The 288,358-nt window shown below is 45.6% G+C and overlaps 1 protein-coding gene across 3 annotated transcripts; it reads left to right on the forward strand.

Moving 5' to 3' along the window:
- Positions 1–57,090: 57,090 nt before the first annotated feature.
- FAM78A (family with sequence similarity 78 member A) lies at positions 57,091–194,153 on the forward strand. 3 transcript variants are annotated; one of them, XR_013272387.1, is made up of 4 exons: positions 57,599–57,745; positions 85,791–86,281; positions 117,684–121,075; positions 194,099–194,153. XR_013272387.1 is itself a non-coding variant. In XM_077477993.1 (3 exons), the coding sequence occupies exons 2-3, from the start codon at positions 85,860–85,862 to the stop codon at positions 118,210–118,212; spliced, it is 951 nt and encodes a 316-aa protein (XP_077334119.1). In that variant the 5' UTR covers positions 57,599–57,745; positions 85,791–85,859; the 3' UTR covers positions 118,213–123,400. The 3 variants fall into 3 exon arrangements, 2 of the variants coding, with proteins under 2 accessions (XP_077334128.1, XP_077334119.1); XM_077477993.1 differs by lacking the exon at positions 194,099–194,153 and having other exon boundaries at positions 117,684–123,400; XM_077478002.1 differs by lacking the exons at positions 85,791–86,281; positions 194,099–194,153 and having other exon boundaries at positions 57,091–57,745; positions 117,684–123,400.
- The last annotated feature ends 94,205 nt before the right edge of the window (positions 194,154–288,358 follow it).

The raw sequence follows: 288,358 nt of genomic DNA on the forward strand, positions 1-288,358 counted from the left end.
GTGGTGCCAGCATCATATGCTGTGGGGATGTTTTCCAGCAGTCGGGACTGAGAAACTGGTAAGAGTTGAGGGACACTTGGATGGTGCTAAATACAGGGATATTCTTGAGCAAAACCTGTACCACTCAGAGTGTGATTTGAGGCTAGGACGGAAGTTCACCTTCCAGCAGGACAATGACCCCAAACAAACCACTCAAGTGTTGCTTTAGCAGTGTAAGGGGAAACATGTAACTGTATGGCAATTGCATAGTCAAAGGCCAGACCTCAATCCAATAGAAAATGTGTGGTCAGACTTAAATATTGCTGTTCACAAGCACAAATCATCCAACTTGAAGGAGCAGTTTTGCAAGGAGGAATGGGCAAAAATCCCAGTGGTAAGATGAGGCAAGCTCATAAAGACTTATCCAAAATGACTTGGAGCTGTGATAGCCACAAAAGGTGGCTCTAAAAAGTATTGACTTTAGGGGGATGAATAGTTATGCACATTGACTTTTTCTGTTATTTTGTCCAATTTGTTGTTTGCTTCACAATAATAAAAAAAAACAACATCTTCAACGTTGTGGGCATGTTCTGTAAATTAAATGATGCAAATCACTAGCAAGTCTGCAGCAGTCTGTTCTTGCTAGCAGTGTGAACAATGGGCAGTGTCCTCTCACCAGTCTCTGTGGTGCAGAATGCCTGTGGAGATCCAGCAGTGTGAAGTAGAGGGCAAGAGCATGCTTTGGTCTCCCAATGGTGCAGATGTGATCCCTGTGGTCTGTGCTGCACTGCCTCGGGTGTCTCCACTGGTCTGGGAAACCTAGTGCATTACCAAAGATAATTTAATACCGTAATATAAATGTTTTATATAAAAGTGGGTACTCACAAAATGCAACTGACAAAGGGCCATAAAAACAATGCATAGATATGCACAGAACATGGGGTACATTGACACGTTTCGGGGGGCGCACGCACTTCCTCATAGCTAGGCACCTATAAAGAGTGCCTGATTATAAAGAGGCTAGAAAGAGCTGTTGTGGCTAGAAAGAAATTTGCCTGTGAGTTTACATGTACTAATTAGACCTGCTCCTACTTGATATATTCATAGAGTAACCACTTCCTGCCCGGCCTATAGCAAAAATGATGGCTGAGCAGTGGTTCAGTTATCCTGTGTCAGAGTCTAGGATGAGGCCGAAATGCTGAGAGGGCTCCCCTTGCGGCCGAGCGCAGCACAACCCTGAAGTTGGCACAGGGATGTAGTGCCCACAGTGGCACGGGTTGCCGGGTAGCAATAGTGGAGACCAGGTAGCAGATGGACAAGCCTGGATGGGCAACCGTGCTTAGGAGATCCGAGAATAGGCAGCGGAAGTCCAGAGAGTGGTCAAGACAGGCCGAGGTCGGGTTCAGGAAGCAGATCTGGAACGTCAGGTACAAGCCAAGAGTCGGAGCCAGGAAGACAACAGGAACGGGTCAGACAAGCCGGGTCGGTGCACAGAAGATCAGGTAACAGGAAGCACAGGTACAGGTTCTCAGGAGAGCTGACGATAATCCAGCAATGCAGGAGTGTCAGGCGAACGTTTAAATAGGTGAACTGGCCGGGTCACGCCGCGGGCGCGTCGGAGCGATCGTACGCCTACGTCTAGTACGTTGCGTATTCGTGGCATCACCGCGTAAGCCCGCCCGGTTAGACGTCGCGTCGGTCGTACGTCTAAAAACTACTTTGCGCTTGTGTAGGCGCCGACGCGCGTTAACACGAACGTGTCTCATAAAACTGCGGCTATTTCCCTGACAGTGCCCCCCCCCAAGGGGCAGCCTCCGGATGCCCAACCGAGCCCACTTTTCAGGATGTCGGGTGCGGAACCTTCGTAAAAGTTCAGGAGCATGTACGTGATCGGCAGGTTCCCACGAGTTCTCTTCAGCAGGATACCCTTTCCATTTAATTAAAAACTGAATGGTCCTACCTCTTCGACGACAGTCGAGGATGGACTCAACTTCGTATTCGGTTTCTTCACCAACCTGAACCGGAGGCGGAGGCATTTCTTCTCTTCCTGAAAATGGACTAAAGGTAACAGGTTTAAGGAGGGAGACATGAAATATAGGATGGATCTTAAACGAGTCAGGTAAAACAAGTTCAAAGGCTACGGGATTAATCTCTCGTTTGATTTCAAAAGGACCCAGAAATTTAGGTCCCAGTTTCCGGGAAGGACAAGGCAGTCTGAGATTAGCCGCTGAAAGCCACACCTTATCCCCTGTCTTAAAGATGGGGTTGGCTCGCTTCCTTCTGTCATACTGCTTCTTATATTCCTCCTGGGCCCTTCTCATGGTGTTTTGGAGTATTAGATAGTTCGAGTGAATAAATTTTACTCGGTCCTGAACTGCCGGGACGGATGACTCAGGGATGGTGTTAGGCAGGAATGAAGGGTGGAATCCGTAGTTTGCCCAGAAGGGTGACTGGTTGGTGGAGGCGTGCACGGAGTTATTATAGGCGAATTCCGCACAAGGTAGCAAGGAGGCCCAATCGTCCTGGGAGAAGGAGCAGAAGCATCGCAGGTACTGCTCTAGTGTTTGATTAGTTCTTTCGGTTTGTCCGTTACTCTGTGGGTGGTAGGCAGATGATAGACAAATCTTAATTGAAAGCAATTTGCACAGTTCCTTCCAAAATTTAGAGGTGAACTGAACCCCTCTGTCAGATACTATACTATCAGGTACCCCGTGTAACCGGACAACCTCTTTAATAAAAGTTTTTGCTGTATCCAGGGCAGAGGGAGTCCCTTTAAGCGGCAAGAAATGTGCCATCTTGGACAGGCGATCTACGACCACCAAGATGGCCGTAAATCCTTCAGAGGGCGGTAGTTCCACAATAAAATCCATGGAAATTTCTTTCCATGGTTTCTCCGGGACTGGCAGCGGTCTTAATAGACCCCAGGATCTGGTGTTAGGTCCTTTGTTGCGCTGGCAGATGGTGCAGGAATCTACGTAAGCCTTACAGTCCGCCTTTAAGGTAGGCCACCATAGGGACCGCCGTACAAGGTCTGTCGTCTTCCGCACTCCAAAATGGCCTGCAAGTGGGTGATCGTGGAGGGTCTTCAGTACTAGTAGCCTGACCTGCTGGGGAACAAAAACCTTGTCCTGGTGCCATAGAAGCCCTCCTTGACTCCTCAGGGTGGAAGCTTCGGTCTCCGTGCACTGTCTAGTAGCCAGTTCAATAGAAGATTTCAGGTCTGGTTGTATTAACAGGAAATTCTGGGAGGATAAGATTGTACTAGGTGGGGCCCCCTCAGGAGTGTCGGGGAACATTCTAGATAAGGCATCCGCTTTGCTGTTTTTAGATCCTGGGCGGTAGGTAATATGGAAATGAAATCTTGAAAAGAACAAGGCCCACCGGGCCTGTCGGGGTCTTAGGCGTCTGGCCGTACGGAGATACTCCAGGTTCTTATGATCTGTGAAAATTAAAATGGGGTGAGCGGCGCCCTCTAGGAGGTACCTCCATTCCTCAAGGGCGGTCTTGATCGCTAGAAGTTCCCGGTCCCCTACGTCATAGTTCTTCTCTGGGGGACTCATCTTCCGAGAGAAGAAGGCTACAGGGTGCAGTAAGGCTTTGGGACCTTGGCGTTGGGATAAGATCGCCCCGGTGGCCACCTCCGAGGCATCAACTTCTAGTACGAAGGGTAAGGCGGGATCTGGGTGTCGCAGGATGGGCGCGGAGGTAAATAGGGTCTTGAGCTGATCGAAAGCGGACTGAGCTTCTGGGGACCAGTGAAACTTGGTGTGCTGGCGAGTAGTCACAGTGATGGGAGCTACGATGGTGGAGAAGCCCCGTATGAACCTTCGATAAAAGTTTGCGAAGCCAATAAACCTCTGTACACCCTTCTTGTCAGCAGGAGCGGGCCAGTCCAGAATGGATTTCACCTTCTGCGGGTCCATGGCGATTCCCCCTGTGGAAATAATAAGTCCCAAGAAATGGATAGATTCCTTTTCAAAGTCACACTTTTCGGCTTTGGCATATAACCCATGAGTTCTAAGAATACGTAGTACTTTCTTGACATGTACTCTATGAAGCTCTAGTGAGGGTGAGAAAATCAGGATGTCGTCAAGGTAGGCGACAACAAAGTGGTCAAGGTACTCCCGAAAAATATCATTGATAAAATGTTGAAAGGTTGCCGGGGCGTTACATAACCCAAAGGGCATGACCAGATATTCGAAGTGACCGAATCTTGTTCTGAACGCAGTCTTCCATTCGTCCCCTTCCCGGATACGGACAAGATTATAAGCCCCACGTAGGTCAAGTTTTGTAAAGACACGAGAGGTACGGAATCTTTGAAGGAGTTCAGGGATAAGCGGAAGAGGATACCGGTTTTTGAGGGTAATATTATTTAAGTCCCGATAGTCCACACATGGTCTTAGGGTCTTATCCTTCTTCTCCACAAAGAAGATACCTGCTCCGGCAGGGGATGAAGAGGGACGAATGAATCCCTTGGCCAGGTTTTCGTCAATGTACAGTCGTAGAGCCTCCAGTTCCGTCTCCGAAAGGGGGAATATCCGACCAAAAGGAATGGGGGCCCCAGGTAGTAATTCAATGGGGCAGTCATAGGGGCGGTGCGGAGGTAGTGTATCGGCTCTCCTTTTATCAAAAACGTCTCTGAATTCCTGGTAGACTGTTGGTATGCGAGAAGCCGGACCAGGAGCGGGTTGCACGGTCAAACAGCCGGGCAATTCGTGAGGGGTGGAGTCCAGACAGTGCTGCTGGCAATAGGCCGATGTGAAGGAAACCGCCCTTGTGAGCCAATTGATCTGGGGGTTGTGAGCTTGTAGCCAGGGGATCCCTAGGATAACAGGGAACATCGGGGAGCTCAGAATGTCGAATTTAAGGAATTCTTGGTGACCCGAACCGGTGATTGTCAGGATGGGACTAGTTTCCTGGGTGACAAGACCTGAACTAGGTAAAGAGCCATCGGCCAAACGGACGGTCAGTCTCTGTTCCTTGCGATTCAGTGGGAGAGCCAGACTCCTGGCCAAGGTTAGGTCCAGGAAGCAACTACAGGCTCCGGAGTCAATGATTGCTTGTAGGGGGATCCTGCTGCCCGCCACCATCAACGTAACTGGAAGGGCGATGTGGGCAGAAACTGTCATTGCTACCTGAAGATGGGAAGGAGTGTTTGGAGCTGGCTTACTCGGCCTTGTAGGGCAGTTGCTAATGAAATGTCCTGATCCCCCACAGTAAAAACAGAGGTGTGCCTGACGACGGAGGAGTCTCTTTTCAAAGGTTAAAGCGGGACGAGGAATGCCCCTCAGAACGGGGAATACTGCTGGGCAGGCTGGAGGTGGGGCCTGGATGGAGCACGCAGTCTGAGAGCGTTCTAGCTGACGTTCCCGTAAACGCCTGTCAAGCTGGATGGCGAGTTGGATGAGTTCTTCGAGCGTAGTGGGGATCTTTAGTCTGGCCAACTCATCCTTAAGAGCTTCGGACAACCCCATACGATATTGAAATTTGAGGGCCGCCTCATTCCAGCCAGAGTCAGAGCTCCAGGTACGGAACTCCACTGAATAGTCCTCTGCAGGTCGCCCATCCTGGCGAAGAGTATGCAAGGCTGCCTCGGCTGTGGCTGTCCGGAAAGGGTCATCGTACAAGCGGGCCATGGCTTCAAAGAACAGGTCCAGGGTATTTACACAAGGGCTGCAGTGTTCCAGCAGGCCATGGGCCCACATCTGGGGATCGTCCCTCAGTAATGAGATGGTGAATCCCACCTTGGTTGTCTCTGAAGCAAAGGTCTGAGGTTGCAGGGAAAAGTAGAGGAGACATGAGTTTCTGAAAGATCTGAATTTTCTCCGGTCCCCGAAGAAGTGTTCTGGAACTGGGACTCGTGGTTCTAGGACCGCTGAAATTGTAGACACCGGAACTTGACCAGAGCAGGTGGGTGGTTCAGGCGGATGTTGCAGGCGCTCCTCCAGCCGGTGATGTTTCTCTCGGAGCTCCTGAATAGCTGGAGCAAGGGCCGTGAGTTCCCGTAGGACGGCCTCCAATGGGGAGTCACCTCTGTCGACCTCTGTCATGGCTGGATTATACTGTCAGAGTCTAGGATGAGGCCGAAATGCTGAGAGGGCTCCCCTTGCGGCCGAGCGCAGCACAACCCTGAAGTTGGCACAGGGATGTAGTGCCCACAGTGGCACGGGTTGCCGGGTAGCAATAGTGGAGACCAGGTAGCAGATGGACAAGCCTGGATGGGCAACCGTGCTTAGGAGATCCGAGAATAGGCAGCGGAAGTCCAGAGAGTGGTCAAGACAGGCCGAGGTCGGGTTCAGGAAGCAGATCTGGAACGTCAGGTACAAGCCAAGAGTCGGAGCCAGGAAGACAACAGGAACGGGTCAGACAAGCCGGGTCGGTGCACAGAAGATCAGGTAACAGGAAGCACAGGTACAGGTTCTCAGGAGAGCTGACGATAATCCAGCAATGCAGGAGTGTCAGGCGAACGTTTAAATAGGTGAACTGGCCGGGTCACGCCGCGGGCGCGTCGGAGCGATCGTACGCCTACGTCTAGTACGTTGCGTATTCGTGGCATCACCGCGTAAGCCCGCCCGGTTAGACGTCGCGTCGGTCGTACGTCTAAAAACTACTTTGCGCTTGTGTAGGCGCCGACGCGCGTTAACACGAACGTGTCTCATAAAACTGCGGCTATTTCCCTGACATCCTGACTGGGCATCATATGATGTCCTCCAGGACAAAAGCCGCCGCTCGCCTGTGGGGGCGCTCATCCCAGGGATTGGTGGTGCGGTGTGTCAGTCTGACGGAGGCTCTTTACCACGTGATCAGCCGTGTCCAATCACGGCTGATCACGATGTAAACAGCAAAAGCCAATGATCGGCTTTTCCTCACTCACGTCTGATAGACGTGAGTAGAGGAGAGCCGATCGGCGGCTCTCCTGACAGGAGGGGTCTGCGCTGATTGTTTATCAACGCAGCCCCCCCTTGGGTGCCCACACTGGACCACCAGGGGAGCTGCCAGGACCACCAGGGAAGGGGGCAACATGTGGATGGACAGGTATGTACCCCATGGCCATCCACATGTGCAAATTAATGCCCAATCTGTGCCAATCAGTGCCCACAAATGGGCACTGACTGGCACCATTATGTAACAAATTACATCAGTGATGCCCAGCAATGCCACCAATCAGTGTCATTAGTGCCATCCATCAGTGTCCATGAGAGCCACCTATCAGTGCCCATCCATGCCCATCAGTGCCACCCATAAGTACCCATCAGTGCCCCCTACGAGAGCACATCTGTGCTGCCTATGAGTGCCCATCAGTGCCGATTATGAGTGCCCATCAGTGCCGCATACCAGTGCCACATATCAATGCCCATCAGTGTCACCTATCAGTGCCCATCAGTGCCCCTCATCAGTGCCAACTAATTGGTGCCCATCAGTGCCACCTTATCAGTGCCCGTCAGTGCAGTCATATCAGTGCTAATCATTAAAGAAGAAAACTTACTTATTTACAAAAAAGTTTAACAGAAACAAAGAAAAAACTTTTTTTTTCAAGTTTTTAAAAAAAATGTATTTGTTGCTCAAAAAATTAAAATTGCAGAGGTGATCAAATACCACCAAAAGAAAGCTCTATTTGTGGGACCAAAATGATAAAAAAATGTGTTTGGATACAGTGTTGTATGACCGTGCAATTGTCATTCAAATTGCTACAGCTCTGAAAGCTGAAAATTGGCTTGGGCAGGAAGGTGTATAAGTGCCCAGTATTGAAGTGGTTAAGATTCAGGAACAACTGACAATTTATGAGCTTTTATAAATTTGGAAGATCACCAACTGTAAGTAACCGTGGTGACATGCTGCTGGAGAGAGACATGCTCCTGCAAGTCGTGAAAGATCTGTGAGGCCGCGTACACACGCGGGGACTGTTCGCCCAACTTTGTCCGTCAAACAGTTTCGGCAAACAGTCCGCTCAAAATTAGCATGGACGGACATGGCCACACACGACGAACGAACAGTTTGCTGAAACCGTGCGCGATGACGTGAACGGCACGTACGACGGGACGAAAAATACGACGTCCTATACACTGCATTATAACTTTCGGCGTGTAAATCCTTTCTGAGCATGCGCGGAACTTAGTTTGACGAACAAGCCTACACACGAGGGGACTGTTCGCTGAAACAAAGTTTCAGCGGACAGTTTTTCGGAATTTCCGAAAAACCTTGTTCAGCGGACTGTTCGCTGAAACTGTCCGCTGAAAGCCCACACACGAGCGGACTGTTTGCCGAAACACTGTTCAGCGGAGAAAGTTGGGCGAACAGTCCCCGCGTGTGTACGCGGCCTGAGGAGCACACTGCACGCCAAGTGAGGTATGCTGCTGCAAGACGCAGGAGAACAGGGAGCAGGGCCGGACTTTCAATGGGCTTGACGGGGCTCAAGCCCATTGGCCCCGTCCAATAGGGGGCCCCGCGAGCCCTGCGAGCCCATACTTTGCACTAGGCGGCAGTTGCTGGGAGGGCGTCCCTGGACGTCCTCCTCTTGTTTACTTCCCCTGATGCGTGCCGCGGGCGCGCATCGGGGAAGTTCTGTGTCGGCAGTGTCCCTTGGACACAGCCAATCACAGATCATGCTAAATGGCCAATCACAGCGGCCATTTAGCACTGTCCAATGAGAGATGATATCATGAGATCATCTCTCATCGCCGGCTCTCCCCCTCACAGAGACAGCCTGTGAGGAGGGAGAGCGACGTGCAGCCTGTCACTGTGAGTAAAAAAAAAAAAAAAAACAATGTAAAGTGCTGTCCCCAGTGCCATCTGTCCCCAGTGCCATCTGTCCCCAGTGCCACCTGTCCCCAGTGCCATCTGTCCCCAGTGCCACCTGTCCCTAGTGCCACCTGTCCCCAGTGCCATCTGTCCCCAGTGCCACGTATAAGTGCCATCTGTACTCAGTGCCATCTGTCATCAGTGCCACCTGTCCCCAGTACCACGTATAAGTGCCATCTGTCATCAGTGCCACCTGTCCCCAGTGCCACGTATAAGTGCCATCTGTCATCAGTGCCACCTGTCCCCAGTGCCACGTATAAGTGCCATCTGTACTCAGTGCCATCTGTCATCAGTGCCACGTATAAGTGCCATCTGTCATCAGTGCCATCTGTCATCAGTGCCACGTATAAGTGCCATCTGTCATCAGTACCACCTGTCCCCAGTGCCACCTGTCCCCAGTGCCACTGCCATGTATAAGTGCCACCTGTCCCCAGTGCCATCTGTCCCCAGTGCCACGTATAAGTGCCATCTGTCCCCAGTGCCACCTGTCCCCAGAGCCACTGCCATGTATAAGTGCCACCTGTCCCCAGTGCCATCTGTCCCCAGTGCCACGTATAAGTGCCATCTGTCATCAGTGCCACCTGTCCCTAGTGCCACGTATAAGTGCCATCTGTCCCCAGTGCCACCTGTCCCCAGTGCCACTGCCATGTATAAGTGCCACCTATTCCCAGTGCCATCTGTCCCCAGTGCCACGTATAAGTGCCATCTTTCATCAGTGCCACCTGTCCACAGTGCCACGTATAAGTGCCATCTGTCATTGGTGCCATCTGTCCCCAGTGCCACATATAAGTGCCATCTGTCATCAGTGCCATCTGTCCCCAGTGCCACCTGTCCCCAGTGCCACGTATAAGTGCCATCTGTCATCAGTGCCACCTGTCCCCAGTGCCATCTGTCCTCAGTGCCACCTGTCCCTAGTGCCATGTGCCATCTGTCATCAGTGTCACGTATTAGTGCCATCTGTCATCAGTGCCACGTATTAGTGCCATCTGTCAGCAGTGCCACATATTAGTGTCATCTGTCATCAGTGTCACATGTCATCAGTGCCACATTTTAGTGCCATCTGTTATCAGTGTCATGTGTCTTCAGTGCCATGTATTAGTGTCATCTGTCATCAGTGTCACGTGTCATCAGTGCCACGTATTAGTGCCATCTGTCAGCAGTGCCACATATTAGTGCCATCTGTCATCAGTGCCACATCAGTGCCACATGTCATCAGTGCCACATCAGTGTCTCGTGTCATGGTCCTGGTGCTCCTGGGCCTTCAAAAGTGTAATAGGTAGTCAAGAAGTTAAATGTGTAATTCATGCTCCTAGAACACGTGATGGTGCTCCCTGCATGTTGGGCCTCTCTATGTGGCCAGGCTGTGGAAAAGTCCCACACATGTGGTATCGTAATACTCAGGAGGAGTAGAATGTACAATTTATCTTGCACTACTTTGTTCAATGAGTTATTTTGTTATATTCTTGCAATTGATTTGTTATGATTGCAACCTTACAAGGTAGTTGATTGTTTTTCAATATGTTTTCCAGGTAAATAAGTGTTTTATATGTTCTCATTCTGACCAAGACATTTGTGCATTGCAATAAACACTTGATCACTTTGAACTTTTTTAATCATTATTTATTTATTGGAAAAAAACTTTTCAAGCTTCAATCAGTAATAGATTATTACTTTGTTTAGCATTTAACACTGTCTACGGTACCAGTCACCTTTTAAAAGTAGCTTGGCACTTCAAATAACGATTGGATCGATTATATTGTTACGGCACCAGATGGCAACAAATTAATATAGAAGGTAGGGCCCGAAAGTGACTCAAGCCCAGGGGCCCCCAGCATCCTAAGTCCTGCCCTGACAGGGAGGCATAGGCAGCTTGCAAGCAGGGGGTGAGAGTAGAGGACTTAGGCACAGACACTAAAAAGTAGAAAAGCAGAGAGCGGGCACTAGAGCCGGGACACACTGACAGGTGAGCACAGGGATAGGGTAGGGACAGAGAAGCAGTTGGCACCTGAAGGGGAGGGAGGAGTGGGAGCCCAGGATGAGATTGTCTCTCTCATACCACCATAGGACTCCGTGCATGTGTGGCACCAGGTATCCTTCCTCTCTTCCTCATCTAACAGAAAAATAAGGAAAACACTGACAGTAGGGTGACCACATTTCCAGTCTACCCATCAGGGACCCCCCCCCTTTCCTATTTTTGATACCCTGTTTTGCCAGTTTTTGGAAAAACAAAAGCAAACAGTGGTCACCAGTATAGACTGGTGGTATACAATGTGCACCTGCTTTAACTAAGTATTTCAGCGACAGCGGCGTACTATGAACATAACCCATCTCCAACATTGTGAGAATTTGGAGCCGAATAATGAACCCCATTAAAGTCTACAGGAGCCGGACCAGTAATATCAAAAGTGCCCATTTTGAAGGCTAATACGCAAGTAATTGGCCATAAAAGGGGTATGGGGGTCCAGGTACTGGCCCAGGTACACATGGGAACCATACCAGGCCACATGCCCCAGAGCACACACCCCCCCATGTTAAAGGCATGTGGCCTGGTATGGTTCAGGAGGGGGGCGCTTGCTCATCCCGCCCGCTTTCCTGACGTGCAAGGCTGCATGCTCAGATAAGGCTCCTGTATGGATTTAGGGGGGGGGGGGGGGGGCGCCATGCATTTTTTTTTTACTTCTTTACTTTTTTTTTTACCAGAAATTTGTAGCTGTCAGCAGGGAAGCCCATTGACAGCTGATGACACATTAGTTGTTAACCACTTCAATACAGGGCATTTATACACCCTTCCTTCCCAGACCAATTTTTAGCTTTCAGCGCTCTCACACTTTGAATGCCAATTACTCAGTCATCCAACACTGTACTGTACACTGAAAATTGTTATCATTTTTTTTCATCCAAATAGAGCTTTCTTTTGGTGTTATTTTTTATCACCAATGGGTTTTTTATTTTTTGCGACATAAGTGAAAAAAGAGCAAAAATTTAGAAAAAAAAAAACAAATTATTTTTGTTTCTATGATAAAATTTAGCAAATAAGTAATTTTTGTTCATAAATTTGGGCCACAATTTATACTGCTACATCTCTTTGGTAAAAATAATAATTATTTAGTCTCTTTGAAAGTTATAGAGTCTACAAGCTATGGTGCAAATCATTGGAAATTGATCACATCTGATCACACCTGATGCACTGACGGCCTATCTCATTTCTTGAGGCTCTGAAATGTCAAGAAAGTACAAATAACCCCCAAATTACCCCTTTTTGAAAAGTAGACAGTCCAAGGTAATTAGTAAGAGGCATGGTGAGTTTTTTGAAGTTGTAATTTTTTCCCACAATTCTTGTTATTTCTCACACACAGCATATGCATACTTCCAATTACACCCCAAAACACATTCTGCAACTCCTCCCTAGTATGGCGATACTACATGTGTATACTTACACAGCCTGGCCACACAGAGAGGTCCAACATGCAGGGAGCACCGTCAGGGGTTCTAGGAGCATAAATGACACCTCTAATTTCCCAATGACATATTAAATTTGTGAAGGCCCTGAAGCACCAGGACAATCGAATTACCCAAAAAATGACCCCATTTTGCAAAGTAAACACCCCAACGTCTAGTCTGTGGCATGAGTCTTTTGAACAGTTAATTTTTTTCCACAAGTCTTCGGAAAACATGGAAAGAAAATGAAAACATATTTTTTTTACACAAAGTGGTCAGTTTATAAAATATTTCTAACTCAAAGCATGTACATAGCAAAAATGACACCCCAAAACACATTCTGTGTGTAACTGTTACACAGCCTGGCCACATACAAAGGCCCAACATGTAGGGAGCACCGTCAGGCACTCTAGGAGCATAAATGACACCTCTAATTTCCTAACGACCTATTACATTTGTGAAGGCCCTGGAACACCAGAACAATGGAATTACCCACAAAATGACCCCATTTTGGAAAACAAACACCCCAAAGTATATTCTATGAAGCATTATGAGTCTTTTGAACGGTTAATTTTTGAACAGTCTTCCGAAAAAACGTGGAAAGAAAATGAAAATTATTTTTTACACAAAGTTGTCCACTTATTGGCCCAACATTGAAGTAGTCTCTTCAGGTGTTCTAGGAGCATAAATTACACATCTCATTTCATTCCTACCTATCACACTTTTAAAGGTCCTGGAGCACTGCGATCGGGGTTGGGCTGTGTCAGGGTGACAAGCCTCGTCCCCGAGCGGCGCTCTGCAAACGCCCTAGGGGCGTGCACAAGCGCGGTTCATGTAGCCAGTACATATGGCCGGCTGTGATTGGACAAGGCCGGTCACGTGTATCGGGGGTGGATTGGGGATGCCAATCACGCGAATCAAGGATGGGCTGTGTCTGAGGGACACAGCTCATCCACGATCGCTGAGCTGCAGGCTCCCGGGGGCCCGCAGGAGTGGTGAAATACCGAGGACGTCATATGACGCCCCCCTCAGGATGGGAGATACCATCTGTGGGCGTCATTTGACTACGGCCCGGTATTGAAGTGGTTAAGGATGCCCATCCCCGCTCCTTAATAAGCTTTTATTGTTCCCCAATTGGGTAAAGCTCTGCCCAATCAGGGCGCAGAATGTACTGTGCCGAATACCTGCTCAGAAAGGAGTGACAGATTCCATCGTCAGCTCATCATTAGGGTGGCTGTGTCAGTCTCATTCCAGGACACTGTATTGTCCCGAAATGAAGAAGCTGGGGAACCTGGAGAGACCTGCAAAATGCGGGACTGTCCCAAACAATCCAGGACATGTGTTCACCCTAGCTGTGAGTGAGGCTGTGGGACACAATTAATGACTGACCGCTGAGGAGCATATCTTTAGTAACTTGGAGTACTGGGAGTATTTTTGTAGTAACTTGGAGTACTGGGAGTAACATTTGTAATAACTTGGAGCACTGGGAGTAATATTTGTAGTAACTCGGAGTACTGGGAGTAACTTTGGAGTAACCTTGTAGTAACTGGAGTACTGGGAGTAACTTGGAGTACTGAGGGTGACTTGGAATACTAGGAGTGATTTGGGGTACTGGGAGTAACTTAAAGTAAATTTGTTTTGGGAGTAACTGAGTAATTTGGAATAACTTGGAGTACTGAGTATTAAAGCGGGATTCCACCCTAAAGTGGAACCTCCGCTGATCGGATCCCTCCCCCCCTCCGGTGTCACAATTGACACCTTTCAGGGGGGAGGGGGGTGGAGATACCTGTCAAAGACAGGTATTTTCACCCACTTCCGGGCATAGACTCCCGTGGGAGTCTACGCCATTTCCTGCCCTGCTGCTTTCCTGTCTGCTGGAACACACACGGGTCCCAGTGACATCGCGGAGATTTCCTATTGCGCGGCGCGGCTCGCGCATGCGCAGTAGGGAACCGGGAAGTGAAGCCGATTCGCTTCACTTCCTGATTCCCTCACCTAGAATGGTGACTACAGCAGCCGAGAGCCGAGCGATCGATCGGCCTCGGCTGCCGGCATCGCTGGAACCCGGGACAGGTGAGTGTCCATTTATTAAAAGTCAGCAGCTGTAGTATTTATAGCTGCTGGCTTTTAATATTTTTTTTTTGGTGGAATCCCTCTTTAAATTGGAGTATTGGGTAGCGACTTGGTCTCAACCATAATTAAGTTAGAATAACATTGGATTACTGGGAGTAATATTGACAGAGTGCTATGACTGACTTGGAGTAACTTATAGTATTCGGAGTACCGTATATACTCGAGTATAGGCCGACCCGAATATAAGCCGAGGCCCCCAATTTACCCCCAAAAAAACTGGCAAACTTATTGACTCGTGTATAAGCCGAGGGTGAGACATGCCTGTCCATCCCTGTGTGTGTGTCCGTCCATCCCTGTGTGTCCGTCCATCCCTGTGTGTCCGTCCATCCCTGTGTGTCCGTCCATCCATCCCTGTGTGTGTGTGTGTCCATCCATCCATCCATCCCTGTGTGTGTGTGTCTCCATCCATCCATCCATCCATCCCTGTGTGTGTGTGTCTCCATCCATCCATCCATCCATCCCTGTGTGTGTGTGTCTCCATCCATCCATCCCTGTGTGTGTCTCCATCCATGTGTGTGTGTGTGTGTGTGTGTGTGTGTGTGTGTGTGTGTGTGTGTGTGTGTGTCCAGCCTACCTTTGTCCCGAGCCTCCGTCCCGTGCCTTGCCTCCTTGCCTCCGTCCCGTGCCGTGCCTTGCCTCCTTGCATCCGTCCCGTGTCGTGCCTTGCCTTGCCCCCGTCCCGTCCCGTCCCGTGCCGTGCCGTGCCTTGCCTTGCCTCCGTCCCGTGCCCTCTTCGTCGGCGGCCATTGTAAAATTCAAAAGCTGCGCCGCCGCCTTCGCCTGTGATAGGCGGAACACTGAATTTCCCAGCAGCCTGTGTTCCGCCTATCACAGACGTCGTATCATCCTCGTCCGTAGTACGAGGATGATACGATGTCCGTGATAGGCGGAACACAGGCTGCTGGGAAATTCAGTGTTCCGCCTATCACAGGCGAAGGCGGAGCCGGAGGCGCGGCTTTTGAATAGAATGGCCGCTGTCTGTCTGCTCGACACGCTGATCGAGCGGGCAGACAGCGATGACTCGAGTATAAGCCGAGGGGGGCACTTTCAGCCTCAAAAAAGAGGCTGAAAATCTCGGCTTATACTCGAGTATATACGGTATCTTGGTGTACTGAGTAGTAACTTGGAGTGCTGAATAGTAACTTGGAGTACTGACTGATAACTTGGGTACTAATTAGTAACTTGGGTACTGGGTAGCGACTTGAAGTACCAGGAGTATCCTTAAAGGAGAAGAACAGCCAAAGCTTGTTTGGCTGTACGTCTTCTGTGGATCACAGGAGTGCAGATTGTTCTGCACTCCTGTGACCCATTTTCGGCATAGAGCAGGTTGAAGTCCGCTCTTTGCTGATGTCACAGAGTCAGTCCAAGCTCGGGTGTCATGACCATGATATCAGGATCTGCCCACATGCCTGGACTGGCACCCAGCTCGGCCTCTCAGCAAGCCACTGAGAGCCTGAGCTGGCCACTCCCGCCCCCTCCACAGCCCAGCACTCTAGTGAGCGAGGAAGGGGCAGAGCAGAGAGCAGCTGACTGACAGTCAGCAGCTCTCTGCTCATGGAGCTGTAAGAACTGAGCAATCAGTGGTGTTTGATTTTCAGTGTTAGAGATGCCAGGGGATAGACACAGCATCGGACCAATGTTGCATCCACCTAGGTAGGTATAAATCTAAAAAGAATAAAAAAAAAATAGGAGTTTTACTACAGCTTACCTATAAAATGCTTTTCTTGGAGTACATCATGGGGCACAGGGCCTTAAGTAATTACTTAATGGGTTATAGGCCACCTTCAGGTGTTGACACTGGTTATACCCAATCAAGGAAGTTCACTCCCTATATAACCCCTCCTCCTTCCAGGAGCACATCAGTTTTTGTAGCAAAGCAATATACTCAATCCCAAAAGAGGGGCGGGACCTCTGTGTCCCATGATGTACTCCAAGAAAAGGATTTTACAGGAAGATGTAATAAAAATCCTATTTCTTTTTCGTACATCATGGGACACAGGGCCACAGTATTTACTGATGGGTTATATAGGCACCACTAGGTGATGGACACTGGCACACCCTAGACAGGAAGCTTAGCCCCCTATATAACCCCTCCCCTTACTGGGGGTACCTCCGTTTTTTTGCCAGTGTCTTAGGTATTGGCCATGAGTAAAGACGTGCTGTGCTGAGCTCCGCTCCACTGGAATATTCCTTACTAGGGCAAGCCATGCAACAGGATCCATTCAAAGTGTCTTTTCCAGACTGAATTGAATGGTACCTGGGCCTCCTGAGGTTTTTCCTGTAACACTTCTCTTTTTAGAGAACTGGACCCCGAGATCCAGTATTTGTTTTTTTCAGCCATATTCCTGGTGGGGTGTTTTACAGGCCCAGAGCTGCGGATCCCCGCATAAAGAGGGGGCCCCAGTCCCTGAAGGTTTTTCTAAATGGAGCCCACCATGAGAGGTGAAGATTGGGTCTGTTACCACAGAACCCTGCAGCTGAATAAGGTAAGGGAGATTCCTAATTTTTCTAGGGCTATTACTGATTAAAATTTTCGTGTTCGATTAATCGATTTTTTAAATCGATTTATCGACTAATTTCGATTAATTATAACGCACATACAGATCCAACTACTTTTAGCTGATCTCTTTGCGTTGCAACTCTGCATTAGTCAGTGGTAAATATATACTATATACAATCACCCGACACTAGTTAGTTTCCACAATCCATGAGTTAACTTCACAGTTCACACAAATACGTTTTAAATTCAAACTGTAGCACTGACGTAAGTAATTTATTTTATTTTTTTACACAGTAGAGTGACAATCTCTCCACCTCCGGTCTAAGTAATCACTCTCACCTTATGGCATGGACCCCTGTGCAAACAGGTGGTCATGCAAGCGGGTAAGGATGAGCCGAACACCCCCCTGTTCGGTTCGCACCTGCGAACAGACCTAAACTTCGTGTGAACTTTAGAACCCTATTAAAAAAACGGCAGTTTTTTCAGGAGCAGTGATTTTAATAATGATTAAAGCGAAACAATAAAAGTGTAATATTCCTTTAAATGTCGTACCTGGGGGGTGTCTATAGTATGCCTGTGAAGGGGCGCATGTTTCCCGTGCTTAGAACTGTCCCTGCACAAAGTGTCATTTGTGCAGGAAAAAAAGTATTTTAAAATCACTTGCGGCTGTATTGTCGGCTCCCGTAATACAGAAAACACTCAATGAGTGTTCTCTGTATTAGCCGACAATTCATTCATTCGTTGATTTTAAAAACAAAAATCGTGGGGGTTCCCCTAAATTCAATTACCAGGCCCTTCAGGTCTGGTATGGATATTAAAGAGGAAGTAAACCCTGATGAGTTTACTTCCTCTTTCATTCCCTGCAAAGGCAAAGCATAATGGACTACTATGCATCGCATAGTAGCCCATTATGTGTCACTTACCTGACACAGGAGCCAGCGAAGTCGCCGTTGTCCCCTGTAGTCCGCTGCATCCATCTTGTTGGTAGGGTCTCGCAGCTCCGCCGCTGTCATTCGGCGAAGCCGCAATGACGTCACTCCCGCGCATGCGCACGGGAGCCAACACGCGCGGCAGCTCCGTCGCTGAGAATGCCGCGCTCAGTGCGCCTGCGAGCCGCTGTCTACGGCGCATGCGCCGTAGACAGCGGTGCCCGTTTTCAGGCAAATATCTCCTAAACCATATAGGTTTAGGAGATATTGCTTGGACCTACAGGTAAGCCTTAATCTAGGCTTACCTGTAGGTCAAAGTGGTTTGTAAGGGTTTACAACCACTTTAAGGGGAACCCCGTGTCAAATTAAAAAATTTTTTTGACGTAGGGGTCCCCCTAAATATCCATGCCAGATATTAAGGGGGAACCCCGCGTCAAATTTTAAAAAAACATTGACGCGGGGGTCCCCCTAAAAATCCATACCAGACCCTTTTCCTGAGCATGCAACCTGGCAGGCCGCAGGAAAAGAGGGGGGGACGAGAGAGCGCCCCCCCCTCCTGAACCATACCAGGCCACATGCCCTCAACCTTGGGAGGATGCTTTGGGGGTCTGTGACCCCTCAAATCACCTTGTCCCCATGTTGATGTGGAGAAGGGCCTCAACCCCACAACCCTGAGCGGTGGTTGTGGGGAACTTATCAGAATCTGGAAGCCCCCTTTAACAAGGGGACCCCCAGATCCCGCCCCCCCTGTTTGAAATGGTAAGGGGGTACAAAAGTACCTCTACCATTTCACAAAGAAAGTGTAAAAATGGTTAAATAAGACAAACACACTTTTGAAAAATTCCTTTATTAAAAATAAAAAAAAGATTCCATCGGTGCTAATCCACTCTTGCTATCCAGCGACGCATCTCCGGGGTCCAGCAATGGATGATCATATCCAGCGACAGGGATCTCTCAGTCCAGAGGGACCCCCACGTCAATTTTTTTTTTAATTTGATGCGGTGTTCCCCTTAATATCCATACCAGACCTGAAGGGTCTGGTATGGATATTTAGGGGGACCCCCACGTCAATTTTTTTTTTAAATTTGACACGGGGTTCCCCTTAATATCCATACCAGACCTGAAGGGCCTGGTAATTGAATTTAGGGGAACCCCCACGATTTTTGTTTTTAAATCAATGAATGAATGAATTGTCTGCTAATACAGAGAACACTCATTGAGTGTTCTCTGTATTACGGGAGCCGACAATATAGCCGCAAGTGATTTTAAAAGACTTTTTTTCCTGCACAAATGACACTTTGTGCAGGGACAGTTCTAAGCAGTTCTAAGCACGGGAAACATGCGCCCCTTCACAGGCATACTATAGACACCCCCCAGGTATGACGTTTAAAGGAATATTACACTTTTATTGTTTCACTTTAATCATTATTAAAATCACTGCTCCTGAAAAAAAACTTTTTTTTTGCATTGATCCATGTCCCCTGGGGCAGGACCCAGGTCCCCAAACACTTTTTAGGACAGTAACTTGCATATTAGCCTTTAAAATTAGCACTTTAGATTTCTCCCATAGACTTGTACAGGGTGTTCCGGCTTTTCAAATTTGCCGCGAACAGCCCAAATTGTTCACTGTTCGTTGAACAGGCGAACAGGCAATGTTCGAGTCGAACAGGAGTTCGACTCGAACTCGAAGCTCATCCCTACAAGCGGGTATCAAAAGGGTTAACACGGACCATAATCTTCTCTCACGTCTCCTTAGACTTTAGCAAGGACGCCAGGTCATGGGCAGAAAGAAAAGATCTAAGTGCTCACCACTTAAGTATAAGATTACATTTTTGTGTTCAAACACAAACTACTCACATAGAGATGATAAAAACACAGCATGTAAAGCCGACAATCGTGTTAGTTCCGTAGGGCAGCAGCGGCTGACGTCATGCATAGCTCCTCCCCCATACACGTTACGTTCAATCAGAACTTCGACGTCACTGGTCTCCTCCCCCTTCCTTTCGTTAGCAGACGGAAGGGGGGGGGAGTCCAGTGACGTTGATGGAACTCCCTGATGACCCGGAAGCCAGCAGAGAGGTGATCGATCAAAAAAATGAATCGATTAATCAAGGAATTAATCTTTAATTTCCACAGCCCTAAATTTTTCTAATTCTTGTGGCTTTTCTCCTTTAAGTAAATGTATGCCATGCCTAAAGTCGGCACCGGGGGCTGTCAGGAGCACGTACCTTCCATGCTCCGCGTTGTACGTCACCGCGTTCTAAACGATCAGAATTTGGTGTGACCGTGTGTATGCAAGACAGCTTGAGCGGAATTCCGTCGGAAAAACCATCAGAGCTTTTTCCGACAAGAATTCCGATCGTGTGTACGTGGCATAAGGGGTAGATCTGAAATGAATGGAAGCTCTGCTGATTTTATCATCCAATCATGTCCAATTAATTGTTAAAAAAACGCGATCTCGATTCACCCCCCCTTACAATCTCTTCTGCTGAGAGTAGGCAAATCTTTCATATAAGCAAGTGGAGAGATTATCTGCTCACTCAGCTGTCAAAAGAAAGCATCCCTGGCAATCAGCCAAGTGTAGAACTTGAAACATTGTAACTAAGCTTACTTCTTAGATCAAAGGAAAAGAACTTCTTGTGTAAACAAATAATCTGGGCAGTCTGCCAAGCTTTTAACCACATGTAAATGTAGGAAGTTTAACCACTTAAAGGCTAAATCTTTTTCTGGCACTTCTTTCTTAAAGAGGGATTTCACTGTGAAAAAAAATATTAAAAGCCAGCAGCTACAAATACTGCAGCTTCTGACTTTTAATAAATGGACACTCACCTGTCCCAGGATCCAGCGATGTCGGCAGCCGAGGCCGATCGTTTGTTCGGCTCACGGCTGCTGCCGCCACCATTCTAGTTGAGGGAATCAGGAAGTGAAGCATTGCGGCTTCACTTCCCTACTGCGCATGCGCGAGTCATGCAGCGCAATAGGAATAGTCCGCGCTGTCTCTGGGACCAGTGTGTGTCCCAGCAGACAGTGCACAGGGACAGGAAGAGGCATAGACTCCCTTGGGAGTCTATGGCCGCGTACACACGAGCAGACTGTATGGCCTACTTAGTCCGTCATACAATCCGACGGACAGTCTGACATACTTTCCACTTAAAGGACTTGACCACACACGGATAGCCAAACAGTCCGACGAAAGCTTGCGCGATGACGTACAGCACGTACGACGGGACTAGAAATAGGAAGTCCAAGACACAGCAAAGCACCCTTTGGGCTCCTTCTGCTGACTTTGCGTTAGTAGAAGTTTGGTTAGAGACGATTCGCTCTTTTCAGACTTCAGCTTAATTTGTCAGTTTTCTGCGGCGCAGTCTGCCTGTGAGGTCTGTATCTGTCTTTCGGTACGCGTGGATCAGTTGGTACCTGTTGTTAGGCGCTTCTGGTCCGCTCGTTTCTGGGTTTCAGGTCGTTCTTCATAGGTCTGGCTGTTCTTCAGTGCGTTCAGTTAAGCTTGTTTGTCCAGCCGACCGTTTCAAAGCCATGGAGAGTGGACGTACTCGGGAACGAGTTCGTGCTATATTGGGGCTTGGTGTTGGGGTTAATACTTTGATCCGAGCCCAGTCTGTGAACAGGGTGAGGAGGAGTTCATGGACAAAGAATTGGTTGCGCCAGCGTGACCAATTCTCTCATATGTCTTTACTCCGTGAGATCCGTGAGAATAATCCTGATGATTTCAGGAATTATCTCAGGATGACGGACCCCGTTTTTCACCGTCTGCTGGCTTTGCTGACCCCTTATATCAGCAGGCAGGATACCTGCATGCGGCAAGCCATCACTCCGGAGCAGAGGCTCATCGCCACGTTGCGCTACTTGGCGACAGGGAGAAGCCTTCAGGACCTCAAGTTCTCTACAGGCATCTCCCCCCAGGCTCTGGGGATCATTATTCCAGAGACCTGTTCTGCCATTATTCGGATCCTGCAGAAGGAATATATGAAGGTAAGTTTGTCCTTTTAATATTGCATTATATGCATTGTATGTTTGTATTAATTTCATCATGACTTTTAACCACTACAGATCCGCGCTATTGCCAAATGACGGCATTAGCGCGGACCTACATTTCCAGGACTACGTCTATTGACGTCGTCCCGGATACGAGCGGCCTGCGCGCCCCCTGAGGGGCGCGCGCGGCGCGCTCTGTGATCGGCGAGTCCGTGAGACTCGCCTGATCACCGATCCGTGCAAGGGGTCGATCCCGACCCCTTATCACGTGATCAGCTGTCAGCCAATGACAGCTGATCATGTGATAGAACGGAGCCGGTAATCGGCTATTATTCCTCCTCGCGCTGACAGCGCGAGGAGAGAAAAAAAAAGCCGATCACCGGCGGCCGTGATCGGGACATCAGTCCCGATCACGGCCAGCAATACAGCTGACCACCTGCCCCCTGCCAGTGCCCACCTGCCCACCGCCGTGCCATCCTGAATAAAAGTAAGTGCCCCCCATCAGTGCCCCCCATCAGTGCCCATAGTGCCCACAGTGCCACCTACAGTGCCACCCACAATGCCACCCACAGTGCCATCAAGCAGTGCCACCAACAGTGCCACCCACAGTGCCCACAATCTGCCTCAAAGGTGCTGCGACCCAGTGCCGCCCATCAGTGCCCAGCAGTGCCGCCCATCAGTGCCCAGCAGTGCCGCCCATCAGTGCCCAGCAGTGCCACCTATCAGAGCCACCTATCAGTGCCACCTATCAGTGCCCATCAGTCCCATCTATCAGTGGTACCTATCAGTGCCCATCCGTGCCACCCATCCGTGCCACTTATCCGTGCCACCCATCCATGCCATCTTATCTGTGCCTATCTTTGCCCATCAGTGCCGCCTTATCTGTGCCCATTGGTGCTGCCTTATCTGTGCCTATTAGTGCCGCCTTAACTATGCCTATCAGTGCCCACCAGTGCAGCCTATCAGTGCCCACCAATGCAGCCCATCAGTGCCCACCAATGCAGCCCATCAGTGCCCACCAATGCAGCCATCAGTGCCGCCTAATCAGCGCACTTCAATGAAGGAGAAAAATGACCCGTTTGCAAAATTTTATAACAAACTATTAAAACATGATTTTTTTTTTTTTTTTTTTGCATCTTTTTTTGTTTGTTTAGCAAAAAATAAAACTCCGAGCTGTAACTAAATACCACCAAAAGAAAGCTCTATTTGTGGGAAAAAAATGATAAAAATTTCATTTGGGTACAGTGTTGTATGCCCGCGCAATTGTCATTCAAAGTGCATCAGCGCTGAAAGCTGAAAATTGGTCTGGGACTGAGGGGGGTTTAAGTGCCCAGTAAGCAAGTGGTAATATCCATGACAGGAATATGCTGTGAATGTCCCATTTATATGAATGCATGCAATTTTTTTTTTTGATGTATTTTTTTTTTTTTGTGTAATTTTTTTTATAGCTTTTACCTTTTTGTGTCCCACGTGCATATTTGCTTTCACTAACGTCCCCAGCATGCAATCCTGGGCCCCTATACACCCACAGCCGAGTTTTTCTCTAATTCATATTGTCAGCTCCATTGTACTGTTTTACTGCCCCCCACCCTTTGTATACTCTTTGTATACACCCTTTGTGTATATATATATATATATATATATATATATATGGGATTGTATACTCATTAATTAGGCCCCCACCCCACTCAAATTGGTTGCAGGGATTGTATACTCATTAATTAGGCCCCCACCCCACTCAAATTGGTTGCAGGGATTGGGCCCCCACCCCAGGCCCCCACCCCACTCACCCACCTAACTTATGTCCCCTGGTCCATCAGAGGGCTGAGTAATTTGTGAATTGGGCCGTCTATTTTTTTTTTTTGCAGAAAAACATTTTCAATATTTCTGTTTAACTGTTGTTCCAAAATGTTTTTGAGTTTTATTTGTTATGAATTGTTTTGATTTAATGACAAATTTTTTTTTTCCTGTGTTTGACTCCCCAGTTTCCTTCCACGCCACAGGAATGGCAGACTGTGGCTTCCCAATTCGCTGCCCGTTGGGACTTTCCCAACTGTGGAGGGGCGATCGACGGGAAACATGTGAGGATTGTGCCCCCACCCCATTCGGGGTCCTACTATTGGAATTATAAGGGGTTCCATAGTGTGGTGTTAATGGCGGTGGTGTCAGCACAATGTGACTTTCTGTATGTGGATGTGGGGAAGAATGGCCGGATGTCTGATGGGAGGAGTGTTTAGGCAGACCGAGTTCTGCCACCGTCTCATCACTGGTGGCCTGGACTTGCCACCAGATGCTGATAATGTGGAGGGTCTACCTTTTGTTTTTCTTGCTGATGAAGCGTTCGGTCTGAGTGACCATTTGATGAAGCCCTTCCCCCAAAGGACCCTCACCCCGGAGAGGAGTGTTTTTAATTACCAGCTGGCCAGAGCAAGAAGGGTTGTGGAGAATGCCTTTGGTATTATGGCCAGCCGGTTCCGTCTGTTTTTGACAGCAATAAACTTGGCAGAGTACAAACTGAACTATGTCATTCTTTGCTGCTGCATTTTGCACAACTTTTTAAGAAAACTTTCTGGAAACCAGTACCAATTGGGCCTAAGGCCGGACTAATATTACCTGAACTCACAGGGCTGGATCATGCCCATCCTGGCTTAGCCCCCCAAACAGCACGTGAGGTGCGTGACCGGTATGTCACCTATTTTAATGGTAGGGGGGCTATTCCAATGCCAGCTGACCAATAAACATTTCTTTTTGTTTAAATATGTATTGTCTGATCAAATTTTTAAGTTTGGTTCTTGTTTGCTTTTCAAGGTGCTTGTCTCCTACATTCTCCTAATTCAGGGATATGCAATTGGCCGACCTCCAGCTGGTGCAAAACTACAAGTCAATCATGCCTCTGGGTCTCATGTTTGTGGCTGTCAGTCTTGCTATGCTTCATGGGACTTGTAGTTCTGCAACAGCTGGATTTCCACTAATTGCATATTCCTGTCCTAGTGCATTTGTATTGCAAAGTGGTTTTTGCCAATAGTAAATAAGGCCCTTTGTGACAGAAAACACAAAATGACTTCCCAAACTGGTATTGAGTATTGAAAGAAGTAGACACACACACACACACATCTTTTTTTTTAATTTTTAATAGTGCACATTCCAACCAGTGCCTCTTTTTTAGATATTTTTCTTTTTGTTTTGTTTTGTTTTTGTAAAAATTTTTTTTGTAAACATATAAATATATATATATATCTATATATATATAATAAAATAAAAAAAAATACATAAAATCGAATTTTTAACTATTTACAGAAAACAAGGGGTAAAGCCAAATTTTGAAGATGCACACCAAAAATTGGTAATGTCAACATGTGCTATCTACCATCATGAGTGATCAATGGACGTGTTTGGTGGGTGCAATCCCTTCCTCTCACATACTAGAATGAGGAAGGGTTTGCAAACACAAAATGCGTACATTGCGATCCTCTGATGGCACATAGCACATGTTGACACACCGTGTGCATCTTCAAAATTTGGCCTCTAAAAACAATGTTATAAAAACATTAAAAACTTTTTTACAAGGAAATGAAGAACATGATCTTTCGTTTTAGGGAAAAGGGGCTTAGATTCTCCCTAAAACATCGATCATGTTCTTCATTTCCTGCCTCATAGTGTCCAGTTCTCGTTGCATGTTTTGCATCTTGTTCTGCATTTGATCAATCTTGCCATTCCAGGCCATGATCTGCCCAATCAGCCTCTGGGCACTGTCTGTGGAAAATGGCTCCGCGGCTTGTCCTTCCACAACCAGATCATCACCTAAAAACATGTGTAGATAAAAAAATTTGTTCAAATATACAGCCATTAATTGTTTACCTTAAGCTGGGTTGTCAGACACTCACTTTGTGGGGTGCGTATCTCCACCACCTCTTCCTCCTCCACATCTAGCCCTGGGCTGGGCTGCTCCAGCTCTGACACTGGGCTGGGCTGCTCCAGCTCGGACACTGGGCTGGGCTGCTCCAGCTCGGACACTGGGCTGGGCTGCTCCAGCTCGGACACTGGGCTTGGGCTAACTGCCCAATCAGGCTGGTGAGGTCGGGGGGTCCTGGGCTGCTCCGCCTCTTGTCTGAGTCTTTGTTCCCCTATGAGAATGAAAAAACAAAAAAAAAGGTATACTTTTAAGCATAGTGATATTTGAGTTCAGAAATTGGAATATGAAACATTGGTTTGAAGTGGTGTACAATTATTAGCTGGTTATTACAAGATCCTAGTTTAATACATCATTAAAATGACATTTTTTTAGTTAGGCTGTGTTCAGACTGCTGCGATGTGCGAACGCTGCAAATCTACTGTGGTTTCACGCATCGCATGCCTCCCGGAGGCAGTTCACACTGCCCTATGTGACCTGCTGGGAGTGTCAGTGTAAAGTTTTATTGACACCTCCAAATTATTTCTCATATCACAGTGCAATCTTTAAACTCGGACAGGAATCGGACCACATGGTGTGAACACCCATGTGATCCGATTCTGCTGTGGACTAAAAAAAGGGCCATGTACAAGTTTGGGCCGGATGCGATGCAAATTCAGCCATACTATATGTATGGCTGAAATCGCATCACACAGAGATCACATGTGATTTGCACTGCAGTGCGGTGCAAATCACATTCGATCTCGTACATTGCAGCAATGTGAACCTAGCCTTTAACCAAACTGCGATACTTTATATCTTTTGTCCAAGTTTCACAGACGGACACACTCGAATCATCCCCTGGAGTACCTGTGTGTGATTATGTCAAAAAATGTTCTATGATGTCCCAAACTACACTAAATGATTCCCAGTCCAGATGTTGAACCAGCATTTTATCTACCTATCTATCTATCTATCTATCTATCTATCTATCTATCTATCTATCTATCTATCTATCTATCTATCTATCTCTTTTTTTTATTTAGACTACATTACACTGAATAAATTTATGAAACAGCTGCAGCTATAAAGACATGTACACAAAGATATCCTAAACTGAGTGTGACAATTCAGTTTATCATGAACAATACAAAAAAAATTATTAACTAATTAAAATCTAATCCAACACCAGATAAATTTACACCATATACAAATTCATGCTATTTACGTCCACATATACGAACGAGCATATTCGCTCATTACATGAACTATTAACCACACGAACGATCAAATTCGCCAGATTTACAAATATATCGTATACACCTATACGAACGATTATGTCCGACCGTCACGATAAGTGCAGAGTACTCACTTTTTTTCAGGGCCTTTTTGATTCTCCTGTATTGGTCCGGCTCCCTGGATTTGATGTCGGACCATAGTTTCCGGAGCTGATCTTTGGCTCTTCGGACCCCAAATTGCTCACAACTATCGTCATGATGCCATTTTTTCTGATATTGGGTTTGGGATACGGGCCATTTTCCCCATCGTAATCCTCCCTTCTCAGTATATCCACCATCTCCACCATCTCTTCAAAGGCCATGTTTGTGGCCTTATACCTCTTCCTTGCTCCGGAAGCATGGGGTTCAGGGCTTTCCTCCGCGCTGCTCACTGAAAATCCGTCCGCCATTTTCATCTATTCAATCTCCCACAGCGGAACGAGGGTAAAAGGGGCGGGGAAATACGGTCACACGGAACGTCAGGGGCGGGCAACGCGGGCGGAGCTTGAACGCATGCGCTGTATATAAAGCGTTACCGCGAGGCCGTACGTTTGTCCGAACGGAAGCAGCGAGTGATACACGTGACGGTAAGATGGTTATCTTTTTATTTCTAGGGTTTTAGGCCTGCGTTAGGAATGTATATAGTGGGATTTCACCTTGTGGATGGTTAGTTGATTTTAATGTGGGTTGGTGGTTGAGTGGGGTTGGTGTTTTGTGTGGTAGTGTGTGGGTGGGGGGGTAGTGTGTGTGTGGGGGGGTAGTGTGTGTGGTAGTGTGTGTGTGGGGGTAGTGTGGGTGTAGTGTGTGTCTCACCTACATTGTCACAATATAAATAGTGTGCATTTGGTCTGACATTAGTATTTATGTTTTTTTTTGTTTTTTTTGTTTTTTCAGAAATCAAAATGCAAAAGTACACTCCGGACCCCTTTAAGGAGGAGGCATTCCTCTCAACATTTATAGATATGTTTGAGATGCACAGGAGCCTGTGGGATTCCAAGCACCCACTATATTCAAGCCGTCCTGGCCGGAGGAAGACACTGGGGACAATTTTGACGTTTGTGAAAACCCGACTCCCCCAGGCAGACCTTAACTTTGTGAGCTCCAAAATTCAGAGCCTGCGTAACATGTATAGGCGGGAGCGCAACAAGATCCTAGAGTCCCAAACATCAGGAGCAGCAGCAGATCAGATATATGTACCTAAGCTGTGGTATTACGACAGGCTGCATTTTCTGGATGACACGTCAGAAGCCAGGCAGTCACTTTCCACTCTTCCGTCTACCCTTCCCTCCACCCTTCCCTCCACCTCAGGTGAGCCACCCCAGGAAGATCCAGACCCTTCCTTGCTGGACGAAGTTGATGCGCCCAGCTGGAGCCAGGTATATTTTAGTTTCTAAAGTTAGGATTGCTCAAATATTAATGATGTAAAGTTCAATGTTTGAATTGCTTCCAAATCTACGATTTCATCACAAATTAAATTAGAAATAAGGATACAGTAGTTTCCACAAATGTGGCTCAAATCTTGGTGAACTGATGGAAAAATGATGGTGTCAAAATGATAGCCTTTTGTATTTCAAGACAAATGTATTTGCAAGTGAGAACTGTAAAATTGTCAGTGATTGATGATTTCAAAATATAGACATATTTTATTTATTTATTTCTTTATTTTTTACACAGGATGAGCTCACCCAGGAGGAGGCCGGGACCAGCCACACGCAGGAGCTAGCTGGGCCCAGCAGGAGTCGGACCGAAAGTCAGGTCCCTCCCCTCCGCCTAGCCAGCAAAAGGCCCAGGAGGATGACGCAGACAGAGGAGGAGTCATTGGCGCTTATACGCCAAGCCAGCCAAGTGCTGAGTAAACCCCCCAATCCTGAGGAGGCCTACGCTACATATTTGGCAAGCAAGTTGCTTGAAATGGAGAAGGGACAGCGCAACTGGCGCGAAGCGATTTTTTTTTACACTATTCAGCGGGGTCTGAAGGGTGAGCTAACACCAACCACCAGACTGTACAACACAGACCCTACTGCTCCTCCTCCTCCTCCTCCTCCTCCTCCTACCACAAGTCCACCACCAGAGGCACAGCCTCCAGCGAAGCGTGGAGGGAAGACTAGACGGAAGAGTCGGAAGTGACTGCCTGGCTTCAGTCTGCTCTGACAGAAGACGCAGCCTGTTGTAGTACCACAGTCTGGGGACATAGATGTCATCTGCTGCTGTTCCTGGTCTGTGGGATTCTAGGACCATGTTGTGCTCCCTATTTTCATGTTACACAGGTTCTGAATTTTGGTGGCCACTGACTTGATGTGTGCCTGGGGGACAAAAGGTTTCACAAACTTCAAAATTGTCTCCAGTGTTGCCTCTCTCTTGATTTTGTTTTGTACAGACTAAAAATAAATATTTATTATTTCCCAAAATATTGTAATGTTTTTTTTTTTTTTTTGGCTTAAAAAAACAGAGTTTATTTGTGAGTAGGCAGGTACATGTCAAAAGACTATGGGGGTTATTTACAAAACGCACGTTCATGTTAATATAAATATGCTAACTTCAAGTGCAATTTTTAAAGCACTGCAAGTGCACTTGGAAGTGCAGTCGCTGTAAATTTGAGGCTAACATTTGAAATGAGGGGAAGCTCTGCTGATTTTGAACATTCAATCATGTGTAAGCTAAAATGCTGGTTTGGGTATCTATCTATCTATCTATCTATCTATCTATCTATCTATCTATCTATCTATCTATCTATCTATCTCTACTTACATAGTCTGCTTGGCCAAAAAAAACGCAAGTCCATCTTGTTTAACCCCCCCCCCCCCACGAAAAAAAAAAAGCAAAATAAATAAATAATTTTAAACTAACAATAGTAGTTCCAAAAATATATAGTAATAGATAAATTATAAAATTATATATATATATATATATATATATATATATATATATATATATATTCTCAAATTGGAATATTAATCATAGGATGAGAATGAATAAAAACATTTGTGATAACTCTGTGTGAATATAAGCAGCAAAGCTACTTCACTTTTCTTGCATTATGAAGAAGAAAAGAATGGGCTATATTAAAAAAACACAAAATTAGCAGCATGACGAATATGCTAGCTTCAATACGAACACTAGTTTTACAAGACCGAGCGCTTCCACCCTGTAAATCCTTTCTGGGCATGCGTCATTCTTAGTCCGTCCGACTAGCATACTGACGAGCGGATTGTCCGCTGAAACCAAAGTATGACGGACAGAATTTCGAAAAATCCGAAATACTTAGTACGCCAGACTGCACGCTGAAAAAGTCCGCTGAAGCCCACACACGAGCGGACTGTCCGCTGAAATGTGTTTCGACGGACTAAGTAGGCCATACAGTCCGCCCGTGTGTACGCGGCCTATGCCCGGAAGTGGGTGTAAGACCCTAGGGAATAAAATGGCAATTGCTGCAATATTTTATGTCACACTGTATTTGCCCAGCAGTCTTTCAAACGCAATTCTTTGGGAAAAAATACACTTCAATAAATAAAAAAAACCCGAAACAGTAAAGTTAGCACAATTTTTTTTGTTTTAATGTGAAAGATGATACGCCGCGAGAATCTTGTGAGAATCATGAATTCTCATTTTAGCCAGAATCGCGCAGCTCTAGTGCAAGCTAAAAATGCTGTTTTTTATTTTCCTTGCATGTCCCCCTCAGGTCTACAGCGACTTTACTTCCAAGTGCACGTGCTGTGCAAATTTGATTTTTGTTTAGTAAATAGCCCCCAATGTCCCCTAAGAACCCTGACATGCTGTATAATGGACAGGAGCACTAACCATCTTAGCACAGTACTGTACCTGAAGCAAATAAAAACCCAATGAAGACATTTCACAGGTCAGAGTGTGATAAGTTGAAGGCTGGCCGCAGGCCAGCCTGTATTTGTAGGAGGAGCCTGAGAGGGCTATTTAAGCCTCCTCCTCTGTCAGGGCCAGTGTCGTTAGGGTTTCTGAGTGGAGGCAGCTGGCGCTCAGAGGGGGAGGCTGATCAATCTATCCTCCACTTTTCTCCTCGTCCACGCCGGCTTCCAGGGTGGGGGTGGTCCCACTTGGCATTTCTTCCGGTTGGGGAGGAGGGGAGGGTGTGTTCGGCTACCCCCAGCTCCTCTCTCTCTCCATGTGTATCGCTCCGTGGGTGGTATTTTTGCTCCTTTCTCTCCCTGCCCGCCCTCTCCCCATGTACATGGTCTCCTGGTGAGGGGAGGTGGTGATAGTCGGCCGCCGCTGGCGGCTCCCCTTCTCTCCTCGCAGGTACTGAGCGCCTGCTGTTTCTCCTCGTTGGGGGGGGGGGTGTTCGGCCGCGCCGGCTCCCCCTCCCCCTTCACGTTGCAGGGCGGCCGCCGATTCTCCTGGTGAGGGAGGGTGGAGGTAGTTGGCTGCCGCTGGCTCCCCTTTTCCCCTCGGGGGTGCGGCGCACCCGCTGTTTCTGCTCGTAGGGGGGATGGGGAGGTGACCGGCCGCGCCGGCTCCCCCTCCCCCGCTCACATATGCAGGGTGCCCGTCGGTTCTCCTGGCGGGGGGAGGGGGAGGTATTTGGCTGCGCCGGCTCCCCCTCCCCCTCACGTGTGCAGGGTACCCGCCCATTAGCTGATGTAAGCTATAGGAAGTGCCTGGTCAGTTTATGACCTTCTTCCATACAACCCTGTCTGATCCACACCCCCAGGGTCTGGATTCTTTTGAATGATGACTTGCCCTGTGTCGTAAGTATATATTGGTAATGGATAAGTGGATTTAACGTCCAGTGTGCACATTACTAGTAGGCAGTCAAACAAGATACCTCTTTCTGGGTTCTTTTGGACATGTTCAACTGTGATCTGATTTTGGTCAAAGAGCAAGTCGATCGCTGCAGCCAATTTAGATGTTTTCTTTCCTTGAGTTATATTTTTTATATATCGCAAATTTTAATATTAAGCATGTCAAGAATTTCTCAGTGCGGGTCTGATTGTCCAGAAGTATATTACAATGAAGTTTTCTATCCTTCCAGTAATTTTCTGACATTCCATTTCCATCTTGTTTCAGTTTTCTACTTAGTAAAGTGTTTTGAGGATTGAGGACAGAAAATGGAATGAAAACGAAATGATAGTACAGCAGGGAAGTAACTGCAGAGGAATGACTCGTGACTTCCTTAGGGCTTTATTCTGCTTTCTTATAATGGAAAATAAATGTTGAGCTCCTGGGCATTCCTTGTACCTGCTAGTTTAGGCTCAATTCACACAATGCAGGTGCAAGTGAGCATGCACGTGTGCTGTGCTGCCCATTCACTTTAATGGGCTTCCCTACACATGAGAAATGCTCAAAGTCTTTGACCATGCGGTACCATGCGCTTCGGCTTTGCCATGCTATGCTCTGCCAGTTGCTGCATTCACCCCTTTTTTGTTACTTTTTGATGCACTAGGACCATTGAAATGAACAGACACTACATCAGTGGGTGGAGGGGTGTAGTAGAAACACATCTCAACCAAGTTTTACTGCCTTCCAAATGTAAAACGAGCCCTTACTGTCCCCCCCCTCTGAGCTCCTCATGGTGGGCCTCCTGAGCTCCACGTGCTGGGTCTCCCCCCCCCCCCCCCCGAGCTCCACGTTGTGGGCCTCCTGAGCGCCACGTGGTGGGTCCCCCCCCCCCCCGCCTGTGCTCTACGTGGTGGGTTTCCTCCTCCCCACCCGCCTGAGCTCCACATGGTGGGACCCCCCTCCTGAGCTCCACATGGTGGGCCTCCTGAGCTCCACGTGGTGGGCCTCCTGAGCTCCACATGGTGGGTCGTCCTCCCCCTCCTGAGCTCCACGTGGTGGGCATCCCGAGCTCCACGTGATTGGTCCCCCCCCCTGAGCTCCACCTGGTGGGCCTCCTGAGCTCCACGTGGTGGGCACCCCCCCCCTATGCTCCATGTGGTGGGTTTCCTCCCCCCCCACCCGCCTGAGCTCCACGTGGCGGGTCTCCCCACCCGCCTGAGCTCCACATGGCGGGTTTCCCCACCCGCCTGAGCTCCACGTGGCGGGTCTCCCCACCCGCCTGAGCTCCACGTGGCGGGCCCCCCCCCCCCCACCTGAGCTCCACGTGACATTTCTGTCACAGCGCTCAGTCTAGCATTTCTGTCTCGGCGTTTCTGGGCAGCGTTGCTGTCTCAAGTGTTCTGTCCTGCATTTCCGTCACAGCGTTTCTGTGCGGCTTTTCCGTCACAGCATTCTGTGCGGCTTTTCCGTCACAGCGTTCTGTGCGGCTTTTCCGTCACAGCGTTCTGTGCGGCTTTTCCGTCACAGCGTTCTGTGCGGCATTTCCGGCACTACGTTTGGTGCTGCATTTCCATCACGGCGTGCGGTGCAGCATTATTGTCACGGCGTGCTGTGCAGCATTACTGTCATAGCGGTCTGTCCAGTTTTTCAGTCATAGCGTTTATGTCCAGCATGTCTGGCATAGCGTTTCTGCCCCTGGATGCCGGTCATAGCGTTTCTGCCCCTGGATGCCGGTCATAGCGTTCTGCCCCTGGATGCCGGTCATAGCGTTCTGCCCCTGGATGCCGGTCATAGCGTTCTGCCCCGGCATGTCTGTTGTAGCGTTCTGCCCCTGGACTGCTGTTATAGTATTCTGACCCTGGACTGCTGTCATAGCGTGCTGCCCCTGGACTGCGGTGGCTTCTGGACCAAGATTTCTTTCATGGCGTTCTAAACCAGGATTTCCGTCATGGCGTTCTGAACCAGGATTTCTGTCTTGCATTCAGTCTCAGCGTGTTTTCGGGCCTTGCATTGCTGGCCAGGATTCTGCTGTTGTGTCACTGTCGCAGTTTCTCTGTTATAGCATTTCTGGCCTGGGATTTCTGGCATTTAATTTATGCCTCAGCGTTTCAGTTGTTGCTGTCATTGCGTTTTGCCTCTTTCCATCACCACGTTTCTGCTTCAGCGGTTAGTTTCAGCGTTTTTCTGTCATGGTGTTTTTCATCATGGCATGTTGTGTTTTTGTCTCAGCGTTTTCTGTCTCAGCGTTTTCTGTCTCAGCGTTTTCTGTCTCAGCATTTTCTGTCTCAGCATTTTCTGTCTTTGTGTTGCTGCCAGCATGCCTGTCATGGTATTTCAGACTTGGTATTCAGTCTCAGAGTTTCTCAGAGGGGCATTGTTCACTCATGGCATACTCTGGTAGTCGTTCGTCCTTGTTGATTGTCATGTCCCATCGTGTCTGTGTCATGTTGGTACCTGGGTCAGGTAGCTAGGGCTCACATGTCAGGATCTGTCACGTCTATGGATCCATACGGGCTGAGGTTTTCGTTTATTAATTGATTGTTGTCCTCAATCTTCTCGCCCGTATACCATACGTCATACGTTGCATGTTCATTTACCACATCAATACGACTACCCACCACAGTCCGTGGGTACACTAGCCTTGAGTTTTCAGGTAATTGCCTGTCTCTGCACTGCAGGTCACTCGAGCTCACTTACCACTTACATGTTGGGTGGGGGGGGGGGTCCGTCCGTCAGTCAGGTTCTTTTAAGTGCAGTGGTCTTGACTTTTCTGCTCATGTTTCATTCTTAGTTAGGCAGGGGGGTATTGTTGTTCTCATGTCTGGTTGTCTGTCATTTCTCTAGTTTGTGTTTCAGGTTGGGCCGTCTTGGCATCCATACCGATATCATCCATGCTTGCTATCACTTCCTTCAGCCTGGCCGTTGTTAGGGGCTAGTGGATTGGTGCTGATGTCTTTTCACCACTGGGCTCACCCTTGGGTCAGAAGCAGTCAATAATTTTTTCCTTCAGTTGATGTCCTGTTGTGTTGAGGCCCCGGTTACTGCCCAGGGATGTATAGTCTCTCTCAGGGCGTTTGTTAAGCCACGTCGCCGTGACGGTCCTTGGGGGTGTAGGTTGGGCAGATGTCACAATGGTTTGGATGCCACTCTTGGCTCTGATCTTGTTTGAACTTATTGCCTGGAGTTCCACTTAGGGACATCAGTCCAGTCATCTTTTCCGATCCCCAGCTTGTTCCAAGTAGGGGGGGGCTTGGGTATGTCTATTATGCCATGGGGACCATTTCCCCAGGAGGGAGTTTGGCCCTCCTTGGTTCAGGTTTCTGTCCCAGCTGTTGGGTTCAGGCTGTAGCATGACCTGATCGTATCCGTTGGGACCTGGGTCCTGCGTACGGTTTGATTTCTCCAGGTTGACAGTATTATTGCGTGGTGCAGGGGCCTTATCCGCTTACTCCGTCACATCCATCAGGTTTCCAGCTTTTCGCACTCCTGCTAGTGGTCTTTTTGCCACTCACCCTCTTGGGGGGGTATGTCTTTGGGCTATTTCATTGGGGTAGTTCATCATCTTTTGCAGGGGTTTCCTTGGGCCAGGCCTTGTTCCTTTCCCCTCGCGTATCCTCTCATTTCACAAGCAGTTCATTCTTGGGTCTGGGTGTCACGGGAATCCGGCTCAATTCAATCTTTCAGGGGATGTTCAGGGGAGTGTCACAGGTTTGTTAGGGGGTTCCTTCTCATCGCCAAGGCAGGAGTTGGTGTGTTCTTTTGCCGTTGCGAACACTTTCCGGGTACTTGCGGGATACGTACTGCTGCCGTCCGGGAGCACCTTTTATCCGTGATTGTTCATTACCTTCCCTTCTTCACCTAAATTTTGTGTCTTTTTGCCCTCTTTTCAGGCATACTGACCAGCTAGGCCAAGGCACACCTCAGGCCTTGGTTCTTAGGAGTATCGCATTTCCTGCTTGAAGACTCTGACTACAAGTTGAAGGCTGGCCGCAGGCCAGCCTGTATTTGTAGGAGGAGCCTGAGAGGGCTATTTAAGCCTCCTCCTCTGTCAGGGCCAGTGTCGTTAGGGTTTCTGAGTTCCCACCCACCCGTTCCCCAGTTTCATACATTCTCATAGTATTTTGTTCTTATTCTTACATTCAGGGTATGCCCTCTTCTCAGGCATACTGACCAGCTAGGCCAAGGCACACCTCAGGCCTTGGTTCTTAGGAGTATCGCATTTCCTGCTTGAAGACTCTGACTACAAGTGAACTATACAGGAAAGCACTAGAGAGCTGAGAGTGAACAGGAAGGGATGACTAAAGGCTGACAGACAACACACTGAGCAGGGAAGACAATGATGACGCTGTCGGCCCATGGCAGCAGCTTCAGACCCGCTGCCTACCTGGCTCACGCTGGCAAGAACAGTGGCACTGTGGGTGTCTGAGTAGGGCCTCCTTATCCTGCATATTCATAGTAGCTCCTGTCCTGTCGGCCTGTGTGCTCACACTTCCAGTCAGCGGTCCTCCTCTTCTGGTCCCTGTAAAGTCCCTGATGATCCTATGGTCTTGCCTCAGGTCCAGGTCTGCCTACAGGTGGATGAAAAGTTCCATGGCTGGCCTCAGGTAACCTATTACCATCAGTATACGGGGCAGACATGGCACTTCAGGAATGAGAGACATAATACCGGCATAGGGCCCACAGGTGTAAGTGAAGATAATGCTGTCACCAGTGAAAATAAATAATAATAATTAAATGACTGAGGCAAGCCTTTCTCCAGGGGAAGTTCATGAAGTCGAATATCCATTCTGGGCTAAGAGCAGGTCAAAAGATCCAGAAGGAAGGCTGAGGAGAATCCAGAGGTGAGTCCAGCTGACAGACCTGAGGTAAACTCCACCCAGTGACAGGAGAGGATATAAGTAAAAGGTTACACTCATTGGCTAGATGTTTCCCACCAAAGGATTTGTCACCAACGCAGTGCTCAGCAGTTGAGGTAAATCTTCCTAGCAACAGCAGGACACTTGAAAACACAAAACAGAGAGAACCAGCAAAGCAGCCGTTCCCAGCACTCTGCTTAAAGTGCGTCCTTGAATGGATTACTACATTGTCATCGGCCCGTAACTCTAGGTCCAAAAAGACCAGGGACTTCTCATCAACCAGGTGTGTACACGAGATTCCAAAGGGGTTCCTTACACAGTGTGCCAAAAATCCTTCCAGTTTGTCATCGGTACCATTCCATACAGTGGCGTCGTAAGGGGGTGGCTTTTGGGGCTATAGCCCAGAGTCTCTGCAGGGTTCCCCAAGGGGAGGGGAGGCTCTCTCGGGACCATGATGCTAAGGGGGAGGCTCTCTGGGGACCCTGATTTTAAGGGGGAGGCTCTCTGGGGACCCTGATTTTAAGGGGGAGGCTCTCTGAGGACCCTGGTGCAAGGGGGAGGCTCTCTGGGGACCCTGGTGCATGGGGGAGGCTCTCTGGGGACCCTGATGCAAGGGGGAGGTTCTCTGGGGACCCTGATGCAAGGGGGAGGTTCTCTGGGGACCCTGATGCAAGGGGGAGGTTCTCTGGGGACCCTGATGCAAGGGAAGGCTCTCTGGAGACCCTGATGCAAGGGGGAGGCTCTCTGGGGACCCTGATGCAAGGGGGAGGCTCTCTGGGGACCCTGATGCAAGGGGAGGCTCTCTGGGGACCCTGATGCAAGGGGGGGCTCTCTGGGGACCCTGATGCAAGGGGAGGCTCTCTGGGGACCCTGATGCAAGGGGGAGGCTCTCTGGGGACCCTGATGCAAGGGGGAGGCTCTCTGGGGACCCTGATGCAAGGGGGAGGCTCTCTGGGGACCCTAATGCAAGGGGGAGGCTCTCTGGGGACCCTGATGCAAGGGGGAGGCTCTCTAGGGACCCTGATGCAAGGGGGGGGGCTCTCTGGGGACCCTGATGCAAGGGGCATGTTCTCTGGGGACCCAGATGCAAGGGGAATGTTCTCTGGGGACCCTGATGCAAGGGGGAGGCTCTCTGGGGATATACACACACACACACACACGTATATATCACTGTATATACATGTGTATGCCCACCCAAGCGCATGACTTTCTTTACTACCCTGTTATGGGCTCTAGCCCCAGATCTTTTGTAGACCTAGCAATGCCCCTGGTTCCATATGAAAAATGTGGCCATTTGGTGACATAAAAGATGGAGCGATAGTCTTGAGGAATCGCAATTTGACTGTCCCCAGCCATAGGGTGAAGTGTAAAAAAGACAGGAAGGGTTTTTTTTGGAGGCGCCAAGTCCAGTAGTTCTATCACATAAATATATATTGGTTTTTTAACTTACTGGTTTGCAGGTTCATAAAGTGATGATTAGTGATGGCCGAACGGTTCGCCCGGCGGTCGTTTCGCGGCGAATTTCGGTCGTTCGCGGTCCGCTCGTTTCGCGGACTACTGGCGTCGTTCGCCCCGGCGGACTTACGTGTTTAATGTGTAAAAGAACTTTGACCTATGATGACACATCCATCATGGGTTACAGGACAGCCAATTGAGACATGACAGCACATGGACACTTGGACATTCCCCCTAACTTATAAATACACCCGATCCGGCAGCCATTTTACATTCTTTCTTCTGTCACTGTAGGGAAAGGTTGCTGTTTGGAGCAGGGACAGATAAACCACTAGCTATTTGGTACACAAAAGTTCTTTTCAGGACTGGTATAGGTGATAGGTGTATATAGGTTTGCTGTGCTACTGATTGTTGTAGCAGCCTGAGTGTCTTTTGTCAGTTTAGAGAAAGGGACAGAGCGCTGTGTGCTGCTATTTTAGGGACAGCCAGATTAGTCATCATCATCATCATCATCATCATCATTAGCTGTTACTATCAGGTCCACAAAAGAGCTATTCGAGTAACCAGTAATTGTTCCAGTCTCCTCTGTTTTGCCAGTTTGTATAGGGAAAGGAAGGAAGCAGTGTGTTAGGCAGTGAGGGTCAGTTTAAAGAGTTGCTGTTACTATTAGTTCCACAAAGGTTCTTTTCAGGACTGGTATCAGTGGTACGGTAATAGGCTTGTACACGTATAATATTCTTTCTTCCAAATATAGAAAGAATATTATACTTGACTGCTGCCCATCTGCTGCAGTCTTTATCAGGACTGGTAACTTGGTCTGTGTAGGGTGCTACAGTACATAGGGTTGAGTGAGGTACAGTCTGCTGTTCTGTAAGGACCGCTATCGGTCCACAATAGATAGGGTTGAGGTGCACCACTGCTGACCGCTGACCTATACTGCAGCAGTCCTTCAGCAGTATAGGGACTGACGTACAGTCTGCTAATCAGTCACACACAATCCAACTTGGTCCACAAAGGTCCTTATAAGGACTGGTAACTTGGTGAAGGGTGCTACAGTACATAGGGTTGAGTGCGGTACAGTCTGCTGTTCTGTAAGGACCGCTATCGGTCCACAATAGATAGGGTTGAGGTGCACCACTGCTGACCGCTGCCCTATACTGCAGCAGTCCTTCAGCAGTATAGGGACTGACGTACAGTCTGCTAATCACTCACACACAATCCAACTTGGTCCACAAAGGTCCTTATAAGGACTGGTAACTTGGTGAAGGGTGCTACAGTACATAGGGTTGAGTGAGGTACAGTCTGCTGTTCTGTAAGGACCGTTATCGGTCCACAATAGATAGGGTTGAGGTGCACCACTGCTGACCGCTGACCTATACTGCAGCAGTCCTTCAGCAGTATAGGGACTGACGTACAGTCTGCTAATCACTCACACACAATCCAACTTGGTCCACAAAGGTCCTTATAAGGACTGGTAACTTGGTGAAGGGTGCTACAGTACATAGGGTTGAGTGCGGTACAGTCTGCTGTTCTGTAAGGACCGCTATCGGTCCACAATAGATAGGGTTGAGGTGCACCACTGCTGACCGCTGCCCTATACTGCAGCAGTCCTTCAGCAGTATAGGGACTGACGTACAGTCTGCTAATCACTCACACACAATCCAACTTGGTCCACAAAGGTCCTTATAAGGACTGGTAACTTGGTGAAGGGTGCTACAGTACATAGGGTTGAGTGAGGTACAGTCTGCTGTTCTGTAAGGACCGCTATCGGTCCACAATAGATAGGGTTGAGGTGCACCACTGCTGACCGCTGCCCTATACTGCAGCAGTCCTTCAGCAGTATAGGGACTGACGTACAGTCTGCTAATCACTCACACACAATCCAACTTGGTCCACAAAGGTCCTTATAAGGACTGGTAACTTGGTGAAGGGTGCTACAGTACATAGGGTTGAGTGAGGTACAGTCTGCTGTTCTGTAAGGACCGCTATCGGTCCACAATAGATAGGGTTGAGTTGCACCACTGCTGACCGCTGCCCTATACTGCAGCAGTCCTTCAGCAGTATAGGGACTGACGTACAGTCTGCTAATCAGTTACACACAATCCAACTTGGTCCACAAAGGTCCTTATAAGAACTGGTAACTTGGTGAAGGGTGCTACAGTACATAGGGTTGAGTGAGGTACAGTCTGCTGTTCTGTAAGGACCGCTATCGGTCCACAATAGATAGGGTTGAGGTGCACCACTGCTGACCGCTGCCCTATACTGCAGCAGTCCTTCAGCAGTATAGGGACTGACGTACAGTCTGCTAATCACTCACACACAACCTACTTGGTCCACACAAGTCCTTATAAGGACTGGTAACTTGGTCTGTCTAGGGTGCTACAGTACATAGGGTTGAGTGAGGTACAGTCTGCTATTCTATAAGGACTGGTATCGGTCCACAATGCATAGGGTTGAGGTGCACTACTGCTGACCGCTGCCCTATACTGCAGCAGTCCTTCATTGGTATAGCGACTGATGTACAGTCTGCTAATCACTCACACACAACCTACTTGGTCCACAAAAGTCCTTATAAGGACTGGTAACTTGGTCTAGGGTGCTACAGTACATAGGGTTGAGTGAGGTACAGTCTGCTATTCTATAAGGACTGGTATCGGTCCACAATACATAGGGTTGAGGTGCACTACTGCTGACCGCTGCCCTATACTGCAGCAGTCCTTCATTGGTATAGCGACTGACGTACAGTCTGCTAATCACTCACAAACAACCTACTTGGTCCACAAAAGTCCTTATAAGGACTGGTAACTTGGTCTAGGGTGCTACAGTACATAGGGTTGAGTGAGGTACAGTCTGCTATTCTATAAGGACTGGTATCGGTCCACAATACATAGGGTTGAGGTGCACTACTGCTGACCGCTGCCCTATACTGCAGCAGTCCTTCATTGGTATAGGGACTGAGAGCTTTGTCACAGGGTCATTTAAAAAATGACAGGCAGAGGAAGAGGCAGGCCCTTCCGCAGGGGTGGTAGGGGTAGGGCAGGAGCAACAGGCTTGAGCCAAAGTGGGAAGTTGCAGAAGGTGCGTTCAATTACTTTAAAGGACGCACCAGACTTGGTTGAATGGCTCGCTCAGCCTTACTCTTCTGCACCCTCCTCATCCTCTCGATCTGCACCCTCTTCTTCACTCTCTGCTATGTGCACCCCCAAAGACACTACCACCAACAACACCACCACAACCACCACCACCACCACATACCTTCCGCTTGAGTCACAGGAATTATTTTCCGATCCATATCAAGAGGACATTTCTGATGCGCAGCCACTCTTGGTATTGGATCAGGAAGAGGAGGTAGCAACAACCGCTGCTCAGCAGTCTGACGACAGTACCCAGATCAGCCCAAGGAGGAGGTTGGTCCCCGGTGTTGCTGCCTACTCCGAGATCTCTACTTATAGCGGTGGGGAAGGTGACGTTGATGATGACGTGTCTAGTGATGTCACGTGGGTGCCCACAAGAGAGGAAGAGGAGGGGAGTTCAGAGGGAGATATGGACCAGCAGATAGGGAGGAGAAGCAGGAATAACTTACATTGCACAGGAGGGACAAAGCAGACTGCAAATGTATCAGGAGCGAGTCATCGACCATGTACCGTCACATCTGGCGCTCCCAGGACACCGGCACATGGCTCCGCAGTGTGGGCTTTTTTTAACGTGTCCGCTGCTGACAATAGCGTTGCCATCTGCAATCTTTGCAGTCAACGCATTAGTCGCGGTAAGCCCAACACTCACCTAGGGATGACCGCCTTAAGAAGGCACATGAGCAGCCATCACCGAGCCCAGTGGGAGCAACGGAACACACAAAGCCACACTGCAGGCTCTCACCGTCCAGCCTCGTCTTCTACTTCTCCTTCTCCTCTCTCCTCACAATTGTCCTCCACTCCACCTTCCATCACGCCAAGCTCACGTTTTTCTGCAAAAAGGCAGGCTTCCGTGGGCCTAATGTTCGAGCGTAAAAAAATGATGACGCCGGATAACCCTCTTGCCCAACGATTGACGGCTGGCTTGTCAGAACTCATAGCCCGCCAACTACTGCTATATAAACTGGTGGACTCGGAGGCCTTTCGCAAATTTGTGGCCATTGGAACACCACAATGGAAGGTCCCAGGAAGAAAGTATTTCTCAGAGAAGGGCATCCCAGAGCTATATGGCCATGTTCAGCGGCAAGTGAATGTATCTCTGGCACACAGTGTCGGTGCCAAGATACATCTGACCACAGACACGTGGTCTAGCAAACACGGGCAGGGAAGGTATATCACTTTTACTGCCCACTGGGTGAACCTTCTGACGGCCGTCAAGCATGTAACCCGTGGCACCCGTGTAGATTTGGTTTTACCGCCATGGATTGCATGCAGGCCTGACTCTTCTTCTCCTCCTCCTCCTACTCCATCCTCCTCCCTCTCCTCCTCAGCTGCCTCCTCCTTTTCTGCTGCTAGCGTCTCTTCCGCTGCACTGCCCAAGCTCCCCAGAACCTATTCCACATGCCAGGTGAGACGTTGCCATGCCGTGCTGCGTCTGTTGTGCCTGGAAGCCAAGAGCCACACTGGCCCGGCACTCCTTTCAGCTTTGCGTTCACAGGCAGATCAGTGGCTAACACCGCTCAATTTGACAGTTGGTAAAGTGGTGTGTGACAATGGTGCCAATCTGCTTAGCGCATTGAAACAGGGCAAAATCACGCACGTGCCATGCATGGCACACGTCTTAAACTTGGTCGTGCAGCGATTCCTTGTCAAATACCCTGGGGTCCAGGACATCTTGCGGCAGGCAAGGAAAATCTCGGCCCATTTCAGAAGATCTTACACGGCCATGGCTCGCCTTGCTGACATTCAGCGGCGACACAATCTGCCGGTCAGACGTCTTATTTGCGATTGCCCGACACGATGGAACTCAACCTTCTATATGCTTGATAGGCTGCTCCAGCAGAAACGTGCAGTTAACATCTACCTGTATGAACTCTGCGAAAGAAACGGTTCTGGGGAGCTGGGTTTTTTTTCACCGTGCCAGTGGCTGCTCATGCGCGACACATGCAGACTTCTGCGGCCATTTGAGGAGATCACCAAACTGGTCAGTCGCAGCCATGGCGCCATCAGTGACATGGTACCTTATGCCTTCTTTATGGAGCGTGCATTGCGTCGTGTCATTGATCAGGCTGTGGAGGAGCAGGAGCGGGAAGATGAGGAAGTCGCAATGCTGGATGAATTCCCAGGGGGGGCTACTCTATCTGAGACAAGTCAACAACAGGAGTCTGAAGAGGAGTCAGAGGAGGATGGTGCCGGGGCGGATGAGGAGGAGCAAGAAGAGCATGCTTTAAACCTTTCTGGGATCCCTGTTGTTGTGCGTGGATGGGGAGAGGAGAATGAAGAGGACGACATTATCCTGGATGATGAGCAGGAGCCAGGCCACCACACCGCTTCCACTTTAGTGCAAATGGGGGCCTTCATGCTCCAGTGTTTTAATAGGGACCCCCGTATAAAAAGCATAAGGGTCAAGGACCAGTACTGGGTGGCAACGTACTTAGACCCCCGGTACAAACACAAAATGGCGGAAATGTTACCGCCGTCGCAGAGGGCTGTCAGAATGCAGCACTTCCAGGCCTTGCTTCGAGAAATGCTGCATTCTGCTTTTGCGTGCGCTGGCAGAGGAGCAATTCCCACTCCCAGAGAAGGATTTGCGGGTACCAATCCAACAGCGCCTGCAAGAAGAGGCGGGTTTGAAGATGTGTTGGTGACTTCGGATATGAGGTCATTCTTTCAGCTGACCCATCGACAGGTGTCATCCGGATCCAGCATCAGGGAACGCCTAGACCATCAGGTGTCCGACTACATCGGGTTAACGGCCGATGTGGACGCTCTGAGGAGTGATGAACCCCTGGACTACTGGGTGGGCAGGCTTGACCTCTGGCCAGAGCTTGCCCAATTTGCAATCGAACTGTTGGCTTGCCCCTCATCCAGTGTCCTGTCCGAAAGGACGTTCAGCGCAGCAGGGGGGATCGTGACCGATAAGCGTACTAGCTCACGACAGTGTTAACTATCTCACATTTATAAAAATGAATGAGGCATGGATCTCGGAGGAATTCAACACATGTGACCAGTAGACCATGTATATGTCTATAAACAATTTTTTTAACCACTTCCCGACCAGCGCACGACGATGTACGTCGACAGCATGGCACGGGCAGGCATATTGGCGTACATGTACGTGCTATAAAACTATCCCTATTTTGTAAACGCTATAACTTTTGCGCAAACCAATCAATAATCGCTTATTGCGATTTTTTTTACCAAAAATATGTAGAAGAATACGTATCGGCCTAAATTGAGGGAAAAAAATGTTTTTTTATATATTTTTGGGGGATATTTATTATAACAAAAAGTAAAAAATAATGCGTTTTTTTCAAAATTGTCGCTCTATTTTTGTTTATAGCGCAAAAAATAAAAACCGCAGGGGTGATCAAATACCACCAAAAGAAAGCTCTATTTGTGGGAAAAAAAGGACGTAAATTTTTTTGGGAGCCACGTCGCACGACCGCGCAATTGTCAGTTAAAGCGACGCAGTGCCGAATCGCAAAAAGTGGTCTGGTCTTTGACCAGCAAATTGGTCCGGTCTGAAAGTGGTTAATCAAGCACACAGACCTTCTTTCTTCATTTGGCTCTCTTCCTTGTCCCAAAAAAGCACACCGTACTATATGCCCCTACCCTCCTCTTTGAAGAGGTTGAGCGGTGTCATATTTCTACTGGGGCTGCTTATGAGGGGATCACACCATCCCTGTGCTGTGCTGACTTCCTCCTGGGGGTTCTTATTATGAGGGGATCACACCATCCCTGTGCTGTGCTGACTTCCTCCTGGGGCTGCTTACGGTGCTGCTGTCAGTGCTGTATATCACGGTGCTGGTGTGAGTGCTTAATGTCACGCTTCTGATGTCAGTGCTCTCTGTCACGGTGCTGCTGTCAGTGCTGTATATCACGGTGCTGATGTCAGTGCTGTATGTCATGCTTCTGATGTCAGTGCTCTCTGTCACGGTGCTGCTGTCAGTGCTGTATATCACGGTGCTGATGTCAGTGCTGTATGTCACGCTTCTGATGTCAGTGCTCTCTGTCACGGTGCTGCTGTCAGTGCTGTATATCACGGTGCTGATGTCAGTGCTGTATGTCACGCTTCTGATGTCAGTGCTCTCTGTCACGGTGCTGCTGTCAGTGCTGTATATCACGGTGCTGTTGTCAGTGCTGTATGTCACGCTTCTGATGTCAGTGCTCTCTATCACGGTGTTGCTGTCAATGCTGTATGCACGGTGCTGGTGTTAATGCTTTATGTCACGCTGCTGATGTCAGTGCCCTCTATCACGGTGCTGTTGTCAGATGCCTCTATCACGGTGCATGTGTCATTTCTGTATGTCACGCTGCTGGTGATCATCTCCTGCACCCTCTTCTTTGCCTACCCTGGTCCCTGACCTTCCCTCTCCTCCATTGCCTTCATGCGCTCCACAGTCCTGAATTGTCAGAACAATTTCCCATATAAAAAAAGAATGCTTGTAGTTATCGATCCCAAATTCACCTCATACATGTGTTATGTCATTGGCCATGTGGTGGGACTATGTTTGCCCAGCTAATAATTATCCTGTGGCTGCAAATTCGACCTAAAGGTTTGAAACGTTCGCCTCCCATTGAAGTCAATGGGGCCCGCCGCGAACGTTCGGTTTCGCGAACGGTCGGCCTCGTTCGCGGTCCGCGTTAGCGAAACGTCCCGTCGGAAGTTCGTCCATCACTAGTGATGATGTCCATCAAAGGTTAAAAAGAAGGATCTGTGAGCCCCGAGCGCATAGCCTGTACGTTCTATACTCTGTGTCTGGATGCTTGCTGAGCACTGCTGACATCACTTCCTCCCCCGCGTTCCAGGGTGGTTAGCGTGGAGCTTCCCACACCATGTACAACATGGACTAGCTGCTAAAACAACCAGGACTAACATCCTTACAGCAAAGGGACTGCCAGCAGAGCCTGCACCTTATCACCAACACACTCCAGAATTTTTTAACCTTTGATGGACATCACCACTTTATGAACCTGCAAACCAGTAAGTTAAAAAAAAACAATATATATTTATGTGATAGAATTACTGGAGTTGGCGCCTCCAAAAAAACCCCTTCCTGTCTTTTTTGCTTGTATACTGAGGTTATGGACACCTCTGAGGATGGCTACCTTCTCACCTGCAAAAAAATTGTGACTGATTTTAATGAACCATTTAAGCTTGTATTGCACCATTCTAATAGGACATTACAAAAACTGGAGCAGCCGGAATGCCTTCCTTTCTTTAATAGGGTGAAGTGTGGAGGGTGACGGCGAGTGATCGGAATTGCTTTGCTGCAATTCTTTACTGGGCCGCTGGAGGGAGAACTATGAAAATAGGCCAGTGAGGGTGTGTGCATACACACAATTGCACTCAAGATCTAGACAATGCTAGCTTAGGTGCCAACTGAGACTCTTTATTGTAAATTCACAAAGAATATATAGCACACAAGATTGTATACGATGCAAACTATAAAACAGGAATATAATTAGCATAGCTAAGGAATAGACATGTGCAATTAATTTAGTTCCAAATTCATTTTTTAACAAATTTAGACAAATTTGTTAACTCCAAAATATCCACATTTCTGAATTTTCTAAATTTTCAGAATATTCGGAAATTCGAAAATTTGGTAATCCAAACATAAGAATGAAAATCCAAAAATTCACAAGAACGAAAATCTGAATACAAGAATGAAAGTCTGAAAATTCAAAAACCCAAAAATTTTAAAATCTGAAATAACTAATAACAAGAAAAGCTACAATTTCTGGGAAATTGTGTGAAGTGTTCTTGCCTCCACTTACAGTAGTCTACAGCTGGAGTGGGCGGAGTAACTAGGTAGAATGGCTTGAGTAATTGTTGTGTGGTTGGAGTGGCTGGAGTAACTATGAAAAGTGTTAAAAAGCTTAATATTTTAATTTTACTTTAACCACTTCAGCCCCGGACCATTTTGCTGGTCAAAGACCAGACCACTTTTTGCGATTCGGCACTGCGTCGCTTTAACTGACAATTGCGCGGTCATGCGACGTGGCTCCCAAACAAAATTGATGTCCTTTTTTTCCCACAAATAGAGCTTTTTTTTGGTGGTATTTTTTGCGCTATAAACAAAAATAGACAATTTTGAAAAAAACACATTATTTTTTACTTTTTGTTATAATAAATATCCCCCAAAAATATATATAAAAAAAAAATTTCCCTCAGTTTAGACCGATACGTATTCTTCTACATATTTTTGGTAAAAAAATCGCAATAAGCGATTGATTGGTTTGCGCAAAAGTTATAGCGTTTACAAAATAGGGGATAGTTTTATGGCATTTTTATTAATAATTTTTTTTTTTTACTAGAAATGGAGGCGATCAGAGATTTTTATTGTGACTGCAACATTATGGCGGACACATCGGACATTTTTGACACATTTTTGGGACCATTGTCATTTATACAGCAATCACTGCTATATAAATGCAGTGATTCCTGTGTAAATGACATTGGCAGTGAAGGGGTTAACCAGGGGGTGGCAGTCTAGGGGTTAAGTGTTCCTAGGGGTGTGTTACTAACTGTTGGGGGCTGGGCTTTAATTTAGTAAACACTGATCTCTGCTCCAATCACATGGAGCAGAGATCAGCGTCACTAGTTGCTAGGCAGAATGGGGAAATGCTGTTTACAACGGCATTTCCTCGTTCAGCCGCCCCGTGAGACGATCACGGGTATGCCCGCAGCAATCAAGTCCGTGGAACCCACAACCGGACCCACGAGGGTCCCGATGGCAGAGCGGCAAATTTAAAGGGACGTACAGGTACGCCCATTTGCCTGCCCGTGCCATTTTGCCGACGGCGGGCGTGTGCGCTGGTCGGGAACTGGTTAAGTATAAATAGTAGTAAACAAGTTGAAGAAGTCCCATCATTAGCTGAAAGAGCTGAACATTTTTTTCAAAAATGATTTTTTTTTTAAATGATTTTTGTTTTGGCTGATAATGGGGTGGTCATAATGTTTTGGCTGATCATGGGGTGGTCATAATGTTTTGGTTGATCATGGGGGGGGTGGTCATAATGTTTTGGCTGATCATGGGGTGGTCATAATGTTTTGGCTGATCATGGGGGGGGGGGTCATAATGTTTTGGCTGATCATGGGGGGGTGGTCATGTTTTGGCTGATCATGGGGTTGTCAGCTTTTGTCACCTCCCACTCTAGTTTTGAACATTTCTGCATTCATTCCTAGAGAAATAATTCTAGCCCTAGGCCTCCTCTGCAGCTCTAACCTGGTAACCGTAAAAAATGTTTTAAAGCGTCGCCTATGGAGATTTTTAAGTACCAAAGTTTATCGCCATTCCACAAGTGCGTGCAATTATAAAGCATGACATGTATCTATTTACTCGGCATAACATCTCATTCTTTCACATTATACAAAAAAACTGGGATAACTATACTGTTTTTTTTTTTTTTCAATTCATGAAAATGTCCCTTTTCCCAAAAAATTGTGCTATTGCGTTTAAAACACTGCTGCACAAATACCGTGACATAAAATATTGCAACAATCGCCATTTTATTTTCTAGATTCTCTGCTAAAAATTTATATATATATATATATATATATATATATATATATATATATATATATATATATATATATATATATATATAATGTTTGGGGGTTTTAAGTAATTTTCTAGCAAAAAATAGGGATTTTAACTTGTAAACACCAAATGTCAGAAATAGGCTTAGTCATGAAAGGGTTAAATTATAGATGCGCATAGTGAGCGTAACGAATACAAATTTATCCAAAGTTACGAATTATCCATAATAGCGAATTCCGTATCTAAACGAAAGAATCCTTTTGTACCACCACCCCCTTCCTTTAGAATGTAAGCTCTACGAGCAGGGCCCTCCTGTACCTTTTGTAATGTACTGTAATTGTGTTGTCCCCCCTATACATTGTAAAGCGCTGCGTAAACTGTTGGCGCTATATAAATTGTGAATAATGAATAATTAAAAAGGAACGTAACAAATGAATAATAATAAATAACAATAATACAAATGTATTATTATTATTATTTAGTTCTGTTCCATTTGTTTAGATGTTGAATTCTTTATTTCAGATAATTCGTAACTTCAGATAAATTCATATTCGTTACGTTCACTAACAGCCAAATTTGAAGGGAAATTCCAATACCTATAATATAATAGTTAGTTATTATTAGTTACTGGTAGTCATTATTTAAAATTTGGGGATTTTTGTTCTAATTTTTATTTTTTATTTTCGAATTCCTGAATTTTTGAATTTCCAAATTCCCGAATTTTCTAATTCCGAATTTTCGATTTTTCCAAATTTTTGAATTTCAAATTTTCGATTTTCCAAATTCCGAATTTTTATATTTAGGAATTCTCACATTTACGAATTTATGAATTCCGTATTTAAGAATTTCCGAAAAAATAAATGAAACCAAAACAAATTAATATTTTGGCAGTGCACAAGTCTACCTCCCACGCGATGGCATGGCGGCAAATTTAAAGGGAAGTACCTGTATGCCCATTTGTCTGTCCGTGATATTCTGCTGACGTACATCGGCGTGCGCCAGTCAGGAAGTGGTTAATTAACTGTTCTATATTACTTTATCTTATAAGTATGAAAGTTGTAACTATAAATATCAGAAGATATCGTTATAAAAAACTTACATATACATATACTTATTATATATAATAATATCTATATATTATATATATATCGGTCTAGTATGTATAAATCTAGAGCAGATATGGATGAACACATATTGAACCATAACATAAAATGAGATAAAAAAGAAAGGTAAGAGAAAAGGAAGGAGAAGAAAGAATAGATAAAGAGTAAGTTCACAAGGTCGGTCCAGGTACCAGAGCATGGTTCTGCATATTTATTCCATGTATGTATAAAAATGTGGTTACACGGTTTTGTTAAGTAATCAGGTAATTAGTTAAATAATCAGTTACCAAGGCTGAAGGACAGAATCATTGAAATTTGGGGGTAAATGAGTCTTTATCCATGGATTCCATATGTTCTTGAATTGGAAATTGGTTGCCTTCAATAGCAAACATTTTAGTGTGAGACATTGCAGAATTCATTCTGTTTTTGGTTTCAGCCAATGACAGTTTTGGTGATTTTCAATGCTTTTGCAACTGTGTGTTGAACGTTGAACAAAAAGCTTGAATTGGGAGAATGTTAGATGGTCTGGTTTTAGATTAAGTAATGCAATGAAAGGGTCTGTTGTTAGTGGCATTTGGAACATTTTTGAATATGGAAGTTTTTTTTTTTTCAAATATAAATTTTATTATTATTCTCCCAAACCTGGGGTGGGAAACCCGCGATACAGACAGTGGAACAGTCATCAACAAAAAGCAAGACAGGACAAATGCAGATCAAATCAAATATGCGAGGTAACTACATTGCAGAATACAGCATAACTGTCAGTAACAATCTCCTATGTCACATGGACCCACAAGCAGGGCGGTTGTACCGCATAAAGGAGAGAAAACTCTCCGCTTGGAGAATGAGATTCCGGGGCCCACCCCCCCCCCATCTCCACCCCCCCCCAAAGGTGGGTGGGCATGAGTCCACAAGGAGGACATATTGGGAAGTACCAAGAGGGGGAGAAAGACAAGAGGGGGGGAGAAGGAGGGTTGGGAGGGGGAAAACAAAGAAGGAAAAGGATGGCAAAGTCCAGACGAGAGAAGAGAAAGGAACATACAGGGGGGGATGGGGCTGAGACATGGCGGTGGTAATCAATCATAAAAAAAAATAGACAGAAGGCGCATGGGCAAAGAAAGATCCTAACAGGGGAAGGTCTCGCTATCGCCCCAGCAGTCGCTGACCCTCTGCTGAGTAGATGAAGGCATTCCAGATGTCCCAAGTCTGTTTGTGGGCTTCCTGCTTATGCTGTGAGGTGAGGACCAAGTCCTCCATTTTCTTTACCTCCTCCACCTTCCGCAGCCAATGTACCACTGTTGGGGGAGCCCGTTGCTTCCATCGCAAGGGGACGCAGGCTTTAGCTGCGTTGAGCAAATGTCGCAATAACGACTTTTTGTAGATGTTAGCAGAGATTGTGGAATGGTGCAGGAGGAAGAAAGCCGCGTCATCAGGTATAATGTATTCCGTGAATTGCTGGGAGATGCGACGGACCTCCCCCCAAAACTCCTTTATCCTAGGGCAGGACCAGAAAACATGGAGCAGCGTTCCCTCCTCCTCGTCACAGCGCCAGCACCGATTCGAGGCCGAGGGAAAGCACCGCTGCAGCCTGACCGGTGTTAAATACCAGCGTGTAAGCAGCTTGAAGTTAGTTTCCTGTGTCTTCGAAGACTTTAGGGCAAATGAGATAATACGCTGCGTCTGCGTTGGTGTGAATTTACATGATAAGTCCTTCTCCCAGTTGGCGAGGCACGGCAAGTGTGGCTGTTCTTTCGGTGTATTAAGCAAAGAATAGGTGTGTGACAGAACGTGGGTCAGAGGGCCTTCGTCCGCGCACAGGACCTCGAACGTCGTTGGTTGTCGGGCAAAGTCCTGGGGTGCGGGAAGTGAATGCAGGAAATGGTGCAGTTGCAGCGCCCTCCAGAAAGGAAGACAGAAGGGCCCCGCGGGGTCGGTCAGTCTCGATAGGGGTGGCCACCGCCCGTCCTCCACAAACCCGCTCGCACAGTCAAGTCCACCCTCCCCGAGGGTAGGGTAAGCCGTGGGCTGTAGGCCTGTTAGAAATTTTGGATTGCCTAAGATGGGAAACAGTGGGGAGCGCCTCGATGTTAGGGATGTCTGAATAGCAACCTGGTGGCTGTGTCTCAAAGTAACCCCCAGTAACGGGTGCAGTTTCAGGTCATGTGGGAGGTCGTCATAACACCACAGCGCTCCTTTCAACGGTATTTGGGATTGGGCTTGTTCAACCTTTGTCCACAGTTTGGTAGACTCATTCCGTCTCCAGTCCAGAATGCGCCCCAAATGTGAGGCTAGGTAGTATCGGCGGATGTCGGGCAGTGCCAGACCCCCGCAATGTTTGGGGAACGTCAGTTGCGATCGTCGTAATCTGGGTTTTTTGTGGGCCCACACAAACCTGGTAAAAAGGGCTTGGATTTGCTTAAAGAAGGAGGGCGGAATCTGAATGGGTAATGTTTGAAAAAGGTAGATGAACTTGGGAAGTATGCTCATTTTGATAAGGTTGCATCTACCAAACCAGGAGTGAAATCCCGAATGCCATTTCTCTAACAGGTCTTGGGTCTTTGTCAAAAGAGGTGGGAAATTGAGGTCAAAAGTACGGTTCAGATCAGGAGGTAGTCGTGTGCCCAGATACGGTAGAGCCGTGTCAGTCCATTGAAAACCAAAGTTGTCCCGTAAATCACGTTGCGTTTGGGGAGAGGTTGCTACACACATAGCCGCTGACTTCGAGAAGTTTATTTTAAGATGGGACAATGCGCCGTATATCTTAAATTCTCGGAGCAGGTTCGGTAGAGAGATTCTGGGGTTAGTCAAGGAGAAGAGAAGGTCGTCAGCGTACGCCGAGATCTTGTAGCCAACATCACCGACCACAAGGCCCGAGACGTCCGGGTTCAACCGGATAGTGTTTAGAAATGGCTCTAGTGAAATGGCAAAAAGAAGGGGGGACAGCGGGCATCCCTGCCTTGTTCCGTTCCCGATAGAAAATGCACCCGAGAGGACCCCGTTAGCTTTTACTTGAGCTGAGGGGTTAGAGTACAAGCTGCCTATCCAACGTAGCATCCTGGCCCCCAGGCCCAAATGACGGAGGACAGAGAACATATACTCCCAGCTTACTCTATCAAATGCCTTCTCGGCATCGGTACTCACAAAGACACATGATGTCTTAGTAGTGTGCGCCACCCGAAGTAGATTGAGCACCTTGATGGTATTGTCTCTGGCCTCCCTATAAGGCATGAACCCCACCTGGTCCAGGTGTATCAAGTCCTGCATGTGTTGTGTCAGTCTCCTGGCTAAGATCTTCGAGAAGATCTTCAAAGCCATGTTCAGTAGGGAGATGGGCCTATAACTGCCACATTGGTTCGGGTCCTTCCCCTCCTTCTGGATTACCGCAATATGGGCCCTAAGAGTGTCCCTTTGGAAAACAGTCCCCGAACCCAAAGCATTAAAGAGCGTCACCATACGTGGGCCCAAAATAGGGAATAGGGACTTGTAGTACTGAGCGGTGAAGCCGTCCGGTCCCGGGGCTTTGCCAATCTTTAAGGAGTCAACCGCCTCCTGGATTTCAGCCAAAGTTATGAGTTCCTCCAGGGAGGCGCTCGTCTCCGATGAGAGTGTCGGCATTTGCGAGTCAACAACGTATTTAGTTATAGCTAGCTGGGTGGGGGTGGGGCTCGGCAGGTTGTACAAGCCAGAATAGAATTCGGCGAATACGTCCGAGATTTGTGTCGGAGCAGTGGCCACCGAACCGTCCGGTCGTGTTATCTGTGGTATGTAGGACGCCGCCTTAACCTCTCTAACCGACTGGGCCGAATATGGAAGTTTTTTTATTTGTGTGTGTGTGTGTTTTTTTTTCTATGTTGGTTGTACTGGATACTGGAACTGTGTAGTTTTTCAACCAGATTAACTAAGTAGCCATGTGATGTCATCCTGCACCAGCCACTGAAGATGGGCGGAAATCAGCACACAGAAGATGCCGGTGAAAGGTAAGTTTAAGCCCTTTAGATCTGTTTCAAGTATTCTAAATAAAATAATAAAGGATCCAACATATCTAAAGGATAAGTTCACCTTTGGAACATGTTGCATGTTCCACCCATTTTTATAGGGGAACATGTAACACTTTCCAGCATCTGCCTCCTCTCCCCCCAATCCCCCCTCCCTGTGACAGTGGGCTGGGGATGTTCTCCCCACACCTGCTGTCACAATATGAAAACAATGTGTGTAAGCAGGTGCTTGTGGGGTGTTATTGAATGTATTTCTGCTTTTGTATTCATTGCATTGTGCAGTTATGCTGATAGTTCAGGCTGCTCAGGATGGGAAGGGGTTAACTGTGTCTAGACTCTTTTCTTAGGCTTTCTGAGCTATGCCCCCTGCTGTAAACCACATAAATAAAGGGGAGGGTTCAGAGCTCTATCTCTCTCTTCCACATGGGATTTCAGAGGAAGAACTGCTAGACTATGTAGTACTACTGAAGTACCTGGTCCCCTCCTGGGTGACCCTGCTGGGATCCTCCCTGGAGTAGGAGCCTACCATTACTGGACTTTTGCGGATTGGACTTTGCTTCTCTGGAAGGTGTGAAACTGGGCAGGCTGCTTTAGTCAATTGGGATGATGGTACTGTTATATGTATTAAGTATATTTTGTATTTGAGGCTATACTCAGTCTATGGTTAGTTAGTTAGGGCTGAACTGTGTTGCTGAATCTTCAGTAAAGCTGTTAACCGTTTCAAGCCTGGTCTGAAGTTATGCAGTGGTGCATGGTGGTACATGATGTATCAGAAGAACAGGTCCTGTAAAGCACACACAGACTATAAAAGCATGGCCACTGCAAAAGGGTAACTCAGCAGGAGAATCAGAGTGGAGAGCATGAACTAGTGGCAAATGTATAACAGACGGCCATAAAACGTGGTACCTGGCAAAGGTGATAGATCCTCCAGTAGCAAGGGGGTCAGTGATCTGGCTCCCTCCCTAGCGGTCAGTTCCCTCAGAGTAACTGGGACCAAACCCGTGGTACAGAGCCCAGTGGTGGCTGGTGCTCAAAATTTTTGGGGGGCCGCAAACAAAAATAAAACCCCATTAATTGCAGCTTCACTTTGCCCATCAAACACAGCCACTTTGCCCATCAAACACAGCCACTTTGCCCATCAAACGCTGCCACTGTGCCCATGTGCTGCCACTGTGCCCCAAATGTTGCCACTGTGCCCCTTGTGTGCTGTCACTGTGCCAGCACTTACCTTGTCTCTACTGTGCAGCAGGTGACGGCAGCAGGTGGAGAGCGGTGTCCGCTGTCCTCTAAATCCAACCCCGATGTCTTCTACCGCGCTCCTCCTCTCGTCTTCTGCAATGATTGGATGCCTGATAGGCGTCCAATCACAGCGCCTGTGATTTCAGTCAATTAGGTGACAGGTAATACAGACCTGGCAACCTGATTGGCTGAGAGGTGGGTCAGTGTTAGGGAAGCGATGTATTCGCTTCTCTAACACAACACTGTGTAAACAGCGAACCCACAGCAGTGCGCACGCTGTTTACCCTTTTGGAAGCCTATTAGAGCCCACGGCTCTAATCAGGACGCCTATCAGAGCCAACTGCTCTAATCAGGCATTTCCAAAGAAACCCCGCCGCTATAATTCAGATGCCTGGAGCCCGTCAAGGGGCCAGACACCTAAATAGGGGGCGGCAGCGGCGACAATAGATTTATGCAATGCATGAATCTATCTATTGGTGATAGAGCGGTGCAGGAGAGGGGGGGGGCGGCGCTCCTGCGCCCTCTATGTACGCACCGCCACTGACAGACTCCTTTTACCTAGCTGCATAGTACGGGAGAGTGGAGGCGTCAAGTAAGAGCACGCATAAAGCGCACGCAATCTGCTCGGCCGGACCCCATTCTGTCATTGGGAGTGAGGCGGCAGAGTTACGCTGAACTGGTGGAGAAGGCATAAGCTCAGCAGTGCCCCTCCTAGATGCAGGGGACTAGGCCAACCCACAACTTGGCGTAGTGGGCAGGATATGCCCACATGGCCGGGTCATTCATTCACAATTTCCTGTGAATAAATAGACTACAAGTACCATCATTCATTGCAGTTGAGGGCTTGTAATTCTCAATGAACTACAAGGGTGCTGTTGAGCATCCTCATAGTTCATTGACCTTCCTGCTCTCAAGTGACTGCAGGGCTACTGATAAAGCAGTACAGCCATCCCTCCTGTACTGGGACTGGGCCCTATCAGTTCAAAAGGGGGGCCTGGGCACCTCTTGAGCAGGAGGGCTGGCTGTACTGTCTTATTGCATACACCGATGATCCTCTTCTTTTTTTCCCCCTGCAATACTGCCAGCTTTTCCTCCTCTTTCTCCCTTTAGCTGCTGGGGGATTGGCTCCAGCATATGCGCGCCTTCCATCTGCTGTCTGGGCACCCCCATGTGCCCCTTTCCCCCCACAGTGTTTCCAGCTTCCCTCCTCCCCTCTCCTGCTGGCAGCTTCTGTGGGCACAAAGGGGAATGTTTCAGGATAGAGAGCGGGGAAGGGGGCTGGTAACTATGTTGTTTACTGGCCCATTCCTTTCCTGAATGAACATAGTGAGTGATCGGTACCAATCAGTTCTGTGTCCATTCACCACCAATACCTAGTAAATTGTGTTTACTATGCTTCAGTTTGTGAAAGAGCAGGTCGCTTCAGAGTGCTTCTTATTCATTCATCTGTGCAACCGAGGCTACAGAGAAAGGGATTAATAATTCTACAGTATGTCCTAAGTCACTTTCCGCCAGGGAGCCCTGTCAGGTAGGCTGTATGGGGGCCCATGATTTGTAACAGCAGCTCTGAGTAACTGCCTGCCCGTATTGGAGGTACGAGCAGTCTGCGGGAGTTGAGCATTGCACCCACGGTCTGCTGATCATGGGTAGAATGCTCTGCAGGCTACTTAGAAAAAAATAATAAATGCACATTTTTTTACTTTCATAAAAATTTGCATTTATAATTTTTTTTTTCAAAAGATGAACTCATCCTTTTAAAACTTTGTACAGTTCACTGATCATGCCAATGTACCGTGAGCTGTAGGTGTAATTATTTTTAGCAAGAGTTTCCCTGAGACCTTAAAACTCGTTGAAGGGTATCTTGGGTGTAAAATTCGATCTGCAGGCGTACGAGGATTAATGCAGTAAAAATCCTTTGCAATTCTTTAGTGCAGAACTGCCGTCAGCCATGTAAAACTACACTACCCAGGACGCCCTCAGCACAGCGGCGGAAATGTTGTGTGTAAGATATGATATGCAGGCAGGACCTGCAGCTGTACAGAGAATGAGTAGGGGGGAGAGGGGGGGTCGGCAGCACATGGGATGCAGCTGCAGCAAGGAGAGGAGACAGAGCAGGCAAGCAGCAGCCTGGGACTTCCTTGAAGGCAAGGACAAGTGTCACCCTCAGGCTGTCACAAAACTTGATCTTGCACTGCCTCCTTTATCACTGTACGTGACAATACCGGCTCCTATCACAGCACCCTTGGTTGGCTGATGGGGTGATTAATCCATCCTGCAAAGGGTCCCTCCCTAGGGGGAGTGGAGAGGTCTGTCAGCAAAAGATAGGTCTCTGATCAGTCGCTTGCTCTTGCAAAGTTTCCTGTGCTGGCAGCAGCACGGGGTGGAGTGTCTCAGTTACAAAAGTGACAGCGACATTATAAGATGCATTGACCAGGACAATCCAGGGGACACCCGATACAACACTGAGGGGAGGGGTGAAGAGACCCTCTAATGGGATCCCCTGCGTACCCCACAGTACGCTTCTCGGTGTCATAGATGCTGCAAGTGACAGATGATTGCAACAGGACTTGTGAGCGAAAGAAAAAAAAAAGAAAAAAGGTGCAGGCTAATCCCCCCTTCAATTATTCTGCTCTCAACAGGAATCCAGGCGAGGACAGACAGATCGTGTGGCGGGCAACGATCTGCGAGCACCGAAGGAGACTGTGCATCTGCATGCCAGCAAACAAACAGGTACTTAATATTCCATATTTTATTTATGGCTGTTGGATCACTAGTAACGCTCCCTCCTTAGTTTCCGCTTGCCCTCTAGATGCCTTTCATTGCATCCGAATTAACTGCAAATTGGGTTAAAATCTACAGCCCTTGAAATACAGGAGCTTTACGTTGGCTTGCCTGCGATATGACCAGCTGTATGGTGTTTTTATTTTTTTATTTTAACCCCCAGTCCCCTCTGCTGCCTCTCTATGCTTTGCACAGCATTGCAGATGCATTTTAATTATTGTGGGAGACACATAACAGTATGGTGTTTTCCCTGGCTCTGCAAGTAGAGCTGCTGCATTATGCTACAGCGGTTCTGCCACTGTGAAATGCTGATTCTGAATGTACTCAGTATTGTCACATCAGCTGAATGGGCTCAATAGCTTTAGCTCAGTCGGTTGCACCAATTGCATTGACACCTAGAAAGGAATAACATGTAGATGCAGATTAATTCTCTTCTGAGTGCAAAAAAGATTGAAAAGGAAACTCTGGTGCTGCTCAGTGCAAGTGCATGTTCTGAGTTATAATGCTAAAACAGATCAGAAGTTATTGGTGATGTTACATTTGCATTTTTATTTGCTTTCTGTTCCATATTTTGAATATTATATTTCATATATATGTTTGTAAATGCTCCCTCTTGTGGTCATCTGTAGGTAGTGCACTTAAAGGTCAACTACACTTTTAGTAAAGTTTCGGGATACTCCCTCCTAACAAATAGTCTTAATAACCTGTGTAAGAAAGATACATATATTTACTTATTTGCATGCTGCTCCAGTTGGGTCATGTGATCGGCTCCCCTGTTCTCAGCCAGAGGTGGCTTCAGGGGAGAGGAGGGAGTGCCGACAACAATTTTGTAGACTAAAACGACTAAAACATTTTAGTTGACTAAATGAATACTATGTTCGTCTACTAAAATATGACTAAAACTAAAACAATTAAGGTGACTAAACTACGACTAAGACTAAAATGGGACTATAACTAAAATGCCATTTTAGTCAAAAGACTAAAACTAAATTGAAATTTGACCATTTAACACTGGTCTGTAGTGCATGGTCATACCTCAATACCATGAGAAATATCATTATATTTTTCACTCCAGCAGTATATAATGAGTTTTGGAAATTGTAGAGAAAGGTTAACTAATGAATTACAATTTAATTACACCTATTAGATTTTAGACGACTAAAATTAGTGTTAAGCCCCATCAGATTATCTGCTGAGTTTTTCCTTCAGATTTACCAAAACCATGTAGTGTAGAAGGGCCTGCCTGATTGTATACACATTGAAACTCCTAAGGTTTGTCCTCATATTATATGGTTTTGGTAAATCTGAAGGAAAAACTCAGCAGAAAATCTGATAGTGTGCATGGAGCTTAAGTCAACTAAAATGTACTGGAGATTTTAGTCGACTAAAACGTAGGACATTTTGGTAGACAAAAATGTACTGGAGATTTAGCTGACTAAATACCACTAAAACTAAAACAATTGCAGAAGACTAAAATGGGACTTAAACTAAAATGCCATTTTAGTCCTAAGACTAAGACTAAAGCTAAATCAAAATTTTCTGCCAAAATTAACACTGTCCGACAATAGATGGGCCATTGAAACCTATGGGTGACTTTGCCACTCCAGGCTTTAACGGCCATTTTTAAGCATTCCCTCCTCTCCCCTGCAGCTGCCTGTGGCTGGCACAGGGGAGATCCTGTGACTGGACCGTAATCGGCTAAAAATAAGTACAGTATATACATCTTTCTTACACAAGCAAAGATGTTAGGAGGGAGAATTTTTGAAGATTCGTTTTCCACAATTCTATTTTAAATCTCTCCCCCACTTTAGTGAAAGTCACCTACCTAAACAGTTACCTTCCCGAGATCTTTACTGTGTAGCATTACTTGGACCACATGGCTTTTGCACAGAGTCCAGCCGGTCCATATGCCTACTGCACTTGCACCTTGATTATTCATATTCCTCTAAATCGCTGGGGATGCTTTGCACAGAGCCAATTAACCTGGGCGAATTGTATGCATGTGCAGTAGTACCTAGACATGGCCTTGACTTTTTATATGAAGGCTGTGCTATGCTGGACAGGGTCACAATATGGAGATCTTTGGAGGAAGCCTACATCAAAGTATATCAATATGGGACTTGTTCTGGGGGCTTGAGTACTTTCAGACAGAGAGGTCAGCAATGGCAGCATACATGTTGCATCATTACTAGTATCCAGCAAATCATGTAGCTGTACTAAAATTAGAAAGTTCTTCCAGTTTATGGTAACGTGTACAGTATGTAAACCCTAACAATGAAGCTCTTGTATTTGCAATATTTTGCTCCGTTAAACATACCATTGAAAATATGTTGCTACATCTATCCAATAAGTGCAAAAGCCAATTGATCCTGCTAGAAATCCAGTACTTTCCAGTGCACTCTGTACTGTTATCACAAGCCCTTGTCTTAGCCCTGACCAGTTCACCTCTGTTAATTGCAGAACAATTCCCCCCTATATTATGGAGAAGAGGAAAGACTCTCTCTGCTTCCTGTCCTAGAGTGACAACACTGCTCCACCATAGGTGAGTGTTGTCACCATAGGACAGAAAGTGTGTTACTGGCAGGATGACCAAGTGAAAATAAAGGAACGAAAGCCTGAAAAATGCAGCCACCACATCTAAAAACTGTCAGTTTCCAATATATTGAATTTCTATTCCTGGCGTTTAGATACACTTGAATCCTCTTCCTCTGTTATCCACTACAGGCAGACTCCAGAGAGTATCCCAATGGGTCACTGGCAATGTACTTCCTGAGTCCTGCATTGTGTCCTCCCAATCTGCCTGATCATTCACATTCACTTTAACACATGATTCAGCTATGGCGGTGAAATAGATTTTGTTAGTAGTATTTGTTTTTACATCAAGCTTTCTGTATGTGAATGAATGTCCTCTGTAAGCTCCCGAGCCTCTCCTTTAGGCTGGGTTCACACTATTGCCAATTGGATGTGGGTTTCGCCACATCCAATTCGCATGTGAGGAGATTGTGACTGTCTCTCTATGGAGCCAGTTCACACAATCTCCAGAGCGGCTCCAGTGCAAGTTGCACAAGAGTCCTGTGCGTCTTCTGGTCCTTTTTCAGGTCCAAATTCAGCCCAAAATTCTGACTGAAATCTGACCTGAAACGATGAACAGGGATGCATCGGACACCTGCTGTGAGCCGATCTGTATTGCAGTGTGAACCCAGCCCTACCCCATCACTTCTGTTTTTTTGGAAGAAACGGTGAACATTAGTTATGCACTGCTCTATGAACACTACACATCCCATAGTCCATCGTCCATCTAAGGAATGAGCAAGAGTGGGTGGCTACGTTCCTACAGTGGGACCATGGAGAATGAACGTAGTCACCCTCTAAGAGGAAACCACATCACAGCAGAAAAAAAAAAGAAATTTGGAGCTTTGGAGGAGGCTGAGAGCAATAAAAGGCACTTTCTGAGTTATTATTATTATAATACAGGATTTATATAGCACCAACAGTTTGCGCAGCACTTTACAATGTAGAGGGGGACAGTACAATTTTAATACAGTTCAATACAGAAGGGGCAGGAGGGCCATGCTCATGGAGCTTACAATCTAAAGTTAACAGGCAGGTAATTGGTTGCTAGGGCTGCAACCAATCACCAATCAGGGAAGGAAACCCAGGCGTGGTGGTGGTGGAGCTGCGTACCGGACAAGATTGCCTTGCGATCTGTTTTTGGATCGTGGTCCGCCATTTAGTGGTGCCTGCTATAGTGCATGGAGCCTACCAAGCCCCTCCCACAGCTCTGCACAGGCTATGTACAGCACGGTGATGATGTCACTGTTGTTTTTGCAGGGTAATAACGAGGTTTCCAAAGGCATTTGGTGCCCAGATGCTAGATGTATTTCCTTTGTGGCTGTTGGGAAATATGGTTGAATGGTTTTTGTGGCCAGAGTTTAGCTTTAATAGTCTTAACAGATCTCGTAGACATAAAATATATATTTTTTCTATAAACCCATTGGGGTTGTTTTCCTAAAGGCAAATGACTGTTCACTTTGCAAGGGAATTTTCCCCAGATTTTAGTGAATGCTGTGAAGCTGCACTGGCATTCATCATTGAATCGTGTACAAGCAAAACATGTATTTTTATTTATTACAAGCAAAAAAAATGTATGTTTGTTTAATTTCAATGCACGTGATTGGGTATCCTTTGAAATTTCACCACATTCACTAAGCCCTGCAAATGATTCCCTTGCACAGAACAGTCTATTTGCCTTTACTAAATGAGCATCCTAGGTACTAATGGCAAAAAGATGACTTACCTGAACAGAACCTGACATTTCCCCAAATATCTGTCTCTAACATATGCTTTAGACCAGGAGTCTCCAAACTATGGCCCTCCAATTGTTCAGGAACTACAGTTCCCATCATGGCTAGTCATATCTGTGAATGTCAGTTTTACATTGCCTCATGGGACGTGCAGTTCTGCAACAGCTGGAGGGCCATAGTTAGGAGATCCCTGCTTTAGACAAACCTCTCTCAACCTTTTATATTTATTTTCAGGTCTCAATGAACCCCTGATAAAACCAATTTACTGGGGGTCAGTGGGAAAATGCCCCTTACATTGGTTGTTAGTGGGAAGAATTTCCCTTTACAGTGGTTGTCAGAATTCTACTTCTACAGCCAGCTAAAAAGATCAGTGGTGTTATGCCATTGGCTCTGCCAAATGTTGTTGACTCAGACCATCAGAAGGGAGCTCAATCAGCCACAGCTCAAGGAACCCCTAGCAAACTCCAGTCTAGAGGAAGCTTAGGGTAAAAAAAATGGCTGCCTTAGGCAATAACCTCTGAGTCAGGCATCTTCTAGAGAGGACATGGGCAGGAAGACATTGTTGGACCATTGGATCACACATGCATATCTGGCCTTTCTCTTATTTCTACAGCCAGGTTTAGATTTTTAGGACAGGAAAATGATCAACATTATGAAAAGAGTATGTATACCCTCCAAAAGCTGAAAGAGAACCCCCATCATTGAACTGCACAAATAGCAAAGATGTCAAAATGATGGTTCTAGTACAAAATGTAGTGACTTTATTAACAAATGAAGTAGAACCCTTAACAAAATGTTTATTTTTATTGCATCACTACAAACCCCCAAAAAAAGGCCAAAAGCGGAAAAAAGAAAACAAAACAAAAAAACAAAAAAGCTAAGGGAAAAACATGAGGAACTGAGAACTAAAAAGTATACCTTAACCCGGGATTTAAAATGTAATACATAGTAGCTTACCAGTCCTTAGATGCAGAGGCTGCATTCACTTTCTTTTCTCTAGCCAAGTACATTTTCTGCAAGTACAGAAAATACAAGGTGATCCTGACAGAAATTCAGTGTTCTTTTAACTTCCTGTACATTGAACTTAAATCTCAAACAATCAGTCTTCCCAGCTATCATAGTTACATGGTTAATTCGGTTGAACGTCACACGTCCATCCAGTTAAACCAACAGAGAAAAAAAACCCACACAAATAGAACACCTTCATATACAGTGCATGCGGAAAGTATTCACCGCGCTTCAATTTTTCCACATTTTGTTATGTTACAGCCTTATTCCAAAATGGATAAAATTCATTATTTTCTTCAAAATTCTACAAACAATACCCCATAATGACAACATGAAAGAAATTCGAAATCTTTGCAAATTTATAAAATAAATAAATAAAATGAAAAAAACAGCAACAAAAACATGTAGATAAGTATTTACATCCTTTGTTCAATACTTGAACCTTTGGCACCAATTACAGCCTCAAGTCTTTTTGAGTATGGCACACCAGTTTCTCCCATTCTTCTTTGCAGGACCTCTCAAGCTCCATCAGGTTGGATGGGGAGCGTTGGTGAACAGCCATTTTCAGATCACTCCAGGGATGTTCAATCAGGTTCAAGTTTAGGCTCTGGCTGGGCCACTCAAGGACATTCGCAAAGTTGTCCCGTAGGTAGCCACTCCTTTGTTATCTTGGCTGTGTGCTTAGGGTCATTGTCCTGTTGGAAGATGAACCTTTGCCCCAGTCTGAGGTCCAGAGCGCTCTGGAGCAGGATTTCATCAAGCATGTCTCTGTACATTGCTGAATTAATGTTTCCCTCGATCCTGACTAGCCTCACAGCATAATGCTGCCACCACCATGCTTCACTGTAGGGATGGTATTGGCCAGATGAGGAGCAGTGCCTGGTTTCCCCCAGACATAACGCTTGCCATTCAGTCCAAAGAGTTCAATCTTTGATTCATCAGACCAGAGAATTTTGTTTCTTATGGTCTGAGAGTCCTTCGGGTGCCTTTTGGCAAACTCCAGTGGGGCTGTCATGTGCCTTTTACTGAGGAGTGGCTTCTGTCTGGCTACTCTACCATACAGGTCTGATTGGTGGAGTGCTGCAGAGATGGTTTTTCTTCTGAAAGGTTCTCCTCTCTCCACAGAGAAACACTGGAGCTCTGTCAGAGTGACCATTGGGTTCTTCTCCAGTTGCTCAGTTTGGCTGGGCGGCCTGCTCTACGAAGAGTCCTGGTCTTTCCAAATGTCTTCCATTTACAGATGATGGAGGCCACTATGCTCATTCGGAACTTCAATGCTGCAGACATTTTTCTTTACCCTTGCCCACAATCCTGTCTCAGAGGTCTACAGACAATTCCTTGGACTTCAAAGCTTAGTTTGCACTTTGACATGCACACACACATGGTGGACTCCAATCTAGTTGTAGAAACATCTCAAGTATGATCAGTGAAACAGGATGCACCTGAGCTCAATTTTGAGTGCCATGACAAAGGCTCTAAATAATTATGTACATGTGTTTTTTTTAATTCATTTTTATAAATTTGCAAAGATTTCAAACTTCTTTCACATTGTCATTATGGTGTATTGTTTGTAGAATTTTGAAGAAAATAAAAATCCATTTTGGAATAAGATGGTAACATAACAAAATGTTTAAAAAGTGAAGCAAAAAGTGTACATGATCCCATACCTACAGTTGCTCCAGATGAAGGCACATTGTCTAACACTTCCTTTCCCTCAATGATATGAAGAGAGAGGAAGGCGTTTATAGCTCAAATCAGTAGAGCAGTTTATGGTGACAACGCTGCACCTTCAAAGATACACAAGTGTTGTCATGCTAGGACAGGAAGCGTGTTAACGGCTCAATAACCAGATGAAATTAAAGAAATAAAATACATGAAAAAAATACAGCCACTTCATGTTAGGGCTGGTAGGCTGTAATATATAGTATTTTTGTCTTTGCGTTTAAAAGGTTCACCTTTTCACAAAAAAAATTAAAAGGTGAACTACAGATATCCTGGCTGTCCCTCCTGACCCCGCTGCACATAACAGTCATGATGCCCCATGCTGTCAGTGTAGGAGTCCACACACTGCACACCACAATACACAGCCCTGGATAGAGTACCTATCATAATGCTTGCAATAACAAGCACTTATTGGTTGAGCAGCTATGTGAACATGCTAACCCATGAGAATCACATCTGAGGCTTTTTCTTCCAGTAAGGCCTCTCAGAAGAAAAAAGATCTTCTCATTGGTCAGAGCGGTCATGTTATCCAATGAGCTAACCAAAGAGTTCTTGCCATTGCGAGCATTAGGATGGATACTCACTAAAGGACTGTGTAGTGCGGTATACAGACTGCTACATTTCCAACATGGGGCATCATGGCCACTATCTGCAGAGGGAGGAGTGCCAGGATATTTGGAGTTAGTTTATCTTTTAATTTTCTGTGAAAAGGGGATGTTACGCTTTAACATTTTTGCTTCCAACAAAGAGACAAACAGGAAGGATTCTTATCAGATATAAGTAGCCTTATTTGTAGTTTCACAATACAGTAAGCTGCCAGATCAAGACCAGGGAAGTAAGAAAATGTTCTATGTAAAAGAGATGATCCAAGCAGAGGGCATCTATGGCCATCAACGGCTGTATGCCTATAGGCTCCAGAAATGGAAATCTGGACCCGATCCCACCAATCCCCAAAATATATGTAGCACTTACGACTGAAGGAGCGGCTGATTTGCTGGGCTTACCGTTACTTTCTTAACCTTGTGCAAGTCTAGGAGTTTTAGGAATTGTAGAAACTGACACTGGATCCGCTTTGGAATTTTTATTTGCAAAAAAGAGTAGACAAAACACAGTCTCTCAATGAGGGTAGAGGGTTTAGGTAGAAAGTTCAGGTACTCTTGGAGCTACTCAAAATAGGAAGTCTCTCACTATAGAAATCCAAAGAATAGCCACTCACAACTGGATTCTCACAGCTACTGGATAGACCTCCTCTCACTAGGCCTAGCAGCCAATAGAGTGTTTAGATAAAGCGAAGCCTCTGCCACAGACTTCCATATAGAACGTTTCAATAAAGTCTCTGCCACAGACTTGTTGTAGAACACTTGTAGTAAAATCTCTGCCACAGACTTGTTGTAGAACACTTGTAGTAAACTGAAGGATGTAGACAATTTTAGAGAGCCCTCATATGGTACCAGTATCTTGCAGCCCGTCAGACGATACCGTAAGAGTGTAGATTCACTCGGGGCCCTCAACTAAGCCTCCAGGCTCTTTCTGAGAAGCCAGCCTTCAGCATGGCCTTCTCCCGAAGAGTTCTCCCCTGGTTGCTTCCTCAGTTGCTGGGCCTCTCCACAGATGAGACGGCACCGGACCACCTCCGAATCCTCCCTCCAGTTACTTTGCCTCAGGCTAGCCAGCCCCGAGACTCAGAATTGGATGGATCTGCATCCCAGGCCATGAGGGCCATTGGGGCTGGTCAGGAGGACCAGGACCAAACGGACAGAAAGATCTTCTGGACCGGAACCCAGAGGCACGTGATGCCTGTACCTTAAGTACCCTCTCCCAGAATGCACAGCAGGATGACACTCCCACTGGGCTGGCTCCGAGAAAGAATGGCACTCAATGCGTCCAGCTGAACCGGGTTCTCACACTTGCCAGTGAAGCGCCACCCGTGGCCAAGCAGAACAAAGTGCAATCCAGTTAGACTGGTACTGAAACCATAATTTGGTATAATTAAACCCAAAACCAAACTGCGGTTCTAGGTACTTTAAATACATGGTATACATATATAAGAAGCTGTCTGCTAAACTATACTAAGGAAACTATGTAGACTGCCTTTGCTGAAAATACTAATTCCCTGGCTGTCTCTTGCCTCAAACTTTCTTAGTCACTAAGCTAAGAGTTTTAACTCTCTGGCATCTACCTAACACTGAAATATCCATTTTGAAATCCATTTAAATGACCGTGTGTTAAAGCTGGAGCTGGGCACTGGCAGTATCATCCAAATTTTTGTATAATCTAAGAGACAAACTTGTGAAGGTCAGTAAATAAAATAATCAGATTTAGTATGATTCATACAAGTTAATCACAGAGGTCATATTTTTAATTACCACATTGCACCACTATCTAATTGATGGATGACCTTGGCCCAGCTGAAAACTTAAGCGATTTTTCTTAATCACTTTATCTCTTTTATTATTACCGGTAATTCACATTAATATAATTTTAATATATAAAATTAGACTTTATCTCTAATCAAGTGGTCTGTTCTAATTGGAAAACAGGATATTGGTTTACACTAAGGAGTTGTTGAAATCATTACATGATTTCATGAATCATTCACAATCAATTAACATGCTGACCTGCTTTGCATGCAGCTGAAAGTCTTGCCTGAAAAAATACACTGGCTGCCATTGCTGTGCTTTGCTTTTGAAAAGACTAATTGCCTGGCTGTTATGTTACTCTAAAGCCCTTGATATTTTCTGAGTCATTGTCCTGTAAAAACAGGAAAGTACAAGTTCTGATCTTCTCTGATTCACTAGCTGCTTGCTTGTTCTGGATTAGTGACTGAGAAAGTATCGTGGGCCGGAAGCAGCCAGGGAACTAGTATTTTCAGCAATGACAGTCAACATAGTTTCCATAGTATAGGTTTAACTGAGATCTTCAAGGAAGAAAATAAGGGAAGAAGCTGAGATCTTCATGGAATAATAAGATGAGCTTGGGTTTGGCTGCAAGGTGCTACCTAATCTCAGTATTTCCCTGGCATAATTTAAAAGAAATCTTCACACGCAATGAATTGGTTGAAGTAGAACCAATTTGGCAGTCATATTAGGTCAATGATGTCACGAAAAATCCCCACCCCCTCCTTCCCTGAACGTGAAGCTGCAGGGTGGGAATCCCCCACCCAAATCTTATTAGCCCAGCATTGACAGCTGCCTTTCAAGTTTGGCTTAGTGACTGAGAAAGTTTGAGGCAAGAGACAGCCAGGGAATTAGTATTTTCAGCAGTCTACGTAGTTTCCTTAGTATGGTTTAGCAGAGATCTTTATAGTATAAAATAAGGGATAAGGCTGAGATCTTCATGGAATAAAATAAGGGATGAGCTTGGGTTTGGCTGCAAGGTGCTACCAAATCTCAGTATTGCCCTGTATTACTCGACGGAGTTCTTAACCAATTCTGAACTTTGGGTGTACTACATACACCCTCAAAAACTTGATCTAAACTCTTAATGTGTGTTTGGTACAGCTTGCTTCTCCTTTCCTGGCTGCATTTATCAGATGTCATTTTGACAGCCAGGAATTGTGCAGTAGCACAAGGGCAGCTTTTGTCTTTCATATGTAAACTGCAACATGCAGAACAGTGTCTGTGTTGTCAAGAAGAGTTATAATGTAGGTATATTATAAATTATTATTCTGGCCAATTGAATTAATTAAGCCCAAGTGCTTGACATGCCTAAACGTGACTTAAGTTTACAACCATCAAGCATTTTTTCTGGCAAAACCCTGCGGCCAGGAGAAACATCCAGTGTGCATGAAGCCTAAATGTTTGCACACAAGGACCATACAACTTTCACCAAGGATTCATACATTTTCTAAATTCTAATAACTCCCCAAAAACAAAATCCTCAACACTTGTCCTTGTGTTAAAATAAAAAATAAAATAAAAAGCATATTTATTAGACCATGGAGTACAGCAATGTTTTTCTTAAAGCAAAAGCTCTCCCTTCATCCCTCTTTTCAGAGCTGCCATATTTAAGATCTGGACCATGCGCAGACACACCGCAAGCTTGAGTTTTCAGGCAGAGACCCCATAGTGCGTGTGCACGTGTGAAAACTCAAAAACAGCTCCTGGAATGGCCATGGCACATATCCCAGGAGGCGCTTTATAAAATGTTGCAAATGCGCAACCCACAGAGAAATGCGCCTGATCTTAATTAAAGATGTGTCCTACATCATTTTAACCTAGGTTGCTAAGGCTCGGTTCACACAGGGGCGACTTGTCCAGGCGACTTCGCCGCCTGACAAATCGAGCTCCATTCTGTACTATGGAACCGTTCTAATAGGAGCGACTCAAGTCGCTCCGACTTAGAAAAAAGGTTCCTGTACTACTTTGGGGCGACTTGCATTGACTTCTATACAGAAGTTGTTTTGCAAGTCGCCGCTGATCGTATGCAGGTCGCGGCGCTGCAAGTCGTGCCGCCCCTGTGTGAACCGAGCCTTAGGCAGTAAAAAAAGTTTTTACTTAAATTCTTTTTTTTTTTTTTTTTGTGCTAATGTGCAAGAGGAAGTAGCAAAGAGGAGGTAGGAAAGAGGACCATAAAAAACTGAGTAAAGTTCCACTTTAACTTGATTTTTATCACAACTTTCACTTCTGTCTTGTCTTAGACATTGGGACAAGATTGTTGTTAAAGTCTTTTTGCTTTCTTGATTGGAGTTATGCCCCGTACACACGATCCCAAAATCGTACGGAAAATACCGCTTTCGAAGCGATCGTGCGATAATCGGATCGTTAGTACAGAGATTTCGAGAGCCTATTAGGACAGTTCATCCGATATTATTCTATCGGACATGCACGGAAATTTTTTTTGGACGATGCCAGATCGTACGATTTTCATTTAATCAGTACAGCTATCGTTCGAAAATGCAATACAAATGCATTACAACACATGACATCACTTCCGAATTTTTTTTCTGTCGTGCGGGAATTTTCGTGACTTTAGTAAACTCATCAGATTCGATCTGAGATTAGCATGCAATAAAAAACGGATGATCATTCGTCCGATAATCTCATCGTGTGTATGGGGCATTACTCTTGAACTATTTCTCTAGCATGTAGTAAACTGAAATAATGTATTTATTGTGAAAAATCCAACTTTTTTTTTTTTTCTGCATTTAGAATTCTGTGTGATTCTCTACAGCGTACGAGAAATGTCACACATTGATGTTTCTGCTTTTATCTTTCATGTTAACACCTGTCACCACAACTTCTTATTTCTTCATTCTGTGTTATCTGAAAAGTGCCCTATATATCTCGCCAGCTATCAGATCCTGAAAGGCTTTTAACTATTTTTAACTCTCCCTCTTCTGTTACTGGAAACCTCTCAGCAATGCCAGTGGCACCCTATGCAAATAGGAACGTGGACGCCGGTTCAGGAGACAGCTCTGCTGTTAGTAGGCCTTTTTTCTCAGCAAACAGGTGCAGGAACTCCCCCTCCCCCCTTCTGAGTCCCCGCTTGTCTCTGCCCCCTACCTACCTCTGAGCACCATCCCTTGGTTCCACCCCCTACCCACCTCCCAGTACTGCCCTTTATAGAGAATACAGAATGAAATATAATTTTGTGCTACTAAGTCAATTGTATGGAATGTATTAATGACAACAAGAAAGATGAACAGTAAAACAGTGAGCAACAATAGTCCCCCATCCCAGCAACAACAGACATCTGCAGTAAAAATAGACCCCCCTTCTACAACAAGAGATCTTCCACACAACAATAGACCCCCCAAGTAACAATGGACCCCTCCGGAATAAAATTACTTGCCAGCAACAATAGACTCCTAGATGCAACAACTGATCTCCCCGCATCAATAGATTCTCCAGCAGCCAGCAACGATGGACCCCTCCCAGCAACAATTGACCCCCCCACCAGCAACAATAGACCACCACACAAAAATAGATCCCCACCAGCATTATTAGACCCTCCAGCATACCCCAAGGACTCTTTGCCATTACATAAATTAGTGCTGGAGGTTCCGGAACTGTGTTTCTCTGCGTTCCCGCTGCAAAAAAAAAAGCCCTGGCCGTTAGTAAAGGAAAGCAAACAGTTTGAAATAGCACCATAGAATCGGGGCCTTTGTGCATTCCTAGAAAAGAGTGGTTTCAAAAGCAGGCAAATCTTCATGTTGCAAATATACTGATTCTCTTAAGCATATACAAAGGATTTCTAGAAACCAAAAGGCCAAACGTATGTGGACATACCTCCAAATAAAGAAGTTCAGGTATTTCCAGAGAAGAATCTTGTGCTACAGAATACAATGAAGGCCCCTTGATCCCATAGGGTAAGGGAGCCTTGACTTCAGGATGCATGGCCTAGCGACAGGGGTGTAATCAAGAGCTATGAATCCAATAAATTCATACGATTGGCTAGTTGGGCATAAGGGGCTTGGCCTGAACTCTATAAACTTTCCTCTCTGAGGTAAAAATCTTCACGCACCATTGGAAGAGCAGAAAGAAAGAAGAATTGCCAGCCTGCCCCAACTTTTCTTTGGTTTCTGGTCGGTTGACACAGCTTCCCTGGCAGTTTTTACCTTGCCATCGATAAATGTTTAATTTATTGGTCTATGCCCTTCAGTGGAAGTTTCACCAGTCTAATGTTTGTCTGGAACTTCTGGCAGAGACAGGCCTTTTAGACTAGGTCCAGTTAAGGCCTCAAGAGATGCCCACAGTACAACTTTAACTGGCACGAGTTTAATGTTTATGTTGGAAAATTGCTTATGTGGAAAATTTTAATAAAGTTGTGGTTTTGCACTTTCCAACGTAACCTGTCTGAGCATCATTTATTGGGCGAGGTTACTGGTAGATATGGTTATTTATGGCTTTAAGCCTACAGTATCCTCCTCAACAGTCAAGACATGGGCTTTCATTGGCAACAGTTTGTGAAAGGCCCGTTATTATTATTGCAGTAAAGCCATCTTCATTAAGACATGGTTTGGTGTGGATGGAATTTAACTGGTTCCCGACTGGCTTACGCAGATATACTGGGGCAGAATGGCTCTCCTGGGTGAAACCCTGTATGGGTATGTCCTTCCCTGTTTTGGCCACCAGAGGATACGCGTGCTCCGTGGCATGGCGGTGGCCCCAATGTGCGTGGCTGGTGGTCGCAATTGCCGCTGGCCATGCGAGATTGCATGAACGAGTGCCAGCACAGGGATTTGTGTGTGTAAACACACAAATCCCTGTACTGTCAGAGGAGAGTAGACATGCCTTTTGTTCCTAGTAAATAGGAACAGCCATGTCTCCTCTCTTACTCAGTCCTATCCCCATATGGTTAGAACACACTGAGGGAACACACATTTAACCCCTTGATCGCCACCCCTAGTGTTAACCCCTTCCCTGCCAGTGACAAAAATGTGTCAAAAGTGTCCGATCTGTCCATCGCAATGTCGCAATACTGCTAAAAATCGCAGATCACCATTACTAGTAAGAAAATATATAAAAATGCCATAAATCTTTCCCATAGTTTGTAGACGCTATAATGTTTGCACAAACCAATCAATTTACACTTATTGCAATTTTTTTTTACCAAAAATATGTAAAAGAATACATAGTGGCCTAAACTGATAAAGACATTTTTATTTTTATTTTTTAAATTTGGGGGATATTTATTATAGCAAAAAGTAAAAAATATTGTTTTTTTTCAAAATTGTCTTTTTTGTTTAGAGCGCAAAAAATAAAAACCGTAGAGGTGATCAAATATCACTAAAAGAAAGCTCTATTTGTGGGAAAAAGGACTCAAATTTAGTTTGGGCACAGCATTGCATGACCGCACAATTGTCAGTTAAAACAACGCAGTGCCAAATTGTAAAAAGTGTTCTGGTCAGGAAGGAGGTAAAATCTCTCAGGACTGAAGTGGTTAAAGAGTAGTTCCACCCCCCACCAAAAAAATAAAAGTCAACAGCTATAAAAATAAAATGTAGCTGTTGACTTTCAATATTAGGACACTTACCTGTCCAGGGAGCCCATGACGTCGGCATACCAGCTAATTTTTCCCACTGGCTCTTGGATGCTGTCATCGCCATTCATAGTAAGGGGACTCCGCAGTGAAGCCTTTCTGTACTGCACATGTGCGAAGCGAACTGTGCTTTTTAACTGGCCCAGTGGTGGAGGAAAGAGGAGGGGGCAGAGGTACCCGCTCCCCTCTCCCCCGAAAGTTGCCAAATGTGGCACCAGAGGGGGGGAAGGAGGCAGATGAGCGGAGCTTCCACTGTTTGGTGGAACTCCGCTTTAAGTGATCTGCACAGAGCCCTGACCTTAAGGCCTCATACAAACAGGCCCAATGTCGGCACGAGCCATTATTGTAGAAATTGTCTGACTTTCAACCCATGTGTACAGCTGCTGTCTGAAAGAATTTGATCTCAAGTACAGCTTCTGTCAAACAAGCATGCTTGAAAATCAGCAGCCGATCAGCATCCAATCAGTGCTCGCAGCCACTGATCGGTGTGTTCTGGCAGAGAGGCTTTCATGAATTTCTGGAAATTACAGCAAAGTGTTAACAGTGGACAGTACAATCTGGAGCCATTTTGTTTGTTTTTGCAGAAAAGAGAAGGCAGGAGCAGGGGAGTGCCTTGCCATCCTAGGCTATGGGGCTTTTTGTATCCATTGTTGAACACAGTGTAGGGAGACACAACTCTAGTCCCTACATGCAAGGGTGACTCTATAGGACACTTTAAGAGAAAAGAGCCACCCTGAAACAGGAAACCTGGGGCATCAGTCATGGCACCAGCTTAAGCTGGAACAAAGACAAGGATTAAAAGATAAAGAAGCTGCATACTCAGTAAGGACACATGCACATGTGCAGCTATTAGCATTCAAGTACTATCAGTGATGGATAGCTTTTCAAAGGGTGTTTGGCAGGTGGTGGGGAGGCAATACGTCACCTCCTCGTGGCCTGTTTTAACTCTGAAAATGGTGACCAACAACAGCACAACTGTGTGCATTGCACGCGGTTACAGGATTGCTACATTGTGGGCCCATTTGACATGCTGATCCACCTTCTTTTACCCTCTCCCCTCACTCAACGAACACGCCTAAACATGTCTAGAATTAATGCGCACGTATGCATGTTCCAACAATTTTCCTACCCATATGCTCCTTTTCTAAACTTGCTGGTGATGTTTTTTTTCAGCCAGTAAGTGTATACATGGACACATAGGGATAACAGGTGCATTTACAGAACGAAAAAAATAAATGCCAAATGCGTTTTTTTTCTGCTCGCCATGTATGATGCTCAAGAATACAGTACAGAAGAGAACAGAAAGCTAACAAGATTTCTGGCAGGAACAACTGGAATTTTATGCATTATAAATATAATGAAACGCTTTAAATGGTAGATTTAACCTCCCTGGCATATGATTATTTCAGATTTTAGGTGTTGAAAGTGGTACAATTATTTTTCATGGAAATGTAATATAATAGAATATATAAATAATATAAAACTGCATGCAGGGCACTGGGCAGACCACTAGGGACAAAGGGGATGTGAAATAATTACATACAGAAATGTAATCTATTAGATAACATTATACTGTATGTAATGTGTGCGCTTTACTTTTTGAATTTGGCGCCGTTCTCCGTCCCCGTGCGTCGCAACACTCGCAGGGAACGGAGCTCGGCTCCATGATAGATTGAGCGGAGGACGAGCCGCTTGCACAGCGGGGGGACATCGCTGGGTCCAGGGGATAAGTTAAGTAAACTCATCCTGGATCCAGCGATGCTATCCCGAGTCTGGCACGGGGTTACTGCTAATGGTACTGAATTTTCACCCCGAGCCAGACAACATATTCCTACCAGCCCTCGAATTCCAGTGCTGTCTTCATTGCAGCCAATTCTTCTCAGGCTTTCAGATCATCTGCACTGCCATCTTGGCTTTAGGAGCTAGCTGTCACTTCCTGATAACTTACAGCCGGCCCCCTACTGCTTATGCAGTAAACACAAAACTGCTGTGAGCCTGGTACTGTTGCCTCCTGGGATGTCTGATGTTATTCCAGTAGGATGCGATGGCAGGCATTATCCTCGCTTAGGTGAGGAATGAGGAAGTGAGAGCAGGTATTATCAAAAGTGTAGCACCCCTCTGACACCGCAAAGGCAGGAGAGCACCTACATAGGTCAGGGGCAGGCTAGAATTAAACCCCAGGGCTCAGTGGCTAAAATGGGGGGACTGAGAAAGGATATTGAGCACCAGTTACTTTTGTCTTTTTAAAGTTTTATTGCAGTCAAGGAGGTGAGGATTAGGGGACCCAGATACCATTGCAGATCACTTACCAACACTCCAGATCCAGATCAATGTTCAGCTTCACAGTGTCAGAATCTTTATGCCCAACCAGCAGCGCTGTAAGCATGTTCCCTAATTTCAGCGAGTCCTCCAAGTGAGTCACCAGGCCCTTCTGAGAGACAGGTCTTCTTCCTGATTCTCTCCAGCATGGGCCCTTCCATACGCTTCAACATTGGCACAGCTTCCTCCAGATCAGGCAGGACAGCTTCAGGGCCACTTCAGCACATATTAGGTCCCAAAACAGGCTATTGAAACTAACAGCATACGATAGCACTATCCTAGACCACAGCCCAGGGGAAGAGATCGAGCACGCCAGAAGCCTGTCCAAAGTATTTATAACCTCTTCCAGCCTGCACCAGTGGCATACACCTCCTACTGGATTGGCTGAAGAAAATATAAATATTCATAACTTAGTTTTGTTTGTGAAATCTCATACTATGACCAGTGATACCAGTGACATCTACTGGTGACAGTGAAAAATCACAAGCCAACTTAAAATATAACTACAGGAAAAACATTTTTTTTGGATAGAGCAAGGGAGGGTTATAACCCGTGAAATTTTTTTTTTTTCGCCATCTGTGTCCCATTGCAGATATTTACCTTCACTTCCTGTTCCATATCCAAACAGGAAGAGGAAATCTCTGCAAATTAAGGGGATTTCTTTGGGAACCCTATCTCACCAGAACTAGTGTCCCCATTTGAGGATTTCCATTCTATTACTTTTCTGATGACGACCCAGAATTTGGGGTTTTCTTTTACTTTCACTTTCAATGGTAAACAGAACAAATAAAAGAGGGTGAATCTCCTTAACAGGAGCACAGACCGCAATAAAACTTGGTGTTCTAATCCCTCCACACTAGATCCAAAACGGACAAAAAAAAAAAAGTTTTCCCTTTAGTTATACTTTAAGCTTAGGGGAAGACCAGGTGAAAGACTATACAGACTGAGCCCAGCCAAAAACTAAACTGACATACAGTAAAAGCCCCTATTTAATAAAAAGGGGCTACAAAAAATACTCACCCTGTTTCCAGCAAGAACTCATCTATGTGGTCTTTTATTAAATTCTCCAGTATCTTCCTTATAACTAACTTCAGAAGTTAAACTAACAGGTCTATAGTTACTTGGTAAAGACTTTGATACCTTTTTAAATATAACGAATTGAACAAGATGCCCCAGACCGCAAGTCTAAAAAAGCCTACCAAAACCCCATCCTAATAAGCAAGACAATTTGAAAAGACATATACTCCTCTGGGGAGAGGACTTTAACATGGGCAGGTGGTCATAAAGGTATACAAAATTATATCAAAATTACAAGGCATAGTTTAATAATAATAAAAATAATTTTTAAATTTATTTTTAAATATAGGCAACACATTAGCCATACCTCAATCCAGTGGTACTATTCCAGACATTAAGGACTCCCTAAAAATTAGAAACAATGGCTTTGAAATGACAGATCTCAATTCTTATAGAATCTGTGGGTGGATGCCATCAGGTCCTGGTGCTTTATCCTTCTTTATTCTGTCAAAATATTTCTGGACCATATCACTTTTGAGCCATTGTGGATCATCTGGGGCAATACTATAACCATTATGGACATGGGCTCCCCCATGCTCCTTTGTATACATAAAGCTAAGGAAAGTATTTCAGAAACGTGCCTTCTCTTTGTCCCCAGTCAACCACTCCAGATTATTTTGTAAAGGACCTACATGCTCAGATCTGACCTTTTTATTACGAATATATTTGAAGACTTTTTTGGGGTCTGTCCTGCTATCTTTTGCAATCTGTCATTTATTTAGAATTGATGTGTCCTTGATTTCCTTTTACATGATTTATTATATTCTTTTTAACATATAAAGGGGTTGTTAAGGCTGTGCACACAAGCACTGCCAGCCCCACTGCTAGTATAAACTGTAGTATATCCTGCATGGCATTTTGTAAAATTCTTCTTCTAAATACCTTCTTCATTCTTCCCGATCAGCGGTCACATGACTGCCCATTGGTCTCTCCCTCCGCTGTATGTACTAGGGAGGGAGGGGCCAAGCTCTCCCTCTGATGTCCGCTGGGTGGTCACATGACCTCCGTCCCTAGTGTATACATTGGAGTAAGAGAGCGACGGGCAGTCACGTGAACACGGATCGGGGAGAATGAATAAGGTATTAGAAAAATAATTTTACAAAAAGGCATACAGTATATACTGCAGGTTATACTAGCAGTGGGGCTGGCAGTGCTTGTGTGCAGTAATGTGTGCACTGCTCAGAATGGTACTACAAAGGGAGGGGAATGGTGGATCACACACAGACTAGCTGACAGGCAAGGAGGGGAGGGGGGAGGAGGACACAGGAGATAGAGGAGAGCAGAGAGCAGGGCTGTGGACGACTGAGGCACACAAACTGACTACGGTCTCAGGGCTTAGCAGCCATGATTAACCGTGGTCAGTTTACAGGGGGGACTGCAGGAACTGGCAGGATCAACAGGTATTTCAGGTGATACAGAGAGCCAAATTACAAAGCACAAGCACTGTGTTGTATAACATGCTTTAAAGGAGCAGAATAAATTTTTATTAAATTTAGGTTAACAAACGCTTTAAATGATGATAGTGTTCATTTTTATATTTTTTAAAAGCTCTTTTCTTATTATTTTTATAGATTTTTTTAAAGAAGCCCTGTAAGACAAAGGCATAATGAGCTAGTATGCATCGCATACTAGCTCAGTATGGTAAATACTTCCCTTAGAACGAAGCCCTGCAGCGGGGGCGCCCGCACACCGCTGAGACGGCTGACATCTTCCCCGGTATTACCTTCCAAGTTCGTGGGCTCCGACGTTGTGAGTGGGCAAAACCGCAATGACGTTACTCCTGTGCCTGCGCGGTGGCCGCCGTTCATGACAAGGGGCTCTGAAGAAACAGCACGGACGGCCATGCCTTCAGAGCGCATGCACCGATGACATCATAGGCAGCGTATATAGTAAATACCTCCTAAACTGTGCGAGTTTACGAGATATTTTCATGACTTATAGGTAAGCCTTATTATAGGCTTACCTGTAGGTTAAAAAAGAAGATTTTACTTCCTTTTTAACTTTGGCTGTGAGCCATATAGGTTTTAATTTTAGTCTTAAACTAATTGCCCATGGGAATATAATTTGCAGTGAGTTTGCATACAGTCTTTTTGAAGAATTCCCATTTCTGTTCTGTGTCCATTGATGCCAATATCCACTCCCAGTTTAGGTCTTGAAGAGCATCCCTCATCCTTGGAAAATGTTCTCTCTTAGCCCTTGTACACACGGTCGGATATTCCGATGGAAAATGTCAGATCGGACCATTTTGTCGGATAATCCGACAGTGTGTGGGCTCCATCGGACTGTTTCCATCGGAATATCCGACGGACCAAGTTTTAGAGCTGGGCTATAAAACTTTCCGACAACATGATCCGATTGGAATTCTCTACAAACGATCAGACAAATTCCGATCGGACAAGGTGCCACGCATGCTCAGATCAAATTCCTAGACCAAAGCTATTGGCTACTAGCCTGAAGGTAGTCCCGTCGTAACTGAATTACGTCATGACGTTATGAACGATCGGATTTTCTGGCAACTGTGTACGACCGTGTGTATGCAACACCAGGTTCGGACAAAATCCGTCTGAAAAAATCAGACGGATTTTGTTGTCGGAATGTCCGATCGTGTGTACAAGAGCTAAAAGTTAAGTGTTTTTATATTTCCTGTATGTCTTTTTTGCTTACAGCTAACATTAAATGAAATCATGTTATGGTAACTGCTACCCAGATGTTCTTTTCTATGAATATTGGTAATAAGCTCTGCATTGTCGGGGCCTCAATAAACTGCACCATAAAATTGTCTTGTAATAGGTCTATAAAACTTTTTGCTCTTTAACAGCTCAAGCAGTGCCATTACTCCAGTCAATTTCCGAGTAGTTAAATTCCCACAATATTATCACTGTCCCAGCCCTTCCTATCTGTGCAAGGAGCTCATTAACACGGAGAGGTCTATAACAAACTCCAATGACAACCTTTGTAGTATGCACACCCATGTACAGTTCCACCCATAATGCTTCGGACTCATCACACTCTCCATCAACTAGGTCCTCTTTCACACTTGTCACATAGACAGACACCACCACCCCTCTCTTTTATCCTGCATTTCTGAAAGAGAGCGTAACCAGGATTATTACTAGCCCAGTCATGTTAAATCATATTTTTCTCATGCACCATTGCTTCCAACTCACCTATTTTGCTTGGCAGACTTTTGGCATTGGTGAACAAACACTTTAATTCAATGTCACATTTTGCACACTTATTTTGCATATTTTATTTTATTTTAGTACAAGTAGTACCATTTCCAATGGGTGTTTGTAACATGGTAACCTTCATATTACCTGTCATAGCCCCCCATATTTCCCCATTCCACCCACCAATTGTGGCTGACCCCTCTCTGGCCTGTCTGCTCCATTATAATCTCATTCACCCTCCCCCTCAATCCTAGTTTAAATACTCCTCCAGCCTTCCCATAAACCTCTCCCCCAGCACAGCAGACCCCCTTCCATTTAGGTGCAAACCATCTTTAGCATATAGGTTGCACCCCAATGAAAAGTCAGCTCAGTGCTCTAAAAACCCAAATTGCTCCTTCTTACACCAGGTCTTTAGCCATGCATTCAGTTCTCTAATCTCCCCCTGTGTTTCCTGTGTTGTGTATGGCACAGGCAATATTTCAGAGTATATCACCTTGGAGGTCCTTCCCTTCAACTTGCAGCCTAGATCATTAAATTGGTTCTTAAAGTGCAGGGCCACCCTGAAAAAAAAAAATACATTAAAAATTAGAAAAAAATCTTAAAAAAAAAAATGAAAATTATTATTTTTTCCTTACCAGAAATGCCTGTTGCTAGGCACATCATCCTAATCTGCCTCTTCCTCCTCCGCGGAGATCTTCTTTCTTCTCTCCTCCGTGCGGCGTCTTCTGGGTAATGGGTCGCTCTGTTTTCTGGGAACTGTGTGTCCCAGAACACAGCACGTCCCATTCACAAAAGCGCTGCGCGACTCGCGCATGCGCAGTAGGAAACGGGCAGTGAAGCCGCAAGGCGTCCACTGCCTGTTTCCCTTAGAAAGAATGGCGGCGCCGGGACCCAAGAGCCGAGGGACGGGTCGGCCTCGGGCGGCCGACATCGCGGGCGCCCTGGACAGGTAAGTTGGCTTATTAAGTCAGCAGCTGCAGTGTTTGCAGCTGCTGACTTTTAATTTTTTTTTTTAACCGGCCCTCCTCTTTAACTTTCCATATATTCCATCATTGGTTCCAATGTGGACCAAGACAGCTGGGTCATGCTCAGCTCCTCCCAGTAATTTATTAACCCGGTCCCCTACATGCCGAACCCTAGCACCAGGGAGACAGCAAACCATTTGGTTGAGGCAATCCGGGTGACAAATTATTCTCAAACTATTCTCTTATATCAGCCCTTCTGATCATAGAATCCTATAATCACCAACTGTCTAGGCCTACCTGCACTACCCTTACCAGCCCTACTAGATGGGCTTATCTCCCGTCTGTTAGGAGTAGCAGTGACTTCCAGGTCTGCTACCTCTGAGCTTGCCACCCCCACATCTTCACCCAACTTGGCGAATCTGTTAGGGTGCTCAACAAACATATCATACTTACCTCCACTGTGCAGTTCATTTTGCACAGTGTGGCCCCGACCATCGTCTTCTGGGGTCGTTTCTCACATTGGTAAACCTCCTAGGAGAAGCGTTCTCCCTGGGGTTTACCTTGCGGGCGAGCTCCCGAGTCCAGCATTTGCATTCATAGACACAGAATCCCGACTCGGCCCTGCCCCCACGCCCATGTCATTGGATTTGATTGACAGCAGTGGGAGCCAATGGCTGCGCTGCTATCAATCTATCCAATCCGAGCCAGGAACCCCCGGGTATAGAGGGTGAGTGCATCTCCGCCGAGGGAACGAACGGGCTTGAGTAAAACGGGGGGAGGGGGGATGGAGGACTGGTCTGTGTCAGAAGTTTTTTCACTTTAATGCATAGGATGCATTAAGGTGAAAAAATACGAGGGTTTACAACCCCTTTAACTCACCACTTAGTCAAAGTTCCACTTGGTCAGAGTTCTAGCAAGCAAAAAGTGCAAGCTCAAGAATGAGCAAATTCAGAAATGAGGTCAACAGTAAGTTATATAGGACCTGACACATTCTAGAGCTTGACCAATTAACCACTCCCCTTAATAAGTAGTCAAAGAAGGAAAGAAAAAAAAGGTCCATGTAAAAAGTGACAATAAAACGAAAAAACTAAAAATGCAAAAACACAGCAAACACCAGCAGTCAAAAGCAAAACTTTTTTTTCACTCTCGACTCAAATTTCCCACTCTTCAGCTTCCAACCAGCAAAATCTGCTCTATAGTAATACATGATACCCACATGAAATTCTAGAAAGTTAATATTACTGACAAAATCTAATTTTCCACAGTACAATGCACCAAAAAGATTATGAGTGAATAATATATGACTTCAAGAAATGTATTCAGCAAGGTCACTTAGCTGTGTTTATCAAGAGTCTCCAGTTTACCCCTGGGTGTAATTGACTGCAGTTGAAAGTCATGATGGTATTTTGTTCTCTCCTGTGGATACCAATTTTGAGACATGGGTAACATGTTTTTCCATTATGTCCCCAATGGCTGGCAAGTGAATCTCCCAGTGGCTGGCATGCCATCTACTCCCTGGCAGAATAAGGTGGAGGGGTTATATTATATAGTAGGGGTTGCAGGATTTTACTGGAGTGGAAGGAGAGATGCACAACAAGGGTAATGGAGGGGAAGGAAAAGTGTAGGAAACCTGTTTTTTTTTTCTGCCCACTATGTCCTCAACCTTAACTCCCATCAAGGAAACGTTATCATAAATCCCTTCTCAAACATCCCCTTAATGCTGCATGGGCCAGCATCCCACCTATTTGGAAAAAACAGTCTGCACCAACGGTGGCTTAATTGTTCGCGAGAGTGAAGGACATTGAGCAACTGGAAGATCTGACCTCCCTCTTAGATGAGATAAGTCAGAGGAACATAAGTCCAGATGGTTCTACTGGGATCTTTCGCTTCTCTGACGAGTTCCACCAATACACGCTAGGATCCACCGTCTAAGATCCCCACCGCCTGTTCAGTGCTATTGATCATGGCTCCCTGGGGGTGACCCCCACCCCTGGTTTGCTCCCTTTTTTTTTCTCCCACTCTCTCTCTCCCTCTCTCCTCTTTTTTTATCTTTTTCTCTCGTTTCCATCACTCCTTTTCAATTAAAAAACAAAAAGTGATGGGCACAGAAGTTGATATTTACCCTGTATTAGACTTCAACTAGTGGAGTGGGCCAGACTCCGTGGCTCCCTTCACTCACGTGCATTTATTTTGTATAGTTGGTGTGCTTGATGCCCTCATCACAATCTATATGCAATGCGAAGTTGTCTTATTGTTTGTATCTGTGTCACATCTTTAACCGCTTGCCGACCTCCTCACGACGATATACGTCGGCAGAAGGTCTTGTACAGGCAGAATCATGTACCTGTACGTTGCCCTTTAAGAGGCGGCCAGCGGGTGCGTGTGGCAAGCACCGTGAGTGCTTGCCACTGTAAGGGATACCCACGATTGCCTCACAGGGAGGAAGAACGGGGAGATGCTAATGTAAACAAGCATCTCCCATTCTGCCTAATGACAGTGTCACTGATCTCTGTTCCCTGTGATTGGAGCAGAGATCAGTGACGTGTCACACACAACCACGCCCCAGGACACACTTAACCCCTACATTGCCAGCTAGTGGTTAACCCCTTCACTGCCAGTGTCATTTACACAGGACTCAGTGCATTTGTATAGCACTGATTGCTGTATAAATGACAATGGTCCCAAAAATGTGTCAAAAATGTCCGATGTGTCCGCCATAATGTCGCAGTCACGATAAAAATCGCTGATCGCTGCCATTTAAAAAAAAAAATTATTAAAAAAAAATGCCATAAAACTATCCCCTATTTTTAAACGCTATAACTTTTGCGCAAACCAATCAATAATCGCTTATTGCAATTTTTTTACCAAAAATATGTAGAATACGTATCAGCCTAAACTGAGGAAAAAATTTTTTTTTAGATATTTTTGGGGGATATTTATTAGAGCAAAATGTAAAAAATAATGCGTTTTTTTTTTCAAAATGTTGCTCTTTTTTTGTTTATAGCGCAAAAAATAAAAACCGCAGGGGTGATCAAATACCACCAAAAAAAAGCTCTATGTGTGTGAAAAAAAGGACGTCAATTTTCTTTGGGAGCCATGTCACATGACTGCACAATTGTCAGTTAAATCGACGTAGTGCCGAAAAAAAGGTGCTCTGGTCAGGAAGGGGGTAAATTCTATCGGGGCTGAAGTGGTTAAATAAAGAATTTAAAAATAAAAAAAGTCAGCAGCTACAAAAAGTGAAGCTGCTGACTTTTAATAAACACACACACACACACTCACTTGTCTCACGGTCCAGCGATGCGGCCGCCCGAAGCCTTGCTCCTCTCCCTCTCCTCTCTGGCTTTGCAAGTGTGGGCACCCAGCTGTGACAGCTTGAGGCTTCACAGCCGTGTTCACACTGCACATGTGCGTCCTGAATGGCTGAGCAACCTTCTGGGACCTGTGACATGTCCCACAAGATTTTAGGGTGGAAGTCGGAGAGGAGGAGTTGCCTAGGTGGCGTGAGAACGGAAATGGGAGTGGAGTACCTGTCAAAACTAGGTACCCACTCCCCCTACCCCCCCCCCAACAAAAAAATGACATACCAAATGTGACATGTCAGGGGGTGAGAAGTCCTTAAAGTGGAAGTTGCACTTTTGGGTGGAACTCCTCTTTAACAATATACAGCACAGATGAAAGCACAGAAAGCTAACAAGATTTCTGGCAGGATCAACTGCATTTTCATGCATTTCCCCAACAAATATAATGAAACTCTTAATGGTGGTGTAGCACTAACCCTCGAAGGAGCTGCTGGTTTTATTGGGCTTACCTTTACCTCCTTGTTTGCTTCTCCGTCTAGGGATTCCCGTGGTAGATGGATCAAAGAATGTGGAAACTGACACTGATTCTTCTTTTGGGTTATTTATTTGTAAAAAAAACAGAGTCTTTCAAATAGAGGGCAGAGGGTTAGGAGTAAGTTCAGGTATTTTAGACTGCAAAAATTAAAGGAAGTCCTTATAGTAAATCCAGAGAATATAGACCGTTTCACAGCTGGATTTTGCAACCCCCGGATAGACCTCCTCCCACTAGGCCTAGCAGCCGGTAGGGTGCTTGACAAAGTCTCTGCCACAGACTTGCATGAATTTAAAGAGCTAACATATGGTACCAGGTTCTCTCAGCCGATCCAGCGATACCGTATGAGTGTAGATCCAGGTTATGTCCTTCAACTAAGCCTCCAGGCTCCTTCAGAGAAGCCAGCCTTGCGCACAGCCTTCTTCTGAAGAGTCCTCCCCTGGAATTTTTTCAGTTGTTGGGCCTCTCCCTTCAGATGAGATGGCACCAGACCACCCTTGGATCAGTAGGCCTCAAAATCCACTTGGGCCTGTCCCTGCAGTTGCGTTGCCTCGGGCCAGCCAGCCCCGAGACTCGGAATGCATGGTTCCGCACCCCAGGCCAGGAGGGCCATGGGGCTGGGTCAGGAGGACCACCAGAACCAAACAGACAGAAAATCAAAGATTGATACTGTAGGAGGATAGAGGAGAAGAACAAGGTGGGGGCCACTATGGAGAAGAAGAGTAAATATACCGGGGAACACTCAAGGGGGAACAGAGCTTAACTACAAGTGGATGTGGAAGAGGCAAAGAGATACAATGCAGGGGAGGAGAGGCCCAATACAGGTGCAATACAGGGTGGATACCAGAGAGGAAGGAGAGTCACAGCGCAGGGAGGATGCTGTATGGGGGGAGCAGAGCAGTGGTATATGGGGGTTCTGGATGGGGAAGTGGATGAAAGTGAGGGGTTGCTAGAGAAGGAAAGGCACTACACTGGAGATACTGGATGAGGAGGTAGCATAGTACGTGGGGGGGGGGGGGGGGGCAGGCACTGGTATGGGACACGAGGTCCAATTAAGGTGAAAAGCTGTCTTTATAGAGAGGAGTACAGAAAGATACCAATGGGTCACACATGACTGATAAATGAATATAGTGCAGGGGGTAGATTTCATGCTAACAGCCCAGCCCTGAAGCTTACACTGTGAGAGTGTAATCAGCAGAGCTCTGTCATCTTTGACAGCTGGTGTGCTGGGCTATGTGGAGAAGTGTTAGTGTCCCTGATACAGAGCTGGGCTGCCTGTCACAGTGACAGTGGATCCCAATGATTACACTGGAAGAGCCACTTCAGTGTAATCAGCAGGGCTGCGCTATCAGCATGACATCTTAGTCCTGCGCACTGCAGGAGATGGTTGGGGCAACACATAGGTAGACACTCCCATCCCATCTGTGCACTCCTCACCCTGCACCTGAGGAGGGAACCTCTCCTGATTCTACTTCTATGCTCCGCCCAGAGTAAAAAATGGATGCTGATTGGATGCTAGTGGTATCACAATAAACCGCTTAACGACAGGTAAATGACAGGTAATGACAACTGCTATTCTTCACGGCTAAACTAAAAATATTGCTTATTCCAGGTACCCAGCGGGGCAATCCTGGAACCGGCACATAGCTGGCATCTCTGAGATGCTCCTCATTCCATCTCTATGGATATAGCAAAGGAAATCTACCACGTCAGCTACAGCCGTCGGGACGAGGTCTCATCCAGTTGTGACTTGGATGGAAAGAAGAACATCTTGGTCTCCATGAGTCGTCTCCCTCAAGACTGCCTAAGCCTTCTAGAGATTGCCCTGGTGATAAATACCATGGGGTGCATCCACAGTCTAAGCTGCAAGCCCAAGGTCTTCCGAGAGTCCATTTCTGTCCTAGACATCAAAGCCACCATTGATTCCACGCCCACCAGGATTGACGAGTCATCTAGTGTCGTGCTGAGATACAGGACGCCCCACTTTCGAGCCACCGCTGAAGTATTAGTGCCTCCAATTACCGGGAAGGAGACCTGGAGGGTGGGATGGATTCAGGCCTGCAACCATATGGAGTTCTACAACTACTATGGAGACTTGGGCATGTAAGTGTAAACCAAAGCAGATTTGGGGGCAAATAACACGTAAACCCAAATTGTATTTTTATCCTTGCTTCACTACTTAATGCGTTTACCACTGACTGGAAAAACATTTACATTTTGGCTATGCTATGTAAAGCATTTTTTCTGGTCAGCGACACAGCTAGTAGTAAAGTAAAGGTTCAGGATGATGGCCCTGAAAAATGCAAGTTCAAAAAAATCTGTATCAGCTTTCATATTCCTATCCTACCAAATTCATTTTAAATCCATATATGTATTGCATATAGTATAACAGCCTAAGCTGTCCTTTTATCACATACAAAAAACACTAAGCAACTCATTTGAATGCAACCAACATTCAATCCTTTTTTGTACACATCTGAGAGACCCCCCAGGAAGCTCTCACTGTACTAGGCCAATCATAAGTATCTAAGGCATTCCTTACCCCGTAGATGCATGCATGCATGCCCAATGTATATGTGTGGCTGAGGCATGGGGAATGCTCTGGCCACAGATAACTGGTCCAGTATGGTGACAGCTTCATGGCAGGTTCAGACTAGGACCTGAACATTCCTGAGCTCATCACTATTTGTAACCCTGCTGCTTAAAATAAACTTTTTAAAGCAGTATGTATCCTGCCACTGCTGACATCCTGAAAAATTCTAGTTGCGTGGCTGCTTTGCTGATCCTGGAGTTATTTCTTCTTTAGCTCCCAATCAGTATCAGCCCTGCCCTTAAAGCGGAGTGCCAGTCATAACATTTTATTTACATTTTTAAGCTGCAATAAATATAAATAAGAACCTTTGGAAAGTCTGTTGCTAAGGGGTCCCTCGTAATCTGCCTCTTCCTCTCCAAGGCGCCTGACGTCATTTCCCTTAGCGCCCATGCTTGCTAGTGAGCCTGGGAGAGGTCTGTCATCATTTCCCAGGAGTCACTGGGCAGCGCCGAGGGCTTTGTTGCCATCACAACAGGGACGGGCACTTCCGAAGCCGCCGCCCGTTGTGATGGCTATGTCAGAAGTGTACAGCATTGCATACGGTGCATGCGCGAGAACGGGCGGTGCATGTTGGTCAGTCAGTGCTTGTGGGCTTCACATGCCCAGGAGCACTATGGAAACTCTACTAAATTGGCAATTGAGATCTGATTCAGCACAGAAATGTGAATGCTCTAAATAAGCCTTATTAACAAACAATATGGATCCTAAAAAAAAAAAAAAAAAAAAATTTAACAGTGGGAACTCTGCTTTAAAGTCGAACTTTCACACTGGTTCACTTCTAAACTGCCAGTAAAACGCCTATGCGCTTTTGCAACATTTGCAGTGCAGTTTTTACAGGACACTCAGAAACTGCACCAAAAATGCTTAGTTTTTTTTATGCTGTTTCCATTCATTTCAATGGGGAGGAGCGTTTTTAGGGCAGTTTTTTTTAATACCCCCAACATGCTCCAAAAATGTTGCAAGCAGGAATGGAATGGAATGCAATGGAGGAGCTGCAATGGAAGTGCACAGCCCCAGAATTTTTCTTGAGGTTTTCAGGCAGTTTAACGCAAAATCGCTTGAAAAACTTCTCAGTGTGAAAGCAGCCTAAAGGTAAAGCTTTTTTTTTTTTTTTTTCATTTTGGATAGAGTAAGAGAGGTTTATAAAATCAGGTTTTTGCCATCTGTATCCAATTAGGGAGGTTTCCTTCACTTCCTGACACAAAGCCAAAACAGGAAATGAGAAGAAATCCCTCCAAAGTAATGAAAAGGGGGCACAGTAAGCAATAAAAACCTGCCAGGTGTAATAATACCACTCCACTTTATCCAAAACTTAAAATAAAATGCCTTTAGTTTTACTTTGGGCTGGGCTCACATATATGCGGTGTAGGTTTCAGTGCGGTTTCCATTCAGCGGTTCAGGTTTGATTCTGCTGGTTTTTTCAAAACAAAAATGTTGTACTTACCTGCTTTGAGCAGTGGATTTGCACAGAGAGCAGTCTGAATCCTCCTCTTCTCGGGTCCCTCTTTGCTGCTCCTAGCCCCTCCCTCCTGTTGAGTGGCCCCACAGCAAGCAGCTTGCTATGGAGGCACACGAGTCACAGTTCCCTGTGTCCATTCAGACGCGGAGCTGACGTTCATCCGCGCCCCCTCTTTCTCTTGATTGGCTGACTGACTCTGTTTGACAGCCTTGGGAGACAATAGCGCCACTGCTGTGTCTCAGAAAATCAGGAGGAGAGTCCTGGACGGCGGAGGGACTCGTGGACATCGCTGGACAGAGAGGGGGCTCAGGTGAGTATTAGGGGGTACTGGGGGGGCTGCTGCACACAGAAGGCTTTTTATCTTAATCCATAAAATGCATTAAGAGAAAAAAGCCTTTACAACTCCTTTATATCACACCTGAATCAGACTGAAAAAACGCACAGGACCCTTTTTTAATTTTCACTGCAACCGGCCTGCATAAATGTGAACCAGCTCCATTGAAAGCCGGTCTGGTTCACGTTATGCAAATCGGATGTGGTTCAAAATGCATCCGATTCGCATATATGTGAACCAAGCCTTAAAGTTTGACTCTGATTGGTGGCTACATGGTTCTTAGTAGGACATTCTTAATACTTAAACAAGCATGAAGCCAGTGAACATAGTTGCTATGACCAAGTCCTGTTGTCTGCAGCTCAAATACAAGTCAGCAATAGCAACTTTATTTATTACAGGTACTTATATAGCACCATCAATTTATGCAGCGCTTTACATATTTATTGTACGTTTACATCAAACTCTGCTCTCAAGGAGCTTACAATCCAAGGTCCTGAGCTCACATGCATACATACACATATTAGGGCCAATTTAGACAGGAGCCAATTAACCTACCAGCATGTCTTTGGAGTGTGGGAGGAAACCGGAGTACTCAGAGGAAATCCACGTAGGCACATGGAGAACATGCAAACTCCAAGCAGGTAGTAGTGTGGTTGGGATTCAAATTGGCAACCCTAGTGCTGCTAGGCAGAAGGGCTAACCACTTAGCCACTGTGCTGCCCATTTATCTTCCTATCCTGGTAAGTTCGCTGAGTGGGCACACTGGACCCAGCTTCACTGTCACACTAAGACCTGTCTGAGATAGCAGACTCCAGAAATTATGTAGCAGGTTTGCCTCCTCCTGAGTCACATTGATGTCTAAAGGAAGATATCATTTTCATGGCTGTAGATGTTCCAGCAATGAAACCCAATAAAATTATTATAAACAATCCATTTCTGAAATGGAGCTTGAAACAAGCGGGATATGAATAAGCAGTGGAATTAAATCCTCAAGGCTCTTGTCATGCCAGTGATTGCAGCCTCAGGGATTGTGTTTTCATTATCTTTTTCATCGACTTTTACTGCGCGTTCTGGGAATTAGATTTATTTTTTTCTGACCTTACACATTCTAAAATGCTCGGCTTCGACCTTCGAGTGGTCAGGTTTAGCAAAGACGCCTTCATTTCCCCTTGTTAGAAGAAATTAAAGTAAACGCTGTAAATCATAACTGAATTAAAGGGTCAGTCCAACTAAATACACTTCAGGAGGAAAAGCGTATAAAACAAAGCTATGTCTGCTAATGAAAACTACGTATGCAACATCTTAAAGAATACCAGCCATGAATGGGCTCATGCAATAATTGGGGCATTGACAGCAAAACTGCAGTGTCTTGGCATTATGAGACTCATCTCAGAGTCAGTTGAAAAAAAAAAAAAAAAAAAAAACTTTCATTCCAAAATCTAATGTTAAATGCACACTTTTTTCTTTACCACTTGACCTCCGGAAGATTTAACACCCCCCCACCCTATAACCAGGCCATATTTTGCAATATGGTACTGCATTACTTTAACTAAAATTTGTATCCAAATAAAATGTATATCCTTTTTTTTCCCAGCAATAGTTTTCTTTTGGTAGTATTTGAACACCTCTGCATTTTTTATTGTTTGTGCTATTAAAAAAAAAAAACAATGACAATTTTGAAAAAAAAAAAAAAAACAATAATTTTTACGTTCTGGTATATATTATATAAAAAAAAATAAAAAATCGAATTTCTTTATAAATTTAAGCCAATATGTATTCTGCTACTGTACATATTATGGTAAAAAAAATCCCAATAAGTGTATATTGATTGGTTTGCACGAAAGTTATAGTGCAGGGGTCTTCAAACTATGGGCCTCCAGCTGTTCAGGAACTACAATTCCCATCATGCCTAGTCATGTCTGTGAATGTCAGAGTTTTACAATGCCTCATTGGACGTGTAGCAACAGCTGGAGGGCCATAGTTTGAGGATACCTGTTATAGCGTCTACAAACTATGTGATATTTTTTTTTTTTTTTTTTTACTAGTAATGGCATGATAGCGGACTGCAATATTGCGGCAGACATTCGAACAATAACTGATACCTTTGACGCTTTTTGGGGACCAGTGACACTAATACAGTGATCAGTGCTAAAAAATGCACTGCTGCTGTACTAATGACACTGGCAAGGAAGGGGTTAACGCCAGGGGCAATCAAAGTGACTGATTGAAGAAATGTCATCAGCACACCAAGGTTTCCTCAAAAGGGTCTAAAGCTTTATTCCATGGTCACATGATAAATATACAGCAACGTTTCGGTTCTGAGCCATGCAGGGCCCCTTCATCAGGCAAGTGACATACTGTACTAATGACACTGGCTAGGAAGGGGTTAACATCAGGGACGATCAAAGGATTAACTGTGTGCCTGCCCATTGTTTATATGTACTGTGGGAGGTGCTTTTACTAGGGGAAGACATGTAGCCTAGTCCCTACTTTGCAGAGATGGCGAACTTTGGCACCCCAGATGTTTCTGGACTACATTCCCCGTGATGCTCAACTGCACTGCAGAGTGCATTAGCATCATGGGAAATGTAGTTTCAAAACACCTGGGGTGCCAAGGTTAGCCATCACTGACCTATGCCTTTCCTCCTGTTAGGCAGGCCATCATTTTTCCTTTCTGCTAGATGATCAGCGGATGCAGGCGGACATCAAGTCTGCGGTGCCCTCCGCTAGGCTCCTGCTGTGTGTGACAGCATGAGCACCCCCTACCCAGAGGAGCCAGATCAAGTACATATACATGGTCCGGTGCAGAGGTGCCGCCCTGTTTCAGTAAAACTGCTAGAGGGCAGACCTTAAGTGGTTAAATATGAGGGGCATTCAAGTCAAACCGGGACTTTTAATTTTGCAGGTATAAAAGGGATGGTAGCATGGCAGACACGCGGTAGTAAGTGGCAAGTGTGTCCTATTACTGATATGCACACACCCATGTCACAGGCTAGTCCAATCAAGTTAATCAAGATGGCAGACAACAGTGTTAGTGCCTGCATGGTATAGGGTGTGGTGATGAAGTTTCTTGTGAACGAAGGCATAAAACACGCAGATATCTACAGAAGACTTCAAGCACAGTATGGTGATCAGGCGCAATAAGAAATTTAAATGGTGTAAACGTTTCAAAGATGGTCATACAGCCGACAGTGAGGATCCTGTCCGTGGTGGAGCCCAGCCCACAGCAGTCATTCCTGTGAACATTCAGCATGCGGAACGCCTAACCCTGGGCAATCAACGCATAATGTGGTGAAATTTAGATGAGATGAATCTTTCTGTGGGAACAGTGAACACAATCATTTACGAACATTTGCATTTTCAAAGTTAGCGCATGCTGGGTACCAAGACAGCTTTTCACTTAATGTCATGTTCTGAGTGATGTACTTATTCGTCTGCGTAAAAAAACGGCCTGATTTGATCACTAAGTGTGTTCTGTTTCTCCAGGACAATGCTCAAGCTCATACTGTTCACCGCACTAGGTGCACATCACAGCGACTCGGCTGGGAGGTATTGTCACATCCCCCTCATAGGCCGGACCTCCCTCTGAGTGATTTCTACCTGTTTGGACCCCCAAAAGAGTTCCTCAGAGGTCAGCATTTCAGCACAGATGACAAAGTGAAACAGGCTGTCCTAGGATGGTTCAAGCGTACTGACAAATCTTTCTATGCTGAAGTTTTCCAGGCATTAAATGCTGGACTATGTGTATGTAGCACCCTCTAGCTAGTGTGCTAGGTGTAAATAGGTTTTTTTAGTGTAGGCAAATTGGTTTAGCTGAGTGCCAGGCCTGGGTTAAATCTGGGTCAGAGTTGAGTGATTCAGGGAGGCTGGATGACTCAGCAAGCAGCATCTCTTGTTCCTCCCCGTTTTCTGGAACCGAGAAGCTTCCAGATGTAGTGGGAGGGTGCTAGGAGGAGCTTCTTGGCATATTTATGAGGGCCCCAGCCATTCCCCAGCAAATGGGCTGGTAGGGGGCAGGTCATCTCTTAAATAGAAGTGCTGAGGAGGCTTTCGGAGGCCCTCATAGGGCATCCCCATTCTTTTTTGCTACACAACAAGGGGCCTGTGTCAGATTACCCATCAGTATGCCAGTGCAGTATTGCAAGCGAGTGCTGGAGGAAACAGAGGCGTGCATATAGACTATATAAGAAAAGTTGTCCCTGGAATTGTTCTGAAGTCAAATTCATATCCCTTAATAAAACAAAAAAAAAAAGTACTGGACTCTTCTCTGTGGAATATACTTGCGGCTCCATTGGGGGTGCGCTACATGTATAAATGTAGCAGGTGAGTATGTTGAAAAATAAATGCAGTTTCCACTCCTTGAAATTAGTTCTTTTAATATATAAATTCAAAAGTCCCGGTTTGACTTGATGACACTTTTACCTTTTGAATTACATTTGTCATCAAATGAACTGTTGAAAATGTTTGTACAAAAATATGTAGGAACAATGGTTTGAAAATCTACTAGCTGGTTTGGAAAACCACATGAGTCTGAGGCAGGACGTATGTGCCTTGATGTCTTTCCCCTGCTATCCCCAAGCTCACCCTAGGGATGGCGTGTAGCACTGAACTGCAGGGTCCACTTTAAAGTCAGTCACTCAGCTTTACACTGTTGCAGACACTTCTTTCCTGACCTTCAATCTGAACTTTCAGAGGAAGAGCCATTAGAACAATAGGGAAGTCCCTGTGCGGGATACCTAGTGGAACATTCCAGCAGTGATATCCTTCTCCGGATGTCACATAGCACATTCCCCTCCATTGTGTTGCAGTCATTAATTTTAGGACTGACGGACAATGCGAAGAACTGTTTGCATTGTCTGTATTTAGTTTAACGTTCACGCTGATGGCCCTGAGTCACGTTCTGTGGTGGACGTCTGGCAATGTCTGAGTTTTGTCTGTGTCAGGGGTTATCTGGTGAAGGGACTCTAAGAAACTTGTGATGGAAATATCGGTTTTGGCTCCTGATGCTGTGCTACTAATAGAATGGGTCAGGAAGCTCTGTCACTCCCAGGCAACTTAGCCATGTAGAAGATTTTTTTCTTTTTCCGGTCTTACAATCTTCTAAAACTGGCCATACAATAGTAGAAACTAATTTTAAAAGTACTGTAACCACTTCAACCTGAGGATCAAAAACACCTACATACCTGGGAAGTCTGTAGGGTTCAATATTGAGTTGGCCCAAGGTAAATAAAGACAAATTCTTATGCTCTTCATGCGACATGTTTCGCCAATCAGCTTCAGCTGGAGCTGCAAACCATTATATGTATTGTCACAACATCGATATTCAAGAGATTGATTAAACAGCTTTGCAAAGAGTCACTAAAGTTCATTTATAGAAGAAGCCAGCCCCATCAGTACTCGTTGGTCATAGGGGGAGTAAATGGAAACCAGGAAGATCCCTCCATAAACTTAAATTGATCCAAAGTGAACTAATATTCAATAGATTGGTGGAAACGTCATGGGGGAGAGGTAATAATCTTTAGGGTAACTTGGAAATTTCACAAGGTTTGGGGCCCATTTACCAGGCAATCAAGGCAACTCCAAGACGGGGCTATAATGGTCCCCTATCATGGATAGAACCTTGATAGGGATCCCCTACCCCCCTGCAGATGCCATACAATAGTAGAAGTTTGTTAAAAATGTTTCATTTTAGGAACATTCGCTCCATTTTCTAATTAGTGGGGTCAATTAAATATTAATTTTCAACCACAGTTTTTCCTAACAGTGATTGTGGATTTCCTTTGGAAATAAAATAAATAATAAAAAAAATCCCCAGGCTATTAAATAGCACAGAAGACACAATATAATATCACACCATGGAGAAATAAATAGATCTGCTGCTACCTATGCGTGCAATCACTATACACATAAAAAACAGATAAAAGTGAAGAGCTCCACACTACAAACCTAACAATAAATGCGAGGCATCAGAAAAAAAATATATACGATAATACAAATAAAAATAAGTCCTAAATGCCACATACATGAAATATAAAGTGACTAAGTAAAAGTCCCATACGCAGTCCAATTTAAATCTTTGAACTTTCTTGATCTGGCAAATAGCCCCTGAACTTTGCCAATTCTTCAGTGTTTACAAACAAGTGCAAAACAGCCTGGCCAAAAATGACTACACACGGGAAGTATAAAGTGACGAAATAAAAAAGTTCTATACCTAGTCACTTCATACATCACATGTGTGCTTACTTTTGTATACACAGAAGGATTTTTTAGGTATGAAGCGTGGATGGAGTGTTACACTTTTTATCTTCAGGAAAGTCCATTCATTTCAAAATCTAAGGTTAAAAGCTATGTTCACCTTTTTTGGAAAAAATAAAAATAAATGCAGAAATTTTTGCATGAAGCAAAATGTGCATTTATTATTTCTTTCACAGGAGACATGCAGTGCACTGCACCCACGATCACTGGATTGGGGGTGCAGTGTCAGTCAGGCTCCTGCACACACTGCCTGCAGCTCTGTTGCCCCTACGTCTGTATGGGCTTTTTGGTACAGAGCTGCAGGCAGTGTGAATGGAGTACGAGCATGCCGATGAGCACACCTGCAGTCCATTGAGTTCTCATTGACAGATTCCTGGAAAGGAATGACACGGCTGTGTGGGCAAAGCCATTTTTAGGATGTGGCAGTGGGAAAATCCCCCACCCGTTATCCCAGGGAGGGGGGTAATCAGCAAGTCTGGGGTATGTTACACCCTAAATATAGCTGTAATATGCTCCAAAAGGTGAGCTTATCCTTTAAATGCAAATACAGTTTTGAAGTACTTGCAAATTATATTCATCAAGTCATCAAATGTACTGAGAATTTTCATACAAATTTTTGGACATTTGTTTGAAAATCTACTAGTGTATAGCCAGCTGAATTAGCTTTGTGCGGTTCATTCAGATTTACAGAAATAGGTTACCTGTGCTTAAATCTCAATAGCTTTTACATGTTAATCATCCATCAAGTGCCAAAGGGTTGTGACCACATTAAAACTAGAAATTCTAGCTGAAGCCTCTGCACATTTTCTAGCAAACTTTGCAATAAAAAAAATAAAATGGGATTTTTAGTTCACACATATTGCAATACATTAGGACATAAAATAGTGTAGCGCTTCTATTTAAGTGAATGTGGTAAACACACAAAGAAAATCAGAGTGCAATCACGGAAAAACAGATAAATTAGTGGTCACATAGGAAAAGTCCATAATCACATGGAAAAAGTCCAATTACAATCACAAATAGATAAAATCCTCCGTGATGTGATTGGTGCACAAAATAAGGTGGTAAAACTTCTTCAAAAGGGATAGGGGTTTTACTAGTCAGGTGCAACCCGGTATGTCAGCTTGTCTGCAGATATCAATGAAATAGGTGAAATACTCTTACCGAATATGATGGACTCACACGGTCTTGCGACGGTTGAGTCAGAAATACTTGGGGTCCTAACCTAGGACCAGTAGGTAGGTTGGTGAGGGTCCGTCCAGATGGTAAAGAGACTCCACACGACTGTAGACCGTAAGGTGTATCTCACAGGGGGATCTCCGGAGTGGTTCTTTGTCCAGTTCAGACGTGACTCAATTGGCAATTGCAACCCCAAACAGGGGGTGGGGGATTTTATAAAATTTAAACCAAAAAAGAAAAAAGAAAGCTCCACATGGTGCGGGTCAGAAAATCTTAACCAACAGGTTTATTTAAAAGTCAAATAATTGAATAAAAATTATGACTTAGGCCGCGTACACACGCGGGGACTGTTCGCCCAACTTTGTCCGTCAAACAGTTTCGGCAAACAGTCCGCTCAAACTTAGCATGGACGGACATGGCCACACACGACGGACGAACAGTTTGCTGAAACCGTGCGCGATGACGTGAACGGCACGTACGACGGGACGAAAAATACGACGTCCTATACACTGCATTATAGCTTTCGGCGTGAAAATCCTTTCTGAGCATGCGCGCAACTTTGTTTGACGAACAAGCCTACACACGAGCGGACTGTTCGCTGAAACAAGGTTTCAGCGGACAGTTTTTCGGAAATTCCGAAAAACCTTGTCCGTCAAACTGTCCGCTGAAACTGTCCGCTGAAAGCCCACACACGAGCGGACTGTCCGCCCAAACACTGTTCAGCGGACAAAGTTGGGCGAACAGTCCGCCCGTGTGTACGCGGCCTGAGTGATCACAAATGAACAAAAATAAAAGCTGACATACCGGGTTGCACCTGACTAGTAAAACCCCTATCCCTTTTGAAGAAGTTTTACCACCTTATTTTGTGCACCAGTCACATCACAGAGGATTTTATCTATTTGTGATTGTAATTGGACTTTTTCCATGTGATTATGGACTTTTCCTATGTGACCACTAATTTATCTGTTTTTCCGTGATTGCACTCTGATTTTCTTTGTGTGTTTACCACATTCACTTAAATAGAAGCGCTACACTATTTTCTGTCCTAAATTGTTGAACTTTGTTTGTTTTAAGTGTTGGCAGCTGTTTTTTGTTGGTTAGTTATAGCGCAGTGTTTTCCCCCTTTTTATATTGCAATACATGTTTAAGCTTGCCAACTGTGTCAAAGTAATCCCTCTATGGTAGGGTTGCCACCTGTCCGGGATTTGCCTGGTCAGTTTGGGTTTTGAATATTAACACAGAAATTTGGCTCGGAACAGGGCCTGATAGGAGGGTGAGGGGGCACTGTGCACGCCACATTACTATTCTCTTTGGAGCGCCCAAAGGTGTCGCAGGTCTGTTACAATGCTATAGTGTATGCTAAAAAAAATGTTTTGCTGTGCACCACTAAAAGGTTTGACCTGAAGAAAAAGTGGCAACCCTACTCTATGGCCAGTCCATACTCTGCTCTGCAAAATGAAAATGCTACAGTGAACACAACGCCAACTTGGGGCAGATAAACACAGATTGGGAGGGAGCCACCAGGTTCATGTCTGGCCACTGACCTGCAATGCAACAGAAGATATGCCTGTGCTCAGATCCCAATAGCTTATACATGTATATCATCCATTAGGTGCTTAACCACTTTACTACTGGACACTTGCCTACTGGGATATGTCAAATCGCTTGCCAAATCAATGGCTACTGCCGGCGGATGTCAGCGGACACCCGCCGCAATCCAATCCGATAATGTCCAGACAGATTTTTTCCATCCATCTGGTGGATTGGATCAGATGGGATTGGATGAAAACAGTCAGGTGGTCCGTTTTCATCGGATCTCCCCATAGAGAGAGAGCTCTGACAGGCCCATCCCTGCATAGTAAGTGGAGACGGATCTGTCATCCACCTGCTCAGCGGATCGATCCCCTGCTGAGCAAGCGGGCAAGCCCAAGTGAACGGACCCTAACAAGCCAGGCGAGTACAAATACCCTCGCAAATGACCCCTTTTTGGAAAGTAGACTTTCCAAGGTATTTAGTAGGAGGCATGGTGAGTTTTTTGAAGTTGTAATTTTTTCCCACAATTAAGATTTTTTTCCCCCACAAAATTGTCAAATTAACAGGTTATTTCTCTCACACGGCATATGCATACTTGCAACTACACCCCAAAACACATTCTGCTACTCCTCCTGAGCATGGCAATGCCACATGTGTGAGACTTACACAGCCTGGCCACATACAGAGGCCCAATATGCAAGGAGCACCATGAGGTCTTCTAGGGACATAAATTACACATCTAATTTCTTGACTACCTATTACACTTCTGAAGGCCGTGGAGCACCAGGACAATAAAACCCCCAACAAAATGATCCCATTTTGGAAAGCATACACCCCAACGTGTCAGGCATGGACACCAGCAACGGAACTTCAGGCAGGGACACCGGCACCGCAACTTCAGGCAGGGACACCGGCACCACAACTTCAGGCAGGGACACCAGCACTGGAACTTCAGGCAGGGACACCGACACCGGAACTTCAGGCTGGAAAGTAGGCAGAGATTCAAGGGTAGCAGGAAGGATCCTAATAGTACCCACTTGAAGAACCTTTGGCCGAGATGGGCGAGTTGGGCATAGAGAGATAAAGTGCCCTCTTTCTTCACAGTAGAAACAAAGACCATAGTCTCTCCTCCACTCTCTTTCACCTTTATATAGCTTGGACCAAATAGCCCCGATCTCCATGGGTTCCACATCTTCCAGGGTAGGTGTGTGTGTATCCTCAGGAGCATCTTGGCTTTGTCGGGTTAGAGCTTCATAGCTTGGCACATACTGGGATGGCTTGGAGTAGTAACTGTACAGGGTATTCCTATCCCTGGAAACCCATAGGCCCACGTGAATAGAGAGCAGACTTGGGAACCCTGGTTTTCTTAGAAACAGGAATATGAGAGTCCAGAGCAAACATGAATGCTTCCCAGCTGTCCAAGACTGAACTCTTTTCCCGGAAAAGCTGATGAGCCCATGTTTTGATTTGCCCAGTGAGCAGATTGATGGAAGCGCAAATCTTTATATAGTCGGTAGCATAGGTCCTAGGCTTAAAGGCAAACAACAGCTCGCAATCCATTTTAAAGTACAAGAAAGATGCACGGATACTGTCAAACCTCTCTGGCATCACCATAAATAGCTCAGGGCATGCTGGTTCTGGGGCTAGGCATACTGTGCCTTTAAATAACTGAGCTTCTTGCAGCAACTCTGAAATGGTCTGGCCCAGGCTGGAGACTTGTGGAGCAAGGGAGGTGAGCATCTTGTACATCTCTGCAGACTCCATGTTAGTTCATTGTGTAACAGCTTACCTAGGTTGGAGTCCATGGTGTAGAGATGTATGCTCACCTTTGAAAATACACACAGCCCATGGTAATAAGATACCTGGGCTGTGAATCTGTGCATGGCGGGCTTGAAAGAAATTTTCCAAAGGATGGTCGAGGTAAAGCCGTAGTCAGGGATTCCAGAAGTCAGAATAAACGATAAGCAGAGCCAAGGTCAGAAGCCGGAGTCAGTCTTGGAATGCTGTAACTGAAACACGGGAATACTGGAACACAGGAACATTTGGCAAAAAAATAAACAATGAACTGACAAAGCCCTCAGAGTGAGGCAGTGTTTTATACCCAGGTGATTGGATCAACTGCCTCAGCTGAACCAGGAGTGGCAGGTACAATCAGAGTATTGCCCTCAGTACTTCATATTAGTGTTAAAATGTACTTCATGTTAGGGGGACCCAAACAGAGATAAATGGGTACCCCTCCCTACACATGTGGTATTAGGAAACGATGTAGAGGTTAATTCATAGAATATGACAGAAGGGAAATATGGGTGGTCACAGCCCAAAAGCAACTCCCTCCTTGACACAGCTATTGGAGAAGGGGTTCTGTATAAGCCAGTGGCAGGACTTCCCTATGTGCAGGAGGAGAAGCTACTGACCATAGGCAACACCTAGCCCACCACAACTTATAAAACCAGGAGAGGGGTTGCTGTTTGAAGGAGGAAAGCCAACTTACATTAATGGCCAATGGCCACTATACATGTCGAGTGGTCTGTAAGGCTGAGTCCTGTTCTTTGTATACTAAACTCATTAGGCCATGTCCTAGCTGGATGAGTTGGAAATTCAGCCTTGATAGACTGGTAAAACCACACCCTACATTGACCAGTACCACTACACACTATATACATAGATGTTAACCAGGGCGATCTTTAATATTGATTGGACCCTGGGCAAAAAAATTCTTGGGGCCCCCCTCCATGCAATTTCACTCTCCACCTGCTCTGAGACATACAATAAATAGCAGCTAGACTTAAAATCAGTTTACTGTATCAGACCAGGCAACAATTGTGATTGGTTGCCAGCGGTTACAGAATATCATTACTGCTTACTGACTGGTTGCTAGAGGTTATAGCACACATTACGGCTCACTGATTAGTTGCTAGAGGTTACAGCAAATTATTTCTGCTTGTTAATTGGTTGCTAGAGATTACTGTACAGCAATACTGTTCACTGGTTGGTTGCTAGCACAGCACATTGTCTCCTCACTGCAGAGGGGCAAGATATTTATAAGAATGCGTCCTCTGATGACGGCTGTAAGGGGAAAAGGGGGGGTACACTTCCCACTGTTAATGGAATTTTCCTAATGACCCCCAATGGACTATTCTTAGCAGGAGTTGCCTGAGGTCTGAAAATTATTTCAAGAGTTCCTCTGTAAAGAGGTTGAGAAATGAGCTAAAAGTGTCTACTGTGTCAATGTACTGTATATGTAGCCAATAAAGTTTAATGAGAAGAGTACACCAAGTTGTCGGTGTTTCTTCACATATGGTGACCCATCGCATTTGGCTACCCGCTGGACTGCGAATGCGCAATGCCGCCTTTTGCGTTCCACCCCTGAGTCCAGGTTCAAGCCCCACCATCCAAGTGGACATAGAGATTGAATATATTTATGGCGAGCAAAGCGAGGCTGTGCCCGAAGCGTGGCGAGCGAAGCGAGCCCGCAAGGGGCCCTGTGTTGGAACGCATATGGCAAAATGTGATGGGTAGCCGAATGTGATGTAACACCAGCATTTTTGCCATGGATTGCCAGTATTGGGGACAGAACATACCAGCCTGAGTACCAGTCTTCAGGATTGAATCATGAATTTAGCAGTAAAGCTGAGGTATGATCTGTGCTTCTATTCAAAAAGGTTGAGAAAGGCTGACCTAGATGGTAACACTTCACACTATATACAGTACATAGAGAGTAACACTACACACTATGTAGATAGGCAGTAAGTAGGGTTGCCACCTGTCCGGGATTCACCCGGACAGTACGGATTTTGAAACATTTGTCCGGGTTTCTGCCCGCCTATGACCCGGGCACATTATTCAGACCCGCTGGTGGCTCCCTGTGCAGCGTGCCTTGTCTACACAGTGACAGGCGGCCTGCTATTTAACTTCCCCGGTAAATCATAGAAACGGAATGCCTGCTGCAGCTTGTGCGGGTGATCTTCGTTCCCGCACGCCGCCAATGAGGTCCATTGCCTCCACATTTCATGACAGGGCAGAGCCGACATGTCTCCCTGCTGTCCCCAGCTCCACGGACTAGTGCAGAAAGAGTGCTGTGGAGAGAACTGAACCCGCCCCTCCTCCTCCTGCTGTGTTGTTTTCCTGTGTACACAGAGGAGGAGGGGGGAGAAGGCTCACCATGCTGCCGACAACGCTGCTGGACTGAGTTCATCTATCAACTAATCCACACAGTGAGTCTTCCAAAGGTGGGGGGCATGAACAAGAGGGTGAGGGGGGAACTAGCCTGCAGTTCACTTTGTGTGATTGGGGGGGGGGGGATATCTTCTAGGGGGCACTTAAGTAACTGTGCTACAAGGGGGCTTGGATATGAAATCCACCCACCCTTAGCACATATCCCCCTCCCAATATTAAAGAGATGATGTCTGCCACAGAGGGGGCGACCCTTGGCACCCCACAAGAGATGTGGAAAATTGCTCCAGGTGCCCATACTAGTCCCCCCCCCCCCTCCAGGCAAGTTAGTGGAGCAAAGTGTGGGTTCCAGCACCAGGGCAGGTTCACACTTTTAAACACAGGAACGCGATGTGCGATTCACGTGATACCCGGGTGCAATTTCAGCCCAATTATATATGCAGTCTCTGACTCTCCTGTAGTATGTAGGGATGAGCTCAGGTGTGTTTGCATGGAACATGTGCATAGCCCGCCAGGAAGTCGGTGCAGCACTGCGCTAATCACAGACAGTGAGACATTGTCCCGAAGTGCGGCTGCAGAGATCAGGCAATGTCTCACTGCCTGTGATTAGCGCAGTGCTGCACCGACTTCCTGGCGGGCTCTGCACATGTTTCATGCAAACACGCCTGAGCTCATCCCTAGTATTATGTCTGCAGTCTCTGACCATCTCCTGTACCATGTCTGCACACTCTCTAACCATCTCCTATATCATGTATGCAGTTTCTTAACATCTACTGTACTATATCTGCAGTTTCTTACCATCTCCTGTACCATGTGCTCAGACACTCTGACCATCTCCTGTATTATGTATGCAGTCTCTGACCATCTCCTATACTATGTCTGCAGTCTCTGACCATTCCCTATATTATGTCTGCAGTCTCTGATCATCTCCTGTATCGTGTCTGCAGTCTCTGACCATCTCCTGTACCTTGTCCGCACACTCTCTGACCATCTACTGTATCATGTATGCAGTTTCTGAACATCTACTGTACTATATCTGCAGTCTCTGACCATCCCCTGTACCATGTGCTCAGACACTCTGACCATCTCCTGTATTATGTATGCAGTCTCTGACCATCTCCTGTACTATGTCTGCAGTCTCTGACCATCTCCTGTATCATGTCTGCCGTCTCTGACCATTCCCTGTACTATGCCTGCAGTCTCTGATCATTTCCTGTATCATGTATGCAGTCTCTGACCATCTCCTGTATCATGTATGCAGTCTCTGACCATCTCCTGTACTATGTCTGCAGTCTCTGACCATTCCCTGTACTATGTCTGCAGTCTCTGACCATCTACTGTACCACGTCTGCACACTCTCTGACCATCTACTGTATCATGTATGCAGTTCCTTAACATCTACTGTACTATATCTGCAGTCTCTGACCATCTCCTGCACCATGTGCTGAGACACTCTGACCATCTCCTGTATTATGTCTGCAGTCTCTGACCATCTCCTATACTATGTCTGCAGCCTCTGACCATCTCCTATACTATGTCTGCAGTCTCTGACCATCTCCTATACTATGTCTGCAGTCTCTGACCATCTCCTATACTATGTCTGCAGTCTCTGACCATCTCCTATACTATGTCTGCAGTCTCTGACCATCTCCTGTACTATGCCCGCCAGGAAGTCGGTGCAGCACTGCGCTAATCACAGACAGTGAGACATTGTCCCGAAGTGCGGCTGCAGAGATCAGGCAATGTCTCACTGCCTGTGATTAGCGCAGTGCTGCACCGACTTCCTGGCGGGCTCTGCACATGTTCCATGCAAACACGCCTGAGCTCATCCCTAGTATTATGTCTGCAGTCTCTGACCATCTCCTGTACCATGTCTGCACACTCTCTAACCATCTCCTATATCATGTATGCAGTTTCTTAACATCTACTGTACTATATCTGCAGTTTCTTACCATCTCCTGTACCATGTGCTCAGACACTCTGACCATCTCCTGTATTATGTATGCAGTCTCTGACCATCTCCTATACTATGTCTGCAGTCTCTGACCATTCCCTATACTATGTCTGCAGTCTCTGATCATCTCCTGTATCGTGTCTGCAGTCTCTGACCATCTCCTGTACCTTGTCCGCACACTCTCTGACCATCTACTGTATCATGTATGCAGTTTCTTAACATCTACTGTACTATATCTGCAGTCTCTGACCATCCCCTGTACCATGTGCTCAGACACTCTGACCATCTCCTGTATTATGTATGCAGTCTCTGACCATCTCCTGTACTATGTCTGCAGTCTCTGACCATCTCCTGTATCATGTCTGCAGTCTCTGACCATTCCCTGTACTATGTCTGCAGTCTCTGATCATTTCCTGTATCATGTATGCAGTCTCTGACCATCTCCTGTATCATGTATGCAGTCTCTGACCATCTCCTGTACTATGTCTGCAGTCTCTGACCATTCCCTGTACTATGTCTGCAGTCTCTGACCATCTACTGTACCACGTCTGCACACTCTCTGACCATCTACTGTATCATGTATGCAGTTCCTTAACATCTACTGTACTATATCTGCAGTCTCTGACCATCTCCTGTACCATGTGCTGAGACACTCTGACCATCTCCTGTATTATGTATGCAGTCTCTGACCATCTCCTATACTATGTCTGCAGTCTCTGACCATCTCCTATACTATGTCTTCAGTCTCTGACCATCTCCTGTACTATGTCTGCAGTCTCTGACCATCTCCTGTACTATGTCTGCAGTCTCTGACCATCTCCTGTACTATGTCTGCAGTATCTGACCATCTCCTATACTATGTCTGCAGTCTCTGACCATCTCCTATACTATGTCTGCAGTCTCTGACCATCTCCTGTACTATGTCTGCAGTCTCTGACCATCTCCTGTACTATGTCTGCAGTCTCTGACCATCTCCTGTACTATGTCTGCAGTCTCTGACCATCTCCTGTACTATGTCTGCAGTCTCTGACCATCTCCTGTACTATGTCTGCAGTCTCTGACCATCTCCTTTACAAATGTCTGCAGTCTCTGACCATCTCCTGTATAATGTCTGCAGTCTCTGACCATCTCCTGTATAATGTCTGCAGTCTCTGACCATCTCCTGTATAATGTCTGCAGTCTCTGACCATCTCCTGTATCATGTCTGCAGTCTCTGACCATTCCCTGTACTATGTCTGCAGTCTCTGATCATTTCCTGTATCATGTATGCAGTCTCTGACCATCTCCTGTATCATGTATGCAGTCTCTGACCATCTCCTGTACTATGTCTGCAGTCTCTGACCATTCCCTGTACTATGTCTGCAGTCTCTGACCATCTACTGTACCACGTCTGCACACTCTCTGACCATCTACTGTATCATGTATGCAGTTCCTTAACATCTACTGTACTATATCTGCAGTCTCTGACCATCTCCTGTACCATGTGCTGGGACACTCTGACCATCTCCTGTATTATGTATGCAGTCTCTGACCATCTCCTATACTATGTCAGCAGTCTCTGACCATCTCCTATACTATGTCTTCAGTCTCTGACCATCTCCTGTACTATGTCTGCAGTCTCTGACCATCTCCTGTACTATGTCTGCAGTCTCTGACCATCTCCTGTACTATGTCTGCAGTCTCTTGACCATCTCCTATACTATGTCTGCAGTCTCTGACCATCTCCTATACTATGTCTGCAGTCTCTGACCATCTCCTGTACAATGTCTGCAGTCTCTGACCATCTCCTGTACTATGTCTGCAGTCTCTGACCATCTCCTGTACTATGTCTGCAGTCTCTGACCATCTCCTGTACTATGTCTGCAGTCTCTGACCATCTCCTGTACTATGTCTGCAGTCTCTGACCATCGCCTGTACAAATGTCTGCAGTCTCTGACCATCTCCTGTACAAATGTCTGCAGTCTCTGACCATCTCCTGTATAATGTCTGCAGTCTCTGACCATCTCCTGTATAATGTCTGCAGTCTCTGACCATCTCCTGTATAATGTCTGCAGTCTCTGACCATCTCCTGTACTATGTCTGCAGTCTCTGATCTTCTCCTGTACTATGTCTGCAGTCTCTGACCATCTTTTGTACCATGTCCGCACACTCTCTGACCATCTACTGTATCATGTATGTAGTTTCTTAACATCTACTGTACTATATCTGCAGTCTCTGACCATCCCCTGTACCATGTGCTCAGACACTCTGACCATCTCCTGTATTATGTATGCAGTCTCTGACCATCTCCTGTATCATGTCTGCAGTCTCTGACCATCTCCTGTATTATGTATGCAGTCTCTGACCATCTCCTACACTATATCTGTAGTCTCTGACCATCTCCTGTATCATGTCTGCAGTCTTTGACCATTTTTTGTATCATGTCTGCAGTCTCTGACCATCTCCTGTACTATGTCTGCAGTCTGATAATTTCCTGTATCATGTATGCAGTCTCTGGCCATCTCCTGTATCATGTTTGCAGTCTCTGACCATCTCCTGTACTATGTCTGCAGTCTCTGACCATTCCCTGTACTATGTCTGCAGTCTCTGACCATGTCCTGTACCAGGTCCGCACACTCTCTGACCATCTACTGCATCATGTATGCAGTTTCTTAACATCTACTGTACTATATCTGCAGTCTCTGACCATTCCCTGTACCATGTGCTCAGACACTCTGACCATCTCCTGTATTATGTATGCAGTCTCTGACCATCTCCTATACTATGTCTGCAGTCTCTGACCATCTCCTGTACCATGTATGCAGTCTCTGACCATCTTTTGTACCATGTCCGCATACTCTCCATCTCTTGTATGATGTATGCAGTTTCTTACCATCTCCTGTAGCATGTTTGCAGTCTCTGACAATCTCTTGTATTATGTCTGTAGCCTCTGATCATCTCTTGTATTATGGCAGCACAGTCTCCTAGTCTAATATAGGATGAAACGAGAGCCACCAAGCTGGAGCTCAGAGAGGACCATCTGACTGAGCCCTGCATGGTGGACCTGAGTGGTGGTCAGTGACAGCATAGCAAGGCCTGTCTGAGGGGGATCACTGATGTAGGGGCAGTGAATATAGTAAGGTAAAGGGGCACTGATATAGAGGTTACCCCTTATATCAGTAGCCCCCCCCCCCAACCTTACCTTATTGCATTCACTCTGCAGAAGGTGTTCTATGGTGACCAGAGTCACTCCCCCCCCCATACAATACGCATATATACTTAGGCTCATGTATCATGCACCGCCAATGCCTTACAGGAAAATTACACTGGGAGGCTCCCCACCAAACATTACACACTACATATACACTATATTGTACATTACACACACCTGCACTATTTGCAATTGGCTACACCCACAATTCAACGCTGCGCTTGCTGCATTACTACTTCCCTAGGGCACACAGAGGTGTCCCAGGTATTTTACAATCTCATAGTCTATGCTACACAAAAAATGCTAAGCCCCGCTGAAGTGTTCGGGTTTGGCTTGAAGAAAAGGTGGCAACCCTAGCAGTAAGGCTTCATGCACACTGGGGCTTTTCTCCTGGCAAGAGCAGCAAAAGCAGCTTCAAAAATGTGCCTAAGCCGCTTGGCTGTTTATTTATTTTGTTGGCCAGAATATTAATGTAGTATGTCCATTAAAATTAAAAAAACGCTCAAGCACTAAACACACCTAGGGCTTAGGCGTGTCTACACGAGTTTAGGTGTGTCAGGCGATTTTTATGCTCAAAAGCTCCTCTCCTGAATGCGACCTTGGTGGGGGATGTTTTCTGCCCCTTTCTCTAAACTCCTGTAAACCCCTATAGTGTGCATGGACACATAAGCTAAGAAGAAGCAGCGTTGGAGGCAGAGAAAAAAAAAAAACTCAAACGCCTGTAACAGGCACGCTTTTGAGCTGAAGTGTGCACGAGACCTAATATTGTACACTATGTACATAGGCCAGTAACATTGCACTGTATGCACAGTACATACATGGTAACACTGAATACTATATACAGTACATGGACCAGTATACACTGGGGGAGACTTACTAAAGCTGGTGCACATAGAATCTGGTACAGCTGTGCATAGTAACCAGTCAGCTTCCAGGTTTTAGCCCTCGTTCACACTGAAGGCAGGTTTGAAATTGTGCGAGTTTATCTGAACTCGCACAATTTCAAACCCCCATTTCAGTGCGAGTTTGGGGGCGGTTTAAAAGACATCTTTGCAGGTTCATGCACAGATGTCTATTGAAATTGCCTCCAAAGTCACCAAAGGTAGTGCAGGAACTACTTTTGGAAATCAGTGCGGCGCTGCAAAGTTGGCGTCACACCGATTGGAACAGTGCCGTTGCCAGCAATAGACTGATTTGGCATGTGATTTGACATGTCAAATCCCGCCGATGTGAACAGGGGCTTATTGTCAAAGCTTAATTGAACAAGCTGGGGTTAGGAGCTGACTGGTTACTATGCACCGCTGTACCAGATTCTGTGTGCGATAGTTTTAGTAAATCTCCCCCACTGTGTACATAAAACAGTAACATTGCACACTATATAAATACACCAGTAACACTGCATACTGTATAGACCAATGACACTGCATACTATGTATTGAAGTGCTTACCCCTGAAGGAGCCACTGACGTTTTGGGTCCCTTGATTCTAGATGCCAATGACCTTCCTGTCAATTCCACACCAAAGCATGAGAATTAATTTGGGAAAATATTTCCCATAAAATACAAAAACACCAACCACACAAAACAGTAACATTTAATAAATAAATTGTCACAATACCCTAAATAACTAAAATATATGAATGTCTCTGCTCCTGAACCCTAAAACAAGGGAGGTCCTAACTAGGAGGTAGCACTGGGAACTGAAGTTCCATCAGTCTCTCCAAACCCCTCCCACTGGCTAGTGTTATGGTTGTTGGGGTCCAAAGTTCCAGCAATGGAGCACTCAGATTTGTGTGGATGCCACAATACCAAGCATTAGTACCAAGCACCCAAACTGTCCCTGACACTGTCCCTTTATAACCGCCTCCTGCCCATAGGATGTCATATGACATCCTGGACGTTCAGTGGTTCAGTGGTTATACTGGGATGATGCAGGCATTATCATGGTATCAAAATATTTATCCGGTGATTCCCTGCGAAGTAGAAGTAATTTAAGTGGCAACAGAGCCACACGATCACTTCTACAGGCAGCGTAAAGGGGTCACACCCTACCAGCGCTGCTTTTCCCAGGCGCTCCTATGCAATTGGGGAGCCCATTACCACTGGCACCCAGTAGAAGGAACAGAGAGAGAGGAACTGATGTTGTTCCTCCCTCTCTGTGATGTCAGAAACCAGAAGTGATGAAATCCTCATCACTTCCAGTTTCTGAGATAACAAAGAGGGAGGAACAATATCAGTCTTCAGTTTACTGGCCGTTACCAGCTTTTACAAGCGTCTAATCAAAGCTATCTCAGTTTTATCATGATTTAAACGCCAGGGGAGAGATCTGGGTTCTAATAAAACCCAGATCTCTCCTTCAAAAGGGACCTGTCAAGGACCACGCTATCACAAGGGATGTTGTTAATCCCTTGTGATAGCAATAAAGTTGATGAAAAAAAGATACAGTTTAATAAAAAGTTTTAAAAAATACACAATATCTAGACTGGGTTTCATGAAGCATATACATAAGATACATTCATTATGTAATGTTAATACAGTGGTGTTCAGCATTGCTGGGTGCCATAAATCATATACTTGAGCCCTTAGCCCTTGTACACACGGTTGGACATTCCGACAACAAAATCTGTCGGATTTTTTCAGACGGATTTTGTCCGAAACTGATGTTGCATACACACGGTCGGACAAAGTTGTCAGAAAATCCGATCGTTCAGAACGTGATGACGTTCGTTCGTTACGACGGGACTATGTTGTGGCTAGTAGCCAATAGCTTTGGTCTTGTAATTTGATCTGAGCATGTGTGGCACTTTGTCCGATCGAAATTCTCTACAAACGATCGGACAAAGTGTTGTCGGAAAATTTTATATCCAGCTCTCAAACTTTGTTGGTCGGACATTCCGACGGAAAAAGTCCTATGTAGCCCACACACGGTCGGATTATCCGACAACACGGTCCAATCGGACATTTTCCGTCGGAATATCCGACTGTGCATACAGGGGCTTAGATTCCTTCCTCAGGTGATATATACTTCTGAAAATGTTTCTGAAACTCACATATTAATACCTACAGATACAAAGACAAGCCTAAAATTACAGAGGCACATACTGTATGTGTGTCTTTGCTTTATGTAGCTTTTAGGTCTCATTCAGATGTACGTACCAATCTGTAAACCCATGAATCAGAACGCAATCTGTCTACGTTCTGATCCATTCTGCACAGGCAAGGAACAGGAGTGCACACATACTATCGCTGTAAAGAAAAGCGGGCAAAAATTATCCCTCATGTCGCATTTGTCAGGCGTTTTTCAGGCGGTAAGCGCAAATCATTCACCTGAGTAAAACCGTACTGCAACTTCAATTTGTGGTTGAGGTGCAGTGATGCAGGTTTTTTTGGGGTTAAAACAGGAGGTGGCATAACACCTCCCTGCCTGTCAAACACACAGCAAGCGTGCAGGACTTGTTTACCCTTGGTTTAAAATGTGGCATTGGAAATGCTTTTTAAAGCGCTCTGAATGCCAATCAAAGCTCCTGTCACTAAATAAAATGGTTATCTTACAGTTTGTGTTTGCTTCAAAAGTTATACCCCATGTCACTTTCCTGGTGCTTCAGACCGTCTCCATAGTAGTCTATGACAGCGTTCGCTAACAACACCTGCAGCTTTCGAGAGGCTTTTATTTAGCTTTAGCTTCGCTTTGTTTCGGAGGTATTGCAGGTATGAGATATCCCAGAATGCAAACCAACAAGCGAACCAGAAAGATGCCATCAGCAGTCACTGTGTATATATTCTGAGAGTGTCTGTTGCATCTGGTGTGCAGAGAGGAGCAGCAAGAAGGTGAGCCAGGTCTGGACCGGAGCGGAGCAAGTAGAAGACAGTGTGCAACATGGGAACGCTATAGCGGAAGGTGAGCAGGAACCGGAGAGAGAGGACTGAGCGACAGAGGATCAGCAAAGCTTGGGGACCAAAGCAGGAGAAACTATGTGGTGTGCAGCATTAGAGCAATATAGCACAAGGTGAGCGGGAACCAGAAAGAGAGGAGGATCAGCAAACCAGAGGATCAGCAGAGCTTGGGGTTACTACTGAGTGGGAGATCAGCAAAGCTGGGGGCTACTACTGAGTGGGGCATCAGCAGAGCTGGGAGTACTAGCAGGGGATCTGCTGAAAAAGGGTACAAAAAAGTTGGGTATTGTCAGAAACCATGAATCAGACTAAGACAAAAGTACAGTTAAATCACACTTGTTTAATAATAATAAAAAAAGTAAACAGAGTAAACATAGTCAAAACATAGCCAGAGTTCAGGAACTAGAACAAATAGTCAGACAAGCCAAAATGCCAGAGAGCCAGATATGAGCGTAGTAGAACAGCAAGCAGGATCTGGAGCCAAAAGGAATGTCAACCAAGCAAGTCTTTTTCAGGAACACAGGAGAGTGTCTCTAGATATGTGACCAAGGCGAAGGCAGAGATTATGAGGACTGGATGGCTTAAGTAGGCTGGACTGATGAGCAGGATATCATCAACAGGTGAGTCACTGTGGAGAGATGGGAGCTGGCAATTAGCCAACAGCTGAGCAGCCAGCTTTGAGAAGGAAGGGTTAAGCCCAGCCCTAACAGGAATCTGCTGAACAAGGGTACCGATGAGCTGGGGATCTGTTAAACAGGAGTACTAATGAGCTGGGGATCTGCTGAGTGAGGGTACTACTAAGCTGGTGTTCTACTGGGCTCCTTTAAAACAAACAGAAAATCAACACACATAAGGCTTTTTCCAAGCTTCATTAAAGCTTCAAAAAAGCATAATCGAAGCATCACTGAAGCATCAAAAACACATAAAAAAAGCATGTTGAAGTGGTAGGCACTTTAACATAGCTCCCAACTGTCCCTCTCATTTTGCAGATTTTCACTACAGTCCATTTACCATGGTTTCCTATGGAACACGCTCTGTAGTGCAAATTTGCAAAATGCAAAAAGCACTAAAAATGCCTAGGTGTGAATCCAGCCTTAAGGGGGCATGTACTATGCCTACATGCTTTTGCTAGTAGGTGTCCCTCATTCCCATCTCAAAAAGTTGGGAGGTATGCTTTAATGTGACTTGAAGTCGAAGCAAGTGTATATGAGCCCTAAAGCTTCCTATTTTTCTGACTTAAAGCGGATCTTCATTGCATCTGAGCACCACGAACCAAATACACAATTGAATTAATTTTTAATATTCAAAGCAAACTCCCCCTATCTCCATGCTTTATTTTGTTGAGAAATCACTTTGAAAAACACTCCCCTAATATTTCTGCCCCTGGCCATCTTGAGTAAGGGCAAATGATTCATGTAGCTTTACTTCCTGAAATCTATCTGCCCTTAGCTCAGGCACACATACAGCAAAGTGTGCTTAGCTGAGAAAAAGTTCATTGAGAGAGAAAAGTTCCACTTTAACTGCTTGCTGACCAGCCGCCGTCATTATACTGTGGCAGGTTGGCATGGCTGCACAAATCGTCATAGGTGTATGTCGGCCGACTCAGGAGCTCTAGGGGGGCGCTCAGTGTGACGCTAGAGGTGAAGCTCTTAGCCACGATGTCCGCCGGTGACCCGCGATCACTCCTCAGAGAGCCAGAACAGGGATCTGTCAATATAAACAGACAGATCCCCATTCTGACAGAGGAGTAGAGAGAGATCTGCTGTTCCTAGTGATCAGGAACAGCGATCTCTCTACTCCTCCAGTCACTACACTCCCCCCACAGTTAGAAACACGTCCCTAGGGAACACATAACTCCTTGATCGCCCATTAGTGTTAACCCCTTTCCTGCCAGTGACATTTATACAGTAATCAGTGGCTATTTTTAGCTCTGATCACTGTATAAATGTCAATGGTCCCAAAAAAGTGTTAAAAGTGTCCGATCTGTCCGCTGCAATGTTGCAGTCCCGTGAAAAATCGCTGATCACCGTCATTACTGATGCAAAAAAATAAAATAATAATAATAATAAAAATGCAATAAATCTATTCCCTATTTTGTAGACGCTATAACTTTTGCACAAACGAATCAATAAACGCTTATTGCGATTTTTTTTACCAAAAATATGTAGAAGAAAACATATTGGCCTAAACTGATGAAGAAATTGTTTTTTTTTGGGGGGGGGGGGGGGATATTTATTATATATCAAAGAGTAAAAAATATTGTTTTTTTTTTTTTTTTCAAAATTGTCGCTGTTTTTTTGTTTATAGTGCAAAAAAATAAAAACCGCAGAGGTGATCAAATACCACCAAAAGAAAGTTCTATTTGTGGCGAAAAAAGGATGTCAATTGTCAGTTAAAGCGATGTAGTTCCGTATCGCAAAAAATGGGCTAATCATTGAGGGGGCAAATCCTTCCGGTCCTTAAGTGGTTAAGTGAGAAGCACAGGAAGAGAACAACAAAGAGCATCCTTCTGTCTTATCTGCTGCAAGATGGCATAATAAATGCTTTGGTTTACTCTTCTCATTCAGCATTATATTGATAATCCCCGCTCCCGCTGTAGTTACATTTGTAGATGATGCACTCCCCAATCAAGGCTCCTATTATACTTGTCCTCAATTCTCTCCCTCAACAGGAAGTGCTGCTCATATCCGGAAGCCTCTTGTACATTGCAGGACACAGGAAGACCGGTTAGAATGGGGGGGGGGGGGATAAAAAAAAAAAGTGAATCTGTAAAATCTCATCCACTATGAAGAATCTGTCTTTGACTGGACAGGATGTCTTTATCATTGTGACACACATCCTTGTAAAGCTTTTATATTTAGAAAGGAAAGGAAATCATGACAGCTGAAGCATGAATGTACAAACTACCTATGGAGGTGAAGGGGGTAAAAATAGGTGGCTGAATCATGGTGTTATCACGGCCGCCCACCTGAATTCTGACATTACAGCTTTTTAAACTGGGGCTGCAAAGTTTGCAAGGCAGCACCTTTTGCAAAACTTGCCTATTGAGATCAATGAGGGCACACCACAACTGCCATCCAAACGTTTGGTTTGCAGTTGTGACATGGTCCTGCAATGTAAAAGTAAAAAAACAAAACAAAAAAAAAACATTGGGAGACTGTAGTAGCGCCCCCTGGATGACTGTCAGATAATGCCCTCTGAAAAGTGATGCCTAACACGAGCAACATGTATTGTCTGCTAACCTCCTAGAAAGACTGGCATCTTAGGACTCGTTTGGATTGCTTTTTAGAGAGCATTTGACAGGCAATAAGGTATTATATTGCTTCATTACTGTCTGATTTAACCCTGTAAATGCCACACAACTACATGCTTTGCAGGGAGGTTGCAGAATGGCCCCACAGAATTGCACCGGTCGCAGTCAGCAACATGCTTTTTAATTTTTGTTGTGGCATGTATACAGCTCAACCGCCTGGTTTTACCGCACCCTGACCACTTATGTTCACAAGCACTCAAAGAAATTGATTGATCAGAGAACAATACAAACTAGACATTTCAGCTCTCAGAAATCATAGGGAAGCTTGCCATTACGATACAAATACCCTGTTTCCCCTAAAATAAGACCTAGCGTGATTGTTGGTGATGGCTGCAATATAGGCCCTACCCCCCAAATAAGCCCTAGTTAAAGTCCTTGTAGGTCTTATTTTCAGGGTAAGGCTTATTTTCGGGGAAACAGGGTAGGGCTTATTTGGGGGGTAGGGCTTATATTGCAGCCAACACTGACAATCACGGTAGGTCTTATTTTAGGGGAAACAGGGTATTAAGGCCACTGTGCAACTCGGGCTGGATGGTTAAAGTGGTGTGGCCCTTCTCAGATCGGAGTATACAGTACTGCACAAATAACAAAAAACAGAAAGGGTGCAAATGCCTAGTGCATTATCTCCAGCACTTTATTAAGGGCACTTTCACACTGGAGCGGGTCGGCATTGGCGGTAAAGTGCCACTAACGGCCAAAAAAGCATTAAAAGCACGGCTGCATAGGTGCTTTGCTGGCGCTGCCTATTGATTTCAATGGGCAGGGGCGCTGTAGGAGCGGTGTATACACTGTTCCTAAAGCTCCTCAAATATGCTGCTTGCAGGACTTTTTTTAGCGTCCTGCCAGCGCACCGCTCCAGTGTGAAAGCTGGTTCCTCCCCTGCTTCCCTATTAGCAGGTGGAGGGAACCAATGAAACTTAAGTAGTACTGCAGGAAAGCATTGTGTGACATATAGTCCAAATACAAAGGGCCCCATTACAGTCCATAGGGGGCAAACTACACACCCCAGGATGCACACAAACCAGAGAATTAAAGGGCCCCAAGAGGTTACCTGGGAGCAGGGCAGAGACCTTGAGGCAAGGCAGAAGACCAGACCCAGGGGTGAAGCGCTGCCCCCACCCCCTTGGCGTGCCGTTCTTCCCACAGATCCACGGGCGATCAGGAACATCCTGCCTGAGAGTGGGATCCCAGGTGCATTCTCCAGGCGCACCTGTACAGACGGCATGAAGTGTCCCGATTGTGAGGTAGCCAGTCAGGCTACCTGAAGAGCCTGCCTGTTCTAGGACACTTCGTTCGGGCCTTAGCCACAGGATTGGTGAGCGGGCACTTGCTCATTTTACAAAGGATACAGAGTCACTGCATGCAGACAACGTTACCTATTTTGCTAAAACCTGTAGTCACAGTGTCCGTCCTACTACCCGGATGCTGCCAGCATACTGCATTTTCACTCTACCAAACAGGATATCTAAGTGCACCAACTAAAGTGGCTAGCAGAAGATTTGAGGCCTTCTTCCAAGGGACTGAAGTTACTGGTGCCATACGGGTACAAACAAATACCCAGGGTTCGGTATATGTAGTGTATGAGCGGGGTAATCTGAACTTGGACTTGGACGTTGCGTTATTGAACGCTGCATTAGGTACAGTGGTTATGGTTTTCTGGGCCTATGGGGACAGAAGGGAGAGGTCTGCCATAAAAAAGGGTCATTCCTCTGCTCTCCTTCTGCCTGGACTCATACAGCCCAATTCAAATAGAGTGGTGGTCAGTCTGTTACAATGTCTGCTATATTGTAATCTATCAATTGTTAGAGTGTTTGTCTCTGCTCTGGGTTATTTTAATTGGAGTCCCCTGAAAGCAACCAGATAGTACCATAGAGTTCTAATGCTCTTGATTCTCAGTCATTATTATACAGTTGGCCTATTTGAGATATATTTGCCTACTGTTCAGCTATATTGCTTGTTTGTTTCTATTTCTAAGAAATTGCACAGTAAAGACTATTTCTGTGTTTTACTACAACGTGTGTCTTTTATTGGTGGTGTTTGCACGAATATCATTGCCAGGTGTGCCAGAGGAGTGGAGACTGTTCTTGGGGTTGAGAGGCAGAGTACAGAACCAAATATACTCAAGTGGCTCCTCGGGGGGTAGCGCTACACGTTAATACCTCTTGACTTTGACAGCAATCTTGTGAGCTGCTAAATTCCTATGCTCTCTGCCTGTGCACAAGGAGAGGTTGTGGAGATGGGGGGGGGGAGGATTTAAGGTGATGTCTGGGTTCTTTGTAATCTACCAAAATTAAGTAGGTAGGGCCTACATGCTTTGGAATTCAGAGCCGCGTTGTCATGTCAAAGAGGAAGGTAGGAACACACCATATTTATGGTACATCAGTAGTTTTTTTTCTGTACTTGAAGTGTATTAAAATAGTAAGTCATGAGGAAGTGTGCATGTATTTCACAAATGTACAAAACTTTAAAATGTTTGTATTTTTATCTTTTGCCTTGACATACAATTTAAAGTAGTATTTTCAGTTTACTTTGACTACAGTATACTACAGCACACACAGCGGATGCATCGGTTAGTAATGTAGTTTGTTTGGTCCAGCCTAGACCAAACAAACTATTTTCTTTACTAATTGATGCGGCCGCTGTGTGTGCTGTAGCATTAGCTACATACAGTATGAGGTGCTGTGTTCCACAGTAGTAGAAGCAACATCCTATCTGCTGTTGAAACTTAATTGAGTTGGCCTGAATGCTTCTCCACCATTCAAGAGGAAGTAAACCCTGATGGGAGCCGCCACTCGCGGCATATCGCTGTTAACCGCGGCGCGCTCAGTGCACCTGCGCGCCGCTGTCTACGGCGAATGCGCCTTAGACAGCGGTGGCGGTCTTTCGGCAAATATCTCCTAAACCGTGTAGGTTTAGGAGATATTTCTTGGACCTACAGGTAAGCCTTAATCTAGGCTTACCTGTAGGTCAAAGTTGGTTGTAAGGGTTTACAACCACTTTCAGCAGAAGCCTTGTATTTTTATCAATGAATGCAAGGCTCCCTCTGATTATCCAAGGTGAAAATCATAATGTAATGTATCCGCCTCACCTTGGCCAATGAGAAAGGCTTGTATTCATTAATAAAAATACAAAGTTTCTCCTGAATGACAGATAAGCAATTGGGCTGACTCAATTTAATTGCAGCAACAGATGGGAAAGTGCACCATACTGCTGCCAGAACACAACGTAGCTCACTACACTTTTGCAGCATGAACAATAGATTGTTTGGGCCACCTTGGCCAAATTTAAAGTCAAAGTAAACCTGGAATTCCATGTTAAACCTCTGGTAATTTTTTTTATTACTGACTGTGCCCCTGTTGGGTTCCTCAAACTGCGACTTGAAGGTAGGCTAGATTCCCCCTGGGGTCACACATACACTATTATAAACTCTTCTGAGGTTCTAACCTTTCCTCACCCTATGAAAAACAAAATGTAAGATGTTTTGGTTTGCATTTCACTCTTTTAGATAGTCTTGAGTGAGTCAGTTAACTAGACAATTGTGATCTAAAGCTTGCATGTTTCCGGAACCTCTCCTTTTTTTGAAAAACAGGTATTAAAGCCTTTCACTAACGATGTTCTCTTGTTCTCAGGTCCAGCTGGGAACTGCCAGATCTGGAAAATGGTAAAATCCCAGCAATTAGTGACTCAGATGGAGTCAACTACCCTTGGTATGGCAACACTACTGAGACCTGCACTGTTACTGGCCCCACCAAAAAGGACACCAAGTTTACCGTCAGTATGAATGATAATTTCTACCCAAGCGTGACGTGGGCAGTGCCTGTTAGCGATTCCAACGTGCCTATGTTGACGGGCATCCGGAGAGACCAAAATTTTACTACTTGGTTGGTGGCCATCAACATGGCCAGTGGTGAACTTGTTATCCTACATACCATCAAGTGGAGGATGAAACTGGAGATTGATGTCAAACCCACCTTACCACTGGGACAGCGCGCCAAACTGCAGGAACCCTGTGGCCAGGAGCAACCACAAGTGCTCAACAAAAATGAACCCATCCCTCCTAGCGCTCTTGTGAAACCGAATGCCAATGACGCACAGGTCCTTATGTGGAGGCCAAAAAACAAACCGGCAGTAGTTGTGATACCCCCAAAACGTCGGTGAATCTGAGAAAATAAATAAAAGCTGCTAATAAACATGTAATAATACCAAAAAGAGGAAAGGTCAAATAACTATTTTTGCTGTATTGAATCCTTAGGTATCACTGTGTTATTTTTTATGCAAGAACACTGTTACATGGCTGAATTACAAGGAGGTATATCAGGAATGCACAACTTATGCAGATACCTTCTCAGACTTTCAACCAGCTTTCACTGACCTTCATTTAAACACACTGTTACATCTGTACCGGATCCATTTCATTTCAGGTTGGATTTATGATCCAAAATGTTACACATCTGCTCTGGGCTTGAGCCTTCTAAGTTCTTCTTGAGATTATTTTTTCATTAGGGTGTTATTTATGAAGAATCAATACCTCCAACAAACTTCCTTATTATGGTTTAAAAGTTGCCAAAATGTCTCCATTACCCCATTGTCCCTAAAAGGCACTTTTTTTGTGTGCTGCCTTTGTTGAAGGATTACAGACTCGTTTTGGAGACTGAAAAGCTGACAGAATATACTATATTTTTTGTGACTCTGCAAAATCGCACTGGCTTATTGTGTGCAGTTGGGCTCTTTTATGAAAAACAAAGGAACATATACGTTGCCTATAGGATCCACTCCTGCACTATCAAAACAGAACCTGATTGGTTGCTATGAGCAAAGCCTCCACTGGTTTGCTCCTTTTTAAATAGAAGAGTCCTAGATAGTAAAAAGACAAACTCAGGGGTAGAATAGCTAGTAGCCTAGCTACTGAAGGGATATACCTGCATTGCTGGCCAGTGCTATTGTATCCCTCTATCAGTACAGCTTCTTTTCATAAAAAGAAGAGCTATGGTACATATTGTAAGTCTTCTTTTAACAAAAAGTGATTTGTTATTAGAAAAGAGCTTCAAGAGTTTCATATGGATAGGTCTGTTCACAATTGATAAAGTAACTTTGTACGGATACCATAAAAGATCAATCATCTTCTGGCTACTTATAATATTCAGGCACACTGGTGGAAAGAAACTTCTTAGGACATTGTGGTTCCATTCTACTTCAAGGACTTGCATAGGGCATCAAATCAGCCATGTGGTATTGCAGCTTAGGCTGGAGTCACCATATGGAGAATCCGGCAGGTGGTACAAATTAGGTCACCACGGGTAAGAAGGAGGAAGCAAGCAGGAAATAAAGAGACACTTCCTTTGCCAGGATTTTGAAATTATATAAGTAGCCAGCAGATGATCTACAACAACTCATAAGTGTGTTATCAGCATAGAATGCTTAGCAAGACGATGAACCAGCTGGTGTTTTCTCAAAGCTGGGTTATCCGTTTTGAACAGACTTCCCATTTAAAGTGGTTGTAAACCCTTACATATACCCATGACTGGCCTCAGGTGATAGAAACAAATCATTTTACATAAATTGTACCTATGTATCTACAGTCTTCTCTTCTCTACACCTGTTCAAAGTGCTGAATGTATAATGCTTTTCTGGGAGTTCACAAAAAAGGGAACGGAGAGCAGAAGTTACACTCTGCAGAGCTCAATGAATATAGCTCCTCTGAGAGATGATGGCGGACAGCCTTCTTCACACAGCTCACAGGAACAGAGCTGATGCTGTCAATCTGCTGAAGGTCCCTCCTCTGTCACCATTTTTCTCTTGTTGTCAGGAAAACTTGTCAAAAGTGATTTATGCTGATAGCAGAGGAACGAAGAAGCAGACAGAAATGACACTTAGTGTTCTTAATTGTACACATTATAGAGGGATATGCTTTGTTTATATTTCATGTCTGAGGTTTACAACCACTTTGAGCTTTTAAATGCAAATTAAAGGTTACTCACCTAATGTCGTTTACACAAATGGTCTAAGGAACTGCACACCAGCACATTTTAGGTAATCTTTAAAAGGTGTTTTCTGAGATGGACAAAAATGCCACACTCCCTCTCCTTACATATATTACAGAGTGATTAGAAACCAAGAATTCAGATTTTGCCTTCATGGTAAATGAAACTTGATATTTTGCCATGTCATGGGGATGTGATGACCCTCCCCACCACTTACTTTTTATCCCAAAGGCTGATCTAAGTTCACTTTGCAAACATAACAAGAAGCAGGATAAGGGGTTCTGTTTCTCAAAGTAATAAAAGAGGGTAGTAGTAGTAGTAGTGGGGTAGTACAGCAAGTTCTTAAACTGTGATAAGTGAAGCCTGTTATGCTGTAGAAAATAGAAGTTCTCCTTGGTTATCTCCATGTTGACTGTTTTTGAAGCTGAATTCCAGGTAGATAGTAAAAAACACCAACTGAGAAAGTTATACCATTGTATTTTAAATGCTGCAATAGACAGGTGCAATTTGTTTACTTCCGAATTCGTCTTTTAACAGATTTTGACAAATTAGTTCATTCGTAAATATCCAAATGAACGAAAACCTATTTAACACATTTTTCTGCTTGTGCTGTGGCCCCCTGTAACACCTGTAATACCTGGCTAATCCTGCCTGGCTATATCCCCTCCCCTCTGCAAACAGACCATGACAATCATGGCTGCTGAGACCCTGACATTGATGGTGTGTGCCTCCATCATCCGCAGCCTGTTCTCTTCTGTGTCTGTCTCTCCTCTGCCTTCCTTCTCCCCCCTCTCCCCCGCCGCTCCTGCTGCTCTCATTATTCATTGAAAAAACTAAAACTCTTATGGGCGCTCTAATATATCAGCAAATGTCCCTATGCCTGTGTTAGGTAAAAAATATACTTATCTGTATCTATAAGCCCACGTACACACGGTCGGAGATTTTGCCAACCAAATCCGTCGGATTTAGTCGACAGATTGTGTCCGAAACTGTTGCATACACACAGTCGGGCCAAGTTGGCGAAAAATCCGATCTTTTACGTGATGACGTAATTTCGTTACGATGGGACTACATTCAGGCTAGTAGCCAATAGCTTTGATGTAGGAATTTGATCTGAGCATGCGTGGCACTTGGTCCGATGAAAATGCTCTACACATGATCGGATTAGGTCCGTCTGGCCCAGATGGTCGGGAAATATTTCCAACATGTTGGAAAATTGGGTCGGACAGAGATTCGGACGGAATCAGTCCGATGTATACCACACACAGTCGGATTATCTGACGACACGGTCCGATAAGACTCATTCCGACAGATTCTCCGACCGTGTATACAAGGGCTTACAGCGTGGCTCCCTGTCGCTCAGCTGACTCGGCTTTCATGCTCTCCTCCCCGGCTGACGTCAGCATGAGCGCTCCGCCCACTGGAGCTGTAAGTCGGAAAGAGAAGAAACCCAAAGAGGCAGCTGAGCGCTGGGAGCTGTGCTGTTATACATACAGATAAACATATTTTTTTACCTAATACAGGGACATTTACTGGTATATCACAGTGTAGATGGGATGTTTTCATATAAGTGGGTTAACAACCACTTTAAAGCGGAGTTCCACACAAAAATTTATCTTCCGCTTTTCGTAATCCCCCCCCCCCCCTCCCTTCGGTGTCACATTTGGCACCTTTCAGGGGGAGGGGGAGCAGATACCTGTCTAATACAGGTATTTTGCTCCCACTTCTGTGCATAGATACTTGCGACACCTGCGGGTATCTACGCCACCCCCTCCCCCACTGTCTTCTGGGAGACACACGGGTCCCAGGAGACAGTAGGGACCAGTGGAAACAAGCAGCGTGAGTCTCGCATGCACAGTAGGGAACCAGTAAGTGAAGCTGCAAGGCTTCACTTCCTGATTTCCTTACCAAAGATGGTGGCGGCGGCACTCGAGAGACGAGGGACAGATCGATTTCGGGTGCCAACATCGCGTGCGCCCTGGACAGGTAAGTGACCATATTTTAAAAGTCAGCAGCTGCAGTATTTGTAGCTGCTGACTTTTAAAACAAACAAACAAAAAAACTCCACTTTAACTATTAATAACTATTATAGGTATTGGAATTTAATTTCAAATTTGGCTGTAAGCGAATGTAACGAATATGAATTTATCCAAAGTTACGAAATATCCGGAATAACGTATGCCGTTTCTAAACGAATGGAACATAACAAATTAATAATAATAAATAACAAAAACTTTTTATTATTATTATTTATTATTAATTAGTTCTGTTGCATTTGTTTAGATGCACCATTCGTTATTTTGGATAATTCGTATTTGTTCCGTTCACCAACAGCCAAGTTTAAAAGGAAATTTCAATACCTATAATTTAATAGTTAGCTATTTATTAGTTAGTTATCATTTAGAATTTTCGGATTTTCCTTCCTGTTTTCAGATTTAAAAAATTTTCGATTTTCAAACTTACGAATTTACAAATTTATGAATTGCGATCATAACGAATGACCCAAAAAACGAAAGAAAAAAAACAAATGAAACAAAAACGAACACATTTTTTAGCAGTGCACATGTCTCTGCAGCAAGTATAAATATCTGACTTGCTTTCAGCCTGCTGTAATCTCCTGTACAGCCGCATTCAGACTGGGAGAGGTGACGGCGGCGGCACTCTGAGCCAATCAGGTGTCCTGCATTTACATCTGCTGTCAAGGAAAGATAACCTCCTCAGTCTGTTGTTAAGCCTTAACTGCCCAATCACAGATAGGGAAGCTAGCTGTATTGCTTAGCTACAGCCAAGGACAGTCCATTTATCTGGCTGGCTGTGTTGGGTGTTAGAGCTGTGTAAATCCCAGGTGTGGATGGACAGATAAAACAAATCTTTTGCAGGGTAAGACATTTCCCATGTATGCATTTTAACTTTGTATTTAGGTGTTTGCCTGGAGTTCAGCTTTAAAATGTTTCACTTGCTGGGGAGAAGTTTTTAGGTAGAGAAGTATGAAATAAGCTGCTTGTTCACAAATATTTGTTATAATCACATGCACTCTTTATGCTGTAAATAGTCAGTAAGTACATACAAGATTGGCTAAGCAAATGTAATCACCCAGAAGCCTTTTCATCCTCTCAATTCACGTAGCTGGTGTGACAGTACCCTTGAAGCTGCAGGTTTGATCTTCTTTAAAAGCTGCATTATGCAATGCTTGTGAAACTGAACTGAACCTTCCGTATTACTGTACTTGCGAAACTGCACAAATGGTAAATTCACAGAAATGATGAACTTTCTAAATAAACAAAGGAAAAAAGTACAGTTCTTTGCTAAAAATTGAACCAGAAAGTGCTGTGATGTGCTAAATTAAAGGGAAATTAGTCTCCTAAGTGATTATGTATAGTTATTATTGTACAGTTCTGCTGACAGTCATTTTTGGGAAGACTTTCATATCTTTAGGGTCTTCTTGTTCCATATTTTGTTCATTATATTTCATAGATTTGTAAATGCTCCCTCTAGTGGTCATCAGTATATCAAAGAATTTGATTAAGGCTCCATGCACACTGAAGCTCATAAAACGGCCGTTTTTGGGAGGTTTTTTTTTTAACAGCCCATAAACTCCCCTCTATTTTATCCTATCTGTCCACGCACACATGGAAGTTTTTGGATGTTTATCAGCAATGGAGCTCATGGGCTGTTTTCTGAATGCCATAAAATCTTGTTCAGGAGTCGTTTTTCTGACCACAAAAAACACCAAACGCTCATAAACGCTGGTGAACGTCAATAAACGCTCAAAAACATGGCTCACCGGTGGTTTTTAAAGTTTTTGATCCATTAAAATAAAAAAAAGCCAATAAACTCTAATAAACGCTATTGCAAAAATGTTGAAAGACTCACTGCAAAGCTACTGCCATTTTTATAACATTGTTTTAACATCCAGTGTGCATGGAGCCTAAAGCTCATTTCACACTGGTGCACTTTTGCCGCACATTTCCAGGGCGACAAGAGAGGCACAGTGGTGTAGCCGTTAGCACTTCTAGCAGTAAAAAGGGCCACTGGTTCTTATCCAACCATGACTCTACCTGCCTGGAGTTTGCATGTTCTCCCTGTGCCTGCGTGGGTTTCCTCCGGGTACTCCTGTTTCCTCCCACACTCCAAAGACATGCTGGTAGGTTAATTGGCTTCTGTCCAAAATTGGCCCTAGTATATGAATGGGGACCTTGGATTGTGGGCTCCTTGAGGGTAAGGACCGATGTGAGTGTGCAATGTACAGGGATAGGGACAATTGTAGACACTCACTGAGGTTGAACTGGATTGGACTGGTGTCTTTATTCAACCCTACTTACTATGTAACTATGTGACAAAAGGGCATGAATACTCTTCCCCGATAAATCAAATCCTATGTAATAGTTTACCCTGCAGGTGTGCTGCTCTAAAAAGTCTTGTAATGCTGCATCTTTGGTGCCTTTTTTCAAAAGGGCACCAAAAAGGCACCTTCTATTGTAAGTCAATGGAAACGCATCAAAAGTACTTCAGTGTGAAAGGGCCCTTAAAGCATTTGTTACCCCAACATTTCATATTCCTGATATGTGCCTGCTGTACCATGTATTTGTATGAGAAAATATCCTGTTCTCTTTGTATTGCTTCTTTTATGTGAAATAACTGCCACATTCCTGCTAGTTCCCTTGCTATCCTATTAAAACTGACCACACTGAGCAGGGGAGCTCAGCATGGTCAGTCCTCTAGCTGTGCTGGAAACACAGCCAATGATCAGACTTGTCCTGACACACCCCGCCTACACAACCTTTCACTGGAAAGCTTAGTGTGCTGCTGCTTCTTCCCCAAGCTCTTATGAAGCTGAGAACATAGGGAATGTGATTTGTGTTTTAAACATAATGGTCTGTGATCGTTTACAATCACATTAAGCCTAACTCCAGTTTTTAGAAAAATTAGGAAAAATTCAGCTGACCAAGATGTTTAAAAATAAAAAAACAGCTTTGGCTGCAATACTCACCTCTCTTGTGCTCACCACTGCTGACTGTTGCTCTTCCTTGGTTTCAATGACCCCCCTCAACCCACTTTCTGTGAGCCCTGGCCATCATGGGCATGTCCCCCGAAGAGCCACATAAGGCCAACCAGGGCTCACAGTACTGCTGGACATGTGTGCACCAACCTGCCCAGGAGTAAGGACCACCAACAAAGAAAAGGTAGGCCCTATAATGTCAACAGACCGGTCTGAAGAATTCAGGAAAAAAGTATAAATGTTTGATGTTTACCAAATGTGGAGTTGAACTTTTTTGAGATAAATTTGGTTAGCCTTATACTGTAGAAAGTCTGTTATTTTCAAGTAGGTCTGAGGTGAACCACAACCTGCACTGAGCGGTCTTAGCAGTGAATGTGCAGCATCTGGTAAAGGAAACCTGGGAGGACAGAAGTTTCAAGCCATCAGTTTTAAAGGTACAACCTCCAAGACTGTCATCCTGAGCTTAGTATTACTACCTAATGAGTCACTGGCCTGGAACAAGCATGCAGCTAGTGAAGTCTAAACGCATACCTTTGACCTTGTTCAAGTCAACAGCATCAGATCAGACAACTTTATTCTCATAGGCTCCTTTTTAGCAGAGCTTACATAAAAAAAAAAAGAACTGCCTCCATGTTCATATATATGTACAAGCTGTGCACCCAAACATGTTTTTATAAAGCATTAGTACATATTGATATGATTAGTTACATACCGATTACGTAAAATGAAACCTATACAGGGCAAAGCATCAGAATTACTTTAATCTTCCCTTTCTCTCTGCCACCAGAAGCAAGGGAAGTTGCCATGTTTAACCACTTCAATACTTGCCACTTTCACCCCCTTCCTACGGGCCATATTTCAAGTTTTAAGCGCTGTCACATTTTGAATGACAATTGTGTGGTCATGCGACACTATGCTCAAACAACATTTTTATAATTTTGTTTCTCACAAATAGAGCTTTCTTTTGGTGGTATTTGATCACTGATAGGTGGCACTGATGGGGACTCATAGGCAGCACTGGTGGGCACTTATAGGCAGCACTGATAGGCACTCATAGGCAGCACTGGTGGGGCACTAATAGGCGGTGCTGATGAGCAGCACTGATGGGCACTGATAGACAGCACTGATTAAGAGGCACTGACAGGCAATCACTGATGAGCACAGATTGGCATTTCTAATGGGCACTGAATGGCATCCCTAGTGGGCAACCTCAATGGGTCTGCACTGATTTTCAATGCAATGTCAGGAGGGCAGCCGATCGGCTCTCCTCTACTTGTGCCTTGTCAGCGCGAGTAGGAGAAAAAGCCGATAAACGGCACTTCCTGTTTACCATGTGATCAGCTGTGATTGGACACAGCTGATCACATGGTAAAGAGCCTATGTCATAGGCTCTTTACAGCAGTGGTAATCAACCCTGACCTTAACAGGCCAGGTTTGCAACTAACAGAAATACATCACAGGTGGTATCATTTACTGCTCAGTGATTGCAGTATTCTGGTCTGCATCTCCCCAAGGCAATACATAAAACCCGGCCTGTTAGTGGGCCCTGAGGACAGGGTTCGGGGATGCGGTGTGTCACACTGACACACCACACCACCAATAGCTGCGCTGCATGCCCCCACGGGTGCATGCTGGCGGCTTATCCTGCTGGAAGTCATATGACGCCATCATTCTGCTATATGGTGAGCTGGAAGTGGTTAAAGGCTAACTTCACCTTTTGAAAAATAAATAAATAAAGGCACATATTTTAGCATAAAAAATGTGCATTTAATATTTTTTCCCTCAGCAGCCTGCAAAGCGTTGCAGCTGTGATCAGTAAATCAGGAGAGCAATGTTGGGCTCCTGCAGCTTTTAGCCCTATACCTCTGATACGGGCTGACTGTTTACAAGCTGCAGAGCTTATGAATGAACTACAAGAGTGCTCATCACCTGGTTCGGTTCGCGCCACAGCTCTCGAACATCGCAAAAGTTCGAACCCGAACCCTATTAAAGTCTATGGGACCGAACTTGAAAATCAAAAGTGCACATTTTGAAGGCTTATAGGTATGTTATTGGCCATTGTCATGGGAACCCTACTTCTCCTGATTGCCCTACTGTTCCCCAGCACCAGCCCTACAAGTGTTTGTGCCAGGTGTCACTGTGACGGGAGTCACTTTGGGTGTGGTTGTATTCCATTGTTCTGCTGTGTCTGTCGGCCTTTGGAAAAAAGTATACTATGGGATGTATGTCTAGGTGGGGGCGGGGGGGGATTTCCTCCAGCAGCCCCTCCCTGCTGGTAAGATTTTTACTGAGGAGAAGTGTGAATACAGCTGACCTGTGTGTCTATTGTTATTGGAAAGTTCCCCCCGCCCTGAATCCAAGGGAAGGGGGGAGTGTCCCTGAGTTGTATATCTGCTGTTACATGTGTTTGGATAAAGAGTCTGATGTTATTCACCCTACACTCAGGTACGGCTAGTAACTAGGTGGGCTTAAGCGTCTTGGATTTTGTGGTACCGGAGCATTTACGGTGGACATAGGCCTGTTGAGGATGGAGGTCTGTTACTACTGGTTGGTAGCAGTGGGATGAGACAACCCCTGTGTCTCTGCCTACAGTACGGGAGACCCAAAAAATTTCCAGAAAGGACTTTAAGCCCTACCAAGACAATAGGGGGGATGTGGATGGGTTCTTTCAGGACTTTGAACATCAATGTCAACTGGCCAACTAGACCTGCTATGTAGTAGGACTGTGTCAGGGCTGGCTTAGCCCTTCCTTCTCTGGGCTGGCCGCTCAGCTGTCGGCTAATTGCCAGCTTTCTTCTCTCTCCACAGTTACCAGCTGTTCCTGATCATGCTCGTCTGACCTGCCTACTTAAAGCCTTCCAGCTCACTTCACCTCTGCCTTCGCCTTGGTCACATCACTAGAAACCATCTCATGCAGTTTGTTTAAAGACTGGCTTGCTGACATCCCTTCTGGCTCCTCATCCTGCTTGCTGTTGCTCTACGTGGATCCCTGACTTTTGGCCTGGCTGACTACCCGATCTGGTTACTGGACTCTGGCTATGCTTGACTAAGCTTTTTCTATTTACTTTTTTATTTTTATTAATAAACAAGTGTGATTAATTGTATTTCTGTCTCAGTCTGATTCATGGTTTCTGACAGACACTGCTGGAAGGGGTGGGGGGGGGGGGGGGGACTCTGAGGCTTATCGGATGATGGTGTCAGGGCTGTGCTCAGCCCTTCCTTCTCTAAGCTGGCCGCTCAGCTGTCAGCTAATTGCCAGCTCCTATCTCTCCACAGTTACTCAGCTGTTGATAATATCCTGCTTGTCATTCCTGCTTACTTAAGCCGTCCAGTCCAGAGGAACATTGCCTTCACCTTGGTCAACATCACAGAAACCATCTCCTGTGAATTTTCAAGGTTCAAAACTTGCTTTGCTGACATCCATTCTGGCTCCAGATTCTGCTTGCTGTTCCTCTACATTGATCCCTGACTTCTGGCTTGGCTGACTAGCAATTACAGTTTACTGAACTTTAGCTATGTTTTGACTACGTTTGTTCTTTTTACTTTTATTATTAAACAAGTGTGATTTAACTGTACTTCTGTCTTGGTCTGATTTCATGGTTCCTGACAGTAGGCGAAGGCCATGAATTCAGAAGATGCAGTCAATCCACTTGTTGGTAATATTTTTTCCAGATTGGATGAACTGGATCACCGCATGGATCAGTTTGCCATGGCATTATAAATGCTCCTGAGTCGCACGGCTTACCTGGAATCTCCCGCTGTGGCCACCCCGGTATAACCTATGTTGCCGGCTGACCCTGCTGCTGCTCCAGTCTCTGTGCAGGCACCCACCTCGAGTATTACCTCTATAAGGTATGTCTGGTTCCGCTTGGCTTCCCCATTGATTTGGGAGTGATCCAGTCCAATGCAGAGGGTTTCTCAAGATGTACTTTGAGATATACTTTGAGATGCTTCCCCAGGCGTTTCCAACAGACAGAAGCAAAGTAGGTTTTGTGATATCTTTGCTTTCTGAGAGAGCCTTGGCCTAGGCAAACCCTCTATGGGAGATGCAAAAACCTGTTGTCTTTAGTTACCCTGAGTTTGTGGTTTCCTTTAAAAGGGTATTTGACGTTCCCGCATGCTACGCTTCTGCTGCCAAGTGCCTCATGTCCATCAAACAGAGTACAAGAACTGTTGCCGATTATGCCAATGAATTCCATACTCTGGCAGCAAAGGGTGCGTGGAACAAGGAGTCCCTTGTTGCTGCTTTTTCTCATGGTCTCTCAGATACCATCAAGGATGAGATAGCAGCCCGAGATATACCTACTGAGCTGGAGAATTTGATCACGTTTGCAATCCTCATTGACTCCAGACTCAGAGAAAGGCTCTCTTTTAAGGAGCGCTTGCAGAAGCCTCCTGTATGTTTGTCTTTGCATTCCCACCCGTGCCTCCCTCACCTCCCATGCCTCCTGGTACCGAGTTGGTCAGTGAAGGTGAACCCTTGCACTTGAGTTTCATGCGTCTCTCTGCGGATGAGAGAGCCTTTAGGAGGAGGGAGAAATTGTGCCTTTATTGTGGCCAGGCGGGTCACTTTTTTAAGTCTTGTCCTACCGGTCCAGGGAATGCCCGAACCTTGAGGTCCTGTCACGGACATACCTTAGGTGGTGTAGTTTCATCCCCAGTTATCCAGAAGGATAAGCCCCTGTTTTCAGTCACCCTTTCTTGGGCTGAGTCGTCTATCGAGATACAGGCTCTAATCAACTCTGGGGCTGCAGGCCTGTTCATGGATGCTGTCTTTGTATCGAAGCACTCGATTCCACTGCAGATGCGTGACACTCCACTTGCCATTGAGGCTCTTGACGGGAGACCTCTACAGTCTGCCCATGTGATTCATGAGATGGTTGCGTTGTCCATGGCCGTAGGGGCTCTTCACCATGAGATAATCCAATTCCAAGTTATTCACTCACCTAAGTGTCCGCTGGTTATCGGTTATCCTTGGTTACAGAGGCACAAGCCCTCTTTTGATTGGCTCTGTACTGAGGTTCTCTCCTGGTCACCACAATGCAGTGAGACATGCTTCCAGAAGGTAGCCAGGGTCCTGTGCACCTCTCCACTCTCCTCCCTGCCAGAGGAGTACCGCAATTTTAGCGATGTCTTTGACAAAGGTCAAGCCGGGTAGGTTTCTTCCACACCAGCCATATGATTGCGCAATTGACCTTCAACCTGGTCCCATACCACCTCATGGCCGGGTTTACCCTTTGCAGGTCTTGGAGGATAAGGCCATGGAGGAGTATGTTGCACTTTCTCAAGGTTTCATCTGCAAATCCTTGTCTCCTGCCGGTGCTGGTTTCTTCTTTGTGAAGAAGAGTGGTGAACTGAGACATTGTATTGATTATAGGGGTTTCAATCATTTCACGATTAAGAATGCCTATCTGTTTCCGTTGGTTACAGAATTATTTGACCTCCTCAAGGAAGTAACGGTTTTAACAAAGCTTGATTTGAGAGGGGCATACAATCTCATGAAGATTAAGGAGGGCAGGACTGGACTGGGACAGAAATTTAGTCCTGGACTTCATCCAGACCGGCCCACTTATATTTTGAGTGTCCCATCACCAGCCCCCTTACATCAGAGTGTCCCATCACCAGCTCCCTTACATCAGAGTGTCCCATCACCAGCCCCCTTACATCAGAGTGTCCCATCACCAGCCCCCTTACATCAGAGTGGCCCATCAGCAGCCCCCTTACATCAGAGTGGCCCACTGAGTCATCGGCCCACCGGGAAACTCCCGGTAGACCCTATGGCCATTACATGCCTGAAGGAGGGCGACGAGTGGAAAACTGCGTTTAATACCAGAATAGGCCATTATGAGTACCTCGTAATGCCTTTTGGCCTGTGTAATGCCCAGCAGTTTACCAGGAATTTATTAATGATGTCCTCTGAGATTTGTTGCAGTTATGTGTGTGTCATGACCGTCCTGGCGATCCGATCGCACATGGGAGGTCTGCTCGCAGGGGCCCGTTGCTGAGAGCCTGTCGTTACCCTTTGGCGCGTGTTAACGCGGACGCACGCGGGTGCACGTTGGTACGATCGGGCGCACGCGGGTGCGCGATGTTGCGAACGAGTGCACGCGGGTGCGCGGGGTCACGAACGGACGCACGGCTACTCGCGGGGCACGCGGACTCGTCGTGCGACCGCTTTGGCGCCCTAAAGGCTACTTAAGGACTCTGCCTCCGCTTCCCTCTTGCTGTCCAGTCTACAGCGTGTCCGGAGATTCTGTTACTTGCTATCTGTTGCCTTGATTCCTGTTACCCGGCCTGTTCCTGACTACGTTCGTTTGCTGCCTGCCACCGACTCCTTGCCTGTCTGACTACGTCTCTGCCTCTTCCCTTGTACCGTTGTTGTCCGCCTGTTACCGACCCGGCCTGTACCCGACTCTGCTGTTCCTCCTGCTGATCCGATCGGTTATCCAAATACCTGCTGTCACCTGCTGACGACCTTCTGCTGTTCCAGCGTTGACCGCCTGAGCCTGCTGTCACCTGCTGGCGACCTCCTGCTATTCCAGTCCATCTGCCTGTGCCTGCTGCCACCCGCCGACTGTCACCAGCCGTTCTTATCTACTGCCTGTGTTACTGCTGACATCCGGATCTGCCTTACACCTGCCAGGCACTTGTGCCCTCTGAACTTTTGAATCCCTGTTACCACCCTCAGGGGTTCTCGAGCCAGGGGCTACGAGAGGCCGCTCCCTGCATTCTGGGCTCGCCTACCAGGTACGTGACAGTGTGGTTTATCCCCATGATATCCTCATATTTTCCAAGTCCCTGGAGACTCACCACACAGATGTCTGTCGTGTGCTTCAGAAACAAAGAGAGAACAATCTCTACTGTAAACTGGAGAAGTGAGAGTTCCATCATGAACAGGTTAAATTCCTGGATTATATAATTTCCACTGCTGTTTTTTCGATGGACCCGTGGGTTTATGTCCTCTGCAGCGCTTCCTGGGATTTGCCAACTATTATCAGAAGTTTATTTGTAACTTCTCATATGACCAGAAAGGACGGTAACCCACAGAGTTGTTCTCCGGAGTCCATTAAGGCTTTTAAGAGTCTCAAGGCTGCCTTTGTTTCTGCTCCTGTGTTGGTACATCCTGATCCTACGTTACCTTTTATCCTTGAGGTTGATGCTTCTGAGACTGGTGTTGGCACCCTTTTGTCTCAATGTCCTACCTCTGAGAGCGCTATGCATCCTTGCGGCTACTTTTCAAAGAAATTGTCACCTGCGGAGTGCAATTACAAGATTGGTGACAGAGAGTTGTTGGTGATCATTTTAGCCCTGAAAGAATGGAGACATCTCCTCGAAGGTATCACTGTGCCAGTTCTCATTCTTACTAACCATAAGAATCTCACATTCTTGCCTTGTCCTCCCTCTCAATACTAGATCCAAGATATCGCTCCCAATGTGTCACACATAGGAATGGGTCGACAAGGATGATCTACCATTAAGAGAGGCATAAAGCAACGAGATAAGGCCAGGAGACCCCCAGGGAATGTAGACAGGTATGCTAAAAAGAGGTCTTCTGAAAGGGATAGGTACTAGTGATGGACGAACTTCCGACGGGACGTTTCGCGAACGCGAAACGCGAACGGACACAAACGTTCGCGAAAACGACCGTTCGCCGCGGGCTCCATTGACTTCAATGGGAGGCGAATTTCGCAAACCTTTAGGTCGAATTTGCGGCCACGGGGTAATTATTAGGGGGTAGCACGTAGTCCCACCACCTGGACAATAGCATAATACATGTATGAGGTGAATTTGGGATCGATAACTACAAGCATTTTTTTTTTATTTGGGAAATTGTTCTGACAATTCAGGACTATGGAGCTAATGAAGGCAATGGAGGAGAGGGAAGGTCAGGGACCAGGGTAGGCAAACAAGAGGGTGCAGGAGATACAGAGCACTGACAGCAGCACCGTAATACAGAGCACTGACATCAGCACCGTGACATACAGCGCTGACAGCAGCTCCGTGACATACAGCGCTGACAGCAGCTCCGTGACATACAGCGCTGACAGCAGCTCCGTGACATACAGCGCTGACAGCAGCTCCGTGACATACAGCGCTGACAGCAGCTCCGTGACATACAGCGCTGACAGCAGCACCGTGACATACAGCGCTGACAGCAGCTCCGTGACATACAGCGCTGACAGCAGCTCCGTGACATACAGCGCTGACAGCAGCTCCGTGACATACAGCACTGACAGCAGCTCCGTGACATACAGCGCTGACAGCAGCTCCGTGACATACAGCGCTGACAGCAGCACCGTGACATACAGCGCTGACAGCAGCTCCGTGACATACAGCGCTGACAGCAGCTCCGTGACATACAGCGCTGACAGCAGCTCCGTGACATACAGCGCTGACAGCAGCTCCGTGACATACAGCGCTGACAGCAGCTCCGTGACATACAGCGCTGACAGCAGCTCCGTGACATACAGCGCTGACAGCAGCTCCGTGACATACAGCGCTGACAGCAGCTCCGTGACATACAGCGCTGACAGCAGCTCCGTGACATACAGCGCTGACAGCAGCTCCGTGACATACAGCGCTGACAGCAGCACCGTAAGCAGCCCCAGGAGGAAGTCAGCACAGCACAGGGATGGTGTGATCCCCTCATAATAAGAACCCCCAGGAGGAAGTCAGCACAGCACAGGGATGGTGGGAGCCCCTCATAATAAGAACACCCAGGAGGAAGTCAGCACAGCACAGGGATGGTGGGAACCCCTCATAATAAGCAGCCCCAGTAGAAATATGACACCGCTCAACCTCTTCAAAGAGGAGGGTAGGGGCATATAGTACGGTGTGCTTTTTTGGGTCAGGGAAGTGAGCCAAATGAATTAAGAAGGTCTGTGTGCTTGATTCCAAAAATTGTTTATAGACATATACATGGTCTACTGATCACATGTGTTGAATTCCTCCGAGATCCATGCCTCATTCATTTTTAGAAATGTGAGGTAGTTAACACTGTGGTGAGCTAGGCGAGTACGCTTATCGGTCACAATCCCCCCTGCTGCGCTGAACGTCCTTTCGGACAGGACACTGGATGAGGGGCAAGCCAACAGTTCGATTGCAAATTGGGCAAGCTCTGGCCAGAGGTCAAGCCTGCCCACCCAGTAGTCTAGGGGTTCATCACTCCTCAGAGCGTCCACATCGGCCGTTAACCCAATGTAGTCGGACACCTGACGGTCTAGGCGTTCCCTGATGCTGGATCCGGATGACACCTGTCGATGGGTCGGCTGAAAGAATGACCTCATATCCGAAGTCACCAACACATCTTCAAACCGGCCTCTTCTTGCAGGCGCTGTTGGATTGGTACCCGCAAATCCTTCTCTGGGAGTGGGAATTGCTCCTCTGCCAGCGCACGCAAAAGCAGAATGCAGCATTTCTCGAAGCAAGGCCTGGAAGTGCTGCATTCTGACAGCCCTCTGCGACGGCGGTAACATTTCCGCCATTTTGTGTTTGTACCGGGGGTCTAAGTACGTTGCCACCCAGTACTGGTCCTTGACCCTCATGCTTTTTATACGGGGGTCCCTATTAAAACACTGGAGCATGAAGGCCCCCATTTGCACTAAAGTGGAAGCGGTGTGGTGGCCTGGCTCCTGCTCATCATCCAGGATAATGTCGTCCTCTTCATTCTCCTCTCCCCATCCTCGCACAACAGGGATCCCAGAAAGGTTTAAAGCATGCTCTTCTTGCTCCTGCTCATCCGCCCCGGCACCATCCTCCTCTGACTCCTCATCAGACTCCTGTTGTTGACTTGTCTCAGATAGAGTAGCCCCCCCTGGGAATTCATCCAGCATTGCGACTTCCTCATCTTCCCGCTCCTGCTCCTCCACAGCCTGATCAATGACACGACGCAATGCACGCTCCAGAAAGAAGGCATAAGGTACCATGTCACTGATGGCGCCATGGCTGCGACTGACCAGTTTGGTGATCTCCTCAAATGGCCGCAGAAGTCTGCATGTGTCGCGCATGAGCAGCCACTGGCGCGGTGAAAAAAAACCCAGCTCCCCAGAACCGTTTCTTTCGCAGAGTTCATACAGGTAGACGTTAACTGCACGTTTCTGCTGGAGCAGCCTATCAAGCATATAGAAGGTTGAGTTCCATCGCGTCGGGCAATCGCAAATAAGACGTCTGACCGGCAGATGGTGTCGCCGCTGAATGTCAGCAAGGCGAGCCATGGCCGTGTAAGATCTTCTGAAATGGGCCGAGATTTTCCTTGCCTGCCGCAAGATGTCCTGGACCCCAGGGTATTTGACAAGGAATCGCTGCACGACCAAGTTTAAGACGTGTGCCATGCACGGCACGTGCGTGATTTTGCCCTGTTTCAATGCGCTAAGCAGATTGGCACCGTTGTCACACACCACTTTACCAACTGTCAAATTGAGCGGTGTTAGCCACTCATCTGCCTGTGAACGCAAAGCTGAAAGGAGTGCCGGGCCAGTGTGGCTCTTTGCTTCCAGGCACAACAGACGCAGCACGGCATGGCAACGTCTCACCTGGCATGTGGAATAGGTTCTGGGGAGCTTGGGCGGTGCAGTGGAAGAGACGCTAGCAGCGGAAAAGGAGGAGGCAGCTGAGGAGGAGAGGGAGGAGGATGGAGTAGGAGGAGGAGAAGAAGAGTCAGGCCTGCATGCAATCCGTGGCGGTAAAACCAAATCTACACGGGTGCCACGGGTTACATGCTTGACGGCCGTCAGAAGGTTCACCCAGTGGGCAGTAAAACTGATATACCTTCCCTGCCCGTGTTTGCTAGACCACGTGTCTGTGGTCAGATGTATCTTGGCACCGACACTGTGTGCCAGAGATACATTCACTTGCCGCTGAACATGGCCATATAGCTCTGGGATGCCCTTCTCTGAGAAATACTTCCTTCCTGGGACCTTCCATTGTGGTGTTCCAATGGCCACAAATTTGCGAAAGGCCTCCGAGTCCACCAGTTTATATGGCAGTAGTTGGCGGGCTATGAGTTCTGACAAGCCAGCCGCCAACCGTTGGGCAAGAGGGTTATCCGGCGTCATCATTTTTTTACGCTCAAACATTAGGCCCACGGAAGCCTGCCTTTTTGCAGAAAAATGTGAGCTTGGCGTGATGGAAGGTGGAGTGGAGGACAATTGTGAGGAGAGAGGAGAAGGAGAAGTAGAAGACGAGGCTGGACGGTGAGAGCCTGCAGTGTGGCTTTGTGTGTTCCGTTGCTCCCACTGGGCTCGGTGATGGCTGCTCATGTGCCTTCTTAAGGCGGTCGTCCCTAGGTGAGTATTGGGCTTACCGCGACTAACGCGTTGACTGCAAAGATTGCAGATGGCAACGCTATTGTCAGCAGCGGACACGTTAAAAAAAGCCCACACTGCGGAGCCATGTGCCGGTGTCCTGGGAGCGCCAGATGTGACCGTACATGGTCGATGACTCGCTCCTGATACATTTGCAGTCTGCTTTGTCCCTGCTGTGCAATGTAAGTCATTGCTGCTTCTCCTCCCTATCTGCTGGTCCATATCTCCCTCTGAACTCCCCTCCTCTTCCTCTCTTGTGGGCACCCACGTGACATCACTAGACACGTCATCATCAACGTCACCTTCCCCACCGCTATAAGTAGAGTAGGCAGCAACACCGGGGACCAACCTCCTCCTTGGGCTGATCTGGGTACTGGCGTCAGACTGCTGAGTAGCGCTTGTTGCTACCTCCTCTTCCTGATCCAATACCAAGAGTGGCTGCGCATCAGAAATGTCCTCTTGATATGGATCGGAAAATAATTCCAGTGACTCAAGCGGAAGGTATGTGGTGGTGGTGGTGGTGGTCGTGTTGTTGGTGGTAGTGTCTTTGGGGGTGCACATAGCAGAGAGTGAAGAAGAGGGTGCAGATCGAGAGGATGAGGAGGGTGCAGAAGAGTAAGGCTGAGCGAGCCACTCAACCAAGTCTGGTGCATCCTTTAAAGTAATTGAACGCACCTTCTGCAACTTCCCACTTTGGCTCAAGCCTGTTGCTCCTGCCCTACCCCTACCACCCCTGCGGAAGGGCCTGCCTCTTCCTCTGCATGTCATTTTTTAAATGACCCTGTGACAAAACTCTTAGTCCCTATACCGCTGAAGGACTGCTGCAGTATAGGTGAGCGGTCAGCAGTGGTGCACGTCAACCCTATCTATTGTGGACCTATAGCGGTCCTTACAGAACAGCAGACTGTACCGCACTCAAGCCTATGTACCGTAGCACCCTATACCAAGTTACCAGTCCTTATAAGAACTTTTGTGGACCAAGCAGGTTGTGTATTAGTGTTTAGCAGACTGTACGTCAGTCCCTATACCGCTGAAGGACTGCTGCAGTATAGGGCAGCGGTCAGCAGTGGTGCACGTCAACCCTATCTATTGTGGACCGATAGCGGTCCTTACAGAACAGCAGACTGTACCGCACTCAAGCCTATGTACCGTAGCACCCTATACCAAGTTACCAGTCCTTATAAGAACTTTTGTGGACCAAGCAGGTTGTGTATTAGTGTTTAGCAGACTGTACGTCAGTCCCTATACCGCTGAAGGACTGCTGCAGTATAGGGCAGCGGTCAGCAGTGGTGCACGTCAACCCTATCTATTGTGGACCGATAGCGGTCCTTACAGAACAGCAGACTGTACCGCACTCAAGCCTATGTACCGTAGCACCCTATACCAAGTTACCAGTCCTTATAAGAACTTTTGTGGAACAAGCAGGTTGTGTGTTAGTGATTAGCAGACTGTACGTCAGTCCCTATACCGCTGAAGGACTGCTGCAGTATAGGTGAGCGGTCAGCAGTGGTGCACGTCAACCCTATCTATTGTGGACCGATAGCGGTCCTTACAGAACAGCAGACTGTACCGCACTCAAGCCTATGTACCGTAGCACCCTATACCAAGTTACCAGTCCTTATAAGAACTTTTGTGGAACAAGCAGGTTGTGTGTTAGTGATTAGCAGACTGTACGTCAGTCCCTATACCGCTGAAGGACTGCTGCAGTATAGGGCAGCGGTCAGCAGTGGTGCACGTCAACCCTATCTATTGTGGACCGATAGCGGTCCTTACAGAACAGCAGACTGTACCGCACTCAAGCCTATGTACCGTAGCACCCTATACCAAGTTACCAGTCCTTATAAGAACTTTTGTGGAACAAGCAGGTTGTGTGTTAGTGATTAGCAGACTGTACGTCAGTCCCTATACCGCTGAAGGACTGCTGCAGTATAGGTGAGCGGTCAGCAGTGGTGCACGTCAACCCTATCTATTGTGGACCGATAGCGGTCCTTACAGAACAGCAGACTGTACCGCACTCAAGCCTATGTACCGTAGCACCCTATACCAAGTTACCAGTCCTTATAAGAACTTTTGTGGACCAAGCAGGTTGTGTATTAGTGTTTAGCAGACTGTACGTCAGTCCCTATACCGCTGAAGGACTGCTGCAGTATAGGGCAGCGGTCAGCAGTGGTGCACGTCAACCCTATCTATTGTGGACCGATAGCGGTCCTTACAGAACAGCAGACTGTACCGCACTCAAGCCTATGTACCGTAGCACCCTATACCAAGTTACCAGTCCTTATAAGAACTTTTGTGGACCAAGCAGGTTGTGTATTAGTGTTTAGCAGACTGTACGTCAGTCCCTATACCGCTGAAGGACTGCTGCAGTATAGGGCAGCGGTCAGCAGTGGTGCACGTCAACCCTATCTATTGTGGACCGATAGCGGTCCTTACAGAACAGCAGACTGTACCGCACTCAAGCCTATGTACCGTAGCACCCTATACCAAGTTACCAGTCCTTATAAGAACTTTTGTGGACCAAGCAGGTTGTGTATTAGTGTTTAGCAGACTGTACGTCAGTCCCTATACCGCTGAAGGACTGCTGCAGTATAGGGCAGCGGTCAGCAGTGGTGCACGTCAACCCTATCTATTGTGGACCGATAGCGGTCCTTACAGAACAGCAGACTGTACCGCACTCAAGCCTATGTACCGTAGCACCCTATACCAAGTTACCAGTCCTTATAAGAACTTTTGTGGAACAAGCAGGTTGTGTGTTAGTGATTAGCAGACTGTACGTCAGTCCCTATACCGCTGAAGGACTGCTGCAGTATAGGTGAGCGGTCAGCAGTGGTGCACGTCAACCCTATCTATTGTGGACCGATAGCGGTCCTTACAGAACAGCAGACTGTACCGCACTCAAGCCTATGTACCGTAGCACCCTATACCAAGTTACCAGTCCTTATAAGAACTTTTGTGGACCAAGCAGGTTGTGTATTAGTGTTTAGCAGACTGTACGTCAGTCCCTATACCGCTGAAGGACTGCTGCAGTATAGGGCAGCGGTCAGCAGTGGTGCACGTCAACCCTATCTATTGTGGACCGATAGCGGTCCTTACAGAACAGCAGACTGTACCGCACTCAAGCCTATGTACCGTAGCACCCTATACCAAGTTACCAGTCCTTATAAGAACTTTTGTGGACCAAGCAGGTTGTGTGTTAGTGTTTAGCAGACTGTACGTCAGTCCCTATACCGCTGAAGGACTGCTGCAGTATAGGGCAGCGGTCAGCAGTGGTGCACGTCAACCCTATCTATTGTGGACCGATAGCGGTCCTTACAGAACAGCAGACTGTACCGCACTCAAGCCTATGTACCGTAGCACCCTATACCAAGTTACCAGTCCTTATAAGAACTTTTGTGGAACAAGCAGGTTGTGTGTTAGTGATTAGCAGACTGTACGTCAGTCCCTATACCGCTGAAGGACTGCTGCAGTATAGGTGAGCGGTCAGCAGTGGTGCACGTCAACCCTATCTATTGTGGACCGATAGCGGTCCTTACAGAACAGCAGACTGTACCGCACTCAAGCCTATGTACCGTAGCACCCTATACCAAGTTACCAGTCCTTATAAGAACTTTTGTGGACCAAGCAGGTTGTGTATTAGTGTTTAGCAGACTGTACGTCAGTCCCTATACCGCTGAAGGACTGCTGCAGTATAGGGCAGCGGTCAGCAGTGGTGCACGTCAACCCTATCTATTGTGGACCGATAGCGGTCCTTACAGAACAGCAGACTGTACCGCACTCAAGCCTATGTACCGTAGCACCCTATACCAAGTTACCAGTCCTTATAAGAACTTTTGTGGACCAAGCAGGTTGTGTATTAGTGTTTAGCAGACTGTACGTCAGTCCCTATACCGCTGAAGGACTGCTGCAGTATAGGGCAGCGGTCAGCAGTGGTGCACGTCAACCCTATCTATTGTGGACCGATAGCGGTCCTTACAGAACAGCAGACTGTACCGCACTCAAGCCTATGTACCGTAGCACCCTATACCAAGTTACCAGTCCTTATAAGAACTTTTGTGGAACAAGCAGGTTGTGTGTTAGTGATTAGCAGACTGTACGTCAGTCCCTATACCGCTGAAGGACTGCTGCAGTATAGGGCAGCGGTCAGCAGTGGTGCACGTCAACCCTATCTATTGTGGACCGATAGCGGTCCTTACAGAACAGCAGACTGTACCGCACTCAAGCCTATGTACCGTAGCACCCTATACCAAGTTACCAGTCCTTATAAGAACTTTTGTGGAACAAGTGAGTTGTGAATGTTTAGCAGACTGCAGCAGAAGGGCAGCAGTCAAGTATAATATCCTTTCTATATTTGGAAGAAAGAATATTATACATGTACAAGCCTATTACTGTACCACTGATACCAGTCCTGAAAAGAACCTTTGTGGAACTAATAATAACAGCAAGTCTTTAAAATTACCCTCACTGCCTGACAACACTGCTTCCTTCCTGTCCCTATACAAATTGGCAAAAAAAGAGAACGATTAGTGGTTACTGGAACAGCTCTTTTGTGGACCTTGATAGTAACAGCTAATGATGATGATGATGATGATGATGATGAAAGACTAATCTGGCTGTCCCTGTAGCATACACCGTCCTTTCCCTTTCTCTAAACTAACAAAAGACACTCAGGCTGCTGCAAGAATCAGCAGCACAGCAAACCTATCAACACCTAACACCTATACCAGTCCTGAAAAGAACTTTTGTGTACCAAATAGCTAGTGGTTTATCTCTCCCTACTCCACACAGGAACCTGTCCCTATCTTAACAGAAGAAAGAATGTAAAATGGCCACCGGATCGGGTGTATTTATAGGTTAGGGGGAATGTACAAGTGTCCATGTGCTGTCATGTCTCAATTGGCTGTCCTGTATCACATGATAAACGTGTCACCAAAGGTTAAAGTTCTTGTATACATTAAACACGTAAGTCCGCCGCGGCGAACGACGGAAAAAGGCGTTCGAACGTGCGGACCGCGAATGTCGGAAATTCGCCGCGAAACGACCGCCGGGCGAACCGTTCGGCCATCACTAATAGGTACAAGTACAGTGAAGAGACGAGATCCAATGCTGCAATTGCAGATATTGGAAGTGGTCCTGCAGAGGGATCTCATGCGTCTCCCAGAGGGCCTCCCACGATGGGATCAAGTGCATGGTTAAAAAATGATGCACTCCTGTAAAGCCATGAGAGGTCCACCATGAGAAGGAATTCAGTTGTTCTAACCATGGCAGAAAAGGAGGATTATTAATGGGGATGAGGTTTTGAACCACCACGGTTACTGCTGTATAATTTATTATAATTCTGTGTTCTCTTGAATAACTGGCTACTCAACTCTGGCTGCATCAGTTCCTGTATTCCCAGCCAAATGGGTAATCACAGAATGGCAATCTTAGTGAAAAGCAGTCAGGCCTTTACTGATAAATAGGACTCCTGCACTATGCATGTTACTGATCCCCCAGCCCCTGAACTATCTATACATTACCTATCCTGTACCCCGGGCCCCTGAACTCGGTACATAGTCCTGACCCCTGCACTCTGTATGTAGGCTTAATTTTAAAGCACCTCCAATTGTTAGTGACAGGTTTTCACACCCAACATTTGTGTGGTGCTATTTGCTATGACCACTACTCTGTCCTCACCCTCCAAAATGATGGTTTTCATATGATCCCAGGTATGCCAACAAGGGAACTGCAGAATGCGTAAGAGGGGGGAACATTGTACCAAGAGAAAAGCCTTAAATTAGATTACAGTTTTTTTTTTTTTGGGGGGGGGGGGGGGGTTCATTATTTCAACAACATACCTCCTATATGATTATATGTGCAGTGAACCTATTTTCTGCATGTTTTTTTTTTATCTGTAAAGGTCTTTCTTTTATAGACATCCAAGCCCTGAGACTGCTGCCTGTTGCCTTCCCTTATTTCAGACCCTTCTGCTATCTGTAAAACAAATGCCAAAGACAAGTCAGACCTAACAGCTTGGCCTTCTGGCTTGTCGGAGTCAAGCTGGCTGGAATAGCCCCATGTGAATCTCTAGTTACTAAACCACAACTAAATTAGAAAGCCTATTTATAAAGGAGCGTGCTGCCTGACAACTGCAGTGTTACATTAGAAAACATATTCTATAGATCAGATAAACTATGTTATAAATCTATGTAGCACTGACAATTTGATCTGCAATACCAAGAGGAAGACTAATCGGTCCCCAAAAGACCATTTGGGTAACCTGTGAGGGGAAACACTGAGAGAGAACATACAAACATAATGCAGATTATGTCCATGGTATATAGAAGGCCTTGCTGCCTTCTAACCATGGACAGAGTCCTCTTCAACTTCTTCCAGCTTTCCTGGCAGTTCTCCATGATGCAGAGATCGGCGGTGACATAAGCATTGCTACCATTGAACAGTGGAAACAGGGCACCATGGTGACGCCTCATCGAATGATGCTAGGCATCATTCAACTCAGAAGACTGAGGTCATCTTGTGTTGGAGAAGAGGTACTGCAGGAGATAACACTTAAGGTAAGTGTTGCAGCAAGGCTTGGTTCACATACTATATATCCAAACTGGATGCGTTTTGAACTGCATCCGGTTCGAATGACATGTGCATTAAACCGGCTTTCTGTGGAGCTGGTTCATATATATATGCGGTGCAGCAGCAATGCAAATTCACTGTGAGGTCGCCCATCTATGCATGCTGGGTCGGCGATGTCACAAGGGGGTGGTGCCACCAGCTGACATTGCGGGTTAAATTTTGGGGGGACCCTACACCATTTTTTTTTACATTTTGACATTAAGGTTCCCAATTGGGGATTGGAGGGGAACCCCATGCAATTTTTTTCACAATTTGTTATGCCAGCAATGTTTTTGTCACATTCAGCTGTCAGCGGGGAACCCCTAATAACTGCTGATGAGTCATCCGTTCTGAAGGGCACGGCGATCAGCTTCCCGAGCCCGCTGCTTAACAACCACCTAGTGTTAAAGACGTTGGTGGCCGTCAGCTCCAAAACCATGTGCTCCTTACCATGTGATCAGCTGTCAGCCAATGACAGCTAATCATGTGGTGTAAACAGAAGATCGGTAATTAGCTTTTTTTTCTGCACGCTCTAAAATCACGAGCAGAAAATAAAGCTGATCACCGGCTTCTGTCAAAGGAACATCGGTCTCGAACAGTGAGAGCCACTGTCACCTAATTTGTACCCACCAGTGCCACCAATCCGTGCCCACCAGTGCCTCCTACCAGTGCCCACCAGTGGCGATCAGTGCCACCAAACAGTGCCCATCAGTGCTTCATCATAAATGCCACCTATCAGTGCTGCCTATCAGTGTCAGCTACCAGTGCCCACCAGTGCCACCCATCAGTGCCACCTATCAGTACCCACCTCATCAGTGCCTACCAGTGTCACCTATCGGTATCCATCAGTGCCACCTTATCAGTGCCCATCAGTGCAGCCTCACCAGCACATATCAATGAAGGAGAAAAATTACCTGTTTGCAAAATTATAGAACAAACTATAAAACTTTTTTTTTTTTTTTAATGTTCGGTCTTTTTTAGTTTTTTTTTAGCAAAAAAAAAAACCCAGCAGTGATTAAATACCACCAAAAGAAAGCTCTATCTGTGGTAAACATGATAACATTTTCATTTGGGTAGAGTGTTGCATGAGTGCAAATGTCATTCAAAGAGTGACAGAAATGAAAGCCGAAAATTGGCCTGGGTAGGAAGGGGGTTTAAGTGCCCAGTAAGCAAATGGTTAAGCTCACTGCTCATTTATAACAATATATAACTACATAGAATAAGAATTTACCTGATTGGGTAGAAATTCATTGGATAGTTTAGACTATCCTTACTATTATTATTATTATTATTATACAGGATTTATATAGCGCCAACAGTTTACTCAACGCTTTACAACATTAACTAGACCTCACATTTGTTTCTTTCAGCTATGGCATGCTTAAATCTAAGCCCTGAGCTTGTGACAATACAATATAATGCTAGACTCCCTCTGCACATTATCATACACTCTGTTCACTACTGTAGTACTCCTTGTTGGGTGCAATGTCCACTTTGAATAGATTTCCTTTTTCTCAGCAAAATCAGGGGTTTGCTTTTAGGGCCTGTGGTGAAGTTTCTAGAGGGGCCTGGGGGAAACCTTGGGAGATTAGGGGCACTATGGAGGGCTGGAGGCTCTGTACTATTGAAGTACAAAGTACTGGAGGTACTTTGGGAAGTTAAGGGATCTGCAAATGGCTGGAGGCCTAGGAGAAGTGAGGCTATGGCCCAGCAGCCTTAGTCTGGGCCATAGCCTAGTGGTTGGGAACCATTGCTCTTTAGTATTCCCGTTGGCTCCTCACACTGCAGCTATATCAAAGGTTATATAGGGAGGTGAGAGGAAGGCCAAGGGAGCATGGCCAGCACAGACAGAAATGAGATACTCCGGGAAGAAGAGAGCAGGCCCGGGACAAGGGGTGGCTGCCCTAGGCAGTGCGGTTTACTGTATGGATGGGGCACCAGTGAGCTCATTCGTATACAAGCCATTTTGACAAGGTGATGTCTGATGGGGGTAGCACTCCCTAAGCTTCCACAGAATGATAGCGGGGCGCAATTTGGCTTCTTTGCTCTGGGCACTGGATGACCTTGTCCCCGGAACTGGAAGAGAGGGCTATGAAATATAACAAAAGAGAGAGCTGTGCTAGGGAACTAACTCTTCCTGTAGTAGTCACATTTTCTAGCAAGTCCAAAGACACTGCAAGTGCAAAATGTTTTAAAATACGTGATTTCTCTGTGCTTTTGTGTGCAGTTTATGAAGTTGATGGCAGGGACTCTTTTTTTTAATACACCTAAAGGAACTCTTCATGTGACCATTAACACCAAAACCTGTTAGCAAAGTTCCTTGAAAGGCATAGGGAAGGGAGTCATTGACAGACCAGATAACCCAGATGAAATATATAATTCTGCAGTCGATAGACAAGACCTAGGAACACACATAGACAAAATAATGAAAATCTTTCTTTGAAAATGATATCTAATAGTCCTCTAAAGCCACAATCTATCACATTGTTGATTGTTTGCAGGGGAAAGCGGAAGGTTACCAAGGAACTTGCAGAATGAACATGCTGACAATAAACTTTGGCAGAGCAGTGTGACTTGGAGAAAAAGGAAATAAAAAGTGCTTCAGAGTTGTTGTGACTTTGTGTTGTACAGACTGCTATCACAATGCTATTATCAGTGTTCAAAAGTGCAGAAGAAGAGAGGAAGCACAATGGTGGGGGCCTGGAACAAGGAGCATTTTTAACTGCTTACGGGCCGGTTCACACTGCGACGCGAGGCGAGGCGACACGGCTCGCCTCGCCTCGCTCCCGCAAGTCGCCCCCATTCAGTGCTATGGAACCGTTCTGAGAGGAGCGACTCGAGTCGCTCCGACTCAGAAAAAAGGTTCCTGTACTACTTCGGGGCGACTTCGGGGGCGACTTGCATTGACTTCTGTGCAGAAGTCCTCTGCAAGTCGCCGCTGAGGTCCGTGCAGGTCGCGGCGAGGCAAGTCGGAGACGCCTCGCCGCGCATCGCTGTGTGAACCGGCCCTACAGGTGCATCTCATAAAATGAGAATATCATCAAAAAGCTAATTTATTTCAGTAATTCAATTCAAAAAGTGAAACTCCTATTATATAGATGGGTTGCACACAGTGATATATTTCAAACATTTCTTTTTTTAAATTTTAATGATTATGGCTTACATCTAGGGATGAGCTCGATGTTCGGGTCGAACATGAATTAGACTCGAACATCGGCTTTCGCCCGTTCGCCGAACAGCGAACATTATGGGGCATTCACGGAACATTTGAGCAATGCAAGATCGCAGTGCATTGCTGTATGATGACTGGCCAAAGCATGCACCTGACCTGCATGCTTTGGCCAATCACAGCACCCTCTGTTACGAGAGCCATAATTCATAAATCATAGCTCAGGGGGACTAAGTCCACTCCCCACACTATATAAGGCTGCTTACACGGCGGCCGCATGTAGTGTTGTTGCCGTGGACAGAGAGATAGTTTGACTTAGATTAAGCAGGCGGGTTATTCAGTTAGTGGCAGTGTATTTGATATATATATATATATATATATATATATATATATATATATATATATATATACAGTCAGTCTAGTGTGTGTATATATATATGTATATATATATATATATATATATATATACACACACACACACACACACTCTGCATTTAGCATAGACTATATATTCAGTGTTTACTCTATATTCAGTCAGTGTATTAATCTACATAATATGTGTGTATATATATATATATATATTAATAGTAAAAAGGTCAAGTCTGAGCATGTAGGCCCTTTACAAAATAATCTAGAGTGGGTGACTGGGGACAAAGAGAAGGCTAATTTATTAAATACTTTCTTCAGCTCTGTGTACACAAAAGAGCATGGGGGAGCGCATGCCCATAATGGGGGTAATAGTGACATAGCCCCAAATGATCCACAATGGCTCAAAAGTGATATGGTCCAGAAATATTTAGACAGAATAAAGGTGGATAAAGCACCTGGCCCTGATGGCATCCACCCACGGATCCTAAAAGAATTGAGCTCTGTAATTTCAGAGCCATTGTATCTAATTTTTAGGGACTCATTAATGACGGGAATAGTCCCACTGGATTGGCGCAGGGCGAACGTGGTGCCTATATTTAAAAAGGGATCAAAGTCTTTACCAAGTAACTATAGACCTGTTAGCTTAACTTCTATAGCTGGGAAGATACTGGAGCGTTTAATAAAAGACCACGACGAGTTCTTGCTGAACAAAAACACTTTAAGCAACAGACAACATGGATTCATGAAAGACAGAAGTTGTCAGACAAATCTGATTTCTTTTTATGAAGAGGTAAGTAAAACCTTGGACAGAGGGGTGGCGGTGGACGTGGTATACTTGGATTTTGCAAAAGCATTCGATACAGTTCCCCACACATGGCTCATGTGTAAGGTAAAGTCTACAGGTTTGGAAATGGATAGAAAATAGGCTAAAAGACAGAATTCAGAGAGTAGTGATTAATGATTCTTACTCTGAATGGTCTAAGGTTATCAGTGGTGTACCCCAAGCTTCAGTGCTGGGACCCTTACTTTTTAACATCTTTATAAATGATATTGGGTCTGGGATCAAAAGTAACATTTCTGTCTTTGCAGATGACACCAAGATATGCAGTGGAATAACCTCCTTACAGGATGTCTCCAATTTACAAGGCGACCTCAATACACTGTCTAATTAGGCGACTATGTGGCAGATGAGGTTTAATGTTGATAAATGTAAAGTTATGCACTTGGGGGCTAAGAATATGCATGCATCATACATGCTAGGGGGAGTACAACTGGGGGAATCCATAGTGGAGAAGGATCTGGGGGTTTTGGTAGATCATAAGCTCAATAACAACATGTAATGCCAAGCTGCTGTTTCCAAAGCGAGCAAAGTCCTTTCTTGTATTAAGAGAGGTATGCACTCCAGAGAGAGAGAACTCATTTTGCCCCTGTTCAAATCATTAGTAAGACCTCACCTGGAATATGCAGTTCAGTTTTGGGCACCAGTTCTCAAAAAGGATATCGGGGAACTGGAGAAAGTGCAGAGAAGGGCAACCAAACTGATAAGAGGCATGGAGGAGCTCAGCTATGAGGAGAGATTAGAGAAACTAAATGTATTCACTCTTGAGAAGAGGAGAATAAGGGGGGATATGATCAACATGTTCAAATATATTAGGGGTCCATATAGTGAATTTGGTGTTAAGTTATTCTCTGTACGGTCAACCCAGAGGACACGGGGGCACTCTTTACGTCTAGAGGAAAAGAGATTTCATCTTCAAGTTCGGAAAGGTTTCTTCACAGTTAGAGCTGTGAAAATGTGGAATAGACTCCCACCAGAGGTGGTTCTGGCCAGCTCAGTAGATTGCTTTAAGAAAGGCCTGGATACTTTCCTGAATGTACATAATATAACTGGGTACTAACATAGGTAAAGGTGATCCAGGGAAAATCTGATTGCCTCTTGGGGGATCAGGAAGGGTTTTTTTTCGCCTTCCTCTGGATCGATTGTTGGCATAAAATTGGGTATTTGGATTGTACAATTATTTTTTATTTTATTTATTTGTTTTTAAGGTTGAACTGGATGGACTTGTGTCTTTTTTCAACCTGACTAACTATGTAACTATATATACAGTGCCTTGCGAAAGTATTCGGCCCCCTTGAACTTTTCAACCTTTTGCCACATTTCAGGCTTCAAACATAAAGATATAACATTTTTATTTTTTGTGAAGAATCACCAACAAGTGGGACACAATTGTGAAGTGGAACGAAATCTATTGGATTTTTGAAACTTTTTTAACTAATAAAAAAATGAAAAGTGGGGCGTGCAAAATTATTCGGCCCCCTTGCGTTAATACTTTGTAGAGCCACCTTTTGCTGCGATTACAGCTGCAAGTCGCTTGGGGTATGTCTCTATCAGTTTTGCACATCGAGAGACTGAAATTCTTGCCCATTCTTCCTTGCAAAACAGCTTGAGCTCAGTGAGGTTGGATGGAGAGCGTTTGTGAACAGCAGTTTTCAGCTCTTACCACAGATTCTTGATTGGATTCAGGTCTGGACTTTGACTTGGCCATTCTAACTCCTGGATACGTTTATTTGTGAACCATTCCTTTGTAGATTTTGCTGTATGTTTGGGATCATTGTCTTGTTGGAAGATAAATCTCCGTCCCAGTTTCAGGTCTTTTGCAGACTCCAACAGGTTTTCATCCACAATGGTCCTGTATTTGGCTGCATCCATCTTCCCCTCAATTTTAACCATCTTCCCTGTCCCTGCTGAAGAAAAGGAGGCCCAAACCATGATGCTGCCACCACCATGTTTGACAGTGGGGATGGTGTGTTGAGGGTGATGAGCTGTGTTGCTTTTACGCCAAACATATCGTTTTGCATTGTGGGCAAAAAGTTTGATTTTGGTTTCATCTGACCAGAGCACCTTCTTCCACATGTTTGGTGTGTCTCCCAGGTGGCTTGTGGCAAACTTGAGACGAGACTTTTTATGGATATCTTTGAGAAATGGCTTTCTTCTTGCCCCTCTTCCATAAAGGCCAGATTTGTGCAGTGTACGACTGATTGTTGTCCTATGGACAGACTCTCCCACCTCAGCTGTAGTTCTCTGCAGTTCATCCAGAGTGATCATGGGCCTCTTGGCTGCATCTCTGATCAGTCTTCTCCTTGTCTGAGCTGAAAGTTTAGAGGGACGGCCAGGTCTTGGTAGATTTGCAGTGGTCTGATACTCCTTCCATTTCAAAATGATCGCTTGCACAGTGCTCCTTGGGATGTTTAAAGCTTGGGAAATCTTTTTGTATCCAAATCCAGCTTTAAACTTCTCCACAACAGTATTATGGACCTGCCTGGTGTGTTCCTTGGTCTTCATGATGCTCTCTGCGCTTTCAACAGAACCCTGAGACTATCACAGAGCAGGTGCATTTATACAGAGACTTGATTACACACAGGTGGATTCTATTTATCACCATCAGTCATTTAGGACAACATTGGATCATTCAGAGATCCTCGCTGAACTCACTGGAGTGAGTTTGCTGCACTGAAAGTAAAGGGGGCCGAATAATTTTGCACGCACCACTTTTCAGTTTTTTATTTGCTAAAAAAGTTTAAAATAGCCAATAGATTTCGTTCCACTTCACAATTGTGTCTCACTTGTTGGTGATTCTTCACAAAAAATTAAAATTTTATATCTTTATGTTTGAAGCCTGAAATGTGGCAAAAGGTTGAAAAGTTCAAGGAGGCCGAATACTTTCGCAAAGCACTGTATGTGTATGTATATATATATATATATATATATATATATATATATATATATAGTATGGGGATCAGAGGGGTGAAGAGCTGGCTCAGAGGCAGTCCAGTAAAATAAAAGTGGCTTTTATTCAGCAAAACAGCAAAATAACATAAGACCAGACAGACTTGTCTTATCACATGGATGTGCACACAGGTACAGCTCACAGTTCATCAGCACACAGGCTTAGAGGTAACAGTTCATGGCTCCAAACAGAGCTACAGTCTTTTTGTGGTTTAAGCTCACCCAGCAGGTACACCACCCAGCAATGGTCATTTCCACACAGCGTGCTGCTGTATCTCTCTCTCTCCTACTCAACAGCTCCACACTGACACTTTCAGCACACCTGATAATAAGCAGGTCTGAAGGGGAAGTACCTGCCTTATTCCATTAACCCCATCTTAACCCTGCCCCAGGCTGACCCTCCACATATCCCCCCCTTCTGTTCCAGGCCAGGGGCGGGACACCATGACTCCAGTGGCAGTAGACCCGGGAAAGGGCATCCGCATTCTGATGTACCTTTCCTGGTCTATGTACCACTACCAACCTGAAGTCCCATAGAGCAAGGAACCACAGGGTGATTCCGGAGTTTTTATCTTTATTTTGGGCCATCCACTTAAGGGGCGCATGATCTGAAACTAACTTGAAGGGTTGGCCCAACAAGTAGTAGCGGAGTGTCTCCAAAGCCCATTTTATTGCGAGACATTCCCTTTCCACAATGGAATAATTCCTCTCAGCTGGTGTGAGCTTCCGGTTCAAGTACACAACAGGGTGCTCATCCCCCCCAATCATCTGGGACAGTACTGCACCCAGACCCAATTTTGAGGCATCTGTTTGTACCAGGAACTCTTTTTGGAAGTCAGGAGCTACCAACACTGGTTCCTGGCACAAAATTTGCTTCAACCAGCAGAACGCTGCTTCTGCACTCCACTGAACAACAGTTGCGTTCTTTCCCTTCGTGAGATCAGTCAGAGGTGCTGCTAGACTGGCAAAGTTGGGGACAAACCTCCTATAATAGCCCACAATGCCAAGGAAAGAACACACTTGTTTCTTTGTGCCATTTCTGAATAGCCTCCACCTTGTTTAGTTGGGGCTTAATCACACCCCTGCCTACAACATACCCCAGGTAGCGGGCCTCCTCCAACCCAACCTTGCTCTTTTCCAGGTTCACTGTGAACCCTGCCCTTCGGAGGGCACCCAAGACCAACTGGACCTTCGGTAAGTGACTCTCCCAGTCCTTACTAAAGAAGACAATGTCATCAAGATAGGCTCCTGAGAATTCCTTATGAGGTCTCTGGACAAAGTCCATGGCCCTCTGGAAAGTGGCTGAGGCCCCATGTAACCCAAATGGCATTCGGGCATACTGCCATAAGCCCTCGGGTGTGGCAAATGCACTTTTTTTTTATTAGCCTCTGGGGAAAGCGGTATCTGCCAGTAGACCTTGGTCAAGTCAAGAGTGGTGATGTACTGGGCCGGTCCTAATCTCTCAATTAATTCATCCACCCGGGGCGTGGGATACGCGTCTGGCTTGGAGACTTCATTTAATTTGCGAAAGTCATTGCAGAACCGCCAGGTTCCATTCGGCTTGGGTACAAGGACTATAGGTCTAAACCAGCTACTTGAAGACTCCTCAATGAACCCAAGGTCCCACATGCTCTTAAAGCGGCAGTAAACCCAGTTTAAAAAAAACACTTACATTCCCGGCATGCCGGAAATGCTAACTTTCACATTGGTTGTGCTCTCAAGCAAACTTTCAAACCATCCAATGGCTGGTTTCATAACTGATCACATGTGCAGCATTATGGCAGTTGAAGAATCATTAGAGGCCAAGATGGCAGCTTCCTTGACTGAAAACGATAGAAGGGTTTACTTCCACTTTAAGCTCGGCCGAGACAATATTCTGGCGAACTTTCTTGTATTCGGTAGGGTTTGAGGTTTACTCGAACGCCAGGGTCTGTAATGACATTATGTTCATTTACCGAGGTTAGGCCCGGTAGGTTTGAAAAAATTTCTGGATTCCTCTGCAAAAACTCCCAGGGGAGAGAGCCTCTGCAATCCCTACCTTCTTAATCTGAGCATCAGGGTCTTCCGGGACTTTCAGACTGACTGTCAAAACCTGTCTATCTTTCCATGGTTTGATCAAGTTGACGTGGTAAATCTGGTAGGGTTTACGTTTGGTGGGCTGATGGACTGTATAGTTGACCTTGCCCACCCTATCAACTATCTCAAAGGGTCCTTGCCACTTGGCGAGAAACTTACTCTCAACGGTAGGCACTAAGACCAGCACCCGATCCCCAGGTTTAAACTCTCTAATCTTGACAGATCGGTTGTATACACGACTCTGGGCATTTTGCGCAGCCTGCAAATGTTCCCGTACTATGGGCATAACTTTTGTTATTCGGTCCTGCATTTGAGACACGTGTTCTACCACACTCCGTTACGGGGAAGCTTCTTGTTCCCACGTCTCTTTCATTATATCCAGTAGTCCATGGGGGTTTCTCCCATAAACCAGCTCAAAGGGGGAGAACCCCGTGGAGGCCTGGGGTACCTCTCTTATGGCAAACAACAAGGAAGGCAACAAGCAATCCCAATCCCGACCATCCTCCTCAACTGCTTTCTTTAGCATTCCCTTTAAGGTTTTGTTGAACCGCTCCACTAACCCATCAGTTTGTGGGTGATACACTGAAGTCCGCAAATGTTTAATCTTAAACAGGTTACAGAGTTCCTTCATCACTTTTGACAGGAACGGTGTACCTTGGTCTGTCAAGATCTCGGATGGGAGCCCTGTTCTCATGAACATCTGAAACATCTCCCGTGCGATGACGTTGGATGAGCAATTTCTTAATGGGACCGCTTCCGGATACCTGGTGGCATAGTCGAGGACAACTAAAATTTATTGGTGTCCCTTAGCTGACTTAGATAAGGGGCCCACCAAGTCCATGGGTATGCGAAAATGGGGTATTGGAGCGGTTCTTTGAGAGGTAGGGCAGGATTCACAGTAGTCCTTAATTTCTCGATATACACCGGGCCAAAAAAAGGCCGTTCCTGAGTTTTAGCCACGCCAAGGTGACCCCCAAGTTCATGACTATGAGCCAAATGCAACACCTTAGACCTAAAAGGTTTGGGTACCACCAGTTGTTCCAACACTTCTTGATTGACCTTAGTTACTCGGTACAACAAGTCATGATTGACAGCAAAATGGCAGAACTTCACCTGCGCCCCAGGGTGCTGTGGTTCACCGTTTAAGACCGTGGCCTGTTCCCTGGCAGGGATCAAATTGGGGTCCCTCATCTGAGCACTAAGGAAATCTTCCCGGAGCCCCCGAGATCTGACATATCTGGCTCAGAGGAGGTACTTTCCGCTTCCAATCCCGCAAACACCTCCAGGGCACCGGGCTCACTTTCTGCAGGGTCAGCAACCTGGTACTGATCCTTAGTAACAACCTCCTGCAACACAGTATTATTCAACACCTCTGTGGGTTCTTGCTTTTTGGGGGAAACCCCTGAACCTTTGAGCTTTTGCTCATACAAGTCCCAAAACATGGGGCATTCTCGCCCGATTAGTAAATCATGAGGTAGTCTCGAGATCACCCCCACTTTTAGTGTAGCCGTTCCTGCTGGTGTTCACAGGGTCAAACAGGCCACCGGATAGTTTTTGAGGTACAGCACATTCCATAATTTCACGAAAGGGGCAGAGTCTACCGGCTGAAAAGGTAGCAGTTGCAGTGCTAGCAAATTGGCCAAGCTATCATTTAGACGCTGAGCATGTGGATGGCTGGGACCAGATTTTTTTTTGCGGTTCAGCAACTGGGGTAGGGAAATTTGCCTGCTAATATCAAATATTGGTGTACTGCTAGCAGATTGCTAAAAGTACTTGGGACACATATTGCTATACCTTCATTCCTCTCAGTGCAGGTTTTTGAGAGGACTGGAGGTATAGTAGAGTTGGAGATCCCAGATGAGAAGCAAGGAGAAGTCCGCCTTCTTCTTTGATGTGAGTCTTTCTATATCTAGCCAAGCATGTAGTGCTCAAGCAGCTGCTGTTTTGGCCACGCTTGATCCGCTTCAGATATAGGTTGCAAACCGCAATGGTGCGATCTGCTGCACATGTGTCGAAAAGGGCCCACACCAAGGAACTTTTCAATGTCAGTGAGGAGTCAGCAACGCCCTGCACCTGCAAAGCTCTGCAGTGTGATGCAATAGGGTGGTTGTACAGTCAGTGACCTCACCATCCCCTCCCTCCTTGTCACTGGATAAAACTTGGCAGTATGCTGCATCTGGGGGAACATGACTGTCAGTTTCTTGTCCTTCTGTGGCACCCCCTCTCTCTAGGCTCAAGTTACTCCCTTCCTTAATCTGGGAACCAACATCGGAGCCTTCAAATCTCTGCTAATCCTCCAGCAGCATGTATCTGACACTGTGGTTGAATAATTCTGGGGACTCCTCCATGCATTATGGTGGGGCTATGGAAGGAGTGACTGTGGTCAAGGAGGTCTCTTTGGCAGCTGCATTGGAAGGCAAACTACTCTGAACCTGGGTGACAGAGGATGAGGATGGCTTTGTTATCCACTCCACCAACTCTTCTGTATGTTGTGGCTCAATAACACCGCAAGCAGCAGAAAAAAGGACAAGCATGCCCCACAGCCACCTGCAGAGGATGCACCATGTCCACGACCACCACTGTTGACTGTAGACACAGAGGCTGCTTACCCTCTTTTAGTGGCCTGTGAGCGTCTGCCTCTCCTTGGTGGCCTTCCAGACATGATTTATTTTTGTTTTGCAACACCACACTACACTGTATTAGATACTGTATACACCACCTGCAATGTATTAGCAACTGTACCTCACTCCCTAGGACACACTTAACCCCTTCACCGCCCCCTAGTGGTTAACCCCTTCACCGCCAGTGTCATTTACACAGTAATCAATGCATTTTTATAACACTGATCGCTGTATAAATGACAATGGTCCTAAAATAGTGTCAAAAGTGTCCGATCTGTCCGCCATAATGTCGCAGTCCCGATAAAAATTGCAGACCACTGCCATTACTAATAAGAACAAAATAATAATAAGCCACATGTGTAGAGCCTCAGAGCCTGATCATTGCAGAGGTTCAGCCGGACGGTGAACAGAGTTTTGCCAGAGGTGAAGGAGAAGCAGTTTCCACAAGGGACGACCACTCCTATTACCAGAGGCAAGTGAGAACCAGAGGTCAGAGATAAAGGGAACGCCGTTGCCAGTAAGGGACAACTACTCCTGTTATCAAAGGCCAGGTTTGTGAAGTCTGAAGAAGTACCAGAGCAGCCTTTTTCACTACCCGGGGAAGGTGAACAATTTGTGAAAGCTTCAGCACTCAAGTCAGGGACTCAGCGGGTGAGCGTGGGTGACTCTTGAAGAAGAATCAGCAGGTTAGCTGAGACCCAAGCCAGGGACCCAGCAGGTAGTGTGGGTGATGCTTAGAGTGCACAGTGGGTTAGCTGTAGAAGAGCTCAGGGGATCAGCGGACAGCTGGGATCTGAAGGTCTGGTGAGAAGACTGGGAGCTCAGTGAGAAATGCTACAGCAGGAGGCTGTGAGATGGAGGCCAGGTCCTACACAATGGGGACACCAATTCTGGTATGTGTACAGATCTGTGTTGAAGTCAACCTGCAAGTTCAGTTGCCATAGGAGACAGCAGTTCTACAAATACAGTGCTGTGACCAGCTTAAAAGGCACTCAATCTGTATAGCTGTCTGCCTATTTTATCTCAGAGTCTGCCAATTGCTATTGTATCTGCCTAAGGGTGTTCCAGCCCTAACCCTCTCTCCCCCAGTTCTTGTTAAGAGACAATAAATGTCTTTTGTTTGCATTCAAAACGTGACTGGTGCCCAATCAGTCTATCTTGCATTATTATTATTATTATTATTATAATATAGGTTTTATATAGCGCCAACAGTTTGCTCAGCGCTTTACAACATGAGGGCAGACATTATAGTTACATTACAATTTGGTACAAGAGGAATAAGAGGGCCCTGCTCGTTAGAGCTTACACCAACTATGCCTAGTAACCTACTCTACAAAGAAGGATATCAGCTCTCCCTGACTGGAGGTCAATATTAGGCTTCTTGGGCCCTGGGACCTTACTACACTGTTATACCCGCAAGGGTTGGAGGTGAGGGACTCCATATTAATGTCCATGATTGTGGAATGAGATTTCCAAAAAGAACAGGTGTTCACCAACATTTGGCCATACATTGTATCAACATTTTTTCATGACCATTTTATTATCTGTTAAATGTAAAGCAAAACACATAAGCCCCAAACTGGATGATCATCTTGAATGTTGCTCACAGTAAAAGTGGAGTGGAAATAATCTCCAGCTTCGATCAGCTATGCAGAAGTCAACCAGCATGAACGGCATTAAATCTGAGCACCCAATGCAGTGACAAGCTGGCTTTACAGCAGGATAATGCTGCAGTCCTACATTCTGTGGGAAGGGCATTGCTCTCTGCCCGTGTCCTTCAGCACAGTCTGCACTGATTAAACCCAATGAGTAATCCTAGGACACCGCTAATAAATAGGTATTGAGCGGCCTGACTGTAATTTGTGATCACTGTGCTGGATGACACACTTTCCCTTGGCACCGCACAAGCTGGGAGTTAACTCCTTCTGCCACCAAGGATGTAAGCATTTGATGCTTGAAGTGATTTTAAAGGCAGTTTTTATTTTTATACATAAAAAAGATGTTATATTTACAGTACCCACTCTGTGCAATATTGCACACAGCAGTACCTTACCTACTCTTATGGTGTCCCCTGCTGGCATTGTCTGCTTTTCCTCTCCTCCAAATGCCCCCTCAGCAAGCCGTGTGCTGAGGGGGCACCTGCGCAGGCACGATCCTGTGTCCGGCTGTGTGCATCGATAGACATACACAGTGCTCATCCTCGCCTATGGCTCCTGCTGCTATCAGAGTTTCCTATCAGACAAGAAAGAGAGAACAGTGCTGTTGCAAATAGGACAGCGCTAGATCGGTGAAGGAGTCAGGTAAGTCAATTGGGGCAAGGAGGAAACAGGCAGTGGAGCTTTTTTTTTTACCTTAATGTATAGAATGCATTAAGGTAAAAAAAACACTAATGCCGCGCACACCCGATTGAAAATTCCGGCCAGAAAAAGACCGATGAGTGCTTTTCATCGGAAAATGCGACCGTGTGTATGCTCCATCGGAATTTAGCTGTCCGAATTTCCGCCAGCCAAAAATTGATAGCATGTTCTCAATTTTCCCGACAAAACGGTAATTCCGATCGTGTGTATGCAATTTCGACACGCCAAAAATCACGCATGCTCAGATTCAACTACGAGACAGAAGCTATTGGCTACTGGATATTGAACTTCTTTTCTAGTCACGTCGTACGTGTTGTACGTCACCACGTTATAAATGATCGGAATTTGATGTCACCGTGTGTAGGCAAGACAGCTTGAGCCGAATTCCGTCGGAATTCCGTCGGGAAAACCATCAGAGCTTTTTCCGACGAGAATTCCGATCATGTGTACGCGGCATTAGACTTTAGAACCACTTGAAACGCTTACGGAATGATATTTAGTTTGTATTATAAGCAATTTATTTATTTAAGGTACTTATATAGCACTGTCAATTTACACAGCACTTTCACATCAGTCCCTGCATTCAGGGAGCTTACAATGTAAGGTCCCTAACTCATATTCATACATACTAGGGCCAATTTAGACAGGAGCCAATTAAACTACCATTATGTCTTTGGAGTGTGGGAGAAAACGAGTACACAGAGGAAACCCACTCAGGCAGAGTTAGTGCTGTGGTTGGGTTTCGAACCAGCAACCCTGCCCAGGGCTGCTAGGCAAAAATGCTAACTACTTAGCCATGGTGCTGTCCTCTATTGTTTGTTTTTATTAAAATATTTGTTTTTAGCTTTTTTCATTATTTGTTGCATCTCATTGCTACTGATCTCCTTCAAACTCTTTGCAACCACTTCTTGTCTACATGAGCGTACGTCAGAGATGGCTGCATTGCATTTTTCAGAGAAGGTTGTCTTATGGTGACAACAATGGCTCGTGCCTGTTTAATGTATGCTAATATAACTAGGTGTGGTCCATAAGAAACCTGTTGGACAGGATGACAATACGGCAGCAACCCCTAGATTTGACCAAGTCTGTGTCTCTCCCTCCAGCAGCTGAAAGTCAGTGGGAGGGAGAGGGGGAGAAGCCAGCTTTCCGCTGCTGGAGGGAGAGATACACAGCGCATCTTTCTGCAATTGTTCCCGCGCCTCACCGGCCCTCCTGCTGTGTGGACCCCCCTGTGTGCCCTTAACCCCTTGGTGTCAGCCACATGCAAATATGCGGCCTCTTGGCGGGTGGGCCTTGGTGCCAAGTGGCCACATATTTGGGTAAATTATTGTGAATATAGCTATGCCGAGAGCGCACGCCCTGCGTGCTCCTGGCACAGTTACCGACGGCTAACGGAGAGCTCCCGATCATGTGACCGCTGTGACAACCAGTCATAGCGATCACTTGATCATAAACCCCACCTCGTCGCCCTGCACCTGAAACCTCTTATAGGGCCAAGGGGTGCCGATGCAAAGGGGATAAGGGGACTTGTATATGGTACTGTTGTTTAAACATTAGTATTCCTGGTCAAAATGTGCGCATATTTGCACTTACGAGTGTACATGAGTAAAATCAGTTCTAACTCTCAGAATGGAATTTTAACCTCCTCAAAATAAAAATTTTCATAAATATGCACGTATTTGCACATACGCGTATAAAATACTGAACGGCATCTCAGATTTCTATATTCTTTTAATACTCATCTATACGCAGTGCACGTTTACATGCCTATTTGTACAGGGACAACAATAAGCTGCATTTACATCAGTAAAAATCGCCTGTATGCCCAAAAACACTGAGATTTTAGGCAACAATGTGCAAGAGGCCTAAAGCAAACCAGTTCATCGGCTACCTCTGCCTCTCGAAAGCCTGAAAATTAACCTTCACTGCTAAAGCCAATATGAATAACCCTTGTCAGAAAATTTGAGATCCTGCCTGATTTTACGACAATATAGTCCGATCGGACCTTTTCCGTCGGAATTTCCGACTGTGTGTACAAAGCATATAATTTTTTGTATCCACATGGGAGTGTGTTTAGAATAAATTTGCAGGGCTATTCATTGATTCAGTTCCAACAAGGGCTAAATCAAAATGTTAAATATTTGCCCATTTTCTCTCCAGATTTAATTTTATTCATTCATAAAAAATTGGGCAATTCAGGAAAATACTACATTATGGTCACTAGTTGAAGCTGATGATCATAGGAAATAAATAAACGTTTATTTTCCATGATAGTCAGCTCCATCTAGTGGACATAATGTGGTATTTTCCCTGTTTGAAGTATTTCAGAAAAATAACGCAGTGGGCACTAGATGGAGCTAACAGTTATAGGGAATAAATATATTAGGCAAAATATGGATTTTATGTGATGGTTCTGCAAATGCTTGAGATATTTGCACAGAAATGTTTTTGCAAATTGCAAGTGTAGCTAATAGAGAAGTGTATAAAACATACAAAAAAAAGACCAAATATTTTCAGTGCTTCTAATACTTTGTTAAATTAGACCTCTTTGGTTTACTTGTATCTCCTTTATACTGTTTTTTTTTTTTTTTTTTTACTGTGCTATCCTACTTGTGAACTATAATGGTTTTCTCGTTTGTTTACTCATACGTATTTGCCTAGCATGTAATCTAGTTCCTTCCAGGATGGTAGACTTTTATTAGGTTAAAAAATGTAATTCATTTTCATTGGCCTTGAAGTGTCTAGGGGCTATTGCTTGTTTTTTGGTTTTCAATTCAATATTTTTAAAGTCAAGCAAAACAATAAATAAATAAAACCTAAATAAAATTAATATGTGATCACAGTTGGTTTCACATCAACCAGAACAGTAAAGGCACCTGAAAAGACACTAAAAGAAACCAAAAAAATACAACCAATAAAAAATAAAAAAATAAAAATTGGAATATTTATGCATGCATGGTAAACATTGAGGTCAAGAATTATCAGAAAATGTCAGATGCTACTCTGTGGAGATGACAGGTACACTTTACGACATTTCCTTTCACATCCATGCTCTGAAAAGCCTGTAAAGTCCAGTGATGTTGCAGGAAACAGTCTACTGAGTGTAATGTGAGGAATGCCAAAGAGGTCATGAGTGTACGACACATTCCTGCTATATATACACTTAGACAGGAAGGGGGTCTGACACCTGGAAATGGCTCAAGAAAATTCTGATGTTAATGCAACAAAAACTGAGCACTGAAGATGTTTTTTTTTTTCAGAGTGCTTTGCAAAGGGAGCAATATAGTGGCCTGTTGCCAAAAATCCTGTTGTCAAAATGTGACAGACCCAACCGGGACAGGGGCTTTTGGAGGAGACTGCAGGGTTAGCTCTTGCATACTGACTATGAGCCCTGGCATTTGAGTTCGCTACGAGCATTTAGGAAGATGTCCTGTTATATAATGCAAGATGACATTGCCACATTTAACAGTCAAGGAAGCCATGATGGTCTCTGCCAACCTGAAACTAAGTGAGACGATGTATGTGAAAAGAAATCTGGTTAATGAGATTTGGACAGCCCTGCGTCTTCTTGATTACTGGTGCCGAACTGTCTAGGTCAGCCCTGACCTAAGTCACCTAGGCTTGTCTAGGTGACTAGTTGTTAATTAGCTTACTGTTGAATTAGATCATCATTCATGTGATCAAGCTTTTACCTAATTTTGTGTGGTATATATTCTGTGTAAGTTTACAATAAAGTCAGTTCCAGTTTGCATCTAAGCTAGTGTCGTCTAGTTCTTGGGATCAATACTCAGCTATAATACCTGGTTCATGGTTCCAGAGTAGAGGAAGCTGTATTATGCCAAAGGCACCCAGGCTAGGCGCTAGGTGGTCCGTCACACAAAGTTTTGAAAGTCTGGGATGAAACCTCCTCAAATTGATGGGATCCCATCTTAACCACTTGCCGACCAGCACACGACGATGTACGTCGACAGAATGGCACGGGCAGGCAAATGGGCGTACATGTACGTCCCTTTAAATTTGCCGCCCTGCCATTGGGAGCGCGCCGGTGGCGGCGCGCTCCCGCGCTGGTCGGGGACCTCCGTGAGTCCAGTCGCGGGACCCGCGGACTCGATCGCCGCGGGCATCCCCGCGATCGTCTCACGGAGCAGCTGAATGAAGAAATGCCGTTGTAAACAACATTTCTCCATTCTGCCTAGCAACTAGTGACACTGATCTCTGCTCCATGTGATTGGAGCAGAGATCAGTGTTCACTAAATGAAAGCCCAACCCCACCACAGTTAGTAACACACCCCTAGGAACACTTAACCCCTACACTGCCACCCACTGGTTAACCCCTTCACTGCCAGTGTCATTTACACAGGAATCACTGCATTTATATAGCAGTGATTATTGTATAAATGACAATGGCCCCAAAAATGTGTCAAAAATGTCCGATGGGTCCCCCACAATGTCGCAGTCACAATAAAAATCGCTGATCGCCGCCATTACTAGTAAAAAAAAAATTATAAAAAATTATTAATAAAAATGCTATAAAACTATCCCTATTTTGTAAACGCTATAACTTTTGCGCAAACCAATCAATAATCGCTTATTGCGATTTTTTTTACCAAAAATATGTAGAATACGTATCGGCCTAAACTGAGGGAAAAAAATGTTTTTTTATATATTTTTGGGGGATATTTATTATAACAAAAAGTAAAAAATAATGTGTTTTTTTCAAAATTGTCACTCTATTTTTGTTTATAGCGCAAAAAATAAAAAACGCAGGGGTGATCAAATACCACCAAAAGAAAGCTCTATTTGTGGGAAAAAAAGGACGTCAATTTTGTTTGGGAGCCACGTCGCACGACCGCGCAATTGTCAGTTAAAGCGACGCAGTGCCGAATCGCAAAAAGTGGTCTGGTCTTTGACCAGCAAATTGGTCCGGTCTGAAAGTGGTTAAGCTGGCTATACACAAATCAAATTTTGGTCAGTTCCTGATGAACCCGCACACAGTTGAGTCATGGGTGGCCCTGTTGGCAATTTCCTTCCCAACATCCTTCAATCTAAAATTCAAAAGAGCCACGGTAGAAAATTGCCGGTTGAACAGTGGCTGCATCCAATCAGATGGAACAACTTGTTGAGTATTCTGAGCCATGAGTGCCAGCTGTCAGAATACAATAGCGTTGATAGGGGAATTGAGTGATTTCACTCGATCAGGCTGTAAAATTTTGTCTCTCCTGTCAATTCCTGTCCCAGAAAAATTGATAATTTGGACAAATAGAGAAGACAAATCTTCCCATAGACAGCAATAAAGACCTAATGAATATTATATAAAAGTGTGCAAAGCCATAAAATAATCAACAAAAGTGATTTAGTGCCTCTTAAAGATATTTACATTCATGAAAAGAGTATTTTCTATTAGAGAGCCTAAATACCGATACAAAAAAATCTGCATAATATATCAACTAAATAATATAGCAACTAAAACAGTGTGCACATTAATTTAAAAAACAGAACACAAAAGATATACGAATTAAAATGATAAGTCCATTCTCAGTGTCCAAAGAAGGCCCCCACAGGGAATACAATATATAATCTGTGTATAATTCAACGTGCAGTGCTCCTATACCACCAGACAGCTGAAAGTGACAGGTCTTTACTGTATTCCAGTGATCTCTAAAGACAAGAGATCACCACACCATAGGCGTGTGCGCAGGAGTGTGCCAGGTGTGCCTGGGTACACCCTAATCACTACGTGCAGAGCAGATTCCCCCTACTGCCCAGGTTTCCCCTTGTGTTGGCCCCCCCTTCCTGCGCTCCAGTGCTGCTGGCTTCCCTCCTCCCCTCTCGGCTGCTGTGCAGGATGTTTCAGGATGGAGAGCTGGGGAAGGGGCTTTTAAATATGTAATTTCTAAATGAACACAGTGAACACACTCACTGTGTTCATTCATAACTGAAGCATAGCAAAATTGAATATGCTTCAATTTGTGAATGAATGGGAAGCAGTTCTGCACTGAGCATTTCTCATTCATTCACTGTCCAGTGCAGATGAGGCTACAGAGAAAGGTGCGTGTGTTAAAGCTTTGTGGTGCACACCCTAATGCAATAGGATGTGTACACCTATGAAAAGTTCTTGAACCCATAAATGGATTCACTGCTGCTTTCCAACCTTGTATTTCCATTCACACCACAATTTACAAGGATAAACAACTCTACTCAAAAAATGGTGTAAAAGAACTGTAAATTATAGAATATCATCGCTAAAACTCCCAATTTATTACAAATGAAATATACTCACAAGCTTCACAGGGTAAACAGAGCAGATAACACCACACTGTTGTACACTGGTGAGTGTAAGGATGTCACAGGCCACAAACCCCAGCCAATGCGTTTCGGCTAAATTGGGATGTCTTCAGGCAACTTGTCCCCACCATAACCTGTAACAAATTAAAAAATTTTGATCTTGGATTACGAAAACCAATGAAAAAGGTATCACTAAAACAATAGGTCTATCAAAAATGTAAAAGTTGCTCTGGTGCATAACGGGTATACAGGAGCAAGAGATGAATGGCTTAAAGTATAACCAATTCCCAACCAGCCACCACAGTTATACTGCGGCAGGTTGGCTCCCCTGGGCGAACCATCGTAGCTATACGTCGGATCGTTTTCAGACCACTAGGGGCATGCACGCGCTGTCGAAGGTGCGGGCGCACCCACGGCACACCACTGGAGCCTATGCGCGTGCTCAGCAGTCGTGGTGACCGCCAGCTGTCGCTCCACCCAGAGACAGGACGGAGATCTGTCAATGTAAACAGACAGATCTCTGTGCTGTCAGGGGATAGGAGACTTATCTGTTGTTCATACTAAGAACAATGATCGGTCTCCTCACCTAGGCAGTCCCACCCCTCCACAGGTGGAATCACTCCCTAGGACACACAGTTAACCCATTGATCGCCCCCTACTATTAACCCATTCCCTGCCAGTGTCATTTATACAGTAATTACAGTACATTTTTATAGCACTGATCACTGTATTAATGTCAATGTTCCCAAAAAAGTTTCAAAAGTGTCCGACCTGTACCCCACAATGTCGCAGTCACAATAAAAATCGCAGATCACTGCCATTACTAGTAAAAAAAACAAATAATAATAATAATAATAAAAATGGCATAAATATAGCCCCTATTTTGTAGACGCTATAATGTTTGTGCAAACCAATCAATATACCCCTTATTGCGATTTTTTTAACCAAAAATATACATATACATATTGGCCTAAACTGAGGAAGAAATACATTTTTTTTTACATTTTGGGGATATTTATTATAGCAAAAAGTAAAAAATATTGTTTTTCTTTTCAAAATTGTTACTCTTTTTTTGTTTATAGCGCAAAAAAATAAAAATCACAGAGGTGATCAATTACCACCAAAAGAAAGCTCTATTTGTGGGGAAAAAGGACATCAATTCTGTTTTTGTACAAAGTCACACGGCCGCACAATTGTCATTTAAAACGACACCGTGCCAAATCGCTAAAAATGGCCTGGTCATTAAGGGGGCAAATCTTCTGGGGCTGAAGTGGATAACTAAATGCAATTTTGTTTTGGACAGAATGTAAAGGAATTAGAACATCTATTAGTGCCCCCATTATGGAGATTCACCCTCTCTATAAGAGAGTGAAGATGACAGAAGATCCCACATTTTGGCTTGTCCCCAGATCAGTTATAGATGGGAAATCTTCCAATGGGGATATTAGTTCCTGTGACATACAGGGATTTCCCAATAGTTTGCCATCCATTGAGGCCATAGGACAGGAAGTGAAATTTTCTGTCATGGTCTTGAGTCAGGCTTCGGAGGACAGTTGCTATAGCAATGGAGCAGCATCCACTGGCAATGTACACAAGCAGGTCGCCCTGTTTGATGACAAGGGTTCATTTGAAGTGCAGGGTCTAACCAGCATTGACCAGAGCTCCTCATGTTAGTGATGAGTTTTCCTGTGTGTTAGTACCAGGTCACGGTCCTTAGGATCATGTCACCAGGAGGTGAGCAAGCCAGGGTCCCATAACAGATATAGAAGGTAGGGATCAAGCAGAAGCGTAGTCAGGAAACAAGCCAGAGGTCGGTAACGAATGGTAGTGAAGATACAGATGGCAGCAGGAAAGACAAAAGCGAGATATTGGCTGGAGGGAGCACAATATTCTGGCAAACGGGAAGTGCACAGACATGGCTTAAATCAGGAAGTACATGGGAGAAGCAAAAAGTTCAAGGTTCAAGACAAACAAGATTCAAGGCAGGATCATTCAAGGAATTGTCTCAGGAACTGTCCATTGTCCAACATTCCAGGTGGCTCAGCAAGAAGAGTCATTGCCAGACACAGTAGAGGTCCCAAACTCGATTCCAGGCCCTGACAGCTCCTCAATGGGACACAGATGGCAAAAAACCTTTCCTTACTCCACCCAAATAAAAAATAAAAAACTGCCCTTAGTTCTATTTTATTGATAACGCTATGTAGGAAAGGTATCTGTTCATGATCTGCACTTTGAGCTGGAATAGATGTCATAGATCTATATAGAATAGATGTCATGGTTTTATTTACTATGCATTCTCATGAACCCTCGGTAGACATGATCTTTTTTGGCCACTCTCTGCCAGAAGGGTGAACCCATTCTTTAGACATTAGTCAATGGGTGGAGAAGGGAAAAAATAACACTGTCTGCTTTCAGCGTTTCTGTCAAGTATTTGACATTTTATTTGAACTCTCATTTGTTTTTGAAAAAGTTATGAACTAAAATGCACCTGCTGAAACTGGGCAGCTGACCCATTTGTGGATAAAGACAGAATAATAAGCACTGAGTATTATTAATACCAGAAGAATTATGTGTGTGTCTGATTTTGATTAACTGTGCAGTTGAATTATATGCTAGGTTGTTGCATGCCTAGTGCCACTGGTGCAAGGCTTTTCAGTGCTGAAAACAAATGTGAATTAAAAAACATTCCCAAAATATACTGTATAACCTGCGCATAGCCTAAAACTTTCCCAGAATACCTAAAGCAGTTGTAAACCTTGGTAAAACAAAAAAAAAAAAAAAAAAAAAAACTGTAGGACAAAGGTATAATGAGCTAGTATGCATCACATACTTACTCATTATGAAATATTTACCTTAGAACGAAACTCTTCAGTGGCTCCCGCACACCGCTGAGATGGCTGACACCTTCCCCAGTGTTTTTTCCGGGTTTGTGGGCTTCAGCACTGTGAATAGCCAGAGCCGCAATGACGTCACTCCCGCGCATGTGTGCGGAAGCCGCCGTTTACGCCACAGCCTCTGAAGGTACGGCACGGTAAGCCGGAGCTTCACAGAGCATGTGCCGATGATGTCATCGGCTGCATAAACTCGGAATATCTCCTATACTTTGCAAGTTTAGGAAATAGCCACAGTACCTACAGGTAAGCCTTATTATAGGCTTACCTGTAGGTAGAAGTAAAAAATAAGACTTTACTTTCACTTTAAAGTGATTGTAAAGGTTTTTTTATTTATTTTTAATAACAAACATTTTTTTACTTACCTGCTCTGTGCAAGAATTTTGCACAGAGCAGTACAGATTCTCCTCTTCTGGCGCTCCTGGCCCATCCTCTTCACTGGGTGACCCCACGGAGAGAGAGACACATGGGGGGTCCCCTTAAAATCCATACCAGCCTGAAGGGCCTGGAATGCGCTTGGAGGGGGGGACACCATGCCGTTTTTTTTTTTTGGTTTTTTTATTTGACGTGGAGTTCCCCTTCAAGATCATCAGAGCACAAGTCGCATGCCAAAGTTGGTTTAGTTAAACTCAGTCTTTGATCCGATTTCAGTGATATTCAAAGGACTGAAGTAGGATCAAAGTCGGAACAAAGTAGTGCAGCGACTACTTTGAAGTCGTACTAATATGAATGGTTGTCATTGGAAATCATGGAGAACGACTTGTCATGCGGCTTTGCAGTCCCAAGTCGCAGGACAAGTTGTACAAGTGTGAAAGGGGCCTAAGTGGGCCTGGGACATTCACATGTACCTATTGGGTAGGGATGAGCTGAACACCCCCCGGTTCGGTTTGCACCAGAACTTTGGAACGTACCGAAAATTCGTGCAAACTTTATAACCCCATTGAAGTCAATGAGACTCGAACGTTCGAAATAAAAAGTGCTAATTTTAATGGCTAATATGCAAGATATTGTCCTAAAAATGGTTTGGGGACCTGGCTCCTGCCCCAGGGGACATGGGTCAATGCCTAAAATGTTTTTAAAAACGGCAGTTTTTTCGGGAGCACTGATTTTAATGACGATTAAAGTAAAAAAAAAAAAAAAAAGTGAAATATTCCTTTAAATATCGTGCCTGGGGGGTGTCTATAGTATGCATGTGAAGTGGCACGCATTTCCCGTGTTTAGAACAGTCCCTGCACAAAATTACATTTAACGGAAAAAAAGTCATTTAAAACTGCTTGCGATTTTAATGTAATATCTGGTTCCGGCAAAATGGATGAAAATAATTGAGAAAAATGGCATAGGTAGCACCCCTTGCCCATTACCAGCCCCTTTGGGTCTTGTACGGATATTAAGGGGAAACCCGTACCCATATTAAAAAGAAAAGGCATGGGGCCCCCAGGCCCTATATACTTAGAACAGGAGTATACAGGCGGGGCAAACAAGACAGGAACTGTGTAGGTTTGTTGTGTTAAAGTGATTGTAAACCCTCCCCCACAACTTTGTCCCATGTGCTTATCTATCTGTTATCAGGGCTTCCTAAGGCACAACACTGAACTCCCAGGAGACTTCAGAATCATTCAGAGCTTCCTCCTACACACCATGTGACCATGTGACATAACATGCAGTGTAAACTTGGCCATTACTGCAGTCTTATCAGCTGAAGCTGTTAAGACTGACAAAGGGAAACATTAGACATAGGCACAAGTAAATACAATTAAATAAAACAAGTCAGCTATGAACAGGGAAGCTGGGTTGCCATAGAAACGTTGGATTGAGAAGGAGGCTTGGTTAATAGTACAGGAAGTGCTCAATGTAAGGGGGTAAATACACTCCACTGTGGACTCAATACTTAAGATGGTGCTGCCTAACCCCTGGAAACAAGTTTTTAAAGTTTCTTTAAACAGTAAGTAATATGCGATTTGGGCTGGATTACAGTGGCTATAGTCTGATAATTACTTATTATAATGGACTAAATGAAGAGAAGCATCAGAGTGGGAGAGTTTACTTCCTCTTTAAGTAGAATCTGTTTGTAATTTTGAACTGGTATATTTTTAAAGTGTAGCTCCAGTCAAAAAATCAATTTTTAAGCTTTTAGGAAAACATAGGGAAGGGTTATCACCCTGTATAATTTTTTTTGCTGTCTGTCTTTTTTCATCTCACTTCCTGTTGTCTCCTTCCATTTGCAAGTAGGAGACGTTTATAAGTTGGATGTTTGAAAGTAGGGGCCTGCCTTATATGCTCTGCAGAAATGGGGGCCTAAGGTGTTGGTGCTGCCACAACACTGTAAGCCCTCAAAGTGACTCTTGGTGGGCGCTGGAGCACCCTGCTGTGAACGATTATATCAAGAATTGTAATTACATGCCATTGTTGAACAGTGGTAGAAAAATTGGTCCTTTGGTGGTTGTGGTGGTGGTGCTGGTGCCACAACACTATAAGTCCTCACAGTTACTCTAGGTGGGCACGGGAACGGGCCCTGCTGTGAAATATTATATCAAGAATTGTAATTATGCCCCGTTAAACAAGGGCTGAAAAATTGGTCCTTAGGCACTGCTTGCTGGTGCCACATTACTGAAACCTCTCCCAGATACTCTAGTTGGAGTGCAGGAATGAGCCCTGCTGCAAAGCATTGCATCAAAAATTGTAATTACATGCCCCTGTTAAACAGGGGCTGAAAAATTGGGCCTTAGGCACTGGTGCTGGTGCCACAACACTGCAACCTCTCCCATATACTCCATTTGTAGTGCAGGAATGAGCCCTGCTGCAAAGCAATGCATCAAATGTTGTAATTACACGCCCCTGTTAAACAGGGGCTGAAAAATTGGGCTGGTGGCATCACCCAGAACCAAAAATTTTCTTCCAAGATATCAGCGGAGGAGGAAAAGGATAGACAGTCAACATAACAGGACGGTCACTCAGCATCAGCATAGGCAGTCTTGAAGGGATGTGATATTTCAAAAAAAAAATATTCGGTTACATCAGCTTCAGGTGCTTGGTAGCTGGTGGTGATCCAAGACTGATTCATCTTTATGAAGGTCAGTTAATCAACCAAGTCGGTGGACAGGCGCACCCTGTGACGGTTACAAAGCCACCAGCAGCACTAAAGGTATGTACCGAAAGTACGCTGGATGCAGGACAGGCCAGTAGCTCAATTGCATACTGTGCAAGCTCTGGCCAGTGATCCATCCTCAAGATCCAGTAAGCCAGAGGATTTTTGTTGGGAAAGGTGTCCAAGTCTGACCTTGCCCCTTGGTATTCCTGCACCATGTAAATCAGCCGCAGGCGATGGTTGCTGGAACTGATCATACCTTGGGGCTGCATACTAAAAAATTGTCTGAACGCATCGATCAGATGGCCACCTTCTCCACCGCTCCTTCTGACCGAAGCCTCAGCAACGCGTTGTCCAGGACCAGGAGTTTGTAACCTCCCAGTCTCTGGGAACGTGTTGCACAGACCTTTCTGCAAGGCCTCCCGGAGATGTCTCATCCTCTGCTCCCTCTGTGACAGCAAGATAAGGTCCGCAACCCTACCCTTGTACCGTGGATCAAAGAGAGTGGCCAGCCAGTAATGGTCCCTCTGCTTGATCCGAAGAATACGAGGATCCTTCCGGAGGCTTTTCAGGATCAGGGAGGCCATGCAGCGTAGGTTAGCTGAGGCATTCAGTCCGGAGTCCTCTGGGTCACCAAGGACAACATGATCTGCAGCCACCTCCTCTCAACCACGTAGAAGTCCACGGGTTTCTTGGGACTGTAAATCATCCCTACAAGACTGCTGCTGCTGATGCTGAGTACCAGGCTCCACCTCCATGCTGACACATTCCTCCTCCTCCTCCTCGTCCTCTTCCTGTGTGATGGGTGGGACAGCAGGAACACTGTCTGGATAAAGGGGGCCTTGAGAGACAAGGAAGCCCTCCTCTTCCTGCCTCTGTTCTGCCTCAAGTGCGCTGTCCATTATTCCATGCAGCGTATGCTCCAACAGGTGTACAAGAGGTACAGTGTCACTGATGCATGCACTGTCACTGGTCACCATCCTTGTGGCCTCCTCAAACGGTGACAGGACAGTGCATGCATCCCTGATCATACCCCACTGGCGTGGTGAGAAAAAAACGAGCTCCCCTGACCCTGTCCTGGTGCCGTAGTCGCACGGGTACTCATTGATGGCCCTCTGCTGCGTGTGCAGCCGCAGCAGCATGGCCAACGTTGAGTTCCACCTGGTGGGCATGTCACAAATAAGGCGGTTCTTGGGCTAGTTCAACTCCTTTTGGAGCTCAGCCAGCTGAGCACTGGCATTAAATGATCAGCGGAAATGCACACAGACTTTCCTGGCCTGCTTCAGGACATCCTGTAAGCCCGGTTACCTGCCCAAGAACTGCTGCACCACCAGGTTAAGGACATGAGCCGCACAGGGCACATGGGTCAGTTGTCCCTGTCGGAGGGCGGAGAGGAGGTTGGTGCCATTGTCGCAAACCACCATTCCTGGCTTAAGCTGGCATGGCGTCAACCACCTCTTGGCCTGCCCCTGCAGAGCTGACAAAATATGTGCCCCAGTGTGGCTCCTGTCCCCCAAACAAACCAGCGCAAGCATGGCATGGCATCTATTTGCCTGCGTACTTGCGTAGCACCGCTGGTTCCGAGTACAGAGCACTGGAAGAGGTCATGGAGGAAGAATAAGAGGAGGGGGTGGAGGAGAGAGGTGTGTCACAACCAGTAGTAGCATTTTGGAGACGTGGTGGGGAACAACCTCAAACACTACTGCACCGTGTCCTGCATCTTTCCCAGCTGCCAGAAGAGTGATCCAATGGGCCGTGAAAGACAGGTAACGTCCCTGTCCATGCCTGCTGGACCATGAGTCAGTGGTAATATGCACCTTACCGCTGACTTTCCTGTCCAGTGAGGCAAGGACATTGCCTTCCACATGCTGGTAGAGAGCTGGAATCGCCTTCCGTGAGAAAAAGTGGCGTTTGGGGACCTGCCACTGAGAAACCGCACACTGCACAAACTCGCGGAAGGGGGCCAAGTCTACCAACTGAAAAGGCAGCAGTTGAAGTGCTAGCAATTTAGCCAAGCTAGCATTCAACCGCTGGACATGTGGATGGCTGGGAGTGAACTTCTTTCTACGGTCCAGCAGCTGGGGCAGGGAAATTTGCCTGCTACAATCGGACGTGGCTGTACTGCTAGCAGAGTGCCCACAAGCACTTGGCTGGGACATACCTAATTCTACACCTTCATTCCTGTCAGACCCACGTACCTGACAGGTTAGCCCGAAATAGCAGGGGAAGGTCTCCCTTACGGGTCTGGTTCACGGCCCCTGATAGGAGGGACAGGAGGCACGGGAGCGCAGACGGGTATGAGAGCCTGGCGGGTTAGTTGCTGAAGGAGGGATCCGACGGGTTCAGACAGGTAGACAGACTCTCACAGCTGGATGCAGGAGCAGATGCAAGCAGAAGGTGGTGAGCAGGTCCAGTCACAGGCACAGATGACAGCAGGGCCAATCTATCCAAGTGGGCACTTTTAAAAGCACTGAGCAGTTCCTCCGCATGTAAATTGCTTTCAGATTCCCAGGAGTTATTTTCCAGACCGTACCCCTTCCATTTGATTAAATACTGGATTTGGTTACCCCTCCTTCTACAGTCCAATATCGCTTCCACTTTGAATTCCTCTTCATTATTAACGATTACGGGTTTAGGTGGGCCCAAGTTCCGGCCAGTGAAAGGATTAGGAGTAATAGGTTTTAACAAAGATACATGGAAGACTGGATGAATCTTTAGGGAACTGGGTAAGTCCAACTCATATGTAACATCGTTAATTTTCCTTCTGACTGCAAAGGGACCCAAAAACTTAGGACCCAGCTTCCTTGAGGGACAAGCCATCTTCAGATTAGCCGTAGAAAGCCAGACCCGATTGCCCGGTACAAGGATGAGTTCTCCTCGCTTCTTCCTATCAAACATCCTCTTGTTATAATCCTGGGTCTTGGCCATAGCCTCCTGTAGCAATTTGTTGTTGGTCATGAAAAAGTCAATTGTCTCTGAAACTGCAGGAATGGCACACTCAGGAACCGAACCGGGCAAGAAGGATGGATGGTAACCATAATTTGCGAAGAAAGGCGTCTGTTTGATAGCAGAATGCAAAGAGTTATTATAGGCAAATTCAGCTAGAGGCAGAAGAGAGACCCAGTCGTCTTGTGAGAAAGCAGAAAAACAGCAGAGGTATTGTTCCAAGGTCTGATTAGTCCTCTCCATCTGCCCATTCGTCTGGGGATGATAGGCAGAAGAAAACGCCAACTCAATCTCAAGGGAACTGCACAGAGCCTTCCAAAACTTGGAGGTAAATTGGACACCCCGGTCGGATACAATGCTTGAGGGAACTCCATGCAACCTCACCACTTCTTTAATGAACACCTTTGCAGTTTCCAAGGCCGAAGGTGTGCCTTTCAAGGGCAGAAAATGGGCCATCTTAGACAGTCTGTCGACCACCACAAAGATGGTAGAGAAACCTTCCGCCAGGGGCAACTCCACGATGAAATCCATTGAAATCATCTTCCAAGGTCTTTCTGGAACTGGCAAGGGTCTTAGTAGACCCCAGGATCTTGTCCGGATAGTCTTGTTCTGGGCACAGGTGGTGCAGGACTCTACGTAGTTCCTGCAATCACTACTTAGCTGCGGCCACCAGAATGCATGCTGTACCAAGTCTGCCGTCTTCAAAGTGGCCGGCAAGTTTGTGGTCGTGGCAGAGCTCCAGAACAGCCATCCTCACGTCATCCGGGACTAGAATTTTGTCCCTGTACCGGAACATGCCATCTTGTGACCTCACAACATTCTCAACCGGTGGGGACCACCCCACAGAAGCTTGTCTAATCTGGGACAGGAGGTCCCCCTGAAGAAGCAAAAAATTTCCAGCAGGTAGGATGGTATCTGGAAGCAAGGTATCCTGGGAGTTATGAAACATGCGGGAGAGGGCATCTGGCTTGATGTTCTTGGAGCCGGGTCTGTACGTGATGTGGAAGTGGAATCTGGAGAAGAACAATGCCCACCTCGCCTGCCGTGGTTTCAATCTCTTAGCCGTTCTCAGATACTCCAGATTCTTATGGTCGGTATAGACCAGGATTGGATGTGCATCACCCTCCAGTAAGTAACGCCACTCCTCCAAAGCTGCCTTTATAGCCAGTAGTTCCCGATCCCCCACATTGTAATTTCTCTCTGCTGCGGAAAGCTTGCGAGAGTAAAAGGCCACAGGGAAGAGAAGGGCCTTGGAACCTTGTCGCTTGGAGAGTACAGCCCCTACCGCGATTTCCGAAGCGTCCACCTCAAGGACAAAAGGCAGGGCAGGATCCGGGTGCTTTAGGATGGAAGCAGAAGTAAAAAGTTCCTTCAGTTTCTGGAAAGCAACTTGGGCCTTAGGGGACCAACAGAAATGGTTTCCTTGCTTGGTTAATTCGGTGATGGGGGCGATTATAGCTGAGAAGCCCCCAATGAACTTCCGATAAAAATTGGCAAAGCCAATAAAACGCTGGACACCCTTTTTATCAGTAGGACCGGGCCAATCCAGAATAGCGGACACTTTCCGAGGATCCATCTTGATACCATCAACAGAGATAACCAGGCCAAGGAACTGTATGCTTTGAAGCTCAAATTCGCACTTTTCCAACTTGGCGTAAAGTCTATGATGCCTAAGGCGGGTCAACACATTTCGGACGTGCCTGCGATGGTCAGAGACTGAGGAAGAGAAGATTAGGATGTCATCCAAGTAAACGATAACATATAAATCTAACAGGTCACGGAAGACGTCGTTTATAAAGTGTTGGAAAGTGGCGGGTGCATTACACAGACCAAAGGGCATAACAAGGTATTCGAAGTGCCCGAACCGCGTACGGAAGGCAGTCTTCCACTCGTCCCCCTCACGAATACGGATCGAGTTGTAGGCACCGCGGATGTCTAACTTGGTGAACACAACAGCGGATCCCAGTCTCTGGAAGAGTTCAGGCACTAAGGGTAGCGGGTAGCGATTTTTGATGGTAATTTTATTTAGCTCCCAATAATCAATACAAGGTCGAAGAGAGTGGTCTTTTTTTTCAACGAAAAAGATGCCGGCCCCAGCTGGGGAAGTAGATGGGCGAATGAAGCCTTTCTTGAGGTTTTCATCCAAAAAGCCCTTCAGAGTTTACAGCTCTTGCTCAGTTAATGGAAAAATCCTTCCAAATGGAACCTCAGTTCCGGGTAGAAGCTCTATCGGGCAGTCGTAAGATCTGTGCGGGGGTAAGGTTTCTGCTCCTTTCTTGCTAAACACATCCGCAAAATCCCAATAGGGCTCAGGAATTGCTTGAGGTGACTCAGGATCAGAGTCCAAACTGAGAAGCTGAGTGGACGTGGAAGGGACTTCAAGAAAGCAGTGCTGTTGGCAGTAGCCGGAAAGAAACTCAACCCTCCCTGAGGCCCAGTCGATGTTGGGGTTGTGGGCTTGTAGCCAGGGCATTCCCAAGATAATGGGAAAAAGAGGGGAAGAGATGGCGTCCAAGCAAAGGAGTTCACGATGGTTAGGACCCATGGTGGCCAGCAAGGGGATGGTTACCTAGGTGACAGGACCAGAACTTAGGATGGAGCCATCGGCAAGGTGCACCGCCAGGCTCTGGGACTTCGGTCGGAGGGGAATGCGGTGATTGGCAGCAAATGTCTGGTCAATAAAACAACTACAGGCTCCGGAATCAATTATGACTGGAACTGGGATATCCTTGTCGGGAAGCTGTAGAACAACAGAGAGAGCAAGGTGAGAAGTAGACTTAGGCAGATTAGGATTGAAAGGAATCGGAAGAGACTTACGTGTCTTGTTAGGACAAGATCTCACGTAATGACCTGGTTCCCCACAGTACATACACAGGTTACTGGCTCTTCGACGTTGCCGTTCCTCCAGAGTGAGGGAAGGACGGATGAGACCCAGCTGCATGGGTTCAGGGGGTTCAGGTCCTGGAGCCGGAGGAGCTAGGGTGGTCGGCCAAGAAAAGCTAGAAGCACTAGGAACCTTGGGGAGGACCCACGTAGGCCGAAACTGGCTGGAGGACCTCTCAGAACGACGCTCCCTAAGGCGTTGATCGATTTGGATGGAGAGGTTGATGAGCTCTTCCAGAGACTGAGGGACGTCCTTGAGTGAGTCAGACAAACCCATGCGGAACTGGTAGCGCAGGGCGGCGTCGTTCCATTCTGTATCAGAACTCCAACGTCTAAAGTATACCACATAGTCCTCAACCACCCTGCGCTCCTGCTGTAGGACAAGGCAGCCTCCGCAGTTGCTCTCAGCTGGGGATCCTCATAGAGCTGGGACATAGTGGTGAAAAAGGTATCCAGACTGTCAAGAGAGGGTGACTTCTGCTCTAGAAGACGATGGGCCCAGGACTGGGGTTCACCAGACAGAAGAGAAATCACGAAGCCCACTTCAGTCGCTTCCAGGGAGAAGGTGCGAGGTTGTAAAGCGAAGTAAAGCTCGCAAGCATTGCGGAAGGACCGGAACCTACCGCGGTCACCAGAGAATCTCTCTGGAGTTGGTACCCTGGGTTCGGGAGGCAGCATTACTACGGAGGGTGCTGGTCCAGCAGCGGAAGCTCCTGGTTGGTGTGCAGGAGATGACAGTACCTGGATTTGGCCTTCCAGTCTGGTTGTAGCCTTCTTGCAGACTCTTCACGGCTTGAGTGAGACCCGCCAGGTGTCTGCACAATTCCTCCATGGGGGAGGCTCCCTGCTCGGGCTCAGACATGGCTGTCCGATACTGTCAGACCCACGTAACTAACAGGTGAGCCCGAAATAGCAGGGGGAGGTCTCCCTTACGGGTCTGGTTCACGGCCCCTGATAGGATGGACAGGAGGCACGGGAGCGCAGACGGGTATGAGAGCCTGGCGGGTTAGTTGCTGAAGGAGGGATCCGACGGCAGGGTTCAGAAAGGTAGACAGACTCTCACAGCTGGATGCAGGAGCAGATGCAAGCAGAAGGTGGTGAGCAGGTCCAGTCACAGGCACAGATGACAGCAGGCAGGTAGTGCAGAAAAGGGATAAGCAAGTTCGAGTCCGGGTCACAAGCAGGGTTGGCAACAGGCGGGCAGCGTGGTACAAAGGAGCAGGCAGATGCGAGGTCAAAGACAGGCCAAGGTCAAAGTCAGGCAGCAGACAGGAAAATCCAAGGGACGAGCCGGGTAAACAGGATTTCAGGAACACAAGCAAAGTCACAGGTAGCAGGGCACAGGAAGCTGCAGATCGGACAGCACCGAGCACACCACGGGGGAACTCTTAAGTAGGCCGATTGGCACCGACGCGCGCGCACCCGCACGCGCAGCCGAGCGCGCACCAGCACACACCGACGCCCCGCAGCGCGCCCAGTGACACGTCCGCTATGGGCAACTCTCTGACAATTCCTCTCAGTGCAGGTTTCAGAGAGGACTGAAGGTCTAGTGGGGTTGGAGATCCCAGCTGATGAGGAGCAAGGAGAGGTCCGCTTTGTTCTTTGGTGTGGGTCTTTAAGGTACGTTTGCCAACGAGATGCATGGCAGGTCAAAATATGTCTGGTCAAGCATGTGGTGCCCAAGCGGCTGATGTTTTGGTTACGCAAGATACGCTTGAGACATATGTTGCAAATAGCAGCAGTGCGATATAATGCACTCGTCTCAAAAAAGGCCCACACCAAAGAACTTTTGGAATAACGGGCAGAGGCAGCGCCCTACACAGACGGAGCTCTGCGGTGTGATTCAGTTGGTGTGCTGCCCCTAAGCTGGCCCCCAGAGGGCATCCTGCCTCGTTGGAGATGTGCCTCCTCCTCCTCTCTCCTACCAGGCACTCACGTGGAGTCAGTGCCCTATTCATCCCCTCCCTCTTCATCACTGGAGCAAACCTGGCAGTATGCTGCAGCTTGTGGAACATAACTGCCAGATTGCTGTCCTTCTTGAGCATCCCCTCTCTGCGCTCACGCTACTGCCTTCCTCTAGCTGAGTATCATCATCAGAGCCTTCAAAACACTGGGCATCCTCCTGGAACATGTACCCAACACTGTGCTCAAACAGTTCGGCGGACTCCTCAGGAGGACATGGTGGGTCTAGGGAAGGAGTGACTGATGACGTTGAGACGAGTGAAGAGGATGCATTGGCAGCTGCTTTGCTAGTACCCTGAGCCTGGGTGAGAGAGGATGAGGAGGATGAAGAGGGCTTGGTCATCCTCTCTACCAAGTCTTCGGCATGATGCGGCTCAACATGTCCAGCTGCCGAAAATAAGGACAAGCTTGTCCCATAGCCACGTGCTGATGACGATGCACCGCGTCCACGACCAGTACTGTTGTCTCTAGAAACAGAGCCTGCTTGCCCTCTTTTATTGGCTCGTGCCTGTCTGCCTCTCCTTGTTGGCCTTCCAGACATGGTAATGGCCTGCAGGGAAATGCGAAAACCAGCAACTGGGTAGTGTATATTGTGCTGGAGGCACACAACACCCACTAACTCCTGCAGATGCCTGTATGATAGAACACCAGCAATAAAGGTTAGATACAGGTGTATACTGTGCTGGAGGCACACAATACTGACTAACTACTGCAGATACCTGTATGAGAGAACACCAGCAATAAAGGGTAGATAAAGGTGTATACTGTGCTGTGCTGGAGGCACACAACACCCACTAACTCCTGCAGATGGCTCTATTAGAGAACAGCAATAAAGGTAGATACAGGTGTATACTGCGCTGGAAGCACACAACACCCACTAACTCCTGCAGATGGCTCAATTAGAGAACAGCAATAAAGGGTAGATACAGGTGTATACTGTGCTGGAAGCACACAACACCCACTAACTCCTGCAGGTGGCTCTATTAGAGAACAGCAATAAAGGTAGATACAGGTGTATACTGCGCTGGAAGCACACAACACCCACTAACTCCTGCAGATGGCTCAATTAGAGAACAGCAATAAAGGGTAGATACAGGTGTATACTGCGCTGGAAGCACACAACACCCACTAACTCCTGCAGGTGGCTCTATTAGAGAACAGCAATAAAGGTAGATACAGGTGTATACTGAGCTGAAGGCACACAACACCCACTAACTCCTGCAGACGCCGGAACACTACACAAGGCCGCCGCGCTGGCGGCCTTATATAGTGTGGGGCATATACTAAACAGCCTGAGCTATAATTGCCCACAGGCATCCTGCCTGTGGCCAATCATGGCTCTCCTCGCTGCCGGCGCTGTGATTGGCCAAGCATGCGGGTTCACAGTGCATGCTTGGCCAATCATGAGCCAGCAATACCCTGCGATGGCGCAGTGCATTGTGGGCCGTGAGCACCACATGAATTTGGCGCAAGCAGCCCACAGAGTTCTGGCTTCACCGAACGGGTGAAGTCGAACATGCGTTCGCTTAACCACTTAACAACCACCCATTGCCGATTAATGGCTTCAGGGCGGTTGTTTAACACTGGGAGGCCGTTAATTAATTCTGCTCTCGCGCGCCCCCTGGATCGCGCACACGAGATCATCCGTAACCGCATCACAGATCACGGTAAACGGTCGCTCGTCGCGGCCGTTTACCACGTGATCGCTCCGTCAAATGACCGAGTGATCACTTGTAAACAAACCGGTTCCTCCCTCCCCCTCTCTGTACCGATCGGTACAGCGGAAGGAAAAGAGATCGGTGTTAGCAGCGCTGTGGGCTGCATCTGCAGTGCCCACATCGCTGCTCACCGAATTTAACCCCTCAATTCCCTGCCAATACTCTGCAATACCCTGCAATACTCTGCAGTACCCTGCCATTACTCTGCAGTACCCCCCATTACTCTGCAATACCCTGCCATTACTCTGCAGTACCCCCCATTATTCTGCAGTACCCTGCCATTACTCTGCAGTACCCCCCAATACTCTGCAGTACCCCCAATACTCTGCAGTACCCCCCAATACTCTGCAGTACCCGCCATTACTCTGCAGTACCCCCCATTACTCTGCAGTACCCCGCCATTACTCTGCAGTGCCCTGCCATTACTCTGCAGTACCCCCCAATATTCTGCAGTACCCTGCCATTACTCTGCAGTACCCCCAATACTCTGCAGTACCCTGCCATTACTCTGCAGTACCCCCCATTACTCTGCAGTACCCCCCAATACTCTGCAGTACCCTGCCATTACTCTGCAGTACCCCCCAATACTCTGCAATACCCCCCAATACTCTGCAATACCCCCCAATACTCTGCAATACCCGCCAATACCCCACCAATACTCTGCAATACCCTGCCATAAATTTCCATACCAAGCCATACTCGGAGATACCCAGCCATACTCGGTGATACCCTGCAATACCCAGCCATAGATGCCCCCCCCCCCCACCCCTCACCGCCCTCCGGTGCTTCTACCAACTCGCCAATACGATCAAAGCCAGAATCTTTTTTATTTTTTTATTTCAGGCTTCCCAGCCTAGAGGTGAGATGTGGGGTCATATTGACCCCCAGATTTCACTGTAAAGAGGACCTGTCACCCCATATTCCTATTACAAGGGATGTTTACATTCCTTGTAATAGGAATAAAAGTGATTAAAAATGTATTTTTGGGGAAAAAAATGTCAAACTAAAATAAATAAAGTAAAATGAACAATAAAAAATAAAATAAAAATTTAAAGCGCCCCTGTCCCCATGTGCTCGCATGCAGAAGCGAACGCATACGTAAGCCCCGCCCACATATGAAAACGGTGTTCAAACCACACATGTGAGGTATCGCCACGGGCATGTGCAATTTTGAAGAGTGACATGTTCGATATCTATTTACTCAGCATAACTTCATCTTTCACTTTATGCAAAAATTGGGCTAACTTTACAGTTTTTTTTAAGCACAAAACAGTTTTTTCCCCCAAAAAATTGTATTCTCCAGGGTCTTTGATAAAAAAAAATATATAATGTTTTGGGGTTCTCTGTAATTTTCTAGCAAATAAATGATGATTTTTACATGTAGGAGAGAAATGTCAGAATTGTCCTGGGTGCTCCAGAACGCCTGATGGCGCTCCCTGTATTTTGGGCCTCTGTATGTGGCCACACTGTGTAAAAGTCTCACACATGTGGTATCGCCGTACTCGGGAGTAATAGCAAAATGTGTTTTGGGGTGTAATTTGTGGTATGCATATGCTGTGTGTGAGAAATAACCTGATAATATGACAATTTTGTGGAAAAAAAAAAAGGAAAAAATTCTTGATTTTGCAAAGAATTGTGGGAAAAAAATGACAACTTCAAAAAACTCATCATGCCTCTTACTAAATACATTGGAATGTCTTCTTTCCAAAAAGGGGTCATTTGGGGGGTATTTGTACTTTTATGGCATGTTAGGGTCTCAAGAATTGAAATAGGCCGTCAGTCCTTCAGGTGTGATCAATTTTCAGATATTGGCACCATAGCTTGTGGACTCTATAACTTTCACAAAGACCAAATAATATCCACCAATTTGTACTTATTTTTACCAAAGATATGTAGTAGTATAAATTTTGGCCAAAATTTATGAAGAAAAAATTACTAATCTGCTAAATTTTATAACAGAAACGAAGAAAAATTCATTTTTTCACAGAATTTTCGGTCTTTTTTCTTTTATAGCACAAAAAATAAAAAACTGAGAGGTGGTTAAATACCACCAAAAGAAAGCTCTATTTGTGTGAAAAAAAGAACAAAAATTTCATATAGGTCCAGTGTTGCATGACTGAGTAATTGTCATTCAAAATGTGAGAGCACCAAAAGCTGAAAATTGGTCTGGTTATTAAGGGTGTTTAAGTGCCCAGTGGTCAAGTGGTTAAACACCAAGCTCATCCCTACTATTGGGCATTAGTAGAGCTAAATTTGCCAGGACTGGTTACCTTACACTTTAAAGAGGAAGTAAACCCTTTCAAACCACTTTGACCTACAGGTAAGCCTAGATTAAGGCTTACCTGTAGGTCCAAGCAATATCTCCTAAACCTATATGGTTTAGGAGATATTTGCCCGAAAATGGGCACCGCTGTCTACGGCGCATGCGCCGTAGACAGCGGCGCGCAGGCGCACTAAATGCGGCAAGTCCAAGAATGGATTTGCCTAATTTGTCGACTCCCGTGCGCATGCGCGGGAATAACGTCATCGTGGCTTCGCCGAATGGCAGCGGCGGAGCTGCGAGACGCGACTCCCGTGCGCATGCGCGGGAGTGACGTCATCGCGGCTTCGCCGCTGTGATTCGTCGGAGCTGGGAGACGCCACCAGCAAGATGGATGCGGCGGACTACAGGGGACAGCGGCGACTTCGCTGGCTCCTGTGTCAGGTAAGTGACACATAATGAGCTACTATGCGATGCATAGTAGTCCATTATGCTTTACCTTTGCAGGGAAAAAAAGAGGAAGTAAACCCATCAGGGTTTACTTCCTCTTTAAGTTATGCTTTAAGTTTGAGTCTTGGTGGCTGAGCTTTTGGTGATTGGCTATTTATCGTAAAAGTTTGGTTTATAGTCATTAAATCGGGGGTTCCACAAATTATTTAATTTTTTTTTTAAGTCAGCAGCTACAAATACTGCAGCTGCTGACTTTTCATATAAGGACACTCACCTGTCCCAGGGTCCAGCGATGCCAGCACCTGAGGCCGAACCGTCCCTCGGTCCTCAGATGCTGCTGCCGCCATCTTCGGTAGGGGAATCAGGAAATGAAGCCTTGCGGCTTTACTTCCCAGTTCGCTACTGCTTATGCGCGAGCTGCGCAGCTCAATCCGAATGGTCCCAGCTGTCTCTGGGATCCGTGTGTGTCTCAGCAGACAGTGCAGCGGGAAAAGAAGAGGCATAGACTCCCGTGGGAGTCTATGCCTGGAAGTGCGTGCAAATACCTGTCTTAGACAGGTATCTGCACCCTTCTCCCCCCAGAAATGTGCCAAATGTGACACCAGAGGGGGGTGAAGTTCCGAAAAGCGGAGGTTCAATTTGTGAAACTTCCCCTTTAGTAAAGTTTTGCAAAATGTTATATTTGTAACTTTAAACCCCGAAAAAAGGCCGCCGCCTAAAATTTTACATTATTTTTTTGTGTTGTTTATTTTCATTATCTTTTTACCTTTATGGGTTGATGTTTGGGTGCTTTATGGTGTCTAAAATCCCATGTATTATGGGTGCTTCATGAGGTCTAGAATCCCATGTATTATTGAGTACACAGCTACTTTAAAGGGGTTGTAAACCCTCACGGTTTTTCACCTTAATGCAATCATGCATTAAGATGAAAAACCTTTTGTGCTACCCCCCAGAGCCCCCCCCCCCCCTTTTTTTTTTAACCTAAACCCATTCTTTCCAGCGATGAGAACAAACCCAGCAGCTCCAGCCGCTGTCTCGGGTCCTCATTGGATAGATTAATAGCAGCAGGAGCCATTGGCTCTCGCTGCTGTCAATCAAATCCAGTGACAGGAGAGCGGGGGAGGCAGAGTCATGCTGTCTATGTCAATGGACGCAGCAGCAGGACTGCCCCCATGGAAAGCGTCTCTTCGTGGGGGCACTCGAGAAGAGGAAGAGGAGCCAGGAGTACCACAGGGGGACCCCAGAAAATGAGGATCGGGCCCCTCTGTGCAAAACCCTTGCACAAAGGCGGTAAGTATAACATGTTTGTTATTTAAAGAAAAAAAAAAAAGCTTTACCATCACTTTAATATGTGTCTTTAATATCTGCCTAGAGTTGGGGTTTAACCTTCCAATAACCTAAATCTTGGGCCTCCCATTAAAATATTTGCTGAAAGACAAGCAGTAGTAAACCACAAAAAAAAAAAAAACTACAAAAAAATGGTCCTGTGCAGGATAAAGTGGTTGTAAACCGCTGCTTTTTTTCCCCTGACCTGCAGGGCAAAGGCATAATGTGCTAATTACTTGAAAATGAAGCCTTCAAGAGATGCCAGGAGACAGCTTCCATCTTCACCCATCTTGCTTCCGAATAGGGTTGCAACCTTTGCTTCAAGCCAAACCCAAAAAGTTTAGCGGCACAAGGCATGGAACCCCAACCGCGGTGCGATTTTGCAGCAATTGTCACCCGACAAATAGCAGCAAAATCAAGTAAACAGAATTGTGGGATGCCTGTCACCAAAAGAAGTTTTGCTTTGCGATTGGGGTGCCATAAATCCCACTCCCTCCTACAAATCTTCTTCCCCTACCAGCACACATCCTCCTCCCTCCAATAACCCCATGGCAGCCGACAAGACCCCAGCACACCGGGAGGCCCGGACAGCAGGGGGTTCGTAGAGGTGGGCGTGGGGAGCAATTACAGAGGATGAGGGCAATTACAGAGGAGGGGGTAATTATAGAGATAGGGGGCAATCAGAGGAGGGGGTGCAAATACAGAGGAGGGGGCAAATACAGAGGAGGGGGTGCAAATACAGAGGAGGGGAGGCAATTACAGAGCAGGGAGGGACAATTACATAGGAAGGTGGTGCAAATACAGAGGAGGGGGGAAATTACAGAGGAGGGGGGCAAACAGAAGGGTCAAAACATAAGGGAGAGAGAGGTGACAGGCAGCTGCTAATGCAGAAGTTTTTAACAAAATAAATGCTTAAAAACAATCCACTCACTCTCCATGTCAGAGCTGTATATGTCAGTCTGTGAAGTCGGGTGTCCCGTTCTCCCCTCTGATCCAAGCTGCTCTTATCACTGAATCGCTGGAGGAAACAGAGAGCCGCAGAAAACTCATGTGAACTGTCAGCCTCTGATGATGGAGGCGTGGTTAAGCCTCCAGAATGCTCTGATTGGTCAAAACATCCCAGGCTGACAGCTCACTGCAGTTTCCCCTCGGCTATGTATCCTTGGCTTCCTCCAGAGATTCAGTGAAAACAGCAGCGTGGATCGGAGTGGAGAATGGGACAGCCGACTTCACAGACTGACATATACAGCTCTGACATGGAGAGTGAGTGGATTGTTTGTTTTTAAGCATTTATTTTTATTAAAAACATCCGCACCAGCAGCTGCCTGACGCCTCTTTCTCTCCCTTATGTTTTAGTTGCTCTGTAATGGCTCCCCCCCCGCCTGCCGCTCCGATCCCCCAGCTGTCTGGGTCCCCCTGTGTGCTGGGGCTCGTAAAAGGAGGCCCCTTGGTACCCGCTGTCAGCTGGAAGTGGTGTCCGGATGTGAGGCAGAGGGAAACCCGGGCACAGCCTCCTAAACCCGTACTGTCCAGGTCAAAACCGGACAGGTGGCAACCCTACTTCCAAGCTCTGTGACTGGCTGGAGCCACAACAACATCACTTCCACACATGCGCATGGTAGCCGCCAGTCACCGCACATGGCGCTGAAGGAATGGCGTGGGTGGCCGCTCCTTCAGAGCACATGCACCAGTGATGTCACTGGCTGCATGTAATGTAAATATCTTCTAAACGGTACATGTTTAGGAGATATTTACACTGCCTATAGGTAAGCCTTATTATAAGCTTACCTATAGGTAAACTTAAAGATGGAAGTTTACTTCCTCTATAAGAGCATAATTTGCATACTAGCACATAATGGAAGACTTACCTTAGAACAAAGCCCTCCAGCAGTGCGCTGTCAGGCTGACAGGGCTTCCATCTTCCCCCAGTCTTCTTTCTGGGTTTGCGGACTTCAGTTGCTTGAAAAGCCAAGCCGCGATGATGTCACTCCCACGGCATGGCTCTCACCTCTCAAAGCTCACGTTGACGTCACCAGCTGCGACTATTTTAAATATCTCCTAAATGATGAAAGATTTGACTACCGCGCCTATGGTACAAATGTAAATTATAATGTAAAATATGTGAAGAGCTGCAGCCTCCATCAATAAATTTACTCTAAGGTAAATCTAAGGTAAAACATTTGAAAAAAGGGGGGGTAGATATGGCGCTGCTCTTATTAAGAGGTAATCTGCAACCTCTAGATACTTGAGGTGTGTGTACACCACCGGTACATATAATGCAAATAGTGACAATTAAAAAGTGGCGAAAATAGAAAATGTAAAGGATATCCCACTGTGTAAACTTCCTGCTTACTTATTTATAATGCATACTGTTAGAAGCTATGTGCATTCAAACAAAAATAAAAAAACAGAAAAGCGCTAACTTTTCCTGTGTAAAATCTGCAATTCAAAGTAACCATTTCTGTGGCAAAAATACAACATATATGATTGGTATATAGTATTGCTGTGAAACTGGGCTCAGAAACATGCATATACCGTCCTTACAACCCTGGTGTATAGAAAAAGTCCAATTATGCCCTGTACATACGGTCAGACTTTCTGATGACAAAATTCGTCAAATTTTTTTCTGACAGATTCTGGCCCAAACTTGTCTAGCATACACACGGTCGCACAAAGTTGTTGGAAAATCCAATCGTTCAGAACGAGGTGATGTAGAACACGTACGACGGGACTATAAATGGGCCAGTAGCCAATAGCTTTAATTTCCTAATTTATTCTGAGCGTGCGTGGCACTTTGTCCGTTGGAATTGTCTACACACGATCGGAATTTAAATGACGGGATTTTGTTGCTGGAAAATTTTAGATCCAGCTCTCAAACTTTGTGTGTCGGAAATTCTGATGGAAAAAGTCAGACGGAGCCCACACACAACCGGATTTTCCGACAACAGGATACGATGAGCCACTGTGCAGCCTGTGGAGTAGGAAAACTTCCTGTCCTGTGTTCTCCAAGTGCCACCTTGTCTGTGATGTAAATGGTCTCCTTCCTGTTAACCTCTTAAATGTTGCCCACATGTAGAGAGGAAAGAAACCCCATAGTGTGATACCGTACAAATTTTCACATATTTATTAGTAATACTGATGGGTACTCACATTTTCAAAAAAATCATTAAAACTAAAAATGTTTAAAATCAGGAAGCCATAGCGATCTGCGTTCCACGGCTCGAAACCGAGCGGAAACCGGTGGGACTAAAAGCGTCATTGCATCACTTCTGGTTTCGACCCGTGGAGCGCAGACTTTCTATACACCAGGGTTGTAAGGACGGTATATGCATGTTTCTGAGCCCAGTTTCACAGCAATACTATGTATATACCAGTCATATATGTTGTATTTTTGGCACAGAAATTTTACTTTTAATTGCAGATTTTGCACAGGATTGTGGATTTTACAAAGGAAAAGCTAGTGCGTTTCTATTGTTTTTTTCATTTTTTTCCCCATTTTTTTTTTGGGTTTGAATGCACATAGCTTCTAACGGTATGCATTATAAATAAGCAATCAGGAAGTTTACACTGTAGGATATCCTTTACATTTTCTATTTTCTGCACTTTTTATTTGTCACTTTTTGCATTAAATGCATCCCATGGTATACACACCCCTCAAGTATCTAGAAGTTGCAGATTACCTCCTAATAAGAGCAGTGCCATATCTATCCCCCCCCCCCCCCCACCATTTTTGCACATCTCCTGGTGCATGTTTAGGAGATATTTACTGTACAAGTAAACAAGGTGGGCTTTACTATCACTTTAAAGAGGAAGTAAACACGCTCTAAAAATACAAAAAAGCCTTAATCTAGGCTTATCTCTAGGTTAAAGTGGTCTGTAAGGGTTTACAACCACTTTAATTATAAGTGTGCCTACAGTTTTTTTTCCCTAGTCTTAAATTCTTGTTGATCCTGCCAATAAAGTCCACCTACTGGAGCTTCAGTAATGGTTTGGTAATAATGCAGCACTGTTCCTGTATTTGGAGCAGCATAGTCACGCTCATGTAGGCTGTACCTGCTTGCCCTAGAGTGGTATGAAAGATGTTGCTTTTGTTGTCAGTCAGCATCTGGCCTCACCTAGTCCTGCCCACTGCTTACTGTATTAACAGCACTGCCTCTGTTGCTGAAACCCTCCCACTGTGAGCTGCAGTGTCTTGGAGGAGGAACATGTGAGATACAAATGAAGGAGGATTTCGCTCAGAAAGGAAAGGTAAAATACATTTTTTGTTTACTTTTTGAGGCTTGTGCATCATGTAATAATTGGATTGTGTAATTGTTTAGACTGTCATACAGGAGCCTTTAGGTGAAAAAAAAACAGCTAAGACTTGCACGACTAGTATAGATATTGCCAACCATCCATCCCAGCACATCATGATAGGACTGGATCAGTCCTTAGTCGCAACAAACAGTAAAATACAGAAAAAGATGGGTGCATCGACCTGAGTGCAACAAATTAATGCGTTTGCCGTGTTTAAATGATAGTACATGTGAATTCAACTGCATATCAAACTGCAAAATATTAATCCAAAAATATGGATCTCTGAGTTACTGTTTTGTGCCCTTTGGCCTCAACATCGAGTGGGATGTAAATAGTTTCATTAACAACAGTTGAAAGGTTAATTGTGGATAGGTTTCATGCCCCCCCCCCCCCTCTTTTATTTTGGGTTCCTCTCACATCTGATGCCAATCAGGTACTGTCTTTTAAAGTATTTTTTATTTATATTATGTTAACATTTGCTTATTCACTGGATTACAAATACTGCAGTATAATAATAAGGCTAGATGAAGAAAGAAGATCAAAGACTTTGCCATTCACTATAAAGGGCTTATTACTTTTCGTTCACACACTCTGAGAACTGCAGTACAACCTAGGGGGAGCCCTTGAGTAGGGATGACCTGAACACCCCCCATTCGGTTCGTACCAGAACATGCGAACAAGCAAAAAATGTGTTCGAACACACGGACACCGTGTTTAAGTCTATGGGACATGAACAATCAAAAGTGCTGATTTTAAAGGCTTATATGCATGGTATTGTTATAAAAAGTGTTTGGGGACCTGGGAGTGTGACGCTCCACTTCTTCTGACAGTTCTTAAATAAGGGAGGGCGAGGCCACCCCATGCCCCCCTCCTCTGACGCACGGGGACTTCCTTATGTCTTTTCCCGTGTTGTCAGAAGGGGGCAGGGTCACCTGGGTGGCCCCGTCCTCCATTATTTAACCACTTGCCGACCAGCGCACGACGATGTACGTTGACAGAATGGCATGGGCAGGCAAATGGGCGTACATGTACGTCCCTTTAAATTTGCCGCCCTGCCATCGGGAGCGCGCCACCGGCGGCGCGCTCCCGCGCTGGTCGGGACCCCCGTGAGTCCGGTCGCAGGACCTGCGGACTCGATCGCCGTGGGCATACCCGCGATCGTCTCACGGAGCGGCCAAATGAAGAAATGCCGTTGTAAACAGCATTTCTCCATTCTGCCTAGCAACTAGTGACGCTGATCTCTGCTCCATGTGATTGGAGCAGAGATCAGTGTTCACTAAATGAAAGCCCAACCCCCCCACAGTTAGTAACACACCCCTAGGAACACTTAACCCCTACACTGCCACCCACTGGTTAACCCCTTCACTGCCAGTGTCATTTACACAGGAATCACTGTATTTATATAGCAGTGATTACTCTATAAATGACAATGGTCCCAAAAATGTGTCAAAAATGTCCGATGGGTCCCCCACAATGTCGCAGTCACAATAAAAATTGCTGATCGCCACCATTACTAGTAAAAAAAATAATAAAAAATTATTAATAAAAATGCTATAAAACTATCCCTATTTTGTAAACGCTATAACTTTTGCGCAAACCAATCAATAATCGCTTATTGCGATTTTTTTACCAAAAATATGTAGAAGAATACGTATCGGCCTAAACTGAGGGAAAAAAATGTTTTTTTATATATTTTTGGGGGATATTTATTATAACAAAAAGTAAAAAATAATGTGTTTTTTTCAAAATTGTCGCTTTATTTTTGTTTATAGCGCAAAAAATTAAAACCGCAGGGGTGATCAAATACCACCAAAAGAAAGCTCTATTTGTGGGAAAAAAAGGACGTCAATTTTGTTTGGGAGCCACGTCGCACGACCGCGCAATTGTCAGTTAAAGCGACGCAGTGCCGAATCGCAAAAAGTGGTCTGGTCTTTGACCAGCAAATTGGTCCGGTCTGAAAGTGGTTAAGAACTGTCAGAAGAAACTGAGCGTCACACTGCTGAAGACTCCCATAGAGGCAGATCGTGTGGACGGCGCAGAGAAGAAGCCAGAGCAAGAGGCGGGACAAGAAGAGCTGAGGAAGAAGATGATGGAGAAGAAGAACAACACCGAAAGATGACCAGAAGAAAGAAGATGAAGGAAGAAGTGCAAAGAAGAAGAATAAAGGACTTGTCAAAAACTGTCTTTTGTCTTTTTTAACTTTTTTTGTCACTTTTTTTGTGAAATGGTAGAGGTACATTTGTACGCCATTACCAATTCACACGAGGGGCCGGGATCTGGGGGTCCCCTTGTTAAAGGGGGATTCCAGATTTTTATAAGACCCTCACCCGCAGACACCCACAACCACCGAGCAAGGGTTGTGGGGATGAGGCCCTTCTCCCCATCAACATGGGGACAAGGTGCTTTGAGGGGCTACCTCAAAGGCACCCTCCCAATGTTGAGGGCATATGGCCTGGCACTGTTCAGGAGGGGGGACGCTCTCTCGTCCCCCCCTCTTTTCCTGCGGCCTACCAGGTTTCGTGCTCGGATAAGGGTCTGGTAAGGGTCTGGTATGGATTTTTGGGGGGACAACATTTTTTTTTAAAGTTTGGTGCGGGGTTACCCTTAATATTCATACCAGACATGAAGGGCCTGATATGGAATTTAATGGAACCCCCACACATTTTTTTTTAAATTTTGGTTCGGGGTTCCCCTGTGGGGAAATCCCCATGCCGTTTTTATCAATGAACTTTTATGTGCATTGCGGACCGACAATTCATTGTAACCGCGAGTAGTTTTAAATGACTTTTTTTCCTTTAGAAATGTCATTTTGCTGTCAGACTGTTCTAAACACGGGAAACATGCGCCCCTTTACAGGCATACTATAGACACCTTTCAGGTACGAAATTTAAAGGAATATTACACTTTTATTGTTTCACTTTAACATTATTAAAATCACTACTCCCGAAAAAACTGCCATTTTTAAAACTTTTTTTTATATTGATACATGTCCCCTAGGGCAGGACCCAGGTCCCCAAACACTTTTTATGACAATACCATGCATATAATCCTTTAAAATTAGCACTTTTGATTTCTCCCATAGACTTTTAAAGGCTTTCGAATTTGCCGCAAACAACCAAAATTGTTCGCTGTTTGGCGAATAGCCAATGTTTGAGTCGAACATGAGTTTGACTTGAACATAAAGCTCATCCCTGCCCTTGAGCATATGTACTATATTACATTGTTACCTAGTACTGGATAGTGTACGGCAAGTTTGGTGTGTGTTTGCGTGGCTGAATCAGGAGTGGGAAAGTGCCCAGTGTCAAGGTTTTACCACTCTGAGCATCAGTCCCACTTTGAGACATGCCCACATGCGTTACTCATGTGATCTTTGAGTCTGAATATTTACATGAACTTTGATTATTTATTGTTTTGACCCTGTGCAACAGAATCATTATTGTATTTGCTATCCTAAACCAGTTTCCAGTAAATTTACTGTGTGGTTAAAGTACAAATGGTGTGAGAAGTTGTCTATTTCTATAGCAGGTGGAGTGATGGATACCCAGGTAACGGTAAAGGTACAATATATAATACTATTGTTGGGTTGTTCCTTGCTATTGGGTTTCACACCAACACTATTACACAGCTGTGTCAAGTGGGTTGAGCCAATTCTTTGGGGGTGGAGAAGCAGTGTACAGGCCCAATTATAAGGAATATTTGTGGAGTCTAATTTCATTAATGATGGAAATTTGGATGAGTTTGTCATCATGGAGGAAGCGTGCGAATGATTGGGAAAAACACTAGCTTTTTTACAAATTTTATTAAGTACATTTTTATTTGGGTTCCTATTGGGTATGGATTTATAGATGGGGGAATTAATCATACACTTATTTGTATTAGTAAACTATTAAAAGGACCTTTCTTGTATGTTTATTTATATTTGCGATTTGATGATCGCATGCAAAGGGGCGCTTTCAGAGGAATTTACAGTGTTATCTGCTATTTGTGCCCTTTGGGGTTAATTTATCATCCCCCCTATTGTTGGTGGTGTGTCCAATCAAGTCTTGAACCTTGTTGGGCCTTCTCCTATTTATGTACATGGTGGCATAACCATTTTGGATTCTGGAATATGGATGTCCTGCTTGTTTAGATGTAATGTTTTGATCTACTTTGTTTGTAGGTGTATAGACTGAATAAATAACCCTTCTTTTAACTGATCTTCACTATGGAAAGACTCTTTTTTTATCTATCCTCTGCTATGATATAATGACCCTGGCTGCATTTTTGAGTACTGTTTATTGTGGGAGGAAGAGTCTGTGAAAACAGTGCTATATTTGCCTGTGAGCTGGGAGGATCATTAAGGCGGTGTGTCTGACAATGACTCTTCTTGCTGAGCTACCCGAGATGCTGTATATGCTACCACTTGTTATCAACCCTGGCTTATTCCTCAACTACGCTTCTGCCTGATCTCAACCTGCAACTACTCGTTACGGACCTTTGGCTTGTTTACTGACTACTAGAGATGGGCTTGTGTGTGTTCAAAATCCCACATGCCTGGACCAGGAAGCTGACACTTCACACAGCTAATCACAGGCAGTGGGACACTTCCCAATCTATGCAGCTGCAAACCAGGAAATGTCTCACTGCCTGTGATTGGCCGTATGCAGTGTCAGCTTCCTGGGGGGATCGGGCACGTGGGATTTCAAACATGCCTGAGGCCATCTCTACTGACTACACTTCTGTTTGATCCTTACCTGCTTATCCACTACTGTACTCTGGCTTTCTCATCTCCTGGTGGGGCCGATCCTGAGGACCGCAACCTGGTATTAACACACAGCAAAATCCATCTCCACCATTAGGAGCTCTAGTGCACACTGGTTGGTAATTAGACTCCACACCTCAGATGAGCCCACGTAATCTGCCAGGGTGACTGCCTGTGTACCTATCCTGCTGTTCGGTGGTAGTCCCGCTACTGCTATAGCAACTAATCTTCGAATCTAAACCCTGATCATGACACTGCTGTTCTTTGGAGAATCACTCATCTCTTCATCGGTTTCACTGGGACTTATTGTGTTACCACTAAATGATTGATGGAATACTTTCACTTCTACACACATCATTTTGTTGGATTTGGTAACATTTTTTGGATGGTTACTAGATTTGTGTACTTTTACATATTTAAACACACGTTTTTGGATATAATTTATTTGCACTTTGTTATTATTATATATTTTTGTTATATATGTATTTTGCAGTTTGAAGTCACATGTAATGCCTGTACTTGATCTATTTGGTTTAGTGTCTGGGTACATTATTATTTATTTGGGTTCTTAGGTTGTTGTTTTGTCGCTACACTCCTTTTAGTTCTCATATTAATGTACTTTGTATCTGGGTACTGTGTCAGATACTCACAGAGAGTGTTAGTTTATGCCTTGGGTGCTCAACCTGTGGCCCTCCAGGTATTGCGGAACCACAAGTCCCATCATGCTTCTGCCTTTGGGAGTCATGCTTGTAACAGTCAACGGCTTTCAATGCGTCATGAGACTTGAAGTTCCGTAACAGCTGGAGGGCCACAGTTTGAGCACCCATGGTTAAGGCCCTTTCCGTTTTCTAAAGATTCAATACAGCCTGCTTATATCACAAAGCTCCACTGCTGGTCACAGGTCACAGGGTGCTGTCATCTTTCAGGCGTCTAACAAGTGGCTATCTTGCAGTCATTACCGTGAGTGCCTTCATTTATCCCTTTTGCTCATGATCCTTTCATTTTTTTGCATACAGGTCAGGAGCTTTTAGTCGTACTTAAGACTATTGTCCCATTCTTCTTTGATATTGCGCCAGCTGCATTCTTGTTAAACACTTTGCTTGCAGTCTAAAGAAGACTTGAAAAGTCTTTAAGGTTTCTTCTAAATGTCGTAGTAGTGGTGAAAACCAGAGGATAGCTGTACCCACTAAACATGGAAGAGGGGGAGTGAAGGAGGCATAGCAAGCTTACTTCTATGACATAGCACAGTAACAACCAAGCGAACTCTGGAGTTATGAGGGTTGTGAACAACTACAATGCTGTTATTCGATGGTGTTGCATGCTGAGAAGCTGGGAGGCAGTGGCAAGAAGCTGAGCATAATGACTATCAGCTAGTGATTATTATGTTTGGAAAGTTATCACAAGGTAAAATTGGTTTTTTAGATGACCGGCTATGTCTTATCTTTCTGCCGTTCTCATCTAACTTCTGATGAGAGCAAGAGAACAGTGTTATATTACGGTTCATTGTCTCTTGTCAGGACACCAGCTGTTGCTGAACTGTAAGCAACTCTTAAAACATTAAAGGCATTTCCATTTTCAACAATGGAGGAAAGGGTACCTAACATTTCTGGATCTTGGTAGAGTTCCAGAAATCGGGATGACCCTGTAATCTAGAGCTAAAAGAAATGGTGAGGGAGGTGGTTAGTGTAGGAGATAATGTATTTGGTAATGCCAGTAATGCAGCTCTCACTGTATTATGAATGTGAACTATTTTAAACCTACGCTACATCTGTTTGTCTGTTACAGCAAAGAATGTCTTAGCCCACGTACACACGGTCGGAGATTTTGGCAACCAAATCCGTCGGATTTTGCCCGTCGGATTTAGTCCGACGGATTGTGTCCGAAACTGTTGCATACACACGGTCGGGCCAAGTTGGCGAAAAATCCGATCTTTCAGAACGTGATGACGTAATTTCGTTACGATGGGACTACATTCAGGCTAGTAGCCAATAGCTTTGATGTAGGAATTTGATCTGAGCATGCGTGGCACTTGGTCCGATCAAAATGCTCTACACATGATCGGATTAGGTCCGTCCGGCCCAGTTGGTCGGGAAATATTTCCAACATGTTGGAAAATTGGGTCGGACGGAGATTCGTACGGAATCAGTCCGATGCATACCACACACAGTCGGATTATCTGACGACACGGTCCGATAAGACTCATTCCGACAGATTCTCTGACAGTGTGTACAAGGGCTTAGAAATCACAGGGGACCCATGGGCTGGTTTTCACCCTGTCCCAATGTATAAGATGTTCACACTTAAAGAGAACCCACAATCTTCTTACGCAGGCTAAAGCAACTGGTTCACTGTAATCCTTTTTCCATATCCAGCAACACATACATGTACAGTAAGAGGGGGTTAGTGCCCCTTTTAAGGTGGTCTTCACCCGGTCCCCAGCCAGTCTGGGCTGGACTTCATCTCTCTGGCTAGGGTAAATAAATGTTGAGGAGCTGAAAAGCTTGGTTGATGAATGGGAATAAAAGGCCAAAAAAGACTCGTATAGATTTGTAGTGGTAAGAGCTCAAGGTCCATGGGTTCCGATCTTGGGCCTGTGTAATAACCCTTAGGTTGATAGACTGTGAGAACATAGACTTAGGGACTGATTTACAAACGGTTTGTGCCATGAGTTGTGGCTCACGCCAATGCGCAACAGCCATTTTCGTATTCACAAAGCATTTGCACCTGTAACACAGCACAATTCCCCATTTACTGAAAAGAAGAAGACTTTAATAAAGGAATTTATTAAAGGAACTGTCTCTTGTCATTTTTAACACTTTTGTCACTTTTTTTGTGAAATGGTAGGGGTAATTTTGTACCCCCTTACCATTTCACACAGGGGGAGAAGCTGGGATCTGGGGGTCCCCTTGTTAAAGGGGGCTTCCAGATTCCGATAAGCCCCCCACCCGCAGACCCCCACAACCACCGGCCAGGGTTGTGGGGATGAGGCCCTTGTCCTTGTACCCCAAAGCACCCTCCCAATGTTGAGGGCATGTGGCCTGTTATGGTTCAGGAGAGGGGCGCTCTCTTGTCCCCCCTCTTTTCCTGTGGCCTGCCAGGTTGCATGCTCGGATAAGGGTCTGGTATCTATTTTGAGGGGGACCCCCATGCTATTTTGTTTTTGGCGTGGGGTTCCCCTTAAAATCCATGAAGGGCCTGGTATAGATTTTGAGGGGGACCCCCCAGCCATTTTTTTGGGGGGCGCGGGGTTCCCCTTAAAATCCATACCAGACCTGAAGGGCCTGGTATGGATTTTGAGGGGGACCCACATGCCTTTTTTTTTGGGCACGGGATTCCCCTTAATATCCATACCAGGCCCTTCCAGGAACCGTTTTTTTATTTAAAATTAAATTTTCCTGGCCTGGGGGGTGACTTAAAGTCATGTTGTAAGTCACCCCAAGTTGTGCTGTGATTGATACTCAAGTCGTGTCCAAGTTGCCTCCCAAAGTCGCACTGGAAGTCGTGTTGCCCCTGTGTGAATGGACTGTTAATGATACAGCATGCGCTATTATCAATGGCATATTATTATTGAGTGCACCGGCATATTATCATCTGTTGTGCTTAGACAGTTCACACGCTCAATTAATTTATCTGGCGCACAAATTAAGGTATGAACTGGCGCAGCGCATTCATCTTAGTAAATTACCCCCTTAGACTCTATTTAATCATATTCCTATAAAGGCATTTCAAACAACTGCACCTTGTGTTTTTCACCTGCATAAAAACGTGCATTGCCCGTGTCCAGGGCCTATCACTCACATGTGAATTATGCACAAGAGATTACATGCGAGTGGCTGCGATTAACTGCATGAGCCAGCAGCCTCCCATTGCTTTTAATGGGGCTGCCACCTATAGCTACTTGCAGGCACATGCTGGGATTCTCGCATTTAATCGGAGTGCGGGTGCATTTCTAGTTGTGAACTCCTCCTAATATCTAGTAAAACAACAAAAACCTTTGAAAGTGTAGCACCCTGGTAGTAGGCAGGGTTGCTTACAAATTTAGCTTGCTAGGTAGTAACTACCCTGGCTGATTAATAGGGGAATCGCTGACTTTTCCATAACTCTGGATTTGATGCACCTCTCTCTTCTGTCACAAGGTGGCATTGTTGCCTGTGACATTAGAATGACCAGGGCATAGTGATATCAGATTAGGAGTGGATGGGTTGTCTCAGCCAATCGGCAGGTGTTTCTTTAGTCCCTTGACCTGCTGGGAGAGCCTGTTTATTCAGGAGGAGTCAGGTGATCAGGGTTCTGTACCACCTGGACGACCGTCTGGCTGGATGCGTGTCACAAGGCACCAGAATGCTAGACCAGAAGCCTGATGCCACGTACACACGACCGGACTTTCCGGGATACTAGGTCCGAAGGCATTAGTCCGTCGGACAATCCAGTCGTGTGTGGGCTAGCCCGATAATTTTTAGAAAAAAAAAAAATCAGACGGACCTAGAAATAGAACATGTTTCAAATCTATCCAACGGACTAAATTCTGAAGGACTAAAATCGGGAAAACCGTTTGTCTGTATGCTGGTCCAACGGACCAAATACGACGCAAGGGAAGCTATTGGCTACTGGCTATTGAACTTCCATGTTTAGTCCCATTTATGCCATCACGTTCAAAATGAACGGACTTTCGAACGGACTTAGTCCGTTCGTGTGTGGCCAAGTCCGTTCGTTCAGAAAGTCTGTTGGAACTCAGCCGAAAGTCCGTCGGTAAGACCGTCGGACCTAATCTGCTGGAAAGTCCAGTCGTGTGTACGCGGCATGAGGCTTATCTATGGAGCACTTGGCTGCTAGGCTTTCTGAGGCCTATCAAGGTTTGAGAGAGGCAGCGCAGGGTTGGGGCTTCAGGCTGGAAGCCCAACAAAGTTGCAAAGGTCCTGCCAGATGGGGGAACTGGATTGTTGCCAGCGGTGAGGGAGAAGCAGTTGCCACAAGGGACGACCACTCCTGTCACCAGGGGCAAGTGATGATCAAGGCCAGAGGTAAAGGGAGGAGTAGTCGCCAGCAAGGGACAACCATTCCTGTTATCAGTGGCCAGTGTATGGAAGTCTGAAGAAGTACCAGAGTAGCCTGTTCACCACCCTTGGACGATGAAGTGGGAATGCTTTAGCAGAGTGCCAAGCCAGGGACCCAGCGGGTTAGCGTGGGTAAAGCTTGAGGAGTTTACAGCCGGTTAGCTGTGGAAGAGCTCAGGGGATACAATGTCGACTGGGATCTTGAAGTGAGTTACGCGTATGGATCTCTATTGATTGTTAAACGTGCATTTGTCATAGAAGACAGCAGTTCTACAAATACAGTTGCTGCATCCAGCTTAATCACTAAAAATACCAGGTACTTTCGCCCCTTTCTGCCCAACCCAATTTTTAACTTTCAGCGATGCTATCTTTCGTGGTATTTGATCACCTCTGCGGTTTTTATTCTTTGCGGAACAAATAAAAAAAGCCCGAAAATTTAGAAAAAAACGTTTTCTTTGTTTCTGTTAGAAAATTTTGTAAATAAGCAAGTTTCCTCCTTCACTGATGGGCACTAATAAGGCGACACTTATGGGCACTAATGAGGTGGCACTGATGGTGGTCCAGTGTGGGCATCCGCAGGGGGCTGCGCTGATTGATTCCCCCCCCTGTCAGGAGAGCCACTGATCGGCTCTCCTCTACTCGCGTCTGTCAGACGCGAGTGAGGAAAAGCCGATAAACAGCTCTTCCTGTTTACACTGTGTTCAGCTGTGAATGGACATGGCTGATCACGCAGTAAAGAGCCACCGTCAGAGGCTCTTTACCGAGATTGGTGTAGCGGTATGTCAGACTGACAAGCCGCACCACTAATCGCCGTGCTGCCCACCCCCACTGGCACATGTTGGCAGTTATCCTGCTGGATGTCATATGACGCCCAGACAGGATAACTGAACCACTACCCAGCCGTCATTTTGCTATAGGCCTGGGCAAAAAGTGGTTAAAGGCCCTCTACTTGTATAGCAGTCTGCCTATTTTTTGTCTTGGAGTCTGCCAATCTATTGCATTTGCCTAAGGGTGTACTGGCCCTAAGCCTCTCTCCCCCTGTTCTGTTTAAGAGACAATAAATCTTTTTTCTTGCATTCCAAAAAGTGTCTGGCGCCCATGTTTCCAACTTGCAATACACCCACCATGCTTAATAGCCCACACTACAAGGAAGGATATCAACTCTCCCTAAATCTGGAGGTCACCATTAGGCCTTTGGAGGTCGGGGATGCGTGACATTTGGCGCCCAACATGGGGCAAAGGTGTTATTTCTGCAGTGGTCTTCCTTAGCAATGGACTGCAACTACACTGGGATTTCGTCTGGCTCCGTGGGAAGGTGGCAAGTAACATCTTTATTCCTCAAAGACTGTGTTATTATCCATCTCAACTATGTGGGGAAGAACCAACGTGTCTCATTGCTCATGGGAGGGTGCAGCCTGGTCTTTTGTCACTTTACGCCTGTACTGCAGGGGTTAAGGCAGGCCCCAATAAAGTTTTGGCATGCCACGTGAGGAAGTAGGTGGGCACTGAAGTTCCTGGAGAGCATGTAAACCAGAGGAGGTTTGCAGAGGCTGTAGGAGACAGCAGTTCTACAAATACAGTTGCTCCATCCAGCTTAAAGGCCCTCAGGGGCCTGACTCTGGAGGTCACCATTAGGCCTTTGGAGGTCCGGGATGCCACTACAAAATGTTTACAGTGCCTTTAAACTACAGCCATTATTCAGAGCAATGTAGCCACACTAATTTTCACTCTGTGTTTGTGTGTACGGGAAGGGGGGTCACTACCTCCGCAGAAGCTTCTGAAATTGTTGAGCCCTCCTACCTTCTCGAATAATGACCCTTCCTGTAACTGGACCCACAGTACAACAACGCACTGTGAAAAGATGAATGGGCTTTACTGGAACAAATGACAGTAAGCCCCACAAAGAAGTATTGGTTAAACAGACTAAACAGCAGTAAAAGCAATAGAATGTTAACAGCGGTATCATCCAGTAATACAATGAAACGAGTAGTGGTGTTTGTTCGCTTTAATCGCCTGTGAAGGGCACTGGCAGAACACACTAGGCGAAAGAGAGTAACGTCTCTACCGACAATAGAAACAGCAGTCACAAAAGTGAACGTAATTGATCTATAACAGCATGCAGACGATAATGCAGCCTATAGTTATAATACTTATTTAGGCTTTATCTGACCAGTGGCCAGTGAAAAAGAAAATGTAAAGTCTGCTGTCAGAGAAGGGTCCATTTTACTTACCTTCGGAGAACTGGACCTTCAAATGAAGGTATTTGTAACCTAAGAGAAGAATAACACTCACAAAGTATGCTAGGATGATTGAAGATGGAGGGATGAGGCCAATATCAAAAGCTTCAGTGCCAGTTTTGGCTAGAAACCATGTAATATACCTGTATAATATGTGATTTTCAGTTCTGGCAGGGAAAATGGAAAACTTGGATGAAATCCACACAAGTACAGGGAGTATGTACAAATGTTAGGCAGTTCTCTGATGGAAACTGAAGGTAGGAGCGCAGTGCTAGCCACTAGACCACCATTCTAAGTGGTCGGGAATATTCCAGGAAACCTCCAGTCATTATAAATATCACCAGTAAATTGATCTGCCCATTGTATTTCTTCTAATGCCGCGTACACATGTAGCGGACTATCCGGTGGACTAACCGGCGGACTTAGTCCGGCGGACTTCCCGCCGGACTGTCCACCGGACTTTCCGAACGGGCTACTTGCCCACACACGGCACTTTTTCAGTGGACTATTACGGCGTACTAAGTCCGCCGGACTATCCGCCGTACTTTTGAAATGAACGGACTCGCCCACACATGCGGAGGAAAGTCTGCTCATTTTGAGCGCGTATCCAGGTAGCCGGGGCCAGCGAAGGAGGCGTCGCTGGCCCCGTGACCGACTTAAAGGGGAACCCCTACGCCGAAAAAATCGGCGTGGGGGTCCCCCCCTAGGCCCACATTAGACCCTTATCCGAGCTCGCTACCCGGCCGGCCAGGAAAGGGGGTGGGGATGAGCAAGCGCCCCCCCCTCCTGAGCCGTACCAGGCCGCGTGCCCTCAACATGGGGGGGTGCCTTGGGGAAGGGGAGGCCGCGCGGCCCCCCCCACCCCAAAGCACCTTGTCCCCATGTTGATGAGGACAAGGGCCTCTTCCCGACAACCCTGGCCGTTGGTTGTCGGGGTCTGTGGGCGGGGGGCTTATCAGAATCCGGGAGCCCCCTTTAATAAGGGGGCCCCCGGATACCAGTCCCCCACCCTATGTGAATGAGTATGGGGTACAATGTACCCCTACCCATTCACCTGTGAAAAAAAGTAAAAAAAAACACAACACACAAGGGTTAAAATAGTTTATTGCACAGCTCTGGGGGTCTTCTGTCCGTCTTCGGGGGTCTTCTCGCCGGACTCCTGCGCTATCTTCTGCTAGCTCTTTTGCTAGCGGAGGAGCCCGGCTTTCTTCTTCGCCGCCGCCGCCCTCTTCTTCCGACTTCGGGGGTCCTGTCCCCCTCTTCGGTAATTCTTGCTGGGCCACCGCGCCTTCTTCTAGCTTTTACAGGCGGTGGCCCGGTCTTCTGTCGCCGCTGTCGTCGTCTTCTGTTCTTCTCTTCTTCTCTTCAGATGTTGCCTCGTCGCACCCTCCGCTCACAATGGAAGGGACGCGGGGCGCAACAACTTATATAGGGACATCACCGGATGATGTCCCCGCCTATTAAGATGTCACAGTCCCATCCTCATAATAGGCGGGAACTTTTCCACCGGATTGTTTGATCGTGTGTAGGCGGCATTAGACTGAAAAACCTAGGAATTGGCATCTCCCATAATTCTATTTAAAATGTCCTTATTTAGCCCTTGTGACCCTTTCAACATTACTTGACTTGGTAACTATTCCTGCCATGATTAGGAAGCAGAGGATGATTGGTTGTTAGCTTCAGCATTAATTAACTAATTAATTTGACATCTTCTAAACTACCACTGGAGTGCTGATTGTGGATGATGGAAATAAAAAGACATATCAATATAAACTGAAAACATTAAAGTAGAAGTTTAGTAAGAAAATAAAGCCCTGCTAGATAATTTCAGACAGGCTCCTTTTGCAGGTATAGCTATGTAAAATATTAAACACAAGTGCATATGTATTGTTTAAAATCTCACCCTGATCTGCACATGCTCAGATAGCTCTCTATTTTTAGGCATTATGCCGAAAATCAGTCACTAGAGGCTTATCTGTTGTAGGCTTAAAGATTTACTGCTGCTCAGGGGCTCTGGGCTTCAGCCAAATGGCAGCCTCCTGCAAGAAAAAAAAGGAACAAGGCCGGAGGTCATTTGTAGCATAAACAAATTTTGGTAGCCTAATTATTAACATGGACTGTATGTTCCTTGCTAAAAAAAAACATTATTTTTATCAGATTGTTATTGGTAAAATTCTGCTTTAAGAGAAAATGACCAGCCCAAGAAATAAAGAAGACTTGCCATGTACTGTTTTAAAAAAAAAAAAACCCAGAGAAAAGAAAAGTCTTAACATACATTTTTTAAACACAAAGCAATCAGACAATCAATTATACTTGGAGAAGAAAAAAAATATCAACATGGAAAATGCAGACTGCATGAGACACTTCTGCCTCTGATCACAATGCCAACGGAGGTCCATTGTGACCAAGGAAGCTTGCACTAGCTTGCATACCATTTTACTTCAGAATGGGTGAAGACCTCGCCATCTGCCTATGGTGCATTTCACCAGTGGTCAATAATTCAACAATGAACAGTTTGAGATTTAAAACTGAGCTCCAGATAAACAGCTAAATACACATGTGAAATATTTATAAGACAGCTGTTTTACCTGCAAAAACATTTGTATTTTTGTTAACCTATTTTTGAGATTTCCACAGCTCTGCCTCACAGCAAGTTCCTAGTTAACACGTGTACACTGCAGCACAACTGACTGTCTCCTTTTGCTACTTCTCTCGCTCCCAGGCTGAGCTCTGATGTAAAGACACTGTAAGAGGCAGATGCCAAGTCAAATTCAAGTATTTACATCCACAATCTTGTTTTAGAGTTAACAGCCTCCAGTTCTCCCTCGCCAGGCTGTTCAGAGGCAGTAGGCAGGGATGTCTGTTGTCGCCCTTGCTTTTTGCCATTGCAATAGAGCCCCTCACCTGTCTTCTTAAATGCAGGTACTGTATTTGTAATGTATTATGGATAGCGAGCTGCATTAATTAGTGTATTTTATATCTGCCTGGAGTTCAGCTTTAAAAACACGGTGCATGAGGACCTCTTTGTTTCCACTAAATGTAGGTGCAAACTACTGTGATCCATGCTATTGCTTTGTTCTTCTATGTCAGTATTTCTCAACCAGGGTGCTGTGGCACCCTAGGGTGTCATAGAGGTTCCCCCAGTATGCCAGGAGTACTAGACCCAGTTTACCCTTGATCTAAAATGGATGAACTGTGATTGGTGTGATTATGTGGTAATAGGGGACTCTGGTATGCTGGGGAGACTTTGAAGTGCTGGGGGGACTATGTCATGGGGGTACTCTGATGTGAGGAGGGGATCTCATGAATAGGGGGGCTGTCATGGTCTGGAGTCAGGCTCAGAGGCGAGTAGCTATAGCAGTGGAGCCGCACCCATCGACAAGCAGGACAGGTATACAAGAAGGTCATCCAGGCTGATGACATAGGTTGACCTGAGGTGCAGGGTCTAAGTACTAACTAGTATTCACCATAGCTCCTGATGGTGGCAATGAGTTCTGCTGTGTGTTGGTACCAGGTCATGATTCTCAGTATCGCCCCACCAGGAGGTGAGAAAGCCAGGGTCCAGTAGCAGATATAGCAGGTAGGGATCAAGCAGAAGCGCAGTCAGGAAACAAGCCAAAAGGTCAGTAATTAATGTTTGCCACCTTTTCTTTAAGCCAAATCTGAACACTTTAGCAGCCTGGGACACCTTCAGGTGCCTCAAGGAGAGCAGTAATGCGGTGCGCATAGCGAGCGGCAGCAAACATGTGGGTGTGGCCAAATTGCTCTTGCTGGCATCATCACCCTGCCCCTCAGTGATGCCGAACCTGCCCCCCAGACAGCTGCCCACAGATCCCTGATGGCAAAAGATTTGTGTGGGACTATCTTGGTTACTTGGGGAGCCGCAGCCGCAGCCCGGTCTGAATAATATGTTCGGGTTTAATTCCGCCTGAAACCTGGATGCATGATTCAAAACCTGTACTGTCCGGGTTAGACAGGTGGCAACCCTAGTTGCAGGTTGGGAATTATGCAGAAGCATAGTCGAGTCTGTGGCAATAGAGGGCCACTGATGTATGGGGTTGACTTTAATGTGATGGTGGACTCTGACATGAATGGAGGATCTCTGACAGAAGAGGGGTTTCAACGTGAAGAGGGGACTGGTGTTTTGGGGGAGGGCTTCTGATGTGAAGTTAATGTAATCAAGGTGGTTGCATCATTTTGCGTTTATAAGGCCCCTTTCACACGGGACGGATCAGTAATGAACCGCCCTGTGATGATCCGCTTGCTCAGTGGGGATAGCTCCATTGTCCCCGCTGAGCCGGCGGCGGACAGGGTGGTCTCTGCACACTGTGCAGGGACCGCTCTCTTTGCTCTCCGCTCTCCTCTATGGGGGATCGGATGAGCATGGACTGTCTGTCCGTGTTCATCCAATCCGCTCTGCAGACGGATAGAAAAATAGGATTTTTCTCCGTCTGCAGAATCGGACAATTGCGGAGGCGGACGATAGCGGGTGTCTGCGGATGTTCATCCGCAGACACCCGCTATCCCATAGGAATGCATGTATGTCCGTATTTCATCCGCAAACGGATGGATGAAATACGGACATAATGTCCGCATGTGTGAAAAGGGGCCTAAGGAGTGCTGGATCTGAATGAGCTGGATCCCTGTTCTCATGGGCACTGAGGCCCATATATTATAAGCAATCTGTTTTTCTGGTGGTTTGGCCTCCAGGTGCTGCATGCAGACAGCCCATTGAAGTCTATTGGGACAAACTGGCTGCCTGGACACAGCTGATTATCCTAATGTGATTGGCGTTTGGGTGCGGGTGAGTGACCCCGAATGCAGACAATATGCTGCCTATGGTGTGCCTGGAGGCTAGAGCCACTGAAAAATAGCCCGTTCATGGTATATAGGTCTCAGTAAGCATGTGAACGAGGCCTTACATGTCATTAATATTATAAAGAATGAAGATCAGTTCATGTTTTACATTACTGATATATATACACACACATACACATACACTGTAGATATCCTCTGAGTGCATTAGACTGGATCACATTTGTCATTATAATCAGCCCGGCATTGTCAGTACAAACTGTCTAGCAGCCTCATTCAGGGTGACACCAATGTGTGCCAGCTCTTCTGTGGTCACCTGACATCACTCCTACGGATGTTCCTCTCCAATCCATGTCTAATTTATAAGAATATGAAAACCTGAGCCTGCAGCTGGATTTCCATGATTAAATAAATCTTTTTTATATAATCTATTAAGGCTGCGCTGCTTTCTACCTGATATGTGTAATCCTAATATTCACCTTTTATATGCCTGTGCAAAATGAAAGTATTTTTTAAAGGGAATAAAAAAAATAAAAAAAAATAAAAAGCTGTTCTCTTTTCAAAAGGTGGAAAAACCCAGAAGACAGGTAGCCAACGCATCCGTAAAAACACAGCTCCTTTACATTCACAGCCCCTGCTTTGTAGTCAAGGGAAGCTGTGTTTTTCCTTGATCCTTAAAGCTGAACTCCAAGCAAATGGCTAAATGCTAACATAAAATACATACAATATCTCACAAAAGTGTGTACACCCCTCACATTTTTGAAAATATTTTATTCTATCTTTTCATGTGACAACACTGAAGAAATGACACTTTGCTACAATGTAAAGTAGTGAGTGTACAGCTTGTATAACAGTGTAAATTTGCTGTCCCCTCAAAATAAATCAACACACAGCCATTAATGTCTAAACCGCTGGCAACAAAAGTGAGTACATCCCTAAGTGAAAATGTCCAAATTGGGCCCAAAATGTCAATATTTTGTGTGGCCAACATTATTTTCCAGCACTGCCTTAACCTTCTTGGGCATGGAGTTCACCAGAGTTGCCACTGGAGTCCTCTTCCACTTCTCCATGATGACATCAAAGAGCTGGTGGATGTTAGAGACCTTGCACTCTTCCATCCTGCGTTTGAGAATGCTCAATAGGGTTTAGGTCTGGAGACATGCTTGGCCAGTCCATCACCTTTACCCTCAGCTTCTTTAGCAAGGCAGTGGTCATCTTGGAGGTGTTTTTGGGGTCATGTTGGAATACTGTTCTGCAGCCCAGTCTCCAAAGGAAAGGGATCATGCTCTGCTTCAGTATGTCACAGTACATGTTGGCATTCATGGTTCCCTCAATGAACTGTAGTTCCCCAGTGCCAGCAGTGCTCATGCAGCCCCAGACCATGACACGCCCACCACCATGCTTGACTGTAGGCAAGACACACTTTTCTTTGTATGCTTCACATGGTTGCTGCCACACATGCTTGACACCATCTGAACCAAATAAGTTTATCTTTGTCTCATTAGACCACAGGACATGGTTCCATTAATCCATTTCCTTAGTCTGCATGTCTTCAGCAAACTGTTTGTGGGCTTTCTTGTGTATCATCTTTAGAAGAGGCTTCCTTCTGGGATGACAGCCATGTATACAAATTTGATGCAGTGTGCGGCGTATGGTCTGAGCACTGACAGGCTAACCCCCACACCTTCAACCTCTGCAGCAATGCTGCCAGCACTCATACGTTTATTTCCCAAAGACAACCTCTGTATAGGATGCTGAGCACGCGCACTCAACTTCTTTGGTCGACCGTGGTGAGGCCTGTTCTGAATGGAACCTGTCTTGTTAAACCGCTGCATGGTCTTGGCCACCGTGCTGCAGCTCAGTTTCAGGGTCTCTGCAATCTTCTTATAGCCTAGGCCATCTTTATGTAGAGCAACAATTATTTTTTTCAGATCCTCTGAGAGCTCCTTGCCATGAGGTGCCATGTTGAACTTCCAGTGACCAGTATGAGAGAGTGAGAGCGATAACACCAAATTGAACACACCTGCTCCCCATTTACACCTGAGACCTTGTAACACTAATGTGTCACATGACACAGGGGAGGGAAAATGGCCTATTGGGCCCAATTTGGAAATTTTCACTTGGGGGTGTACTCACTTTTATTGCCAGTGATTTAGACATTAATGGCTGCGTGTTGAGTTATTTTGAGGGGACAGCAAATTTACACTGTTATACAAGCTGTACACTCACTACTTTATATTGTAGCAAAGTGCCATTTCTTCAGTGTTGTCACATGAAAAGATAGAATAAAATATTTACAAACATGTGAGGGGTGTAAGGGCAATAATTTTAAGTCCTTAATTTATTGGTAACTCTAAACTGACCAGCTGTAAAAGCATTTAAAGCATTAAAAACCAAATTTTTTGCCAATTTGCTCACAGTTTTGAGGCTTTTTACTTGACACTACCTCATCTTTTATTTTTCACAAAAAAGTTGGGATTAAATTTGTGTTTCTGTACAAAAAAATTATTTTAGTGTTTTTTTTTTTTTCCTTGAAAATATATATTTGATAAATAGTTGTGCAAATATCGTGTGGCAAAAAACTTTAACTACCAATATTTTTTTTCTACTGGGCCTCTTTGTTTAGAAATTATATAATTATTTGGGGGGTTTAAGTAATCCTATAGGCAAAACTGCAGATTTTATCATGTGTGCAAAAAATAGAAAAATTGCTCTAGAGGGGAAGAGGTTAAATAACCCCGTGACCAATCACAAACCCCATCAATACAGCATAAACCATTCAGACGAGATCAAGTAAGTGACCCTGATTGGGAACTGTGATCGGTGAAAAAAAACAGATACAGCCTACATCTAATTAAAACCACATTAAATAAAAATAAAAAAGACCAGCCTCCAAGAAAGAAGGGACAGACCTGATGGCATCCAATGCCTAAGAATGGTATATGTACCACCATCCCCTCCCTTTAGAATGTAAGCCCTACGAGCAGGGACCCTCCTGTAACTTTTGTATTCAACTATACTGTAATTGTGTTGTCCCCCCACCTATACATTGTAAAGCGCTGCGTAAACTGTTGGCGCTATATAAATTGTGTATAATAATAATAATAATAACCTCACCGGCTCAACAAAGAAGACCTGACCTGAGGCAAAGTCATCATTGTAAATACACCAGCTAAACTGTCCACTATAGTTGCTAAACAATATCACATGGCGAAAAGGGTGAACCATACAGAAGGCACCCAGATTTGTGCCAAGGACCACTCCATTTAGCAATCCAGAGCTCTACCACTAAGCTATACCCCCTAGCTCTACACAGTTGACCTGTAGGGGGAACTACATTTGTTCTTGTGCAACAAACAAGTGTAGATTTCAACAACATAGGTTTAAAAATGTGTCACAAGCCGCACAACACTATACATGTCATGTCCAACCTCCCGATAGGATAATATAAATCCCAACGTTGATCTACCACGATTAAAGCAAACTGGCCATGACATTAAACTAGCCTTACTAAGCCCACACATATAAAAAATAAAAATAGGTACTTTCTGTGTTGGTTAGTCCTCAGTAGATGAACAATAACTAACCCACAAATTTAAAAATAAATACTTGTATAACATTCACAAAAGGAACAACAAATAATACCTTCTAAGCAAACCCAACGTTGTATAAGGTTTCTAATCTTCCTATCCACATTGCTACGTTTTTCAGTAGGATCTTTCTCCCATTGCTGTCCCTAATAGCTTTACATCATCCAAGATCTAAAATGTTACGTGGGCTGAAGGAAACATAAGACAGTGCCACGGAAGATGGATGATAAAACCTCAGATTTGTTTTTAATCAGCCACATGCAAATCTTTATAGGAGGATTCTGCAAAAAAAAAAAAAAAAAAAAAAAAAGATTAGTAGGGGAAGCAGTAAAATAACACATTTTCAACCTTCACTGACGGAAGGCATAATTAACACCTCCACAACCAGAGGTCTCTCCAGTTATGAACATCTTTTCTGCTATTCAGCACTGCACTACTTGCAACACTGTACCCAAATTAAATTTATATCCTTTTTTTTACAATTAGAGCCTTTTTTTGGTGGCATTTGATCACCACTGGGTTTTTTATTTTTTGCTACATAAACTAAAAAATACTGAATATTTTGGAAAAAGAATGGTATTGATCCTATAAGAAAAAGAGAACAGGAAACAAAAATGAATTAACAAGTGTTACCCACCTAATATACTGGACCTGGCTATTGCAGACCTGAAACAGAGGAGTAGAATATAATGAACAGAGATGGATTGTCATTTCCATGAGTCTCTTTCCTTGTATGAAATGCTTTGACTTTACAGATAAGAAAATACTAAATAAGTATAGCCATACCCCCGTAGGGGCTGCTGAAATGTTGGATTGTCTGTCACCCCATCCAGCCCGCATTCATTTCTGAAACACTCAGAGACATAGAACAGTCCATATGCTTTTTTTTTTTTGTTTTATTGAGGAGATCGAACTTGGATGGGGTAAGGGAAATATAGGATGCCCAGTAGAATTGGGTAGAACTTGCTTGAGACAGCTATTAATGGGTGAATTGACATTTTGGCGAGGTGAGCTGGAGGGTGTGTGTCAGGGCTGGGCTCCGCCCTTCCTTCTCAAAGCTGGCCGCTCAGCTGTCGGCTAATTGCCAGCTTCTTTCTCTCCACAGTGACTCACCTGTTGATGATATTCTGCTCGTCAGTCCTGACTACGTAGGGTTCTTTCACACGGGCTGGATCCGTGTTCATCTGTCCCGTGAACATCCTCTTGCTCAGCATGGATCGCTCCGTTGATCCCAGCTGAGCCGGTGGATGACAGGGCGGTCCCTGCACACTGTGCAGGGACTGCCCTGTCAGATCTCCGCTCTCCCCTATGGGGGGATCGGATGAACACGGACCGTCTGTCCGTATTCATTCGATCCACTCTGCAGATGGATAGAAAAATAGGATTTTCCTCCGTCTGCAGAATTGGACCATAGCAGGGACAGATGATTTTGAGTGTCAGCAGATGTCTATCTGCTGACACCCGCTATCCCATAGAGATGCATGTATGTCCGTATTTCATCCGAAAATGGATGGATGAAATACGGGCATACTGTCCGCACGTGTGAAAGGGGCCTTAAGCCGTCCAGCCCAGATGATCTCTGCCTTCGCCTTGGTCACATTTCTAGAGATGCTCTTCTGTGTTCCTGTTAATGACTTGCTTGGCTGACATTGCTTCTGGTTCCAGATCCTGCTTGCTGTTCTATTACACTCATATCTGGCTCCCTGACGTTTTGGCTTGTCTGGCTATCCGTTCTGGTTCCTGAACTCTGGCTATGTTTTGCCTAAGTTTACTCTGTTTACCTTTTTATTATTATTATTATTATTAAACAAATGTGATTTAACTGTACTTCTGTCTCAGTCTGATTCATGGTTTCTGACAAGTGATTAATTAGCCATATGATCCTTCCTGCTGGGAGATACTTTTCATACGTATAGTAGTAAGGGGTATACTCACTAAAGCGAAGTCAGATCCTAATAAGGTCAAATTTTCTGGTAACAGGCTACGTTTTTTATCTTGGAGTGGAGCACGATTGGGTGATCACCTACAGCACCAGCACAATAGGATGTGCACATGTTGAACACTACATTTTAACTAATTGATTATTTGGGACTTTGACCCATTTTTAACAATTTTTCTGGACTTTGCATATTTTCTTTGCATGATAGCACAGATTTTTTTTTAAATTATGGATTATATGAATTTGATGAGTTCACTTTATCTACTGGCTTGAGGCACTATATGCATTTTATTTATTGTTTACTGATATATTTATGAATTTATGTATGCACGTATTTGATGACAGCGCATTCTTTCTATTAGTCAGTGAAAGCTGTCTTAGCACTACTGAAGTTGCTCCGACTTTATAAAAGTTTCTTGTACTACTTCAAGGTGACTTCTATCCAACTTGTGCCCATAGACTTTAAAGCAGAGTTCCACCCAAAAATGGAACTTCCGCTGTCCGGATTCCTTCCCCCCTCCAGTGTCACATTTGGCACCTTTCAGGGGGGAAAGATGAAAGATCGCCACAGTATCGGAGATGATCTACGCCATGTCTGTCCCCTCCTCTGTCCCACCTACTGTCTTCTGGAAGACACACAGGTCCCAGAAGACAGCAGGGACCACTCAGAATACACATCGCGACTCCTGATTTCCTTACTGAAGATGCCACCACTTCCACCTGGGAGCCGAGGAAGAGGTCGGCTTCGGACATCATGGGCACCCTGGGCAGGTAAGTGTCCATATTTTAAAAGTCAACAGCTGCTGACTTTACTGGATTTTTTTTCGGCGGAACTCCACTGTAATGGAAATTTGCCTCCAAGTCAGATCCTCAGCTATATTGTGTGGCCAGATTAAAGTGTATGTCATAGGTATATGCACAGGGTGTGCCTGGGCAAACCCTAATCACCCCATGCTGTGCAGATACCCCCCTACTTCCTTGTGCCCGCTGTTTCCCCGCCCACAATGCTGCAAGCTTCCTTCTTCTCCTGTGTTGGATGTTTCAGGATGGAGAGAGGAGGAAGGGGCTGGTAAATATTTCATTTACCAGCCCATTCTTTTTCTAAATGTACACTGTGAGTGATCTGTACCGAACGCTCCTGTAGTTATTCTTAAATGAAGCATAGTAAACCATGTTTACTATGCTTCAGTTTGTGAATAAACATAAAGCTGTTCAGCACAGAGCACTTTCCATTCGTTCACTGGCCAGTGCAGCTGAGGCTGCAGAGAAAGGGACTGGGGGATCTCTGCCCTCAGTCCCTTTCTCTGTCTCAAAAGTGAGACATCAGGGGGTCTGTTTAGACTCTTGATATTTCATCAAAGCCCCCCATGGGACTTCTAAAATATATATATATATATATATATATATATATATATATATATATATATATATATATATATATAAAATTTAATTATAAGAAATTATTTTAAACATTTAAATTGTAAAAAATTATAAGAATAAAAAACTGTTGACACCGTCTGCTGCCCTACTGAGACCAATCTCTGCTATACTGACACTGTCCACTGCTCTGCTGATTTACACGTGAGTTTTTGCTCTGGGGTAAACACCCTAATGTAATAGGTTACGCACACAAATGGTGTACGCAAACCTTAACAATGAACTTCATGAACTTCTCTTATTTGCTCCCTTTTATTTTTACTGTATATACACTGCAAATGTTTTATCATATCGATTTGAAAAAAAACAAAACCTGATGATCCCTACAGAAATACAATTAATGTTCTCAGCCCTGCCTATTTCACACAGTTCTGGATTACAGAAAATCTCTGTATTAAGTTTTGGAGATAAGGAAAGGGGGGGGGGGGGGTTATACAATTACAACACTCTTTCTGTCCTAGGCTGACAATGCTACATGGATATGGTGCAGCGAATAAGCGTTGTCACTGTAGGGCAGAAATGTTGTTGCTACTGGGCCTAGATTATCAGGTGAAAAAATTTAAATAAAACAGATGCAGCCATCAATTCTTTGTTTGAAATAGTTGTACTTTAACCACTTAACAACCGACCCATAGCCGAATGACGGCTACAGGGCGGTTGTTTAACTCTGGGAGGCCGTCATATGACGTCCTCCCAGAATTCCTCTCTCGCACGCCCCCTGGGGCGCGCACTCAAGAGCATCCGTGACCGGCGCATCACGGATCACGGTAAACGGCCGCTCATCGCGGCCGTTTACCACGTGATCGCTCCGTCAAATGACGGAATGATCACTTGTAAACAAACAAGTTCCTCCCTCCCCCTCTCTGTACCGATCGGTACAGCGGAGGGGGAAGAGATCGGTGTCAGCAGCGCTGTGGGCTGCATCTGCAGTGCCCACATCGCTGCTCACCGAAAATTAACCCCTCAATTCCCTGCCATTACTCTGCAATACTCTGCAACACTCTGCAATACCCTGCAACACTCTGCAACACCCTGCAACACTCTGCAACACTCTGCAACACCCTGCAACACTCTGCAACACCCTGCAACACCCTGCAACACTCTGCAACACTCTGCAACACCCTGCAACACTCTGCAACACTCTGCAACACTCTGCAACACTCTGCAAATGACGGAGTGATCACTTGTAAACAAACCGTCATCATCTTATGACGCCGGTTCCTCCCTCCCCCTCTCTGTACCGATCGGTACAGCGGAGGGGGAAGAGATCGGTGTCAGCAGCGATGTGGGCTGCATCTGCAGTGCCCAAATCGCTGCTCACCGAAAATTAACCCCTCAATTCCCTGCCATTACTCTGCAATACTCTGCAACACTCTGCAATACCCTGCAACACCCTGCAACACTCTGCAATACCCTGAAACGCTCTGCAATGCTCTGCAACACCCGCCAATACCCTGCAACACTCTGCAACACCCGCCAATACCCTGCAACACTCTGCAAAGCTCTGCAACACCCGCCAATACCCTGCAACACTCTGCAATGCTCTGCAACACCCGCCAATACCCTGCAACACTCTGCAACACCCGCCAATACCCTGCAACACTCTGCAATGCTCTGCAACACCCGCCAATACCCTGCAACACCCGCCAATACCCTGCAACACCTGCCAATACCCTGCAACACTCTGCAATGCTCTGCAACACCCGCCAATACCCTGCAACACTCTGCAACACCCGCCAATACCCTGCAACTCTCTGCAATGCTCTGCAACACCCGCCAATACCCTGCAACACTCTGCAATGCTCTGCAACGCCTGCCAATACACTGCAAAACTCTGCAATGCTCTGCAACACCCGCCAATACCCTGCAACACTCTGCAATACCCGCCAATATCCTGCAATGCTCTGCAACGCAATACTCTGCAATGCCATACTCTGAGATACCCAGCCATACTCGGAGATACCCAGCCATAGTCGGTGATACCCTGCAATACCCAGCCATAGACATCCCCTCCCCTCCCGCCGCCCTCCGGTGCTTCTACCGACTCGCCAATACGATCAAAGCCAGAATCTTTTTTTTTTCTTTTTTCAGGCTTCCCAGCCTAGAGGTGAGATGCAGCGTCTTATTGACCCCATATCTCACTGTAAAGAGGACCTGTCATGCCATATTCCTATTACAAGGGATGTTTACATGTATTTTTGGGGAAAAAAAATGTCAAACTAAAATAAATAAAGTAAAATGAACAATAATTTTTATTTTTTTTAAAGCGCCCCTGTTCCCATGTGCTCGCATGCAGAAGCGAACGCATACGTAAGTCCCGCCCACATATGAAAACGGTGTTCAAACCACACATGTGAGGTATCGCTGCGAACGTTAGAGCGAGAGCAATAATTCTAGCCCTAGACCTCCTCTGTAACTCAAAACATATAACCAGTAAAAAAAAAAATCGTTGCCTATGGGGATTTTTAAGTAGCGACGTTTGGTGCCATTCCACGAGCGTGTGCAATTTTGAAGAGTGACATGTTAGGTATCTATTTACTCAGCGTAACTTCATCTTTCACATTATGCAAAAATTGGGCTAACTTTACTGTTTTTTTTTTTTTTTTTTTTAAGCACAAAACAGTTTTCCAAAAAAAAGCATTCGAAAAATTGCTGCGCAAATACCGTGCGAGATAAAAAGTTGCAACGACCACCATTGTATTGTCCAGGGTGTTTGCTAAAAAAACATATTAAATGTTTTGGGATTCTATGTAATTTTCTAGCAAATAAATGATGATTTTTACATGTAGGAGAGAAATGTCAGAATTGTCCTGGGTGCTCCAGAACGCCTGATGGTGCTCCCTGCATGTTGGACCTCTGTATGTGGCCACGCTGTGTAAAAGTCTCACACATGTGGTATCGCCGTACTTGGGAGTAATAGCAGAATGTGTTTTGGGGTGTAATTTATGGTATGCATATGCTGTGTGTAAGAAATAAACTGATAATATGACAATTTTGTGAAAAAAAATAAAAATAAAAAAAACCTTGATTTTGCAAAGAATTGTGGGAAAAAATGACAACTTCAAAAAACTCACCATGCCTCTTACTAAATACCTTGGAATGTCTTCTTTCCAAAAAGGGGTCATTTTGGGGGTATTTGTACTTTTCTAGCATGTTAGGGTCTCAAGAAATGAGATAGGCCGTCAGTACTTCAGGTGTGATCAATTTTCAGATATTGGCACCATAGCTTGTGGACTCTATAACTTTCACAAAGACCAAATAATATCCACCAATTTGTACTTATTTTTACCAAAGATATGTAGTAGTATAAATTTTGGCCAAAATTTATGAAGAAAAAATTACTAATCTGCTAAATTGTATAACAGAAACAAAGAAAAATTCATTTTTTTACAGAATTTTCAGTATTTTTTCTTTTACAGCACAAAAAATATAAAACCGAGCGGTGATTAAATACCACCAAAAGAAAGCTCCATTTGTGTGAAAAAAAGGACAAAAATTTCATATAGGTCCAGTGTTGCATGACTGAGTAATTGTCATTCAAAATGTGAGAGCACCGAAAGCTGAAAATTGGTCTGGTTATTAAGGGTGTTTAAGTGCCCAGTGGTCAAGTGGTAAAAGGAAAAATTTTAATAAGAATAAAGTAGGGATAACTTTAATCAAACAGTTGGTGAATGAATAATAGGTAAAGAGATCCCTCTAGTGGACAAATGTAGTAATGGTTCCTTTAAGTGTACCAGCTGCACCGTTATCCCACTAAGGAAAATATTTTTCATTCTAAACAATCTATTCAAAAAGGATCCATTCAGGATATGAAATGAATATGTTATAATGTTGTTTTTTTTTAACTGTAAACTTACTATCAGTTTCCAGAAAGTAAAAACTGGTCCAAAAAATGATAAAAATGTCATAAACAGCCGTTGCCAAAAGTTTTGAGAATGACACAAATATAAACTTTCACAAAGTCTGCTGCCTCAATTTTTATGATGGCATTTTGCACATACTCTATAATAATCAATGGAATTCCAATTAATTGTAAAGTCCCTCTTTTCCATGAAAATGAACTTAATCCCATAAAAAAACATTTCTCCCACAGTTGATCCAGCTGCAGGATTGGGGCACCACCAGTGAAGAGCTTGCTCAGAAATGGCAACAGGCAGGCGTGAGTGCATTGGCACACACAGTGAGGAGAAGACTTTTGGAGGATGGCCTGGTGTCAAGAAGGGCAGCAAAGAAGCCACTTCTCTCCAGGAAAAACATCAGGGCCAGACTGATATTCTGCAAAAGGTACAGAGACTTGGTTTATTGAGGACTGGGGTAAAGTCATTTTCTCTGATAAATTCCCTTTCCAATTGTTTGGTGCATCTGGAAAAACCTTGTCCGGAGAAGAAAAGTGACCACTGCCATCAGTCCTGTGTCATGCCAACAGTAAAACATCCTGAGACCATTCGTGTGTCTTGCTTCTAAGCCAAAGGAGTGGGGCCCACTCCCTACAAAAAACATCCTCCAAGAGAAACTTCTCCCAACCATCCAAGAACGGTTTGGTGAGGAACAATGCCTTTTTCAGATAAGGCAAAAGTGATAACTAAGTGGCTTGTGGAACAAAACATCTACATTTTTGATCCATTGCTAGGAAACTCCCCAGACCTTAATCCCATTGAGAACTTGTGGTCAATCCTCAAGAGGCAGGTGAACAAAAAACAAAAACCCCACAAATTCTAACAAACTCCAAGCATTTTTTTATGCAAGAATGGGCTGCCATCAGTCAAGAGGTCAAGGTCCCGAAGTTGATTGGCAGCATGCCAGAGAGAATTGCAGATGTCTTGAAAAAGAAGGGTTAACAATGCAAACATTGACTCTTTGCATTAACGTAATGTAATTATCAATAAAAGCCTCTGACACTTATGAAATGCTTGTAATTATACTTCAGTATTTCATAGCATCTGATAAAAAGATCTAAAAACACAGAAGCAGCAGACTTAATGAAAATTAATATTTGTGTTACTTTCAAAACTTTTAGCTATGGCTGTATTTTAGATTTAGACACAGTATTTGCATTACCACCAACCCATTCTGTTATGTCAGTGATCTGGTGATTCAGGTCATGTTTACTTGTGATGCTGAACCTCTACTTGTTGTCTCTCAGTCAGATGTACAGGTTTAGTTTTAAATACCCCCAAGCCTAGTACACACGATGAGAAAATTTTAAATACCCTGATCTTAAAGAGGGATTCCACCAAAAAAACACCTTTCAGGATATTTACAAAAAAACACCTTTCAGAGCCGAGCGATCGATCGGCCTCGGCTGCCGGCATCGCTGGAACCCGGGACAGGTGAGTGTCCATTTATTGAAAGTCAGCAGCTGTAGTATTTATAGCTGCTGACTTTCAATAAATGGACACTCACCTGTCCCGGGTTCCAGCGATGCCGGCAGCCGAGGCCGATCGATCGCTCGGCTCTCGGCTGCTGCCGCCACCATTCTAGGTGAGGGAATCAGGAAGTGAAGCGAATCGGCTTCACTTCCCGGTTCCCTACTGCGCATGCGCGAGTCACGTCGCGCAATAGGAAATCTCCGCGCTGTCACTGGGACCCGTGTGTGTCCCAGCAGACAGCGGGCAGGGCAGGAAATGGCGTAGACTCCCACGGGAGTCTATGCCCGGAAGTGGGCGTAAATACCTGTCTTTGACAGGTATCTCCACCCCCTCCCCCCTGAAAGGTGTCAATTGTGACACCGGAGGGGGGGAGGGATCCGATCAGCGGAGGTTCCACTTTAGGGTGGAATCCCGCTTTAACAACAGAACATCGATTCGTGCTATTCGTGACAACCACGAGAGTGGAAGGCAATTGATTTTGGTGAGTGTGTACTCTGTTGGGGAGTGGAATCACTAAGGCCCCATACACACTATCAGATTTTCTGCAGATTTTTGTCTTCCGATTTACCAAAACCATGTAGTGCAAGTTCCTGCCTGATAGCATACAAATTGAAAGTCTTAAGGTTTGACCTCATATTCTATGGTTTTGGCAAATCTAAAGACAAAAATCTGCAGAAAATCGAATAGTGTGTATGGTGTCTAACACACGTGAGGAGGTGTGTGACGAAATTTAACCACATAATTGAAGATTTGGACACTCTTTTTTTAACTCTGTGGTGGACTATTTTATTGACATACTCTTTTTCTCTTTCTTTGCATCTTTTTTTCCTTACTGTGATATGAGGATTATTTTGTTTGATATTATGATGTTGGTTTGAATAACACATGTTATTTATTAATTGTATGTTTATTAATTAATTAAGCACAGTGCTACAGTTTGAAGCACTTTCACTTTAAATATTGTGAGATTAATTGCATTTTGATTTGAAGTGGTTGATGTCCTTAAAGTGAAAAAAATTAGACCCCTGCGCTTATGGTGAAAATTAAAATTGAGGAGCTGCAGCCTCTATCAATAAATTCACCTTAAGGTCAATCTAGAAGAAATGTGAAAAGGAGGGGATAGGTATGGCGCTGCTCTTATTAAAAGGTGGCCTACAACCTCTAAATACTTGAGCGGTGTGTGTCACAGGCACATTTAGTGAAAAGTGACTAAAAGTGCAGAAAATAAATATCTGTATATTCACAAAAATCCACAAAGAATCCTACTGTGTAAACTTCCTAACCGTTTATATATATTACATATTGTTATGTTCAAACAGAAATAAAATAAAATAAACACAATCCTGTGCAAAACCTGCAATTCAAAGTGAAATTTCTGTGCAAAAAAATCCAACATATATGACTGGTGTATATTGTTGCTGTGTTCCTTAAACCCTGGTGTATAAAAAAAAAAGTCCAATAAAGTGACAATGTGCTCCTTCAAATTGTTCTGTGCTTCTTAGAAAACGGTGCCCCATAAGAAACGCACTCACCACTATTATTCACCCCATAAGGAGGTATTTTACCTTCACAGTGTGAGCCACTGTGCAGCGTCATTGCATCACTTCCGGTTTTGAGCCGTGGAGCGCAGATCACTCTGGTTTCCCGTTGAGTGGGACTATACAGCGTCATTGCATCACTTTACTGTTTTTGCTTTTAATCGCAATTTTTGCGATTCGGCACTGCGTTGCTTTGACTGACAATTGTGTGGTCGTGCAACGTGCCTCCCAAACAAAATTGACATCCTTTTTTTTCCCATAGAGCTTTCTTTTGGTGGTATTTGATCACCCCTGTGGTTTTTATTTTTTTGCACTATAAACAAAAAAAGAGCGACAATTTTGAAAACAAAAACGCATTATTTTTTACATTTTGGTATAATAAATATCCCCCAAAAATATATATAAAAAACTATTTGTTTCCTCAGTTTAGGCCGATACGTATTCTTCTACATATTTTTTGTAAAAATAAAAAAAAATAAGCATTTATTGATTGGTTTGCGCAAAAGTTATAGCGTTTACAAAATAGGGGATAGTTGTATGGCATTTTTATTAATATTTTTTTTTTTACTAGTAATGGCGGCGATCTGCGATTTTTATTGTGACATTATGGCAGACACATTTTTGACACATTTTTTGGGACCATTGTCATTTATACAGCAATCAGTGCTATACAAATGCACTGATTCCTGTGTAAATGACACTGGCAGTGAAGGGGTTAACCACTGGGGGGGCAGGGTAAGGGTCAAGTGTGTCCTGGGGCGTGTTTCTAACTGTGGGGGTGTGTGGCTGTGTGTGACACGTCACTGATCTCTGCTCCCAATCACAGGGAGCAGAGATCAGTGACACTGTCACTTGGCAGAACGGGGAGATGCTTGTTTACATTAGAACCTCCCTGTGAGATGACTGCGGGTATCCCTGTGGCGATCGAGTCCGCAGGACCCGCGATCCGACTCACTGAGGTCCCAGCCGGTGTGCACGCGATGGCATGGCGGCAAATTTAAAGGGATGTAGTTGTACGCCCATTTGCCTGTCCGTGCCATTCTGCCAATGTACATTCGGGAACCGGTTAATGATTTTTATTAAATGTGAGTACCCATCAGTATTATTAATACATTTTTGGATATTTGTATGGTATCACACTATGGAGTCTCTTTCCTCTCTACATGTGGGTAACATCTAATGCTGCTTACACACAATCAGAATTCTCATCGGAAGAAGCTCTGATGGTTTTCCCAACGTAATTCTGCTCAAGCTATCTTGCCTACACATGGTCACATCAAATTCCGACCACCAAGAATGCAGTGATGTCTACCACATACAACAGGACTAGAAAAGGGAAGTTCAGCACCACGTATGGCACCCTTTGGGCTCCTTCGTGTTAGTAGAAGTTTGGTTAGAGACGATTCTCACTTTTCAGACTTTTGCTTCAGATCGTTCCTGCTCTACAGTTTGTGCTTGTCGGTGCGTATCTGCATATCAGTGCATGTAGTCAGTTCGCATTTTTTTGTCATTGCGGCCTATATCTTGGTATAGTATGCTTTGATTTTCAGTTATTATTGTCTGCTAGTTGCTGATTTGCATTTCGTTCTTTCAGGCCTTGCTGTTTATCAGTGCTTTCTGTTGTCCGTTCTGACCAACCGACCGTTTTGAAGCCATGTTGCATGTACGTACTCATCGTAGAGTTCGTGCTGTGCGGGGGCTTTGTGTTGGGGTTCTTACTTTGACACAAGCCCGGTCCATGAACAGGGTGGGGAGGAGTTCATGGACCAAGAATTGGTTGCTCCAGCGTGACCAATTCTCTCATATGCCTTTGCTGCATGAGATCCGTGAGAATAATCCTGATGATTTCAGGAATTATCTCAGGATGACAGACCCCGTTTTTCACTGTCTGTTGGCTCTGCTGACCCCTTATATCAGCAGGTAGGATACCTGCATGCGGCAAGCCATCACTCCGGAGCAGAGGCTCATCACCACGTTGCGGTACTTGGAGACAGGGAGAAGCCTTCAGGACCTCAAGTTCTCGACAGGCATCTCCCCCCCAGGCTCTTGGAATCATTATCCCAGAGACCTGTTCTGCCATCATCCAGGTCCTGCAGAAGGAATATATGAGGGTAAGTTTTATCCTTTACCATCACATTATATTTATTTACTGTTTGCTAATGTATTATATTTCTTTCATCATTCTATAATTAACATAATTGTAATAAGCTGGGAATTTCCTCTTTGTTCTCATGCATGTTGGACTTTTGTATGCTCCTTTTATGTTCTTCATGCATATTTGCCTTCACTAACCCCCCCCCAGCATGCTATCCGGGGCTCATATACTCCTAGTCTAGTCAATTGAAACAATGTATTTTGTCAGCTCCATTGTAATGCTTTACCCTAAAGACCCCCTAAAATGTGTACAAATGTTATTGTTGTCCTTAAATTTATGCAGAGTGCCAGAGGCTTTTTTTGGGGGACACCTTCCCCCAACCGCTAAGTCAGCTGATAGCAATCCTCTGCTGACTTTGCCAAACCCAATACACACTATACCTACCTTTTTTGTGGTCAGATTTATGGATGAATTTCTCAAAGCATGTAGTGCAAGGGCCTGCCTCAATACTTTCAAATGCTACTGTTTAAAATTTTCTTCTCCTATTATTTTGATAGATAATTGCAGAATCTACAAATGTGCTTCCATTTATTAATTTCTTTTGATGCCACTTCTTATTACCTGTCCAGTGGGCTGCCAATAGTGTAATTAAGGAGGGGCTGGCCAAAGTAACACACATTACTTTGTTACTCCATTACGTAGTGGAGAGGGTGGTTACCTGTCCAAAACATACCCCCCCCAAAATATTTACAAGGAGCCATGAGAGGGGGTGATGAATCTGATAAGTGGACCTTATATTTTAGCCTTTAAATACTCTTTACAAGAAATGTTATACTGATGTTGGCCAAACATGTTTGTGTATAATCTGCTTGTAATGTTTCTGTGCAAAATTACTAATTAGATTTTTCTTGTTTGACTCCACAGATTCCTTCAACGCCACAGGAATGGCAGACTGTGGCCTCCCAGTTTGCCCAGAGGTGGGATTTTCCTAACTGCGGAGGGGCAATCGATGGGAAGCACATCTACATCGTCCCACCACCCCATTCGGGGGCATACTATTTTAACTATAAGGGATTTAATAGTATTGTGTTGATGGCGGTGGTGTCGGCGACATATGAGTTTCTATATGTGGACTAGGGGAGGAATGACCGGATGTCGGATGGAGGAGTATTTACCCGAACCAAGTTTTACCGACGTCTCGAGAGTGGGGGCTTGGGATTGCCACCCCCAGAGGTTAATGTCGAAGGACTGCCATTTGTCTTCATAGCAGATAAGGCTTTCGGTCTGGTAAACCATGTCATTAGGCCATTCCCCCAGAGGACCCTCACCCTGGAGAAGAGGGTTTTTAATTACCGGCTGGCCAGAGCCAGAAGAGTTGTGGAGAATGCGTTTGGGATTCTGGCCAGCCAGTTCCGCCTGTTTCAAACGGCCATTAATATGGCGGAATACAAACCTAATACCATTGCATCCTGCAATAACTTTTTGAAAATAAATAACCCAAATTATGTGGTCACAGTTGGCCTGACGCCAGACTTCAGCAAACAATGACGTCCCTGGAAGCGGCCCGTCCTGGCTTGCCCCCCCAAAGTGCGTCAAAATTATTTGGACTATTTTTCGGGGAGTGTGACAAAATTATTTGGACTATTTTTCGGGGAGGGGGGCCATTGCTTTGCCAGCACATGTTGAATACATTTTACATTTAATCTGCAAAAATCTGGATTTTGATTTCCTACTTGTGTTTCTTTTTTCTGTCTCCTATTGCACTTGTAGTGCCAAGTGGTTTGTACATTATATAACACCCATTGACACTGTAAACACCAATTTAAACACAAAAAATGGTATTGATCATTGAAAGAAAAAGCCACACATTGTTGAGTAAAAATCCTTTTACTCCGTACACATTCACAGGTGCGTTGTAAAACTTTTTTTGTAAAAAAGTATAAAATTTTGAGTCATCTACATTTTTTTTTTAAGGTTACATAAACAGCCATGTTTCAAAACAGAACATACACAACTCTAGAACTTACAAAGTTCAACATTGAAAAACTAAAGGCAAGACATTATATTGTCCAAAATGTGTGGATCTTGCCTTCAACAGATGGGGTGAGGTCACCCCTGTAAAAGTCTAATTTTGAAGATACACACAAATTGGGAGTCAAACTGGGGATTTACATTCTGATCCCATGCCTAATGTCAACATGTGCTATCTCCCATCATGGGGGATAAATGGATGTCTTTTGGGGGTGCAACCCCTTCCTCTCACCTACTTGAGTTTTGAGGAAGGGGTTGCAGGCACAAAACGTGTACTTTGATATCCCCTGATGGCAGATAGCACATGTTGACATACTGTGTGTATCTTCAAAATTAGGCTTTTTTTAAATGTTGTCAAGATTTAAAAAAAAAAACACAAAATGGTGCCAATTTTTTTGGAAATTAAATTCTTCCAAGGACATCAAAAATGTTCTTAAGTTTTACTTCAATATCCATAGTTTTTTGTTTGATAATGTCTAAATCCTGACTACACCACATGATGTCCTGGATTAGTCTTTGGGCACTGTCACTGGTGAAATGATCTGATTGTTCTTTCACAACCTGTACATCACCTAAAAATAAAATAAAAATACCATGTATTATAAATATTCAGGCATACATCTCTTATTACCTGAAGCTGGCGTGTCACCTGTTGTGGTCTCAATCTCGACCACCTCTCCTTCCTCCACATCCTCTGGTTGTGACCTCTGTTCCCCTTGTTCAGGAGGTGAGGGGTCCCTGGTGACATCATATTTCCGGATTATTTGATCCCCTATGACAGTGATGGCGAACCTTGGCACCCCAGATGTTTTGGAACTACATTTCCCATGATGCTCATGCACACTGCAGTGTAGTAGAGCATCATGGGAAATGTAGTTCCAAAACATCTGGAGTGCCAAAGTTCGCCATCACTGCCCTATGAGAATGAAACAAAAGGTATACTTAGCACACAGATATTTGAGGCAACAAATATGAATGATAAACATTGCTTGGAAGTGGGGTACAATTGTCTGTTTTGGCAGAATTCCAAGCTGAAGACATGATTTATTCCCTTACTAAAGCTGGAATACTTACCTTTTTTGGACCCCCAAGTATCCAATGGAGTACCTGTGTTTGACACCCTAAAAAGTTTGTTCTTGTGTCCCACACTAGTGCACCTGAGTCCAGATGTGTAATCAGCTGCTGAGTGTCCTCTCCATACATTACACTGTGTCTAGTTTGCTATTCCTTCTAGATTCAAACACATCTAGACAACAATGTCCTAAATCTCTTTTATTAAATTCAAAATTAGCATGAACAAATATGTTTAATCAGGTATCTGGGAAAAGATCGTATTTATTTGGGAAACTAACAATGTTTACTACGAGCGATTACTGTGCGTATGAACATGAAAGTAGCCATTTTTAAATGTACAACACCATAAAGAAAAACACATGGTGCAGGATGCAATATTAATAATAATAAATAGGAACAGGAATAGGAATAGGTACGAAAAAAAAAAACTTACTTTTTCGTAGAAATTTCTTGATTTTTCTATACTGAGCCTGCTCCCTTAATTTGAGGTCCGACCAGCGTTTCCTCAATTGATCCTTGGATCGTCGTACCCCAAAATTCCTGTACAGACTCTTCACAACTTTAGTCATGATCTTGGCCTTTCTCAGATTTGGGTTTGGGTACGGACCATAATTCCCATCATAGTCGTTCCTCCTCAAGATGTCAACCATCTCCAACATCTCAGCAAAGGACATATTTGTGGCCTTAAATCTCCTCCGGGATCCGGACGTTCCTGGCTCCGGGCTTTCCTCCTCCTCGTTACTGCTATTATGCACCTGCTGTGTCTCCATCATGTTCTTCACCCACTGCGATGAAAGAGACGGGGTGGGGAATATCCTAGAAAGAACGCCAGGGGTGGGCGACGTGGGCGGAGTTTCACGTATGCGCAGTGTATATAAAGCTTAAACATGTGTGTGTCTTAACTACGTTCTGTGTGCAGAGGAAGGAGGAACGGAAGCCACAAACGTTATAACAAAGGTAATATTTTAACTTTGGTGACATGAACGGACTATACTGAATCTAGATTGATGCCTATATTGGCTTAAAAGATTATCCTGAGTTGAGTGTCTTTGTCTTTTGTTTGGTCTTGCAGAGAAAATGTATCCATTTAAAGACCAAGAATTCCTGGGCGAATTCCTGGATAAATATCGTGATATGCACAATTTATGGGAGGTGAAAAACCTGTTATATAACAATAAAGCAGCTACGAAGGCAATGCTGGAGAAGCTACTTGAATTTGTAAAGACCCGAGCCCCCAATGCAGACATGAGGTCTCTGGAAACTAAAATTGGTTGCTTGAGAAGCACCTATAGGAATTAGTATCATAAGGTCTAGCAGTCCCTGAGGTCAGGAGCAGCAGCAGATCAGGTGTATGTACCCAGTCTGTGGTACTATAACAGGATGCGTTTTCTTGATGACCAGATTGAGGGCAGGAAATCGCTTTCAACTCTTCCGGCACCCCTTCCCTCCAGCCTTCCCTCAACCCCAGCTTAGACTTCCGTGGACCAACCTGGGCCTTCCATCCAGGAAGGGAGGATTGAGGAGCCCAGTTGGAGCCAAGTATAGGATTTTTATACATATTTTATATGTAAAAATGATGGTTGTTAACTAGATATTATTGATAATAAATTAATGATTTAACAAAAACTGTTTCACATATCAATAGACAGTAGTGGCCAAAAATGATTGGGGCAAGAATGAAAAACACTGGGCTCAGAATGATAGTCTTTTCTATTTAGTAACATCAAATTTGCAACAGTCATGAGCTGAAAATTGTGTGTGTTTGATGAACAAAAAACTACACAGGAAGTCCTCAGCCAGGACAAGGCTCTGGCAAGTGGCACACAGGAGGAGGCGGGGGAAGGTGTCAGCCAGGAGGTGGCAGGGCCCAGTAGCACCCAATCCCAGGTGCCTCCCCTCTGCCTTCCATACAAAAGGGCCCAGGAAGAGGCAGCCTTGGCTCTCATTAAGGAGGCTAATGACGCCCTGAAATCCCCCCTCGATGCTGTAGAGGCCTATGGCATCTACATAGCCTCCAATTTACAGCAAATGGAGGAGGGTCAACGGCGCAAATGTGAAAAAATCATTTTTACAACCATCCACAAGGGGTTGAGTGGCGAACTAACCGATGATGACCAACTGTGTGCACTCCCCCATCCTCCTCCTCCTGCCACAAGTCCACTCCCAGAGGCACAGGCTCCAGGGAAGGCTGCAGGGAAGGCTGATCCGAAGACAAGAAAGTGATTGCCTGCCTTCAGTCTGGTCTGACAGAACACGCAGCCTGTTGTAGTACCACAGCCTGGGTACATATGTCATCTGCTGCTGTTCCTGTTCTCTGGGATTCCTGGACCAGATTGACCTCCTTTCTATATGGACTTCTCAAGCTACCAAGTTTTGGAGCCACAAAGGTGATGTGTGCCTTGGGGGCCAAAGGCTTCGAAAATTCAAGCAATTTCTCCAGCGTTGCCTTCATATTTAATTTGTTATTATGATGTTAAATAAATTGTGATTTATTTTTTCAGAAAATACTTGCCTATGTGTTTTTCTTCAAATAGCAAATATAAAAAAATTTGGGTGAGTAGGCAGGTACATTTCAAAAATACAAGGTCAAAATTAACAAGGGACACCAACAACAAACAGGTTTACAAATACAACATAATAATGGTGTTGTGGAAACGTGATATAAAAAAATAAAAAAAGAAAGCACGAGAAAATAATAAAATAATCCAAAATTTTATGTTAAAGAAAAAAAGGACTTAAAAAACATATCTATTATGTAGATCTGGCTTAAATTCAAATAAAGATTATTCAGGAGATGCCTAGAAATAATGAAAAAATACGTTTGTGAAAACTTTGTGTGAATATGAGCAGCAAAACAACTTCATTCTTCTAGCATTATATAAAGAACTGAATGCGCGGCACTGAACAATTTAAAAATGTGCAGTGTGAAGAATCTGATATCTCCATTACGAACGCTAGTTTTACCAGACCAAGCGGTTCTGTCTTGTACTGGATTCTGAGCATGCGTTATTTTTGGCGTGTCGGAATTGCATACACACGATCGGAATTACCGATAGAAATTTTTTCCGTCGGGAAAATTGAGAACATGCTATACATTTTTGGCTGGCGGGAATTCGGACAGCTAAATTCCGATGGAGCATACACAGTCGCATTTTCTGATGAAAAGCTCTCATCTGTCTTTTTCTGGCTGGAATTCCGATCGTGTTTACGCGGCATTAGAGGTTAACAGTGAGGAGACCACTTACATCGCAGACAAGGAGGCACTTGGAGAACACAGGACAGGAAGTTTCCTCCCATTCCACAGGCTGCACAGTGGCTCATACTGTGAAGGTGAAATACCTCCTTGTGGGGTGAATAATAGCGGTGAGTGCACTTCTTATGGGGCACTGTTTTCTAATGCCGCATACACACGTAGCGGAATATCCGGCGGACTTCCCGCCGGACTGTCCGAATGGGCTACTTGCCCACACACGGCACTTTTTCAGCGGACTAATACGGCGTACTAAGTCCGCCGGACTATCCGCCGTACTTTTGAAATGAACGGACTCGCCCACACACGCGGAGGAAAGTCCGCTCATTTTGAGCACGTCTCCAGGTAGCCAGGGCCAGCGATATCACCTGGTATGAACTTAAAGGGGAATACCTACGCCGAAAAATCGGCGTGGGGGTCCCCCCCTAAGTCCACATCAGACCCTTATCCGAGAACGCTACCCGGCCAGCCAGGAAAGGGGGGGACGAGGGAGCGCCCCCCTCCTGAGCCGTACCAGGCCGCGTGCCCTCAACATGGGGGGGTGCCTTGGGGAAGGAGGGCCGCGCGGTCCCCCCACCCCAAAGCACCTTGTCCCCATGTTGATGAGGACCAGGGCCTCTTCCCGACAACCCTGGCCGTTGGTTGTCAGGGTCTGCGGGCGGGGGGCTTATCAGAATCCGGGAGCCCCCTTTCATAAGGGGGCCCCCGGATCCCTGCCCCCCATCCTATGTGAATGAGTATGGGGTACAATGTACCCCTACCCATTCACCTGTGGAAAAAAGTAAAAAAAAACACACAAGGGTTAAAATAGTTTATTGCACAGCTCCGGGGGTCTTCCGTCTTCAGGGGTCTTCTCGCCGGACTCCTCCGCTATCTTCTGCTAGCTCTTTTGCTAGCGGAGGAGCCCGGCTTTCTTCTTCACCACCGCCGCCCTCTTCTTCCGGCTTCGGGGGTCTTGTCCCCCTCTTCGGTTCTTCTTGCCGGGCCACCGCGCCTTCTTCTAGCTCTTTTACAGACGGTGGCCCGGTCTTCTGTCGACGCTGCCGCCGCTTTCGCCGTCTTCTGTTCTTCTCTTCAGATGTTGCCTCGTCGCATCCTCTGCTCACAATAGCACGGACGCGACGCACGGCGACTTATATAGGGACATCACCGGATGATGTCCCCGCCTATTATGATGTCACAGTCCCAGCATCCTCTGGGACTGTGACACCATAATGGGCGGGGACATCATCCGGTGATGTCCCTATATAAGTCGCCCCGCGTCGCGTCCGTGCGAGTCCGATGGAAAGATTGGAGTGCAAAACTACTTCCTAAGTCCGCCGTACTTTTGGGTAAAAAAAGTCCGCCGGAGGCTAAACAGGGGGGGGATTGACTTTTCCACCGGATTGTTTGATCGTGTGTTCGCGGCATTAGAAGCACAGAACAAGTTAAAGGAGCACATTTTTTTATACACCAGGGTTTAAGGACGGTATATGCATATTTCTGAACCCAGTTTCACAGCAACAATATACACCAATCATATATGTTGGATTTTTTTTCACAGAAAGTTCACTTTGAATTGCAGGTTTTGCACAGGATTGTGTTTATTTTATATATATTTCTGTTTGAACATAACAATATGCATTATATGTAAGTGGTTAGGAAGTTTACACAGTAGGATTTTTTGTGGATTTTTGTGAATACACAAATATTTATTTTCTCTTTTATTCACTTTTTTCACTAAATGCACACGTGACACACACCCCTCAAGTATTTAGAGGTTGTAGGTCACCTCTTAAAGAGGAAGTAAACCCTGAGGAAGTAAACTTCCTCTTTGTCTCCTTGCAAAGGTAAAGCATAATGGGCTACTATGCATCGCGGAGCGTCCATCTTCTTGCGGGTATCGCTGCTCTGGCCACTCACAACGCCGGAGCAGCAATGACGTCACTCCCGCACATGTGCATGGGAGCCGCCACTAAAGGCATATCGCCGTTAGCAGTGGCATCCTGCCAACGGCGATAGTGCACCTGCGTGCCGTAGACAGCTGTGACTGTCTTTTAGTAAATATCTCCTAAACCTTGTAGGTTTAGGAGATATTTCTTGGACCTACACGTACATCATGGGCCTCTTGGCTGCATCTCTGATCAGTCTTCTCCTTGTCTGAGCTGAAAGTTTAGAGGGACGGCCAGGTCTTGGTAGATTTGCAGTGGTCTGATACTCCTTCCATTTCAAAATTATCGCTTGCACAGTGCTCCTTGGGATGTTTAAAGCTTGGGAAATATTTTTGTATCCAAATCCGGCTTTAAACTTCTCCACAACAGTATTACGGACCTGCCTGGTGTGTTCCTTGGTCTTCATGATGCTCTCTGCGCTTTCAACAGAACCCTAAGACTATCACAGAGCAGGTGCATTTATACAGAGACTTGATTACACACAGGTGGATTCTATTTATCACCATCAGTCATTTAGGACAACATTGGATCATTCAGAGATCCTTGCTGAACTTCTGGCGTGAGTTTGCTGCACTGAAAGTAAAGGGGCCGAATAATTTTGCACGCACCACTTTTCAGTTTTTTATTTGCTAAAAAAAGTTTAAAATATCCAATAGATTTCGTTCCACTTCACAATTGTGTCCCACTTGTTGGTGATTCTTCACAAAAATTTAAAATTTTATATCTTTATGTTTGAAGCCTGAAATGTGGCAAAAGGTTGAAAAGTTCAAGGGGGCCGAATACTTTTGCAAGGCACTGTAAGCCTTAATCTAGGCTTACCTGTAGGTCAAAGTGGTTTGTACGGGTTTGCAACCACTTTAAGAGCATTGCCATACCTATCCCCTCCTTTTCACATTGCAAGTTCTTAAAGAACTCCTTTTTTTGGATTTAGTTCAACCATTCCCATAGCTCAGGGATTTTTGCTTTAAAACTGTTTTATTGTTCAGGATGGGCGATAGGCTTTCATTTACCATAGAAATGTGTAGGAAAAGAGGTAAAGGCGGCGCTGCCTATTTCTGATGTCCAATGCTCAGGAATTTTTTTTTATCAAAAAGTAGATTAAAAGTGGTATACGATCTCTTTAAATCATATAATGCGCATATTAAATGATTATCCCTCAAACATATCCTCGTACATACAACTCTATAAAGTGTGCAATACTAAATACATTGTGCTTGAATGCGCAAAACAAAAAACATGTGAAACCAATATCATAAAGACTGTATACAAATATATATAAAAAAAAAAAAAAAAAAAAGAGTCTGTGATTTCATATACAAATGATAGTAGTCCACAATATACTCTATGAAACTTCTGAAGAAATTAAGTGTTCAACGTGCAAAAATATCCATTCCATATATGAAAATATATCAAAAAGAAATAAGAAAAAACACAGTTCATGAATTCATAAAAGTGATCCTAATCCAAAGTGACTTGCGCCTGAGTAAATGGTGCAGTATAAATCACTGGTAAGAGATGGGTGAACATCACACGTGCCCCCCCCCCCCCCCTGATCCACACTCACCTGAAAGCTGAACCCCTACAGGGGTAGAAAGCACCACAAAAAAGCTGCTCTGATCCTTATCCGGTATCTCCTCCTCATCGAGTCTGGTCACTGGGTGCACTCATATAAAGGAATCTCATAGTGTAATCCATGAATGTAGATTTATTGAAACAAATGCTAAAAACACACTTACAAATTTCCTCACTTTTGGGCAAGTCCGCAAAACATGGAACAAGGTGCCATCCATACCACAACCTCTGAAGCACCCGGGACACAGGACGCTACTCTCATTGGCACCATGTACCATCACAAGAAAACCTTGTAGTTTGACTCGATCAGCGAGGTATTAATATATGATTTAGATGCCCATTGTGCCAACTTACTCCACTCTTAGCCCTTGTACACACGGTCGGACATTCTGCCAACCAAATCCGTCAGATTTTGTCCGACGGATTGTGTCCGAAACTGTTGCATACACACGGTCGGACCAATTTGTCGGAAAATCCAATCGTTCAGAACGTGATGACGTTATTTAGTTACGACGGGACTATGTTCAGGCTAGTAGCCAATAGCTTTGGTGTAGGAATTTGATCTGAGCATGCGTGGCACTTTGTCCGATCAAAATTCTCTACACATGATCGGAGTATGTCCGATCGGACCAGTTTGTCGGAAAATATTTCCAACAAGTTGGAAAATTGGGTCCGACGGATATTCAGACGGAATCAGTCTGATGCATACCACACACAGTCGGATTATCCGACAACACGGTCCGATAGGACACATTCCGAAGGATTCTCTGACCGTGTGTACAAGGGCTTACACTTCCAAAATCTCTTCCAAATCTTGCTCCCATTTATGCATATAAAATAACTTTTTGGAGGCAGAGGTCAAAATACTGTAAATTTTGAATATGTGGCCAGTGTGTTTGTCAAAACTCATGCATAGATATTCCACTGGCGTAGAGGAGGTTAAATCAGAGGTGCCATTCAGTGCATCGATATGCAGTGGATATAAAAAGTCTACGCACTCCTGGTAAAATGTCAGAATTCTTTGATGTAAAAATATGAGACAAAGATAAATCATTTCAGAACTTTTTGCACCTTTATTGTGACCTATAAACTCAGTTGAATAACAAACTGAAATCTCTTAGGTGAAGTAAAAATAAAAAAATAAAATAATATGGTTGCATAAGTGTACACAGCCTTAACCACTTGCCTACTGGGCACTTTCACCCCCTTCCTGCCCAGGCCAATTTTCAGCTTTCAGCTCTGTCACATTTTGAATGGCAATTGCGCAGTAATGCTACACTGTACCCAGGTGAAACTTTTATCTTTTTTTTCACACAAATAGAGCTTTCTTTTGGTGGTATTTAATCACTGCTGGATTTTTTAGTTTTTTACAAAAAAAATAAAAAATACGTTTTTCTTAGTTTCGGTCAGTACATTTTGTAAATAAGTAATTGTTCACCTTCACTAATGTGCGCTGATGAGGCAGCACTGATATGCAGCACTGATAGATGGCACTGGTGGGCATGGATAGGCCACACTGATGGGCAGGCACTGGAAAGCAGCACTGACTGGCATCACTAATGGGCACTGATGGGCATTGCTGGGGCTTTACTATAATCAGGGCACTGATGATCAGTGCCCTGATTACCTGTCCTGATCTCCCCTGTGAGGAGATGCCGCTAATCGGCTCTTCACCACACTCTCTGTCAGTGTGAGGCGAGGAGAGCCAATAAAAGTCACTTCCGCATTTACATATGACTGACTGTGATTGGACACAGCCGATCACATGGTTAAAGAATAAAGGAATATGGAGGATAAGCGGGAGACAATTATGACCCTACAGAGGTACCATCTCATAAAAACATACTGTATTAGAACAAAACTGGGTAGGACTTTACATGTACCTTATAGGGTCTAATGAATATGAAAATAATTGAAAGTTTAAAAATAAGCAAGTCTTTATTCTACACATACAGATAGTTTGTTTTAAAGAAATTGAAGAGAGAACTGGTTAAAAACACATTTACAGTTAGGCTGGCCAGGATGTTGTTATTCTGGCGTAACAATCCGGAAAAATTGCCTACGTGTTTCGTGAGATGACCTGCTTCATCAGGGCCTCGAATTTTAGCAAAAAATGTATATATACTGTAATGATATACAAGCAAGTCATTAGCACAAAAATACATGTTGAAATTAAGAACGATTTATTGGATATTCCAACACTGTTATCTAACGATATCGCATCTGATTTTAATCTCTTTCAATAATAATAATTTATTAAGTCTACCTACTGGATTATGATAAAGCTTGTTGTATGCACAATGACAGAGTATGGGGGGAGAAGAAGAGGGCGAGCATCTGAGACAAAGTGTATATATAGCCTTTACTTTAGATGGTTGCATAAATTTGAAGCATGTGAGAAATGTAAAGAGTTATAAATAAATAATTGAAGATTCACCTGTAAAAAGTTGGTGACCGGCCTGATGGAGCCTGTGGGGATTAACTCCAGGTAACCCTAGCAGGGAAGGATGTTGCTATATATTGATGGCATATTGAGTATTTATGATGAAATTGCCAATTTAAAAAAGAGGCTAAGATGAATATAAAGAGACATCAGCGGGGTTGTCGCGCCATGTAACCACCCCCTGTGATGAAGTCAGAAGTGACAAAACATGTCGGGCGTGGTTACGTAGCGACCTCTGGTGACGTTGGAATGGATAGAGAAGGAGACACGGAGGCTTGTTGATGGTATCCATAGTATCTGGACGTAGTGAGATATTCATAGTCTATCACTAAGGCAAGAACTCCTGATGTCATCGCACACTAACTAATGCCTCGTACACACGATAAAACAATCCGGTGGAAAAGTCCGGCGGACTCAAGTCCACCGGACAATCTCCCCGTGTGTAGGCCCCGGCGGACTTTTTTTACCCAAAAGTCTGGTGGACTAAGAAAGTATTTATGCACTCCAATCTGTCCGCCGGACTCGCATTTCAGCGGACAATCCGGCCGTGTGTGTGCCAGTCCTCCGTACTTTTGAAATGAACTGACTTTTCCCGCCCGGAGAAAAGTCCGCTCATTTTGAGCGTGTCTCCAGGTCACCTGGTATGAACTTAAAGGGGAATCCCTACGCCGAAAAATCAGCGTGGGGGTCCATCCTAGGTCCATATCAGACCCTTATCCGAGCACGCTACCCGGCCGGCCAGGAAAGGGGGTGGGGACAAGCGAGCATTCAACATCTGAAGAGAAGAACAGAAGACGGCGACAGCGGCGACAGAAGACCAGGCAAGAAGAACCGAAGAGGGGGACAAGACCCCCGAAGTCGGAAGAAGAGGGCGGCGGCGAAGAAGAAACCTGGGCTCCTCTGCTAGCAAAAGAGCTAGCAGAAGATAGCGGAGGAGTCTGGCGAGAAGACCCCCGAAGACGGACAGAAGACCCCCAGAGCTGTGCAATAAACTATTTTAACCCTTGTGTGTTGTGTTTTTTTTTACTTTTCTTTTACAGGTGAATGGGTAGGGGTACATTGTACCCCATACTCATTCACATGGGGTGGGGGGCCGGTATCCGGGGGCCCCCTTATTAAAGGGGGCTCCCGTATTCTGATAAGCCCCCTGCCCGCAGACCCCGACAACCAACGGCCAGGGTTGTTGGGAAGAGGCCCTTGTCCTCATCAACATGGGGACAAGGTGCTTTGGGGTGGGGGGGCCGCGCGGCCCCCCTTCCCCAAGGCACCCCCCATGTTGAGGGCACACGGCCTGGTACGGCTCAGGAGGGGGGGTGCTCGCTTGTCCCCCCCTTTCCTGGCCGGCCGGCTAGCGTGCTCGGACAAGGGTCTGATGTGGACTTAGGAGGGGACCCCCACGCCGATTTTTTGGCGTAGGGATTCCCCTTTAAGTCCATACCAGGTGACAGGGCCAGCGACGCCTCCTTCGCTGGCCCTGGCTACCTGGAGATGCACTCAAAATGAGCGGACTTTCCTCCACATGTGTGGGCGAGTCCGTTCATTTCAAAAGTACGGCGGATAGTCCGGCAGACTTAGTACGCCGTATTAGTCTGCTGAAAAAGTGCCGTGTGGGCAAGTAGCTCATTCGGAAAGTCCGACGGGAAGTCCGCCAGACTAAGTCCACCGGATAGTCGGCTACATGTGTACGCGGCATAATACGAGTTGTGTATTTTGAACATGTGAGTGGATCTCAAGGGTTTTTAATACATTTTGAACTTTTTTGGTTACCGTACCATTGGAGGTTATCTATGCTTCCTTTCACATGTTAATGGCTATAATTTATTCCTACAGAGAGGCATGGTGCTAATCTCTGACCCAAACAGTGGGATATTTCACAAAAGTGTTTGTGCCAACCACGAGAGTGGAAGGCATTGAATCGTGGTGAGTGCGTCATCTGCTGGGGAGAGGGATCACCTATGCACGTGAGGTGGTGTGTGGCTAATGTGTTTCAACGGGAGAAGATTTAAACACTAATTTGCATTATAAGTGGAACTCTGATCACAGCACTACTGTTTAGAGTGATATTCTGTTTTCCTCTTTACACTTTAAACCACTTGTAGTTTTGTATTTTTAAAGGTGGCGGCAGTAAGTACTATATATACAGATATACACACATTTATTATTGATTAATTTATTGTTTATTCACATATTTATTTTAATTGATTTTATTTTAGTTCCTTACTAGCGTGGAGATTTCACTATATAAAGAAATAACTACGCCAAACTAACTTAGAATCAGGTTTCTGTATCAATAAATGTAAATCAACACGAGAATCAGCAAATTAAGCAATAAACAGTGCATAAAAATGTTAACTGCAATGAGAATAATAACCCTACAACAGGGCTAAAGTGCACTCTAATGGAATTGGCTAGGGTATGGTGTAGCATCCACTAAGAGGTATCTCTTAAATAAGAAAGGGAAAAGAGTCTCTGGGTAGCAATTGTAAGGGCAGCCTTTAGTCCTGACTCTTCAGCTGGCTAGTGTTGGGGCCCAATAACACAATTGGCATGCTTCAGGACAGTCAATAAGGTCTGCAGGCAACTATATAGCTATAAAGTAGCTGTGCAGTCAGTTCCTAAGGGCTCTGTCTCTAATTATAGCAACAAGTCATGGCTGCAAGGCCCTCTCACCAAACCTGACCACACAGTAGCAGTGGTCCCTTTGGTTTGGTGTCTGCTTACTCCGGGTTGCTTGGAGTGACTCTTTTCTGTAGCACAGCAAAGTCTGTATCCTGGCAGTGACTCTGTCCCTCTGCACTCAGGTCACAGCTCTGTCCTATCTAGTTTCGCCACACAGCAATGGCTCTCCACTGACTTACTGTCTCTCTTTGGGAAGGTCCAGACAGCACCAATCTCTGCCCACACTATACTGATTCTCTAGAGAACCTTTTGCCCAGGAAACTCCTGCTCTTTCCTTCCTCTTTAAGCACAGCTCTGTGGTAGTTGTAGTTCAGAGCCCATAGGAGGAAGAAGGGGGCAAGCTGGAGAATTCCCACACAGAGCCCACAGCTACTCTGCCATGCTATGCAGTGTAGGGAGGAGGGAAGGCAGCGGGTGGAAACACACACAGCCAGTGGCAGCACCTGGCTACATATGAATCAATTTTATGAAAAATTGGCAGTCCACACTATTTTGTATGCACTTGCCATCTTGCAGAACCTAAAATTGTGTAAGTTTGTAGGCAATGTTTGCAGGTGACCCAAGACTGGGTCAAGCGGGAGTCAAGATGGTCAGATGATCCTACCTATCAGAGCACTTCTTCATTGTTACCCAAAGCCTCGGCCTCGCCTTCGCCTAAACACTCCTGCCTGCAGCTCCCTAGGACCGGTGCTGACACCGCACCGGTCCTGAGGAGCTGTGGGCAGGAGTTTTTAGGTGAGGCCGAGGCTTTGGCCTAGTCCGCGAGGCCGGACGCCGTGAATCGAGTTGTTTTTTTTTTAAATCGCAGATTTTTTTTGGAGAAAGCTCTAACCTATACAGAAGTGTTATCCAGCTGGGGGCCTTCCACTGTATAGCTGTCTACCTATAGAAGTTTCAGAGTCTGCCAATTACCATTGCATCTACTCAAGGGTGTCCTGGATCTAACACGCTCTTCCCAGATCTATGAAGAGACAATAAATCTCTTGTTTGCGTTCAAAAAGTAACTGGCGCCCATCATTCTTCTTGCATCACACCCACCATGGCTGGTAGCCCATTCTACAAAGAAGGATGTTCGCTCTCCCTAACCCTTGAGGTCACCATTAGGCCTTTGGGGCCCCGGGACCTTGCTACATGAATATGAATCCAGTGTGTGGACCAAAAGTTCATACAGGCTGTAGGTGGACAGGGCTGAATGTTGTACTAAGTGATACTCGTGTTTAGAGCCCTATGCATTCAGGAGCAAATGCACAAAACAGAAGTCTGCTGTGTTCTGTGCGTTCATCCCTGACCACATAGGGCCACAAATATGAGTACCTCTCAGTACAGCATACAGCCCTGTCTAGCTGCAGCCTGCCATATATATTAGCAGGCTGGGGCTGAGCACTGCAGCTGTCCCTTCAGGCTGCATTTATACCTGGGCATTTAGAAAACGCTCTGGTAAAATGACAACTTACACAATGCAAATTTCAAATGCCATTCATTTTAATGTCACCTAAAAACATGGTGCAGTTCTGCCGCGCATTAAATTGCTCTGCAATCGTGGCAAATCACATCACATGAAGCTTGACAAGCTTCATATGATGTGGCTTGCCGCAATTGCAAGCGATTTATCAAACAACAATTGGGGCAGATCCGCATTGCGTTTTTACATGCCATTAAAATGAATGACATGTGAAATTTGGTTTGTGCGATTTGTCATTTTACCAGAGCGTTTTGAAATTCGATTCCAAACGCCCAGGTGTGAATACAGCCCGAGGGTGCACTAAAACACTGGGAGGGACACATAGCCGCTAGAATCAAAACTTAAATCAAAAACTATCTTTTTAGTTTTGTATAGAGCGTGTCAGGTTTAATTGTCTCTATTGTCCCAGTGACTGTTATCACTGGCACAGAAAGTGAGAAGAAATCCACAATTTCACAGTCATTGAAACAGAAATAGAGGAAAATCTTTCCCATGAGACACAGCATAATAAAGAAAGAACACTGAAGCAATTTAAGCATTCCCTAGTCTGTACAAAAAAAAGGGTCTCAAAGTAGAACTATGGCCTGCCAATAAAAACAAATATGTGCTGCAGCACTTCAAGTAGAACTGTAGGCAAAACTTTTTTTTTCATTTTGGATAGAACAAGGAACAGTTATAACCCCTGTCAGATTTTTTTCAGCCACCTGTGTCCCATTGTGGATATTTCCCTTCACTTCCTGTCTCATAGCCAAACAGGAAGTGAGAGGAAAATCCCTGCAAATTAAGGGAATTTCTTGGGAACACCCAGGTCATCAGAACTAGTGCCTCCCGTTGGAAGATTTCTCCTCTATTACTTTTCTGGGGACAACCCAAAATTTGGGATTTTCTTTTACTATCACGTTCAATAATAACGATAAACAGGACAAATAGAAAGGGTGAATCTCCTTAACGGGGGCACAGACAGCAATAAAAACTGACAAGCATTCTAATCCCGCTCCACTCTATCCAAAACTAAAAAAAACAAAGTTTTGCCTTTAGTTATACTTTAATTGTATGTGCATCTGCACAGTTTCTTCTTAGGCCTCATGCAGATGGACATTTAATAGCCTAAAAATCATCAAGTGTAAACAGAACCAGCGCCTGAAAAAAGCCTCAGCTGAAAACCCAGTGTGAAAGCCCGAGTGCTTTCACACTGGGGCGCTGCGCTGGCAGGGCATCACAAAAAGTCCTGCCAGCAGCTTCTTTGCAGCGGTGTAGGAAAATGCTGCAGCGGTGTTTTGCGCGCAGATTTACCCCCTTTTCCACCCCGCTAGCGGCCGAATAGCACCGCTAAAACAAAGGTAAAGCGGCACTAAAAATAGCGCCGCTTTACCGCTGAGTCTCAGGGAGGCTCAGTTGAAAGGGGTCTAAGCCATACAGCCCAGAGGCTCTCTGCCTTCGCCTTGGTCAACATCACAGACTATCTCCTGTTCTCCTGTTTAAAGACTTGCTTGGCTGACAGTGGTGGCCGCCCATAAGGGGCGCCCAGACAAAAAAAACCCACCCACCCCCCCAGGCAGTCACAAAAAGGACTCAGGTGACATAGATGTAAGGAGGGATTCCACTGGGGGCACCCACCTGATGTAAGGTGGGACTCCACTAGGGGCACCTGATGTAAGGTGGGACTCCACTAGGGGCACCTGATGTAAGGTGGGACTCCACTAGGGGCACCTGATGTTAAAAGGAACTCTGCTGGGGACACCTGATGTAAGGAGAGACTCCGCTGGGGACACCTGATGGCATCTGGTGGCAGGCGACGTGGCAATCGACACACTCAGGGCTCCCACTGATTCTGCATTATGGGGAGTTGAATGATTTCATTTTATATTACAATGTAATAATAGAAATAATGTGCTTCAATCAGCCTGACACCATAACAACCGTGGTGCCAGGATGATTGAAGTCATAACACCAGATGTTTGGAGTATCTTTATCGGCTGATTATTAAACTTTGTAGAATACACATATTTCTATTGTTGTGTAGCCTCTGGGCCTGCTGTCCCTGCCTCCCTCTCCATCCATCCCTCGTTCATCTCAGGCGCTAGCCACACCCACTATTTCGCTGAAATCACGTCCCCTTTCACCAAGTGGGAGGGGTCAAAAAGGAAGGGGCGGGGTCTGGCACCCTCCTTTCCTAAAACTTCACATGCCGCCACTGTTGGCCGACATGCCTTCTGGCTCCAGATCCTGCTTGCTGTTCCACTACACTGATCCCTGACCTTCGATGACTATCCCTGGCTTGGCTGACTATCTGTTCCAGTTACCGAACTTTGGCTATTTTTTGACTAAGTTTGTTCTATTTACATTTTTATTATTCAACAAGTGTGATTTAACTGTACTTCTGTCTCGGTTTGATTTCGTGGTTTCTGACAATAAGATGGTAGCTCACCTTGAGTTTAGATGTTGCATCCTGGGTAGGGACTTCATCAGTGGCTAACTGACAAAGTCTCTACCCAACGCATTTGAGGAACTAGGAGCAAAACCCTCTGATATTATCTGCCATTGTATACCAGCACAGTGGAGTGCCATCTATGCGAGTTCTTTACCTATGTTTTTATCTGCTTTTAATAAAGATTACATAGAGAGCACTAGATTTTCCCTTTATTTTTATATTTACTGCCGATTGAGATCATGCACCTGTGAGATGAGGAGTTAAAGACAGTGAGCGAAGGCTTCACCTGATGTTATTCCCATTCGGGAAATGGTCGTTTAGACCCCTGTATTACCAGCAGCAGGTCTAAACTCATGGTGAGCTACCATCTTCTCACTGGTGGAGGATTTTTATGAGCACATTTATCTGTAATTATTTCTTAAACACGTAGGTGGAAGATATAAGCAAATACATTGTTTGTTGAAATAAAGACATGAACTGTTTTTTTTTTGTCTTTTTTTTTTTAAACTGCTTTTTGAAACAATTCAGTTTGTTTCTTATTCACTGATATTTATTTTCTTTTCAGCATTATTTGTATCATTATGCTACTGTTTGTGGACACTTATTTATGATTTTGTTCCTTTGTTACCTGTTGCGCTACACTATTTATGTGGTTTTATTTGTTGATAAATACCCATATTTGTAAATAATTTTAAAGGCTAAGTTCACAATTTTTTCCCCCCCTACAATCCAGCTTCCTATTGTAACAATATACTATTAATGTACGTCGGTTGCATAAAAATACAAGCTTTCTTTGATTTTGAGAACATAGTCTTACCTTAGCCCTTGCTATATTTCTTAGAATGCTTCAGAGACTCCCTGGTATACAGACAGAGACAGATGAACCAGTAAGACACAGTAAGGAGTTTACCAGCTGGCCTCATCAGCACATCTTCACCCATTAACTATGTTTTCACAGCACCCCCAGCATTTCTCCAAACGTGCATTTTCCTGGTTTCCCCATGCTAAACTCCCTGAGGCTGCATGCAGCCCACATGACATCCCTGATATAGCGCAAGAGCCTGCCTGATTGGATACAAAGTGATTCGATAGCTGATGTCTCCGCCTATCCTATAGTTTTGGTAAAACTAAAGGAGATTGTACAATCAGATTGCATAGTGTAGGGTCACATTTATACACCTAAAATTAGCCAATTGTGCTTTCACCAAACACAGAAGCAAACACACATTTTGCCATATAAAAAAAACAGAAGACAAATGCGGTAAAAAACGCGCTGTAAACGCGTTGTATCAAATCAGACAGGCCCTTGTATTTCACAGCTGATGGGAGATCTAAAGGGGATTGTACAATCAGATTATCTAAGAAGTGGGTGGAAGTGGTATTGTAATGGAGGTGTGGTCCAGAGTGGTGAACACACCCTATCACACCATCTTCTGTGATGCAACAAGGAAGTGAAGGTTTCTGTGAGATGACCTAACAGGAAGTGAAAGCTAAGACTATCTGCAGGAAGGGATGGAATATAAAAATGCTTTGAAAAATACGAATAAACAGACAAGATTTTAAACCTTCTGTGGATAACGTAAGTGAGAGAAAAGCACATTGGGATGGCTGGGCCCAAAATGGTATTGGAAAATGTATGTCATGAAAATCGCATGAAGAGACTGACCCCCAGGTCTTCCGGTTTACGATCGCGGGCGTCACCGCGGGTGCGCGCAATCGAGGGCGCGTGCGCGGTCGCGTGCCCGTGTTGGCGCCAAACGGCCTATTTAAACTAGCCTCTTGCTAATGGTCTCTGCTGTCTGCTCTACAGCATTATACCTGTGAGACCTGATCCGTAGCCTTCGTTCCTGTTTGACACGGCCTGCCTGTGACCCATCTGCTATCTGCCTGCACCCGACCCCGGCTTGTTGTGACGATTCTCCTGCCTGTTCCCTTGTACTTCGCTTCCAGTCTGATATCTGACCCGGCTTACTTTGACCATCCGTCTGCTAAGGTGAACCTGCTTATATTGAACTGTGTCACCTGCTGCAAAGTAACCTGCTTGTATTGAACTGTTCACCTACTGCAAGTACCTGCTTATATTGCACTGTTCATCTGCTACAAGTTACCTGTTTTATTGAACTGTTCACCTGCTGCAAGTACCTGCTTATATTGCACTGTTCATCTGCCACACGAATACCTGTCTTATTGACCTGTGTCATCTGCTGCAAGTACCTGCTTACTAGTGATGGCCGAACGGTTCGCCCGGCGGTCGTTTCGCGGCGAATTTCCGACTTTCGCCGTCCGCGGGTTCGAACGCCTTTTTCCGTCGTTCGCCCCGGCGGACTTACGTGTTTAATGTATACAAGAACTTTAACCTTTCGTGACACGTTTATCATGTGTTACAGGACAACCAATTGAGACATGACAGCTCATGGACACTTGGACATTCCCCCTAACCTATAAATACACCCGATCCGGTGGCCATTTTACATTCTTTCTTCTGTCACTGTAGGGAAAGGATCCTGTGTGGAGTAGGGACAGAGAAAACGCTAGCTATTTGGTACACAAAAGTTCTTTTCAGGACTGGTATAGGTGTTAGGTCAGCAGCCTGAGTTTCTTTTGTCAGTTTAGATAAAGGGACAGAGCGCTGTATGCTGCTATTTTAGGGACAGCTCAGCCAGATTAGTCTTTCTTCATCATCATCATCATCATCATCATTAGCTGTTACTATCAGGTCCACAAAAGAGCTGTTCCAGCTAATCGTTCCAGCCTACTCTTTTTTGCCAATTTGTATAGGGACAGGCAGGAAGCAGTGTGTCAGGCAGTGAGGATAATTTTAAAGACTTGCTGTTACTATTAGTTCCACAAAGGTTCTTTTCAGGACTGGTATCAGTGGTACGGTAATAGGCTTGTACACGTATAATATTCTTTCTTCCAAATATAGAAAGAATATTATACTTGACTGCTGCCCTTCTGCTGCAGTCTGCTAATCATTCACAACTCACTTGTTCCACAAAGCTCTTTATCAGGACTGGTAACTTGGTCTGTCTAGGGTGCTACGGTACATAGGCTTGGGTGCGGTACAGTCTGCTGTTCTGTAAGGACCGCTATCGGTCCACAATACATAGGGTTGCCGTGCACTACTGCTGACCGCTGCCCTATACTGCAGCAGTCCTTCAGCGGTATAGGGACTGACGCACAGTCTGCTAAACACTAATACACAACCTGCTTGGTCCACAAAAGTTCTTATAAGGACTGGTAACTTGGTATAGGGTGCTACGGTACATAGGCCTGAGTGCAGTACAGTCTGCTGTTCTGTAAGGACCGCTATCGGTCCACAATACATAGGGTTGCCGTGCACTACTGCTGACCGCTGCCCTATACTGCAGCAGTCCTTCATTGGTATAGGGACTGACGTACAGTCTGCTAATCACTAACACACAACCTGCTTGGTCCACAAAAGTTCTTATAAGGACTGGTAACTTGGTATAGGGTGCTACGGTACATAGGCCTGAGTGCAGTACAGTCTGCTGTTCTGTAAGGACCGCTATCGGTCCACAATACATAGGGTTGCCGTGCACTACTGCTGACCGCTGCCCTATACTGCAGCAGTCCTTCATTGGTATAGGGACTGACGTACAGTCTGCTAATCACTAACACACAACCTGCTTGGTCCACAAAAGTTCTTATAAGGACTGGTAACTTGGTATAGGGTGCTACGGTACATAGGCCTGAGTGCGTTACAGTCTGCTGTTCTGTAAGGACCGCTATCGGTCCACAATACATAGGGTTGCCGTGCACTACTGCTGACCGCTGCCCTATACTGCAGCAGTCCTTCAGCGGTATAGGGACTGACGCACAGTCTGCTAAACACTAACACACAACCTGCTTGGTCCACAAAAGTTTTTATAAGGACTGGTAACTTGGTATAGGGTGCTACGGTACATAGGCCTGAGTGCAGTACAGTCTGCTGTTCTGTAAGGACCGCTATCGGTCCACAATACATAGGGTTGCCGTGCACTACTGCTGACCGCTGCCCTATACTGCAGCAGTCCTTCATTGGTATAGGGACTGACGTACAGTCTGCTAATCACTAACACACAACCTGCTTGGTCCACAAAAGTTCTTATAAGGACTGGTAACTTGGTATAGGGTGCTACGGTACATAGGCCTGAGTGCGTTACAGTCTGCTGTTCTGTAAGGACCGCTATCGGTCCACAATACATAGGGTTGCCGTGCACTACTGCTGACCGCTGCCCTATACTGCAGCAGTCCTTCATTGGTATAGGGACTGACGTACAGTCTGCTAATCACTAACACACAACCTGCTTGTTCCACAAAAGTTCTTATAAGGACTGGTAACTTGGTATAGGGTGCTACGGTACATAGGCTTGAGTGCGGTACAGTCTGCTGTTCTGTAAGGACCGCTATCGGTCCACAATAGATAGGGTTGACGTGCACCACTGCTGACCGCTGCCCTATACTGCAGCAGTCCTTCAGCGGTATAGGGACTGACGTACAGTCTGCTAAACACTAATACACAACCTGCTTGGTCCACAAAAGTTCTTATAAGGACTGGTAACTTGGTATAGGGTGCTACGGTACATAGGCTTGAGTGCGGTACAGTCTGCTGTTCTGTAAGGACCGCTATCGGTCCACAATAGATAGGGTTGACGTGCACCACTGCTGACCGCTGCCCTATACTGCAGCAGTCCTTCAGCGGTATAGGGACTGACGTACAGTCTGCTAAACACTAATACACAACCTGCTTGGTCCACAAAAGTTCTTATAAGGACTGGTAACTTGGTATAGGGTGCTACGGTACATAGGCTTGAGTGCGGTACAGTCTGCTGTTCTGTAAGGACCGCTATCGGTCCACAATAGATAGGGTTGACGTGCACCACTGCTGACCGCTGCCCTATACTGCAGCAGTCCTTCAGCGGTATAGGGACTGACGTACAGTCTGCTAAACACTAATACACAACCTGCTTGGTCCACAAAAGTTCTTATAAGGACTGGTAACTTGGTATAGGGTGCTACGGTACATAGGCTTGAGTGCGGTACAGTCTGCTGTTCTGTAAGGACCGCTATCGGTCCACAATAGATAGGGTTGACGTGCACCACTGCTGACCGCTCACCTATACTGCAGCAGTCCTTCAGCGGTATAGGGACTGACGTACAGTCTGCTAATCACTAACACACAACCTGCTTGTTCCACAAAAGTTCTTATAAGGACTGGTAACTTGGTATAGGGTGCTACGGTACATAGGCTTGAGTGCGGTACAGTCTGCTGTTCTGTAAGGACCGCTATCGGTCCACAATAGATAGGGTTGACGTGCACCACTGCTGACCGCTGCCCTATACTGCAGCAGTCCTTCAGCGGTATAGGGACTGACGTACAGTCTGCTAAACACTAATACACAACCTGCTTGGTCCACAAAAGTTCTTATAAGGACTGGTAACTTGGTATAGGGTGCTACGGTACATAGGCTTGAGTGCGGTACAGTCTGCTGTTCTGTAAGGACCGCTATCGGTCCACAATAGATAGGGTTGACGTGCACCACTGCTGACCGCTGCCCTATACTGCAGCAGTCCTTCAGCGGTATAGGGACTGACGTACAGTCTGCTAAACACTAATACACAACCTGCTTGGTCCACAAAAGTTCTTATAAGGACTGGTAACTTGGTATAGGGTGCTACGGTACATAGGCTTGAGTGCGGTACAGTCTGCTGTTCTGTAAGGACCGCTATCGGTCCACAATAGATAGGGTTGACGTGCACCACTGCTGACCGCTCACCTATACTGCAGCAGTCCTTCAGCGGTATAGGGACTAAGAGTTTTGTCACAGGGTCATTTAAAAAATGACATGCAGAGGAAGAGGCAGGCCCTTCCGCAGGGGTGGTAGGGGTAGGGCAGGAGCAACAGGCTTGAGCCAAAGTGGGAAGTTGCAGAAGGTGCGTTCAATTACTTTAAAGGATGCACCAGACTTGGTTGAGTGGCTCGCTCAGCCTTACTCTTCTGCACCCTCCTCATCCTCTCGATCTGCACCCTCTTCTTCACTCTCTGCTATGTGCACCCCCAAAGACACTACCACCAACAACACGACCACCACCACCACCACCACATACCTTCCGCTTGAGTCACTGGAATTATTTTCCGATCCATATCAAGAGGACATTTCTGATGCGCAGCCACTCTTGGTATTGGATCAGGAAGAGGAGGTAGCAACAAGCGCTACTCAGCAGTCTGACGCCAGTACCCAGATCAGCCCAAGGAGGAGGTTGGTCCCCGGTGTTGCTGCCTACTCTACTTATAGCGGTGGGGAAGGTGACGTTGATGATGACGTGTCTAGTGATGTCACGTGGGTGCCCACAAGAGAGGAAGAGGAGGGGAGTTCAGAGGGAGATATGGACCAGCAGATAGGGAGGAGAAGCAGCAATGACTTACATTGCACAGCAGGGACAAAGCAGACTGCAAATGTATCAGGAGCGAGTCATCGACCATGTACGGTCACATCTGGCGCTCCCAGGACACCGGCACATGGCTCCGCAGTGTGGGCTTTTTTTAACGTGTCCGCTGCTGACAATAGCGTTGCCATCTGCAATCTTTGCAGTCAACGCGTTAGTCGCGGTAAGCCCAATACTCACCTAGGGACGACCGCCTTAAGAAGGCACATGAGCAGCCATCACCGAGCCCAGTGGGAGCAACGGAACACACAAAGCCACACTGCAGGCTCTCACCGTCCAGCCTCGTCTTCTACTTCTCCTTCTCCTCTCTCCTCACAATTGTCCTCCACTCCACCTTCCATCACGCCAAGCTCACATTTTTCTGCAAAAAGGCAGGCTTCCGTGGGCCTAATGTTTGAGCGTAAAAAAATGATGACGCCGGATAACCCTCTTGCCCAACGGTTGGCGGCTGGCTTGTCAGAACTCATAGCCCGCCAACTACTGCCATATAAACTGGTGGACTCGGAGGCCTTTCGCAAATTTGTGGCCATTGGAACACCACAATGGAAGGTCCCAGGAAGGAAGTATTTCTCAGAGAAGGGCATCCCAGAGCTATATGGCCATGTTCAGCGGCAAGTGAATGTATCTCTGGCACACAGTGTCGGTGCCAAGATACATCTGACCACAGACACGTGGTCTAGCAAACACGGGCAGGGAAGGTATATCAGTTTTACTGCCCACTGGGTGAACCTTCTGACGGCCGTCAAGCATGTAACCCGTGGCACCCGTGTAGATTTGGTTTTACCGCCACGGATTGCATGCAGGCCTGACTCTTCTTCTCCTCCTCCTACTCCATCCTCCTCCCTCTCCTCCTCAGCTGCCTCCTCCTTTTCCGCTGCTAGCGTCTCTTCCACTGCACCGCCCAAGCTCCCCAGAACCTATTCCACATGCCAGGTGAGACGTTGCCATGCCGTGCTGCGTCTGTTGTGCCTGGAAGCAAAGAGCCACACTGGCCCGGCACTCCTTTCAGCTTTGCGTTCACAGGCAGATGAGTGGCTAACACCGCTCAATTTGACAGTTGGTAAAGTGGTGTGTGACAACGGTGCCAATCTGCTTAGCGCATTGAAACAGGGCAAAATCACGCACGTGCCGTGCATGGCACACGTCTTAAACTTGGTCGTGCAGCGATTCCTTGTCAAATACCCTGGGGTCCAGGACATCTTGCGGCAGGCAAGGAAAATCTCGGCCCATTTCAGAAGATCTTACACGGCCATGGCTCGCCTTGCTGACATTCAGCGGCGACACCATCTGCCGGTCAGACGTCTTATTTGCGATTGCCCGACGCGATGGAACTCAACCTTCTATATGCTTGATAGGCTGCTCCAGCAGAAACGTGCAGTTAACGTCTACCTGTATGAACTCTGCGAAAGAAACGGTTCTGGGGAGCTGGGTTTTTTTTCACCGCGCCAGTGGCTGCTCATGCGCGACACATGCAGACTTCTGCGGCCATTTGAGGAGATCACCAAACTGGTCAGTCGCAGCCATGGCGCCATCAGTGACATGGTACCTTATGCCTTCTTTCTGGAGCGTGCATTGCGTCGTGTCATTGATCAGGCTGTGGAGGAGCAGGAGCGGGAAGATGAGGAAGTCGCAATGCTGGATGAATTCCCAGGGGGGGCTACTCTATCTGAGACAAGTCAACAACAGGAGTCTGATGAGGAGTCAGAGGAGGATGGTGCCGGGGCGGATGAGCAGGAGCAAGAAGAGCATGCTTTAAACCTTTCTGGGATCCCTGTTGTGCGAGGATGGGGAGAGGAGAATGAAGAGGACGACATTATCCTGGATGATGAGCAGGAGCCAGGCCACCACACCGCTTCCACTTTAGTGCAAATGGGGGCCTTCATGCTCCAGTGTTTTAATAGGGACCCCCGTATAAAAAGCATGAGGGTCAAGGACCAGTACTGGGTGGCAACGTACTTAGACCCCCGGTACAAACACAAAATGGCGGAAATGTTACCGCCGTCGCAGAGGGCTGTCAGAATGCAGCACTTCCAGGCCTTGCTTCGAGAAATGCTGCATTCTGCTTTTGCGTGCGCTGGCAGAGGAGCAATTCCCACTCCCAGAGAAGGATTTGCGGGTACCAATCCAACAGCGCCTGCAAGAAGAGGCCGGTTTGAAGATGTGTTGGTGACTTCGGATATGAGGTCATTCTTTCAGCCGACCCATCGACAGGTGTCATCCGGATCCAGCATCAGGGAACGCCTAGACCGTCAGGTGTCCGACTACATTGGGTTAACGGCCGATGTGGACGCTCTGAGGAGTGATGAACCCCTAGACTACTGGGTGGGCAGGCTTGACCTCTGGCCAGAGCTTGCCCAATTTGCAATCGAACTGTTGGCTTGCCCCTCATCCAGTGTCCTGTCCGAAAGGACGTTCAGCGCAGCAGGGGGGATTGTGACCGATAAGCGTACTCGCCTAGCTCACCACAGTGTTAACTACCTCACATTTCTAAAAATGAATGAGGCATGGATCTCGGAGGAATTCAACACATGTGATCAGTAGACCATGTATATGTCTATAAACAATTTTTGGAATCAAGCACACAGACCTTCTTAATTCATTTGGCTCACTTCCCTGACCCAAAAAAGCACACCGTACTATATGCCCCTACCCTCCTCTTTGAAGAGGTTGAGCGGTGTCATATTTCTACTGGGGCTGCTTATTATGAGGGGTTCCCACCATCCCTGTGCTGTGCTGACTTCCTCCTGGGTGTTCTTATTATGAGGGGCTCCCACCATCCCTGTGCTGTGCTGACTTCCTCCTGGGGGTTCTTATTATGAGGGGATCACACCATCCCTGTGCTGTGCTGACTTCCTCCTGGGGCTGCTTACGGTGCTGCTGTCAGCGCTGTATGTCACGGAGCTGCTGTCAGCGCTGTATGTCACGGAGCTGCTGTCAGCGCTGTATGTCACGGAGCTGCTGTCAGCGCTGTATGTCACGGAGCTGCTGTCAGCGCTGTATGTCACGGAGCTGCTGTCAGCGCTGTATGTCACGGAGCTGCTGTCAGCGCTGTATGTCACGGAGCTGCTGTCAGCGCTGTATGTCACGGAGCTGCTGTCAGCGCTGTATGTCACGGAGCTGCTGTCAGCGCTGTATGTCACGGAGCTGCTGTCAGCGCTGTATGTCACGGTGCTGCTGTCAGCGCTGTATGTCACGGAGCTGCTGTCAGCGCTGTATGTCACGGAGCTGCTGTCAGTGCTGTATGTCACGGAGCTGCTGTCAGCGCTGTATGTCACGGAGCTGCTGTCAGCGCTGTATGTCACGGAGCTGCTGTCAGCGCTGTATGTCACGGTGCTGCTGTCAGCGCTGTATGTCACGGAGCTGCTGTCAGCGCTGTATGTCACGGAGCTGCTGTCAGCGCTGTATGTCACGGAGCTGCTGTCAGCGCTGTATGTCACGGAGCTGCTGTCAGCGCTGTATGTCACGGAGCTGCTGTCAGCGCTGTATGTCACGGTGCTGATGTCAGTGCTCTGTATTACGGTGCTGCTGTCAGTGCTCTGTATCTCCTGCACCCTCTTGTTTGCCTACCCTGGTCCCTGACCTTCCCTCTCCTCCATTGCCTTCATTAGCTCCATAGTCCTGAATTGTCAGAACAATTTCCCAAATAAAAAAAAAATGCTTGTAGTTATCGATCCCAAATTCACCTCATACATGTATTATGCTATTGTCCAGGTGGTGGGACTACGTGCTACCCCCTAATAATTACCCCGTGGCCGCAAATTCGACCTAAAGGTTTGCGAAATTCGCCTCCCATTGAAGTCAATGGAGCCCGCGGCGAACGGTCGTTTTCGCGAACGTTTGTGTCCGTTCGCGTTTCGCGTTCGCGAAACGTCCCGTCGGAAGTTCGTCCATCACTACTGCTTACATTGAACTGTGTCATCTGCTGCAAGTACCTGCTTATATTGCACTGTTCATCTGTTACAAGTTGCCCGCTTCTCTGCGCTGCTTTTATCTGCTGCAAGTTACCTGCTTCATTGAACCGTGTTATCTGCTAGAAGTTTCCTGCTTTGCTGAACTTTGACTTTTGCCATAAAACACCTGCTGATCCATTTGCTGTGATTAACCTGTTCCACTGAACTTCATCTATCCATCCTTCTCATCTGTTGATCCTGCCAGGCACCTGTACCCCTCCTTACTCCTGTGTTCCCTGTTACATTGCCAGGAAACCGGTAGTGGGAGCTGTAAGGGAGGCCTCTCTCCGCAATCCGGGCTTGCTATTAGAAGGTACGTGACAATGTATCTATTTATCATGAAAAGTGAATTTCTGCCCGAAAAAGGTTTACTTATCCTTTATCCTTATCCAGAGTGTTTTGCTTTACGATTTTATACAAAACATTTACATAAAACTGCCTAGTATAAATCAGTATAGTTTTTCCATTAAAGGTTTTGCTACCTAGTAGGCAGTGAGCTGGAACAATATGTGGCTATATCGCTACCCCATAGGGGGTTGCTGGTTCTTCCCTAAAAGTGTAGAGGCTTCCTGTCCACCCAAGCACCAGTCCACTTGTTCTGGCTCCAATAAACCATCTAGGGGTTCTTTTTAGTATTTGCTGCTTGAAATAACTTCAACAGGAGAGGTGTTAGGGCATCAGGTACTCCAAAACTATTATTTTTAGCAATGCGAGGACAATCTTCTCCTTTAGACCCCTTTCACACTGGGGTGTTTTTCAGGCGCTTTAGCGTTAAAAAAGTGCTTGAAAGAAGCCTCATCTGCAATCCCAATATGAAAGCTCAAGTGCTTTAAGAGCCCTTTCACACTGCCAGCGCCCGGAAAACGCTCGTAAAGCGCTGCTTAAACTAGTGGCGCTTTACCAACGTTTTTCGAGCGCTTTTAACCCTTGCTAGTGGCCAAATAAAGGGTTAAAAGCGCCCACAAAGCGATGCTGCCAAAATCGCTTTGCAGGCGCTTTTCAGGTTTTTTGCAGGCGCTTCCCATTGATTTCAATGGGAAGGGGCGCTTTAGGAGCAGTTAATACACCGCTCCTAAAGCGCCCCCTTCCCATTGAAATCAATGGGAAGCGCCTGCAAAACGCCTGAAAAGCGATGCAAAGAAGCTGCTTGCAGGACTTTTTTTGACACCCTGCCAGCGCAGCGCCTCAGTGTGGAAGCACTAGGGCTTTCACATTGGGATTGCAGTTGCAGCTTCTTTCAGGTGCTTTACAGGCGCTTTATTTAACGCTAAAGCTCCTGAAAAAAGCCTCAGTGTGAAAGGGGTCTTAGGTAGTTGTAAGGGTTGGACAGTCTTTTACCTCACAGCTGGGGACCATTAGGCAGGTTTCTGAGTGGTCCAAGACCTCACAGCTGATGTCAGAGAGTTGCCCGTAGCGGATGTGTCACTGGGCACGCTGCGGGGCGCCGGTGTGCGCTAGCGCTCCTGGGCGTGTGCCTGTGCGTCGGTGCGGGTTGGTGCCAGGTGGCCTACTTAAGTGTCCCCCGCGGTGTGCTCGGTGCTGTCCGATCTGCAGCTTCCTGTGCCTTGTTACCTGTGACTTTACTTGTATTCCAGACCACCTGTTTACCCGGCTCGTCCCTTGGATTATCCTGTCTGCTGCCTGCCCTTGACCTCGGCCTGTCTCTGACCTCGCATCTGCCCACTCCTTTGTACCACCCTGCCCGCCTGTTGCCTACCCAGCTTGTGATCCGGACTTGAACTTGCTCATTGCACCGTCTGCCTGCTGTCATCTGTGCCTGTGGCTGGACCTGCTCACCATCTCCTGCTTGTATCTGCTTCTGCATCCAGCTGTGAGAGACTGTCTACCTGTCTGAACCCAGCCATTGGATCTCTTCTCCAGCATCTAACCCGCCAGGCTCTCATACCTGTCTGTGCTCCCGTGCCTCCTGTCCATCCTACCAGGGACCACGAACCAGACCCGTAAGGTAGACCTTCCCCTGCTATCTCGAGCTCACCTGTCAGGTACGTGGGTCTGACAGCTGAAGACAATGAGACAAGTCTTTGGCATCTTGTTATGTTATGCTAACACACAACTGCTGATACCCAATGTAATCCCCAGAACACTACACAGTCACAGGGATCATTTTAGGGTCTTTACCCACGAGTGCCCAAGACAGCTGCCACCTTCCAGCTTCCTCTGGACATGGTTCGGTGAGTAAGGTAGCAATTCTCTAGACCAGATCGCCTATGATGAAGTTCTACAATCAGCTCCAAGTCCATCCAGGCCCTCAGCCCTGACACCGCTGAAACCTCTAGGGCAGCTTTACAGTCCATGGGCTGCCTGAGGGCAGCATCTCCTCTGGCTCTGGAAACCTCCTGGGGATAAGAAACCCAGTTCAAAGCCAGCAGCCCCTTTCTGAACACTTCTCTCCAGGGATTGGCTGGAGCGTGTTAAATATTCAGCTTGGTTATTTAAATCTTCCACCCTACGCTCTGGAAGGTTTTTACAGAGGAAGGGGGAAGCAATCAAACTTCCAGCATGTGAAACCCTGACTAGAACAGTACAATCACTGCTCCCTTGATTTCAGAAGAAGCCAAAAACTAAATTTATCTAGCTTTCTACGATAGGAGGGTGCTACACAGCCATTGAATTCTGAACTCCCATCCTGTCTGTTTCAGGTCCGTGACCCAAAAGGTAAAACAATAACTAAAAAAAAAAGCCAAGATTAAAATGGCAGATGCCAAGTTGAAAATGAGAGCGCTCATATTTGTATGATAACAGGTTCCCTTTAATGAGCAACAGAGTAATTGTTTCCTATCATGAAGATGCTTCCATTATCTTTACAGGACCAGCTAGCAGACAGACCAGGCGGCTCTTTTGATTTGAACTCATCAGGATGCATTTCAAGGTCTGAGAAGAGATACCAGATGGGTAATTAAACATCCTTGTTAAAGAGGATGAGAGCAAAAATCACTCTTTATATTTTCAAAAGCTATACATTAGCAACTTTAAAATAACTGCTTCTGCCCTTTGATCAGCTTCAAACTCTTTTTTTCCTGCTGCCCAATTTTCATGTAAAATGTTTAATCATAATGTAATACAAGTGTTCATATTTCTTCCAGCTAATGAGACTGTCGAAGCTCTGAAAGATTACTTGGGTTACCGATTGGGCTCTTTTCCTCTTCAACCTTGTCTATGAAGTGTTTTGGAGGTTACATCAAGAGGACACCTCTAAGGCCTAAGTACATCCGTGTGAATGAGCCCCAAGGCATAATTTACACTTGTGGTTGGGGTGGTAAAAATAGCTAGTCAAACCATGTTTTTACTGCCCCCTTAAGCTGCAAAGGCAGCTGGACAGAGATGTTCACATACCATGGCCAAGATACTTTGCGGTGTATCAAAAATTACCCATCATGTTCGGTGGGCAGTACCACTTTGGCCTCTTTTAAAGGGTAACTGCACTTTTGCAGGAAAACATAATAATATAGTATATACAATTGTGTCATATTTTAATTCAATATTATTAAAAAATTATGAACAATGAAAATGTATAAACTCATACCGGACAATGTGTATATCAATGTACCCTCTTTATATCTGTTAAATATTGAAAATAATAAACATTATTGAAAAAAATAAAAATAAATTGCCTTTCGTTTTCAATCTGTGGCTCTGTAATTTTCTGAAAATGCAATGCAATATGGCCACACCTGGAGGATGGATTTTCCCAGAAGTCTGCACTAAGATACAAGTCAGATATCAGGTATCCCCTGCAAACAAAAATAGAATTTTTGGAGTGATACTCCAAATAGGAAATCACTTCTAAAGGGATGGAGACCCTGCAGCTTTCTTCATTAGGGCCCTGCATCTGCAGCAGCTGATTGATAATTATGAAACCGCTCCCATACAGATTCACATGGACACGGACATACAGGTATTTCTTCAAAATAACAAAAAGTAGGAACAGTGGCGTAGCGTGGGGGGTGCAGAGGGGGTCGTGACCCCCGGGCGCAATATTTAGGGGGGTGAATTTCTGCGCCAGTGTGTGTCACTACTGGCTGCCTCCATAATTTCAATTTCCTGTGTCCCCCGCACTCTGGCCGCCATATTCAGTGTCTTGCGCCCTGTGATTGAGCGTATGGGGGTCATGTGCAGCAGCGGGGCTAGCCTGTCCATGATCACGGTTGCTCCTGGAGTCCCACCTCTACACATGACCCCATACGCCCAATCACAGGGCGCCAGACACTGAATATGGTGGCCAGAGCGTGGGGGACACAGGAAATTGAAATTATGGAGGCAGCCAGTAGTGACACACACTGGGGCAGAAATTCGCCCCCCTAAATATTGCGCTGGGGTCACGACCCTCTCCGCACCCCCCACGCTACGCCACTGTTCCTACTTTTTGTTATTTTGAAGAAATACCTGTATGTCTGTGTCCATGTGAATCTGTATGGGAGCGGTTTCATAATTATCAATCAGCTGCTGCAGTTGCAGGGCCATAATGAAGAAAGCTGCAGGGTCTCCATCAGGTTGGTCAGTGTATTGGTCAGTATAGGAATCAGGCTGATCAGTATTATTGTAGGAAGGGAAGGGACTTGCGGGTGCTAAAAGTCCGCAGGTTAGGGGGCGCAATTTACTAGCCTTGCCCTGGGCGCTGACAACCCACGATATACCACTGGGTGGGAATCTATCAACTACATTCCACTGGTTCACCAATAGTAAAAACCTGTTTACATGCTTGCTGACACCCCTTTTCCCAGAGGAGTACTACATAAGCACTGCAAATAGCAGCTTGACCAGTAAAAGGTGCCATGTATAACAAAGATACTGGGGTAATAAAGGGAAAATATACCACTGCTATCATTGACCTTTAGAGAGGTTGTCCTGCAGAGGAGACAGTGTGTGGTGGGACCTTTGTAAATAAGAACTACTGTTTTGGGGGATCTGAACACAAGGTTAGTTTCCTATCTAGAATGGGATGATCGATGCATCATTAGGACAGGCTTATGCCGCGTACACATGATCGGAATTTCGGCCCGCAAAAGACAGATGAGAGTTTTTTTGTCGGGAAATGCGACCATGTGTATGCTCCATCGGTCTTTTGCTGGCCGAATTCCAGCCAGCAAAAGATTGAGAACAAGTTCTCAATTTTTCGGTGGGGAAAAGTTCCTAAACGAAAATGCGATCATCTGTGGCAATGCCAACGTGCAAAATTCCTACGCATGCTTGGAAACAATTCGAGGCACACTCAGAAGCATTGAACTTCATTTTCTCAGCTCGTCGTAGTGTTGTACGTCAACGCGTTCTTGACAGTCGTATTTTCAGCGAACTTTTGCGTGACCGCGTGTATGCAAGGCAAACTTGGGCGGGATGCAGTCAGAAAAGCCGTCATATCTTTTTTCGATGAGAAATCTGATTGTGTGAACGTGGCATTATTGTTATTTGTCATGTTTTTTTAATATATATTAGACAAGCTGCTTATGTTACGTTAAGTTGAAAATTCTAGTTGTGTAGTGGTGGAATGATGGCGAATGAAGGGCTGATGTCATTAAAAAAAGGAAATAAGTGAGGTGCTTGTAGGGTCACCCATGGCCCATATATCAGCCAATTCTGCAGGAATCAGAATAAAGTTGATGACATAAATAAGGGGGGAGGGGGGGGGTGAATGGGAAGACTCATTACCTGTTGAAAAAGGGACGGTTTGGCTAGTTTCATTCAAGGTATTTCAAGTCAGTAATACTGTAGATAGTTCAGCCCAGAGTCAGACCATAAGTGAAATACGAATAGCACAACTACATTTTCCCTTCCCTCTTGCCATGTTATACTCCTCTTTTGGGAGTGTCTAATTATTACCTGTGCTGGCCCAGCTCCTCCGTTCCTCCTCGCCTCTACCTACGTAAACTTTTATGTAGTAGCTAGGGGGGTGAACGAAAGGGGAACATTTATAGTGTCTCTTGAGTGACAGCTCTGAGTCTGTTGGGGCTGCTGAAATCACATGCGAGATGGCAGCACTAAGCAGCAGTTTCAGGCCTTTTGGATGGCTTTTAAGGGTGGCTTTTACAGCTAAAACACACATAAAATACATTAAATGCACATATAATCTTACAGAAATATTGTTGTTGAAATTAATGGTCTGGTGATAGGGTCTCTTTAAAACCCATTCAGATTCACCAATCAACTCCTACAAATAGGTGGCAAAAAATAGCTCCTTAAATTAATACCCATATCTTATAAAGGTTACAAATACACATTTACTGCCTTTATTGAATTACACAAATTTTTTAGTATAGCCTCATATATTAATGAAATAATATATAATGTGAAAGTACCATCATCCAAGTTGATATATGAAAAATTGGGAAGGTGGAAATGTGGGGGCAGTTGCTGACGCTGACCAATACACAAGACCACCTAAAGTGATTGAATGGACTATCTCGGTACTGATACAACGACAAATTAATTGGGATTAAAATTTAATTTGAATACATGTAACATGTAATTTTTCATTTATTGAATTACACAAATTTATAGCTTTTTTGCAGAAAAAATAAATAAAAATGCTGTCACTATGTATTTCCTCACTTTGACCACTAGATGGCAAGCTTATCCAATTTAAAGAAATTCCATAAAGAACAGAGTCTTGGCAGTACATTTCTTGCTAAGGAGTTGCCTAGCACAAGGCTTGGGTGGATTTTAGTTATGCCTCTTCTTGCTAATGGCAGACAGATACATCAATATGTCAGTGTATTCCTTCCCTGGTATAGTACTAGCGTTTAAGATAGTACAGTATACAGATTTTTGCTATCACCATATCAGTCACTGTGCAGATGAGCTAGCAATCTAATTCAGGACTTGTATTAAAAAGTAGCATGGGCATATAAAGCCAATCTTGTGCTTGATGTAGCTATACTTTTTATGTATTTATTGCTCTGCTGGCTGAGATACACCCCTGTGGCATACAATAGTTCTATATACATGAATTACAAAAGTACAATGAACTGCAATATCAATCAGAATAGAACTTGTGTGCCAGGGCCTAGGGCAGCAAAGTTAGAGGGGGCAACACCAAGCCTCAGAATTATCTTGTGATAACTGTATTTTTTTTCCACTCCACTGTTCTGAAGATCTTTGAGCATTTGTGGCTGAATTTAAAAAGAGAACTGTAGAGGGAAGGGGGGGGGGGGGGGGGGGGGGGTGTTGAGGCCAAAAACAACCTGGAATGGCTAAAATATTCTTTCATTTTGAATATGAAATATACAGGATATTTCTGGCATAAAGACTCTGCACTCATAGGTCCATGAGCTGTAGGTTTAAGTAACACTTACATGTCTTCAGTGGTACAGTGTACATAAGCCCTACTGGGTGCCACCAGGTGACATATTCATCACAAATGTGTAGTTATCGATGCTTGGTGCCCTTAGTTGCTAGGTTGCAGGTGGTCATTCAAGGCTGACAAGTAAATATCATTATTGTGCATAATCAGTGGCAGCAGAACGGATGACTACACATTTTTAATAATAAAGTACTGAATTTGTGTTATCTTCACATGCATACATATTTTCGGTTTACTTTGCCTTAGCATCCTCCCCAATAGGGCAACTTCCCACCCCTATGTCACATAGAAGTTGCATGGGCTGCTATTGCCATAGTTAGACCACTGATATGAATTATAAATCATGGATATGGTTATGGTTTGTCTTCAGCCTTGGAAACATCATGGACTTTTATCGTGTAGATGTCTAAGTCACCTCTCCCATCGATTCCTTTCCTTTACATTTATAAATAGCAGAAGGGCAAAACAATCATTGCTTCTATCAAGAGCGGATCTGTGAACTCAAAGTATTTCAAACCTGTCTTCATTCTTGGGAAATGTGGAGAATAAGAACAGGGGCTCCATTGTGGTGAGGTAAAGGGTGAGAACTTAAATCCCATATGAATAGGCATAAGTCTTCCTTAATGTGTCCCCAGGATTGTAAAGGCACTGGTCAACTGAACTCGCTGGAAGCCACTCAAAATGAAGCGATCAGTTTCCAGTGGATGTATTCACATACTCCTAACATATTTGAAGAAGATAAGTATATGCAGCAAGCAGGAGACAACATTAAAGTTAACACATTACTTTGCCCTATATGGGCAAAACACAGGTTTACATTAATGAGACCATGTCACCAACCTAAAAAGATTGCTGGTAAAAGCACTTGAAAAACAAGTATTAAATATTCTAAATGCTAATGCTGTGCTTTTCCTTTGCAATTCAAGAAAAAGTTTTATGCAGTGTCAACTTGCTAGGGAATTAGCATTACAGAAACTAAATAGCAATGAACTACATCACCACATTGGTCGCAGTCTCTAAAGCACCCAGCGCTACATGATGGGTGTATGACCCAATATCATCTTAAGCCCCTGTACACACGGTCAGAGATTCTGCCAACCAAATCCGTCGGATTTTGTCCGTCAGATTTAGTCTGATGGATTGTGTCCGAAACTGTTGCATACACACGGTCGGACTAAGTTGTCGAAAAATCCGATCTTTCAGAATGTGATGACGTAATTTTGTTACAATGGGACTAGATTCAGGCTAGTAGCCAATAGCTTTGATGTAGGAATTTGATCTGAGCATGCGTGGCACTTGGTCCGATCAAAATTATCTACACATGATCGGATTACGTCCGACTGGCCCAGTTGGTCGGGAAATATTTCCAACATGTTGGAAAATTGGGTCCGGAGATTCGGACGGAATCAGTCCGATGCATACCACACACAGTCGGATTATCTGATGACACGGTCCGATAAGACGCATTCCGACAGATTCTCCGACCGTGTGTACGCGGCATAAGAGAACCTTGTATGCAGCCTTCAAGGTACTAGTGTTAAAACAGCATTTTACTATGGAAGACCAGGCCCTGCTCCAAGCCTCAAGATCAATTGAGGTCTCGTTTCCAACTGGATTTGTATGAGGTGGGAGTGTCAATGGCATTCAAGAAGGAATAAATCATTGAAATGGTGCCCAAAGCGCAGGGAGACTGTATGTTCAAAAGCCAATTTTTGATACAGATAAGTGGCGTTGCATCTCAGGGAGGTAACCCAGTGGGTGAGATTTCTACAGGTGACACTTCATGGGTCTCAAGTACCATGAAGAATACTTGCAGGAGGTAAGAAAGTGGCAGACTTGTGTAAATTCACAAGAGGACCACCAAGAAAATGCTCTGGTGGGAAGAGAGGGTTGTTGAAGAGTGGTAAAAAGGGTGGCATGAGATGGTCCAAGTAACGAACCAAGCCCCAGAGTTTTAGACAATGTAGCATGAGGGGACATAGGGAGTGTGGATGGAGCCTGTGAGGAAGCCACAACAGGGTCAACATGGAATCGGCACACAATTAGGGAGTTCCAGAAATACCCAAAAAGGGAACATTTGAGTTGAGAGATTTGTGCTGTCAGGTAATATTTTGCCATGTTAGGGACTCCATGCCCTCCTGTGTGTGAGTAGAGCGTGGGACTCTAGGATGCTTCTAGGCCCAGATAAAGGAAAGGCTCCTATTCTGTAATAAACACAAATAGAAGGAGGGGACACAAAGGAGTAGGGTATGTAAATGGTATAAGATTTTGGGGAGGATAGTCATTTTGACAATCAATGACAGAGATGGGAACTACCATGAGTGCATGAGGGAGGTGATGGTTCGCAGAAGTATTTTGTAGTATTTTGTAATTGGTAATTGTAATTGGTCACAAAAAGAGAGGAATAGGAGAGGGGCAGTTTGACTCACAGATAGTCCAGGAAGGAGGCAATCCAGTGGTATGGGAAGCATGCTTGGAGATGCGTCACAGTTGCGTTGCATCACAGTTGAAGGGGATAAGGAAATGTTTAATGCTGTCCTTTTTTGGAGGTTACTCCGAGGCCCGAAAGGTCAGAGAAACACGAGCTAAGCTGTTGTAGGTTGGGCAGTGTGATTAGAGGTTTAAAGTTATTGGCATGTCATTCATTTTGTAATGTACACCAGCATATTGGGTATCAGAGATATTAGAGTTATCTCTAAGCACAATAAATAAGGGTTCAGCTAGTATAAATCAAGTGGGGGATAAGGGGCACCTTATCTGGTGCCTCGAGGGATAGGGAAGGGGGCAGAAAAGTGTCCAACGTATTTAACCCCCGGCAGAAGGGGCGGAATAAAGAGCTGAGATCCATGAAGGGATCAGGTCACCAAAGCCCCAACGTTCCAGGACATAGGGTAAATAATCCCATAAGAGGGAGTTAAAGGCTTTGTAGATGTAAAGTGAAAGAAGGAAGTCTGGTTCATCAAATGAATCAGGTGGTTTACCTTATGAATGTAGTCTCCCGCATGATGGCCAGGAATGATGCCCACTTGGACCCTGTGAATCAAAGAGTGTAAGTACTTGTTGATGTGGGCACCCAAGATCTTCCTCAGGAGTTTCCATGTTAATTGACTTTCAAATGTTAATGCATTTTATGACCTTAACCTGCAATTCAGTCTGGTTATCCTTTTTTATACTTTTATGACCTTAACCTGTCAATACATTCTGTTTATCCTTTACACAGCAGTGAATATAATTCTCTATATGTCTAAAACCTTTGCTGAGGTTTACAGAAAGGTATAAAGGTGGTGTCAGTGAGGGCGAGACCTCACATAGGGTTGGGTGAGAGCAGAGGACCCAAATTACCATCAGCTCCTGGGGGGGGGGGGGTAGCGCTACATGTGTCTAAGCCGGCCTAGAGCAAATATGTTATATATTGCAGCTTGCAAGTCTTTATGGCTGCATTTGTTTCCTTTTTCAGGCTAATTATATTTTCTGTAATTACAGAAAATACTTGTTAAACAGCCCTTGTCACTTTCTGTGTACTGAACTGAAATATAAAACTATTTTATCAGCTATCTTCTGAAATAGCTAACTATTTACCCAGCTATCTTCTGTAAACTACAAAGCCCCTCCTCCCTTTGTTTTGGAGATGAGGAGAGGGGAAGTGCACATAAGAGAGCAGACTTCATAGATACAGTACATTTAATGCTAGGACAGGAAGTGTGTACTAGCAGGATCACCAGGTGAAAAAAAGGGGGGGGGGGGGGAACGGCAAAAAAAAAAAAAGAAAACAAATGCATCCACCACAATTACTAATCAGTAATATGTACAATTTTTGTTTTTGGGTTTAGATATGTTTTTAAAGTAGACCAAACCCTAAATGGATGACATTTCACCCTGTATCAAAAATTTGTGAAAGATCTTTTTTTTTTTCATTGCTGTTGATCTTATGTACACGCTTTGCAGCCGCTACCTGTCTCCAGCAGCAGATGCATGTTATTGCTCCGGAGTCAAACAGACTTTCTGATGGTGGCAATAATGGTTTTCTTTTGGAGCATCAGTAGGTCTGCTTATAACGTTCACTGGCAGGTGCAGGGGAGAGGAGAGAGTGCTCTGACAACAGCTGGAAAAGCCTGGAGCAGTGATGTCACCTATAAGCTTCAATGGCCCATCTGTTAGTGCTCCCTCCTCTCCCCTGCAGCCGCAGCTGACTGAGGCAGGGACTCGGACAAGAGTAGTTAAAAAATAGGTAGGTAAACAGATCTTTCTTACATAGGTTAGTAAACATAAGTGTTGTGAGGGGGTCAGATTTAAGTCAGAGTAGTTAGGGTTAGGCCCCGGAATTTCACTTTAAGACTGGCGCAGTTATCTTGCCACTTGCTCAGCCTGGAACTTCACTTTAAAGAATTTCTTACGCATTAGTAATTCGATTTTACTTTGTCCTGCAGACTATTCCTTCTTCAAAATAAGTACAAACTACTGTAAAATAAAGTATATTGAAGCAAAGTGCACTGTGACCATTTTGCGCTTTCATAGACCAGGGGGTGTTTTGACCTTGTGTTAATAATGTTTCCTGTTTTATATGTGTGCTGAGTGCCAAGAGCACATTGAAAGTGGAAAAAATTAAATAAAAGCATGAATAGGAAGTACCGGTACTCAGTAATATTAAAGCTGAGCTGAGGTAATCAAAGGAGGAGGATTTGGCACTGAATTTATTTATTTTTTAACATAACATTTATTTATCTTCAACAGAAAAACAAAACCAGCAAGCAGTGGTACATTCACATCAGTCGGTGAGAGTAATGTAGATAACACAAAGAATGGGAAGCCATGTGCAAAGAGCATTAAGACAGTAACACATACTCAGCAGTAACCTTTCACATTTAAATTGAGGGATGGATATTGCTATACTCAGGTATGGAGACAGGTATGTAAATAAAAACATAGAATGGATATGAAATGGAGAGAGTGAAAGGATCCCTGTCTTCAGTGAAGGTAATATGTACCCAGATTCTAATTCTGCGTGCACAGGAGCGGACTTTCCAGCAGAAAAGGCCAGATGGAACGATTCCGTCAGACATTCCGCTCATGTGAGGGCTTCATCTGACTTTGGTTTTCCAAAATTCTGACGGATCTAGAAATAGAACAAGTTTCAAATCTTTCCGCCGGAACCAGTACCTATCGAGAAAAACGTTTGTATGATATTCCGACAGACCAAAAACGACGCAAGGGCAGCTATTGGCTACTGGCTATTCAACTTCCTTTTTCTAGCCCCGTCATACATCATTGCATTCTAGACGGTCAGACTTTGGTGTGATCATGTGTAAGCAAGTCCGTTCGACAGAACTCCATCGGAACTCCTTTGAAAAGTCCTTTGGAGTTCAGTCTGACGAGAAGTCCGCTCGTGTGTATGCGGCATTATAGATAAGTACAGAAAAAGAAAGTTGGGGAGGAAATCTGTAGAAGAACAGCAGGAGACTGCGTGTACATTTGGTAGATGATGTCCCAAGGGGTACATTTATATAGTTGAATGATATTCAGCATATCACAAGAGTACTGGTGGTTCCGACTCCTACTCCAGAGTCATCCGCTCCTCACAAACCCATGCCGCCCAGATCCTATCAAACTTTTTTCAGGCAATTGCGTTTCAGATAGGTCAGTTTGCACAGAGATAGGGCCACTTTACCAGGGCTCTCCACTGATGTATCATCGGGGCAGGGTCCATTCCATTGTAGCAAGATTGCCTTCCTGGCATAGAAGGCTGCATAGAATACAAAATAAATACAATTCGTTTTTTGGATTGAGGGGCTTCCAATACGTCGACTATACCAAGTAATAGTGGTATCGCGTCACAAGGTACTCAGTTTACTTACAGAATTAATGACATTGACTACTCCCCTCCAAAAAGTCTCTATGTGTTGGCAGGACCAGACAACATGGAAAAAAAGAGCCCTCCTCCGAAGCACATTTAGGACAAGCAGAGCTCCTATCAGGATAGATTTTAGCTAATCGTTTTGGAGAGAAAAATGTCCTATGCAGAAACTTAATTTGGGTGAATCTGTCCCTGGAAGAGACCTCCAGAGAGAGGTATTGCTGGATGCCCTCTTCCCAGTCATCATCGGCCAATGTGGGTATCTCTGCCTGCCACACTAAAAATAGCTGAAAAACCTTCGAGGTGTCCAGCCCAGCTAGGACAGAGTATAGAGTGGATAAAGATTTAGCTTCCTCCGTTGCACTCAGTAAACATTCGATACCCGTGATCTCTATTGCAATGGATTGAGGGAATTGGGACTGGAAAGCATGACGGAGCTGTAGATACCTAAAAACATGTGATTAGGTAACCCCTGTTGCCTTTTTAAGTCAAATGTAAGAAAGCCATCAGGAGACACACTATCTGCCAACATTTTCATTTCAAAGCGGGCTCACAACACAGGATCTGGAACAGATTGGTCCCTGGCTCTAACAATTTCTCAAACCCTAATTGTGGTTCGAATCGAGGGAGTGATATTTGGGTTGGATCAGGGCCCACGGTGGATCTGATTTTGCAGTTCAGAATGGGATCCAAGAACCGCCGACTCCAGTATGTATGTGGGATTGGCCGGCTTCTCTAACATCCACTATTGGACCATGGCAAGGACAGCAGCCCAATAGTATTTGATAAAACAGGGTAGGGCAAGGCCACCCAATGTGATAGATAGTTGCAAGGTGGATTTGGCTATTCTAGGAATACTACCATTCTATATAAATGAGACAATCGAGCTGTCCAATTTGTTAAAAAATGCTTTCGGATTATGAACTGTGGTTTGTCTAAAGATGTAAAGAAATTTAGGCAGTACGGACATTTTAACTAGGTTGATCTTTCCTATTCCAGTAAGGGGCAGTGTCTTCTAAGCATCTCTGAGTCAGGAAGGACATTACCTGAGTAAGCCCACGTACACACTGTCGGAGATTTTGCCAACCAAATCCGTCGGATTTAGTCCGACGGATTGTGTCCGAAACTATTGCATACACACGGTCGGGCCAAGTTGTCTGATTTAGCGGTTGCCAAGAACGCGGTGACGTAATTTAGTTACAATGGGACTACATTCAGGCTAGTAGCCAATAGCTTTGATGTAGGAATTTGATCTGAGCATGCGTGGCACTTGGTCCGATAAAAATTCGCTACACATGATCGGATTAGGTCCGACCGGCCCAGTTGGTCGGGAAATATTTCCAACATGTTGGAAAATTGGGTCCGACGAAGATTCGGACAGAATCAGTCCGATGCATACCACACACAGTCGGATTATCTGACGACACGGTCTGATAAGACGCATTCCGACGGATTCTCCGAACGTGTGTACGCGGCATTAGACTGAGAGGGATGAATTGTGATAAGTCCCTATGGACCACAACGCCCAAATACCTAAACTGTGTGACCCGCTGTAGTGGAGTATCCACTGGTAATGAGGCATCTGATGAGTGTAATGCAAAAATTACAGATTTCCCCCAGTTAATACATATGCCGGAGTATTTACCAAAGGTTTCCATAAGCGACAGGGCAACCCCCAGTGAGTTTGAAGTGTTCCTAAGATATAGAAGGGTATCGTCCGCATAGAGGGATATTTTTTTCCTGAACAGAACAGAATCGGTATACCACAGACTAATGGGGAGGAGCACAGAAAGATCGCCATTGGCTTTATGGCCAGCACGAACACTGCAGGGGATAGTTGGCAGCCCTGTCTAGTGCCCCTGTGAAGACAGACGGGTGGAGAGAGTTGATCCAGTGCGGGCTCTAGCCCTCAGTGACTTGTAGAGAGCCCTCACCCATGAGATAAATTTAGGGCAAAAGTGATGCAGGACCTCCCAGAGGTAATTCCATTCCACCAAATCAAATGCTTTCTCTGCATCCAGGGAGGCCACTGCATCAAATTTGGTGAGAGACTCTTTGGAGTCCAGAACTGTGTCGGAGGTTTATATCCATCCCTTTACCTGGCATAAAACCGGTTTGGTCCTCGTGTATAAAAGTAAGCATAACCTGATTAAGTCTCCTAGCTAAAACTTTGGTAAGATTCTTAGCATCAGCATTGAGCAAAGATATGGGGCTGTAGGAGGTACAGAGTTCTGGGTCCTTACCCGGTTTAGGGACTACAACTATGGTTGCTTCTGCCATAGAAGCCGGGAGAGTTTCTTCTTTTAGAGTCTTAACTATCATCTCGTGTAATCTACTGTAGGTGATAACTGTTCCCCATATTGTTTATAGAATTCCAGGGGGAGGCCGCCCACTCCCGGAGTCTTTCCTGCCTGTCAGAGACCTGCTGTACCGCCTCAAGAGTAATTGTGCTATTTAGGCTGTTACGGGCCTCATCAGTAAGAGAAGGGAAGATGATCCCCCCCCCTCGAGTAATACGCCTTGGAGGAGTAGAGGGCACTATAACACGAGGCAAAGCAGGCATTGATAGCCTCGGTGTCTACCACAGGTACACAGTTGGCATCCTGTTTAAGAGCAGTTGTGGCTATGGGCTGTTGCTCCCTAGATAGCCAAGCCAGAAGTCGTCCGGTTTTCTCTCCCTGCTCAAAGATGCTCTGTGTTTGCTCCAGCTGCTGCTTTTTTGCCTTTGCCACCCGTAGAAGCATTAGTTCCCAGTAGGCCGCCTGCGAATCCAGATAGGTAATCAGGTTCTTAGTTAGGTGATACTGAGATTCTAGATTTTGTGCCTTGGCCTCTTCAATTGAAATTTTAGCACTGTGGCGAGCTCGGGAAATAGAGGACTGGTAGCATCCCCTGATATATACTTTAAAGGTATCCCACATATTGTTTAGGGGGGTAGACCCTGCATTTGTCAACCAGAATTCGCAAATATACTTGAAGATCTTGATTTCTATCATTTCATCAGAGATCCAGTAGTGAGATAGCCGCCACAGTCTCTACGATGGGGGTGTCTGGGTTTGCAGGCAGCAGAGCACAGGTGCATGATCTGATATGCCCCTTGGGAGTATAGTGACCTCAGACACCCGGGGAGGCAGTCCACCGCTAACATAGAATAAATCAATCCAGGATATGGTGCAATAGGAAGTGAAGTGGCAGGTGTAGGCCCGATCTACTGGGTATTTCAACTGCCAGACATCTGTCATACCGTAGAGAGACACCCACCTGTGCAAGGGAGAGTCTGTACTAGCTCCTGGAGACAGCTTATCTAGGGATGAGTTAACAGCCATATTAAAATCTCCAACAATAATGAGGTTATCAGTAGGGTACATAGACAGGAGAGGAGTCAGATACTTTAGGATGCATACTGTAGCTGGAAGTGGTATATATAAACCAAAAATCAGCATCTCTACAGTGTGGAATACCCCGAATGTGTAGAAGCAGTGGTAAATCAAATGACCAAGTAGGCCGAGGGCTAGGTATAGCGTTCCCGATTGCCATAAGGGCAGCTCCGAGAAGAGAGATGGAGCTTGGGAAATATCTAGCTCCAGGGGTGCAGACCCGCTTCCCAGGACATGAACAGTGCTGCAAAACAATAGAAGGGTATCAGGTTCTCCCCAGCGTTCAAAGAAGCTGTGACAGAAACCAGGCATCCGGGAAGGCCTGCCATCTTAGTTACCAAAAGAATGGCTCAATAAAAGTCCGTCCCATAGCAGTCACCAGAAGGGCAACCACAGCAGAAGCAACCATCTTGGAATGGTTGGAGGCAAAGGAGCCATATAAAGATCACAGCTCACCTCATGATGGGAAGTTCCAGCTAGTCACAGCCCGGGGAGAGGAAAAGAGACACAGGTATAAATGGGGTATAGTTACCGGGCCCTGGGCAGGGTATCCAACCATCGGGAGGCTTCATCAGGTGAGATAAAATATAGGTTGGATTCTCCATCCACAACCCTCAAGCGAGCCAGGAACAGCATGCTGTATTTTAGGCCTCTGGTATGAAGCTGGGCTTTCACGTGGTCAAAGGTTCTGTGGAGCCTCTGGGTGTCAACAGAGTAATCCGGGAAAAGCATGGTCTTCATGTTTTCGAATCTGAGCTCATCCACGTTTTGTGCTTCACGGAGTGCCAGATCATGGTCTCAGAAGTTCAGTAGCCTAAAGATGAAGGTACACAGGGGGGCACCCAGTTGGCCCTGTACATGGGGCATTCGGTGGGCTCTCTCCATTGCCTAATTTTTGGAGAATGTTGCCCGGGGATGGATAGTGTGGAGAAGAGTCTCTGTGAAGGCTGTAGGGTCCTGACCCTTGGCTCCCTCTGGCAGTCCCACTCCCCTCAGATTGTTCTGGCAGCTGCTGTTTTCAATGTCTTCCACTTGGGACTCTAAGGCCTTCATTTTCACTTGAAGGGTGTGGATAGAGGCACGATGATCCCGAATGGAGTCCTCCAAGTCACCCACGCTTCGCTCAGCCTCACCCAGCCAAACACCAAATTTGTCCATGTCATTCTGCATCAGCCCAAAATTCATCTGCAGGAGATCAATCTTGGCCATCAGGGTAGTTTTGCAGCTAGAGATGACCTGCATAAGGGCCTGAAAGTGATCGTCTTCAACCGTTGCTGGATCCGCTGGCGCAGTTTGAGTCGCCATGTGCGAGCGTCCTACAGGCATCTGCTTCTTTTGCTGTGGGGACACCTTGGAGCAGATTTACCTTTCCTTCCTGAGTCGGATTTCTCTTTTTTCATACCCGGAGGCCACCGGGCTGTATTAGCAGGAGTTAAGTGGAGGAAGATCCCGTTAAAACAGGATAAAAGGAGCAGGTAGAAGCGGAGCTTCGCTCAGACACATCCGCTCAGGCCACCAGCTTGACCACGCCCCCCTGAGTGGTGAAATATTAGAACCTCTGTCAACATTTACTACCATATACTGTATTGTGAATTTTGCTAGTCTTGTTTTGCTCAAATATACTATTTTAATATTTTTTTGTGTTATTTAACCACTTGCCGACCAGCGCACGACGATGTACGTCGACAGAATGGCACGGGCAGGCAAATGGGCGTACATGTACGTCCCTTTAAATTTGCCGCCCTGCCATCGGGAGCGCGCTGCCGGTGGCGCGCTCCCGCGCTGGTCGGGACCCCCGTGAGTCCGGTCGCGGTACCCGCGGACTTGATGGCCGCGGGCATCCCCGCGATCGCCTCACGGAGCGGCCGAATGGAGAAGTGCCGTTGTAAACAACATTTCTCCATTCTGCCTAGCAACTAGTGACGCTGATCTCTGCTCCATGTGATTGGAGCAGAGATCAGTGTTCACTAAATGAAAGCCCAACCCCCCCACAGTTAGTAACACATCCCTAGGAACACTTAACCCCTACACTGCCACCCACTGGTTAAGCCCTTCACTGCCAGTGTCATTTACACAGGAATCACTGCATTTATATAGCAGTGATTACTGTATAAATGACAATGGTCCCAAAAATGTGTCAAAAATGTCCGATGAGTCCCCCACAATGTCGCAGTCACAATAAAAATCGCTGATCGCCGCCATTACTAGTAAAAAAAAAAATAATAAAAAATTATTAATAAAAATGCTATAAAACTATCCCTATGTTGTAAACGCTATAACTTTTGCGCAAACCAATCAATAATCGCTTATTGCGATTTTTTTACCAAAAATATGTAGAATACGTATCGGCCTAAACTGAGGGAAAAAATGTTTTTTTATATATTTTTGGGGGATATTTATTATAACAAAAAGTAAAAAATAATGCGTTTTTTTCAAAATTGTCGCTCTATTTTTGTTTATAGCGCAAAAAATAAAAACCGCAGGGGTGATCAAATACCACCAAAAGAAAGCTCTATTTGTGGGAAAAAAAGGACGTCAATTTTGTTTGGGAGCCACGTCGCAAGACCGCGCAATTGTCAGTTAAAGCGACGCAGTGCAGAATCGCAAAAAGTGGTCGGTTCTTTGACCAGCAAAATGGTCCGGTCTGAAAGTGGTTAAAAAAAAAAAAAAAAGAATTGTATTTTCATATAAAAGCTTAATTTCAGTCACCCCTTACACCCACCTTCCCCAATTAATCACTGTGTTAGTTTCAAAAACAAAAAACTTTAACTTACCTAAATACACGGTCATGTGCTCCCTTTGGATTGCAAGTTTTATCTTCTACATTTAGGAGGAGAAGGGTCATTCTTTGGTTGCCCATGTTGCTAACTGGGAATCCACGGTTGCTTTTCCCAGAAGCTGACAAGGGATATGGACAAAGCTTGGTGAGGGGGGAAAAAAAAGCATCAGAAGGTGCTGAATGGTTGAGAGAAGGGTGGAACGGAGTAATCAGAGAGGGTAGAACCTTATCTGGAAATGGGCTTTAATGGATTTAAGGTTCATACTTCCAGCCAATCAAATGTGTACCAAAACGTTGCCTTGGTCAACATTGTTCAATGCAGGCCCAACACAGTTAGAAGACAAAGTACATTGTTTGGTACTTAGTTCAAAAATAGGGAATACAATGCATTCAAGGCACTTCAAACACAAATACAAAATAAAGTGAAAAGAAAACAGCACGTCGGTGCGCAGTAAAGCAAGTAAGTGCAATTAATGTGCGTCATTGGGTGCTAAATGCAACACAGGTGATGATAATCTAAAACCTTAACCTACCAGGGCCCCTCATTGCTATACTATTACTTAATTGGCCTTTTATAGGCTACCCGTAATAAATTAATACACAACCCTTAGTATTTACAAAGCAATTGTAATAAAATGCATAACCTACTTTCTCAGGCTTTCAATTGTTCAGTCAAGGATAGAATATCTCTGTGTTCAAGCACATCATAACACATGTTTCTCCAACAATCAAGGATATAGAATTATTGTCAAAAATTACCAACAACTTGTCCTTTACATTGCACAATATTTCGAGATTAACACCTATTCGCCATCAAGCTACTGTCCTCATCCCAATATTTTGTTCTTTAGAAGAGCATACTAAGAGCATAGAATGATTCATGCATTCCCCATATAATCCTGCTGCGCTCCTATACTGATGGCTTCACTAGAGATTTTACTCCTAGCAAAAAAAGAACAAATCAACTGTATCAAACATAAGGTGAACAGATTTTCAAAATGAAGTTGTGAGATGCCCTACTGACCATGACCACTTTTATTGGGGGTGGGACAGGGCAGGGCGGGAGGAGTCAAGAGTTCATAAGAGTGTAGAGGCCAAAAATAATCACTTTGAGAGTGCTTCCTAAACAAAAAAAATCCTCCCTCTATCCAATACAACACCCCATAACCCCACATACAAAAATCACCTCCGCACAAATTCCCCCTCCCTGAATTGTACTCACCGGACCTCAGTATGACATTGCTAGTGAAGGCCCACAGTTCACTATTTGCTGGTAAGTTACTTCCCCACAAAAATGGCTCTACAAGCAGAGAGAGGGGAGGAACCTGGTAGACCTTGGGATATCGGCATGTGACATCATCAATAATCCTGGACATGGCTGGAAGGAGGATCGCCCTTCCACTTCTCTTTCTCCAGACCATTCATAAAATAATAGATACATTTGCCTACAGCCACTCTAGGCCAGGGACACCACTATTAAAGTTGAAAGAAATCTGGAACACAGTCTTAATCGGAGACAAAAAACAAAATTGGGGACTGTCCCCAGAAACCATGGACGTCTGCTCACCCTAATCAAAGATGATCTTCTAGTCATGTATGTATATTAATCTTCTATTAGGGAAAATAATTATTTAATCCCCTCTATAATTGTTATCATAGGTGTCTTTTAAATGATAGAGAAAGAATATTAACCAAAAATCCTGAAAAAACACAATACCAATGTTATACATTGAGTTGCAGTTCAGAGAGTAAAATATGTATTTAATCTCCTACCAACCAACAATAATTCTGGCTCTCATAGACTGATACAGTATGTGCTCATGTGGTACACAAATTAGTCCTGTCAATTTAAAGTGGTTGTATACCCACATTTTTAACTTTTACCTACAGGAAAGCCTATAATAAGGCTTACCTGTAGGTAAAAAAAATATCTCCTAAACCTGTACGGTTTAGGAGATATTCCCCTCGGTATGCGCCGCTGACTGCAGCGGCGCATGCGCACAAGGGGATTCTCGGCCTGAAAATCCGTCAGTGGCCGGCCGGCCGGGAATGAAATCTCCCGCGCGCATGCGCGGGAGTGACGATATCGCGGCTCCGGCCACTCACAGCGCCGGAGCCGCGATACCCGGAAGAAACGCAGAGGGAGCATGTCAGCTCCCTTGGCGTGGATCGGGCCAGATGTCGGGGCCTCGTTCTAAGGTAAGTATTTCATAATGAGCTAGTATGCGGTGCATACTAGCTCATTATGCATTTTGCTTTGCAGGTTTAAAAAAAAAAAAAATTGCGGGTTTACTACCGCTTTAAGAACGTGATCCCAAAAACAAGTCACTATGTGTATAAAAGGCCTGTACACAGAATTTCCTTCTTCCATTTAAACCTCACCATCATGGGCAAGACCAAAGAGCTATCAAGAGCTATGCTGGGGTGGCAACGTCACAAGGGGGCGGTACCACCTGGTGACATCACCGGGTGGTCCTGCCCCTTACCTATATAAGAACTGTCAAACAGTGAAGCCTGCAGTAGGCGGCTGGAGCATTTTTGTTTTTTGATTTTTTGGGTGCAGCATGATTGACGAAGGATTCACAATTGGGGGATGTGTTTTTTTTTTTTTTTTTGCTGTCTTTTTATTACTTTGACACACTCATACCCATTCACAAAGGAGAGGTGGTGATCTGGAGGCTGCAATGCACCCCCCCATGTTGAGGGCATGTGTGGCCTGGTATGGTTAAGAAGGGGGGGGGGCGCTCGCTCGTCACCCCTCCCTTTCCTGGCCTGCCAGGCTGCATGCACAGATAAGGGTCTGGTATGGATTTTGGGGGGGGCAACATGCCGTTTTTAAAAAAAATATTTGGGTGGGTTTCCCCTTAAAATCCATACCAGACCTGGGGGGCCTGGTATGGACTGGGGGGGGGGGGGCGACTTCATTACATTTTTTTTTTTTAACCGGCAATTTTTTTTATTAAGCTGTCAGCTGGGAAACCTATTGACAGCTAATGATTCATCGGTTGTTAGGGATGCCACGGTTGGCTTTCCAGCCCAGCTCATTAATAACCAGCTTATACTGCACCCTGATTGCAGCAAAGCATTGCAGTATGTAATGCATTGCAGGACAACTGCCTAACATCCTGCAAATTTAGTTGTTGGACAAACAGGCCGAACAAATCCATGCAGCAAGGATTTTTATCCTTACTGCATGGATTTATTATAACAATAAAGGAATAGTTTTCCTTGGAGCGTGGCCAGCCAGACCTTCCTTTTTGTTAAATTTTTGTATATGGTTGCATATTGAGCCTCACCCATACCTGGAGAGGGGAGAGATCATTAGGAAATAGACACCTGGATTGGGTTCTTTTTGTTTCACCATAATAAACCAGCTTAATATGTCCTCCAAATCATAAGGTGTGATGAATCTCAAGAACCACTGCTGGGCATCTCCGCCAGACCCGTGTCTCCTGTGGTCCAAACGCACCCGCAGCCTGCAGATTTGCCATAACCAGCCCTTAACCCCTCAATCACGAGACAAGCCACACAGGTGTTGAGGATTAAATATCCAGAGCATAAACTGTTTATTAACCACTTGCAGACCGGACCATTTTGCTGGTCAAAGACCAGACCACTTTTTGCGATTCGGCACTGCGTCGCTTTAACTGACAATTGCGCGGTCGTGCAAAATGGCTCCCAAACAAAATTGACGTCCTTTTTTTCCCACAAATAGAGCTTTCTTTTGGTGGTATTTGATCACCCCTGCGGTTTTTATTTTTTGCGCTATAAACAAAAATAGAGCGACAATTTTGAAAAAAACGCATTATTTTTTCCTTTTTGTTATAATAAATATCCCCCAAAAATATATAAAAAAATATTTTTTTCCCTCAGTTTAGGCCGATACGTATTCTTCTACATATTTTTGGTAAAAAAAAACGCAATAAGCGATTATTGATTGGTTTGCGCAAAAGTTATAGCGTTTACAAAATAGGGATAGTTTTATAGCATTTTTATTAATAATTTTTTATTATTTTTTTTTTACTAGTAATGGCGGCGATCTGCGATTTTTATTGTGACTGCGACATTGTGGGGGACCCATCGGACATTTTTGACACATTTTTGGGACCATTTTCATTTATACAGTAATCACTGCTATATAAATGCAGTGATTCCTGTGTAAATGACACTGGCAGTGAAAGGGTTAACCAGTGGGTGGCAGTGTAGGGGTTAAGTGTTCCTAGGGGTGTGTTACTAACTGTGGGGGGGTTGGGCTTTCATTTAGTTTACACTGATCTCTGCTCCAATCACATGGAGCATAGATCAGCGTCACTAGTTGCTAGGCAGAATGGAGAAATGTTGTTTATACAGCATTTCCTCCATTCGGGCGCTCCGTGAGACGATCGCGGGGATGTCCCGCGACCGGACTCACGGGGGTCCCGACCAGCGCGGGAGCGCGCCGCCGGCGGCGCGCTCCCGATGGCACCGAATATTGGACGTACCTGTACGCCAATATGCCTGCCCGTGCCATTCTGTAGTAATGCTTAAAGCGGATCTCCACCCGATTTTAAAAGATTAGCTCATGCCGATTAACTCAGTGTTAGAAAATAAAAACGGAACATTTTTTTTTCCCTACTGTACCTTTGATTTCCACATCTTGATCTGTATTTCCTGTATGTGGAGTGTGCGGATATGGGCGGGGATAGTGCGGCTATTTCGTAACTTCCTTTTCGCCGCACTGGCTCCTGGGACCTTGTGTCAGTGTTCCCAGGAGTCAGTGCGGTGTCCCCGTGCGAGTTATCGTGGGTTTTTTTTTTTTTTTTTTTGGCATCACAAGGGGGCGGGAACTACGTCCGTTGTGATGGCAACTATGACGCTCCACAAATTTAAATATTGAGCATGCACGGGAACGAGGCATGCTGGTAGCTAAACATCAAGGGAACAAGGAAGTAAATTCTTGTAGGCTTCACATGCCCGCAAGCAAGATCAAAACGGCCGTCACGATTGTTTATAAGTTGTCATTTTCAATGAGAGCGGACATCGGGCAGGCTAAATCTACAAACATGTGAGTTTGCAATTGTTTATATGTGATTGTGTTAATGGGTGCAAAAAAGAAAAAACAAAATATCGTGTGGAGCTCCGCTTTAAATAAAGAATAAATGCACTCAGTCTATGTGAATTGAGTTCAGCATGTAAAGAAGGTCATCAGCTCGGTTGGTCATCTGGTCGGTTGCAGAGATTGGCAGAGATTGGCAGGCAGGCAACTGGTGGATGCAGAGGTTGGTAGGCAAGCACCTGGTATAAGCAAAGTTCGGCTGGGATGCAGCTGGATTGTGAATGAGAAGGTATTGCTGCTGTGCTTGGAGATGGAATGCAAGAGGCCATGCTGTGAGTCCTTGGCCTGTTTGGCAAGGATCGGCTGCACTTGGAGGTGTCAGGAATGAGGTTGTTAGATCCGACACCTCCTGAGTGCAGCCGATCCCTGCAGAGTGGGCTGAGGACTCCGGGAAGCCATCAGCACAGCATGACAGCTTGCGTTCCATCTCCAAGCACAGCAGCATTTATTAATCCTTATTTAAGTATTACTACAGGTTACACTTAGATGATGCACCCTCACTTCTTGTTCTCTTATCAAGGCCAACACTCTAAACTAGCAAATTCAGCATTTTGGTGGACCTGAACTTAAAAAGTGGAGCTTTACTATCCTATAGGAAACATCAAGAAATGTTACTTGTACCTGGAAATCTTTGTCTTGAATTTCTCCCAAAAAATAGCAGTGCACTTCCTGGTATGTCAGTGTGCCTAGGCACTCTTGTACTAGCTGTATATCTGCAGTGTGAGATCACTACTGCCTCTGACTGCTGGTCTCAGGACTGCGCTGCTCGCTGTTCTTTTCGCTAGAGGAAAGCTGCAATGTAAGGATCTCCCTACTTCTGCTTCCTTCATTCTGTGGATCTGTGTTTACATTCTTCCCATGTGGACTCTTCAACATTCCCCACCAGTTTTCAGATCACCAGTTCTCAAGGGGGTGTGAGGAAACAAAGCTCTGCTACTCTACCAAGATGGCCACCTCCACACACAGACACTGCTCAGAACAAGGAGTAGTTAGTAATGGGGAACCAATTATTTCTATTATCGTCCTGTTTAACATTATCATTAAAAGTAAACAAAATTCTCACATTTTTAGTTGCTACCAGAACAAGAATGGTTGGGAGATCTTCCAATGGGGATACTAGTTCTGGTGACAACTAGGGATATCCTCACTTTGAAGAGATTTTCTCTATTGTCCTATTTTGGATATGGGACAGGAAGAGAAGGGAAGTCTCCCCAATAGGACACAGATGGAAAAAAATAATTAGAGTTATACTTACTCTAGCCACAATGAAAAAAAGAGTTTTGCCTTTAGCTCTTCTTTAAGACTTTACTCCATGACTCAACTTAGGCTGAACACTGTGAATCAATCCTTATGTTTTCTGTAGGGAACAGAGGACAATATCTTGTTAGGTATACAGATTTTCCACCATGGTGGAAAATCTCTGGAAGCAATAATGAGCAGTGTGTGCAATTGTTATCACTCACACTTACACTTCCCATTGATTACAAATGATCCATCCCTGATAACAGATGAAACCAATCTATAAACCATCAACACTACTCAGCAAGCAATGCGCTAAAGTCAGTAAATGTTCCTATTTTACCTGAATTTAAGTTCTATGGTCACAGCATACACTTTCCTTTTATAACATCAACATTGTAATAACAATACAAGCAATAGTTTTTTGACAATCCGATATAATCTTACTTGAAAAATCTCCTTTGGATTTGTAAGTTCTGCCTGTCTGCTGCCATCTCTTTCTGCAACTTCCTGTATTCTCTGCATGATTTGCAGCTTCTCCTCTACTGTTTACCTTCCATTTCTAAGGACTATATATCCCATGACACTTTGCTGTCTGCAAGCAGTCATTGCTGTACTGATTCCGCCTCCTGAAACTCCTCTTCACAGCACCTCTGTAGTTCAGAAGTCCGGGTCTGTGAAACGTGTGACCCAGTAGTGCCTACTCACCAGTGATGTCCCTATGGGGGTGCGGATGACACCCGCCAGAGGGGTGACACCATCAAGTAGCACTGTGGCGCTCTGCCTGTAGAGCGGCGGCAGCTCCTCCTCCTCCCAGCCTCCCACCATCCCTGTCCTCCAGTTCCTACACATACAGGCACTCTTCTGATCCCTCTGTGCACAGCTGAGCCCTGCGAGCGCCCCAGCCACTCTGCTTCTGCTGCGCAGCTTTGGAAATGCTCATCAAACTCCAGAACCAATAGTACTGGTGCTCGGGAAGGATGGGTAACCTTCAGGAAAAGCCTTTCGGAGGTGGGCGGGTGCTTGGGAAATAGTTTCAGAAACATCCGGAAGCACCCTAGGCAATCCTCTGGGTCCTCTGACCTGAACCTCATAGGGAAATCGGAACCATTTGGCTGGCTTCGGAAGTGTTCAGAAAGGCTTCAGCTGGCACACAGTAATCTTTGGAAAGTTCAGTCCTGAAACACAGTTCTGACTGGCTGAAGGAGTTTTTTTTTTTTTCTATACATACATAATGAAGTTATCATTTTGACTAAAGAAAGCTTACTCCAATAAATAAATAAACAAATCCATATACAGTGCTCAGCATAAATGAGTACGCCCCAAAAGAATTGTCAGAAAACCTTCACTTTCCTTTCAGAATCCACATTCTACAAAAAACTCCCATTGAGTGCAACCGAGATTTGTTAATTTGCACACACAAAAAAGTATTTTTCCAAACAAATTCTTTCAAGACCATGTTGCAAAAATGATTACAGCCCAATGAAAGTCTTAGGAGCAAAGCTAAACTTTAGAAAACACAATCCTAATTAATGAAAATTCAACTACAGGTTTGTCAAACTATTCAGCAAACAGATGTCCAGCAGACAGTTGATTATAAAAGGGTGTTAAGCCCCTTTCACACATGCGGACCGTTTGTCCATTTTTCATCCATCCGTTGACAGATGAAAAACGGACATCAATGCATTCCTATGGAAAAACTTCAGTTTTCATCCACTTTCGTGAACATCAATTATTTGAACAGATGAAAGTCATATTTTTCATCCATTAAAAAACAGGTTGGACGAAAAATGGATGTAAAAAATGGCTCCGGGACTCCGGTGGTTAAGGGCTCTAGCTGACAGATATAAAAAAAGGGATGAAAAACTGATGTAAACTTCATCAGTGACTGAACTGATCAAAACAATGGTCCGCATGCATGAAAGGGGCCTTACTTAAAGAAAACCCCTTCCCATTTTATGCTGTCAGCAATGGCACCACATGAGAGAGAACTGGCACAAGGTCTGAAAAAGAAAATATTTTCTTTAAACAAGAAAGGAGAAGTCTACAAGTAGATCAGCAAAACTTTACTTATCAGTCAGACTACTGTAGCAAAAGTGATACAAAAATGTAACAAAGATGGAACTGCAACAATCTAACAGAGAAGTCCAGGCCATCCACGGAAGTTACCACCTCAACAGGAGCATCTTGATGAAGGTTTTAAAAAAAATCACCATGCAAGTTCACTGCAGTTAGCTAAAAAAATAAAAAAGGCAAACTGGGGTGATTGTTTCCCATGATACAATACGGCATACACTGCAGAGGAATGGCATGCATGGGTGTCATCCATGAAGGAAGCTTTTCCTAAAGCCCATGCCCAAAAAAGCCTGCCTAGAATTTGCCATGGCCCATGTTGAAAAAGAAGATTACTGAGACTGTACTCTGATGAGATGAGATGAGACCAAGATACATTCTTTTGGAACTGACTATTTCAAAACTGTATGCTGTTACAAGGTGAGGAGTGCAAAGAAAAATGCATGCTGACTACTGTGAAACATGGTGGTGGCAGTGTCCCGTGGGGCTGCATGAATGCCGCTGGTGTTGGGACCTGCATTCCATTGATGGTGTAGTGAATTCTCAAATCTACTGCTCTATGCTATCATCACTCCGTGCCCTTGGTCATCTTGCACTTTTCCAACATGACAAGGATCCAAAACACACATCTAAGGCCGCTATTGCGTTTCTGAAGAAGAACAGGGTGAAAGTGATTCAGTGGCAAAGTTCTTGATCTGAACCCAATCGAACACCTATATAGTTCTGAAGAAACAAGTAGAGCATCACTCTCCAGCCAGCATCCGGGGTCTTTTAAAGAGGTCCTTCTTGAAGAATGGAAAAATATAGATGTTGCAATATGTCACCAACTTGTTCATTCCATGGAAGACTTGGTGTTGTCCCTAGAAATCATGGAGATCATACAAAATACTAGATGTAGTAGTTTTTGTTGTGGGTGTATTCATTTTCGCATCAACTAATTTGAGAAAAAAATTTAGATTTTGTAATCTAAGTTATGTTATTAAACTTACTTTCATGTAACAGCTAAACAAATGTTCTGTAAAAATAGGATTTTTTGTACTCACCGTAAAATCCTCTCTTAGGCATTGGGTTGTTATGCCACTTTTAGGAGAAGACTAGGCATAACATGTTACGAAAAACAACTTTTTTTTAAGGCGGTCCCTTAGGTAACAACCCCCAGCCTGTCATGCAGCCTCAGTAGGTCAACAAGCAGTATAACGTAAAGAAAAACAGGAGGGGCAGGTGCTGTGTCAGTCGGTGAATTACAGAGAAAAAATCCTATTTTCTCTTATATTCACCGACTGACACAGCTCCTCTCTTAGCCATTCGGACATCCCCAAGCAGTGCCAAAACGAGGGGTGGGAAAACAGCATAAAAAAACTTTATCCACCATGGCATGTGGGAACTAGTATAAACTTAATGTCATGGTTATGCAATAGAGTTCATCTGCTTACCTGTCTCCATGTGTTCATTTCTAGAGACCAGTCGACCCTCACCTGACTGCTTTTATAATCCATCCTCTGGCATGGATCCACCCTAGCTCCTATCAGAGAACTCTATATTAAGCTGTGCACTGCTAGCCAACCCTGCTGATCAACCTTTGTGTGTTAGCTTCCTGTTACCTGCCGTGTGCTCTTCTATTGTTTTCCGTTACCGACTTTGGCATGTCCTTGACTATCCCTGTTTGCCTGTGATCCTGACCTTTTGGCGTGTCCCCAACATTTCCTGTCTGCTTGTGGCCCCGACCTTGGCTTTGTCCCTCACCATCCCTATCCACCTGTTGCCTACTGTGGGTGTGAGCTGGGGAACCCTGGGGGTCGCGACCTGGAGCCAGTTGCAGCCAAGTCCCTCCTCACCACTCGAGGCTCTGGTGAACACCTGCTGGCTCTTAGACTCCGCGCCCCAGGGAATCTTACGCTCTAACCCCGGTAGGATCCATCTTGGTGTTCTGACGGCCCTGCCTTCCTATCACCTTGACCCCCATCCGCAGCAGTCAGCGGTAGAGTCCACAACCTTGCGGTGCACTCCTAATCCCTACGGTGTGCATCTGTCTCCTGGCCTTAAGGTGACCTGACAGTTTGATCAGCCATGGACCCAGCTGACGTGCCGCTTCCTGCAGTCGATCCTTTGCAGGGCATAGTTCGGAGACTTGAAACCCAGGAATCTAATCAGACTCAGGTGATGCGATTCCTTCAAGATCTGGCTTCCCGCTTCGAGCAGCTACAGGCTTCCTTGGGGACCCCGAACCTGCAGCCTCAAGTACAGTCTGCGACTGCACCTATCGCACCAGTCGCATCCACGCATTCATTAGTACTGCCAGCTCCCTCCTGTTTCTCTGGGGACTCCAAGGCCTGCAGGGGTTTCCTCAGCCAATGCACCATTCATTTTGAGCTCCAGCCTCAAAACTTTCTGTCTGATTGGGCAAAGGTAGCCTATATAATTTCCCTCCTCTCCGGCAAAGCTTTAGCCTGGGCTGCTCCCCTGTGGGAGAAAAATGATCCAGTTGTTTCCAGCCTGTCCAACTTCTTGAAGCTCTTTCATAATCTCTTCGAGGAGCCAGCTCGGGTTTCTTCTGCGGCTAATGCCCTTTTACGCCTTCGCCAAGAATCTTGTTCAGTGGGACAATATGCACTTCAGTTCCGTATCCTTACAGCGGAATTGAGTTGGAACAATGAGGCCCTTTTTACATGGCCTCTCTGACCGAGTGAAGGACGAATTAGCAGGAAGAGCTATCCCCACCGGTCTGGACAATGTAATTTCCTTATGCAATCAAATTGACATTTGTTTCCAGGAGAGGTCCTTAGAAAAAAAAGAAGCCAGCACCCCCTAGGTCCTAGTCAGCCTGAGCTTTTTTCCCGTCGCCCTGTGGAGCATCCTCTGTCTGCTGAGGAACCCAAGCAGCTGGGCCGGACCAGACTAACCCCCGAAGAAAGTGCTAGACGCAGAACTCTGGGCCTGTGCCTTTATTGTGGGGCTAAGGGTCATTTTCGTGACTTCTGCTCGCTTCATCCGGGAAACGATTGGGTCTAATACATTTGGAAGGTGGAGTATTGGACCCAGAAACATCACCTTCTCGTCTTCTTCTTCCAGTGTTTCTCCATGTAGGCACTTCTCCCTAATCGGTCCTAGCATATCTGGACTCCGGGGCTGCCGGCAATTTTATGGACTGGAGAACTGCTTCTTCTTTGAAGCTTACCCATTCTCCCCTCGCTACTCCACTGGTAGTCTCGGCAATTGATGGCACTGTGCTCCCAGGAGGCCCTATCCGTTTCCAGACGCTACCTATTAGGATGTCGGTAGGGATACTCCACCAGGAGTGGATCTCCTTCCTCATCCTACCCAAGGCCTCTACCCCCATTGTATTGGGCCTTCCTTGGCTACAGCTCCACTCGCCACATGTGGACTGGGTCTCTGGGCAGATCCTGGCTTGGGGTCCTTCGTGTTTCTCATCCTGTCTTCCCAAGGTGACCCCCAAGAGGAAACTTCCCATTGCTACCACATCTGTATCGTCTGATCTTCCCGCGGCATACAGCGATTTCCGGGATGTGTTCTGCAAGAAGTCTGCTGAGGTGCTTCCTCCCCACAGATCTTTTGACTGTGCTATTGACCTTGTCCCTGGAGCAACCCTGCCCAGGGGTCGTACCTACCCTTTGTCCATTCCAGAGACCCAGGCCATGTCTGAGTATGTCGCCGAGAATCTGGAGAGAGGTATCATCCTGAAATCCTCATCGCCTGCAGGAGCAGGGTTCTTTTTCTTTGCCAAAAAGGATGGTACCCTCAGACCCTGCATCGACTATAGAGGTTTAAACGCAGTGACTATTAAAAACCGATACCCCTTACCTCTAATATCTGAGCTATTCGACAGGTTGAAGGGGGCTTCCATTTTCACTAAGTTGGATCTCAGAGGTGCATACAATCTCATTCGAATACGGGAAGGAGATGAATGGAAGACCGCGTTTAACACTAGGGACGGGCATTACGAATACCTGGTTATGCCTTTTTGGTTTGTGTAATGCTCCAGCTGTGTTCCAGAACTTTGTCAATGAAATATTCAGGGATCTACTGTACCAGTTTGTTGTCATCTATCTGGATAATATTCTCATCTTTTCCGAAAATCTGCCTGCTCACAGAAACCATGTACGCACCGTTCTTCAGCGCCTTAGAGAGAACAATCTCTATGCCAAGATGGAGAAATGTTCCTTTGAATGTTCAGAGGTCCTGTTTCTGGGATGTTTTGTTTCTAGTGCGGGTCTTTGCATGGATCCCGGAAAGGTCTCAGCCATTACCAACTGGCCCTTTCCCGCTAGCCTCAAGGCCACACAGCGCTTTCTTGGCTTCACAAATTATTATAGGCAGTTCATAAGGAATTACTCTTCCATTGCCGCGCCTATTATCGCTTTGACCAAGAAGGGTGCGAATGCCAAAGACTGGCCTCCCGAGGCTGTCTCTGCGTTTCACGATCTGAAACAGGCCTTTGTCTCTGGACCTCTCTTGAGGAGACCAAATCCTGAGGACCCATTTTTTATTGAAGTAGACGCTTCATCGATGGGTGGGAGCTGTGCTTCTTCAGGACTTTGAGAAGAAACGTCAACCATGTGCGTTCTTCTCCAAAAAAAATTCTCAGGCAGAGAGAAATTATGCCATTGGTGATCGGGAACTTCTCGCAATTAAATTGGCATTGGAGGAGTGGCGTCATCTCTTGGAAGGTTCCCCTCACTCCATAACGATCTTTACTGATCATAAGAATTTACAGTACCTACAGAATGCTAAACGTCTGAACCTCAGACAGGCCAGGTGGAGTCTCTTCTTTTCCCGTTTTAAATTCACGATTACGTACAAACCTGGTTCCTGCAACGGTCGAGCTGATGCGCTCTCTAGGTCATTTGACACTTTGGACGAGGAGTCCAACCCTGATCCTGAGCCAATCATTCCTACCTCATGCATTGTTGCCCATTCTACCACCCTGGAATCAAAAATTCCTCCTGGTAAGACCTTTGTTCCCACGGAGCTAAGAACTAAGATCCTTCGTTGGGGACATGATTCCAAGGTGGCAGGTCATGCTGGGTTCCTCCGATCCTTCCTGCTTATCAGTCATCACTACTGGTGGCCTAATCTCTGCTCGGATGTTAAAGACTATGTTGTTAAGGCTTGTCACGTCTGTGCTCAGTCTAAATCTTCCACTCAAGCCCCTGCTGGTCTTCTCATGCCCTTGCCCATTCCTAAGGAGCCCTGGTCTCATATCGCCATGGATTTTATCACTGATCTTCCACTGTCGGAGAATAATACGGCCATTTGGGTAGTAATCGATTGGTTCTCCAAGATGGCTCATTTTGTTCATCTTCCTGGTCTCCCTTCTGCCCCTGCCTTGGTTCCCATTTTTGTACGAGAGATTTTCCGCTTTCATGGTGTTCCTTCTCATGTCATTTCGGACAGGGGTGTGCAGTTTACTTCTCGTTTTTGGAGAGCCTTTTGCAAATCCCTCGACATCTTATCATCCCCAATCCAATGGCCAGACTGAGAGAGTTAATCAGGAGTTGGAGGTCTTTCTCCGTACCTTGGTCTCTGCCCATCATGATGATTGGGCATCACTATTACCGTGGGCTGAGTTCTCCCACAATAATCATGTCAACGTCAGTTCTCAGAAAACACCCTTTGTCACTGTTTATGGAAGACATCCCCAGCTTCCTCTTCCTATGACTTGTTCTTCTGACATTCCAACTTTGGCTACTGTTCAGGAATCATTCAATTCCATGTGATGCCCTCCAGAAAGCTGCCAACAAATTCAAGAGTTTTGCTGACCGTCGCAGGCGTAAGCCGCCTTCTCTTCAGCCAGGAGACAAAGTATGGCTCTCCACCAGGAACATCAAACTCCGGGTTCCTTCTCTCAAATTTGCCCCAAGATTCATTGGTCCGTACACCATAATTTCTAAACTGAATCCAGTTTGTTTCAAGCTCCAGATTCCCAAAAGCCTCAAAATCTCTAACTCCTTCCATGTTGCCCTTCTGAAGCCTTTAGTCCTCAATAAGTTCTCTCGTGCTCTCTCTACCGTAGCACCGGTCTCTGAGGATGATCACAAGGTTAGCCAAATTTTGGATTCCAGACTCTGTAGAGGCATTCTCCAGTAACTCGTGCACTGGAAAGGTTTTGGTCCTGAGGAGAGGTCGTGGATTTCGGCTTCCGAGGTCTTTGCACCTCGTCTGTTGAGGAAGTTTCATTTGAAGTTCCCCTCTAAACCTGGTCCCAGGCGGGGAAGGGTGAGGCCTCGTAAGAGGGGGGGGGGGTACTGTCATGGTTATGCAATAGAGTTTATCTGCTTACCTGTCTCCATGTGTTCATTTCTAGAGACCAGCCGACCCTCACCTGACTGCTTTTATAATCCATCCTCTGCCATGGCTCCACCCTAGCTCCTATCAGAGAACTCTATATTAACCTGTGCACTGCTAGCCAACCCTGCTGCTCAACCTTTGTGTGTTAGCTTCCTGTTACCTGCCATGTGCTCTATTGTTTTCCATTACTGACTTTGGCGTGTCCTTGACTATCCCTGTTTGCCTGTGATCCTGACCTTTTGGCGTGTCCCCGACTTTTCCTGTCTGCTTATGGCCCCGACCTTGGCTTTGTCCCTCACCATCCCTATCCACCTGTTGCCTACTGTGGGTGTGAGCTGGGGGACCCTGGGAGTCGTGACCTGGAGCCAGTTGCAGCCAAGTCCATCCTCACCACTCGAGGCTCTGGTGAACACCTGCTGGCTCTTAGACTCCGCGCCCCAGGGAATCTTGCGCTCTAACCCTGGTAGGATCCATCTTGGTGTTCTGACGGCCCTGCCTTCCTATCACCTTGACACCCGTCCGCAGCAGTCAGCCGTAGGGTCCACAACCTTGCGGTGCACTCCTAATCCCTGCGGTATGCATCTGTCACCTGGCCTCAAGGTGACCTGAGACTTAACCCACAAAAACGACAGTGTGTGGGAAAACCACCACAAAAAACAGGGTGCTCCTCAACAGAGAGACACTACCTTCAACCGCACCAAAACTGCGGTAACAAATGCAACAGTGCATTAACTTAAAGGTACTGCGCTTTTACCCAAAAAACAGGAAAAAAAGGAAAAATTATATGTGCAATTGCAACTATACAGCCGCCTGCAAAACTTTGCGGCCAAAACAGGCATCAGCTGATGCACTGACATCTACATTGTAGAATTTGGTAAAGGTGTGAACAGACGACCAGGTCGCCGCTTTACACACTTGAGCAACAGACGCTTGATGTCAGAAGGCCCAAGACGTTCCAATTGCCCTTGTGGAGTGGGCTGTGACCGCAAAGGGTGGCACCTGCCCCTTCAAGGCGTAGGCTTGTGCTACATCCACCTGGAAATAGTGGCCGACGAGACCGCCATGCCTTTCTTCGGAGCAGCCACCGAAACAAACAGGGAGTCTGACTTCCGGAAGGGAGCCGTGGCAGACAAATGCACCCTCAGAGGCCGAACCATGTCCAGGGAATGGAGGGCCACCTCCTTAGGATGTGTCGGCTTAGAACACAGAGATGGTAACACAATGTCTTCATTGATGTGAAACGCAGAGACCAGCTTCGGCAGAAAAGAAGGTTGCGGACGCAACACTGCCTTATCTTTGTGGATGACCAGGTAGGGCGACTTGCAGGACAAGGCCGCCAGTTCCGAAACCCTCCTGGTCAATGTAATGGCCACTAGAAAGACCACTTTCTGGGAAAGAGTCAACAGGGAGATCTCTGCTATTTTCAAATGGTGGTTTTTGCAGCGCTGATAAAACCAGATTCAGATCCCATGGGGGTAACAGTGGAAGCATCGGTGGAACTACATGTCGCACCCCTTGAACAAAAGTGCTCACTAGAGAATGAGATGCCAGGGGTCCCTGAAAAAAGACAGCCAAGGCTGATATTTGTCCTTTGATGGTGCTCAAAGCCAACTTCTGGTCTACTCCTTGCTGAAGAAACAGCAGAGCCCTGGATATAGAAAAGAAGCGCGGATGCCATCCTTTCTCCTCACACATGGAGATGTAGGCCTTCCAGATACGATGATATATCTTCCGGGAAGAAGATTTCCGTGCTCTCAGCATAGTTGGAATCACCAAGTTTGAAAGACCCCGGTTCCTCAACACCTGGCTCTCAATAGCCATGCCTTTAAAACCAGCGATGGTAAAGCAGGATGGAGAATCGGACCTTGAGACAAAAGGTCTTCTCGTAACGGCAGTCGCCAGGGAGCATCTGCCACCAGGCACATTAGGTCTGCGTACCAGGGACACTGAGGCTAATCGGGGGCAATCAGTATTTCTGGGATCCCCTCAGCCTCCACTCTGCGAAGCAGACATGGTAACAGTTTTGGTGGAGGAAAGACATAGATCAGCTGGTACTGATTCCACTGAGACACCAGCGCATCTGACACCTCTGCCCACAGATCTCTTGTCCTGGACACAAATCTTAGCACCTTCCGATTGAGGCCAGAAGATCCACGTCTGGTGTGCCCCATTGCAGGCACAGTAGCCTGAACACCTCCGGATGCAACGCCCATTCTCCTGGGTCCAGCATCTGGCGACTCATATAGTCCACTTGCCAGTTCTCCACTACCAGGATGTAAATGGCCGACAGGGTAGGTACATGTCACTCTGCCCACTGAAGTATGTGAGCCACCTCCCGTGCGGCGGCCGGGCTTCTTGTTACTCCTTGGTGATTGACGTATGCCACAGCCGTGACGTTGTCTGACTGGATCGTGATCGGACGTCCTCGCAGTCTTATCGACCATGTGGAGAGACATAGCCTAATCGCTTTCAGTTCGAGCAGACTGATTGGCAACTTGTATTCCTCTGCTGACCAGAAGCCCTGGGTCAACTGAACTCCCATTACTCCACCCCAGCCTGATAGACTGGCGTCCATTGTGATCACTGTCCATTTTAGAGGTAGGAATGACTTCCCGGACTGAAGTGCCGGGGATCTCAGCCACCAGATCAGGGAATCCCTGACTAACTTGCTCACTTGAATCTGTCGATCCAGGGACAACGGAGATTTGTCCCATTTTGTCAAAATCTCCTTCTGCAGGACTCTGTTGTGGAACTGGGCATATGGTACTGCCTCGAAGGAGGTCACCATGAGTCCCAGGACTCACATGCAGAAGCGTAGCGATGACCACTTGCGGTTCATCAACAGTTTCACCGCGGCTCTGAGAGTCTGCAGCTTGTCTGAAGGGAGAAACACTCTCGCTTCCACGGAGTCCAGCAGCAAGCCTAGGTACTCCAAGTGCTGAGTCGGTACAATCACCGACTCTTTTAGGTTCAACAGCCATCCAAATTCCTGCAGGGCCTGCATGGTAATCGCCACATCCTCCTCTAACTCTGAGGCGGAAGATGCTCTCAGGAGATCGTCTAGGTATCCCACGATCGCGATCCCGTGTTGCCGCAGCAGCTGCAAACTCCCAAAGGCGACTCGGGTGGGGGCAAACCTTCATGCTGTAGCACTTTTGCTCGCAGGCTTGTTAGGCTTGCGGTTCCAGGGACTCTTTGGTCCTTCAGCGGTCATCCTGTCAGGCTGGGGACGCTTTGTAGAAGCTCCGGGTGGACGAAAAAGCCGTTTGTGAGTGGAAAAAGAGGGCCCCTTGCCTACAGCGTGGCTCCTTAGCCTTTCTGGCCTTTGGGAGTACTCTTACCACCTGTGGCATTTTTAATAATGTCATTCAAAGAGGCTCCAAAGAGCTGGTCGCCAGAGAAGGGAAGATCCGTCAGGGCTTTTTTGGATGCCTGGTCAGCAGACCAGCATTTTAACCAAATCAGGCGCCTCAGGACCACTGCTGACACTGAAGCCCTGGATAATAGAGGGAGAGTATCCTGGGCGCGTAACAAACGTACTTAAGGCCTTGCACTAGTTGGTCTGCTAGTTCCACGCAGACAGGAGAAGCTTGTTGTTCTCCCAATTCGCGATGCAAAAGTTTTGCCCACTCAGTGTCTGCAACACAAGTGCGGATGCCAGTACTGGTCGCATGGTTGACCCCACAACCATAAACAAGGAACGAGCCACTTCCTCTGCCTTCCAGTCCGTGGGGTCCTTAAATGCATGAGTCCCCTCTACCGGGATCATGGTTACTTTGTTTAACCTGGATACTGGGGGGTCCAGCACCGGAGGAGCCGACCACTTCTTGAGAAGGCTCTCCTCAAAGGGGTAGCGCACCGCCATATACTTAGGGACCAAAAAGGTCCGTTGCGGTCGACCCCATTCCTTGTAAATGAACTTATCAAAATAAGTCCGATACGGGAACACCTTAGGTGAATGGGCTGGCTTACGGGACCCAAAAGGGACCGCTACATCAGCGGAGGGATCTGCTGGCTCCTGAATCTTCAGGGTATCATGCACAGCTGTGATAAGTGCTCCAACAAGCGCTTTGTCACGCACGGACCCGGACGGGAACTCATCCTCACTGTCCGAATGGTCCTGGTCAGTGTCATCTGAAACAACAGGGGTCACCAGCCTCAGCAGGGCCCGAGTCTGTGCCAGAGCTCTCCCCAGAGGACGGGGGGGGGGGGGGCAGGGGCTCAGGCTTCAAGAAAATGGCCACCGAGCATCCAGTATAAAGGACAGAAAACACAGGGAAAATGGCCGCCAGCTACAGGAGAGCATGCTGCTCCTCACCTAAGATGGCCACTGAACACTGAATACCATGAGGGACAGTGACAGAAAATGGCAGTGAACAGCGCTGCAGCGATCACAGACACAGCCTCACCAGACACTCCCCAGGGAGAGAACACACATCAGAGCACAGCCAACCAGCACAGCCCCCCCGGTGAGAGCCCCCCCGGAGAGCCCCTGTATATGACACACACACCGCTCAGCAGCCACATGCAGCATCCCCACAGGGAGGGGGAGAAAAGATAGGGACAGGGAGAGAAGAGAGGGAGGTGAGGGACCCCCGAATCGACCTCCCAGGCCAGGGAATGTCCAGCTGCTCAGCCCCACCGAGGCAGGGAGAGCTGTACTTACCAGTCCTGTAGAGCTGGGAGACATTCCATCACAGACCCACTCTCCGATCAGTATGGGGTGGCTGCTGGCCACGGCACACTGTGACGCAGACATCATTAGCTCGGTCATATGTGCGCCCCAGAGCATTAAAGCTCACTGACCACCTCTG

Source organism: Lithobates pipiens, unplaced genomic scaffold (genome assembly GCF_037356315.1).
Source record: "Lithobates pipiens isolate NorthernLeopardFrog02 unplaced genomic scaffold, aLitPip1_a1.2 Scaffold_1, whole genome shotgun sequence".
In the NCBI taxonomy this organism is placed as follows: domain Eukaryota; kingdom Metazoa; phylum Chordata; class Amphibia; order Anura; family Ranidae; genus Lithobates; species Lithobates pipiens.

Excerpts from the sequence above, each read along its gene's own strand:
- FAM78A (XM_077477993.1), top strand. The coding sequence starts at position 85,860 with ATGGATATAGCAAAGGAAATCTACCACGTCAGCTACAGCCGTCGGGAC. Across the intron at positions 86,282-117,683 it reads TACTATGGAGACTTGGGCAT|GTCCAGCTGGGAACTGCCAG; the intron begins GTAAGTGTAAAC and ends TCTTGTTCTCAG.